Below are 234,350 nucleotides of genomic sequence, written 5' to 3' on the forward strand. Positions count from 1 at the left end.
CAAAATGAAAAAGCAACACAAATAACGAAGTGATAAAAAAATCTTATTATACTGTCTAATCCCCTCCCCAAATCCGAACATTTACCATCTCCAACTGCTCCATTTGCCATCACGCAAGTATCGGTATGCAGCAACAGTTGAAAATTACAAGCATACAACTTAAGAACTAAAGACAATTATAAATGTAAAGATAATTATAATAATCATCATAATAAATAAGCCTAAAAAATTATTGTGTTCCCAAAAAATGCTGCCAAATGTGTGTTCTTATCAATTTAGGTTCAAGGTGAATGTATCTTGTATTACTTTATGATTTAATCACTTTCGTCTTTGTTTCTTTAATACAAAGATACCTGTATCTATTATTGAACCTGCAGAGTTGCGTTCACAATGTGTAGAAGCGAACTAAACTCACAGCACCTCACAAGATGATAAGAGATCATTTGCAGCATTCTCATAGACTACATTATTCTTGCAAACAGTTTTCAGTTGAATGAAACAGATAAAAAGGAGTGATAACTCTTTACGTGTAAAAGGTCACTTAGTAAGAGAATGTATGAGCGCTGTCGCACTAACATTGGCTAGGACTGTTATTATGGAAGCACATAGCGTGTGAGTTCAGAAGTTGTGCTATTCACAAGGAAGAGAATAACATACTGCATCAGCCGCTGCAAGAGATCAGTTCACGCTGCACGGGCGCCTGAGACGTGCATTAAAGTTATGATCAGCCTCAGTTTGGACATATCTTGTGTTCATGTGCGTCTTATTTGAGTGAGTACGATTAATCCTACTATGTATGCTGAATTATGATCGTTGTTATCAGTAATTCTAAAGTTATCAGCTGTGTAATGTTCCGTGATAATGTTAATTAATCGGCCCAGAAGTCAGATGAGGCAGCCGTCCTATTTTAAGGATTATGAGGTCAGTGCGGTGCGTCCGAAGATACGCGGCCCATTATGGGCCAGCCCGACAAAACACACGCCTAGAGGGGAAGGGTGGAGCTCACAGCCTCGTGTGAGGTGGAGTAGCTCCCAAAGCACGCAGGACGATTACTCCCCAAGCTTTGATGAGAGCCTCAACCTCGGAAGCCTAGAAGGGCCACATACCTCTATGCCCTACACTGAGGATGGAATCGATCCGAATGTGTTATACAAGGAAAGTGTGACAAACCAATGGACTGGAGTGAGCCTTCAATACATTTCCACCTCACCTCAGGACATTATGAAGGAATCACGTCCATTCACAGCCACCAGCCAGAGTGCCCAGAGCAGCGCGAGAGGACCAGTCCTCAGAACGATGGCCAGTGCCACCCCACCCATTACCTTATGACTCCGTAGCACTAGAGGAAGATGAGTATGATGATGAACTACCCCCTCCACCATGGCCCTCCTCCAAATACCCTCCAATGTCTGCGACTGGCGAGGAGCAGCAAGTGGTCAATATCATAGATCGAATGATGAGTGAGCTACAGCTCATGAGAGACAGTGCAGCATCCAGTATCGCAGGCCACACTCACCCGCCTTCTACGTCATTCATACCCAATTGGGCCTGATGTGAATCATTCGGGCCCCTCCGAGGCAGACAGTTCTTGCCAGTAGCGACAACTTTAGGAGGAGGGGAGTACAGGGGGCCCACACCTAAAATCCCCCTTTTCATCCATAAGAACCCCATGGAGTTCTCTCGGCTGAAATTATCCCTTGCAAACCTGCTACCCGCTGATACCACAGAGCTCTTCATGTATCAAATTCTTGTGGATCAACTGAGACTAGAGGAGGCCACAGCATCACCAACTCATACCTAAACTCATCAATGCCTTACTCAGACACCATGGCAGCCCTGAATGAGAAGTTCAGCCAACCGCACCATGTAGCATTAAAAAGGATTGCTGCAGTTATGGACTCGCCCAAGTTCCGAAGAGTAGATATAGCTGCCTTTGAAAGATTCTCTCTGCACGTTCAGTCACTCGTGGGTATGCTCCAAACACTGGGCCCAGATGGCGAAGTTGAGCTGAGATATGGCTCACATGTAGCCCGACTCCTCACCAAGCTTCCAATTGAAATGAGGGCAAACTTTAGGCGTCAGATGCTCCAACACCCTGGACATACTCATATGCTGCTAGACATGGCGCTATGGCTCCGGCACGAGTCCTGGTGTCAAGGTTACTACAATCCCTCAGACATTCGTGCCCAAGGGCCACCGGGTCACAGAGTTGAGAAGCGACTCTGAGTTCCGTGATAATGTAAATTAATCTGTGCTAGCTCTGCTAATTTATCTGCTGATCTACAATGTTAAGAATTATAATGTTCATAATGTTATAATAGTGCGGCTGAGATTCAGGAGCTCAATGGGGAGAGTGCCTGGCGATACGTAGACTCTGCCCAGAATCTGGCGGATGATGTCACACGAGGGAAGACCTTAGGAGAGTTGGTACTGCATAACCGCTGGAGCCAAGGGCCGTCATGTGGGTAAATAATTATGTTAAATGTACTGGAAGATGTTATAACAAGTGTTCATGCATCATTATGCTATCGTGTAAGGGGAGCAGCCTATAGTTTGTATGTGAATGGTCTGGTGATGTGTAATGGTGATTGCTGTTATTAGAGCTCTGCTCTTTGTCTGTTGCAGAGTAACCACACTCAAACACACTCATACAAATCCAAACCTACTCAAGCTGATATACAACCCAGTCCGCTTATGCATCAAACCCCTGCTGGTTAAGCCAAGGCTCATCTAATGAAGGACTTTATTACATGTTCCTCCTCTAAGTGTGCTTAACCTCCTCCACATCTCATCATTTCCACCAGTCCTTGCATGCTCATCTGCAACCATTCCAAAGGCTTATACAAATCTAAGGAAACCCATTCCCACTGGATACCAAAAATGGCCCTTGTTGACTCTAATCCTCAAACCCTCTAGAGTTCACTGCAGTCCTCAAGCTTATATCACTTGTTAAGCAGACACTGGCTAATGTGGATGTAAAGGCTGACTTCTCCCTCTGATGTTGATATTTGCATACTTGTGTCAATAAATAATAATAATTTGATACTCCCTCTGTAGTGTTCTGACCGACACACCTGGTTCACTGCTATTCGAAACTAGCCCTACAGCGTCTTAAGTAGCCCTTCACTACACTTTACATGCACTTGTTTCCCGCTGCATGCCTCTAAACAGTGAATCAGACAGGAGCATTGACGGCTTTTCTTTTGTCTGTTCTTAAAAATATAATAAAGTGTGTTTCTTCAAACACGTCAGCATTTCTTGTCATGTGTCACTCCGAGACACTTTTGCAGGTGGATGAGCATTTGGAGAGGAGCTTGCAAACTGGATTGAGTCTCGTCACATTTTGCAGGTGCTATATCACACCCTGGATGGACATATAAAATAATGAACATTCATAAAATCGCTCGTAGAAAATGCTCTTAACAGTTAAGGTCAATAGTTATTTGGAAACGAGTCCCAGAACTCAATGAATGTTCGTGTGTTGGAGAAGTGCTTTCATTGCACTCATGAACAGCAGAGCTCACTGTGCGCACACATCAAATCAGATGTGCATTGGCAGCTTTTCTATCGTCTTGTCTTCAAAATATAATCACATTTCGTCAAATGCGCATCTTTGAGTCTAATTTCTTGTTATATATCTCTCCAACAAGTCTTTCAGGTCACCTTCCATAGTGGCTGGTACATCAGCAAAATACTCGCCATGAAAAATCTGCATTTGGCGTGTGTTCAATTAAAAACTTTTCACCAGAAGTAGGCTGTAAAAATCGGGAGAAAGGAAACCAAAACAGTGTCATTGACTTCAAGCTTTGCAATCGCACCCACACTTTCTATTGGAAAAGTATCTCTAGAAAGTTTTAAACGATCATGTGTTGGTAAATGGTGAAAGACCCGGCGAGCCACTTGATTTTTAACAAAGAGCCACTTGTGGCTCACGAGCCATAGGTTCCCAAACGCCTGCCCTAACCTAACCCTTCCTCTAACCTTAACAGTGAGTGGAAGTGACGCCCCATTTCGGAATAACCACGGCCATTCGAGAGTAACCCCGCCCTCTTTCTGAGACCCCACCCCCATTTGGAGGTCTCCAACCTGCAGTTTTACCTATTTGCCTCAGCAAAAGGGCAACGTGTGGAGCACCTAGAGTCACTTTCTCTGCATGTACCTGCTTAGTTCTAATTTTAGACTATAAATTATTTTTACTAATGATTTTTGCATACCAATTTATATGAATATCTCATACCTTATTATTTAACTTGTTCACTGTTTATTTACTATATTTATCCAAGACTTTCAATGGTGCACTTGTAGAACAACACATTTCATTGCCAACCAGTGTTACTTTTCCTGTGTTGTAAATATGACAAATTGTCCTAAAAGTTAGATTTTCTGGACAACTTTTAAACAGGTACTGGATGGTTACTCATATTCATGTAGTTTGTTGTTTTTCTGTCTTTTTTCCAACTGAATCTAAACCCTATAAGCGACACTCTATTACATTAACAAATCTGCACTAGCTTAAAACATTATTTAGCAGAACTGTATTATTATGTCTCACTTGTTAGTTTCTTTGGATTCCAGTGCTTTGAAATGAATATATTAAATGGCTATGATTCGCGAACCACGCTGGTTCTCGCGAGATCAGAGGAGAGCGAGTGTTTTCAGTTGCGGCAGGACGAGATTTGAGTGCAGCGGTAGATTGAGCGCAGATCATCGCTGATGCAGTAACGCAGTCACATACTGCAGCCTGCAGCGTTTTGTGTAGGAGGTCTGCACTTTCTTGACTACATTTATCCGGCACTTTAAAGTCTTTATTTGTGTACTTATTGGAGACACATCATCATCATCTTCTTCATCATCCTCATCTACTGGAGGTACAGAAACTTTCCCTCAGTTTTATTTTATTCTCTGTGTTGAACGGTTTTCTGGTGTGTGAGTCTACTTCATATTCCACATAAACACACATAACTAACATGTATAAACACATATAGAAGTCTTTGTTCTGTATTTTTAATACGTTTCTTTTGAGTTTTGTTATTAATGTGAGTTGTTGGTCCTGCAGCGGGAGCGCGCGCAGAATGAGACGTCTGCTCGTGCTCGCGGCGGGATTTTCAGCGCTCTTGTCGCTGTGTGTGTCTGCGCAGACGCCGGACGCAGGCACAGACAGAGCTGCGCAGAAGCTCGACGTGAGCGCAGACACACCCGCGGAGCAGCAGAGATCAAACAGATCGAAGCGGCGGGGCGGCGGGCAGGACGTGCTGAAGGGGTAATTAATCACATGAATCACTCCAACACAGCCAATTAACCACTACATTTACTCTTAACACCATGGTAATGCTGTTTTTGGTAACACTTTAAATGACGCGAATCATGTTGCAATTTGACCTTTTGCAATAATTACTTAATTAATAAATACTTAGTAATTTCAGGAATGTTAGGTAGTGTAATAATTTTTGTGAGGTAGATTGAATTAAAGTTATAGTTTGCTCAAAAATAAAAATTCTCGTAATTTTTTTTACCCTCATGCCATTCCAGATGTGTGATTTTCTTTTTTCTGCTGAACACAAATGAAGATTTTTAATAGAATATTTTTAGCTCTGTAGGTCCATATGATGCAAGTGAATGGTGACCAGAACTTTGAAGCTCCAGAAATCACATGAAGTCAGCATAAAATAAATAAATTACACTCCAGTGATAAAATCCATGTCTTCAGAAGCAAAATGATAAATGTGGGTGAGAAACAGATATATATTTAGTCCTTTTTTACTCTGAACTAAACAGGCACACATGTGAATTTCAGATGTAAATGTGAAGGTAAACGTGGAGCTTTAGGTAAAAAAATTATTGTATTATTGATCTGTTTATTGATCATATCACTTCTGAAGACATGGATTAAACCACTGGAGTCTTATGGATTACTTTAATGTGATTTTTCTTCTGAGTTCTGGTCACCATTCATTTGCATTGTCTAGACCTACAGAGGTGAGATATTCTTCTAAATATCTTTGTTTGTGTTCTGTATATGATGAGAGAATTTTCATTTCTGGGTGAACAATACCTTTAAGTTAGGTCACTCTACTGCATGCAGACCAGTTCTCTGTTTGCACAATTGATATGCAGAGTTCCCCCTAATAAAGGAAAACCTGAATATATCAGATATTTTTGGAATTGTCATTTCCAGGCCAGGAAAAGTCACAAAAATTAATAAAATCTTTAAAAGTCACAGAAAGTCATATACTATTCCATACTGTATAAAATAGTTTCTTGTTATACACAGCACTAAGATATTTCTTCTGCTAGAAATTGCTCTTCTTGAGTCTAAAATCTTTGTCTAGTAATCATGAATGGTTGTGGAAATTCATTGGTCAAAAGGTGTGGGAACCCAGTTTATTTTACACAAACTACCCTCAAACTACTAATTTTATTTAATTGTGAATATTGCAGTGACCTGCAGGAAGTGCTGTTGTTGTACCTTTGTTGGATGTTTGTGTTGTTTCAAACTTCTCAACAAGTCTGCGTTTGAAATGATGATGCATGTTTACATAGGGTGTTACACACTGCTGATCCCAATAAAACATTTAATAATGACATGATCTAGATTGAAATTTTCAAGCATTCTGATTTACTGGAAAGACAACTCCATCCTGTCACTGAACTGAACTCTGAACTCAAGATGTTTTTAAAGAGAAACAAGAAATATGTTTTATATTGTCATATAATTTTTTTTTACGATTACTCTGGTCCCAAGGGTAAAGCCTAACCCTTTTTCTGTTGGTAAGTTAGTCTAATGGTTCTGATTTTGTGAACTGAAGTGTAACATCCTCTTTTCTACAGGCCGAATGTGTGTGGATCACGTCACCATGCATACTGCTGTCCCGGCTGGAAGACCTTGACTGGAGGGAATCAGTGCATCGTTCGTAAGTCCTTATCCCCTTCCTGTTTGATGTGTGGAGGTCCAGCAGAAGTAAACTGCTATCAGCAGAAATGTGCAGAGTTTCAGATAGGAACACAAACACATGTGGCCCTGAGCGACCGTAACTCAATGCTTTACAGTAGATGGAGGATGATGGGGTGTTCTGCGAGATCGGTTTTCAGTCTTCTTACATCTGGGTAGCTGTATTTTTTTCATCCTCTTAATGAATAGAATGGCAGCGTTCAGGAAAGCTCTTGTGTGGTTTGTGAATTTGGCACTTTGCCATCTCCACCGAGGAGGGTGGGCGGGGGTGATATTGTTTACATGTTGAGGTCAGTCACACAACAGATCTAAGTGGTACCAGCTGAGTGATAATGGCCCAAAGTCTGACCTCTCAATGACCAAGTTTACATGCTCAGGAACATTTATATAATAATCTGAATTTGGTCATATTCTGATTATATACAGTATGAGTCATGTAAAAGATTTGACCTGATTGCCAAAACCTAATTTAGCCAATATACTTTTTTTTAAATTTTTTTATTTGAGACCTGTATATTAACCCTTTAAACTCTGATTAGCCTGCCGATGGGCCGATTTTTAAAAAAAATAAAAATATAAATAACTACAGTCTTGACCAACACAAAATAGGTATCGTTTTAAAGCCTAGCTAGGGAACAAAACAAAAGCAGTTTTTCGGTGCTACCTTATTTACACCTCTCAGATATATTATGTCAAATCTGAAAAATATGACAAAAAAAGAAAACATTTTTTTTGTGATTTTTCAGCAGTTTCTTAGTCTCTGAGTCTTATAATTTATCATAATGGTGTTTTATTAACGAAGTTAGGGAGGAGCAAGTTAATTTAATAACCAATTAAACAGTCAGAGTAAGAGTATATAAACAGTTTTTAGCTGTTTTAAACAAAGATTAGCTATTTAATTCAACCATCATGCCAACGCTCCCCAACCTTTCAATCTGGTTCTCCCGCACTGACACTGATTGCTATCAGCCTCATTACCTCGCCGCACCGCTCATTTAGGGAGTGATCCATTCAGCGATTCCATTTTGAAGTCATCTTCCAACATGAATTGTTCTTCCTTCAAAGCGCCATTTGGAGCGCGATTTTCCAATTCGAAACTCAGGGGCAATCATGCAACAAACAAACTCTTTCCAAACAACAACGCTACTCTAATTACAATATCTTCTCTAATCAACAGAGATATTTTTAGCTCGAGCTTGCTGCCACAACAGCACCCGCTCTGACATACGTTTCGCCTCCTCGCAGCACCTGAGCTCATCTGAGAAAACTCCTCACACACCGGAATTTGAGGAGCTATGCATGAAACCTGGAGGAGCTGAACACTCAACGCCAGCCATAGCCTGGGCTCCGATACTCAGGAGGTCGAGTGGAGCATTCCCTCCTCAAAACTATTTCTATGCGACCATTGACATATGAAAGAGGTACATCGTACAGCAGGTGGTGGTTATACTCCTAAGAAATTAATGGCACATATGCAAATCCTTCAATAATGATTGATCGAAAGTCCATTCCTCCCACATTCCATAGGCAATGCAGAGCCAAAGCCATTTTATTCCAATACATTTTCTATGCCATTATTCACTTCGTTTCTAAGCAGTAACATTCCTTGTTCATACGTCCTCATCAAACATGTTAACGAAATTTCTCGCATTACGTTGGAAAACAATTGACAAAACTCCAACCATACCAACTAAGTTAAATAAACACCAGACTATGGTATTTATCTGGGTACGTAGTTTTAGGTGCCTTTTAATTTCACGACAAACCAACTTAAATGACGTTGTACATGAACACATGCAAGCTCATTTCCCGACATTGCTTAACATATGTTCCCAACACTTAATCTAGAAAGCAGTCATGTTCTGGCATACGCAGACACTACGTTTACCACGTTACCATGTTTACTATTGTCTTGGATCCCCAAACAGCGCACGCGCTGTCCAAGTGCCGCAACTGCGTCCCACTACACTGCAAAAAGTGTAATGTGCTATCCAAGCGCTGCAACTGTGGCATCTATCGGCCATGCGACAAACTCCCACTACACCGCAAACAGCGCAAATGTGACCTCCATGTGTTGCAACTGCGACATCTTTTAAACCAAATGCGCTGGCCAACCGCCATTCGAAAGCAGTGTGGGCTCTTCCGTTCGGACGCAGTGTGAGCCTACTCAATTTGGTCTCAGGTTCTCCCATTCAAATCGTAGTGTGGGCCCTCCTGTTTAAGCGCTATGCAGACTTCCTGTTCGAAGTGCAGTGTGGGCTCTCCCGTTTGAATGCAGCGTGAGCCTGAGTGCATTGGTCGCAGGCTCTCCCATTCGAAGTGCAACGTGGGCTCTCCTGTTCGAACAAAGTGCAGGCTCTCCCGTTCAAATTGCAGTGTAGACTCTTCCATTCTAATGCGGTGTGAGAATTCACATCATTCACTTCGTAGGCTCTCCCTTCCGAAATGCAGTATTAGCTCTCCCATTCGATTGCAGTGGTGGTGCAGTAATCTTAAAAGCCTCTTTGCATTTCCCGTTAGCCTTCGTATCGGCTTTTCTTTCACTTTTTGCTTTCCTTACATGCATGTATATCCTAATAAGCCACATATGCCCCACTTGATACCAACTCAGCAGTGCTCCACTTGATAAGGTGCCGCAAGCGTTCCCCCATGCTCGATACTGCCGCAGCAGTATCTCTTTTGCTTTTGATACTGCTGCAGTAGTGCCCTAATATGACAACCACTACACTGCAAACTGCGCAACGCACCATCCAAGCACCACAACTGTGGCTTCAGGCCACACAACGAAATACTACCACACAGCAAACAGCGCAATGCACTGTTCATGGGCCACAATTGCGGCAAATCTATAAGCTATGCATCTAAGCATCCACGGACCCATTACCACATCGTGCCACTCATACCAAATTAACCATTACCACCCAGTGATCGACACAATTGGGCCAATTTCATTCAAACATAGCCTACCATATGACCTCATGTCGAATGTCGTGCTTGACAACACAACCCATTTATTTTGCATAGTGAATTCTCGTAAATACTCTGCATAAACTGCATTTTCTCATGTAACACAGGCTCCTCCAATTAAATGCTGCATGGTCCCATGCTCTAGGGTTCAGTCTGTTTCGTTTTGCATAGGGATCTCTTTAAAATTCAGCATTTATTAACTTTCTCAAGAATCAACTCTTTTACCATCGAATGCCGTACAGGCCCACAGTCATAATACAGCTAAAAGTTATCCACAAATTGTACGCAATAAATTCCTCTTATTCCTTCCAACACGGCAGCGACATGCTGTTCCATTTCTTGGCTTCTTTTGAGGGGTATTCGAGCTCAGGTCAAGTCTCAAGCCCTCCGCCAGGGACAGCAAGCCACATATGTATACACTATCCTTACTGCAGGATTACATTAACTTGTGAAGTACTGAATTCTATATCATTCAAAAAATAGAAATGTTTTCTTTATAGGTTTACCAAACAATTTTCCTTTAAGCTTTTATATTTGGGCATGCCACTGAAACAGGACATCTTTAAAAACAACTTTTAACACATCTGGTCAATGTGGGACAGATGAAGCGTGATAGCGGACTGTTCCTCCAAACTCTTTTATTTTTAACAGAATGCAAAATGGTCAGCAATTCGCTCTCAACATAAACAAATAACACTGCTGTGCGTCTCTCTCCTTGTCCTCTGGCTTGGCTCTCCTTTTAACACTTACCCCAAGGTTACTGCAACGAGAAATAGCTGTTAGACATTATTACCCACAGGTGTGTATCCTTACCACTTTCTCTCCCTCCAGACAAATGCACAACCACGCCCTCGCCACCACACACCTTCAGAGCTTAAAGGGTTAATACAAATTCTCAGTCATTTAAACAAAATAATGTACATTATTCACAGTCCCATACTGAATCTGCAGACTTATTGTGCATTTTCTGTAATGAATTTGGGGTAAAATCTGTCATATTCTGTAGAATGAATGTATGCAAACATATTAAAATGTGTCAAATGGAGCTTAGAGTACAACCCAATTAAAAAAAAACTTGAGACATTATGAAAAATGCTAATAAAACAAAAAGGAGGGATTTGTAAATTATATTCACCATTTGAAATGACTGTACAAGGTAAAACATCATATAATGTGTAGTTGTAGTGTTTTCAATTTATCAAAGGGTGAATATAATTTACAAATCACTACCTTTTGTTTCATTAGCATTTTTCATACTGTCCCGCATTTTTTTTTAATTGGGGTTGTACTATAATCTTATTTGTAGCTGAAAGCATCATCATATTAGATACATTTTAATAAACAAGCATCCTTTGTGAATGACACTTGTTTCAGTTCTGTGGAAATCTGTGGGGCTTTCTATGTGTAATGATTCACTAGACTCAGTAGGATCCATTTGCAGCTTTTAATAAGGAAGGTCGTACAGGCTGGGTCAAACAGGGCAGACAGAGCAAGCCAGAAGAAACAGCAAGGGTAATCCAGACAACAGGCAGAATTCAGGGCAGGCAGCAATAATCAGAAGTACAAGAACAGTCTAAGATCAAAACCAGATAAACAAAACACGGGATAAACGCTCAGAATTGATAACCAAGGCAAATCAAGACTTCGCAGAGAAGTGGTGAGTGAGAGTGTCTTATATGTGTGTGTGTAAATGCAGTGCAGGTGTGAAGCGCAATCAGTCCCATGTAAGAGGTATTATGGGAATTTGAGTTCAGAGCCAATAGTTAATATTCCGGAGAAGGCTCCCTCTGGTGGCAGAGAGGAGGTGGTACGGGAGCCTCCTCTGCGACAGAGCCCCCCCCCTGAGAACGGCTCCTGACGCGAGGAGGCAACTGACGTCGGGGTCTTCCACGGGGTCGAGGGGCCGGTCTCTCCGGGTGCATCCTATGAAACTCCTCAGTAAGAGTGGGGTCCAAGATATCCCTTGAATTGACCCAGGATTGCTCCTCCGGACCGTACCCCTCCCAGTCAACCAGATACTGGAGAATATTACCCCGACATCTGGAGTCCAGCAACTTGTGCACATGCAGTGCGCCTCCTGCCGTCGACCAGTATAGCTGGGGGGTTCTGAGAGGCGCCCCCTCCGGTTCTCCCCTCGGACCACCAGCAGGTTTCAGCAGAGAAACATGAAAAGTAGGAGAAACACGATAATTAGCCGGCAGTTCTAAGCGAAATGATACTGGGGATATTTGTCTAACAATTTGGAATGGGCCAACATACCTGGGACTGAGCTTGCGACATGGAAGTCGAGTCGTAAGTCTCTGGTTGATAGCCATACCCATTGGCCGATCTGGTATTCTGGAGCAGGGCGGCGATGGCGATTGGCTTGTTGCTCTTGACGTCTGATAGCATGCAGTAAGTGTGTGTGAGCTTGATCCCAGACCTCCTTGCTCCTGTGCAACCATTCCGTGACGGATGGGAGTTCCGTGGGTTCACCAGACCATGGGAAGAGAGGAGGCTGGAAGCCGAGTATACATTTAAAGGGGGTGATGCCAGTTGCGGGTTTAACTAGAGAATTTTGGGCGTATTCGGCCCAAAATAAGCATCTACTCCAGTCATGTTGATGTTGTTGACAGTAAGTTCGGAGGAAGCGGATTATGTCTCGATTCAGGTGAGGTGATTCAGGTGATTCAGCCTGAGGTAAGGCTAATGTTCACATTCAGATGCTTGAAGAAAGCTGTCCATAATCTGGAAGTGAATTGAGGTCCCCGGTCAGATACTATATCATCAGGTAATCCATACAATCTAAACACTTGATTGCACAGGAGTTCTGCTGTTTTGAAGGCAGTGGGAAGCTTGGTGAGGGGAACTAGTCGACAGGCCTTGGAGAATCGATCCACTATGGTGAAAATGGTGGTGTAGCCTTGGGAATTTGGTAGGTCAGTGATAAAATCAACAGCAATGTGTGACCATGGTCGTTGAGGTGTTGGGAGAGGACGTAAAAGACCAGCAGGTAATCTTCGGAGTGATTTGGAGGTTTGACAGTCGATGCAACTTTGAACGTGTTTGATGGCATCGGGCGAAAGGGTGGGCCACCAGAATTGATTTTGGAGTAGTTGAATGGTGGCAGTGATTCCGGGATGACCGGAACTTGGGGTTGAATGGACTTCATCGAGGAGACGGGGCCGTAGTGTTTCAGGTACAAAGAGGAGGTTTGTTGGGCATTCGGTGGGGGTAGGTATCTGAAGGTTTGCTTGTTGAATCTCGGTTATGATATCCCACTGGACCGGGGCTACTAACAGGTTTTCATGAAGGATACTTTCAGGGTTGGAGTTCTGGGCTATCTCCTCAGTTTGCCGGGAGAGGGCATCAGCTTTGGTGTTCTTGGTGCCCGGGCGATATGTGACGGTGAAATTGAACCTGGTGAAAAACAGAGCCCATCTAGCTTGACGGGGATTGAGACGCTTGGCTGATCGTAGATATTCCAGATTCATGTGGTCGGTGAGAATGATGAATGGTTGATTAGCTCCCTCCAGCCAGTGACGCCATTCTTCTAAGGCTAATTTCATGGCTAATAGTTCACGGTTCCCAACATCGTAATTACGTTCAGCTGAGGTAAGTTTGCGGGAAAAGAAAGCACACGGATACATCTTGGCGGGGTTCCCTTGTCGCTGGGATAATATGGCTCCCACTCCTGTATTGGAAGCATCCACTTCTACGATGAATTGGCGTTCCGGGTCAGGGTGACGTAGAATGGGTGCTGTAGTGAATCGTGTCTTTTAAGTCTTGGAATGGTTGTTGTGCTTCGGGGGTCCACAGTATAAGAGGGCTGTGACGATTGGTTAGAGCTGTTAGAGGAACGGCTGTGAGACTGAAGTTTCTGATGAATCTTCTGTAGAAATTAGCAAATCCCAAGAATCTTTGCAATTCTTTTATGGTCTGGGGTAATGGCCAATCCAGCACTCATTTTACTTTCTTCTCGTCCATGGCTACTCCCTCCTGACTGATGATTTATCCCGGAAAGGATATGCTTGTCTGATGGAACTCACATTTTTCCATTTTGGCATAGAGATGATATTGAATGAGTCGTTGGAGAACTGATCTGACCTGGCGAATGTGCTCCTCCAGTGAGTCTGAGTATATCAATATGTCATCAATGTACACGATCACCCATTTGTCCAGCATATCCCGGAAAACGTCATTCATGAAGGCCTGGAAGACGGAAGGACTGTTTGATAGGCCGAACGGCATAACCAAGTACTCATAGTGCCCACTAGTGGTGGAAAAGGCAGTTTTCCATTCGTCACCTTCACGTATGCGGATAAGATTGTAAGCATTGCGTAAGTCGAGCTTGGTGTAGTATTTGGCTCGACGAAGTTGTTCTAAGGCGGCTGGAACAAGAGGTAGAGGATAACGATATTTGACTGTGTTCTCATTTAATCCTCGATAATCGATGCATGGTCTGAGTCCCCCGTCTTTCTTCTTCACAAAGAAAAAGCCGGCAGCGGCTGGCGATGTGGAAGGTCGAATGAAACCCTTAGCAAGCTCTTCTTCTATGTATTGTTTCATGGCCTCAGATTCAGGTTTAGATAGTGGAAATATTCTTCCCTTTGGGGGTGTAGTACCGGGAATTAAATCAATGGCGCAGTCGGTTGAGCGGTGTTCAGGAAGTTGTGAGGCCTTTTCTTCGCTGAAGGCTTCTGAGAGATCGGCATAAGCAGAGGGTATGTTTCCCAGTTCGGGGTCTGATGTGACAGATTCTGGTGTTGAACAGGTTACTCGAGTGACTTTGGACAGGCAGCGGTTGTTACAAGTCTCATCCCAGTGAATTATTTGACCTTCTCTCCAGGAAATGAGTGGGTTATATATTTGAAGCCAGGGATGACCAAGAATTATGGAATGATGTGGAGCATGAATGACGTAAAACTGGATGTACTCGGAATGGAGAGACCCAATGTGCATTTTTACTCTCTCCGTTACACGCTGGATCCTGCCCTCTCCGAGGGGACGTCCGTCTAGCGCCTCCACTCTTAGGGAAGAATGACATGGGTTTAATTTGAGGTTACATTTCTTGGCAAATGAATGAGAAATGAAGTTTCCCGCTGCTCCAGAGTCTATCAATGCTGTAGTATCAGTAATTTGATCTTGAGTGGTCAAACGAATAGGGAGAGAGAAACTGGATGCAGAATTTAGATGTTTTCCCCGATGACTCACCGATTGATTGCGATTAGAAGGTCGGACAGGACAGGAGAGCTTCATGTGTCCAGGTTGACCACAGTACATGCACAGCCGATTCTGCATTCTACGTTCACGTTGTTGGTCAACGAAGAGCGTGCATTGTAGTAGGAAACCTTTACATTTAGTAGGAGTGCCATCAAATTTGTCAGGGAAAGCGAGCCGAGGATTAACTGATGTACTCACTGTATTTGAAGGATCACTTTGAGGTGGTGGGGCGGCGGGAGTACTTGGCGCATTAACAACTGCTGCACGAAGTTCCTGCAACCCTCGTACGAGTTGTTCAGTGAGTGTAGTCAGATGATTCAATTGTTGGTGATGCAGGTTCAGACGAGAAGCTTGGGTTGTGAGCTCAGTGGTCAATTGCATGACTGCTGCTGGATCGGTTGTTGGCGAAGTCTTCTGTAATGATTCACTAGACTCAGTAGGATCCATTTGCAGCTTTTAATAAGGAAGGTCGTACAGGCTGGGTCAAACAGGGCAGACAGAGCAAGGCAGAAGAAACAGCAGGGGTAATCCAGACAACAGGCAGAATTCAGGGCAGGCAGCAATAATCAGAAGTACAAGAACAGTCCAAGATCAAAACCAGATAAACAAAACACAGGATAAATGCTCAGAATTGATAACCAAGGCAAATCAAGACTTCGCAGAGAAGTGGTGAGTGAGAGTGTCTTATATGTGTGTGTGTAAATGCAGTGCAGGTGTGAAGCGCAATCAGTCCCAGGTAAGAGGTATTATGGGAATTTGAGTTCAGAGCCAATAGTTAATATTCCGGAGAAGGCTCCCTCTGGTGGCAGAGAGGAGGTGGTACGGGAGCCTCCTCTGTGACACTATGTGTGGTTCAGCAGACACAGATTTCGTTCAGACCTGCTTATTCAGAAAGACCACTGCAACTGAATATTTATGCCCAATCTCCAGTTCTCCATGTGCTTTGTGATTCAGGCAGTTTTGAAAGGTCCAGCAATCAATTAATGCAACAAATTATTGTTTTTCACTGCTTGTTTCCATTATCAGCGATTTGCCGCAGCTCCTGTGGGGATGGGTTCTGCTCCAGACCCAATATGTGCACCTGCCTGACTGGTCAGATTGCGCCCACCTGCGGATCTAAATCAGGTACCTGTCTGTTTGTGTCTGGCTGAGTTCAGAACAGTACACTGCCCATAATAATCCTATTATTTTTGCCATATCTATCTATGGCAGAAATAGTTTGAGTAGTATGATCGCGTACCATACCGAACTCGGCCTCTGTCTCCACTGGCTTGATTAATCTAATGTCAGTTACTCAGTAAGAGTGAGATGTGATGTTATGTATATTTGTTCCATTCAGAAGTGATCATCCCTATAACCTATTCCTGTCTAAGTCTTTACCTACCACTTTGAGATGTGTGGGGGTCAAAAGAAATAACATTTTGTAGTTTTAAAAATTTTAGGAATATAAAATGTGTCTTTGTTGTATTTACATTTTTTGGATCGACCCTACAGCTGGGCTACCATGATTGTTCTTCCTTCATAGTGCCCTGCAAAGTCATTGTTTATGCTGTTTGGAACACAATGTTAATCAGATGAAAAATGAAGAGGGACACATCTATACAAATGTGTGATGGTTTGAAATGACTAGTTAACCACAATGAGATTAGCATTTTCCACTGGCACATTTGTTCATCCCACTGCCAATATCAACCAGTTTCCAGAGGTGTCTGCTTAGTCTTAAAGTCGTTATTTTGCATAGACAACTACAATTACTTTCCTTTGCTCTGCACTTGAGCAAAGTAAACCATATTAAAATATAATTATCTCTCAAAACATTAAAAACATCTAAAAGTGTTATAATAGTTGGTACTGTGTATTTGATGAAGTCACTTTTTTCAGCTCTTGTTCCACTTCATAATTTCTGTCATGACATCATTCTCATCTTTGTGTTTAAGCAACAGCATTTCTATTTTTTTTTGGTCAAATGTCACTCCGAGACATACCCGCTTTTGGCAGGTGTTAATTTCCCTTTGTGTATATGAGTGTGTAGGTGTATGTGTGTTTGATGGGAGCTGATGTGTGTGTGTGATGGGTGTGTGGGATTTGGAGTTCGTCCACAGTCAACAGGCGCCACCCACCACTCAAGCGCTCCTCACTGGATCAGTGTGGATCACTGGAAGGAGACTTTTCCTAGAAAGTTTTTGATTTTCATCTTAAATTCAAAATGTCTATGTCCCTGTTTCCACCTAGTATTACGATGCTATTCAGGTGATCTGATCACACGTGAGACACATGGCTGTTTAAACCTGGTCATTTAAATGTGTCTCCTGTGACCACTTGTGTTTGAATTTGGAGGGGAGGGTCTCTGTTTCATGATGACATACATCAATCACTCTGTGTTTCTACATGATAATAAAGGCCAACAAAGTAAAAAAAGACAAAAACAATGCAAAAAAATGGCACACTGTTTCTCCCAGATGTGGTTGAAATTTTATCAAACTCAACATGTCAAGCAGAATTATCCATTATTTTAGTGGATTACCTGTATTAAAGGAGCTTCAGGTGTTCATGCTTGTCATCTGTGTTGATTTCAGACACACTAAAGAAGATCCTTGAAGCTCTTGTGATTGTGTCTGTATCTGCTGTTTAAAAATATCCAATGGTGAGGAGTGGCGCTTCACTGCTGCTGGGACAAATACAGGACAGATTAGCATTTACACCTCAAATGTGAATATGCGGTTTTGAACACATTCGTATGTGGTTTTTGTGATCTGATCACAAACCCTTTTAGACTCCATTTAGACCTGTATTTAGTGCTGACCACATGTGATCGGATCACCGAAACTTAATACCAGGTGGAAATGGGGTCTAAAATTCCTCTTCATTCGTTGTCGCACACCCTTCAGCTGTCACAGAAGCGCTAACAGATGTACATATGAATTTATATTTGAAATGTATAATACTTATTATTTTACCACAAGTAATTACTTACATTGAAAGACAGTAACTGTAATCAGATTACAAAAATGTTAAATGTGATGCATTTTATTACTTTTTTTTACAAAAAAGTAATTAGATTACAGTAACTAATTACTTTGTAATCGAATACACCCAACACTGCTAACTCCATATAAAACCTCTGAAAGCAATATTTTTCAGTGTTTGGATGAATATAAATATAAGATTATAAATATATTCTAAGGGAAAAATGCGCTAAAGTACACATTAGTGTACATTGTGTTTGCATTGTACATTTTGCGATAAAAATGCCATATCGGATGATACTAGAGACTCTAGTCTTTTGGCTCAAACAGGTGTCAATGTAAAAGCATAATTAGGTTTCTTACCTAATGTAGTTTTGTTGGCGTTTTTCTCGAAGATAAATTCCGCTGTGCTGTTGTTTTGTCACATGACTCCATATGATGAAAGTTTAACCCTTTACTGCCAGCACAGAGTCTTCTGAACTGAGATCAGTTGGTTTAAGATAATTTAATTATGCATTGCATATAGAGAAGCCAAAATACAACACCCACACATGTGTACTCGAGGTAGCATGAGGATAAATAAAAGAAACAAAAATGTATCGTCCTCAGTTAGATAGCTTAAAAACTAAAGTAAATGTTTGTCTGTTGTATGGGTGGTGTATAAAATGTATGTGTGTAGTACTATAGGTAGCATATATATTGTTTGTGTGTAGTTGTATACAGTAGGTGGTGTACATAATGGTTGTGAAATGTTTGTGTTCAGTCCAGAACTGTAACATTCGCTGTATGAATGGAGGCACGTGTGTAGAGGATCAGTGTTTGTGTCAGAAGGGATACACTGGACCTCACTGCGGCCAACGTAAGACATCCCATAATACTACAACACACATATATCATCCATACTTATGGACATATATATCAGTGTCATGTAATTAAATATGTCTCTCTCCCTGTCTGTCTCTCTGTAGCGGTGTGTGAGTCAGGCTGTGTGAACGGCGGTCGTTGTGTCGCTCATAACCGTTGTCTGTGTAATTACGGCTTCACTGGTGCTCAGTGCGAAAGAGGTGAGAAATGCACACACATGTTTCTACATATCGAAGGCAATTACTTTTTTTAGTTTTGCAGAGCTGTTTTCTCTCAGTGGAAAAAGTCGTTGAGGTATGTGTGTGTGTTTGTCTCTTGAAAACCTGCTCTCCTCTCTCTATTGTGGATTTTATTAGCTGCAGATGTGCTGGAATTGTGTGTTTGCGAAGGGACAGAGGGTTCTATTTGTTTGATGCTGGCCTTTTCGCATTTGAATACATATTTATGTACAAACAGCATGTGGGAACATCTCCTTATGACACGTGCTCATCCTGAGAGCAAACATGCTGTTCCCTGCTGCATCAAAGCAACAGAAGACACAACAGCCTAATGAAAAAGGACAAAGAAAACTCTTTAAGAAGAATTTAAAGATTTAAAAGCTGATGATGCTTGAGCACAATTTAAAGTAAAGTTTCTCTAAATGCACCACAGACTGAATGTGGCCACGCAGGCTTGCACCAGAGATGCTGCAGGACACTTCTGTCTGAAGACATTCAGTGGCCCGAAAAAGTGTTTGGACAATTACTAGGCTTGGGATCGATGCCTTTTTCATGCATCAATAATCAAAACATTTATAAATTATCGATATACAGTATACTAGTATACTGCAAGTTACACAATAGTTTTTGTCTTTATAAATATATTTCTTAACACAACTTTGGTAAAGTGTTAGCAACAGGCTAAATTAAAAGGGGGTTGTGCACCGGGCGCGTCTGGCAGATGACATTCATAAAAAAAAACTTCTAGAAAGGTAAGCAAGCACACACCACCAACAACAAAATTCTGCAGTGCCACGGAGTGCAACTTGCATATTTTTCCATTAAATTAGACCCAAATCATTATAAAAGGACAATGATTATTTAGCTATTTCTGGATTGTATATTGTTTATATGTATTGCATAATATTGCATTCAGTTTGCACAGTTAAACCAGTTTCATACACTAACCTTCAAACTCATCAACATCAATTTGTTCATTCTTGAAGTGCAAAAACCTTTGTAACTTTGGACTGCCATCTGCTGCACTGGTTCAACTCATCCTGTGTGTGTGTGTGATCGTGACCGGCTTCAGTCAATGTTAGATCACCCTCTTGTGGTCTCCCAACGCTATTACACAACACTATTAAACAGAAAGCCAATTGAGTGAATTGGAAAGAATGCAAATTAGGCTTCTAATATATCGATGCCTCAAAAATATATCAATAACATAACGTGCTGATCATTAATCAATATATTTATATTTTATAACATCCTTAACAATTAAAAATTCGTGAATGTCATTACATTAGATATCAAAAGCAGGTGGTATCTGCAAACAAATCCTGCTAGAGCTTTCCTCAGAACTTTTCTAAGCCTTTTGTTGAATGACATTTAAGATCACCCAAAAATTACAATTCTCTTATCATTTGCTCACCCTTCTGCTGTCTCAAACTCATATGACTTTCTTTCTTCTGCGGGACACAAACTAAGATGTTTTTATGGATATACAATGTGAATATAACCATATAATGCAAGTCAATGGGGTCCAAACTTTCAAGCTCCAAAAAGGACATAAAGGCAGCATAAAGGTAATCCATAAGATTTGAGTGATTTAATCCATGTCTTCTGATGAAATATGAAAAGTTTTGGGTGAGAACAGACCAAAATGTAACTCCTTTTTCACTATAAACATCAATTAAGTCAATTACACTTCCTTGCTCCTGACGCATATGCAGAGATGATCAAATCATGATTGCACCAAGGAGACTTTAGTGATTTTAGTGGACATACTTTATAAAGTCAGTTCCCCTTACGTTCACACAGGTTTCCTGGCAGAATATCTACAGGTGTAGTTTATCACATTAACTATGGACATGTTTTACTTACTTTTTACAATGCCAAAGTGTCACAATACTTGTTGTCTCCTTTTTCAAAACCATAGTTTTATCATTTCAAATCCAACAAAATAATTTTTTTCAAATATTTTGCTTGAAAAGTCTGGTTGTGTTCGTCGAGGGTTAATGAAATAACGCGAGTGTGTGTCTGGGCTCTGAATGAGCTCTGTCTGTGCTCAAGTCACATTTCCATAAATGATTGTTAAATTGGATTTGTGCAGGAATCAGGCACACAGAGAGTGCAGTGAACACACTGACATTCCCAGAGATTCCCAGAGATTTATTCAGCTGATGAACTGCAGGAGATCATGAATTCCATTATGAATCAACCACGAGTAATACTGCCTGCCTGAGTGTAAGTTTTGCTGTGTGTGTGTGTGTTTGCGCGCACACTTTATCGCTCCCAGATGTTAGGCAGTGGAGGGAGTGTCCCCTTCGGACAAACACACACATGACATCACATCACATCACATCACATCACACACACACACACACACACACACACACACACACACACACACACACACACACACACACACACACACACACATGTTGTGTTTCCATGTTTTATGGGGACTTTCCATAGACATAATGGTTTTTATACTGTACAAACTATATATTCTATCCCATGACCCTAACCCTATCCCTAAACCTAACCATCACAGAAAACTTTCTGCATTTTTAGATTTTCATAAAAAATAATTTAGTATGATTTATAAGCTGTTTTCCTCATGGGGACTGACAAAATGTCCCCACAAGGTCAAAAATTTCGGGTTTTACTATCCTTATGGGGACATTTGGTCCCCACAAAGTGATAAATACACGCTCACACACACACACACACACACACACACACACACACACACACGTGCAGGGTGTTGTCCTGTTCACATGACGCTGCTTTGAGTTGATCTCTGGAAACCATCACTCCTTAAAGACACAATTGAGACAATTGCTAACAGTAAGAGTATAGAATCATATCACTTCCGGCACCAAGTGATATGGCTGTGACCGGAGTCTGATCATTCGCCATTGACCACATTATATTGATGAAACGCCTAATGTTATCAGAAGAGCTACGGCCCAGAATAAACCCCACCTGATCTATATGTATAAGAGTTGTCATAACTTTACTTAATTGGTTAGCCAAACATTTTTGCAGTATTTTAACATCTAGCTGGATCAGGGAAATTGGATGGACTCTTACACTCACTTGGATCTTTGTCCTTTTTAAGAATCAGACCGATCCGGGCATGTGTCATGGTTGGCGGAAGCTTTCCATTCTTTAATGTTTCCATATAAACTTCTAGCAAAAGTGTAGTCAGTTCTGTAGCATAAGATTTAAATATTATCTCAGAATCAGGAGATATTTGCTCGTTTGCTCAACTGACAGTTCTAATGGTTCCACAAAGTTTCTAATATCCTCTTCAGTAGACGAAGATCTATAAAGATCAAGATAGAATTCTTTAAAAGCATTATTAATATCATTGGCCGAGGTAAATATTTCACCACCAACAGATTTCTCTGAGGGAATGGTAGAAAAATACTCTCTCTGTTTTATATGTCTAGCCAGAAGCCTGCCTGCTTTGTCCCCCGATTCGAAGTAGGACCGGCTTGCCTTGAATAGCCAAAACTCCACCTTCTGTGACAAAATAGGATTATATCTGGGCCATTAGACGACATTTGGCGTTTCAGCTCTGCCTTGGCCCTTTTAATATTCCCTTCCAATTCCACGAGTTCTTATGCTTTTGATTTTTTGGTGAATGTGGCATACTTTATGATCCGGCCCTTAAGAACCGCCTTAAGTGCGTCCCAAACTACGCACACAGAGGATACTGTGGAACAGTTGGTCTCCATATAGATACTGATTTCAGCCTTTAGGATTTGTTGGAATTCAGGATTTTGCAAGAGGGATACATTAAAGTGGCAACTATATGATTTCCTTTTCTTTATATGTTGCAACACCTCTAAACACACCAGGGTGTGTTCTGAGACTAAAATGTTTCCAATTGAGCAAACAACAACAGATGAAATGAGGGACTTAGATGAAAAAAAATCTATTGTAGAATAAATCTTATGGGCTGAATGATGGTCCCTACCAGTTGGGTTCAAAAGTTGCCAAATATCTACAAGACCAAGATTTTTACACATCCTATGAAGCATCAATGTTGCTCTAGGGGGCTTATACACTTTTGCTTCACTATGATCAAGGACATATTTGATTTTTATCCATCAAAATATTATAGTCTCCACCCAATATTATATTATGAGGGGTGTCAATGGTTTGCAACATCCTTTCAAGATCTATAAAAAAATCCCTGCTCATCAGTGTTAGGTGCATAAATATTAGCCAAAATCAACCTTTGCCCCTGAATTTCTGCTAAAACAATAATTACTCTTCCTAATTTATCTTTAATTAGTTTGAGACATTTGAATGGTAGACGTTTACTTATCAATGTAATGACTCCCATGCTCTTACTTGAGCAGCACTAAAGAAATCATGCCCACCCCATATTTTCACAAAATGTTCAGCTTCTTGGGGGGAAAGATGTGTTTCTTGAAGAAACACTATATCATATTTCTTATGTTTAAGAAAAGAAATAACCTTTCTTCTTTTTATGGGGTGCCCCAACCCATTCACATTCCATGTGGAGAGAGACAATCCACTCATTTGAAAATTTGACATTTTCACATGTTCGAAAAGATTTATTGTGTGTCAAAAATAAAACTATAAAGACCACATTCCAACATTAATGCAACAATCAAACCCAGAACTGTGTGCATTAAACCTGCGCACGAAAGCGGCAACTGCCGTCCATCCCGCTAAACTCAACTGCGACAACTTTGCCATCGGATTGCTCAAGTCCGGTGCTTCTGTACAAATTTTGTGAGACAGAATTATATAACAGAACATAATCTATAAAACAAACTCCAGCCAATAGGCAGAATAAGCACAAAGAACATGTAGATTCATTCACAAAATTGTCTCGAAGGTTTGCTCCTTCACAAAACAAATTGCAGCCGCTAGCTGGACCAGCACACACACTCACAAAAAAATAAAAATGCCATTCAGTTTCCTCTGACAGTCAAATGAATGTGAGCTGGCTGTTTTATGAGTGCAGGAGATGACCTAATCATTCCGGTGTCCTGCAAAAAATACTATACGAAACAAACTCCAATCCAATAGGCAAAAGCACAAAGAACTAGCTGGTTCATCCACAACTGTCCCGAAGTAGTGTTATTCCACAAAGCAAACTCCAGCCACTAGGCAGAACTAGCATAAAAAGAAAAAAGAAAGGCACCCAGCTATTTTGCGGCCATCCTTTGCATCTATTCTCAATTTGGCCGGAAACATCAGAGCAAAAGCAATTTTCCATTGATGTAAGAGTTTCTTGCATTCCTTGAATCGGTCACATTTCTCTCTTGTTGAATTAGCAAAATCTGGGAACAAGTGATTTGTCCAAGAAAGCTTTCCTTTCCTCCTCACCTTCCGCAACACAAGATCTTTATTGGATGATCTCAGAAATTTGGCCAGAATTGATCGGGGTCTGTCTCCCTCAGCGGATCTCTGAGCCGCGACTCTGTGAGCATGATTGATTTCCAGCTTGTGGCCTGTTATGTCAAGCAGACTCGGGATGAGCTTGTCTAGGAATTTCACCATATCTCGGCCTTCTTCATGCTCAGGAATTCCAACAATTCGGATGTTGTTTCACCAGCTACAAATCTCCAAATCCTCTAGTCTTGTTCCAAATCTATCTTGGTCGCTAGCTGATTAGAAGCTAATTCCCTCTCCGATAACTCCAGATAATCGATCCTTCTCTACACGTCCCCGATTCTTGTAACCAACTTGTAACCAATTTAGTTTCCATCGCAGTAATCAATCAACATATTACAGCAAGATCCTCTAAGTTAGCAATGACTTTCGTCAGCATCACAGACATGCTCACCAGTTGGCATTGAATTTCTCCCGCCACACCGTCCAAACTGAGTTCCTGGTCTGCTTTGAATTCTTTGCCATGTTGGCTTCAAAGAACAGATATGTAGCAGGGTGTATCAAATCTCACCATTTTATGACATAAAAATAAGTGAAAACTAGCAAAGTGCACAGTGCTCGCTGTTTACACATCGCTCCTTGCATGGATTCACGTGACTCTATTCTGATGTAACTATTTATTGTACATTGGTGTCTGTTATCATATTGTTTTTATAAAAGTGATTAGCCACTTGAAGTTGTGCGTTACTGGTTAATGGAGGTTTGCTCACTTTGCTTACCTTTACCAATGGTAAAATTACTGTAATTGTTCCATCACTTTGACATGCTTGGTTGTAAATTTTCCATAATGGTCTATTTGAATCCATCATTAAAAATATTGTAACATTTTGTGTGTGTGTGTGTGTGTGTGTGTGTTTAATTTTAAAGTGACATTGGTATCACAAGAATATCTGTGACAAGGGTTTTTTAGTACTCTCTCATGGTCTGTTTTTGTGGGGGAGTATAAAACTTAATTTTTTAGGGAAAACATTTTTAAATATCTGTCATTGATTTAAAAATTCACTACATGGCGGAATATGTTGAGATAACTGTTGTTCATATTTTTGTCCAAAACAGCTGAATGATGATTATCATGAGATCATACTGAAGTTCTTCATTCATACACATTGCAGCATGAATAAACTCTTTGTTTCTTGAGTGTTTCCCTCAGCACAGAGCTGCAACTCCCTAATATCTGACATAATGCATGCTGCATTATTACACACTGCAAAATGACTTTCAAGTGCAGTGATCAATAGTAGAGCAGGTCTGTTTATGATTATAGATCATTGTGTCTCTGTTTTCATTTGGAATGTGACTTTAGCATGTTTAAACAGTTTTGCCATGATTAAATTTCCTGAAAATGTAAACTTTCATGCAAACAAAGCGTTTGTACGTTAGTTTGTTAAATATGGTTCTTTAGTCTGGTTCCTTTGAAGTCTTCTAAAGCAACAGTATCCCTGTTTAAATACTCACACACTGCCTTTTCCAAATCACCCTCAGCTAAACACGATTTAAATCTTTCCAGGACAACTACATTGTGCACTGAAAAAAAATTATTTACCTACTCAGTATTTTTGTCTTATAGAATTTTATGAAAGAGATCAAACAAAATTTAGTGAGGTTAAAGCTTAAATGAAAAAAAAAGCAGGCTTACTTTTCATACCCCATTAGCAAATACTGCATAAACCTCACTTAATTTGATTATATTTAACTGAATATAAAACCTAATATCTTATGCCATTTTGCTTCTCAAGTAAATATGTCTTGTTTTAAGGATGTTTAGATATTTTTTACTGGAAAACAAGACAAAAATACTGATTAAGAAAATTATTTTTGCAGTGTGTCTGTAATATGTTCTGTTTGTGTTTTATAGATTACAGAACCGGGCCCTGTTTTGCATCTGTCAGTAATCAGATGTGTCAGGGGCAGCTCACAGGAATTGTGTGCACCAAGACATTGTGTTGTGCGACAGTGGGCCGCGCCTGGGGTCACCCGTGTGAGCAGTGTCCTGCACAACCACACCCCTGCCGCAGGGGGTTCATCCCTAATCATCGCTCAGGAGCCTGCCAGGGTGAGCATACACACACACACACATACAGAGATCAGCTCTAATTGAGTCAGGTTTGGTTCTAATGGAATGCTAGCAGTCATGCAAACAAGGACACACTGTCGGAACACATTGCAACATGCCTCAACGACCCAGACTATTCTGCAACACTCACTGCAGAAACACACAAACACAGTGCTCATTAAACCTCTTAAAGCACCCACACACATTACACCAATTGAGCAGTGCTGGTGTGAGCTGTGCTGGTATTAGCTGTGCTGGTGTGAGCTGTTCTGATGTGAGCAATGCTTATGTGAACTGTGCTGATGTGAGCTCTGCTTGTGTGAGCTGCGCTGGTGTGAACTGTGCTGATGTGGACTGCGCTGATGTGAGCCATGCTGATGTGAGCCGGGCTCTTAAGAACTGTGCTGTATTAGGGTATGATGGGTTTAGGTGAGCTGTTCTAATTAGGGACATTAGGGACGACTAAACGGTACTGCTGCTGCTGATTGGCATTGGACATGCTTCCTCATTGAACATTTCATTTTAAACGTTTAAGTTTTAGTGAACTATGAACAGGCTTGTTTATAGTTAAATTCCCACATTATGCACCAAATATTAGCCTATATTTCTTGTTGTTTTTCTTGGGATTTTGTTCCCTCTTCTGTCACTCACTCGACGTTGTGTCGATGTAGTGACACTGGGGGTCGATCTTGAGAGCCCTGATCACCTCGGATCTTTGAGAAAAGTGGAATTTGCGTGGCACTCCCCTGGACATATGGGTATAAAAGGGAGCTGGAATGCAGGATTCATTCAGATTTTTTCTTCGGAGCCGAGCAGTTGTACTATCAGCAAGCTGAATAGTACTGCTGTTCCATTCACCTCTACAGAAGCGTATGCTGTGTTGGATATACTGCGCATTCCAGCAGCTTTCTCTCCTTCTGCACGCTCACTGCAGATTCGCCCCTGGGCGCTTCGATAGCACTACTAAAGAGTATATTTTCTACTTCAAGAATATATTTCTTAAAAGAGCTCACACATTGACGTTGAAAGTCTTTTTAAAGATGCCTTTCCGTCCTTGTGTGATTCCTGGGTGCGATCGTTATCTCTCTGCCGCCGATGGCCACGGGCGCTGCCTCATGTGTCTGGGTAGCGATCACACTGAGGCAGCCTTTGTGGATGGCTCATGTTGTCATTGCGAGTGCTGGGTTCGGGGTGCCACTCACAGCCACAGCCCCCCCCCCCAGTTCCTTTCTTCCATGACAGGGGTTCTCAACCTTTTGCAAGCTGGGCCCCCCCAAAGCTGGTTCATTGCAGTGCCCCCCGCCCCATGCTTTATTGTTGTTATTATTATTATTATTATTATTATTATTATTATAATTGGCAGTAGCACCAGACTTCGAATGTGAGCTTGCAGGCATTATTATTATTATTATGAGTAGTAGTAGGCCTATCATCATTACTAGGCTATTGCTATATAATTATATGAGGTTACATGCTTTATTGTTGTTATTATTATTATTATTATCATCATCATCAGTAGGCCTATTATCATTACTAGGCTATTGCTATAATTGGGAATTGGCACCAGACCTCTGATATTAATTTATGCTTTATTATTGTTATTATTACTAGGCCTAATAGTAGGCATCATCTGCATTTTTTACAGAAGCTTGCTGGTAGGTGATGTTTATGTGAGACCTGAGCCTGCTTTGCCTTGCAAAGATCCTCAATTCTTGGCTCAATGTTTGATAAACATAGCCTCAAATCATCCTCGATTTGTGCACGATTGCGGTATTTCATTTTGAGTGCAGTCATTTTTGAGAATCCTGCCTCACACAAATATGTCGACGCGAAAGGAAGGAGAATCTTCAAGGCGACATCACAGAGTTCAGGGTATTCCTGCATCAATGCTGCCCAGAATGACAAAAGAGGGCAGGAACTAAAGAGTTCCTTCAGTCTACTGTCACTCTTCAGCTCAATAAGCTGTTCCTGCATATCAATTGATAGCTCGTTTGCTGTGCACACAAACGGATCTCGAACCCATGCAAAAGAGCGAAAATCCTCTTTAAAGTACGTCGCAAATTGTTTTCTCATTGCTGACAGGTGCTCAGACACTGATTGAAATAGGGAGGAGAAATCGTGTGACGTGCCTGCATCAGTGATAAAGTCTGCAAGGCTGGGGAACATGTCGCAGTTCCCTCGACTGATGCGGCCATGCCAGAGGTCTAGTTTTTGTGTGAAGGCGTGCACTTTGTCTGCAAGGAGCAAAATATGAGTTTTGCGGCCTTGCAAAGACAGGTTGAGGCCATTCAAGCGGTCAAATATATCGACCAAATAGGACAGAGACGCAAGCCACATAGTGTCATCCAGATGCTTCGCCAGATCTGATTTGATTTCTTTCAAAAACCACTTCACCTCCTCTCGCAGCTCATACAACCGCTGTAACACCCGCCCCCTGGAGAGCCAGCGAACTTCAGTGTGCAGAAGCAGCTGTTCGTGCCCTGACCCCATCTCCTGGCAGAGGACCCCAAACAAGCGAGAGTTTAGCGGCCGTGATTTGATGAGATTTATTATTTTCACGGATTGGTTCAGCACGGAGTCAAAGAGAACCGGCATTTTTTTAGCAGCTAGTGCTTCGCGATGGACCATGCAATGTGTCCATTTCACAAGTGGAGCTACTTGCTGAACGCGAGCAGCTAGGCCACGCTCACGCCCCGTCATTGCCTGCGCACCATCCGTGCATAGGCCAACACATCGGTCCCAAGCCAAACCATTTTCACGGATAAAAATATCAAGGACATTGAAAATGGCTTCTCCTGTAGTGTGCGACTGAAGAGGCCGGCAAAACAGGACATCCTCCTCAATCGCCTTGTCCCGCAGATACCTGACATGAATTCGTCCAGCTGCAGCACGTAGTAAGGACTCTTTTTTACGAACTCTATCAGTTGCTCTCTGATATCATTGGACATGTCTACAATTCTCCTAGCGACTGTGTCGTTGGACAGTGGTACTGCACCGAGTTTGGCTGCTGCACTATCGCCTATCATTATTCTGCACATGTCTTGCGCTGCCGGCAAAATGAGAGTCTCGGCGATTGTATGCGGTTTACCCAATTTACCGATCCTTTTGGCCACTACATACGATGCCTCCAAACACTGTTTAGACACAGTGCTGTGCACTGAAATGGTTGCCTGTTGCTGATGGAGGCCATCAAGCTTTCTTTTAAAATATTCAGTTGGTTTATTTTTAATGCCAGCATGCTTTGTTTCGAGGTGCCTTTTTAATTTGCAGGGCTTCATACTGTCGTTTGCCAGCACCTCGGCACACAAGACACACTGAGGTCTCAGATCAGCCGTGACTGTAAACCCAAATTGCAGGTATGCTTCATCGTACCTTCGAAGTTTTTTTGCAGCTGGTGGTGCGTCGGTTGGCTTGTTGGTCCTCACAAGAAATTTCTCCATTTTGATGTGTTTTCAATAAAGTTTAGGCAATATGTAACTGTGTGTGTGGTGTATGCTGAGAGACGTATCAGGGGCTAATCAGTCGGGACTTAGGCACAATCTTTAATTAAACAAACAAAATAATTATTTTGCAGACAATTCAGATTTTATTTTAATACTTAACGATTGTAGTCCTCGTCAGTGTGTGTGTGTGTGTGTGTGTGTGTGTGTGTGTGTGTGTGTGTGTGTGTGTGTGTGTGTGTGTGTGTGTCTTAGTCGTGTGGGTAGTTTTAGCTAAGTGTAGCTACTGCCTAGCAGTTAAAAAAAAATACTGGCTAGGGCTGAGATTTGATCTAATCTTAAAAAAGAATGTTTGTGGGTTTAGTCTTTAAAAAGACTGTTGGGGTTTTGTAGTAAAGGCCTATGTAAATCGAGATTGATAAGACTAGCGAGAGCTGGCACAAGCGAACTTGGCAAGAGACTAGACTAGAGTGAATGGAAAGCTATGTCGTGAGTCAATTTAAATGCAGTGATTTATTTTTGTGTGAGAGTGAGTGAACGTTTACATTTATACCCCGCTCTGTAAGCCAGGGCGGGAACGGCGGCGGCCATGCGCATGCGCGATTCATTTGTAGCCTGGACGCGGAGGGGTGTGTGTCTCCTCTCTGCTCTGACTGCTGCGCGAGGCTACTGAGAGACTGACCGCCTGTGAGTGCTTTTGGACGGGAGAGGGGCTCACGGCAGCACCCGCTGTTCGTTGAGCACAGTAGGCCTAACTGCAGAGTGATTCGTGCTTTCGAGTCTCCAAACACCACAAAAGTCTCCAAAAACACCAGTAAAAGTCGCTGGATTTGTCGCTTTTGACAACAAAAAAAAAAGCCGCCAGGAGGATGATTTGTTTGTGTTATAATCAGTGCTTGAAGTGGGGGGGAAGCGGCACTCTCTTTGCATTGGCAAATCATGACATTTTTACAGTGAAAAACAAAACTTGGAGATATTGCTGTTACAACAATGTATTGTTATTTATTTAGCATAGCGCATCTCACAGCAATACTCAATCGTGTTTTGAATGATTCAGTGTTGTGAACGAATCGGTTGAGTCAATGACCTATTCACAAACATCTGTCTCATTCTTGATGAATCGGCCGTTTGAACGTTTGAATGAACGACTCAATGACTCGCTTAATGAAACCGCTTATGCTTATCACCTGCATTTGCGCTCACTATCGATAAACCAATCAAATTTGTTCAAAAAATATTTTTTAAATCAGTCCAAACACATTTTAATTTTTATTCAGGAGTTATGTATATACAAAACTATAACTTTTTATGACAGTAGTTTAGTGCTAAAAAAAATGTTTTCAGTTTTTTTTCCCTTCCATCGTAGCCTACCCCCCCCAGGAGAGTGTCCGCGCCCCACCGGTTGAGAACCACTGTTCCATGAGGTGCATGACGAAATCACGAGGTCACCATTCGCTGCCCAAAACAGACTTCCGGATTCGTCTGCTCTCACTACACTTGACGGCGGGGTGGCCCACTGGTACACGTAAGGCAATTGCGATGCACCTGTGGCCACAGAACACCGGCACCTGGAGGGATCGTCCAGCGCTCCCTTCCAGGGCCTGTAGGACTATGTCGTCTCTGCCGACCAAAGCCTACATTGCTGCTGGACAGGCCGCCTCCTCCCTGCATGCCATGGCCCTCCTGCAGGTACATCAGGCCAAGGCACTAAAAGAACTGCATGTGGGTAGTCATGATCCCAGTGTGCTTCAGGAGCTGCACTCAGTGACCTCCCTCGCCCTCTGGGCAATGAAAGTCACGGTGCGTGCACACGGGCAGGCGATGTCCACCTTGGTGGTCCAGGAGCACCACCTCTGGCTGAAACTGGTCGAGATGAAGGATGCCCACAAAGCACACTTTCTCAACGCGCCCATCTCCAAGATTGGACTTTTTGGCGACACCATTGAGGACTTCGCCCAGCAGTTCTTGCCGGTGAAAAAGCAGATGGAGGCCATCCAGCACATCTTATACCCGGAGCGGCTCAGGATCCCGTACCCTGTCTGCTCGCAGAGGGCGTCCCCCTGTACCAGCGAAAGCCCAGGCAGTTCCGCCTCAGCCCAAGCCCACTTCTCGGCCCCATTGAGTCACATAATCAGTGTCCATAGCCGCCGTTGTCACGGACACTCCCCGCACTGTGCGCCCGGCCCCAGCACACCTACGGCAATCCGGTTGTGATGAGTCTCGAGGACGATCCAAGAGGCCCTCCTCCTCAGTTGCTAACCTGCCCTATGCCAGTTTCGCAGAGCAGGTAAGTGCTTTGAGCTCCCCCTCAGCACAGTCGCTTCGGGTCGAAGCAATGCTCCTCGATGTGGCGTTGCCTGCAACCCCCGCCACGAGGCCATGCCCCTCGGTACGTCACACGCGATTGTGCCATTCGCCCACAGTCATGCCGCTCGGGCTGATGCATATGAGACCGCTTCAGCACTGGCCTCAGACTCGAGTCCCGAGATGGGCATGGCACCGCAGCACACATCGCATAGCTATCACACCGCTCTGCCACCACTTATTAAGCCCTTGGACAGACCATGCATTACGGGCAGGAGTTCCCCTACAGCAAGTGTCCAGAAGTGTTGTGGTCACCAGGGTAAGCATGCGTTGGTCCGGTTATAACACAGTGACAGTAGCATATATAAACCGCCATGGCAACTTACGCTCTCGTTGCATGTCGCAACTTTCCCACCATCTCCTCCTCTGGAGTCAGCAGGGGCTGAGGTCGCTGCGGGCCACTCATATCCGGTAGGAAACACTCAGCGGAGAGTGGAGACTCCACCCCCAGGTGCTCCAGCTGATTTGGAGTCAATTCGGAAAATGCACAGGTAGACCTATCCGCTTCCCGGGAATCCTCCCTCGGGACAGACACGCTGGCACACAGCTGGCCCCGGGGGCTGCGCAAATACACATTCTCCCCAGTGAGCCTTCTTTCACAGACCCTGTGCAAGGTCTAATAGGATGAGGAACAAGGCACCCTCGTGGCCCCATACTGGTTTTCGGACCTCACGCTCCTTGCAACAGCACCTCCCTGGCAGATTCCTCTGAGGAAGGACCTTCTTTCTAAGGGATGGGGCACAATCTTGCACCCATGCCCAGACATCTGGAACATCCACACCTGGCCCTTGGACAGGATGCGGAAGACTTAAGTGGCCTACCACTAGCAGGGGTAGACACGATCACTCAGGCTAGAGCTCCCTCTATGAGGCAGCTTTATGCCCTGAAGTGGCACCTGTTCGCAAACTGATGTTCTTCTTGAGGCGAAGACCCCCAGAGATGCGCAGTTGGATCTGTGCTTTCCTTCCTGCAGAAGAGGTTGGCGGGGCGGCTGTCCCCCTCCACCTTGAAGGTATACGTAGCTGCTATAGCTGCAGACCACAACACAGTGGATGGTAAGTTCATAGGGAGACACGACCTGATCATCAGGTTCCTCAGAGGCGCTCCAAAATAGAGTCAGTCGAGCTGAAAGCCCTCTCCTTAAAGACGGCCCTCCTGATTGCGCTCACCTCCATCAAGAGGGTGGGGGAAGTGCAAGCATTCTCCGTCAGCGCCACTTGCCTGGAGTTCGGTCCGGCAGATTCTCACTTGATCCTGAGACCCCGACCGGGCTATGTGCCCAAGGTTCCCTCGACCCCCTTCAGGGATCAGGTGGTGAACCTGCAAGCGCTGCGTTTTCTTTCAGGGAAAAACAGGTAAAGTTTGGTAATACGGAACCGCTGGCCGGGTGTATCGCTTTTGCGAATAGCGCCTTTCCCCTCCCCTGAGGCAAAAACGTTGTGGACCCTGGATATCCTTCCTCCTTAGCCCTATGTTAGGCGAACTCGGTGGAGGAGTTCGCAGCCAGCCCCACTATGGGGTCTAATATGCCCTGTGCTCCACAGGTGCCGATAACTCCGGTAACCCCTGTGATATATATTCCACGGCCTCGCGTGTCCCTTGGGCAGAGCTCTCTCTGCCCCGGTCACTGTGTTTGTAGAGTCCCCCCCCCCCCGTTTTCGTGTTGGGACCTACCACCACGTTTCTTCCATGTGCGGCTGCTGAGCCCATGTGTCTTATTGCCACATGTTGACCTCCCCTTTTGGGCAGGATGTGGTCTCCGTGGGGTATTTTCCCCACGAAAGAACAAGAATGGAAAAGATCACCTTCCCCGATGAGTATGATAGCGTTTGAGGGTCCCAACCGAATCTGATACTCTGTGCAGAGAAAACATAGAGAGAAAAGGCAGTGGCTGGCATGGTTTTGTCACATCCATTAGGGATGTGGGGGACTACATGATGTCTTTTAGGGTGTTGGGGGAGGTTACGTGCAGTACCTGCATTGGCAGTTTACATAACACGGTTCAGCTGTTTTTCCACAGGGACCCTTAGAGTCAGTACATCGACACAACGTCGTGTGAGTGACAGAAGGGAAACGTCTCGTTTCTATCGTAACCTTTTTTCCCTGATGGAGGGATTGAGACATTGTGTCCCTCTTGCCACAACGCTGTACTAGCCGCTGAAATGGCCGGGACCGTGTCTCGGCTCCTCAGCACAAAACCTGAATGAATCCTGCATTCCAGCTCCCTTTTATACCCATATGTCCAAGGGACAAATTCCACTCGCCAATTTTCATTGGCCTTTTCTCAAAGATCCGAGGTGATCGGGGCTCTCAAGATCCCCAGTGTCACAACATCGACACAACATCTCGTTCCCTCCATCAGGGAAGGGAGGTTACGACAGTAACTGAGACGTTGTACAGTAAACTGTTGAATTTTTATAGTTGCTTCATTCTCTGTGCCTGTCACTGGACATAAAGACTAAGACGTTTTTTCAACATTCAATAAATAGTTTTTTAAAAACTATTGGCCAATTAATTGGTTATCTGCCTTGTCCACAAGCTTAGTTATTACTAATGTGAGCTGTGCTGGTGTGAGCTGTTCTAAAGCAGGGCTCCAGACTAAAAAGATTACTTAGGAGCCATTAGTTTTTAGTTGCCAAATCACAGAACTGCTCGATTTAGAATGCTGTTCAGAAACAAGATAGAAAGCAGAAGGAAGACAGCTGCTAATTTATTAATCTGAGGATTAATCTCAGTATATAGGTTATTAGATAAGTATGTACTGTATACCCTTTTGTCTCTTAAATGTTCACACCCCTTTTATAATTTATACAAATATAATGTCATTTTATTTAATATTGTGCTTCACAATCTACATTACAGATAATTACATAAAATATAGTATGCATATAGTAGTTTGTTGTCTTCTTGAGCATCAGTGAATGTTTGCAGTGAAAGTCCCTCAATTGTCCTATATTTAAAAAAGCTTGATCTCATATATATATATATATATATATATAGTAAATAAATTGTTTTACAATATTGCCATTGTGTTTTACTGTTACTGGATGACCCAGACACAGAGAATACAAGAGCGCAAATTGAATGACGGCTGATTTGCTGAGAAAGTGAATCTGATTCAAACTGCTAACCTGAGTTCCTGAGTTCAAACCCTCAGTGCCTTTTGGGTGATTCATGAAAAAGATCCTGTTCAAAAGAATAATTTGTTCACGACTCTCTTGCGCTGGGTTTATTATTGAGTGCAGTGCAGTGAGCTCGTCAGAAACAGAACTAGTGAAAAGCATTGCAAGACATGCTGATGTGTACACTAAAGATGTATATGAATGCTTACAACCTAACTGTCACAAATGGTGACTAGATTTTAAATTATAGTCGCAATACGTTATTTTTGGTCACAAAAGTGAGCTGTGCTGGTGTGAGATGTACTAATATGAGATGTGCTGATGTGAGCTGTGCTGGTGTGAACTGTGCTGTGTTGGGGTATGATGGGTTTGGGAGAGCTGTGATGGGCTGTGCAAGTGTGAGCTTTTCTAAAATGAGCTGTGCAGGTGTGAGCTGTTCTGATCTGAGCTATGCTGATGTGAACTGTGCTAGTGTGAGTTGTGCTGGTGTGTGCTGTGCTAGTGTGAGTTGTGCTGATTTGAATTGTGCTGATGTGAGATGTGCTGGTGTGAACTGTATTTTGTTGGGGTATGATGGTTTGGGAGAGCTGTAATGGTGTGAGTTGGGCTATTGTGAAATAATCTTTGTTTAAGTGGGCTGGGATGGGTTGCACTGGAATGAGTTGGGCAGGGATGTGTTGGTGTAAATGGCACTGAGCTGATGTGAGCTGTGCTGGGGTAAGATGGGTTGGTTTGAGCTTTGCTGGGGTTAATTGCTGGTGTGAGCTGTGCTATTTTGAGCTGTTGTGATGTTTTCAGTGTTGTGCCCAGCAGCACTGTTGTAAGCTGTGCTGGGCTGATGTGAGCTGTGTAGGGCTGACGTCGACGCAAAAAATACGTCGACGCAAAATATGCGCGTCTATTCGTCTGACCCAAAACAAAGATGGTGGCTCCGGCGAGTAGTAGAAACACGAGTGGCTCCTCAGACTATCAGAAGTGCAAGGCGGCATGCACTCGTTCCTCTAAAGTATGGGAATTCTTTAATTTAAAAGGAAACAATTCCGTGATATGTCGTCTTTGCAAAATGGAGATGGCCTTCCATTCTAGCACCACGGCAATGCACCAGCATCTGAAGAGCGCCACCGGGAGCAGTTGCAGATGACAGAGCACCGTAAGTTTTTTTCAACTCCCCACTTTGCACTTCGATGTTGGAGTAGGCTATAATACGTTGTCGACACCTAAAGTTTTAAACTATAGCTATTAATAATACGCTTATAGCTATGAATGTCGTGAAAAATACATAGAGGACACTGACAACGGCTGACAGACAGGACCAAGCAGGTAACATTTAATAAAGTCTCAACTTTCAAATTTGGTCATTCAAAGAAAATTAAACCATAAATAGGCCTACTATTTTGTGGCTCTTTAATGTGTCGTGACAGATTGCCTCAGTTAAAGCTGCTCGTGAACCGATCATCTTTTCCTTGGTTAATTTATAGCATCAAATAGGCTAAACATGAATGTAGCCTACATCAGAAGGACTGTTGTTTTAACCGCGGAAAGATGTCAGTACAGTAGCCTACAATCCATTATTCAAATTCAAATCCACCGACGTTTATCTTCTCTCTCCTGACTACTTTGTCGGACAAAAATGGCGTATTATGATTGATTGATCAGATTGCCAGTCAATCAAACTCCCGGCAAATGTTTTTTTTTTTTTTAATTTTATACACCCCCACCCCCGATGAAACCGGTATTACCGGTGTTGTCACAAGTCGATTAATCGAATCGAAATCGAATCGGACTGGAAAAAAATGAATCGTTAGATTAATCGATGCATCGAAAAAATAAATCGCTAGATTAATCGTTTAAAAAATAATCGTTTATCCCAGCCCTAGAGCTGTGTTGTGTTCATGTTAGCTTTGCTGGACTGGGGTTAATGGCTGGTGTGAGCTGTGCTAGTTTGAACTGTTGTGATTTTTCAGTGTTGTGCCCAGCAGCACTGTTGTGAGCTGTGCTGGGCTGATGTGAGCTGTGCTGTGTTCATGTTAGCTTTGCTGGGTTGGGGTTAAAAAAGGCTGGTGAGAGCTGTGCTGGGCTTTATAACAAAGGCTGGGGTGAGCTGGGGGGAACTGTGTTGATGTGAGCTATGCTGGGTTGATGTGATCTGTGCTGTTGTAAGAAAGGCTGAAATGAGCTGTGCTGTAGGGGTTGACTGGATTTTACCGATACAATAACTAAGTTGGGTCGATAACCGATTAATCAACGATAGTTTTAAAAAAGTTTTAAAAATGGATACTTGATTCGTAATAACAGCAAAATACCACATTGTTTTTAATTCAGTACAGTTGTATGTAGAGTAGAAATATTCACAAATAGCGGTGGTATTCGGCTGAACTCGGTGGTAAAGCGGCTCAGACTATGAGCCCAGACCAAGGGCTGTTCAAGCAGACGGAACACAACAGACTAGAACCGAACTCAAGGATCTCAAGACATACATTTCCAAGTTGAACATCTTTCCTGACAAAGCATTTAAACAACTGATTGCTTAATCTGAGAAAATGAAAGATGCAGTGCTCAAATACCTCCTCCAACAGTAAAGGGCTGTTCACACCGAACACATTTGCAACCATTAGAGATGCACCGATTGCAATTTTCTTAGCCGATTTCGATTTCCGATTTTTTGCAAGTGTGACCTGCCGATACCGATTTCTTCCGATTCCAATTTTCTTTCTAAGAACTATTATTGACCACATATACAAACAAAATCTACCTTTCTTTTTTGCAAGTGTGACCTGCCGATACCGATTTCTTCCGATTCCAATTTTCTTTCTAAGAACTATTATTGACCACATATACAAACAAAATCTACCTTTCTTCAATGCTAAATTTTGTTTTCATAATAAAATAAATTATTAAACATTACAATTTCCCCCAAACTGCACTAAGTTACAGGATCTTCTCTCACTTAAACAACTCTCAAAATAAAGTGCCCTGTGACTAGAAAGAGGTAGAAATAACAATTAACTGCAAATGAGTTGCTTTATATAACAGATGTAATTTTCCACTATTTTTATAAATGGACCTTTTTCTCTTTATTACTCGTCTAACAAAACAATTCCAAAGATCTGAAAAACTGAAGTCTCCCGTTTTGTTATTTCTCCCAAAAAAACTCCCGTAATTTGTATGGCCCAAACCACGTTATATGAATAATCACATCAATATATTATTCCAAGGTGGTCCAGTTGCCAGATCTTGAATGAAACACATCCTACTCACACAATCGACACATCATACAAATAACAAATCATGTATGACCTCAATCTGGCAACCTACAACCCATTTGCGCTGTTGATATCTGCGCAGGCAGTAGACGCGGGATGTTAAATCAAGCATCATCGTAGATGGGAGGAGAAGACTCAGCTGGTGCTCCGGTGGAAAAAAACTAAATATACATGTAAATTTAACAACAGCTGGATGGAAGAATTGAATTTCATATCCCGAAGCCATATCGACAATGCCCACGCCTTTTGCAATGTGTGTCGCACTGATTTTAATATCGGACACGGTGTGAAAAATTACGTTACTCAGCACATTAAATCACAACGGCACAATTTGTATAGTATTTAGCCTGCCTCTGCCATCCAGCCCCACTTCCCCTCTCCCGGATTTGTGTACCCAAATGTTGACAGATAACAGGCTGCGTGTGTTACATGACACAAGATTAAACAACTCGGGCAACGCGACGTCGGAAAGTACCTCCTACTCTGTATTGAGGAAATTTATCAGATTTCTGATCCCTCTGTCCTCAACTATGGAGAACAGCTGGTCATCCAGGGCCATGAATTCCATAATTTTCCTCGTAATTGGTTTGATATTTTCATTGCTCATACCAAGGAATGATAGGAGACGCTGCTGATTTGTGACTGGCTCTGAGCTCTGGCTAGCTTTAGCCGCTTTCACTTTTTAGCTTCTTTTTTAAAATGGGCATTTTCAGCTGGGTGATGGTGTTTTAAGTGTCTAATTAGGTTTGTTGATCCGAAAGTTATTGTGGTGGTTCCCCCAGGGTTTACTTTGGCCTTACAATTATTACACATTTCGAACTTTATGTATTCTTCACTCACAGTGAAGATCTACCACGCCAATGACATATTTACATGCGGCTGTGACGTTATTGCCTGCGCCACTGTCAACAAAACGGACCGGCTTGGAATCGGAAAGACTTGAGGCTGACTGGCCGATCACCGGTCCGGGCCGAGCATGTGGATAATTCCGGTCCCTGGCCGGTCGATCGGTGCATCTCTAGCAACCATCTATTTCTTTTTCTATGTTTCAAATGGAAACAAAGACTTTGTTTCCATTTGTTTTTGTTTATTCAGCATCTTGTGCAGGAGTGCTGTATTTTAGATGGCGTGTCTAATTATTGAGATACCTGCTTTCTGTTAAACTGTGTCTAGCCTTTTTTTGCTCAAGAATTTAATCGATCTGAAGTAATTGTATTACAGCGAGGATAATTTTTTTTATTGAAATCGGACGCGTTTCTGATTTGTTTATACAGTTCTCTCACCTGCATGAAGATATTAATTTGCTTTCTCACGCCACTAGCTTTAAATATGCAACTTAGCTGGCTAACGTATGCATAAACTTGACCAGCTGGATATAAACTAATGCAAATAGATGGTAATAGATGGTAGCAATCATTACATTTAAACATTTGGGTAGGACTTGTGTGTATTTTTGTCACATTGTTCTAACCACTTGAGGTTAGCCGTAATGTTAGCATCCTCTCAGCCTTATTGGCAAACATACTGCTGTTCTCTACTAATGCAGCATCTAGTCAACAAATTAATTACTTTATAATGATATGACAATGTGTACTGTAGTGTACTGTATACATTTTTGTTGTTGATGTTTTAAATCCGCATCAGAAGTGTTCCTCTCCATGCAGTGTGTAGTCTCACGTGTCAAAACAAACAACACAAGGCATCAGTAAAGTGATTGTTTTTATTTCGCTTCTAGATGCCACTCTTATGCCGTAAAACAACAGTGAACCCTTCCCAGTCGCTCCAGCACCAGACACAACAGGGATAAACTATCTGTGTGGATTTTTGCCAATAACCGATAGTTCCAGAAATCTGAAAAACCGACATATCGGTCAACCTCTACTGTGCTGTGTTGATGTAAGAAGTGCTGTGGTAAGAAAGGCTGACATGTGCTGTGTTGATGTGAGCTGTGATGGGCTGTTGTAACAAAAGCTGGTGTTAGCTGGAGTGCACTGTGTTGACGTGAGCTGTGTTGGGCTGATGGGAGCTGTGCTGTGGTAAGAGGGGCTTCAGGCTCTGAGGTTTTTCAGAGAAATGCTACAGTGAATTTGGGTAAGCTATGCTTCTCAGGTAAATTTATCTTGTTTTAAGTAGGCTGTTTTTAGATATTTAAAAATATTTAATATTAAATATTGTATTCAGCATGTATCATTGACGTTCATGTCTCCCCCCTCTGATACAGTATAATCTCTCTGATGTCTCTCAGTCTGTTCTCCACTCACATGGCAGTCTCCTAGTGTGAGTGCACATGTGACTCGTGTGCAATTGCACATGTGACTCGTGTCCAATTGCATTGGAATCTCACACTCTGTCATATCTCGTGTGCTGTGAGAGTGGATTACTGTTCATGTCTTAAAAGAGAGAAGAGTGTATGTATGAGTGTGTGTGTTCGTCAGTGTCATCTCACAGTGGATATATAACAAGATAATGGTGATCTTACATTGGAACACACTTATGCTTCATGGTGCTGTAATGCTGATATTTCCTTTTGACATCGATGTTCTGTTTTAAATTATGCACACTGATTTCAATACATCTGTTGTGTGTGTAGTTAAACATTCTCTCTCTCTCTCTCTCTCTCTCTCTCTCTCTCTCTCTCTCTCTCTCTCTCTCTCTCTCTCTCTCTCTCTCTGTTGTAGATGTGGATGAGTGCCAGGCCATTCCTGGGCTCTGTCAGGGGGGAAACTGTGTTAATACTGTGGGCTCATTTGAGTGCAAATGCCCTGCTGGACACAAGTTCAATGAAATCACACAGAAATGTGAAGGTAAGAGCATACACACACACACACACACACACACACACACACACACACACACACCGTTGAGTGTTCACTGCTATAAAGTGCAGCTGAAGTATGCATCATCTGTTACCCTTTGGAAAGAAAATTTAAAAAGGAGAACTCTTTAATATCTCAGTTGTTCTTATTGGCAGTAAGATTAAATGGAGCACATTGAGACTTTTGCTGAGGTCTCCTGCTTCTCAGATGTTTTTCCTGAGAAAACTACCCCAGTATAGTTTTCAAGATACCAGTCTGCCATCAAAAGTCAGATATCTCAATATGAACTCAAACATTTCTCAGAAATTCTTGCAAGCTGTCAAAGCTGATCCTTAAATGAGACATACAAACAGTTCTATTACAGGGGTAATTGACTCAAAAATAGAATTCTGTCATAATTTACTTACCCTCTTGTTGTTTCAAACCCATATGACTGTCTTTTTTTCTGTGAAACACAAAAGGTCATGTTTAGCAGAATGTTAGTCTCAGTCACCATTAACTTAGATTGCATTTTTTTTTTCATACAATGAAAGTGAATGGTGACTGGAGCTTACATTTTGATTAACTTCTTGGTGAGTCTGATTGTTGAGGTCAAGCACAAATCGCTGAATGAACTGTGCTCATGGAAGCTTGTGTTCTAACATTTACATTTATGCATTTGGCAGACGCTTTTATACAAAGCGACTTACAATGCACTCATTACAGGGACAATCCCCCCGGAGCAACCTGGAGTTAAGTGCCCTGCTCAAGGACATAATGGTGGTGGCTGTGGGGATCGAACCAGTGACCTTCTGATTAACAGTTATGTGCTTTAGCCCACTACGCCACCACCACTCCAGGGTGCAACATGAAGTAACATGCAAAAAATCACATCTATTTTCTAGTTCTAGGGTACTGTGCTGGGTAGACCATGGTGCATGGTGTTGTGATATTGTGAGTGACCACTAGTCTTAACTAATTTCAAAATTAGTACAGATTCAGCTCAGACTCGGTACAGTGTCTTCAGCAGAAGAAAACATTTAAACTGTCCAGATGTCAATAAGACAGTAAAGTGTGCAAGTTTGTTTAGACAGTGTGTCTGAGTCTCATTCAGTTTAGCTGCTGGGCTGCCATTAGCTCAGAGCTGGCAGAGAGACATAGCGATTTCAGATATGTTTACTGGACAGACAGGATAAAGTCAGAGAGAGATAGTTTGAGTGTGTTTACAGCAGGGCAGAAGGGGTTTATTTGTAGTCATGTTTGATTAGACGGGTTGTTAAGTTGAGTGAGACTCTTTAAAGCAGAAGTGTGTTATCAGACCCAGTTTTGTGTGTGAAGATTGATTTGTGTGTAGTGTGAGTGTGGATTCTATATCAGCCCCTGGCCCAGAAATAACGGACTGGAACTCTGGAAAGCACCAGATCTAGAGCCAAGCTGCAGACTGCTGTCAGTTATTTGTTCAGACTCTATAGAGACTATGCCGCTGTCATGTGACAATTGAACAAAATGACTTGAATAAATATTAGTTAATTTTGCTGAATGAGATTCAAAGATACATGTAAAAAAAAATTATCATATCTTCCTATTTTTACTGCTGAAATCTGCACGAGATATAGAGTTAGGGACACAGTAGAGATGATTTACTTGCACAGATTACAGTTTGATTCAAAGACAAGATTATTTGATTTGTTCATCAGAATGGATTGGTTTACTAATTGTTAGCTAGCCTACTTCTTAAAGTGAATAAAAGTGTGCGAGAATTCCCCACTTTATGAATGTGGAACTTGCGGGAATGAGCAGTCAATACCCACTATCCCGCCCCAAATTTAAGACCATACAATAGCTAAATAATCAAATGGGTTTCAGACATAAAGGTAGTAGATGTTGACAGAATTTCTTTATTGGCTGAACCATCCATTTAATTTGGACAACCAGCTCTTCCTGCTAAGATTAGCTAGAGAACGTTGTATTTTTCCTCTAGCAACACCAGCAGCAAACCTGCACAAAAACAGGATAGACCAACTTGGAAGTTTTTGCTGGTGTAAGCTGATCTTCTAAGCAAGTATATACTAGGTTTCTTGTGGTAAAGCTGATGTTGTTTGATGGATTCTTCTCTCTCAGACATTGATGAGTGCTCTCTCATCCGGGGACTCTGTAACGGAGGTCAGTGCTCCAACACTATTGGCAGCTACTTTTGTAGGTGTCCCGTAGGTTTTGACACATCGCCTGATGGATCACACTGCATTGGTGAGTATGGATATCATTTTTAACAGCACAGACTCTGACAGTCATAAATCACCAAATCTTTAGTTCTTGCATCAGTTTATCTAGCTGTAACCTCTCAATACATCATTTTACAAACTTTTTCCTGTCTCATAGAAACTGTCTTCCTGTCTGTTTCCTGTTGTAGAGGGCGCATTTCCTCTGTGACTTTAGTGTGGGAGAGGTGTGTGTTACACACAGAAACTCTCCTTTTCTGAGCAGATTGAAATTATTATTTTTTTTATTTACTTTGTACTTTTTTCATTGTTCACTGTTAAGTCAACATTAAATAAAAATTGTCCTTATGTACCTTCTCAATACACATAACTGGTCTTATTGTGAACGATTCATCTGTGCATGTTATTCCAAAGGAAAACAAAGTTTCTCTTTGTAATCTTTCTGAATTTTCTCTGAAATTATTTTCCAGCTGTCACCTAGGCTATGCAGGCTGTTGTTTAATCTTAGCCAAGAGCGAACAGTCAGATTGCTGTTTAGTCATTGTTTTAGGCTAGTGTAGTAGGCAATTCAGCATTTCAAAACTCTTGCCAATAGTTAAAATTGTAATTTAATGCAAGCTAATATTATTGAAATAAAGGTTACAGCAATATTAGCAATTAATGATAGAATTAAATAGATGCACTACCATTGGGATGCTTTGGAGATTTAATTTGACCTTCAGCCTCAATGTCCTGTTGAAAAATCCTTCTCAAATCTGGGTGCTGCCGGTGTTTCAGGAGGGTAGTCCTCCACAATCCACTGCAAACTCACATTCAGCTTTCTTTCATCAAGTCCTGCCCTACATTTGTTCTTCTTAAATGTCTTGTTTCACTCAGAAGTATTTCACATTATGGAAGTGAAAGGGGTTGTGTATGCCTTTTCATGTTAACTTTAATCAACTCTTTGGTCACACATATATACATTGTCTTGCCATGCAAACACTTTCAACCGAAGACAAAATTGAGAAAATAAAATAAGCAGATCTATTTTCTCGTGCCTTTAGAGGAGGAAGTACGCTCTCTCTCTGTCTGAAAAGTGGGTCAGTGGTCTTCAGCTGATGTCTCTTGGCTTTAGTCAGTGCTTTAGGAGGGTGTTTTTGTGGAAGGAATGTGTGCTATGACTCTATCCACTCAAAACTCTTCCTGAGCCAAACATCCTCCTCATCGCTCAGCCCTCTCTCTCTCTCTCCCTCACGTTTTCCGAGACTGTAGAGGCATTATCATCATAAGTTACTGAGCTGTAAAGTAACGGGTGTGTGTGTTTCATATCTACTCCAGATGCCCGAACGGGGTTCTGCTATGCCAACATCGTCAACGGGCGCTGTGCCAACCTGCTGTCCCAACGCATGTCTAAGAGTCAGTGTTGCTGTGAAAACAGAGGCTGCTGGTCCGGTAATTCAGTCCCAGAGATGTGTCCAATTCGCGAAACAGGTATCACATCCCCACCAACTTCATTGTCCTGTAGAGAAACTTGTGCTTTAAAAGGCTTCTAATTTCCTTGATCTTTGGACATACAAGAGTTCATTGTACTATAAAACATACTTTAGATTTCAGAACTCAAAATTTCCTCCCCAGTCCACCAAGAGCATTTATAGAATCTAAACCTCAGAAATGACTGAAATACTTTCTGAACTTCCACAACATACTGATGTCAGATGTGGACATGACTGTCCACATTTACATGTTGTGACTCCTAGTGTATCACCTGCTGCTCTGAATATCCTTAGAAAGAAGGGCTGAAGTATATTTTAACAAGATCCCTGACCATTTCAGTCTGATTATCTTATCAGTTTAAACTGCACATTTCAGAACTGATTGTTTGTTTGTGTGCCCAGTTTATGTTTATCATTTCACATGTGAATAAAGCATTTACATATATGTCCTAAAAGCACAACAGCAAAAATGGCCTGTTTAATTCTAAGGTTCAGAGAGGGAGAGGGGGTAAAAAAATATAATTAAAAAACTAAAGTATTACAGATTAAGGCACAAAAAAACCTTACTAACATTTTAAGTGGTCCTCAGGGGGAACAATTTATGATAAAACAATATATGACCCCTTTAAAGTATAAGACCATCAGTCCTGCTGGTGATAAAGGTTGTTTCTCATAAATGAAGAGTATTGAGTAATGTCAGAACTGTGCTCTTTTTTTTTATAGAGGAGTATCAAAGACTCTGTCTGACTGGTCACACGGTGCCTGATCCAGACCGTCCAGGTCCCGGTCCAGGCCCGTTTTATCCAGAAGTCCCACGGGACCCTTACCCACGTGAGCCGTACCCACGAGAGCCGCATCCACGTGAACCGTACCAACCAGAGACATACCCACGTGACCCTTTACCTGGATCACCTACAGCTGTGACAATCACCTTCAAGCCTAGTAATACACACACAAATACACTGTCATGCTACTGAAAAATGTGGTTGAATTAGTAGTGTCACTACTTCTACAGTGTTTCCCCTATATATATTATTTCACATGGTTCATTAATATCCTCAACGTAAATCTTGCTAGGTCTGTTTTAATGGTATCGTGTACAGCTGAAAAAAAAAGTTGCCATTGCAATTTTATGATAATCTCGAGTTTGCCACATAATACTAAATATGGTTTTCATCTGATGCGAGTTTGGCGCCAACCATCACGGAATCACACGCAAAAAGTATCTACTCTGCTCTAATCTTCTCTATCTCTGAAGGGCCAGCACCAGTTGTACGATCTTCCGTTGATATCGCGGCACAGACCACAAAACTGATGCGACCCATTTGAATTCTAGTGAGAATTTTCTAGTTTGAAGCACTTTAGACCTAATTCACAGCAGGTCCATCTTTGATTTTTGATGAAATGACAATGAGGCTGTGAGGGATAGAAGTACAGTCTCTTCAATGGTTGTACTGTTGTTTAAAGTGTTTTGGGTTCATTCCATTGACAAAACATTGAAAAAATATTTTCAAATAAGAAATTCCAGTAGACAAAAACCTCCAGACAACACAAATTAGATGTGATCTTGAAGCTTTTTGATAGCTTTTTGATCCTGTCAAAAATCAAAGATAGCTCTACTGTGAATAAAGTCTAAGGAAGAAGTCAAAACTCTCAAACAGTAGACAGTCCCAAAATGCTAAAAAGCTTTAATGAGGAAACAATGTGCAAAAATGTGGTATGTGCCAAAATAAAGGGTTTTTCAAATACACATCATCATCCTTATTCAAATGTATTACAGTTTTACAGTAGTAAAAGTAACTGATATTTTGACAAAAATGTTATTGTTACATATTAAATAATCTATTATGTAGAATCTATTAGACCTAATTTTTTATTTCAACTGTTGTAATTGTTTCAATTTCTAAATGTGTTTAGGCTACTATTTTTTCCTAACAAATAATTCAATTTATTATTATTGTTATTATAATTTATTTTTTATATTATTTATCAAATTGTATTATTATTATTAAGACCATCCATGGTCTTACCTGTGCTGATATGGGTCATTGCATTTTAAATATAAGGACAAGTTCATGAAAGTCTGGACCTTCAAGACTTATGGACAAAGTTTTCCTCCTGTGTAATATTTTTCCTGTTTGAATGATGTTTTGATATTAGGAAATCAATTGGATACAAATTATAATAGGCTTATATAAATAAATGGGCTCATCCACTTTTAAAAAGTGGGAGAGAAAACTTCCTGTATCTTTTGTTGTTGACATCAACATAAATAAATATCACTTGATACATGCCCTTATACTTGAAAACCACGAACAAAACCATGCAAGATAAAAGAAAATGCAGGCTACATTAAATACAGTCGTGACTTGATGTCCAATGTAAAATCTGGTTCCCAAAGCAAAACCAGTTGAGAACCACCGGTGTAGTTATTCCGTAGTGTTGTTATATGAGTTTGTTCTGTTGAATAGGTTTGATGTGATGAGGGCGTGGCCGAGCGACATCTGTAAAGAGCGAGGCTGGGAGAGGAAGAGCGGTAAGGATTGACACCTGTGAGAAATGATCTCTAACAGCTGTTTTGTGTTACAGTGAGAGCTGGAGAGGGATAAAAAAGGGCAATCTAGACTGCCGGAGGGGAGAGAGTGAGACACAAAAATCACTGTGTGTGTTTATGTTGAGCTGAAAAGTGACCCATTTGTGTGTTACTGAAAAGTATTGTAAATAAAAGACTACATGGATTGTTTATCTGGCTCCTGTTTCCTGTTAGTGATGAAACCCAGGAATTAGGAGGAAGAAAACATTGTCATGGAGTCCTCGCCACTGGCCAAAGTATTCAAGACCCATGCCAGTATCCACCAAGCCCAACACCAATCTCTGCTTGAGCTGCATCTGGAACAGGAGCAATGGTTCCAGATGCTCTTCCAGGCTCAAGCGGAAGACCGGCAGGTGCTACGGAGCTTGTTACACCAGGAGGGGTCTTCAGCCATCACCCCGACGAAGATGGGACCTCAAGATGACCCGGAGGTGTTCCTTGAGCTCTTCGAGTGGACGGTGGGAGCATGAAACTGGCCCAGCACTCAGTGGGTGGCCCGCCTCGTGCCGCTGTTGTCTAGGGAAGCCCAACACGTGGTCCACCTACTACCTGCGTCCAATCTCCTGGTGTACGAAGATCTGAAGAAAGCCATCCTGCAATGTGTCGGCCGAAGCCTAGAGCTACAACGGCAACACTTCCGCTCACTGACGCTCAGCGAACTTGGCGACCCGTTCGCATTAGCTTGACAGCTTCGTGACACCTGCTGAAGGAAATGTAATCAGATTACTTAATTTGGTTAAGTAACACATTACATTACTGCGTCCCACAAAATGTAATCAGATTACAGTAACACATTATTTTGTAACGTGTTACACCCAACACTGATGCGGAAGCAGTGGCTATGGGAATTTACACCAGGTGATAAAGTCCTTGCATTGCTTCACACATCGAGCTCTAAATTACTTGCTAAGTGGCAAGGACACTTTGAGGTCACACAGCAAGTTGGGGAAAATGTGTGGATAGAGGTGGAGCATGTCAGATTTACCACATCAACCTTCCAAAACCATGGAGAGAGGTAGTTCCCGTGACTTTGGCAATGGTGGTTTTCGGAGAGGGAGGAACATGGACAGGAGGTGAACTTAAAAGCCACAATCGAGTCACCCTAGTCCCTTGTGGAGACCACCTCTCACCATCCCAAGTCACGAAGATTGCCAGGTTTCAAGGAGAATTCTCTGACATGTTCTCGCCTCTTCCTGGTCATGGAATCTTATAGAGCACCATATCAAGATGACACCAGGGATAGTGGTACGTAGTCATCCTTACTGATTACCCAAGCACAAAACAATTGTGGTTCGGGAAGAATTAAAGGCCATGCTGGATTTGGGGGTAAAAATTCAATGCAGTGTCTAAATTTTATGCGTATCTGATGCCTCGGATTGATGAACTGCTCGATTGGTTAGGTGCGGATTGCTTTTATTCGACACTGGATTTGACGAAGGGATAGTTGCAGATCCCCATAACTCCCATGTCCCATGAAAAGACAGTGTTTTCCACACCGTTCGGATTACACCAATTTGTAACCCTTCCATTCGGTTTGTTCATGGACCGAATCCTCAGACCGCATGCTGCTTATGCCGCTTCCTATCTGGATGACATCATTATTCACATTAATGATTGGCAGTGGCACTTGCAAAATCTGAGGTGTGTCCTTTGTCAAACCCAAAAAAGTGCACAATTTGTGGGGTGGAAGTAAGGTATCAGGGTTTCCACTTGGGTCACTGGCAGGTGCAGCCTCAAATTGATAAAACAACAGCAATTGTAGCCTACCCAAGGCCTAAGACCAAAAAGGAGGTTAGACAGTTCCTGGGGCTGGCTGGCTATTATAGTAGGTTTGTGCCTAACTATTCGACCATTACCAGCCCGCTGAATGATCTGACTAAAAAGGGGACACCAAATCCACTCCAGTGGATGTAGCCGTGTCAGCAGGTGTTCATACAGGTGAAGGCTGCACTATGCGGTGGGCCTTTATTGTACTCTCCTGACTTCACTGTCCCTTTTATCTTGCAGACGGATGTATCGGACAGAGGGGTGGGAGCAGTACTGTCCCAGATGATGGAGGGGGAGGAGCATCCAGTGCTGTACATTAGTCAAAAGTTCACGCTGAGAGAGACTAAGTACAGCACAGTCGAGAAGGAGTGTTTTGCCATCAAGTGGGTGGTTCTCACCCTCCAGTACTATCTGTTGGGGCATGCTTTCAACCTCTGTTTGGACCACGCCCTGCTCCAGTGGTTCCAATGCATGAAGGATACCAATGCGCAGATCACCCGTTGGTATCTAGCTCTCCATCATTTTAAGTTCGAGATGGTCCACAGGCCGGGGGGAGGGGGTTTAATTGACTGGCCAGATGACAACCTGGCCTGAGTTGGTCAATGAGGGTATGTGGTGATGGGCGCGTGGTCAAGCAATGTCTGTAGAGAGTGAGGCCGGGAGAGAAAGAGAAGTAAGGATTGACACCTGTGGGGAAATTATCTCTAACAGCTGTTTTGTGGTACACTGAGAGCTGGAGAGAGATAAAAAGGCAATCCAGTCCGCTGGAGGGGAAAGAGGGAGAGCAAGACACAAACCTCACTTTGTGTGTTTATGTTGAGCTGAAAAGCTACCTGTTTGAGTGTTACTGAAAATTATTGTAAATAAAAGACTACATGGATTGTTTATCTGGCTTCCACTTCCTCCTCCATAAAGACAGTTTGTGACCTGTCACAAAGTTATATTATCTCTTTGTATTTGTGTTTAATAAACATGTTGCAAGTAACTTTCTGCGTTGAGGCATTTCATTATATGACAGTTACTACAGCTATCTGGGCTTCCAGAGCCCTTCAAGTGTCAAAAGCTCCCAGTAAATGATCACACACATGACTAGGTGAACATAAATAACCCATCTATAATGATTCTAAGGTTGTTTTAAGCTATTCCACTGCCAACGCACAATAGCACTGCTGCTGAAAAAGAAAATCCTAGGGGAAACACTGTTCTAGTTAGAGGCTGCTATAGGTTCTTTCACTCATTTTATTTCTCTCTCTCTCTCTCTCTCTCTGTCAGTTTTCTTGCCTCAGAATGTCAGTATGATAAGAATGTGTGAGCTGTTTCCTAATCTGTGTATTAATGGGCGCTGCGTGTCGATACCAGGCAGTTACCGCTGCGAGTGTAACACAGGCTTCAAACTGGATGGTCGCAGACAATGCATCGGTCAGTGTGTCATTCAGTCACAGTCATGTCAAAGACTCCTGCTGTTTTGAGTTTTTACATAATATGTGTTCTATGTGTGTTCAGATGATAATGAGTGTGAGCGGAGCCCGTGTGTGAATGGAGAGTGTGTGAACACACCCGGCTCCTATTACTGCCAGTGTCCTGCTGGATTCCAGAGCACTGCAACCAGAACCGAGTGTAGAGGTAACAAAACACAACTAGATTTTCATGTCCTGAAAGAAAACTGCAGTGATTGTAAGGCAGCAGTGGAATTCTGTTTACGTTTTAGATACGTTTTGGTTTTGTTTTCTGTCAACTGCATGCAAGAATCAACACATAGTCACTGTGTAGTGTAAATGCAGGTATAAATATGTGGTAGGAAGACAAGACTAATCACAATTCAGTATGCAAATAGGTGTACTGTATGAAAGTAGACCGATCGCAATTCATTACGTTAATATTACCATGACATTGTCAGTCGGATACAATTTGAATGCACGTTCCATCAATGTACTATAAGTTAATGGGAGATTTTCAAACTTGAATCCTGCATTGTTTTTAAGTATGAGTTTATAAATAGAATAAGGAGTCTGATTTAATACTTAGTATCAGAGGTTTAGAACAAACCTAAACTAGGACGTCTTCTGTATGTTTTCTTTAGATATGGATGAGTGTGTGGCCAATGGTCGCATCTGTAACAACGGCCGGTGTGTGAATACAGAAGGCAGTTTCCACTGTGTGTGTAATGCTGGTTTTGAGATCTCGCTTGATGGCAGAAACTGCCAAGGTGAGACATGCAGCACATAACATATTTCAGTTAAACTGACTCAAAGGTGATGAATATTTCCACCAATAGATTAACTGACTGGTGGACAATGGTCAGAAATTATAATCATATTTTCATTCTATTCTGTATATTATTATTATACTCTAAAAAATTAATTTCCAGGGGGAAAATATTACCCCCTTAAAAAGTTGAAAGTGGGTTTATTCCAAGAGCAGAGTCTGAGTGGATAGAGGAAATGTTTAAATGTGTTGGTTTGTTGTGTTTGTTTCAGACACTGATGAGTGTTTGATCAGGAACATCTGTTTGAATGGGATGTGTATTAATGAAGACGGCAGCTTCAAATGCATCTGTAAACCAGGATACTTACTGGACGGTACTGGTCGATTCTGTGTGGGTGAGTGAGGACACACACACACACACACACACACACACACACCCTCCACACTACACACACATACAGACTCTTTTTGAGGCACTGAAATCATGCATATGATATTTTTGCTCATTAATGATTTGTATAGTCTCAAGAGGAATGAGTCTAGAACACAGGAAACCACACTCTCCCCCTCTCTCTCTCTCTCTCTCTCTCTCTCACACACACACACACACACACACACACACACACACACACACACAAACACACACTGTTTGGAGTTGATCACACTGATCAACTGGAGCACTGGAGCTCTGGGAATTAAGTTTGTGTCTGAGGCTAGATGGATTATGGATTATATTTAGGATCTTATGGTAAAATAATTGTTTATCCAAAAATAAAAGGTCTGTCACCATTTAATTAACTTTATTCTACACTTTCTTTCTTCTGTGGAACACTATACAATTGATTTTCCTAACAATGAGCATATAGTGACCAGGGGCTTTTGTGTTCCACAGAAGAAGAAAAAAGTCTTGAAGAGGGTGACTAAAAGAGAGTGACTAATTGATGACAGAAATGTCATTTTGGGTGAACTGTTACTTTAAGTTGTAGGTGATTTTTTTTCCCATTGAGTTTTCCATTTCAATTGTCAAATGTTTTGGTTATTATGCAGACATTTTCTAAACTGTGTCTGTGTGTTTCAGATGTGGATGAGTGTGAGGTTACTGGTATGTGTATGAATGGTCACTGTGTGAACACTGAGGGCTCGTTCAGGTGTGAGTGTATGCCAGGACTCGCTGTGGGGCTGGACGGACGCGTCTGTGTAGGTGAGTGTGAAGCACACATTTTTAAATACATAAATACAACAAACTTTGATTATACAGGTAATTCTAATGACTTAAGAGCAGGGTCAGAAATGTACTTTTCAGTAAGTGGGCAATATTTAGATGATTTGGGGCATTTTTTCCCTTTGTAAGAGCAATTTTTTCAAACCTTATAAAATTACTCCATTTATGTCAAATACTTAAATTTAATAAATTAATTCAATCTGAAAAATTAGATGCTGTAGGCTATTACCAATAAAATTAAATCAGCATCAACTAATATTTGTAAGGCTTGATACTGATTTAATTAGAATTGATTAAATATCAATTCATTGGAGAGTCACGTGATGTCATGTGAGGATCGGACGTGTGAACGGCGATCTCTTTGCACTTTGCTAGTTTTAATACTTTTTATGACATAAACTGGTGAGATTCGATACACTCTGTTCCATAACTGTTCTAGAAGGACATTATGCCAAAGAATTAAAAATCCTTGGGCTCTGGAGACATTTAAAGACACTTACGTGCTCAAGCTGACACCCCCGAGCAGGCTGCGGGCCTGGGAGTCGATTTGGTCAGAGAGGTGTGGGAAGTGTGGCGAGGGATGCTGAACATGTCGGCAATGCTGAAGAGGATCGTTGCTGACTTGGAGGATCTTGCTGTGATGCGTTGATCGATCGCTGCTATGGAGGCGAGGTTCACTGATGTGGTTGCAGGAGTGGGGGATGTCGAGAAATGGATCGATGCCTGGGATCATCGGAGAGGGAATTGTCTGCTGGTCCGCTGGCAACTGCGGTGGATTTAGAGCATGTCTGGGAGAGGTTTGAGGACAAGGAGAACCGTAGCCAATGGAGTGACATCCATATCTTTGCCGTCCCGGAGGGAGTTGAGGGACGGGATGCGGTGGGGTGCCTGGATGGGCTATTTCCGGGTCTATTCAATATGGCTGGCCATGAGCTGGAGGTCAAGCAAGCTTACGGCGATCCTGCTCAATTATTGATTATCTTTTGCAGTGTAATTCTGTCTCACAAAATTTGTATAAAAACACCAGACTTGAGCAATCCGACGGCAAGTTTGACGCAGCGGCTCTCGTAGGCATGCATTGATTGTTTGAGTTTGGAAGGATGGACGCCAGTAGGCGCTGTCGTGCGTGGGGTTAATGCACACGTTTTTCCTTTTTCTGTTTTGAGGGTTGAACTACTGTTGGAATGTGGTCTTTATAATGTTGTTTTTTTACACACAATCTTTTTTTTTTAAATGCCAAAATGTAAAATATTAATATGAGTGCATTGTCTCTCTCCACATGGAATGTGAATGGGTTTGGGCACTCCATAAAAAGAAGGAAGGCTATTTCTCTTCTTAAGCATAAGAAATATGATATAGTATTTCTTATGCTTAAGAAATACTATATCATAGTATTTCTTAAGTTTCTTTTCTTCAAGAAACTCTTCCTCCACAGGAAGCTGAAAAATTTGGAAAGATATGGGGTGGGCATTTTTTTTTATAGTGCTTGCTGTAAGAGCAGGGGAGTTATTAAACTGATAAGTAAACACCTACAATTCAAATGTATCAAACAGAATAAAGAGTCATTATTATTTTAGCTGAAATTCAGGGACAAAGTCTTATTTTGGCTAATATTTTTGCACCTAACGTTGATGATCAGGGCTTTTTATAGATCTTGAAGGGATGTTGCAAGCCGCTGGCACCCATCATGATATAATAATATAAGATACTTAAAGAAGATACTTTAATCTTTTAAATGGACTCAGTCCTTGATCAAAGTGAAGCAAAAGTGTGCAAGCCCCCTAGAGCAACACTGACACTTTAAAGGATGTGTAAAAATATTGGTCTTATAGATATTTGGAGACCTTTGAACCCATCTGGTAGGGAATATACATTTTTCATCAGTCCATAAGATTTACTCTAGAATAGAAGTCCCTAATTTTATCTGTTGTTCTCAATTGGAAACATTTTAGTCTCAGATCACACCTTGGTGTTTTTAGAGGTGTTGCCACATATGGAGAAAAAGAAATCATATAGTTGGAGCTTTAATGCGTCCCTTTTGTAAAATCCTGAATTCCAAAAAATGCTAAATGCTGAAATCAATATCTATATGGAGACCAACTGGACCTCAATATCTTCTGTGGGCATGGTTTGGGAGGCACTTAAGGCGGTTCTTAGGGGCCGGATCATACAGTATGCCTCATTCACCAAATAATCCAAAGCACAAGAACTCATGGAGTTGGAAGGGAATATTAAAAGTGTTGAGGCAAAGTTGAAGCACCGAATGTCATATAATGGCCTCAGGGAATTGACCCGAATGAAATAATACTATTTTGTCGCGGAAGGTGGAGTTTTGGCTATTCATGGCAAGACAGTCATACTTTGAGTCGGGGGACAAGGCATGGAAATTTCTCCAATCCGTTTCTCGACATTCCCCACTCATGTAACCACCTCAGTGAATTTCGTCTCCATGGCAGTGATTGATCGACGTATTACAGCAAGAACCTCTAATTCAGCAACGACCTTCGTCAGCATTGCCGACATGTTCAACATTTCTTGCCTAACCTCTCCGACCAAATCGGCTCCCTGGCTCGGGGTTTATTAATATTATTAATAAGTAAATTGTAGAATTTGGTTACATTATATTTTGTGATTTCTGATACCAAATTGTTTTACTAAATGTATAACATCCATCCCTTCAGCGCTTTCTGCCTCTAGCGACTGAGGAGGCTTTTCAGACATACAGATACTGTAGCAGCAAAAGTGAGTTGACCTGATAAGCATGGACGTATTGCACAGGGAGCGATAGTGTCTTGGACAGTTTATTTTCAATGAGAGGAGCGAACACGCACAGAATTTTGTGCGACACCGAACTCATGTTGAGTGAGAAAAGCAGAGTGCTCGCTTATGTGGATCGATGATATGAGTGTCTGCCATTGACTGCAACATCTGTACGACGAACGACACTACAAATAATGTTCAGCGAAATATCTAATGAAGATGGTGATGTAGCCTGTTCTGTATATTTGTCTCTATATTAGATATTATGAATAAAAAATAAAAAACAGGAACTCGTTGCGGAAGCATTTTTTTATCCCCTTATTTTTAATTTCGGGAGCATTTTTGTCAATTTCAGTGGAATTTCACTAACCCAATCATATCTCTAAAAAACATTTCTGCTGTTGCATTTTTTTTAATTTTAAAAAGCATAATTTCCATTTTTACTTATGAGGACCTTCTAAATGTCTCTAAAGGGAAATTCTATCAGAATTCACTCTCCAAATGTACACACATGGTTTTTTTATTTGTTCATTGTCTCTGGTTTAATGTCCTCTGCACATTGTCTTAATTCAGATTCTTCACAACTGTCCATTTGTTGTGAGTGTTGAAATGTTGCCCTGCACTGTTTAGTCAATTGCTGTTTATCATAACAAATTAATTTAATTTCCCGACTGTTGTTGACTGTGATGGTGAGGAAGTTTTCTGTTTTGTGGGTTTTTGTCTCTGGCAGACACGCACATGCGCAGCACATGTTACGGAGGTTATAAACGGGGTCAGTGTGTGCGACCGTTCTTTGGCGCTGTCACCAAATCAGAATGTTGCTGTGCCAATGTGGAGTACGCATACGGAGAACCATGCCAAATGTGCCCGCCTCTCAACTCAGGTACACACACATCCCACACTTAAAAATGTCTAAATGTCATTATATTAGATAATACCATTTCAGAGTAAAGCCACGTTCACACTGCCAGCAACTTTGTCGCATGACGTTGCTAGACCTTGTACTGTATGTCACTAGTAGGTGTTCCTACTGCTGTTGCTGTAATGTTATATGTGGACTTCACAACTGGCCAAGCTTTTGAAATTCACAGATTATTGCTGGTAAAACTAAGATATCAGTTAGTTCTCTTGCCTTTAAAAATGAACAATCTGTAGGGGAGAGTGTTTTTATATATTGTACACTGCAGCAATGCTGGATGCATCATAATAAAATGTATAAATCAAACAATTTCAGATATGTCATTGTAATTTTCCCTATCTGTTACTCACTCAAAGGTGTGTCGATGTGGTGACACTAGGGGTTGAACTTGGGAGCCCCAATCACCTCCTGATATTTGAGAAAAGGCCAATGAGAAATTTAGAGTGGAATTTGCATGCCACTCCCCCGGACATATGGGTATAAAAGGAGACGGCTTGCATCCACTCATTCAGATTGATTCTTCAGAGCCGGTCAGTGCTGACTAATCCACTGGCGTTCCAATCACCTCTAGCAGTGCATAAAAAAGCTGTTGTATATATGGCGCATTACAGCAGGTTCTCCCTTCTCACACAGATAAGTGCAAAGAACGCCCCTGGGTGCTTCAGCAGCCACATTAAAAGAGTTTATTTTCTCTAAAAGAGTAAGCGCTGACAGAGAGCTTCTTTTAAAAGATTTCCGTTTATGTGAATTTCCCGGGTGCGGTCGGTATCTCTCTTCCTCTGACGGCCATGATCGTTTGTGGATGTTCTCACTGCGAGAACATGACCATAGCGATGTTGCGATCACGGCTATCTTTCTTTCATAGAGGGAAAGACACTCCAGCTGCTCCACGTCCTTGTCCTTCTGCTTACATGCAAGTGGTGGCTAGCGCTGGGGGCTTCAATGGGAGCATTTCTGCCAGGTGAATCCATACGGACCTCCCATTCCCAAGCACACTCGTTTCCACTGGTCGAGTTCATGGATGAGTCAGGCGGCTCACCCCAGTGTGGGCTTAATGTCTCATTCGAGGCTCAAGATGAGGTATCGACCACCGCATCGGAGAGCGGGCTTTTGCAGTCTGACGCTTAGGACTCTGCCGGGCTCCCGCCATCTTGTGCGATCCCCCAGTCAGAGGCCGACACGGAGCTGACGGCCATGCTTGCCCGGGCTGCCGCGAATGTCGGGCTGGAGTGGAACCCTCCACCCTACTCTTGAGCATTCGTGGCTGGGGTCAGTGCGCTGCACACAGCCGTGCTCTGCCACAGTTCCTTTCTTCCCGGAGATGCATAAGGAACTCACAAAGTTGTGGAGGGCAACTTTTACTGCCCAGTCCCGTTCCGTGAGTTCTTCCGCTCTCAATACCCTCAATGGCTGGGCGGCCAAGGGTGTACAAGGAGGTTCCTCGGGTGGAGCAGACGTTTGCGGGCACCTGTGCCTGCAAAATGCTGCCACCTGGTGGAATTGTCCTATGCTCCTGTCCAGGGCCTGTAAGGTCATGTGATCCTTGATGGCCAAAGCTTACAATGCTGCTGGACAGGCCGCCTCTGCCTTACATGCCATGGCCATCCTGCAGGTCCACAAGGCCAAGGCTCTGAAAGAGCTGCACGAGGGTAGTCCTGACCCGGGATTGATACAGGATCTGTGCTCGGCAAAGGGCTCTCAGGCAGTTTATGTCCACTATGGTGGGCCAGGAGCGCAAACCTCGCAGAGATGAGGGACGCCAACAAGTTTCGCTTTCTTTCAAGGTGGCCTGTTCGACAACACTGTCGAGGAATTTGCCCAGCAGTTCTCGGCAGTCAAGCAGCAGACAGAGGCGATCCCACACATCCTGCCCCGGCGTGATTCCTCCACCACCTACAGGCCGCCGAGATCCCGTACCCCAGATTCTGCTCCGCTCTGCCGTGAGGCCCCATCTGCAGGTATGTCTAAGATGAATGTGCAATTTGGTGCCCCGTGCTGGCTCGTTCGGACGATCCAACTCGGTTATGCGATTCAGTTCACTAGGCCCCCACCTAGGTTCAATGGTGTCCGTTTTACCTCCGTAGCAGGCATGGACGCCACTGTTTTGCATGCGGAAATCGCAGTTCTTCTAGAGAAAAAAGGTGGTGGGTTGTGGCCAATCTTAGACGTGTGAGCTTTGAATAGGGCCTTGCACAAGCTCCCATTCAAAATGCTGATGCAGAAGCGCATTCCTTCATGCATCCGGCATTATGATTGGTTCGCAGCAATTGACCTGAAGGACTTTCATGTCTCTATTTTTTCCTTGAGACAGACCGTTCCTTCGGTTTGCCTTCGAGGGTCAGGCGTACCTGTCCGTCACCTTGTGTATTAATTAAAGTCGCAGAGGAAGCCCTTACCCCGCTAAGGGAAGTGGGGGTCCGTATCCTCAATTATCACGACCAGGCTATGTGCCCAAAGTTTCCCCTATTCCTTTTAGGGATCAAGTGGTGAACTTGCAAGCGCTGCCTGGGAGTAGGCAGACACAGCCTTGTCATTGCTGTGTCCGGTTTACTTGGACCAAACAGAGAGCTTTAGATGCTCTGAGAAGCTCTTTGTCGAGACATATACCAATTTACAATAAACAACATATTTACACAACACAATTACATATCAAATGTACACATAATTACACAACACAATAATAATATACAATGTACAGTAAACAATACTGTAACACTTCTCACACGAAGGAGGACAGGAAACAGGTCTTCACTACAAGGTAAGCTTTTTAATTCCCTTTTGTTTCGTACAATCTCACTATCACACACAATACAATGCCAAACACTGAGTTCGCTTGTCATCTCTCTCTCTCCCTGGAGGCCCTCTCGCTGCCTTTTTATGCCGCTCTCCCCGTGCTCACTGAAATTAGAGACAGGTGTTAGACATAATTTAGCTCAGGTGTAAGCGCCCTTACCGCTTTTCTCTCCCCACGCCTTGACCACGCCCCCGCTGCCACATACCCCCACCACCCGACTCAGGCCGGAGCGTCATCCGGCCTGCCTACCACTCCCCCCTATTTCTGGAGAGGAAGTCAGCGACAGCCATCTGCACCCCCGGTCTGTGAACCACCTTGAATTTAAAGGGCTGGAGAGCTAGATACCAACGGGTGATCCGGGCGTTAGTATCTTTCATACGATGGAGCCACTGCAGTGGGGCGTGATCCGAGCAGAGTGTGAAGGCCCGCCCCAGCAGGTAGTAACGGAGGGTGAGGACCGCCCACTAGATGGCCAAACACTCCTTCTCCACGGTGCTGTACTTAGTCTCCCTTAAGGAGAGCTTACGGCTAATGTACAGCACCGGGCTCCTCCCCTCCACCACCTCGCGAGTACGGCCCCCAGCCCTCTGTCTGAAGCGTCCGTCTGTAATACAAAAGGGAGAGAGAAGTCAGGTGCATGAAGAAGCGGCCCCCCACAAAGTGCGGCTTTAATCTGCATAAACGCCTGTTGGCACTGCTCCGACCACTGGACCGGATCTGGAGCCCCCTTTTTTGTGAGGTCAGTCAGCGGGCTGGTGACGTCCGAATAATTAGGCACAAACCTCCTATAATAGCCAGCCAGCCCCAGGAACTGCCTCACCCCCTTTTTGATCTTGGGTCTAGGGCAAGTCGCAATCGCCGCGGTTTTGTCAATTTGGGGACGCACCTGGCCATGACCCAAGTGGAACCCCAGATACCGTACCTCCACACGCCCAATCGCGCATTTCTTAGGATTTGCTGTGAGCCCCACCCACCGCAGCGATCTCAGGACGGCCCTCAGCCGCTGCCAATCATTGCTATAAATGATGATATCATCTAGATAGGCAGCGGCGTACGCGGTGTGAGGTCTGAGGATCCGATCCATAAGACGCTGAAACGTGGCTGGTGCTCCAAACAAACCGAAAGGAAGCGTTAAGAATTGGTGTAATCCAAACGGCGTAGTGAAGGCGGTTTTCTCACGGGACATTGGTGTCAAGGGGATCTGCCAATAACCCTTCGTTAAATCCAAGGTCGACTAAAAACGAGCAGTACCTAACCGATCGAGCAGTTCATCAACACGCCCCGTGTTGATGAACTGCTCGATCGGTTACGCGTCAAATTTAGACACCGCGTTAACTTTTCTGTAATCCACACAGAATCGAACAGACCCATCGCTCTTCGGAACAAGAACAACCGGGCTGGACCAATCGCTGTGGGATTCCTCTATTACGCCCATATCGAGCATCGCATCTAATGCCTCCCGAACTATTTTCTTTTTATGTTCGGGTAAGGGATAGGGGCGGCACCGTACCACCACGCCCGGTTCGGTCTCAATGTGGTGCTGTATGATGTTTGTACGGCCCGGTAGAGGGGAAAACACGTCTGCAAATTCCTTTTGTAAATCGGAAACCTCTGCGAGTTGACGCGGTGAGAGGTGATCTCCACAAGTAACCGGAGTGTTGCAATTGTGGGCTTTGTTTACCTCCGGTCCGAGCTCCGCCCTCTCCGGAACTACCGTGGCCAACGTCACAGAGTCCGCCTCTTCCCTCCACAATTTCAGGAGGTTGAGGTGATATATTTGCCGCGCGCCCCCTCTATCGGTACGTTTAACCTCATAATCGAGATCCCCAACTCGTCGTGTGACCTCAAAGGGTCCTTGCCACTTGGCTAGTAATTTAGAGCTCGACGTTGGGAGCAATACAAGTACCTTATCTCCCGGTGCAAATTCCCGTAGCCGAGCACCCCTGTCATACAGCCGGCGTTGGCGTTCTTGAGCCTGGAGCAAATTCTCCTGTGTTAGTCGCCCCAGTGTGTGGAGTTTTGCTCTAAGATCAAGAACGTACTGAATTTCATTTTTGCTATTAGAAGGTCCCTCCTCCCAAGCTTCGCGGATGACGTCGAGGACAGGTGCTGGCTCGCTTACGTTCGAGGCTACAGGCGCTGACTCGCTGACATTTGAGGCTACAGGCGCTGGCTCGCTGACGTTCAAGGCTACAGGCTCTGGCTCCCTGACGTTTGAGGTTACAGGCACTGGCTCGCTGACGTTCGAGGCTACAGGCACTGGCTCGCTGACGGTCGGGGCTGCAGGCACCGGCTCGCTGACGGTCAGGGCTGCAGGCATTGGCTCGCTGACGGTCGGAGTTGCAGGCATTGGCTCACTGACCGTGGCTGGCGAGGGCTCAGGCTCGCTGACTGTGGCTGGCGTGGGCTCAGGCTCGCTGACCGTGGCAGGTGTGGGCTCAGGCTCGCTGACCGTGGCAGGCGTGGGCTCAGGCTCGCTGACTGTGGCAGGCGTGGGCTCAGGCTCGCTGACCGTGGCAGGCGTGGGCTCAGGCTCGCTGACAGTGGCAGGCGTGGGCTCAGGCTCGCTGACCGTGGCAGGCGTGAACTGGGGAGTGGAAGTCTTTCCTCTCCTCCTCCTCCGGGCGGACGAGACTGGCAGTGCTGGCTCGTTGACCAAGGCAGGCGTTGGGGTTGGCTCGCTGGCAGACGGGGCAGGTGCGAAGGGACGAGCCACGAACGACTGTGGGGTCACCACTGTGGGAGGAGAGGCAGGGTCCTCTTCGACCATGCCCACAGTGAACGGCGAGCCGCAGGCCAGTAGAGTCTCCTCCATGAATTCGCGGAGCGTCCAGCCGCGCGTCGCGGGTGGCAACCGCTCCTTGAGCGAACTGTTCAGGTTGGCCCGGAAGAAAACCACCAGGGAGGAGTCTGGGAAGTCCGTGACACTCTCCAGCTCAAGGAAATTGCGGATGTGGTCTTCCACAGGACAGTCCTCTTGCATGAGGCTTAGCAGTTGACAGTTCGCTTGAAGAACCGCTAGATCCATTATTGGTCGATTGTTCTGTTAGGATTCAGACGAGGGCAGACAGGAAGTGAGGATCTAAATGCAGCTCTGTTATTAAATAAACAAGAAAACACAGAATAAAACAAAACACAGGGAACAAACAAAACATCCACGAGGGGATAACAAAAATGTAAACACTAGAAACAACCACGGAGGGCACGGCAGGAACACAGTCAAAGACACCATAACATTCAACGATCGACAATGACTGGGGAACAAACAGGGTTTAAATACACAGACATGATGATAACAAATATATTATTATTACTTTCTCATTATTTACTCACCCTCATGCAACCCCAGATGTGTATGACTTTCTTTCATCTGCTGAACTTTTTTTAGAAGAATTTCTCAGCTCTGTAGGTCCATACAATGCAAGTGAATGGGTGGCAACATTTTAAAGCTAAACAAGCAAACATAAGTCAGCATAAAAGTAATCCATAAGACTCTAGTGGTTAAATCAGTATCTTCAGAAGCAATGTTTTAGGTGTGGGTGAGAAACAGAGAAACAGATCACTTTTACATTCTTCTTGCGTTTTTGGTGATTCACATTCTTCTCTGCATATCTCCCCCTGCTATCTAGCATAAGGACTTAAATATAGATCTGTTTCTCACATCACTTCTGAAGACATGGATTAAACCACTGGAGTCTTATGGATTACTTTTATACTGCCTTTTTGAGCTTTTTGGAGCATCAAAATTTTGGCCTACAGAGCTAAAATATTCTTTTAAAAGTCTGAATTTGTGTTCTGCAGAAGAAAGGAAGTCATACACATCTGGGATGGCATGAGGGTGAGTAAATGATGAGATAATTTTCATTTTTGGGTAAAAATCTCTTTAAAGTGATAGCTCAGTTAGAATGTAATATTCTGTCATAATTTAACTACCCTCATGTTGTTCCAAACCAGTGTGAGGCTTTGTATTATGTGGAACATAAAATATGTTAGACAGAATGTTTGGGACTGACAGTCTTGCTCACCATTCACTTTCAACATACACACACACATATATATATACACTCACCTAAAGGATTATTAGGAACACCATACTAATACTGTGTTTGACCCCCTTTCGCCTTCAGAACTGCCTTAATTCTACGTGGCATTGATTCAACAAGGTGCTGAAAGCATTCTTTAGAAATGTTGGCCCATATTGATAGGATAGCATCTTGCAGTTGATGGAGATTTGTGGGATGCACATCCAGGGCACGAAGCTCCCGTTCCACCACATCCCAAAGATGCTCTATTGGGTTGAGATCTGGTGACTGTGGGGGCCATTTTAGTACAGTGAATCTTTGTCATGTTCAAGAAACCAATTTGAAATGATTCGAGCTTTGTGACATGGTGCATTATCCTGCTGGAAGTAGCCATCAGAGGATGGGTACATGGTGGCCATAAAGGGATGGACATGGTCAGAATCAATGCTCAGGTAGGCCGTGGCATTTAAACGATGCCCAATTGGCACTAAGGGGCCTAAAGTGTGCCAAGAAAACATCCCCCACACCATTACACCACCACCACCAGCCTGCACAGTGGTAACAAGGCATGATGGATCCATGTTCTCATTCTGTTTACGCCAAATTCTGACTCTACCATCTGAATGTCTCAACAGAAATCGAGACTCATCAGACCAGGTAACATTTTTCCAGTCTTCAACTGTCCAATTTTGGTGAGCTCTAGCAAATTGTAGCCTCTTTTTCCTATTTGTAGTGGAGATGAGTGGTACCCGGTGGGGTCTTCTGCTGCTGTAGCCCATCCGCCTCAAGGTTGTGCGTGTTGTGGCTTCACAAATGCTTTGCTGCATACCTCGGTTGTAACGAGTGGTTATTTCAGGCAAAGTTGCTCTTCTATCAGCTTGAATCAGTCGGCCCATTCTCCTCTGACCTCTAGCATCAACAAGGCATTTTTGCCCACAGGACTGCCGCATACTGGATGTTTTTCCCTTTTCACACCATTCTTTGTAAACCCTAGAAACGGTTGTGCGTGAAAATCCCAGTAACTGAGCAGATAGTGAAATACTCAGACCGGCCCGTCCGGCACCAACAACCATGCCACGCTCAAAATTGCTTAAATCACCTTTCTTTCCCATTCTGACATTCAGTTTGGAGTTCAGGAGATTGTCTTGACCAGGACCACATTCCTAAATGCATTGAAGCAACTGCCATGTGATTGGTTGATTAGATAATTGCATTAATGAGAAATTGAAACGGTGTTCCTAATAATCCTTTAGGTGAGTGTCTATATATATATATATATATATATATATATATATATATATATATATATATATATATATATATATATATAAACATTCACTGAAAGTAAATAGTGACTGTCCTTATTGTGTTGGATGGAAGAAAAAAAGTCATACGGTTTTAGAACAATATGGTGAATGATGACAGAATTCCCATTAAAAATAATAATAATTCTATAATACATGTTCAATGTGTATTATGTAATGGAATATAGGGGAGTAAATGTCTATTATGTCATTTTTCATGTTATAAATGTCCTGACTATACATTGTGATCAGATGAATTCCACTTTTTTAATAAAAGTACCAATTTCTTTCCATAAGAGCAAAATCTGTACATTATTTCAAAATTTTTGGCCACCAGTGCATATCCATGCATGCGGTTACTGGCAAATTATATTGAACAGTGAAATCCCTTACATCATTATTACTTTCTCTCCACTTTGCCTGCACTCTACACTAGTATCTCACAGGTGAAGGATGACGTGAGGTTCACTGTTTTTATTCCCACTGGTAGTCATTACTGAATGTCACTTTTCATTTGCATCAAATTAAACTTCCAACTATGTGGGGTGTAATGCCATTCCAACTATGTGGGGCCTTGTCATCACGCTGTCACCGGAAATCTTTCTGCTCTCATTAAAAAAAAAATTATGAGAACATGGCTCTTTATTACTAATGTTGCTGCTGGTGTGAACGGGGATTAAGTGTGATTTATTTGAAAGAAAGATAGCACAAACACACTTTTCAAGCAAAACATTTGCTAAAACTGTGTATATGTATGTTTGTCCATGTTCTCTAGCCGAATTTTCAGCTCTGTGCAGCCATGGCCCTGGAACTACAACCGATGGCAGAGGTACAGGCACACACACCTCACATCCACACACACACATCACATCCACATATACACTAGGGATGGGCGATAAGATGATGAAATAAGATATCTAATTATATAATTATATATAATATAATTAAGAAAAAAAATGTAAACATTTATAAATGTGTATATATATATATACATACACAAAATGGACAACACTGTTATACAAGCTGTGCACTCACTACTTTACATTGTAGCAAAGTGTCATTTCTTCAGTGTTGTCACATGAAAAGATATAATCAAATATTTACAAAAATGTGAAGGGTGTACTCACTTTTGTGAGATACTGTATATTTTTATTTTTTTCCCTTAAAGAAAATTAAATAGATTTTTTGTACCATCAATTTGCATTTTTCATTTGTTATAATTTTGGGGTTAAATGTGAAATGGACATTCAGACAGGTATTGTACATATATTTGTGTTATATCTGTTTGTGACTCAGTGCTGAACTGTCTCTCTGTCTCTCTCTCGCTCTCTCTCTCTGTCTCTCTCTCACTGTGTCAGATATAAACGAGTGTGCGCTGGATCCTGACATCTGTCAGAACGGTGTTTGTGAAAACATGTTGAGAACATACAAATGTAACTGTAATCTTGGCTTTGAGGTGGACATCACTGGCAAAACCTGCATTGGTCAGTGAATTATATATTTAGATATTATTATCTCAGACAAAAAGAGATGTTTCCCCTGATGAGTGCGTATGTGTGTGTTTCAGATGTTGATGAGTGTATGATGAACACACATCTGTGTGAAAATGGTTTGTGTAGAAACACTCCAGGCAGTTTCACATGTCACTGTCCCAAGGGCTACACCTTTCAGCCTGAAACAGAGGTGTGTGAAGGTGGGTTACATCACAAGCACACACTACAGTGAACTTTACAGTACATTATCTAAGTAAGGGATGATATACAGTCAGCCATTCATTATCAGGAAATGAAACCTGACTGGGTTCCCTGACTGGAAAATGACCCAGCTACTTACCAAAAAACAAAATGGACATGAAAAATGTATTTGAGTGTAAATGTCTTTATTATGTGAGTAGAAAGAGGGTGTGGAGTGAAATGAGAAACATGAAGCCAGCACAGCTGTGCAGGAAATCACTTGCCTGGGACAACAGACGATTATACAGTTTAGCATTATTATATGTAAATACTTAACCGCAGACATCTGACATTGACCAATCATAATCAAGTATTCCAGAGAGAGACATGTAATAATCACAGATGCCAAACTGGGATAATTGAGTCTTTCTGTCACTCCTGATGTTCTGTGTTTGTGTGTGTTTGTTTAGACATTGATGAGTGCTTGACCAATCCTTGTGTTAATGGCGAGTGTAAGAACAGTCCAGGGTCATTTGTATGTTTGTGTTCTACTGGAAGCTCATTGGACAGCTCAGGAACTCTGTGTGTAGGTGAGTAATGCTCAACTGCTCTCTCGCTCTCTTTCTGTCACACAGCATTTTACTCATTCATATTTTTGTATGATAACGTGTCATAATGATAACGTTTAGTTTTGATTCCTAGTGTATGTAGATCTGTGTGTTACAAGGGTCATACATGTGTTTGTGTTTGTGTGTGCTGTGTTTTTGTGTGTGTTTCAGAGACCACTAAGGGTACGTGTTGGTTGAAGTTGGTAAATGGACAGTGTGAAATCAATATCAATGGAGCAACACTGAAGTCTCACTGTTGTGCATCAATGGGGGCAGCGTGGGGGTCTCCATGTGCCAAGTGTGAACCAGGTAAGATGAACAAAAGTAAATCTCTCTGCACATTAGGGTTGTTAATGATTAATCAATCGTCGATAATTTGCCATTAATTCAATCGATATAGATGAAAAAGGACGTAAATGAAAATCTGCTCATCACGTCATGTTATATTTGGTTTCTTTTTAATCAATGTAACCGCCAGATTTCAGGAAGTGTCAGATTTCTTTTGAATGAGCTTGACAAGCGGTGTTGCTCTCAGTGCCACCTTCATTCTGCTGCATCTGTCCTTTTGAAAATGAATTGACAATTAGCAGTTACTTGCAGACCATGTAAAACACCCGTAACCCTTTAATAGTGATTTGGATTGTGTAGCTTTGATGCTTAGAAATTGTTTGGGATCAGAAAAAAGACTGTTTTTGATCTAAAGTGTAAATGTGTGATTTCAGATGCGTTCTGTTCTAAAGGATATGCACGGACCAAGGGAACAATCTGTGAAGGTGAGAGCTCATGCTAAACTACATTAAGCCTTCACTGAGTTTTCATGAATTAACTCTCAAGTTGAGCTTTCAGTAAAACTCAGAATCAAAAGTCTGATTTTCACATGCTTTATGTGTGTGTGTTTGCTTCTGTCCAGATGTGAATGAGTGTGAGATATTTTCTGGTGTGTGTATTAATGGAAATTGTGTGAACACGGACGGCTCGTTTGTGTGTCAGTGTCCCAGCGGCATGACTTTAGATGCCTCTGGAAGGACTTGTGTTGGTAAGTAGACCAGGGAGTACATCAGACCAGCAGCTTCTGTTTGAAGAAGCATGCTACGTGTTTTATTTCTATGGAAGTATTAGTGTTTTGCCTATTTTATGTGTGTGTGTTTGTTTCTGTTGCAGATCTGCGTACTGAGCTGTGTTACCTCACACACATCGACGAGCGCTGTGGTGCTCCGATTTCTGGAAGGCATCGCGTGGATGCGTGCTGCTGTTCGGTAGGTTTAGCTTGGGGCCCGGAATGTGACGAATGTCCAGGAAAAGGATCATCAGAATACACTCAGCTCTGTCCACGGGGTCCAGGATTTGCCCACCGTGGAGACTTTATCAATGGAAAACCGTTTCTTAAAGGTACGAGAGACAGAGAGAGACTGTGTACCCAGTGCAAAGTTTTGGGAGTAACAAGTGTAATTTAATGCAGTTAATCCTTTAAATTAATGTTCCGTGTGTGTATGTTAACCAAGGGCTGGATTAACAAAAATCTTAAGAAAATGAAGAATGAAGAAGAAAGTTCTTAGTAGGGGAATATGACCAAAATCTTATATCACGATATGAGTAATTTTATATAATGATAAAAAGTCAAAGTAAAAAAATTTAAATAAAAAATCTATGTGGTATTAAATCATTCTTACATAATGCTAAATTTCACATTATGCTACATTTCATTCTGATATGTTGCTGACCAATATTGTTATTATTATAAACTTTCCTCAAGAAACTCAAGATCTTTCCAAAGCAATGCAACAAATAAAATAAAACATTAAAAAAATCCAGCAAAAATAAACACTTCTTGCTAAATAAACATATATGACCAAATTAATGCTTTCATTCTTTTGCATGCTTCATTTTGAGGAGGTAAAACATGTTGCTTGTATTACAAGTGATTATTGCCGTGCGACACTATTTGCAGATTACATTTTTCTGCTCTATGTCAGCTTTTGTGAACGGGAAGCCTGCTGGACTCGCACAAAGTTCTGTGCTCAAGAAAGAAAGTGCAGACATGAAACACAAATGCACATGTCAGATGAGAAGAATATTAAGCGCTTATGATTTGCCGAACACAAGATGTATGTCATTGAATTTGCTTGGGTGGAAGCATTTTAATGCCATTAAAAACCATGTACATGTTTCTTAATTTCTCTATGTAAAGCCCTGAACACTAATAGATAAGCCCACGCTGCACACACATGGATATTTACATACCACAATATACACGATATAGCAAATTCTCTGTTGACTGACACTTTATATCATTGCCACGATATATAGTTTTATATTGACCAGCCCTTGTTCTTAGGATAAATTATAAGAAGTGTAATTAATAAAGATTATTCATAAGAACATTCTTAAGAGGTCTTGTTGGAAATACAAGATATTCGTTACTTTTTCCTTAAGTTAGAAAATAAGAACAAAATAGTAGATAAGAAGGATTTTATTCCTAACTTTTACCTTTGCCTTGTAAAATTCCGAATGTGAAGAATGTGTGGACGAAAATTGAGCGTGTGTGAAACAAGCAAAAAACGAATTGCCAAGCCTTGAAAAGCCTTTTTAATGCTGCACTTTAAACTTTAGGAGAGTGAAGTTTGTGGCAGATTCACTGCCTTCCCTATCGTACAAGGAAGCAGGAACCGGGTGAACACTTCACAAAGGACTTTAATGATCAATTTGAACACAACATAAGAATGCTTTTCAGTATACACAACACCAGCGCACACACACTGGGCCGTCCTGGCCAAACTTAGAATGCGCAAGTTTGTGAACTGTGTGCAACTCTATCTTTCTCACTGGCATCTCCGGCTCCTCTTTATCCCCCTGGCTGATTGGGGTCACTCAGCGCCAGGCATCTATCCTCACAATCCGGCCACGCCACATCCTCATAACAAAGTTATAAAAAATCTCACTGCTAAAATGTTATCCTTGTCCATTGTGAATATTCAGTGTAGCTCTGCATGAAGCACCACCCACACAAAAGTCACTGCCAAACCAAGCAACTTCCTATTAGTCAACACGGCAGATTCACCTGTCAAATTTCAAAAAATTTTAACTCTATGTGAAATCCATGAGGAAAAATATTCGCCACCAGAAGTCCATCAGGCGAAATTCATGATTGCGTGGATTCCCGTTGAGATGACTTTATTTAGCCCACAGAATTTCGCCATGCAAAGTTAAATGTGACTGCCTTAAAAAAAAAAAAAATTTGTATCTGGCCCCAGTACTTAACATAGTGATAATAACCATAGCAATATTTTTGTGTCTCGCAACCGTAAACAAGGAACATGGATGCCAGCTCTTTTACTGTTCGCTATTTTCGACCAAACTAACGTTTGTGACTGGAGATGTATTAACATTCAGCCATTTTAGGTAAACAGCAGTTGACAGTAGCAATGTTATAAAATATCGATATATTTATAATTGATCAGCATGTTATTTTATCGTTATATTTTTGAGGCATCGATATATTAAAATTAGCCGACATTTAAATTAGAAGCCCAATTTGCATGTATAACACAGTTAAGGATGGGCAAGGAGGAGGCGAGAACCGGCTTGTCAACATGAATAATCGTTTAATGAAAACTGAACTCAAAATACACAAATATTAAACAAACACACGACGACGGACATGCCCGTAATTGAATGAGTGTATCGTGCGTCCCGTGTGGTCATACCCGCCTTCCTCGACCTGGGAGGAGACAGGAGGGGAAAAAACAACAACAACAACAACAACAACAAAAAATAGGCGAGGGAAAAGGCCAACACGGTGCGAAAGAGAGAGAGAGAGAGAGAGAGAGAGGAGAGAGAGAAAAAGCTCACTCACCGGTTCTCTGATGTACTCCTCCGCCCCTGGCAGCGGCTCCATCGCTCCAGGAGGTCGGGGAATCCAGTCCCCACTCGCCCCGCGGACGACGGCAGTTCACCGCATCCGGGCGGTCGGGCTACTCCATCACCCGGCAGATGGCAGCGCCGCTCCCCAGGGTGGACGGCAGTGTCGAGGACTCTGCGACGGGCATCCCTCCTCCTTCCCGGGCTTCGGCACCAATGTAACACAGTTAAGGATGGGCAAGGAGAAGGCGAGAACCGGCTTGTCAATATAAATAATAATTTAATGAGAACTTTAAACCAAAAGCACAAACATAAACACACATATGACGGACATGCTCGTAATTCTCGCTCTCTCTCGAACCATCGTCACCGGCCGCCTTCATTCCTCGCGCGCCTCATCAGGCCGATTGGCGACCAGGTGCTCAATGTTCCGACCTGGCCCCGCCCCCCTCCGCTCCACAGCGTGATTTCCAATTCACTCAGTTGGGCTTCTGTTTAACAGTCTGGCATAATAGCATTGGATGCCAATCACGATATCTTTCTCTCTCTCTCACACACACACACACACACACACACACACACAGGACAAGATCTACTGACCATATAAAAATGTGTGAATTAGTCCAATGTATTAATACCAGTGCTGTCAGTCTATTAAAGATTTTGATAATACTGAAATGATCACCAATTCAAGTAATATTAAACGTTTCCCAAAGTCTAAGTTGACTTATTGAAAGAACTAGTTTCCCCATAGGTTGCATATTCATTGCAATGAGCACTAAATCTCTTAACCCTCTGGGGTCTGAGGGTGTTTTGTCCCTGGAGAAGTTTTGGCATGCCTTGACATTTGTGCTTTTTTCAGTTGCTTAAAAACACATTAAAGGCTAAAGTCTGATAACACTGTATTCAGCACAAACTGGGCAACAATAATATGTGAGCAACATGTGTTTACATGTTTGTATTTTTGAGAAAATAACGTTTAAATAACGTTTTTAACGTTAAAATTTTTTCAAAAAATGTTTTTTGAAAAAACTATTTTTTTAAGTCATTGAAATAAGGCCATATAACATATACTAAACAATTGTCCACAAGCCTTTTATGAACTGGATCTTGTAGCCTAGAGTTTTGCTACAAAATTATGTGAAAATCATCCTGATCACTCATTTATACAAAACAATATAGTAATTTAACTTTTGTAAGACACTTTTAGTGTTAGAAAGGTAATATGCGAGGAGGCGTGAACTATCATGAATATGGATTGTAATTCACACCTGAATAGACAAAAGACCCTCCCCTGGGCCTATCAATGAGGGATAGAGAATGAATGGGAGGAGACTTAATGATCAAAATCAAGTTAAAAGAAGTAATCTGACTGTACATTTTCTTTACATAAAGACTTCACTTAATTTTAGACCTACACTACGATTTAAATTAAGTCTCTTCTGCTCAACAAGGCTATCATTTATTTGATCCAAAATACAGTAAAAACAATGATATTGTGAACTATTTTTTAATTTAAAAGAACAGTTTTCTATTTCAATATATTGTGAAATGCAATTTGTGATCAAAGCTGAATTTTCAGCATCATTACTGCAGTCTTCAGTGCCACATGATCCTTCAGAAATCATTATAATATGCTGATTTTCTAATATGGGCATATTTAAAGTGCATTTTACTCATTTAACCTGAACACATATTTGCGAGCACAAGCTTTGTTGATGATGAGGCAGCATAAACACTAGTCATCTAAATCTAAACATTCATATTATTTTGATATCATATTACATATCATATTATGATCATACAGCATACAATTTAAATGCCTGCTTTAGCCGAAACAACATTTAAAAAGGAAAACTTGCTTATTAGGGGTCAAATTTGTGTGGTCAAATATTTAAAATTTCAATACTCTGAATCCTGGCTGGCAAGTCTGGAAACAGGCCCAGTAGTAAAATATGTACATGTTTATATAAAATAGCATGTCAACTAATATGTAAATGAAACTAAATGACTTACTCATCCAAAATTGTATCCTTGGCAGGATCAAATATCTCTTCAAAATACAAACGTTCATCGGAATCCCGCACTTTTCTGAGGAAAATGTTAACTCTTCCTCACTATCCAGACATTTTCTCAGTTGTGTATCATACCATCTTGCAAATGTGCCGAAAAGTGAATGAACTTCACTTCACTGTTTTTAAGGCACAGTCGGGGTCGTTTACCATTTGCATTGATCGCCTCAGCACATTACCGTATGAATAGTGCTCTCTGCCCGTGGGTGGGATCACATTAGGGATAATTAGATGAGGCAGGAGAAATTGTACATCATTTTGTTTCATACAGATTACATTGCAGGAGAATATTTGTTTTAAATTTCTTTAGACATATTTTTCATGTTTGTGTGACATGTATTCGTGGACTTTCAGTAAATTTTTGTGATGTGTTTCAGAAATATGCTCATGAACACAGAGACTGCTGAAAGCTCGCCCTTTTTATTTTCTTTATTTTACAAAAGCACAAGGTTTTTTTGTTATTGTGAATGTACACAAATAAAAAATGATGTCTTACACTTATCTGTATGCCCCAAAATGACAGTGTAAAACAGTTAAAGGATGGGCAAGGAGGAGGCGAGAACCGGCTTTTCAATATAAATAATAGTTTTAATGATAAACTTAAAAGAAGACATAAACACACACACATGACGGACATGTCCGCTAACGATCTCTCTCTCCCGCACGGCCCTCTGCAGTCAGCCTTTAAACCTCATGGAGGCATAATTAGCCTAATACGGGACCGGTGTGTAGTATCACGACCCGGCCCCACCCTCCGCCCTGCCACAGACAGAGTATTTTATGTTGTTTCCGCTGTAATGACAGAAAAATCCAGCAGGACGTGCCGTCGACACCAGAGGGTTAAACTCTCATCATCCACAATATTAATCTGCCAGTAGACTGTGGCTGTCCAGTTTGTTACCGCAATCATGAAGTCGTTCATGATTCACGTCAGAGTGTCCACGCAAGCGTCAAACGCCACTTTGACTGTACATGTTGTATTAACTGTGTGGCAGGGCGGAGGGCGGGGCCGGGTCGTGATCTTACACATTCCTCCCTCGTCCTTCCCGGGTTTCCGTCAACAGTGTAAAGGGATCAATGTAAAGGAGGAGGCGAGAACCGGCTTTTCAATATAAATAATGGTTTAATGATAAACTTATATTTATATATTTATATTTATGCATTTGGCAGACGCTTTTATCCAAAGCGACTTACAGTGCACTTATTACAGGGACAATCCCCCCGGAGCAACCTGGAGTTAAGTGCCTTGCTCAAGGACACAATGGTGGTGGCTATTGGGATCGAACCAGCAACCTTCTGATTACCAGTTTACCAGTTATGTGGTTTAGACCACTACACCACCACCACTCTTTAAACTTAAAAGACAACATAAACACACACATGACGGACATGTCCGTAAATGATCTCTCTCCCTGGTGAGATCCCCTGCAGTCCACCTTTATCCCACGGTGGCTTAATTAGCCTAATACGGGACCGGGTGTGTAGGATCACGACCTGGCCCCGCCCTCCGCCCTGCCACAAACTGTAAATGCGTTAATTGATATTAAGAAAAATGTCAAAGTTAAACTTTTCAAATGAATCACAAGTGTTAACATGTCAATTCTGACAGCTCTAATAAACACCTACATTTTTGGTTCTGTAAAGACTAGGCAGATTTTATGTAAATTCGGTTGTCATTACCAGACGTTTCCATCAGCAAATTGGGTTGTAGAATGTGGTTGTCACTCCTGTAAAGAAATGAATAAATAAACAAGTGTATACACTGCTCTTGCAGTGTGGATGTTGCCTGAGTGATATAGCACTCGCTTACTTTCAATCATGTTGACTCATCAATAATCTTGTTTCTCTGCAGATATAAATGAGTGTAAAATGATTCACAGTTTGTGCACCAACGGTCGGTGTAGGAACACCATCGGAAGCTTTCGCTGCAGGTGTGACAGTGGCTTTGCTCTGGATTTTGATGAGAGAAACTGCACAGGTGAGTTTACACCCTGTCCAGATCTCTTTACTGTGACTAAATTAGATCAGATTTAATCCAGGGTTACAGAATATTCTATGGTCACTTATTCTGAGACCTTGTCTCAATAATAGAGACAAGACCATTTTTGCCCAAATCACTAATAAGCAACACCTCAAAAGAGCCTCATTCTCGTTTGCGAATGAGACATCACCTGTCAAAATTATAGACAAAATGTCTATTTTTTCAGTCAGAGCAAAGTGTGTGTTTTGTTTTTTATGTGTGTGTGTGTGTAGATATCGATGAGTGTCGCATCTCTCCTGACCTGTGTGGTCACGGCACGTGTGTGAATACAGCAGGTGATTTTCAGTGTGAGTGTTACCCTGGATACGAGAGCGGTGTCATGATGATGAAGAACTGCATGGGTGAGACTCACACACTCTACACAAACATCTACAGTAATACCTGTATTGTAAAGAAATAATTTTAGTGTTGGTGTCTTTGTATTTCAGACATTGATGAGTGTGAACGCAATCCTCTGTTGTGTAGAGGTGGTGAATGCATCAACACAGAGGGCAGCTTCCGGTGTGAGTGTCCAATCGGCCATGATATTGCTCCAGACGGATCCGCGTGTTTAGGTCAGTGTGTGAGTGTCTGTATGTGGTTAGTGTTAATGGTGTCTGTAATGATGTCTTACATTCTATCTCTTTTCCTAACTGGAGGCAGGTGTCTCAAGTCAGGCTTTAAAAAATCGATCTGTTTTTAAATTTGCTGATGGCCTGAGTCACAGGAAAAGCAGTGAGACATTTCACAAAGGTCACAGACATGCCTATAGCATCATGTTAATGGTGCTAGTAAAGGTTAATGGTGTTTTTATGTTTCTTCTGCAGATATTAATGAGTGTGAACTGAGTGACAAACTATGTAAGAACGGTCAGTGTGTGAACATGATCGGACACTATCAGTGCTCCTGTAATACCGGATACAAATCCACTGAAGACAGACTCTCTTGTGTGGGTAAGACACACGCACGCACACACACACACACACACACACACACACACACACACACACACACACACACACACACACACACACACACACACACACACACACACACACACACACACAAAGATCTCCAGAGATCTCTTTAATATTTCAGTTGTTTCTCCTACATAGCAATGAGATTCAATTGAGAGCAGGTAGAGATTTCACAAGAGACCAAAGTCTGCAATCAAAAGTCTAAGATCTCAATATGAAATCAAACATTTCTCATCAAATTCTTACAAGACAAAGAATTATCTGAGCTATGCTATCCACATACAATTTATAGCTCTATACTCTTACTGTAAGTCAACAAATTACTCATTTGTGTCTATTTTTATTACTCCTAAGTAATTTTAGGAGAAACATATGAGACAAAGTTGATAATTAAATGAAACATAACTCCATCTAAAAACCATTAATTGTCCTGAACTATGAAAGAGCAACCTCTGAACAATAAAACTTTCCTCTGTATTATGTGTTATGTAGTGTTTCAGCAGCTTTGAGTGAATATAGTGACATGATTTTTGTCAATATGTCTATATTGTTTTTGTTCATAGTGTGTATATTTGTGTTGTCTACACTGTAGCCTGTGTCTGATTTTATTTTATTATTGTGTTTTTTTGCATGAGTAAGCACATCGTGAGCGATGTACAATCCTGAGTCAAATTCCTCATATGTGTACACATACCTGGAAATAAAGCTGATTCTGATTCTGACATGAGTGTGTGTTTCAGATATTGATGAGTGCACTATCGAAAACGGTGGCTGTGAGACTTTCTGCACAAACTCAGAGGGAAGTTACGAGTGCAGCTGTCGCCACGGTTATGCCCTTATGCCTGACCTCAGGAGCTGTACCGGTGAGAAGCACACACATGCACAGATCCAATAATATACAAAACTACACACAACACTTATACACACACTACCAGTGTTGGGAAATCTACAAAAAAATTATAGCAAGTTAAACTACCAAATACTCTCAAGCAAAATTTGCTAATCTGTAGTACTTGCTACTATTATCATTTAGAGCAGGAATTCACAATCTTTATGGTTTGTAACCCATTTTTTAGGTTTCTAAATCTTGAATCTGTATTGGGTCGTAATGTAAACAAGAGCACTGAATCCTGCTTCACACAAATAAGTGCTGGCAGATGGCAGCAGAACTTTTACGACACTCAGTCAGTGACACTTCTGCCTATTCATCTTCTGCAGCATGTTACATTGAATTGACCTTTGCGTCCAGGTCACCTTTATGTCTGTTGTACACCTATATGTATTTTACATATATATATATAAAAAAAGAGAGGGTACAAATTCAATAAATAGAAATAGCATACTGCTATAAAAAAAAAAAATATTATATAATTAATAATTTAGAAAAAACCTATTACACTATACTGCATATTGCAAAAGTTAAATATTTAATAAGTAATGCATGTTTATTTTAAATCAAAAAACCTTAATGATTCACTTTTAAGGCTGTTTCCCAGTTCATTGATAAGCAACATCTCAAAAGAGCATTGCCGCTAATCCAGATTATTCTCCTGAGACCTGAACGGAACTGCTGTGTGCATTTTCCATTAACTTTTTTGATTTGTAACTAGCACCTTATAAACATCCCAAAATAAAACAAAATCCTCAAAAATGTATGTCCACATATAAGGACAGTGGGACTAAGATGTTCAATAATACCAAGCTATAGAAAGTATTTTTTTTATTATCAAATTGTTTATTATGTTTCCAGGATTGTTGGTTATTCATGTTTTTGAGACGTTACAGACGTTACAGCTGATTTTCTGTAAAGCTGCTTTGGAACAATCTGAATTGTGAAAAGCACAAATAAAAATTATTTGAATTGATTTTTATTTATTTTACAATGTTTTTTCTACTTTACCGGTGTATTTTATTTTCTAAAATACACCGTATTTTCATCCTAACTCCATATAAATCCTCTGCTATATTTTATTTTTCTCAATGTGAAAATGCACAGTAAATATAGGATTTCTAATAAAAAAGTTCTGTTGTACACATTAGTGTACATTGTGTTTAGCAGTGTGACGTTTCACAATAAGTTGCTCAAACTTTAAAAATGGCACATCAGATGAATCTAGAGACTCTAATCATTTAACTCAATCAGGCTTCAATGTAAAAACTTAATGAGGTTTCTTACCAGATGTAGTTTTGTTGGCATTTCTCCAAAAGACAAACTCTGCTGTGATCAGTGCCATGTTGTTTGGTCAAATGACTCTGTACATAAAAATTTTAGTCCTTTAGTCCTTTAGTCCAATACAACGTCCATGCATGTGTACACAGGGTTGCAGGAGGTGACACAATAGACAAAATGACTTGATTTTTTTTAAGTATTGTTGAGGAAAATTAAACATTGTAGAATTTGACAACATGCCTTCACTACTTAATCCACGAAATAGCTTCACTTTTTATATAAAAAACAGCGATGCTGCGATCTCCCTACTAAGAAATGAAATGAAACTAATTTAACTAGATTTGCGATTTGTAGTGACACTAGTGCCCAACACCTACTAATACACAGACACACAACAAAACTCATATAAACTGTGTCTGTTGTGTGCAGATATCGATGAATGTGAAGACAGTCTTGATATTTGTGATGGTGGCCAGTGTACAAACATCCCGGGAGAATTTCAGTGTCTGTGTTTTGATGGCTTCATGTCATCTGAGGATATGAAATCATGTCTGGGTAAATATGAACACATTTATTTGTTTACACTCTCGTTTTGTAAAGCTGTTAATGAGACAAAGATACAGAAAAATTAGAAATGCCAATCATGCTGTGTGTAACACAAACAACATTTAGTCACCAAGGTTACTATGGTAGTAGTGCCATGTAAATGTCATGGTACATGAATATGGTAATCCTTCAGTAACATGGTATTTGTCAAAGTAGCATGGTGTTACCTTTTTATACCTTCAGTGGATCATGGTACCACAGCAGTGCTTTTCAGTAATTAAACATCCAGAAGGAAAGGAAGAGAAGGAAATAATTCTGTCTTGAAAATGCTGCTGAAGTCTTTAATCTCTCTATCTCTCTCTCTGTGTTAGATGTCAATGAGTGTGAGTTGAATCCAAACATATGTCTGAGTGGGAAGTGTGAGAACACGAAGGGTTCCTTCATCTGTCACTGTGACCTGGGATTCTCTGTTAGGAAGGGGACCACCGGCTGTACAGGTGAGAGCCACACACACACACAATGTAGGGTTTCCATGTTTTATGGGGACTTTCCATAGACAAAATGTTTTTTATACTGTACAAACTTTATATTCGAACCCTACCCCTAAACCTAACCCTCACAGAAAATGTATGCATTTTGCATTTTCCAAAAAACATAATTTAGTATGATTTACAAGCTGTTTTACTATCCTTACGGGGACATTTGGTCCCCACAAAGTGACACACACACACACACACACACACACACACACACACACACACACTCATGTTTCACAGCTGTGTGCCAACTGGCAGTGTTTGTAAAATAGAGCTCAGCTCAAATACACTGAACCTTAGAGCTGTAACTGACTAAAGCATGTAAAAAGCAAGTTAGTATTTATATAGTACCTTTTAAAACAGTTTACAAAATGCTTTACATAAAAAAACATATAAATGTCAGATACATAGAACTAACATAAATAGAAAATTAAATGCATAAAATACAAAGTATTAGAAATAAAAACAATTAGGGAGAAAAGAGAATTAAATTGTTGGAGGGTGTGCCTTAGTGTACAAGTGTGCATTTGAGATACTAGTCAAATCAGTACAAGCCAACCCATAGATAAACTCTTGTCGAGAGTTTACAATGCGCTGTCAGACACAGCTGCTAGTGGATCACATATAACATTACATCACTGAAGAGAGTCAAAAAACATACACATACACCCTCTGCCAGATGGTACTGTATGGAAGTGTATGTATACATTTCCAGCGTCAGTTTATTCTAAAACTGTTAGTGTTAAACTGTTTTTCTTGAATAAAATGTGAGTGGTGTTTGCCCATGCAAAATTCAACGCCACAATGCTTAAGTGTTTGGAGTGTGTTTTTTTGCGTTGCTAGGTGGTTGCTTATTTGACATAGTCAAAAGAGTCCACCCCTAAATTTCTATGATATTCTAGTCTCTATACACGATGAGCCAAAACATTATGACCACTCACAGGTGAAGCGAATAAGGTTGATAATCTCCTAACAAGGCCACATGTCAAGGTCTGGGTAGATTAGATGGTGAGCGAACATTCAGTTCTCATAGTCAATGTGTTGAATGCAGGAGAAATGGGTAGGAGTATAGAACTGAGTGACTTTGACAAGGGTCAAATTGTTATGACCAGATGACTGGGTCAGAGCATCTCTGAAATGGCAAGACTTGTGGGGTGCTTCCAGTCAGCAGTGGTGAGTACATACCGACAGTGCTCCGAGGAGGGACAAACCACAAACCAGCGACAGGGTGTTGGACACCCAAGGCTCATTGATGCACGAGGGCAACAAAGGCTATCCCATCTGGTCAGAACCGACAGAAGGTCTACTGTGGCACAAGTCACAGAAAATTTTAATAATGTTTACAGGAGGAATGTGTCACAACACACAGTGCATAGCACCCTGCTGCGTAGACGCAGACTGGTCAGAGTGTCCATGATTACCCCCATCCACCACTGAAAGTGTCTACAATGGGCACACAAGCGTATACCACACAACACCTTTGAGTGTCTTGTAGAATCCATGCCTCAGCGAGTCCATGATGTTTTGGATGCAGAATCAACAGCACATTAGGCAGGTCCCTCCTGGTCATAATGTTAGGGCTCATCAGTTTATATGGCTCTGGTCCCTCCTTTAATGTAAATCTATAGGATTTTTTCACCTCTCTTTTTCAAGAAACAGCACACCTCTCCTCAACAAGCATTGCATGATTTAAAGGGATAATTCACCCAAAAATGAAATGTCTCTCATCATTTACTCACCTCATGCCATCCCAGGTGTGTTTGACTTTGTTTCTGTTGCTGCACACAAATGAAGATTTTTAAAGAATATCTCAGCTCTGTAGGTCCATACAATGCAAGTGAATGGTGACCAAAACTTTGATGGTCCAGAAATCACATAAAGGCAGCATTAAAGTAATCCATAAGTCTCCAGTGGTTAAATCTATATCTTCTTAAGTGATATGATAGGTGTGGGTGAGAAACAGATCAATATTTAAGTCCTTTTTCACTATAAATCTCTACTTTCACATACTTCTCTTTTTGTTTTTGATGATTTGCATTCTTCGTGCATTCTTCGAGGTGATCCAAGATGGCAGCGCGGTAGCACGCAGCGGCCACGTCGGATCCAAAATGGTGCTATTTTTGTCTTAGCCCGACTTTTACCGAACATGGACATTGGAGAATCCGGTGTTCATGTCTACCATCGCCAGACACTGCTAAAATACAATATTCATGCAACAACCAAGCTGCATGATGATCTGCAGGAGAAGCTACGCGAACTCTGCTTGCTGCGGAGACCAGGCCTCCAGTCCTCGGCGTCGCCTGATGCTGGTGTCTGGGGGGAGGGGACGTCGTAAGCGGTGTGTGAGGAAGCAAAAGCAGAGCAAGAGGGCGGGTGTCCATGCTAGGCTAAAAACAATCCCTAGCCGGCCAGCTCTCCTGTCTATCCTGCTCTCAAATGTTTGCTCCCTGGACAATAAACTGGACTACATCTGACTCCACAGGCTACGCAGCGTGAGCTTAGAGACTGCTGCGTCTTTGTTTTCATGGAGACGTGGCTCAGCGACAGAGTTCCGGACACTGCCATTCAGCTTGACGGGCTCGCCTCGTTTCGTGCCAACAGAAATGCAGCTCTGTGCGGTAAGACTCGTGGTGGTGGCTTGCGTGTTTACATCGACACGGAATGGTGCAATAACTATATGCTAGTCTCTAGTTACTGCTCATCGCTGGTGGAGCTTGTGACTGTTAGATGCAGACCTTTTTAATTACCACGAGAATTCACCACTGTTATTATAACCGGGGTTTAAATTCCCCCCAGCGCTAACGCTAAGGAAGCGCTCGGTGAACTGTATGGGGCTATTAGTGAACTGCAGAACGCTCACCCTGACAGACTGTTTATTGTTGCCGGAGATTTCAACCATGCAAATCTCAAGACAGTGCTCCCTAAATTCCATCAGTATGTGGACTTTGCAACGAGACGGGGCGAACACGTTTGATCTTGTTTACACAAACATCCCAGGCGTGTACCGGGCGGAGCCCCGCCCCCACCTTGGCTACTCAGACCACATCTCTGTTATGCTAATTCCAGCATACAGACTGGTCGTCAGACGCACAAAACCGCTCCAGAAGCAGGTGAAAACCTGGCCAGCAGGAGCCATCTCTGCTCTTCAGGACTGTTTTGAGTGTACTGACTGGCACATGTTCAGGGAGGCTTCAACATACACTCACCTAAAGGATTATTAGGAACACCATACTAATACTGTGTTTGACCCCCTTTCGCCTTCAGAACTGCCTTAATTCTACGTGGCATTGATTCAACAAGGTGCTGAAAGCATTCTTTAGAAATGTTGGCCCATATTGATAGGATAGCATCTTGCAGTTGATGGAGATTTGTGGGATGCACATCCAGGGCACGAAGCTCCCGTTCCACCACATCCCAAAGATGCTCTATTGGGTTGAGATCTGGTGACTGTGGGGGCCATTTTAGTACAGTGAACTCATTGTCATGTTCAAGAAACCAATTTGAAATGATTCGAGCTTTGTGACATGGTGCATTATCCTGCTGGAAGTAGCCATCAGAGGATGGGTACATGGTGGCCATAAAGGGATGGACATGGTCAGAAACAATGCTCAGGTAGGCCGTGGCATTTAAACGATGCCCAATTGGCACTAAGGGGCCTAAAGTGTGCCAAGAAAACATCCCCCACACCATTACACCACCACCACCAGCCTGCACAGTGGTAACAAGGCATGATGGATCCATGTTCTCATTCTGTTTACGCCAAATTCTGACTCTACCATCTGAATGTCTCAACAGAAATCGAGACTCATCAGACCAGGCAACATTTTTCCAGTCTTCAACTGTCCAATTTTGGTGAGCTCTTGCAAATTGTAGCCTCTTTTTCCTATTTGTAGTGGAGATGAGTGGTACCCGGTGGGGTCTTCTGCTGTTGTAGCCCATCCGCCTCAAGGTTGTGCGTGTTGTGGCTTCACAAATGCTTTGCTGCATACCTCGGTTGTAACGAGTGGTTATTTCAGGCAAAGTTGCTCTTCTATCAGCTTGAATCAGTCTGCCCATTCTCCTCTGACCTCTATCATCAACAAGGCATTTTCGCCCACAGGACTGCCGTATACTGGATGTTTTTCCCTTTTCACACCATTCTTTGTAAACCCTAGAAATGGCTGTGCGTGAAAATCCCAGTAATTGAGCAGATTGTGAAATACTCAGACCGGCCCGTCTGTCACCAACAACCATGCCACGCTCAAAATTGCTTAAATCACCTTTCTTTCCCATTCTGACATTCAGTTTGGAGTTCAGGAGATTGTCTTGACCAGGTCCACATCCCTAAATGCATTGAAGCAACTGCCATGTGATTGGTTGATTAGATAATTGCATTAATGAGAAATTGAACAGGTGTTCCTAATAATCCTTTAGGTGAGTGTATGGCGACTCTACCAACTTGGAGGAATACACAGCATCAGTGACCAGCTACATCAGCATGTGCATTGATGATGTTACCTTCTCCAAGACCATCACCACACGCTCCAACCAGAAGCTTTGGATGACTGCGGAGGTGCGTGCGCTGCTGAGGACCCAAGACTCTGCCTTCAGAGCAGGCGGCAAGGCTGCCCTAAGAACAGCAAGGGCCAAACTGTCCCGGGCCATCAGAGAGGCAAAGCGCGCACACGCCAGAGAATCCACAGTCACTTCCAAGACAGCAGCGACACGCGGCGCATGTGGCAGGGCATCCAGGCCATCACCAACTATAGAACAACATCAGTTGCCTGTGACAAAGATACCTCCCTTCCAGATGCTCTGAACAACTACTATGCTCGGTTTGAGGCGCAAGTAGTCTTACCACGGCTGATGTGAGGAAAACGCTATGTAGAGTCAACCCACAGAAGGCTGCTGGACCAGACAACATTCCTGGCAGGGTGCTCAGAGGATGTGCAGACCAGCTGGCAGATGTTCTTACCAACATCTTCAACATCTCTCAGAGCAGCACCGCCGTTCCAACGTGCTTCAAGGCCACCACAATCATCCCCATGCCAAAGAAGTCTTCAGTGTCCTGCCTCAACGACTACCGTCCCGTCGCACTCACACCCATCATCATGAAGTGCTCCGAGGGGCTCGACATGAGGCACATTAAGACCCAGCTGCCCCCTCATTAGACCCACTGCAGTTTGCGTATCATCCCAACCGTTCAAGAGACGACGCCATCACCACCACCCTCCATCTGGCCCTCACCCACCTAGATAAAAAGGACTTGTTCGAATGCTGTTCATAGTGTTCAGCTCAGCATTCAACACAATCATTCCTCAGCATCTGATTGGAAAGCTGAACCTGCTGGGCCTGGACACCTCCCTCTGCAACTGGAACCTGGACTTCCTGACTGGGAGACCTCAGTCAGTCCGGATCGGGAACAGCATCTCCACCACCACCACACTTAGCACTGGGGCCCCCCAGGGCTGTGTGCTCAGTCCACTGCTGTTTACTCTGCTGACTCACGACTGTGCAGCAATGCACAGCTCAACCACATCATTAAGTTCGCTGATGACACGATCGTGGTGAGTCTCATCAGCAGGAACGATGAGTCAGCATACAGAGAGGAGATGCAGTGGCTAACGGACTGGTGTAGAGCCAACAACCTGTCTCTGAATGTGGACAAAACAAAAGAGATGGTTGTTCACTTTAGGAGAGCACAGAGTGACCGCTCTCTGCTGAATATTGACGGCTCCTCTGTGGAGATCGTCAAGAGCACCAAATTCCTTGGTGTTCACCTGGCGCAGAACCTCACCTGGTCCCTCAACACCATCTCTATTGCCAAAAAAGCCCAGCAGTGTCTCTACTTTCTTCAAAAGGCTGATGAAAGCACATCTCCCACCCCCCTACCTCACTACATTCTATAGAGGGACTATTGAGAGCATCCTGAGCAGCTGCATCACTGCCTGGTTTGGGACTTCCACCGTTTCGTACCGCAAAGCCCTGCAGAAGATAGCGAGGACAGCTGAGAAGATCATCGGGTTCTCTCTTCCCTCCATCAAAGACATGTTATTTTTTAATTGCAAAAAGTGTGCCTTGGCAGAAAAAAGGTTTTGAAACACTGTCCTAAACCACAAAGACTTCATCTGCAAAAAAGCATCCAAAATAAAACACAGCAGTAGGTTAATTCTAGCTAGCTAACGTTAGCAATCTGCCTCTTGCTGCATTCCATTAATTTGGAAAGTTACTATATTGTTTAAGAAAAGACAAAGAAAAGTGAAAACGTCTAGGTTATGTATACATGTTCCCTGATGGAGGGAACGAGATGTTGTGTAGAATAAGCGACGAATCTCTGATCTTGAGCACCAAATATGCCTCTGATCTATGAAAAAAGGCCAATGAGAAGTTGGCAGATAGTATTTTCATACCTTGTCCCCGGACATACAGGTATAAAGGTAGGGAAATACGTCTGGTTCATTCAGGATTTTTCTGAGGAGCCGGAAATGGTCCGGCCACAGCAGTGGCTCGGCTCAGCTACATGGCCGGGAGGACACAATGTCTCATTTCTTCCATCAGGGAACGGAGGTTACATACGTAACCTAGACGTTCCCCGTTTGTAGCTCACTTCGACAGAAGCAACACTAGGGGTCCGAGTTAAATCATGCCATGTGCTGAGCAAAAGCAACCAGCTGTATCAGACTGCATGTACCCTTCCCCAATACCCCAAAAAAGTGTCGGAATCCTTCTGGTTACCCTACACAGGGGAACAAGGCGACGCTTGCCAACCTGGGAACGGGCCAAGCCTAGCCGGGCCTCTTTTCACTCATGTTTCTCGCATAGAGCCAAATGGCTGGGGCCTTTACACGCATCGTGGGAAGGCAGTCTTACCCGGTTTCCTGTTTTTCAGGGGGAAAAGACCCTGTGGAGACCACACCTGCCCAGAGAGTGGGAGGTAAGAGTGGTGAATACATCACATGGGTTTTTAGGCGACGTGTAAAGTGGTGCGGTGGTAGATCCCACAGGGATGCGGGCCCGCTCGTAAGGGGACCGTACCGCTGAAAATACACACAGGGGGAGTCCATGTAGGAGTCCTGAGCTGTGGAGCACCTATTCCAGTACAGGGTAGATTAAGTACCCACAGTGTATTGGGTCGGCGAGTTCCTCCGCTGAACTGCGGACCCAAAGGGCTAGGGAGGAGTCATCCAGGGATCCGAATGAGTGGGATCTCCTGGGAGAGAAAGCGCACAGTTTTACCTCGGCCGAGGGAACAGGCGCTAGGTGTAAGCGATCCACCCGGTCAGTCCATCAGCGTGAACCGAGTTCTACCGGCTCCGACCTGAGAAAACACGGGACGATACTGACTCAACCCTGAGATTGTAAAATCTCGCAAAGTTATTAGGTCTTGCCCAACCCGCTGCTCTGCATATGTCTGCCAGGGAGGTGGACAAATTAAATTAATTCAACAAAAGATTCTCCTCCCGGCCCTCAAAGGATTGGTCTGCTTACCAGCTTCGGAGATAACGTCTTGGTCCCCGCGTCGATCGTCTCAGGAGCGCCTGGGAGCCTTCCGGATCCTCGAGGGGGTCCGTGAGACGGGGGGTGTGTGTGCTTCCTGCGGGGTGCTTGACGCACGGGCTGAGAGCTGGGCCCGGGTTGAGGTGGAACAGTTTGTTTCTTAGCCGCAGGAAGACGCCCTCGGCGAGCAGACGGGGCACGGCCCGTAGCGGCAAGTTTGCAGCGGGGCAAGATGCGTGAAATAGCCTCCGTCTGCTTCTTCACCTCGGAGAACTGATGGGTGAAGTCCTCAATGGTGTCGCCGAAGAGGCCGAACTGGGAGACATTGAGCGTGTCTTGTCTGTCTCATGCATCTTGAGCAAGTTCAGCCACAGATGACGTTCCTGAACCACGAGTGTGGCCATCGCCTGCCCGAGTGACGGCGCTGTGGCCTACATGGCCCTGAGGGCGTGGTTGAGCAGCGCACAGACCCCAGGAACCAGTCATCCAGCCGCGATGGCTGTGGGGATGAGCTCAGAGGACGAGGAACAGGTGTGTGACTCGCAGCTCACTGCATACACGACCATCGGCTCCGAAGAAAATTTCTGAATGAACTAGATGTATTTCCCCGCCTTTATACCTGTATGTCCGGGGGCGGGGTGTGCAAATACTGTCTGCCAACTTCTCATTGGCCTTTTTTCATAGATCAGAGGCATATTCGGCGCTCAAGAGAGACCTCTAGTGTCGCTTCTTCGACACAACGTCAAAGTGAGTGACACATGGGGAACTTAAGGATTGAATTATGGTTTGATATATTCTGTACTTAATGATAGTTTCTAGGGGATGAGTCATCCAGGAAACCTGATGCGATGCTTGCACTACATTTTTATTGTTTTAGGTGGATGGTAAAACTTGGAAAAGGAGTGTTGAATAAAGATGGTTAAGTTGATTTCAGCTCCTTCGTGTATATTTGTATTTGTTTACTCAAAGAAAAGAAAGGAAAATTCACAGACATAAATTCACCTCTGCAATGCCTTTTGATTATTTTATCAAGACATTTCTCATGGTACACTGATACAAATACAAGTCTGGACTTGGTCTTAACTTGGACTCAACCCCTCAAAGTCTTGATATTTTCTCGGTCTCAAAACACTCTGGTCTTGGTTTTGACTTGGTCTCGGTTTAGGTGGTCTTGACTAAGATGCTTGGTGAAGTCACATCGTAGAATTTCAGCAGTAGAACTCACGGCTATGTTTAATAGTGAAAATAAGAGTATTTCTACATGCACAATGCGACAAACACTTACAGGATTGGGAATAAACAGCTGTCTGGCCACAAGAAAGCCACTTGTTAGTGAGGCTAATTGGAAAAAATTACTTCAGTTTGCTAGGGAGCATAACGTTTGGACTGTGGAGCAATGGAAAAAGGTCTGATGAGTCCAGATTTATCTTATTTCAAAGCGATTGGCGCACCAGGGTAAGAAGGGAAGCTCATGAAGCAATCCAACCATCATGCATAATGCCCACTGTACAACCCTCTGGAGGCAGTGTTATGATCTGGGGTTGCTTAAATTGGTCAGGTCTAGGCTCAGCATCGTTATATGGCAATAAAATGAAGTCAGCTGACTACATGAATGTACTGAATGACCAGGTTATCCCAGTTTTTTTTCCCCCCTGATGGCATGGGCATGACAATACCAATATTCGTCAAGCTCAAATTGTGAAAGAGTGGTTCAGGGAGCATAAGCAATAATTTTCACACATAAATTGGCCACAGTCCTGACCTTAACCCCATTTAAAGTCTTTGGGATGTGCTGGAGAAGAATTCATGTTGTGGTTCGATTCCCCGTCATCAATACAAGTTCTTGGCCAAATATTAATGCAACTCTGGATTGAAATGAATGTTGTGACGTTGCATAAGCTTGTTGAAACAATGCCAGGATGAATGCTTGGCGTAATCAATTCTAAAGGCGGTGAAACTAAATATTAGAATTTGCTACTTTTTTTTTGGTCAGGCAGTGTATCTGACTCATACTCATGCTGAAGGACGGACCGACCCCTCACAGCACTCACTCACAGGAGGTCATATTTTCCATGTTTTTAGTGCATGTTATTCTGAAGGAAAGAACAGCATCTGAGATGAGTCACAGCTCTGGAATTCTGCTGCCAAGAAAAAGATGGCACATGTTCTCCGAATGCTTCCAGCTCAGGATATTTCCATGTGAGGGAGATCTTTCCCGGCACAGTTTAACATCAGGACATTTTCTCTCCAGATTCCTGAACGCTGATCAGTTGCTAATGAATCTCAGCCCCACAGTTATAGCACACAGGCAAGCACCAGGTCCTCAGTATCTATATTTCTGAAACTCATTGAGTTTTTTTATACTAATTTTTGCCTCATGAAATCATGACTGAATGCTTTGGCTTGTTTCCGGCTCAATCTGTTAAGCAGTATTCTGCAGAGTGCTGCAGTCTGGACAAGCGACACATCATGTCTGCATCACTCATCTCTGCGTGCCTCGCACATGTTCCCTTGACATGGAGATCATCATCCATTTGAATTTTCTGATTTAAAATATGTTCATGTTTTTGGGGGTTCCATTTTATTTTCTCTTACATTTCCAACACAAACATTTCAATGTATTTTTAAGCACCACTAAAAAAGTATACCAGCAACTAAAAACAAAATGATTTTCATTTTGGTTAATTCTGAGCAGAAATTAAATTGCGCTGCCTTCTTTTCTGATTGGTAAACAGTTAATAAAGAACTTTATTAAACAAGACTAATTTAGTACTCTGTGCTAAGGTTGGGTGATGAACCAGTTGCAGTGTTACCAGATCTCACAAGAGAAACAAGCCACCAGTCACACTCAAAATTAGGGTCTTTCCTCACCGAAAATAAGCATAAATGTAGGAAATTATCATCATAGAAATCACAACCTATGCAAAATAACATCTTTTCAATAAATGTATTCTTATTATTAAGTATATCTAAAAAAAATATTTCAAATATACAGTATATCTGAGCAACTAAAATAAATTAATAGCCGAAATATCTCTTTCCTACATAGACGCACAAACTGCGTGGGCACATTTGCACTCAATCTTATGCGAATTACTGTATTTTATTTTAATTATTTAATAATTGTGTAGTTATTATTATTGTATTTTTTTTTTATTACAGATCTGTTTCTGTGTCAAAACCCAGCAGCATAAAATCTGTATTAATGCATCATACATTATTGTTTCCTTCAGAATAAAAGCACATGCTTGTCATGTTCTACTAAAAAGAGAGAAGCCCCTTTTTTGGGCAACAGGAAATGGTGTAATTACAAATATTTACTGTGATTAACCCTTTGCTCTTTTGTTTCATGAATAAATAATTGGAATGAAATAAGTCAATTTTTATAGAACGTTTTCACTCAGGAACAATTGAAAGGGTTTTTGTTCCTTGAACCGTTTTAAGTCACTGATTATAACCTTAAGTATTAAACTTTTTTAAAAAAATGTCACCTTTGAGACTCTTTAGACTTAAGACAGCAAGCAATGCCCTAAAAACCAACAAGAACACCTTAGCAATTGCATAGCAATGCCCTGGCAACACCCTAACATTGTGGCAGTGAGTTATGTACATCTGCATCCGTTTCTCATGGTTTATTTCTATGTAGTTTTATTAGTGAAATTTTTGAAAGTTTCTCATATGTAAATGTCCTGCTGTGATTTAGACTTGAATTTAAGAGCAGATCGTCATTTATTATAATGTTTCATTAATATGTAGATGATGTAGTTTTCTTATTAGGATTCAAGTTTCATCTTAATGAACTGAAGTTTATTTCGAGTTCTGAGTGTTTCACTGTTGGATTCTGGAATGATTAATCTGGCAGTAGTGCAGTCAGTGATTAATGACTGTTTGTAACATAAATGTAATCCCAAATTTGTGTGTATGTAAAAGTCGTCCATGTTCTGTATCAGTTGTGTTTTAATAGAACCTTGCTAGCACATGTAAATAAGTGACACATCCATGCTCTCTTATAGTTTGAGTGGCTGAGGTCAGGGGTTGCGTGCAAACACACACTCCGTGAACAAACAACATTTTGGGCCCTATTGCAAGAGTGCAAGCTCTAAGCACAGCACTATGCTATAAGTCTTACATGCAAAGTCAATGGGCATGGCTAGGAAATTTTGGTAATTTCGTGCAAGTATGCACATAGTCTAGGCTCAGGTGGGTTTGCGTTATGAGCTGCAGCTGGGACAAGTGCAGTTTAATTCAGAGGTTCTTCTCCAGTTAGTGCAGTGTCCACATCTTATTATATATTCCATTCCCTCAAGCACCAGCGATATAAACAAAGACAGCACATTCATAAGAAGTTAATAGTGTGAATGGACTGTATGCAATAAATGAGAAGAACAGAAATATGGTCTTACATTCTTTTTGTCACGGTCCTGCCACTTTGGTCTTGGTTTTTCATGTCATGGTAAGATCATGGCCATCTCCTCTCCCCGATTGTCCAGTGCTGTCTCTCTTTGTCTTGCCATGTTCTATGTTGTGTCAGATTTTGGCCACTTCTGTTGCTAGTTTTTGTTATAGGGTTGGATTGTTGTTTACTTTGCAGTGGGCACTCAGGTTTTGTCTAGTCCAGTGTTTGTGTGATAATGCATGGCATTGCTTTATTGGCATTATCGTGTATTCTCTTGTCCTGCAATTGTCTGTTGACATGAGTGCATGTTGCTTGTGTTTTCCTGGTGGCATGTGCTCGTGTCAATTGTCTGTGTAGGTCACGTGTTAGTGCGTGGCTTTGTTTAGTTTCCTCGATTGCCACATGCTTTTTTGTCTTGAGTGATACACTTCCCTCTTGTTTGCCTCGTTACCTTGTTATCTGTTTCACCTGTTCCCTTGTCACAGCCTGTGCTCACAACCATGGAGGTCATTCCCCTGTCACAGCCTGTGCTCACGACCACGGAGGCTGTTCCCCTGTCATTGCCAGTGTTCATGGCCAAGGAAGTCGTTTCCCTGGTTGATTTCTCACCTGTCCTAGAGCCATCTGTCCTTGCTCCCGTCCTGGAGCCGTCTGTCCTCACTCCTGTCCTGGAGCCGTCTGTCCTCGCTCCCGTCCTGGAGCCATCTGCCCTCGCTCCCATTCTGGAGCCGTCTTTCATTGCTCCAGTTCTGGAGCCATCTGTCCTCGCTTCCATCCTAGAGGCACCTGATCCCACTTATTCCATTAAGCTATCTCCTGGGTTAATCATGCCTAGTCAAGCCATCAAACCAAGTCAAGCCATCAAGCCAAATAAAACCGCCAAGCCTAGTCAAGCTGTAAAACCAAGCCAAGCCATCACACCAAGCCAAATCATCACTCCTAATCAAGTCACCTTATCAAGTCAAACAGACACATCTAGTTATCACTTCAAGTCAAGTCGTCACTGCCATGCCAAGTCAAGTCATCTCACCTATTCAAACTGCCAAGCTGCCAAGTCAAGCCAAACCATCACACCTAATCAAGTCACCACACCAAGTCAAACCGCCATGTCAAGTTAAGTCATCTCACCAATTCAAACCATCATACCAAATCAAGCCACCAACCCCAGTCAAATTGCCAAGTCAAGCCAAGCCATTACACCAAACCTAACCATCACTCCTATTCAAGTCACTATGCCAAGTCAAACCACTCTGCCAAGTCAAGTCATCTCATCAGTTCAAATTGTTAAGCCAAGTCATGCAGCCCAGTCAAGTCAAGCAGCCACTTCAAACCAAACCTTCATACCTAGTCAAGCCACCTTGTCAAGTCAAGTTATCTCACCTGATCTATCTGTCACACCAAGTCATGTCTGCTCGCCTAGTCAGGTCTGCTTGCCCAGCAAAGTCACCAAGCCCAGCCAAGTCACCTGGTCAATCCCAGTCACCACGCCAAGCCCAGTCAAGCCACCTAGTGAAATCGCCAAGCCCAGTTTAGGTGTTAGGAGTTAGTTTTATCCCGTTTGTGCCAACTGCCGGGTTTTCCCCACCCTCCCTTCCCTAGGTTATGACTTTTGTCTTGTTTAGTATCTATGCTGGTCTTGTTTTGTCCTGGGATGCCTGGAAGTTATCCCTTAGGGGTGGGGAGTACTGTCACGGTCCTGCCACTTTGGTCTTGGTTTTTCATGTTGTGATGGGATTGTGGCCGTCTCCTCTCCCTGATTGTCCAGTTCTGCCACTTCTGTTTGTTGTGTTTATTATTGTGTGGTTGAGCTCTGACACGTTTGTGTATTATTTTGTGGCTGGGTGTGCATTGCATTGTTTGTTTACTTTGCAGTGGGTGCTCAGGTTTTATCTAGTCCAGTGTTTGTGCGAGAATGCATGGCATTGCTTTATTGGCATTCTCATGTATTCTCTTGTCCTGTCTGTTGACATGAGTGCATGTTGCTTGTGTTTTACTGGTGGCATGTGCTTGTGTCAGTTGTCTGTGTGTTAGTCTGTCGCTTTGTTTGGTGTCCTCGTTGTTACATGCATTTCTGCTTGAGTGATACCCCTCCCTCTCGGTTGCCTCATTATCTTGTTATCTGTTTCACCTGTTCTCCCTCATTAGACTGCCTATGTATACTCCTCCTGTTTTCAGTCTTGTGTCAGATTATTTTGTATAAATTCCTGTCGGCCTGTTCCCTGTTTTGCTCGGCTTTATTTGGTTTGTTTCTTTGTGTTTTCAATTCTCTTTTCTTGTTTATCTCCCTTGTGAGAGTTTTTGTTGGGTTATCAAATAAACTTAGTGAAACTGCCTCCTGCATTTGGGTCCTTCCTTACAAAGTGACATTTTGTGCATGTTAAATGTGACACGCTCCTTTTATACACATTGGGAAATTTGGTTCAGAATATGGATGTAGGCTTCAGTAAATTATAGAAAATGTAATTATTATTAATCATTTTAATCTACTGACTCACATATCGTGGTAGTATTAACAGTACCGGAACACACTTCTATCGACAAAACAATTAAACAAAAAATATTTCTAAATTAGAATAAAACAAAAATATAAAAATTAATGAAGTGGTAAAAAAAAATCATGCCAAATCAAAATATTTTACTTTCTCCAACTTCTTACACCGGCCTCTTTTGCTTAAAAATCATTCTACAACAAGTGGAAAAGTGCTAATACAAATTAGATCATATTTACAATTGTAAATATAAACATTACAATAATTAATATAGCTGCAAGCAGCAATGATGGATCCAAGCCCCATAGGTCCATTTCCCCTTGGTGGCATTCGTAAAACATGACCTTTAGATCGTTTAACACAAATCTATACATTTTAGAAATTGCAGTTGGCAGTGACATAATTTGATGTTCCATCATATTTTCGAGTTTGGACATGAACTTTATTACCACCTGCAGGTGTTATTTCCAAACTGCAAATGAGAGAACTGAATTAAGATTTTGTGTGAATAAAGGCGTTGTATTTAAACGACTTGGCGCATTGACAATTTCTCAGGAAAATAGCAAATTGCACTTTGCAGCACTTCATTTACATACAATACACCTACAGTTTGTGCGCTTAAACGCACAGATAGTGCAAACACTCCTGCCCATTTGCGCTTTCACTGGCTCAAAATATAAACTTAGAATTAACGCTCTCACAAAAATCTTATAAGACATAGTGCACGGTCATAGTGCTTTGCTTCGTTTGGACTTTGTCTTCATTAGCACATCCTTAAGTTTATGTCCTAAACTGCATTTCTTTTCAACTTTTTTTGTGTGTGTGTGATCACATTAGTGATGTAATTGATGGGTTTGTTTATCTGATCTAATTCCCATCAGGCCAATTAACTCTAAAACAGTTATTTCCTCTCGCTCTTTTTATCACATTGATTTATTGTTAGTTGGACATGTGTTTATGCATTTTTGTGGATTAGAATTGTTCTAATAAACATGCAGTGCACTAACAGGACTGAAGACACAAAATAGAGAGAGAGTGGTTGCTCTGCTCTGGGTAATTTAGGGACAGACAGACAGTCTGTCTGTTCTAATGAGACTCACTGATGACAGGCACAGAATGTGAAGATCTCACAACTAAACTATACTTAATCAACATGACTAATTACACAGTCAGTAAACACACACACATTAGAGGGACAGACAGATAGAAATACTGACCGGCTCATAGCATCTTGTGTTTAAAGGGATAGTTTGCCCTGAAATGAAAATTACACAAAATGAAAATACAATGAATGTGAACTGGGACAGATGCTGTATACCTTCAAATATGACAAAAAAGAAACATAAAAGTATCCTAGAAGGATTCAAAATGACTCATGCACTATATTCCAAGTCTTTTGAAGTAATATGATAGCTTTGTGTGAGGAACAGACCAAAATGTATGTCATTATTCACTGTAAAAACCCATCCAACGGTGCAGTAAAAGCTATGAAATTCTGACCTTGTCTTCACATCATGTATTTTAGACATTGACGAGTGTGAGATTGGCGCTCATAACTGCGACCGTCATGCGGCCTGTACAAACACGGCTGGCAGCTTTAAATGCAGCTGTGCTCCAGGCTTTATCGGGGACGGAATCAAATGCACAGGTACAAAAACAGAAATGACACTGCCTTGAGCAGTTCATGTTGATCTGACATTAAATGTGCTGGTTTATGTTTTTGGATGAAATATGCTGTATAGTTACGTAAAGTTTGTAGTTGCATAACGTTTGTGAGTGTTTGATGTTGTGTGTGTCCTGTTTCAGATCTTGATGAATGTTCTAATGGAACACACATGTGCAGTCCAAGTGCAGACTGTATGAACACCATGGGCTCCTACCGCTGCCTGTGCAAAGATGGCTTTAGTGGAGACGGCTTCTACTGCACAGGTACACATACAAACACACAATAGTGGTCGACCACATTTACAAGATCTCAAATGTAACATTAAGTGACAATGCAGCACTGGCCTGCAGGCTGTCCTTATTGTTGAGCCCCGATGAAGAAATATTGCATGCTATTCATGAACAAGGCTGTCGATAGATTTTGAAACTTGACAGAATTGACAAATTATCAAAAGTCATAAATTGGTCGATCACTAGCACACAATAACACACACTACATACTGACTCATTCATTGTTTGTGTGTGTGTGTTCTTCAGATACTGATGAGTGTGCTGATAATGTGAATCTTTGTGAGAGTGGACACTGTCTGAATAGTGCTGGTGGATATCGCTGTGAATGTGACATGGGCTTCTTTCCCACTGCTGATGGCAAAGCTTGTGAAGGTAAGATCACTCATCTATCTCCCTATTTCTGTCTCTCTCTTTCTCTCTCTCTCTCATAATGAATTTTCATAATGAAAATATAATAACTTTCTCAACCTCTAAACTTCTCTTTTCTGCTGACATAATAAAGGTTGAGTGGCCAGGGAAACATAATATCAACCAATTATTAACCAATATCATAGCATAATAATTTCCATGATCCATTAAAATCCCATTGGATGATCCCATTATAGTTCTGGAGTGACTATTTGCACTGGGTATAAATGCACCTGCCACACAGTGCAGTGCTCCAATAGTCTTGTGGAAACACTGAAATTGAAGACAAACTAGACAAACCTTAGTGTCACTGCAATGGCGTGGGGTGTTATTTGTGCAGATGACCCTGGTTCAATTCCTCCTTTTGTCCCACTTTTTCTCTTAATATTTCATAATAAATAAATAATAAATTTATGACAACAAAAAATAATATAATGGTTGATTTCCTCACAATGATTAGGTCATGGTGAAAGTCAGTGAGTTGAGAGAAATGTTTGATCCAGGTCAAATTAACCATGGTTTTACTAAAGTAATATTGTTGTAACCATGTTTTTTGGTGAAAGCCATAATTTTAATGCAATTGACCATGGTGTTACTACAGTAATATGTTGTTACTATAGTAGTCATGTTTAATTTTGTGGTTTGTGATTTTACTATGATTTTACTAAAAAATACAATGGTTATATTGTGGTTAATGGAGTAAAACCATGGTTAATTGTTGTAAGGGAAGGTTAGGGTTAGGTTTAGGTGTCGGGGTCGGTGTAGGATGTCTGTGGGACTCTAAAGAAACATGCTGCATGCATGCATGTATTTATTTAGGTGTGTAAATAGTACCTAACACTATTTGTACTTAGTGCAAAGAAGATGTTTTTGTTTTTTATTTATTTACACTTAGTGCAAATAGCCTCTGCCTTATAGTTCCACTATATATTTGACATGACATGTCAGTAAATGTCCTGCAGAATGACATGCTATAATTAATTTAAAACTATTTAAGACAATATATATATATATATATATATACTACAACTACTCATATTCTGTTTCACTCTGAAATTTTTTCACATTCCTTAAGTTAAATGCATTGAGAATGCCATTTCATGTTGTCTTTCAGTCATTTTCGGAGTACGGTATGTTTACAGTGAACTGTTAAATGCCTTTATGATCCAAATGAGCTGTTTTCTTCTCTACATGTGCGTGCTTTGTGAGTGTGTCTTGATACGCCATGCTTGTGTGTTAGATCTGTGTGTGTTTGTGCCTCAGAGCTGTGAGGTCGCTGTTGTTCTGACACTTCCTGTGAGTCCAGTTCCTCCTCATTTAGAGACATAATCTATTACAGCTGTTCTCTGTTCAGTTCAATTCAAAATGGCTTTAAAAAATATGGCAATACAATATTAACAAAGCTGAGAATGTATGGAAAAACTGAACAATATATAGATGTATAATTAAACTTAAGTTAAACACAAATCCAGCTGAAGACCATTAACATGAAATAACTTGCCTACATACTGTACACACACAGACTTACTGAGGGTGTTTGTGATGAACATTAGGGTATAGATAACACACTGGGATAATATACGTTTATCCTTTGTAAGAACATATCTAGCAGTCATTGCTGCTATACTCACCTAAAGGATTATTAGGAACACCATAATAATACTGTGTTTGACCCCCTTTCGCCTTCAGAACTGCCTTAATTCTACGTGGCATTGATTCAACAAGGTGCTGAAAGAATTCTTTAGAAATGTTGGCCCATATTGATAGGATAGCTTTTTGCAGTTGATGGAGATTTGTGGGATGCACATCCAGGGCACGAAGCTCCCGTTCCACCACATCCCAAAGATGCTCTATTGGGTTGAGATCTGGTGACTGTGGGGGCCATTTTAGTACAGTGAACTCATTGTCATGTTCAAGAAACCAATTTGAAATGATTCGAGCTTTGTGACATGGTGCATTATCCTGCTGGAAGTAGCCATCAGAGGATGGGTACATGTTGGCCATAAAGGGATGGACATGGTCAGAAACAATGCTCAGGTAGGCCGTGGCATTTAAACGATGCCCAATTGGCACTAAGGGGTCTAAAGTGTGCCAAGAAAACATCCCCCACACCATTACACCACCACCACCAGCCTGCACAGTGGTAACAAGGCATGATGGATCCATGTTCTCATTCTGTTTACGCCAAATTCTGACTCTACCATCTGAATGTCTCAACAGAAATCGAGACTCATCAGACAAGGAAACATTTTTCCAGTCTTCAACTGTCCAATTTTGGTGAGCTCTTGCAGATTGTAGCCTCTTTTTCCTATTTGTAGTGGAGATGAGTGGTACCCGGTGGGGTCTTCTGCTGTTGTAGCCCATCCGCCTCAAGGTTGTGCATGTTGTGGCTTCACAAATGCTTTGCTGCATACCTCGGTTGTAACGAGTGGTTATTTCAGGCAAAGTTCCTTTTCTATCAGCTTGAATCAGTAGGCCCATTCTCCTCTGACCTCTAGCATCAACAAGGCATTTTTGCCCACAGGACTGCCGCATACTGGATGTTTTTCCCTTTTCACACCATTCTTTGTAAACCCTAGAAATGGTTGTGCGTGAAAAATCCCAGTAACTGAGCAGATTGTGAAATACTCAGACCGGCCCGTCTGGCACCAACAACCATGCCACGCTCAAAATTGCTTAAATCACCTTTCTTTCCCATTCTGACATTCAGTTTGGAGTTCAGGAGATTGTCTTGACCAGGTCCACACCCCTAAATGCATTGAAGCAACTGTCATGTGATTGGTTGATTAGATAATTGCATTAATGAGAAATTGAACAGGTGTTCCTAATAATCCTTTAGGTGAGTGTATATGTCTCTCTCCAAGTTTCATGTGTGTAAATATGTCCACATACAGTATATGATGCTTGATGATTTCTCTGTCTTTCTGTTTCTGTCCCTCTCGCTCTCTCTCACTCTGTCTGACTCTCTCCTCACAGACATAGATGAGTGTACGTTTGCTGATATCTGTGTGAATGGTCGGTGTCGGAATATTCCGGGGCTCTTTAGGTGCGTCTGTAACCCTGGATATGAGCTGGACCGCAGTGGAGGAAACTGCACAGGTATTAGAACCTCTCTGACCATCTCAGTTATACGTGTGTATCTGCTGAGCCCTGCTGTACTCTCATCCCTCTCTTCTCTCTCATTCTGTGACAGACGTTAACGAGTGTGCTGACCCCACCACCTGTATTAGTGGATTGTGTGTCAACACACCTGGCAGCTACATCTGCAACTGTCCTCCAGACTTTGAGCTCAACCCCACTGGAGTCGGCTGTGTGGGTGAGACAAAAAAAAATATATATTTTTTTAAAACGTGTTAATGGGTATATAATTTGATGCTATTTTTTTGGTCCTATTAAGTTATACAAAAATACATAGAAAATGTAATTCACCCAATACAATTACTTAAATACACCTCTACTATGATGAAAATGTTTTCGAGATGTTGTGTCCATGTAGTGAGACTAGGGATCACTCTTGATAGCCCGGACAACACCTCTGATCTTCGATAAAAGGACATTGGGTGTTGGCGAGTGGTATTTGCATGACCCTCCCCCGGATATACGGGTATAAAAGGAGGGGACGTGCATAACAGTCATTAGGATTTGTGCTGTGGAGTCGAGAATAAGGTCCCAGCCATTTCAGTGGTAGTTCAGCGTTATGGCAGGAGGGACACATGTCTCGTTCCCTCCATCAGGGAACGGAGGTTACAAAGTAACCAGGAAATTCCCTATCTGTCACTCACTCGACGTTGTGTTGATGTAGTGACATTTGGAGTCCCCTACAAAAACGCCACAGCTGGCTGAACTGGGTTAACACTAGAAGCGCCGAGCCACTGTAACATACGAATATCGCAAATTCAGAGGTCAGATGACCACCTAGTTATTAATAAACACGAAATCTGTTCATGAACAAACTGGACTTAATTGCGCACACAAAAAATTCTTATCATTGTTCTTATATCATAATTAAAATATATTAAGATAATAATAATGGCTTCTTAAATATTCTGAAACAGTAATGCAAACAGAATAAATCTGGACATAAAGAATGACATTTATTCAATGAAAATATTTTTTTAAAGACTGAAAATATTTTATTAGCAATTGATATCGAATGAATTGATAACAAAATTTATGAATATATACACAATATATTCACATAGATACTTGCGTTATTTTAAATATATAGACTATAGGCCTACTCTCTATATTTTCAATGTGTGTACGTATATATTATATTTGGATATAAAATAATACACTTTACAGGTGTATATATATATATATATATATATATATATATATATATATATATATATATATATATATATATATATATATAAATATATATATATCTCACATTTAGAGTACACCCCTCACATTTTTGTAAATACCTTTTCATGTGACAACACTGAAGAAATGACACTTTTCTACAATGTAATGCAGTGAGTGTACAGCTTGTATAACAATGTAAATTTGCTGTCCCCTCAAAATAACTCAACACACAGACATTAATGTCTAAACCGCTGGCAAGAAAAGTGAGTACATCTCTAAGTGAAAATGTCCAAATTGGGCCCAATTAGCCATTTTCCCTCCCCGGTATCATGTGACTCGTTAGTGTTACAAGGTCTCAGATGTGAATGGGAAGCAGGTGTGTTAAATTTGGTGTCATCACCCTCAAACTCCCTCAAACTGGTCACTGGAAGTTCAACATGGCACCTCATGGCAAAGAACTCTCTGAGGATCTGAAAAAAAGAATTGTTGCTCTACATAAAGATGACCTAGGCTATATATAAGAAGATTGCCAAGACCCTGACACTGAGCTGCAGCATTTTTTTAGCGTTTTAACAGGACAGGTTCCACTCAGAACAGGCCTCGCCATAGTCGACCAAAGAAGTTGAGTGCACGTGCTTAGCATCATATCCAGAGGTTGTCTTTGGGAAATAGACGTATGAGTGCTGGCAGCATTGCTGCAGGGGTTGAAGGGGTGGGGGGTCAGCCTGTCAGTGCCGCACACTGCATCAAATTGGTCTGCATGGCTGTCGTCACAGATGGAAGCCTCTTCTAAAGATGATGCACAAGAAAGCCTGCAAAAAGATTGCTGAAGACAAGCAGACTAAGGACATGGATTACTGGAACCATGTCCTGTGGTCTGATGAGACCAAGATAAACGTATTTGGTTCAGATGGTGTCGAGCGTGTGTGGCGGCAACCAGGTGAGGATTACAAAGACAAGTGTGTCTTGCCTACAGTCAAGCATGGTGGTGGGAGTGTCATGGTCTGGGGCGAGTGCTGCCGGCACTGGGGAGCTACAGTTAATTGAGCGAACCATGAATTCCAACATGTACTGTGACATAATGAAGCAGAGCATGATACCCTCCCTTCGGAGCCTGGGCCGCAGGGCAATATTCCAGCATGATAACGACCCCAAACACACCTCCAAGATGACCACTGCCTTGCTAAAGAAGCTGAAGGTGAAGGTGATGGACAGGCCAAGCATGTGTCCAGACCTAAACCCTATTTAGCATCTGTGGGGCATCCTCAAACGGAAGGGGGAGGAGCACAAGGGCTCTAACATCCACCAGATCTGTGATGTCGTCATGGAGGAATGGAAGAGGACTCCAGTGCGTCATCTGTCAGTTTGAACTTTTCAGCATTATTCCGCCCAGCTTCCGCATCAGTGTACTTTTGTATGTTTTGCCACATTGTGTAGCTGCCCTAACTACACAGTGAGTTCCAGGCAATCTGTGGCTGCTTTATAGCTCTCGATACAATGATCATAATAGTTCCGCCCATTTTTCAGCTTACTTGTCAATTGCCATCAAATAATTTTCGATGCGTCATTATATATTGAATATGTGAAATTTGCATGCATATTTATCACTCCAGAGAATACATTGCGAGGGGATGCCTATGGTGAACCAGCGCATGCGAAGCACCTGTCCTAGCACGGGGCATAGTTAGCATAAGTACTGGGCTGGCAGTGAGTTTCTACGCAAACTCATCTGCCGCAGGGCTAGGAGGAAATCAACCAGGGAACACATTTGTGAACACTGCTGGGAATCAACAATGCACATCTTCAGCTCGAGGGAGGTGAAAGGTGCTAGGCGCAAGCAGTATACCCGGCTGGTTGGTCTGGACTTATCCATTTGTTCCTGCTAAGACATAGGACGAGACCGGCTCAACCCGGAGATTGTAAAATCTCATGAAGATGCCCTGCAAATGTCAGCTAGGGAGATGCCACTGGTCAGAGCCCAGGAGGCCGCCATGCTCCTGGTGGAATGGGCTTGTAGCACGTCCCAAGCCTGGTAGACGACGGCTATGGCATCGATGATACAGTGGGCAATCCTCTGTTTGGAGACAGCGCTTCCTTTCTGCTGTCCACCAAAGCAAACAAAGAGCTGCTCAGAGATCCTAAAGAGCTGCTCAAAGATCCTTAAGCTCTGCATGCGATCCAAGTAGATGCGCAAAGTGTGCACCTGACACAGCAATGCGTGTGGCAAAATAAAAGGGAACAAAATATTCTCCTCCTGGCCCTCCACTGGAGGAAGAAGTGGTCTGCTTACCGGGGAAGTGGCTTCTCGCGTCTCTGGATCACCTGTCTCAGGGACGCTTTGAGGTCTTCTTCCTGAAATCTCGAGCCGCGCTGGGGCAGGATATGTTGTATGGCCTCCGTCTGCTGCTTCACTGCCGAGAACTGCTGGGCGAAGTCCTCGACGGTGTTGCCGAATAGACTGGCCTGGGAGATGGTGGTGCTCAGGAACCGTGTCTTGGCGGCCTCGTGTATCTTGACGAGGTTCAGCCACAGGTGGCACTCCTGGACCAACAGCGTGCACATTGTCCGCCCGAGAGACCGCGCCAAAAACTTTGTTGCCTGTAGGGCAAGGTCGGTCGTGAGTGCAGCTCCTACATCAATCTCGGAGCGGAACTACCGTTGTGCAGTTTTTTCAGCACCTTAGCTTGGTGGACCTGCAGGAAAGCAATGGTGTGCAGGGTGGAGGTGGTGCAGGGCGGAGGCGGCTTGTCCGGCGGCACTGTAGGCTCTAGTTGTCAGGGAAGATGTGCGGGCACAGGTGCACCGCGAGTGCCTTATCCACTGGGGGCATCGCTGAGTAGCCCCTGGCTGCCCCGCCATCGAGGGTATTGAGAGCGGGGGAGCCGAGAGGTGCTTCCCACAAACTCGTCTCCACGAGCACAGATACCAATCATCCAGCCGCAAGGGTTCAGGGGAGAGCGGAGGGTTCTTCTCTAGCCCGATGCTCGCGGTGGACCGGAAAAGCATGTCCGTCATCACCACATCCACCTGTGACTGGGTGACCACACCTGAGGGGGGAAGCCCAGCGGACGTTTCTGCATCCAACAGGAAAGGCCCACTCTCCAATGCTGCGCTCGAGAGCTGATCACCTTCACGGGCACTGAATAAGAGGTTGAACTCACCCTCGGATGAGACAGTGCACTCATCCGAATGCCTCTGTAGAGTATGAAGTGGAATCATGTACTCATGGATTCTGAATACAATGAACCCACTGTTAAACCTTATCTAAATCACTGGAATAGCGCCGGCGAGTCTGGGGAGTATAATGCACTATTGACAGAGAATCCTCGTGCCTTCCAAAACCCCCTACACATGTGACTCAAATCTACACCCTCGTGCTTTACCATGTGAGAAAGGCAGGTGAAACGTTGGTAACAAAGTGTGTGTCTTTCATTTAAAACCTAGAAGGGCTTATTTTTAAGGAAATATGTTTAATCCCCGTATGTTTGTGTATGTCTGCTGTTAGATTAAACTAGTTAAAATTTGTTTAGTTGTGTTAGTTAAACTCTGAAGCTTTAAATAAAAGCCTGAGTATGTATATCCACTTTTAAGTGTACTAAATACACGTTTCTTGGTATCAAATTAAACCTTGCGACTTGTCCTAGCTGAATATAAATATAAGATTACTTTAAAATTGTATTCTCCTAGGTTTTTACTGCCTTTTGAGTAATTAAGCCAAAGTCCTGACCGAGTCATAAATTATGCAAATGATATGCAAAGGAGCCTTGACAGGACAAAGGGCGCAAACTCGCGCCCAAAACGGAGGAGTCTCATTGGGTCACTTCTCCCAAAGGAGGGGTGACCTCCCTACCATAAAAGTCCGGCCCCAGCATTGAATCGGCCTCTAGCATCTCTAGCATCTCTTGCTCTCTTACCTCTCTTCTGCTGAACATTTCAACTCTCTTCTCTTCTGCACTCTTCCCCCATTCTTCTGGACCCCCTTGGAACAACTCTCTTACATCTCTTTCCTGCACCCGCTCTGCTGGACCTCTTCGGAACAACCCTTCAACTCTCTCTCTTCCCCTCCCTCGGACTCCCTTGAACACTCTGCAACCCTCCGGAACACCTGTCGACTCTTCAACAGTTACCCTCTAAGACGCTTTGAACTCCCCGCGAGCAACCCACGCTCTGGGAGCACCGACAGAAAGCCCATCTCACGGACGCCACGAGGACACGACATACACGCAGTCTTGCTCAGCTACACAAAGGTCCATTGTGCAAGTATTATTTCATTGAAATTCAAATGAAATTCGTGCTGGCTCTAAAGTGTTAACTGTTTAAATAAGTTTGCTATACCTCTAATTCTTTATTTTCCCTTACTGTGTGTACTTTGTTTATTTTGTGTTTATTCTATGTTAAATGTGTGTTTGTTAAGTGTAGTGATATATCCTAGTTCCTTGTATTAAACCCAATTATACGCTTGATTGTCTGTGTTTGTTGGTCATAAAACAAAGCCTCTTTAATGTGCGATCTAAAGCTACGAGCTGATATTATCAAAGTAATTTAACGTGCTTTGATGAGTAAGCTTATAACTAAAAATAAACCTTCTGGAGAATTGATCAGGAGTATTTAGCAAAGCGGTTCGCTGGACGAACTGACTGGTTGCGGTAGCCTACGGGTCAATTCCATTAAGGTGTTATTAAAATGAATATAGCCTGTCTGCATATGATGTATATTCCTAATTAATTATAATTCGTTGTGTTTAATTATCTATATATATTTGAAGCAGACTCTTGGACTATATAAGCCCTTTTTGGGGCGTTTTTGTATGTATTGTTATCTAGTCAAAACCGTATGATTAATCATTGATTACGATCATTAATATTAGTCGTACATTCCCCAAACCTGACCTAGATACTCTACACCTCCCAGTGCTCTCTGCGCTGGCCTCATACCCGTAGGTAGGAGGACCGAGGGTGGGAGCTGCTGGGGTGGCTTGCGAGCCAAAGCGAGCCGCGACCGCAACGTTGTCATGATCATTGCCTCTCAATGAGGATATGATGCATCCACGAAATATGTCTTGGCGTGGGTAGCACCAGGCATGAAAGACAGCGAACGTGGATGTCAGAAAGTGAGAGTTATTGACCGCAAACAGGAATAACACACAACTTGAAGGGGATCTTTATAAAGACACGTCTTGAAAAAGGCGTTCTGATGTGTGCCTCTCTTTTAGGAATATATTCTCTTTTGTGAGGGGAATACTGCTCTTTTGGAATATACTCTCTTTTAGATCTACTGAAGCACACAGGGGCAATCTCTGCAGTGTACCAGTACAAAGGGGAGAAAGCCGCTGTAATGCGCCATAAGGATCCAGCAGAGGTGAGGGATGGAAATCGCTTGCACAGCTTGAACCATTGACCGTTCAGATCCGAAGAGAAAATCTAATGAGCGGTATGCACGTCCCCTCCTTTTATACCCGTATGTCCGGGGAAGTTGCATGCAAATACCACTTGCCAATTCCCATTGGCCATTTATCAAAGATCAGAGGTATTTCCGGGCTCTCAAGAGTAACCCCTAGTGTCACTACATCGACACAACGTCGAGTGAGTGACAGATAGGGAACATCTTGATATTTGATACTCAAAAATTCATTAGTCATACATTATATGTGTTCAAGAAAAATAAAAAGGTTTTCATTCTTTTTTTTTAAATGAATGAGTTAAGTACAACTAATGTGTATTTCAGGTGCAAGAAAAGCGTTTAACCTCGTCAACTCTTCAGTTTTTCACACTCAAATTTAAAAGCTCACCATTCAGACATACTGTGGACTAATTGCCAAAAATTGGTCTAATGTTATTTTCAGAACCACCCTGTTTCTAACTTTGTAAGCATGTAATTCTGGTTCTGTTCATGCCATCTCCCTCCAAAAAGTCTTATATTATTCCACTAGATTGCATCAGCTACAAGAAACACAAAATTCCAACTGAAATGTAGGTGGCGTTCTAACGCATTTTTGCCCTCACAGATGTGGTCGTCCATAGACATTCCATCTAATTTTCAGTTCACACACCACTCCTTTTGTTTCGTTAAATATCAGAGCCTCTCAGTGGAATAGAAGCTCATTCTAGGTGTTTTTAGAAAGCTGATCAGCAATAGTTGATAGCATACATATTTCCGATGATTTGTGTTTTTGTTCTGGACATCTAAGCAATAACATTGGATTATTCACTATTACATTTTTTTTTTACAAAAGGTAAAAGCAGAAAAGCTGTTTTTAGCTATATGGGGCTTACGGCAGTGATCAGTGCATAAAAGAAACATTTGTATTTGATGTCACCTTCCAGACAATGACCGTAAACACACACAAAAAAATCACGAATCAAAATTATATTCAAGATACATTCTCTGATAACAAGTCTAAATATCGTACACAATTGTACTTGGCAGGTGAATGGATCTTTTTTTTTAAGGATGTTCAGATGTGTTTATTGAAAATCAAGACAAAGATCCTCATAAAAAATACAAATTTTTGCAGTGTAGGCAATGTAGGCAACTGCCATTACTCTGTGTGCATCCTTGTAATCTTTCAGATACTCGCTCTGGAAATTGCTACCGGGATGTTCATTACCGTGGCGATTTCTCTGATAGTCTGGACTGCTCTAATGAGATTGGTGTGGGGGTCTCCAAAGCATCCTGCTGTTGTTCTGAAGGTCTTGCATGGGGGTCACCCTGTGAGCACTGTCCACCCCGCAACTCCAGTGAGTCTCACACACACAAGTGACCAGTACACTGAAGGGTTATTAAAATTTTGAAAATGTCACTGGTAGTTATTTTTATTATGTTTTATGTTTTTCGGTTTTTAATTTCACTTTCGTTTTAGTTAGTTTTAATGGTGCATCAACGGTTTGTATTTAATTTGTATCTTTTGAAAATGTCTTTATTTAGTTTGTACTTAATGTTAGCATAGATTTAGTTTTCTTCCATTGTAACATTGCAGGGCCACTGATAGGGGAGTACAAATGGACCTTTTGGCCCGGGCTTGAGGGGGCCTGGAGACATTGCAGCATGTTTGTTTATTATTGTGGTGTCGTCCAGCGCCCCTACCTCAGATTTATGTGCCCATGAACTGTGGATAAATGTATTACATGCCAATCAGATGGCCACAACCAAATGCAACAATAGTCAGAAAACAGGACTGGGAAATTCATTAAATCAGATAATCCCACATTGATTGAAAATATGTAAACTAAAGTATTTTCCTATTTGATTCAATTTCGTGTTTGTGTGTGTTGTAGTGCACTATTATATTTTGTTAAGTTTTAGTTTTTTTACACACTCTCCTTTTAATTTTTATTTAAGTGAAGAAGGAATTTTTTCACTGGTAGTTTTCCTCTTCTCTCATTTTGTTAAGTGATAATAACCACACAGACAACTAACCAGAACACTGAGCACACGTTCAATCTTTTGCTTCATAAACTGGTTTGTTGATTGTTTTAACTCCAGCGGAATACCGGATTCTGTGTCCTGGAGGAGAAGGATTCCGACCCAATCCAATCACAGTGATACTGGAGGGTACATGAACACACACTCACACATTCAACTATACTCCTTATGTAACACATCTGGCCTCCACATGCTGTGGAGCATTTTGCTAAATGTTTTCTTTTTGCTGTGACAGATATCAATGAGTGTCAGGAGCTGCCGGGTTTGTGTCAAGGTGGAGACTGCATCAACACTTTTGGCAGTTTTCATTGTGAATGTCCAAAAGGTTATGCACTCAATAAAGATACCAGAATCTGTGAAGGTTAGTCAAACACATTCCTTTGCACACACACAAATTTAGCATAAAGAGGCAAAGATTCCAGCCAATCAGAAATTTTTTGATCCTTAATATTTTCCTATGTGGAGCATAATTTTTGGATTTTGGATTTACCCAGCACAACACCACAGAAATAGAAAACAAGTGACTGACAAAACATTGTGCTTGGTTAGGACTAGTGGTGCACCGATCAGGAAATTTGAGGCAGATATGATCTCTGATTGTTTTAACACTTAGATCGTCCAATAACAATTTTTTTAAAAGTACTTAAAGTTAAATTGTGCAGTTATATGTTTATGCCCCACACAGTAAAATTATGGTAACACTTTTGTTATGGTTCCATTTGTTAACATTATTTAACAACAGTACTGTAGTTAACGTGAACTTAATGTTAGCTACAACATATACTATAAAAAAATGTATGTATTCGTTAACATTAGTTAATGCACTATGATCTAACATAAACTAACAATGAACAACTGTAATTTTATTAACTAACATTACAGTTAATAAGGCTGTAAAAATATATTGTTCATTGTTTGTTCATGATACCTAACTAATGTTTACGAATGGAACCTTTTTATCAAGTTACCAAAATTACATTAAAATTACACTGTCAATGTCAAAATTAATTTGGTTAACGTCTGTTGTATAAATTGTGCTCTACAATGTGCTTTACAACTAAATCTATAAAACACAATTCTACTGTAGAATAACACTTAAATGAATAAAACAGTAAGACAAAACACACATTAGACAACATTAAAAGCCAGAGAGCATAAATAAGTTTTTAGAAGAGATTTAAAAACCTACAATTTCGGAGCAGATATTACTTACACAGATTATACTTATATGTATTGGCAAACTGATCCAAAGCGCGGGTCCAGTTATGGCGAAAGCATGTTCACCACTTTGCTTCAGTCTAGACCTAGGTATAGTAAGCAGTCTTTGACTCCTCGATCTTAGAGCTCTGGAGGGATTATATGTACAAAGTCGATCAGAGTGATAAGATGGAGCTAAGTTATTTAAGGATTTATAAACAAATAAGAGAATTTTAAAATCAGTTATGAAGTGGAAAAGGTGTAATGTGTTCACACTTCCGAAGACCTTTCAAGAGTCTTGCCACCGCATTATGGATCATTTGTAGATTGACCAGATATGATGAGTTTATTCCGTAATACTGTGAATTACAGTAGTCTAAACGGGATGTAACAAATGCATGGATCACTCTTTCAAAGTCTAATAGATATAAATGAGAAAAAAAAACTACATCTAATAACTGAATTTATCTGTTTCTCTATTTTAGCTTGGGAGGCAAGGAGGCTTAAATTAAAATTGCAGGAAGCAGTACCGTCAGTTGGACCAAATAAGATAATCTCAGTTTTATTTTCATTTAAATTTAAAAATCTGAGGACATCCGTAATTTTATGTCCTTTAGGCAGGCCTATAAAGGATCGAGAATTTTTTTTAGTGTGTGTCTCAGAGGCAAATAAATATGGGTATCATCAGCATAACAATGGAAGGATACACCATATTTCATAAAAATAGATCCGATTGGAAGCATGTATAAGGAAAAAAGAACAGGGTCAAGAATGGAACCTTGGGGAACCCCCCACAGAAGATGTGCTACAGAGGACATGAAGTTACCTAGGCTGAATGAAACCATTTGAGAACATACCCACACAGTGGTTGACGAGAAATGAGAATGTTATGTTCGACCATATCAAATGCAGCACTGAGATCTAAAAGAACAAGGATTGCATTATCACCTGAGTCAACAGTTAATACAAAATAATTTAAAACTTTTAACAAAGCAGACTCTGCACTATGAAATGCTCTGAAACCTGACTAAAATATCTCAAATATAGAATTAGCATTCAAAAAAGATTGTAATTGTAATAGAACTGCTTTTTTTCAAAACTTTTGAGATGAATGGCAAATTCGAAATACGTCTATAATTTGTTAAGCCAACAGGATCAATGTTCGGTCTCTTAAAGTGATCAAGTAGGGTACCCTTGTTAAGAAATGTATTTATTATGAAAAGAAGACTGGGCCCCACAGTATCGAGGAGCTGCTTGATAAGACGTGAAGGGATAGTATCATGAAAACAAGACGTAGGCTAAAGTTGAGCAATAATTTCCTTAATAGTGGAAAGAGAGATGGACTCAAACTCACTCCAACCAGTAGTACAAAGAGGGGGTTCAGATGCATCATAGGCAGCTGGCAGGAATCTCTGACCAGAAATCTTATCAACAAGAAATCTGCAAAAATTCTCACAGATTGTAGCAGATGACTGTTGGTGAGCTTTACCGGATGGATTAATTATGTATGGAGTTTATTGTAGAAAAAATAGTTATCGGTTTATGACAGTTCATTGCAATAATTGAAATTGAAATTATGGACAGTGTCTGTCGGTTGTAACAGATACTCAGACTCGATGGTAGTGTTAAACCTGGAGGTGTAGTTTATTGAGGAAGAGTGGGGAGCGGGTAAACCTGGGTGATGACTGCAGTTCGCTGGATAGCGGGTAAACCTGGGTGATGACTGCAGTTCGCTGGATAGCGGGTAAATCTGGGTGATGACTGCAGTTCGCTGGATAGCGGGTAAACAGGAACTAGACGAAGGAGCAGTAGAGCTTGGACCAAGAATACGTAGGAGCGTTGGAGAGGAGAACCAGGGAGGTAACGAAGTGTCTCCAGGAGGAAGCAGGTAAGAGAGTCTGTGATCGCTGTTGAGACCAGACAAAGAGTGATAGGAGAGTGGGGCTTAAATACTGTGAGGTTGATGAATGTGGGAACGAGCTTCAGGTGCAGGTGATTAGAATTCGGGAGAGGGAGATCGTGGGGTGTGAGTGCTGGGAGTGTCAAGAGGAACTGTGACATCGGTAGGGACCGACACTAAAATTTGTTTTTAAAAACAAACACTTGTCCACTTCCCCGGTCTCGTAATCCGAGGGGAGTTAATAAACGTATAGTTCTGAGGCATTAGTTATGAGAAAGGGTTTTTTTCTCCTACTTTTAGCCAATTTTCAGTCACAAATAGAAAATCTAATTTGCTTGATGTAATAAAATCAGTCAGGATGAATGTCTTATTTACCAGCGATCGTAAACCAGCTGTGTTTCATGACATAGCAGGTGAAGATTGCAGGGATTTACTCATCCACGGTGAATCTGGGGCAATACACACCCAAAGAGGATTTGATCTGAGGCAACAGGTAGAATCAGGTGATATGGCTTCTCCAAGAGCACCAGGAAATAAATCTATCGTAGCTCATTGTGACATACTGGTAAGCAGTAAAAACCATGAGAGCATCACACACTGCAGAGATACATACAAAAATAAGAAAAATATATCCATTACAAGATCTGAAACTGCTCCAGTGAGAAATCATAAATATCTATGATTTTTTTTACTGTTGTTTTGCTGTAACACAAATCACTAATTATTAAGCAAATGCGTAATAATGTTGCCGTAAAGATCAAAATGTAATTGCTGTGATTAGTGGTAATGTGACCAACATTAATCTGATTTAAATTGGAATCCTCACAGAATAGCACTTAGATGAGTAACAGATGATGAGTTATTGAGAGAACCTGGAGAGCGCGCATGTTTGATTGACACCGCGAGTGAGCATATTGAAGGGATTGAATCTGAAAATACTCAAACAGTCTCTATCGATCAACACAAGGTCTGATTGTCACAACTCACGTTACATCACGTGTACTCAGATTTGTATTTGCATATTTGTATTTGTTTAATTAATTTTTATACCTGTTTGCAGTCTCTTTATCCTCTCCGTGCTCACAGTGCAGTGAGTCAGAATTACTACCATAATTACTCAAGAAAATGGGCAACTTGATATTCATACTTGTAATTCAATAAATTTTTCAAAACAAACCTGCATATTCATCTGAATAACAGCATGTCTGAAAGTTTACATATGTGAATACCTCCAGAGGCCACTCTGTCATGCATCTAGGGCTGAGAAAGTGCTCATTCATTAGAGTAACAGTGTATGTGTGATTCCCTGTGTGCTGCAAAAAAGATCATCTCTGATTGTAGGCACGATCTGCCGATCACAGACAAGATGAAGATCGGCTTATTTAGATCAGTGGCCGATCGATCGGTGCACCCCTAGTCAGGATACGATGTTGCTAAGATGAAATGTAGCCTATTATTAACTGATTAAGTCAAGTAAACTTGACCAAAGATTAACGTGACTAAAATTTAAATGCCTTTATAATAGAATATGACTCATTTTGCCGTGTGCCTTTAGATGTAAACGAGTGTGAGAGGCCAGGTATCTGCGGTCCAGGCCAGTGTTATAACACCATTGGAAACTACACCTGCATCTGCCCACCTGAGTACATGCAGATTAACGGAGGAAACAACTGCATGGGTCTGCATGAGTCTACACTTCACACACACACATGCATTCACATACTATGTCTAAAGCACACATCAGTTACACTTTTGGTAATGCCGTTTAATTCAGATTGTAATGTGAGTTGTATGTTTTGTGTGTGTTCAGACATGCGGAAGAGTTTGTGTTACAGGAACTACTACTCTGATAACGCCACATGCGATGGAGAGCTCACCTTCAACGTGACCAAGAAATTCTGCTGCTGCTCCTACAACATTGGTCGTGCCTGGAACAAACCCTGTGAACAGTGTCCCATACCCAGCACCAGTAAGACATACACACAAACACAGATTTAAATGACTTAGATTTTCTGTCAATCTAATTAAAAGCTCTGCAGTGCAGTCCTAACCCTTAAATAAAGCTTTTTGCATTTTTGGGATGCCCCCATATGCCGTGGGAGGTTTTGGCTTATTTTTGACTCAGTCTGGTCCCCATAGAATAGCTATGTAAAACCATATACACAGAAACACCTACTCATATACAGTCTTGGGCAGGTTTACCATTTCCGAGGCCCCAAGCAACTGACCATCCCAGGGCCCCATTTTGAAATATTTTGCTTAAAAAATTGCATAAAATTGATTTTAATCATCATTTTAAATTCATCCTATCAGCTGCTGTAGCCAAGTACATTCAAAATGTTTAATTAAATAAAAATCTAGTTAAAGATAATGAATGAATTTTTCCAGTTTTTTTCACAATAAATAAAACATATATTAAACATATATACCTACATATATTTTTTACAAAACAATTATTTTCCATTCATTTTTTTTTTTGTGAACAGGGTGTGCAAAACTACTTCACCCAGTAAAATTTTGGAATTCCGTTTTTACAGTATATATTAATATTATAACCCAACAATAATTTATTGCTGTCCAGTTTGTCATTATAATATAATACAGTAATATTATTATTACTTTGATGACTTGTATACAATAGTAATATATTTCTGTCATATTTACTTTCACATGGAGCTTTTATTCTGACGCTGCAGTGTATTGTTCACCATGTTGCAAAAGGCTGTATTTTATGTAAGCATCGAAGGCAACATTCATAAAAGTAGACATACAAGACACAGCAGCCACTCAGCACACTATAGCTGACATTGCCGCTTATCAAGCGCTAAAACTTTGCTTGATGCAGAACAATCTGGAATAATGTTAAACATTGTAACAGTCACATTTTTGTAACTTTAACTTGTTCAGAAATATTTGTGACACCTGCACTAAAACAATCCCCGACTTCCAGGGCCTCACGCAATTGCATGGTTTGCATGGAGGTTAAAACCACTACTGCACACAGTCATGTAAGTGTAACGTCGAAGGGCAGGTAAGGCAGGACAGGCACAGGAACAAAGACGATGAAGAAGAGGAAAGAACCCAAACGTGAAATCCTAACATGAAAGTGTCAAAACAATGTGGCACACAAACATGAACAGAAACTTGAGCCATACAGACTTGAATAAATTATGACTTGAATAAACTATGACTAGACTAAGACGTAGACTAGCTACAACATTACATTTACAATACTTGACCAAGGACACTGGCAAATATGAGGGCTAAAATACAGGGACAGGGGTTATCAAGATAATAAGAAGAATCAAACGAGAACCAATGACAAGACATGATTAATGGACATAATAACGAGACAATTATTGGGTGACCATCCAACTATTTTGAAATTGTGCATAAGAAATCCTGAATGGTAATGCTTGATATGCTTAGAAATTCGCTTAAAATTTAATGCGCTAGGAGGTGGTGGATTTTCTGTAGATTCGCATTAGTTAAAATGCGCATTATGGTGATGGAAATTGTTTATTTGCAAAACGATGATGTGTTTTGACCATTCGTGCTAGTGTTATGAGCAGTGGTGGACGAAGGTCACATACCATGTACTTGAGTTAAAGTAAAGATACTCAAGGTAAAATATTACTCAAGTAAAAGTAGAAGTGCTGCCTTTAAACATTCACTTGAGTAAAAGTACAAAAGTATTTGCCTTCAAATGTACTTAAGTATCCAAGTACTATGATTTTTTATGGCCATAATGTCCTATTATAATTTGTCACAAGACTCTTGCTTAACTCAGTCTACATGAAGACTAATGCACTCTTGGCATACCAATCTATTAATAAAATGTCATTAATTAGTCATGTGTATATATATATATATATATATATATATATATATATATATATATATATATATATTTGAATTGAATACATTTTTTGTGTGTTTAATTTTGGAGGGAAGGGACTGTTCCCATAAGGTATAATACATTTACAGTATTTACTGTATATATTTTTCTCGAGTGTCTATGGTCATAATTATTAACATACTAATGTTATGATACATTCACATAAACCTGCACAATGCCATTAAATATATATGTATACATATACACACACACACACACACACACACATATATATATATATACACACACGCACACACATACATAGAATATATATATATATATATATTCTATGTTATGGGAGCAGCCAATTTCCCTCTAAAATTAAACACAAAAAACGTATTAATGCAGTGTTTCTGCTACTCCCCAGAAAAAAAATGCTATTATATGCAAGTCATTTTAGTGTCAACATAATAAGCAATGTGCATTATGCGTCAATATTTACCGATAATTGCTGCAATAATAGCTGCTGCTCTCTGCCCCGCTTAAAATCATTGGCAACGCAATTTGTTTGGAATTATTGAGAGCTACACGAATCACGTGACCGCGCGGCGGCGAGATCACTGTCGCAACCGTCTATGTTCGCAACTCTCATATTTAACGGCACTGGGGTGCGTTTCCGTACAACGACGTATCTTGCTGCTCCACTACCGTAGTACGATGCACTGTTGAAGAAATCAGCTTGCTAGTCACGACTGTTTCCCGAAACCGTATTGTCGCAAATTGGTTGTTCAACCACGTTGGTTAATGATGTCACACATGTGGTGGAGTAAAAACTACTTTTAATGAATCTGTTTGCGATCGAATTAATGCTAGATGTTTTCCTATAAATTACGGACATGTCATCTGAGGACTATCTCATATTTTTCTCAGTTATTTGCTTTATTTCCAGATTCAATCATAGGCTTGTTCTTACGCACTAGAGCACGTTCACACATGTGCACTCTTCAAAAATGGTGCTTTAAATCTATTGACAAACTAAAAGACATAAAGGACATTTGTATGTCTTCTAAATAAAAGATACTGATTGTACTGAATGTCATCTTGCTTATTTGGCTCAGGATAATAATTTATTAAGCCCACATGTTATAATAACAAGAAACTCTGTTTCTAACCACAGGTCGAGAGCTGTCGTTCCAACCACACAACTCTGAGATGCTGTTTGCGAATGTTCGTTGGAACGATGGTTTCGGGAAACACCGACTCGTTGAACTATGATGATAACGACGGAAATTGCGACCATAGTTGGCTAACGATGCTTTTGGGAAACGCACCCCTGGTTCGCGCTTAGTAGATGCCGCCAAGGCAAGTTCAAAACAAAGCGCGCGCGTGCTGTACTGTGATTGGTGGCTCGTTTGACCAGTTACGTTTTTATCCACTCATAAATAAAAAGGAACGACTGATTTTGAAAATGTAGTAGCGTAAAAAGTAAGATATTTGACTTTGAAATGTAGTGGAGTTAAAGTAAAAGCCTCCCCAAATTTAAATACTTCAGTAAAGTACAGATACGCAAAAAAGCTACTTAAGTACAGTAACGAATTACATTTACTTCGTTACTGTCCACCACTGGTTATGAGTATGCGATAGCTGGATGTAACTAGCCCACTGAAAGGTCTGACCTTGGCACACAAAACTTTGAACATAGCGCTTGTCGTTCGGAAGTGTTTAACCCACAGGTGGTTGATAAAATGGGTCCTCACAATCCGCCAGAACAGGTTTAACATTGGGTGCTCCCAGGAATGTGGAGACTGGCGGTGTGGGGGCATCGCAGCTATTTCAGCACATTATATCAGATATTACTCTTATTATGATATGTCTTATGGATATATTTATTAAAATGAGATACATGCTCCAATCTTGCAAATAAAAGTGTCCTCAAAGCAGGGAGAGGTCATTCAGCTGCTCTATCATGACGAGGCGGCTCCCTCATAATAATGTGCATTACGTAGTGGATGGAAACGCACAACAATGCGTATTTTCTTGAGTCTAATTTTTTGAAATGTGCTTGAAAAAAGCAAAATATTTTGGATTGAAACCCAACAATAGACAATAAACCAATGAGAACAAAACACATGAAACATGAGGGATACATGACTAGACAAAACACGATCAGATGAGGGGAACATGAAATCACATGACATGTACGGGAACAGGGAGTAAGAAAATGAAAGCTAAACTTCAAAATAAAAGACATGAACATAAGAACATGAACAAAACACGTGAACGTGACATTAAGTAACAGATATTCTCTGTTGTAGATGAGTTTGCTGTGCTGTGTGGAAGTGAGAGACCTGGATATTTCATTGATATATACACCGGACAAGTTGTTGGTAAGTTAACAACACACACACACACACACACACACACACACACACACACACACAAAGATATACAAGTATAAAAGTGTCCCCAAAGCAGGGAGAGGTCATTCAGCTGCTCCATCATGACGAGGTGGCTCCCTCATAAGAATGGCCATAACAGTGGCTCGCTTCAGTGTCGTGGCCAGGAGGACATAACGTCTCGTTCCCTCCATCAGGGAATGGAGATTACAACAGTAACCTAGACATTACCCATCTGGCGCTCACTTCGACATTGTGTCGAAGAAGCGACACTAGGGGTCCCTATTCAATCACTCCATGCGCTGAACTGTGTACGTGCGCTGCTGATGCGGGTAGGCAGTTGCGTGCCAAAGCGGCAGGCTGTGTCAGACTGCACGTACCCTTCCCCAATGCCCCGTAAAACCCCAAAGGGGGAACAAAGTGACATACAAAGCATGTGAGCAGGCCACGCCTTTTCTCTCTCTATGTTTCTTGCATAGAGTCAGAGCGGCTGGGGCCATCTTAACGCTATCACACGCATTGGGGAAGGCGTTCTTCTCCAACTCCTATTCTTTCAGGGGGAAAAGACCCCGCGGAGACCATCACCTGCCCAGGCTGAGGGGAGGTAAAGAGTGGTGGAATACGTCATATGGGTTTTCAGGCCACATGTGGGAATGGTGCGGTGGTAGATCCCACCTGCTGCGAGGGAGGAGTTGCTACAAAAACTGCGACCGGGGTGCAGCGGGGACTTCCAGCGGGGAGACGCGGGTCCACCCTTAGGGAGACTGTACTGCGGAAAATACACACAGGGGTATTAATCCACGCAAGGACCCATCCTGTGGAGCACCTATTCCAGTACAGAGTAGTTTTAGTACCCATAGTGGGTCTGGTCGGAGAATTCATCCGCTGAATTCGCGGACCAGAGTCTAGGGAGCAGTCATCCAGGGAGCCGAGTTAGTGGGATCTCCTGGGATAAGAGCGCATGTGATCGCCTCAGTGAAGGGAAAAGTCGCTAGGTGCAAGCGGTACACCCGGTCAGTTGTTCTGCGTTACCAAGTTCTACCGGCTCGGACCTGAGAAAACACGGGACGAGACCGACACAACCCTGAGATTGTAAAATCCCGTAAAGGTATTGGGTGTTGCCCAGCCAGCTGCTCTGCTTATGTCTGCTAGGAAGGTGCCGTTGGCTAGTGCCCACGAGGAAGCCACACTTCTTGTCTTGTGTGCTCGAACCCGCAAGGGGTGGGCACGGCCTGGGTGTGATAGGCCAATGCGATGGCATCAACAACCCAGTGGGAAAACCTCTGTTTGGAGACAGCATTCCCTTTCTGCTATCCACCTCTAAGGCACCTTTAAGGAACCTGATAATCAAGTCGAGCTCACCCAAGGACTTGCCATCCACTGCATCGTGGTGGGCCACGATAGCGGCTACATACACTTTCAAGGTGGAGGGGGACAGCCTCTCCTACAGAAATGAGAGCACTAACCTAACTGCGCACCTCTGCGGGTCTTCGGACCAGGAAGAACACCAATTCGTGAACAAGCGCCACTTTAGAGCGTAAGGTTGCCTGGTAGAGGGAGCTCTGGCTTGGTTGATCGTGTCTACGTGGTAGGCCACTTAGATCTTCCACATCCCATCCAGGGGCCAGGCGTGGAGGTTCCAGAGGTCTGGGCGCGGATGCCATAGGGTGCCCTGTCCCTGAGAAAGAAGGTCCTTCCTCAGGAGAATTCGCCAGGGAGGGGCTCTCACGAGGAGCATGAGATCCGAGAACTAAGTCTGTGTGGGCCAGTAGGGGGCCACCTGACCTTGCACAGCACCCGTGAAAGTAGGCTCACTGGAGGAAATGCGTACTTGCACAGCCCCTGGGGCCAGCTGTGTGCCAGCGTGTGTGTCCCAAGGGGAGCCTCCATTAGGGAGTACCAGAGCAGGCAATGGGAGGTCTCTTGGGAAGAGCAGATCTATCTGTGCTTTGCCGAACCGCTCCCAAATCAGCTGGACCTCCTGGTGGTGGAGCCTCCACTCTCTGCTGAGTGTACCTTGTCACGACAGCGCATCCGCTGCCGTGTTGAGGTTGCCCTGGATGTGAGTGGCGCACAGCGGCGCTGCTGGCTCTAAAGGAGGAGATGGTGGGCGAGTTGTGACATATGACGAGAGAGCACGCCGCCTTGGCGATTTATGTACGCTACCGTCACGGTGCTGTCTGAGCGGATCAAGACGTTATTGTCCCGAATCAGTGGGAGAAACCTCCGCAGGGCAAGGAATACAGCCAGCAACTCTAGGCAGATGATCTGCCAATGCAGCGGGGGCCCTCTCCAGGAGCCAGCGGCTGTGTACCCATTGCACACGGGCCCCAACCCTGTTTTGAGGCGTCTGCGGTGACCAGAACACGTCAGGACACCTGCTGTAGGGGGACTCCTGTCCGCAGACAACAGAGGTCTGTCCAGGGGTTGAAAGTCTGGCGGCAGGCAGGGGTGATGAACACACGGTGCGTGCCGCTGCGCCATGCCCATCTCAGGACTAGAGTCTGGAGCCAGTGCTGAAGCAGTCTCATATGCATCAACCCCAGTGGCGCGACCACCGCGGAGGATGCCATATGCCCCATATGCTCTAGAATTGTTTTAGAGGAATTGCTGTGCCTGGCTTGAACAAGGTAAGGCATTTCAGCACTGACTGCTTTCGCTCGTTGGTGAGGCGCGCTGTCATTGAGACGGAGTCTAACTCCATGCCGAGAAAAGAGATGCTCTGAACCAGGGTGAGCTTGCTCTTTTCCCAGTTGACCTGAAGCCCTTGAAAGGCTGAGGTGCCTGAGCACCTGGTCCCTGTGGGCACACAGTAACTCTCAAGAGTGGGCTAGGATGAGCCAGTCATCGAGGTAATTGAGTATGCAGATGCCCACCTCCCTTAGTGGGGCAAGGGCGGCCTCCCCGACCTTTGTGAAGATGCAAGGATATAGGGAGCCTGGATGGAAGTCAACGAGCGTGCCAGGGGGCGGGTGGTTCGTGGGGATCTACCTGGTGAAACCGAGCCCACTGCCTCCATCGCCAGCCGGGTTGTCCTCAATCCCGTGGGAAGAAGGAGCGATGAGGGGGGCAGCTGGAGTGGCATTCCTCTTTAAGAAGGAAAGCCGCGACCGCAACATTGCCATGGTGAGGTTCTCGCAGTGAGAACACGAACCATCCAAAAATGTTTCCTCAGTGTGATCGCTGCCCAAACACACGTGACCATCAGGAGTGGAGAGAAATCGACCGCATCCAGGAACTACACAGGGGCGGAAGGGCATCTTTATAAAGACGCGTCCTGATAAGGACATTTAACGCCGCTGTGTATTGCTCTTTTAGAGAAAATAAACTCTTTTAGTAAGTATTCTCTTTTAGAAGCACTGTCAAAGCGCCCAGGGGCAAAGCTGCACTGCCGTGCAGAGAAGGAGAAAGCCGCTGATATGCGCCATAGATCCAACATTATACGCTCTATAGAGATGAGCTGATCACACAACCGCTCTGCTCTGAATGGACAGATGCATGATTCCCTCCCTTTATACCCATATGTCCGGGGGAGGGACATGCAAATTCTGTCTGCCAATTTCTCATTACCCTTTTCTCAAGTTCAGAGATGCGCGAGGCTTTCAAGAAAGACCCCTTGTGTCGCTTCTTTGACACAACGTGGAAGTGAGTGACAGATGGGGAACATAGAAACACACACAATTCTGTCTGTAGATTCCTCTCTGGCTTCAGTTGTGTGTGTGTTTGTAATCCTCAGACATCGATGAGTGCCGGGAGATTCCAGGTGTGTGTGAGAACGGAGTGTGTATCAACATGATCGGCAGTTTCCGCTGTGAATGTCCGATGGGTTTTGTCTATAACGACAAGCTGATCATCTGTGAGGGTAAGAGCTTGTGTGTGTGTGAGTGACGCTACATTCTACTATACAATTCACTTCTGGAAAATTCAGGTACCACATTTAATTTAACTGTGTCAGCTTAGCTGGGATATGTGAAAACTAATACATTTCACTGTATATATGCAAAAAACTGTGTGTATAATGTGTGACCAAAAATAAAAAGGATTCTAGGATTCTATAGTGTGTACAGAGCCGAACATGAAAACGTATTGTTAAAGGAGTGGTGTAATTAGAAGCATCAGAGTCTCTCTTCGTCAGCCCTGTGGTTTCAGGATAATACATGCAATACAGTCCAAAGGGTGCATGCTTTTTAAAAGCCACAGATCAAAGAACATAAACAAAACACGGTGCATTTGTTAATGGCAGCTTACTAAAAAGTAGCTATAAAAGTAAAATATTATTTTTGGTCAGAAATAGTAGGTTAAACTGTTGGCATCCATGTTTCTAGTTTGCTGCTGCTATATGGCTTAATTTTAAACTTAATTTTCAGCTAAATAAAAATTTTCATAAATATATGTTTTATAAATAAACTATAAATGCCCAGTTATAATATGCTGACTGTTCCAATTAGTTACTTTGGACTGTGCTAGTGAAAATTGTTTCCTATCCATAACAGATATTTTCATCAGGCTCCTACTAATTGAAGTAATCTTTAGGAGTATCTGAAGGCAAATAAAGCCAGTTTATTTCCTAATATCAAAAATTATTTGAACAGAACATATTTTAGACAAAAGGAACAATTTTATTCTTGGAGGTCCAGAATTTAAAGCCCTTTAAGCACAGATTAGGTAATGGATGGCTCCTCATTTCTGTGGTTAGGTCATTGTAGTTAGTCTTTCTAAAAAATTTAAATAAAAGGATTATAGAAATAAGGTGTTAATTAAATTTGATTGAGTTTAGTTCATTTGGTTCATAGTTAATTTTGTTAATTTCGCATAGCACTTTAAAGGGTTAATTTACCCAAAAATTACTCACCCTCATGCCATCCCAGATGTGCATGACTTTTTCTTCTTCTTCTTCCCTTTTCTCCCCAATTTGGAATGCCCAATTCCCAATGCGCTCTAAGTCCTTGTGGTGGCGTAGTGACTCACCTCAATCTGGGTGGCGGAGGACGAATCTCAGTTGCCTCCGTGTCTGAGACCGTCAATCCACGTATCCTGTCACATAGCTTGTTGAGCGCATTATCGAAGAGACTTAGCACGTGTGGAGGGTTCACGCTATTCTCCACTCCATCCATGCTCAACTCACCACGCGCCCCACAGAGAGTGAGCCACATTATAGTGACCACGAGGAGGTTAACCCAATGTTACTCTACCCACCCTAGCAACCAGGCCAATTGGTTGCTTAGGAAGCCTGACTGGAGTTACTCATTACGCCCTGGATTCGAACTTGCGACTCCAGGTGTGGTAGTCAGCGCCTTTACTCACTGAGCTACCCAGGCCCCCTGAATGCAAAAGTTTTAGAAAAATATTTTAGCTCTGTAGCTCGATAGAATATAAGTGAATGGTGGCCAGAGCTTTGAAGGTCCAAAATGTACATCAAGGCAACATTAAAGTAATCCATAAAACTCCAGTTGTTAAATCCATGTCTTCTGAAGCAATATGGTAGGTATAGGTGAGAAACAGATCAATATTTAAGTCATTTTGTACTATAAATATTCACTTCCACATTCGTTTTTGGCCATTTTCATTCTTTGTGCATATCGCCACCTACTGGGCAGGGAGGAGAATTTATAGTAAAAAAAAGGGACTTAAATATTGATCTGTTTCTCACCTACACCTATCATATTGCTTCTGAAGATATGGATATAACCACTGGAGTCTTATGGATTACTTTTAGTCTACTTTTATGTGCTTTTTGGAGCTTCAAATTTATGGCCACCATTCATTTACATTGAATGGAGCTACAGAGCAGAAATATCCTTCTGAACATCTTCATTTCAACAAGTGAAAGAAATGGCATAAGGGTGAGTAAATGACGAGAGAATTCTGAACTATCCGATTAAAGATAAAAAAAAATCTGCATTGAATTCAAAGGGTTTCATAAAATTAGATGGTGAAAAATAACTCCAATTATGCAGCTATATATAAGTAATATATATATATATATATATATATATATATATATATATATATATATATATATATATATATATATACACTAGCGGCCAAAGTTTGGTATAATGCACGGATTTTGCTGTTTCAGAAGGAAAGTGGTACTTAATTCACCAAAGTGGCATTCAACTGATCACAAAGTAAAGTCAGGACATTACTGATTTAAAAAACAGCACCAACTCTATTTGAAAAAAGTAATTTTTGATCAAATCTAGAGAGGTTCCATTTCTAGCAATCATCACTCCAACAACTTATCCTTGAGTAATCATGCTAAATTGCTAATTTGGTACTCGAAAATCACTTTTCATTATATCAAACACAGCTGAACGCTATTTGATTTGGTAAATGTGGCTTAACATTGTCTTTGTGTTTGTTTTGCTTGGTGTTACTGTAAGTTGCCAGAGTATGCAATAGACTGTCTTAAGGTCAATATTATGTCAAAAATGGCAAAAAAAGAAACCGCATTCTCTAGAAACTTGTCAGTCAGTCATTGTTTTGAGGAATGAAGGCTATATACAAAACTGAAGATTTCATACAAAGGTGTACACTACAGTCTTCAAAGACAAAGGACAACTGGCTCTAACAAGGACAGAAAGAGATGTGGAAGGCCAGATGTACAACTAAACAAGAGGTTAAGCACATCAGATTCTCTAGTTTGAGAAATTGACTCCTCACATGTCCTCAGCTGACAGCGTCATTGAATTCATACACGCTCAACACCAGTTTCATGTACAACAGTAAAGAGAAGACTCAGTGGTGCAGGTCTTATGGGAAATAAATTGCAAAGATAAAGCCACTTTTGAAACAGAAAAACAAAAAGAAAAGGTTAGAGTGGGCAAAGAACTGACTGTTCACTTGCTGTCTAATATATCCCACCCCTTGAAATTGCTATTGTAAGGATTAATCAATGTTATTCACTTCACCTGTAGATTTAATGTTCTGGCTGATCAGTCACCACCAAAGACCATTTTAGACTCTGGCGAAACTCTGACTATGTCACACCATGTATTTTGTACACACATTTAATGATAATTTATGGGCTTCACTCCTGCAAATACTATATATTCAGTTCACACTCTTAAAATCTTCCAGTGTGTACATGCCCTCTATTGACCATGTAATGTGTTTGCGTGTAGATATTGACGAGTGTCAAAATGGGCCGGTGTGTCAACAGCACGCTGTCTGTTTGAATGTTCCTGGAAGTTACCGCTGTGAGTGTAAACCTGGATACCGGCAGACACCCACACAGCAGTGTGTAGGTGAGTGTGCGTGTATCACATGACATCAGTGTGTGGATAATGATGATGATGTTGATGATGATAATGATGGTGTTTCGTGTACTCTTCCACTCTCAGATCGTAATGAGTGTGCTGAGAATCCAATCATCTGCAGTCCGGGTCAGTGTATTGATATGGTTGGCAGTTATCGCTGTATCTGTCCCAACGGCTTCAAATCCACTCCAGACCTGTGTATCGGTGAGAGATCAACACACAGCTGTCTCTCTGTTTTATTAGTTAAGTTAGACATAATGTTAACTGTACAGAATATTCTCTCTGTGTTCAGATGTGGATGAGTGTGAGCGGCAGCCGTGCGGTAATGGAACTTGTAAGAATACTGTTGGCTCCTACAACTGCCTGTGCTACCCAGGATTCCAGCTGTCACACAACAATGACTGCATCGGTACAACACACCACTAAGATCAACTCATATTGTTGTTTAATGACTGAAACACTTCTCAGCTGCAGTTTCTAATGTAGACAGTTGTGTTTATGGCTGCATTATTTCCTCCTTTAAGTGTGTTTGTGTGTGTTGTTCAGACACAGACGAGTGTGCGTCCCTCAGGGGCTTGTGTAGAAATGGCAACTGCTTCAACACTGTGGGTTCATTTGTGTGTGTGTGTCTGGATGGATATAAACTCTCTCCCGATGGCAGGACTTGTGTAGGTGAGACAAACCTTATTTACAGCATCTAACTCGATTTTCTGTGTTTTAATTTACTATCTGTTTACAGTTTACTTTTAGACGATTTTTATATTACTAAATGTAGGTAATTTCCTTTGTTTACATTGACTGTTTCATTGTTGTGTTTGCACAGTTGTTTACAACTCAGTGTAAGCTGTACAAATGACAAAATAACCAACTTGACTTGAAATTGACTCCTTCCGTACAGACATCAATGAGTGTTTAATCAATCCTGGCACATGCGGTCCTGGAACATGTCAGAATCTAGACGGTTCTTACAGGTGCATCTGTCCTCTAGGATATTACCTCCAGAACGAGAGGTGTGAAGGTCAGTGACACATTAAAATGATCATCATTAAGTTTTATTGATGTCTGATCTATAAAATAACCATGTAATTGCATGAGGCTTGAACAGGAAATAGATTAGGACATAGATGAGTCTCAGCATCAGACACCACACCGACAATCAGTTCACTGTATGATATTATGCACAACACTGGAAAGCACTTCTGAAACTGTTTGTTGAAATAGTTGCACCATTATGAGGTGGCTGTGGCTCAGGTGGTAGAGCGGGTTGTCCACTAATCACAGGGTTGGTGGTTTGATTCCCGGCCCACACGACTTGCATGGCAGCTCTGCCGTCATTGATGTGTGAATGTGTGTGTGAGTGGGTGAATGAGACGCAGTGTAAAGCACTTTGAATACCGCTAAGATTAAAAAGACGCTATATAAGTGCAGACAATTTACCATTTTTTGAAGCGGAGGTAAATCTGTCCCTAAATGGCACATAAAGAAAAGCAAAATGTGGTTAATCACTCTACACATCTTTTCCTGTCTAAATGGGGTCTTCTTGGATAGAATAATCTCTAAAGTGGGCCAGACTTTATGCTAGACAAAAGTCTGACTACATGAAACACGAGCAAATCTGACCAGGCCAAATAAAACACTGCAATCTCTCTCTGTTTTTGGTCAGATATTGATGAATGCAGTCACACTCCAGAGATATGTATCCTCGGTAAGTGTGTAAACACACCAGGCAGCTTCAGGTGTGACTGTCCAGATGGATTCCAGCTCTCCTCATCCGGAAAGAGATGTGTGGGTGAGTTTTTCCAGACGGCTTCCTGTCACTATCCATGTACAATGGATAGTGTCTTTATTACAGTCTTTATTACAGAATCCCATACACACCAGTTTACATGGCTTAGTTAAATATTAAAAGCATGTCAGTTGTGAAGCTCATCATATTTAATGAGTGAAGGTCATATTTTTTTACTTATTCGTTAACTGTCTCACACTTTCCTTCAGTCACTCTGTCTTTCTGACCTGGAGAACAGAACAGAGTGTTTCCTAGCAGTGTGTTTGTGTGTTTGTGCGTTTGTGCATGTGTGTGTGTGTGTGTGTGTGTGTGTGTGTGTGTGTGGAAAAGGGTGGAAAGGCTTCTGTGAATGAAAAACAGACTTCAGGGAATAAGAGCAACAGAGCCGCCCAACTCTTTCTCAAGAGCTCACGCATACACACAGACATCATTAAAACTAGGTGTGGGTCGTATATGCAAACATTTTTATCATTATATTATTGAAATAGAATAAATGTTTGACAAAGGTCTGTGCCCTAAATATTATGTTATTAAATAAAAATCTATACATTTTATGACAGTATGTACAGGGTTTCCGCGAGTCTTAAAGTCTTAATTCGCCCTCCCTTAAATTAAGTCCTTAAAAAGGTCTTAAATCGGAGCAACAAGTCTTAAATTCATAAGATCATGGCATTAAATGTTGTATGTGGGATTGTTTTCTCATTGCGTTTAATTAGGGTGACCAGACGTACCATTTTATTCATTTTAAGGCACAATTTACAATCATGTTTTAATCAAACCGCACAATTATGACTCTAAAGACATTAAAGATATTGAATTGATAATTTTCTGGAAAGCTGCATTGAAACAATTAGTGTTGTGAAAAGCGCTATACAAATAAAAATGACTTCAATTGAATTCATTTAGAGTTTATATTATTATTATATTGTTTAAAAAAGAAAACACAGAAATGCACAAAATAATATAATTAACATGTCCAGAGACACCCAAGTGACCTGCTAATGAATTATTTTATGAGTTTTTAAACAATTTTGTTTTTCATTGCAAAATGGCTCTTAATCTTTTCTTTTATTTGGCCTTAAAAAGTCTTACATTTAATTCTTATGAACCTGCAGATAGCCTGAATTATGTCCCAGTTTCAGCTGGTAGGCGCGCAGATTTTTTTCTTATTACATTTATTATTATCATTGTCCTTCTCGCTATTGTCTTTGGTATCGTTTGCAGTGAAGAGAAGCAATTTCGATGCATCGCACGTTGATTTGATGATACTTCAATTCTAGTCTTTCTGCTGAAATGTGTCTGGTTTCCATGGCAATGACATCATGAGCTTGGCTACGTGGAATTTGTACATTTAAAAAAGCTCAAATGTGGTTAAATTGTGAAAAGACTTTCACAAACTACATAGCCTATACAGTTAAGTGGAGAACTTTGCAGACCCCATATATTTTTATAAGTTTCTGCACCCCTTTCAGAATGTATACAAATAGCCTATAAGAGATAAAAGATTATATTTTTAATGTAGTACTGCCCTTCAAAAGCTACATACTTTAACACAAAATTTACTCTTATTTACACAAGTTATCCTATTCAAAATTTGCACTCCTTGGATCTTCTTGTGTTGCCTTCTTGAGCACCAGTAATTGTTTGCACCTTTTGTAATAGTTGTGTATGTGTCCCTCAATTGTCCCAAGTGTCAAAAGCTAGATCTCATCATATAGCCACTGCTGGGAAGAACTCAAATGTGCAGAAGATGCTGAGAAACCAAATAATTGGTCACTCACTCACACACACACACACAAACACACACACACACACACACACACACACACACTCACACACACACACACACACGCACACACACACACACACACACACTCACACACACACACACACACGCACACACACACACACACACACACACACACACACACACACAAACACAAACAAGTGTCAAAATCTGGTCACACTTTTTAATTAATTTTAGAGTGAAGACTAGGCTTTATTTCTGCACCACACTGCTTACATTAGATCACTAAATATTCATTGAACAGTATATGTGGCAGTATGTGCTGCTTCATCTGTCAGTACAATATAGCTGATACAATGGGTCTAATCAGATGGCAAATGTTATTTCCACATTCTGGTGGTTGGAAGCAGAGGTATTAAAGCCTAAATATACTTTTAATAAAATGAGTTAAAAAGTAATGAAGATCTATTGAAAGTTGTATTTTAAACTTTGAAGTGTTACTATAAAGATGACTCTTCATGTGATCCCTAGACATTTACTTTTAGAGAACATATTTACGTATTGTGGTCCCTTCAATTGATTTTTACATTTTCTTTAGTTGGTCTTAGAAAGGTTTTTAAAAATGTCTTAAATTTAGCTTCATAAAACCTGCAGAAACCATACTTTTGCTATTTTTTCCATTGTAAAAAAGGTGTGGAAGTGGTGTTTATTCATTTATCACTCTATTCTTAAAATGTTTGTTTTATATCACAATACACATAATTAAAACAATTTTTTTATAGTAAAATAATTAAAGCACTAGCAGTAAAGAATGTAAGCATTAGCAACAGTAACTATGGGGGCAGGGCATAGTGGATGTCAGTTTCACACCATGAAAGATGTATCTTCCTCATTTTCTCACTGAATGCAAAGAAGACACATTCCTAACCATGCGGTGGTGTTTTGCGCAAACAAAATAAAAACGATACTTGAAAATTAACACAGGCTGACTTATTTCTCATTTTAACCAGTGAATCACCCACTCCCTAAAAGAAGCTGTTTGAAATTTACAGAATTCTTTCTTACCCTCAGATTTTCGTGTAAATTATTGTTACACAAAGTTTGAGAACAGACGCTGTCTGGCGCCGAAGCCTCTGAACACGACTAAAGGAACTTGTTGCTGCAGCGCCATGCCGGGTCAGGGCTGGGGCGACCCCTGCGAAATCTGTCCTGGCAAAGATGAAGGTAAATATTTGACACAAAAACACACACACACACACTGTTTCATTTTTTGTTTGTTTTTTTACATTCCAGTCATTATGAGTGCGTTTGTGTGTTTCAGTGACATACACAGCATTATGTTTTGCTCCTGGTAAACGTTTCAATGAAGACGACACTGAAGAGGGTGAGTGAAACTAACCTGATGAAATCAAAAAGTCTGTGTGTGTTAGTGCATTCGTTCACACAGACTAATAAATTGTGGGTTTCAGATGTCGACGAGTGCACAGAAAATCCTGGCATCTGTAAAAACGGACACTGCATCAACACAGACGGAACGTTCCGCTGCGAGTGTCCATTCGGCTACAGACTCGATTTCACAGGGATAAACTGTGAAGGTCAGGGTTGATTTCTAACATTTAAACTGATCTGCCAAACAAGAGCAAATTTGATCAAACTACTTCAGTGTGAAGTGTTTATGAATAATTTTTACATTCCTTTTAGTTTATTAGATAATCAGCGGTGATGTCACTGGGATTATTTGGAATCAGCATAAGGAGTGTAAATACTGACTGGAAGTTTTTAAACACCGTTTGTGTGTGTGTAATGAAGCTGTCGTTACTGGACTCTCTCTTCAGACACAAACGAGTGTGAGCTGGGTAACCCGTGTGGGAACGGCACCTGCACAAATGTGGAGGGAGCATTTGAATGCAGTTGTGATGAGGGATTCGAACCCGGACCCATGATGACCTGTGAAGGTGCAGAAGCAGACAGTGATGTGATTGTTTGAGTCAATATTGTGCTGCTTTTTTATTTACATTTCACTATCAAAACATTACATGCACAGAACAGATCGATTCTACACCTATTGCAAATCATCCACATGAAGCACACCGTACATCACCATTGTAAAGCAAACACACTCAACAGTGGCACACCCAACATTAAAGGCTTCTAAATCTACAAAAAAAACAAAGAGGGTCAATTGTTCATTTTAAATCATTTTAAACTTTTCACACTTTTAATGATATAGATTATGCAAAATTATATGACTCTCAGCCTAAGAAACTGCTGAAAAATCACACATTTGTTTTCTTTTTTTTTCTTATTTTTCTGATTTAACATTATATATCTAAGGCTGTAAATAAGATATCTCTGAAAAACATAAACAAAAAAGCTTTTGTTTTGTTCCCAATCATTTCCGCTGTATCTGAGTTAAATTTTGTTGTGCTGATACGACAAAGCAATCAAAAGTTATAGCATGATGAAGATAATTTATCAAATTGACCAAAAGCCTCCCAACAAACAAATAAACAATAATAGTGCAGAACTGATTACACATGCAAATACAATAATGACAATTTATCCTCTCTCTCCAAAGAATTTACTACATTCTATGTAATTTGACCCATCAATGAGTCTCTGTCATGTACTTGGTGCCATCTCCTGGTGGCCATATGTAATTAGAGTGAACGATTCTCTCTGCTCATATTTGGATGACTTCCACCTCTGGTTGCAGTGATCTGAATCCTAATACGATTAGTTCAGCAATCAATGACACTGGACCACATACTACATCATTTCAGATGAAGTCATCTGATCAAGGAAAGCTAACGTGTTTTTAGCCAGATAGCACATTATGTGCTGTGTGCTGTTTTAATAACTGTAGTTATTAATATTTTGAAGGAAAAAAATGTTTTGTAGGCAGGCCATTCCAAGCTTAAAAGGTTAACCAAACTCTGAACTCTGACATCAAATAGAATCTGGAGCGCACCAAAAGCTCTAGTGTGAAACTGATTTTATTGGTTTGAACTAAGTGCATTTGAGTTTTATTAAACATGTAACGATGTGTATGCAGATGTGAATGAGTGCTCCCAGAATCCTCTGCTCTGTGCGTTCCGTTGCATCAACACAGTGGGATCGTATGAATGCAAATGTCCAGCAGGATATGTGCTGAGAGAAGACCGCAGGATGTGTAAAGGTATAAACACACGATAAAGAGAGCAAGACATCCGTCACTGTTTACATCACAGTCATAAACACCATCATGTTTTAATTAAAGAGTGACAGCATATGCACAAAATGCTTGTGTTGCTCAGATCAAAATGAGTGTGAGGAGGGTTTGGATGACTGTGAGTCCAGAGGAATGACCTGTAAGAATCTGATTGGCACTTACATGTGCATCTGCTCACCGGGATACACGAGACAGCCCAGCGGAGAGAGCTGCGTGGGTCAGAAACGTTCTGATGTTTAATAAAGATACTTCAGATCCAGACCCAGTAACTGAATCATAACATGGGTGTGTGTTTGCGCACAGATCTGAATGAATGCACGGTGAAACCAGGCATCTGTGAGAACGGCCGCTGTGAGAACACTGTTGGCAGTTATCGCTGTATCTGTGATCAAGGGTTCAGCTCCAGCCCCAGCAGAACAGAGTGTATTGGTAAGAGTTTTGGTGTGTGTTATCACAAATTAATGTATTCTTTTCAAACAGAAAAGGATTTACAGGGTCTCGTCAGATTTTCCATGCAGTAGGTACTCTAGCTGTAATCTCTCACCTCACAAACATCCAACACATTCTCTCCAATGAACCCACAGGAAACTTTTTTGGCTCCAAGGTTTCTCTTTCATAACTCAGGATACTTAATGGCAGAGGTGGGTAGTAACACATTACATTTACTCTGTTACATATACTTGAGCAATTTTTTTGGGAAAAAATTTACTTTGAGTTGGTTTAAAAGTAGGTACTTTTTACTCTCACTCAAGTAAATTTCTAATGACATTTTTTTACTTTTACTTCTTTACAATTGGTGGCGTTTTTGTTGTTACATTACTGGGTTTAATTTGAATTAATGTGTAATTTATTGAAAGATTATTGAATGAGACTTTTACGAGAGCGGAAGTTCACAGCTGCGTGTGCTGAGCCGGTGTCACAGACTGTCACTCAAGTCATCAGTGCATCAAACTCTTCAAGGTGAAACGATTTCTTCGCTCCACACAGTGAAAAAATAATAGTTTCGTCATGCAATGCCTTCATTTAACACCAAGACAAGCTGATATTTTGAGATTAAAACCACAGTTCCAAATTCATGCAGCACACTGAGGTAAGTTTTGGCTCTAATTGTAACGCAGGGTTTTCTGTGTAATGAGATGGTCATTTTCAGGGGGATTCTGTAACTGGGCTCTTATGACATCAGTTTTAAGTGTACATTTTTAAATCAGTGCAGTAATATATCAGTATGCTTTGTCCGGCATGTCATAAGCAGTATTTATGCATTTACTCCGCGCCCTCACGGGGGTTCTGGAAACTATCGCAGCTACTTCAGGTGGATAAACTGTATAAATCCATTTAAACATCCAAGTTAAGTGTAAATCTCTGCCATTCATGCGATCGACAACTGGAGGGCGAACAGACAGCATATCTGCGCGTGCACAGCGAGGTGCGCGGGCGCGAGGCAATCGTCGCGACGAGAGTGGCTGTGTCCGCAATAGTTCAATCATTCACTATTTCCTATATAGTGAACGGCAGTTAGTGCACTATATCTCAGCAGTAAGTGAACGAAATGAGTGAATTCGGATGAGCGTGTCGGAGCTCTGGGGCTGGTGCAGAAACGTCACATATTACATTTTTAAATACTTGGGCCTTATATGTTATTCTTTTTAAATAATATATTAATACAATAAATCTTCATTCTGCTTGCCATTTTTAATATATAAAGAGTAAATACATTTGATCAAATAAAGAGTACATTTTAAATGTATCTGTATGTTTTGTCTCTATATGTTATATGTCTTAAGGAATGTCAAAAAGTAATTTACTACATTCAGCATGAAATAAAAAAACATTGCAGGAGTGAAGGAAGCAGTAAACTCCAGCTTGTACGTCTTCCCTGTGGTGGATTGTGGGAAATGAACCATCATCGAGTTTACATCAAATGTACACTTGAAATTAGAGTGCATTGTGGGTAAGAATGAGTGAACAAAAGTAAGGAACGAGTGGCTCATTCAGAATTCAGACACTCCAACAAAATAGCAGACACTTGAAATAGTGCACTATATAGTGGATAGGGGTGGTTTCAGACACAGCGTGTGATCCGTGACTGGAGTTTGGGCTCTGCGTAGGCTGCGTTCTATGCATTTAGAAAGCCGCGGTACTGCTGTATGAACTAATGATTTAAATACTTACAACTGTATTTATCTGTATGAAAACTGTAACTACACTGAAATAAGAATTCACACAGGACTTTAAAAGCTATGAAATAGCAAAAGAAGGCATTAATAAAGCATGATCAGCATTATATATTATGTCCTTGTGGGACATTTTCACGTTTTCACTTTAATAATTACTAGAAATGATTCCAAAAAAAATTTCATAAAAAGATTTTTAGAAGAATTTATCAGCTCTGTAGGTCTATACAATGCAAGTGAATGGGTGGCAACATTTTAAAGCTTAACAAACATAAGTTTTAATAAAAAGTAATAAAAGTAATCCATAAGACTAGTGGTTAAATCAGTATCTTCAGAAGCGATGTGATAGGTGTGGATGATGAACAGAGGAACAGATCACTTTCACATTCGTCGTCTTGTGTTTTTGGTGATTTACATTCTTCTCTGCATATCTCACCCTGCTGTCTAGCAAAACATTACAAATATTGATCTGTTTCTCACCCAGACCCAGATCACTTCTGAAGATATGGATTTAACCACTGGAGTCTTATGGATTACTTTTATACAGCCTTTTTGTGCTTTTCGGAGCATAAAAATGTTGGCCTACAGAGCTAAAATATTCTTTTAAAAATCTGAATTTGTGTTCTACAGAAGAAAGGAAGTCATACACATCTGGGATGGCATGAGGGTGAGTAAATGATGAGAGAATTTTCATTTTTGGGTAAACTATCTCTTTAAAGTGATAGCTCAGTCATAATTTAATATTCTGTCATCATTTCTCTACCCTCATGTTGTTCCAAACCAGTGTGACGCTTTGTATTATGTGGAACACAAAATATGTTTGACAGAATGTTAGGGACTGACAGTCTCAGTTACCATTCACTTAAAAAAAAGAAAAAAAAGGAAATATGTATATATATATATATATATATATATATATATATATATATATATATATATATATATATATATATATATAAACATTCACTGGAAGTAAATAGTGACTCAGGAAAACATTCTGTCTAATATCTCCTTATTGTGTTGCATGGAAGAAAGAAAGTCATGCGGGTTTGGAACAACACAATGGTGATTGTGATTTCACAAATTACATAATAGATGTTTACTCCCCTATATTCCATTACATAATACACATTGAACATGTACTACACAATTATTATTATTATTAATTCTGCAGTCCATGTTCAATGTGTATTATGTAATGGAATATAGGAGAGTAAACATCTATTATGTCATTTGTGAAAGTAACAAGTTACTACTTGAGTACTCTTTTAATTGGATACTCTAACTCAAGTAATTATTTATGTTAGTACTTTTACTTCTACTTGAGTAATTATTTTTTGAAGTAATTGTACTTTTACTTGAGTACAGTTTTTGGCTACTCTACCCACCTCTGCTTAATGGAGAAATCGGTTATGTTTCATTGAAGTATTTTCCTCATTTGTTTGTCCTAAAATTCCTTTGAAGAAATAAAAATAGACACAAATGAGTCAATTGTTGACATACAGTAAGAGTGTAGAGCTATAAAATGAATGTGGATAGCATTGCTCAGATCAATTGTCCTTGAAAGAATGTGAGAAATGTTAAACTTGATTTAATGCAAATCTGAGTTTGAGACAGTTGAGATCTCTTCTGAAACTCTAAAGGAGACTTGTGAGACTATTGTCAGGGGGGAAAAAATGAGACGCAAAGGTCTTTGTTTGCTATCCATTTAGTCTCATTGCTGTCTAGGAGAAACAGTTTAGCTATTAAAAAGATCTCATTTGTGATTGTTTTTCCTACGTGTGTGTATGCATCTGTTTTTTTAGATTGCCAAGTGATCTCTATTCTGAACAGATCGACCAGAATGTCAATGTTTTTGACTTACAAAGTCATAACTACCTGTGTGTGTTTGCCAGATAATCGTCAGGGCTTCTGTTTCCTGGAGGTTCTTCAAACGATGTGTCAGATGAGTTCAAGCAGTCGTGTGAGCGTCAGAAAGTCAGAATGCTGTTGCAACAGGGGCCGTGGCTGGGGGTCCAACTGTGAGCTGTGCCCGCTGCCCGGGACCACTCAATATAAGAAGATGTGCCCACTCGGACCGGGATACAGCACTGATGGCCAGGGTACACACACCCCATAATATGTGCAAACTCATGAGTGTGTGTTTGTGTACATTTTAACAATTGTGTGTTGTGTAGATATCAATGAAGGAATCTGTTAATGAATGTGTTTGTGTATATGTGAAGATATTGATGAATGTAAGGTGATGGGAAATCTATGCAAGAATGGTCAGTGTTTGAACACGTTGGGCTCATTCAGCTGCATCTGCAAACCAGGATACACGACTGACATCTCAAGGACTGTATGCATTGGTGAGTCACAAACATAGTAGAGTTTAAAGAAATATTCTGTTCAGTATAGGTTATGCACAATATCACACACAATAATTAAAACTCTATAAAAAATTTTTTTAAAACTTGTGTGTAGTAATGCACATACAATGGATGTCTATGGGGCAAGTGTACAGCACAGCAAAAAGCCATTTGAAATATTTTTATTTTCACTCGATATCTGCACAAGAATACCAGATAGGGACGTGCCGCCACGTAACTATTAGTAAAGCACTTTTTACATGGAGCAAACTTCATCAGTAACACATCAACAAGTTCATCCACCTAGAAAAGTAGTCCCACCTCAAAAGAACAATTTAGACTTTAGAGCTCAAATAACAACACTAAAAGAAGTTCTTTAACAAAACCACAATTCTAATTTCTGCTTTGAAACCCTGTGGTACACTTGCCCCATTGACTTACATTTATAAGTGCATTACTGTAAAAAAAAAAAATTATATATATATATTATTTTTTACTGAGGGACTACATTAGACAGCCCCCCCAAATCTGCATTATTTTAGGTGGTAATCGACTGCATGTCATATATGCTGTAGAGTTTAGCTGGTATTCAGAATATTCCTTGAACACTTGTGTGGTCTGTAGATGTGGATGAGTGTGTTCAGGCTCCCAAACCCTGTAACTTCATCTGTAAGAATACAGAAGGGGGGTACCTGTGCTCGTGCCCGCGAGGATACATACTGCAGGATGATGCCAAGAGCTGCAGGGGTAAAACACACAAAACACATAAACACAGCAGTTAGTGAGTCTAGTCTAAACTTCCTTTTACCCCAGATTAGAGATCTCAAATAAGATATTAACATACACAAATGCAAGCCTGGTTAAATGCACACATTGTATTAATGACATTAAACTCCAAACCTATGGCTCATTATTTACACCAGTGTAATGTTATGCTCAAGTTTCAGAAGTCAGGTTCACTGGCGGGACAGAGCAGAGTGTGTGAGTGTATGTGTAATGTAGTTCAGATTACAGTGTTGTTCAATTTGATACTGTGTCGCTGTCTCAGATCTGGATGAATGCTCCACTAAACAGCACAACTGTCAGTTCCTGTGTGTAAACACAATCGGAGGATTCACCTGCAAATGCCCTCCTGGATTCACACAACACCACACCGCCTGTATCGGTGAGTACACACACGCACACTCACTCACACACTTGCATTTCAAAACTGTAATTGTAAGAGATTTAACAGCAAGGTAAGGTTGGTAATGTCTCTTTGCACGTTACCAACTGTCATAGTTGGTAACGTCAAGGTGTTATTTATTGTATTTAGTTACGATAAATAATAGAGAGAAAGAGTGAATTCTGCCTCACACTAACACGTTGCGGTGTGTCGGGAAGATAATCACTGGAACATGGACACTCCAGCATAAAGGGAAGCAAAAGTGAAACCTTCTCGCATGTGTGCTTGCGGGGCAATTATTTTGGTCAAGGACTAGCACCTCTATGCATCGCTTGCCTGGGGTAAAACATGCACAGGTAGCTTTGGCTAATCCTGAGTGTTGCCTGCACAGCGCTAGGTTCCCGTAAATGTTTCATGAATGGCGAGTGTGAGTCTTGGCTGTGGGAAACGGAGACCCGTATTTTTCCCCCCTCCTGGTGTAAAACAAACCCTCAAAAGGTTCAGTAGTTGGGGGGCATTATGGAGGAGGCCTTGCAGAACCTCCCTCCTCTCTCTCCATCGAGGAGAGATCAGAAGAAGAGGATGACGATGATGATATAAGTAATCGCCTTCTCAAGGACAATGAGGAGGTTGATGGCATCTCATCTTGTTTTTATTAAACAGTTAATTCCTGCCGTTCCGGTGTGCTTGGCAGAGATGAAAAGGTTTTGGGATTAATCCTTTTCACACAGGGTGCCCGTATAGGGTTTCTCATGCCTTGACATGCATATTATGCAGGAAATGGGCATGTCGGAACCTCCTCCAGTTGAATTGTCAGTGGCAAAGCACCTCCATCCGACATGTCGGACGGCTCTCCTTCGCGAGTGCTTCTCTGCCAGGGAAAATGGATCGCTTTACTGCGTCCATTTTTTAGAAGATCTACAAGTCCTCGGCTCTTTCAGTGAGGGCTCTGAATGCCACATCCCTTGTGATGGCATACTAAGCCAAACTCCTGGAAAAAATGAGAATACAGATTGATGTGGGGACCCAAAATCCAGCAGTGTGGGAAGAAATCTTCCCTAGGGGCAGTTCAGAGCTGTGGCCGCAGCATGGGCCTCTCGGTGGTGGGAGAGAGGGCATTATGGCTAGGACTGTCGGATGTCTCTGACAAAGAGAAATTGAACTTTCTTGATGCCCCAGTGAAATCTAGAGCGTTATATGGGGAGTCAGTCACGATCAGTGATCTCCAGAAGAAGAAGGAAAAGCATTTGAGACATGCCTCTTCCTCACAAGGTCATCGCACGCCCATCTCAGCCAGTTTGCGTAAGCTTCACATCACCTCAGAAAGGGGGAGAGATGGGTTCTCTACTGTTAAGGTATATCTGCAAGCGATATCGGTGTACCATGATGGAGTGGACTCCAGAACAATGGGTCAACACCCACTGGTGTGTAAGTTTATAAAGGGTGCATGGAGATTACATCCGGTCTCAAAACCGCTGATTCCGCTGCGAGATCTGTCCCTGGTCCTGAGCGCACTCTCTCAGCCCCCATTTGAACCCATAGAGAGTATTAGCATCAAGCATCTTTCCCTAAAGACTGCTTAATTGTTAGCTCTTCTGAAAATTGTGTAAGTGAACTTCAAGCTTTTTCAGTTCATGAATCTTGTATGCGTTTCGCTCTGGGGTTTTCGAGAGTAATTCTTAAGACAAACCCCGCATTTGTACAGAAGGTGAGCAATTCACCATTTAATGGTCAATCAGTGGACTTTTCACCCTTCACTGTTTTCTTCGTCAGAGGATGAAAGGCTTCATTGTTTCAACGTAAAGGCTTCAACGTATGGTTATATATGTAATCCTGGTTCTCTGATAACAGGAGTGAGGTATCTCGCCACACTTCCCCCAGGAAAGAGATATGCTGAGAATGACCTAAAGGCAGGTGACAGCAGATTATATCAGGAAGGCGGGGCTTCCTGGTCACTGCTGTGACTTGTCTTCCATGGTTGTCATGCATGAGGCATTTTTCCCATTGTGAGATACCTCACTCCTCTTATCAGAGAACCGGGATTACATATATTCCTTATGATTTGTTACTTCTTCAAGAATAAACAGCATAATATTGAAGATGTTTGCATGATGAGGTTAGTGAAACGATTAGAAATGGTGATGTTTATTATGGAATTTCTCTGTATGAAGTTGTAGGTCTTTCATTCAAGCTGACAAACCACAAAACAACTTACTTAAAACTGAAAATACATTTTGTAAGCTCTATGAAAGATACATGTTCCCCTTCTGTCACTCACTCGACGTTGTGTCGATTGTAGTGACACAAGGGGTCTTCCTTGGTAGCCTTGCATACCTCTGAACTTGAGAAAAGGCCAATGTGAAATTGGCAGACAGAATTTGAATGTCCCGCCCCCAGACATACAGGTATAAAGGGAAGCAGGCGTTCATCTGTTTAGTCAGATTATTTCTTCGGAGCCGTGCAGTTGTGTGATCAGCGAGCTGTGTTCATGACTGCTTCACCCACCTCTGCAAGAGAGCTTCTGTTGGATCTGAAGGCTTTCTCCTCTCCGCACGCTGTGCAGCCTCTGCCCCTGTGTGCTTTGACAGCGCTTCTCTCATAAAAGAGAGTGAGTTCTCTGAAAAGTTTATTTTCTAAGAGTTTATTCTAAAAGAGAAACATACACTAGTGAGCTTTGAACGTCCTTTTCAGTACGCGTCTTTGTAAAGATGCCCTTCCGCCACTGTGTATTTCCTGGATGTGGCAGATATCTCTCCAGATCTGATGGTTACAGATGCTGCCTTGTGCCTGGGTCGTGATCACACTGAGGTGGCATTTATAGATGGTTCATGTTCTTACTGCGAGAAAATTACCATGGCAACGTTGCGGTCACAGCTTTTGTTCTTAAAGATGAACCCCACTCCATGCTGCCCTTCGCATCACTCCTTCTTCCCATGGGATTGAGGATGACCTGGCTGTCGATGAAGGCGATTTGGGGATGGCAGCATGCTGGGTTTTGCCGGGCACAGCCCCACAAACCACCCGCCCCCCGGCACGCTCGTTTGCTTCCGTCCGCACTCGTGACGACTGCGGGTCACCTCACAGCCAGTTTGCCTCCTCCCTAGAGCCAGGTCGAGATGATGACATCGCCGTTGGCACACAGCTGGCCCCAGGGGCCGCGCAAGTACGCATTTCCACCAGTGAGCCTTCTTGCACTGGTGCTGTGCAAGGTAAGGGAGGACGAGGAACAGGTCACCTTATTGGCACCTTATTGGCCCACCTGGACCTGGTTCTCGGATCTCACACTCCTCGCGACAGCCCCTCCCTGGCAAATTCCGCTGAGGAAAGACCTTCTTTCTCAGGGACGGGGCACCCTCTGGCACCCACGCCCAGACCTCTGAAATCTCCACGTCTGGCCCCTGGACGGGATGCGAAAGACTTAAGCGGTCTACCACCTGCAGTTGTAGACACGATCAACCAAGCCAGAGCTCCTTCTACCAGGCAACTTTACACCTTCAAGTGGCGCCTGTTCGCAAATTGGTGTTCTTCCAGATCCGAAGACCCGCAGAGATGCGCAGTTCGGTCAGTTGTTGATGCTATCTCCCTAGCCTATCACATCCATGCCGTACCCGCCCACTTGCGGGTTTGAGCACACACTACAAGGAGTGTGGCATCCTCGTGGGTGGCACCTCCCTAGAAGACATCTGCAGAGCAGTGGGCTGGACAACAACCAACACCTTTTCTAGATTCTACAACCTCAGGGTTGAGACGGTCTCGTCCCGTGTTTTGTCAGGTCCGAGCCGGTAGAACTCGGTAATGCGGCACAACCGATCGCTTGCACACAGCGCCCTTCACCAAGTTCATCCAGTGCGCCATCTCTCCCAGGTTAGCCACAAAACTCTCACTTCCTGGATGCTCTTCCTCGCTAGCCCTGTGGCCTGCGAGTTCAGTCAAGTGCTCCGTGTTGGGCTTGGGCTCTACAGGCACAGTTCCCACTTCAGGCAACTCCCAGTAATGTATTTTCTGTGGTATGGTCCCCCTGCCGGCAGGACCCGCGTCTCCCTTGAGCAGTTCCGGCTTCCCCCCAGTCACCGTGTCTGTAGTAACTCCTCCCTTGTCAGTCAGGATCTACCACCACACAATGTCCACATGTGGTTTGACAACCCACGTGTGTATTGACCACAAGTTACCTCCCCCCCAGTCTGGGAAGGTTGTGGTCTCCGCAGAGATTTTTCCCCTGAAAGAATAGGAATGGAAAAGGATGCCTTCCCAGACGCATCTATAGCATTAAGATTTATCGCTTTAAACTCTATACGAGAAACATAGAGAGAGAAAAGGCTATGGCTGCCGGGCTTGCTACCATGCTAGTCATGTCGCCTGTTTCCGTGCGTGTACTGGGAACCTAAGAGCGGCATATGACACCTTTTATTGGGGCTGTTGGGGAGGGTTACGTGCGGCCCACACAGCTGCTTCTAGGACGCAACAGCCTGCTTGCACCTGTCTCGGCAGTTCACGGAACATGGTTTATTGCATGGCGTTTTTAAATGGGACACCTTGTGTCACTACAATCGACACAACGCCGAGTGAGTGACAGAAGGGGAATGTCATGGTTACTGTTGCAACCTCCATTCCCTGATTGAGGGAACGTGACGTGCCATGACACTATTCCTACCACTGTAACGTGCCGTACCTTATTCTCGGTGCAAAAACCTGACTAAACAGACCTTCCCTTTATACCCGTATGTCCAGGGGCAGGACATGCAAATTCTGTCTGCCAATTTCACATTGGCATTTTCTCAAAGTTCAGAGGTACGCGAGGCTAACGAGGAAGTCCCTTTGTGTCACTACAATCGACACAATGCCTCGTTCCCTCCATCAGGGAACAGACATTACAACAGTAACCATGACATCCTCAATAGATCATCCAGTGATGGCTTGAGTAAATAAACTTTGTCTATTAAAAATTATTTGGGCTGAATTAAATGGAAAACTATGCAAGATGAGCTCCATGGCACTTCAGAATGTTGATGCTGAGCATCGGCATATGTACATTTGTAGAAAATTACTAATTGTTTTGAAATTTACAAACGTACCACTGTAACCATAGAAGTACTTTCTTACGCCACAGATCAGGATCTGCCATTGCTAGTTCAAAAGATGAGCACAAGCCTCCGTTACAAATTAAAAAATGTAACTTTAGAACTAGTAACTATGGCTTTGGCTGTTACTAGTAATTGGAGAAACAAGAATCTTTGTGATTACCTGTGTCTGTCGCGACTCCCAAGCAGATATGAACAGTAAATCTATAGCTGTTTAACTCTATTCCTCAGCTGTAGTGTAGTGTTAGTCAGCTTACTGAACATTATAGAATTTTTTTATCAAATACATTCTATTTTCTCTGTAAATATAGCCGTATGAGTGGGGTCCATCCTGAGTACTTTGGTAGTTAGTGTTGTGCCGAAATCTGACTGCCAGCCAGATCCTGACTTCCCGCTACCTGATTGGCCCTTACCCCTTAAGCCATCCCTACACCTAAACATAAGGATACTAGGGAGTCAAAATTAATCTCTACACTAGTTCGTTTTCTCCTCCGCCATGTTGAATGATTACAGTACATCCCCACCCAATGCAGAAACTCCAGTAGGTAAGCACCTTGAGTATGTTTGATTACTTTGTCTGTTGTTTCTCTCAGCTGTGATAAGCCTTGTTGCTGAAGCTGTTAGTTTAACTCTATTTCCCAGCTGTAGTGTAATAGTTATTTGAGTGATCATGGAGTGAGAGATAATTCCGATTACTTCAAAGAAACCGCCAGCTGACTGACAGCGCTGACTCAATCTACAAACGTTAACTCAAATGACTCATAACACATAAACATTTTCTTTTGTCGCCACCTGCTGGCAAAATCTTTAATGTCACAGGTATGAATAAAAATCTCCACATTTGGCTGCTCTTGTACACATATGCACTGCTATTACACTTTGGTTTAGAACACCATGAACACAAGCAGAGTGAGGCAAACGGTGTAAGCTGTTGTGAGACATCAGCACTCTTGGATCGTCTCTCATCCAATCAGATTCGAGGACCATAACTAACTGTTGTATAGTTATTGGTAAGCTGTACACTAGTAGTATATTCAGAACAAAGCCTCTGACATATGTTTTGTCATGGGGACTCTGCTATCAGTTGAAATGGTATGAATCATTGTGTGTTAAATGTGCTGTATAAAAAAACTTGCCTTGCCTATTTAACAGCTCTTTACCCATGGATACAGAAGTCGGTGTTTAGATGTGGTGGGTGTTTCAACATTAACTCAATTAAACTCAAACACAAAACCCACAAAAAATAAAAAAAATAAAACTTGTCTTACTTTAACAGTATTTCCTGTCACTGACAATAAATAATCAAACATGATGATTTACTCTCTCTATGACAGATAACAATGAGTGCACGACTGAACCGGGTCTGTGTGGACCAAACGGAGTGTGTCAGAACAGTGCTGGAAGCTTCAACTGTGAATGCCAGCGGGGATTCAGCCTTGACCCCAACGGACAACATTGCGAAGGTCAATACACGCATACATATACACAAAAAAGATAAAGTCTAGGACCGCCCACAGTTAATTTACTGGCCTGATGCCTATACACACACACAAGACAAGAGCTGGCTGTCTGTTACAATTTGATTGACTGACGACACAACTTCCAGGAGTCTGGGTGCACAAATTTATTTCAACTGGTGTGTGTGTGTGTGTGTGTGTGTGTGTGTGTGTGTGTGTGTGTGTGTGTGTGTGTGTGTGTGTGTGTGTGAGCATGTATTTATCACTTTATGGGGACCAAATGTCCCCATAAGGATAGTAAAACCCGAAATTTTTGACCTTGTGGGGACATTTTGTCGGTCCCCATGAGGAAAACAGCTTATAAATCATACTAAATTATGTTTTTTGAAAATGTAAAAATGCAGAAAGTTTTCTGTGAGGGTTAGGTTTAGGGGTAGGGTTAGGTTTAGGGGATAGAATATAAAGTTTGTACAGTATAAAAACCATTATGTCTATGGAAAGTCCCCATAAAACATGGAAACACAACATGTGTGTGTGTGTGTGTGTGTGTGTGTGTGTGTGTGTGTGTGTGTGTGTGTGTGTGTGTGTGTGTGCGTGTGCGTGCGTGTGTGCGCGTGCTGGTTTGGGTGGTTTATGAGGAAATTTTTTTAGGTTACAAACTGGTAAATACAAGGGTGTTATGCTATAAATGTGGTTATGATGGCATTTCATTTTGTCCCCATAATTCATATCGCTAGTTGTACAGTATAAAAATAATTATATCTATGTAGAGTCCTCATAAGGATAGCTGCACCAACGGTGTGTGTGTGTGTGTGTGTGTGTGTGTGTGTGTGTGTGTGTGTGTGTGTGTGTGTCAGATATGGACGAGTGTGTTGGGAACCATCGCTGTCAACATGGCTGTCAGAATCTAGTGGGCGGGTACAGATGCAGCTGCCCTCAGGGATACCTGCAGCATTACCAGTGGAACCAGTGCATAGGTAAGACACATTTACAGGGATAGTTCTCACAAAAATGAAAATTCTGTCATTATTTATTTGCCTTTATGTTGTTCCAAACCCATATGACTGTCTTTCTTCTGTAGAACACAAAAGAAGATGTTATGAGGTAGAATGTTAGTCTCAGTCACAATTCACTTTCATTGTATGGAAAAATGATGCAATGAAAGTGAATGGTGACTGAGACCACTGCCTAACATCTTCTTTTGTGTTCTACAGAAGACAGTCTTAACAGTCTTAACTTCCTGTTTGTGGAAGCTCAGCCCTTCCCGTGCTGGTAAAATATTGTGACCTTTAAGATGAATTCCTGCTTGTCCTCATGAGGTCAGACGCAAGGTCGTCCTGCAGAGAGATTGTGAAACCTTGGCTGCATTTCTGGCCTCTAAATTGGGTCAGTGACCCAGCACTATGGGGAACCAGTCTGACTTTTGACTGTGTGTGTGTGTGTGTGTGTGTGTGTGTCTAGATGAGAATGAGTGTCAGAACAGTCAGATCTGTGGTGGCGTGTCATGTCACAACACTCTGGGCAGTTACCGCTGTCTGTGTCCGACGGGCTTCAGCTTCGAGGAGCCCATGGGTGGCTGTCAGGACGTGAATGAGTGCAGTTCTTCACAGAACCCCTGCTCATATGGCTGCTCCAACACTGACGGAGGTTACCTGTGTGGCTGCCCACCGGGATACCTCAGAGCAGGACAGGGGTGAGACACACACCAAAATGTATAAAGCAACACAAGTACTGGTTGCGCGCTGAGTGTTGACACCAGGGCCACTATAGCAGGAATTGGTGTAAACTACAATCAGCTTTCTAATTTAGACCAACTACTGTCATGGGAGAGTAGCAGTTTGAAGAGAATCCTGCAGAGCAAGTTAAGTTAAAATTAGTTAAATTAGTTTGTATTGTGCGTGTTGCAGGCACTGTGTATCTGGTGTTGGTTTGGGCGGTGGTAGTTCTCCTCTGACTCCAGACACTGATGCAGTTGAGAACGCGCTCTCTCCTGAAGCATGTTATGAGTGCAAGATAAATGGATACCCAAAGAAGGGAAGGAAAAGAAGGAGTATGAACGGAACAGAGGAACACCTGCAGCATTCTCAGGTAAACACAACTTTATTCACAGACCTTGGTCAAGGTAGAAACAATATTTAATTTGACGTGAATGGAATGTACAGTCTGTTTTAATGGGTTGTATTGTTGTGTGTATCAATATATTGACCATCCAACCCATAAAATTGCCAAAATAAATCAATAAGCCTTGTGAGTCTGTGTATTACAGTGATTTTACCACGGTTTTCCAGATGACATCTCCAAAATAAAAAGTATTAAAAAAATATTAATATTAGGCCTAATAATCAAAGTAAACAATTCCTCCAAGTAAAATAAATAATTAGTCAACTGCACTTCAAAGATGCATATGTTGGGGCCTGGGTAGCTCAGCAACCAAATTGGCCCAGTTGCTAGGGAGGGTAGAGTCACAAGGGGTAACCTCCTCGTGGTCGTGATTAGTGGTTCTCGCTTTCAATGGGGCGTGTAGTAAATGGTGCGTGGATCGCGGAGAATAGCATGAATCTCCACATGCTATGATTCTCTGCGGTGTCATGCACAATGAGCAACGTGATAAGATGCCCAACTGACTGTCTCAGAAGCAGAGGCAACTGAGACTTGCCCTCCACCACCTAGATTGAGGTGAGTAACCATGCCACCATGAGGACCTAGTAATTAGGGGAAATTGGGCATGCCATATTGGTGAAAAAAGGGGCAAAAAAGTAATTCCAATTAAAAAAAATAATAAAAAAAAAAGATGCATATGTTTATATATGTTAATATTGTGAATGAAATTGATTACTAAGATGAAAACTAGCAGTGAAAAAATATTTTAGTTTACTAAAATAAAAGTAAAAAAGAAAAAAAAAGAGAACTAAACTGAAACTAAATGTGCACTACAATACTGGCACATTATACATGTAAAGGGATAGTTCACCCAAAATAAAAATTCTCTAATTTTTACTTGCCCTCATGCCATCCCAGATGTGTGTGACTTTCTTTCTTCTGCAAAATCCAAACAAAGAATAATAGAAGAACATTTCAGCTTTGTAGGTCAATACAATACAATGCAAGAGAAACAGGTCAATATTTTACGTCCTTTTTACTATTGATCTTGACTTTCACTTTCACATTCTTCTTTTGTTTTTGGCGATTCGCATTCTTCGTGCATATCACCACTTACTGGCAGGGAGGAGAATTTATAGTAAAAAAGGACTTAAATATTGATCTGTTTCTCACCAACACCTATCATATTGCTTGTGAAGACATGTATTTAACCACTGGAGTCATATGGATTACTTTTATGCTACATTTATGTGCATTTTGGAGCTTCAAATATCTGGTCACCATTCACTTGCATTGTATGGACCTATAGAGCTGAAATATTCTTCTAAATAGTGTTTAGCAGAAGAAAGAAAGTCATACACATCTGGGATGGCTTGAGGGTGTAATTTTAGGGTGAACTATTCCTTTAATTCATATCAGTAAGTGCTACAGTATGCTGTGTTGTGAATTTGACATAAAACTTTTAACTTAATATTATTTTGAGCAAGTTTCGGATCAAGTGTCATTACAGGCATATAACATGATAGTCTAACACTTTACAATAATGTACTCATTAACAATGCATCATGATTTAACAAGGAACAGTAAAGGTAGAATAGCATTTAAAACTATATATATATATATATATATATATATATATATATATATATATATATATATATATATAAAATGATGCTGAAAACTCCAATCATATCAGTCATGTCTAAGAGAAACAGATGCTTTACTATATACAGTATATGTGCTGCCACATTGAGATCATATGACCATATGAATATTTGTAGCTTTTACCCTGTAATCTGACCCTTTCATTCACATTGTAAATTAAACATGGCTGATTGTGAATAGTGCATTTATACAATGGTTTCGGTAACTTACAGCTGTTCCATGTCTATCACTCTTTCGATGTTATGTCAATGTAGTGACACTAGGGTTTCACTCTTGAGAGCCCCAATCACCTTTTCTTTATTCAGAAAAGGGCAATGAAAATTGGCGAGTGGAATTTGCATGCCGCTCTCCGCCCTGGACATACGGGTATAAAAGGAGATGGCGTGCACCACTCATTCAGATTTGTTCTTCGGAGCAGAGCGCATGTGTGTGTTCATCCCATCACTTTGCAGTCTACTGGAATTACGGCGCATATCAGCAGTCACCCTAGCACAGTCGAGTGTTGTGATTCCACAGGTGTAAAAGAGTATATTCTAAAGGAGTATATTTTCTCTAAAAGAGCTTGCAAAAAAGACTGCCTTCTTTTTAAAGATGTCGCAGCATCGGAGGGTGAGCTTCTGCTTTTGGAATCAGGCGAATCTTCTGAGCTCCCACTCTCAGGCAGTAGAGCTCAGGATGAGGCGGATGCACAGTTGGCAGTGCTTGCCCGGGCGGCTGCAAACATCGGGCTTGAGTGGAACCCTCCACCCTGCCCTGAGCATTCGCGGCTGGATGATTGGTTTCTGGGTTTGGAGCGTGACTCACGGCCATGCTCTGTCTCAGTTCCCTTCTTCCCGGAAGTGCACGAGGAGCTCACAAAGTCATGGAAGGCATCTTTCTCTGTCCATACACGCTTCACGGGCTCGTCCACCCTTACTACCCTCGATGGCTGAGCGGCTAAGGGATATGTCGTGCTGCCCCAATTAGAGCGAGCTGTGGCGGTGCATCTATGCCCGCTGGGCTCAGCCACCTGGAGGAACCGACCAAGGCTCCCTTCAAAGGCGTGTACGTTTTCTTCATCATTAGTGGTGAAGGCTTATACCCTGCCTCCGCCCTGCACGCCATGGCTATCCTGCAGGTCCACCAGGCCAAGGTGCTTAAAGATCTGCAGGAGGGTAGGACCGACCCAGGGCTTATGAAGGAACTGCGCACTGCAACCGACCTTACTCAACGGGAGACGAAAGTCATGGCGCACGCCCTGGACTGGATGATATCTACCTTGTTGGTCCAATAGCGGCACCTGCGGCTCAACCTTGCGGAGATGCATGGTGCCGAGAATGTTTGCTTTCATGATGTGCCCATCTCCCAAGGGGGGCTCTTTGGCGACAAAGTCTGACAATGTTCTCGACGGTGAAGAAGCAGATGGAGCCCATCAAACACATTCTGCCATGACACGACTCGGCTGCCTACAGGCCTCCGAAGTCCCGCACCCGTCTGCCTCTCGCCAGACCCGTTCTCCTGTGGCGGCGGCGGCCACAACCTGCCCGTCAGCTGGGGCCGCCAAGAACCCCGGACGGGCTTCAAAGCGGCCCTGAGACAGGATACCAAGGGATGAGGCAACTGACTGGCCTGGCCCAGTTGAGCGTACAGGCTCCACTTCCACCCCTGGGTCAGCACGAGGTCACCGGCACCCAATTTAACAATAAAAGAGCAGTTTCCTCATTCCCTGGGTCATTCTCCACCCTTTCGGCCCTTGTATTCGCAACGCCCAGGCTCTGAAATATTTCCGGTCAACAAGCGAGACACCAGTATCTCACGTTCCCTTGTTCTCCGTCGAAATAAAGCAGGCAAACAGGTAAGTGTGGCAGTTCTTGGGGCCACTCGCCTGCCCCAGCCACCATTGCGGGGTTGCACCCAATTCTGGATCTGTGTGTGCTGAACAAGGCCTTACACAGGCTTCCGTTCAAGATGTTGACCCAGAAGCGCATCCTGGCGTCAGTACGACATCAGGATTAGTTCTTGGCCATCGACCTGAAGGACGCGTACTTTCACGTATCGATCCTTCCTTGACACAGACCCTTTCTTCGGTTTGCCTTCGAGGGATGAGCATACCAGTACAAGGTCCTCCCTTTCGGTCCGTCTTTACCAAAGTCGCAGAGGCTGCCCTGATCCCGCTGAGGGAGAGAAGGGCATTTGCATCCTCAGTTATCTCGATGACTGGCTGATCCGAGCTTACTCGCGAGATCTATTATGTGCGCACAGGGACCTTGTGCTTCAGCACCTCGACCGACTGGGGCTTCAATTCAAGTGGCAAAAGAGTAGGCTTTCCCCTGTGCAGAGCATTTCTTTTCTCAGTATGGAGTTGAACTCTGTCACCATGATGGCACGCCTTACGAACGAGCACGCACAGTCGGTACTGGCCTGCCTGGAAACCTTCAGGCAGAAGGTAGCATTGCCATTGAAACCATTTCAGAGGCTCCTGGGGCATATGGCACCTCGGCAGCGGTACTCCCCCTCGGGTTGATGCATATGAGACCGCTACAGCATTGGCTACAGACTCGAATCCCGAGGTGGCCATGGCGCCACAGCACCCAGCGTGTGACTATCACGCCACTGTGCCACCATACTTTCAACCCTTGGTCAGATCTGGCATTTCTACGGGCAGGGGTTCCCTTAGAGCAGGTCTCGAGGTGCGTCTTGGTCATGATAGATGCCTCAAATTCGGGCTGGGGCGGCGTGTGCAAAGGGCAGGCAGTATCAGGGATCTGGACAGGGCCCCACATGCAATGGCTCATCAACTGCCTAGAGTTGCTGGCAGTATCACTGGCCCTGCGGAGGCTTTGGCCGTTGATTCAGGGCAAGCACGTGTTGGTCCGGGCGGACAACACAGTGACCATGGCGTACATAATGGAGGGAACAGAGGTCGTGTCCCTCTTACCGTGTTCCTGACATGCCGGGACTCTCCCTCGGCTCCTCAGCACAAATCTGAATGAGTGGTGCAAGCATCTCCTTTTATACCCGTATGTCTGGGGCGGAGAGCGCCATGCAAATTCCTCTCCCTAATTTTCATTGGCCTTTTCTGAATAAAACAAAGGTGATTGGGGCTCAAGAGGGAACCCCTAGTGTCACTTCATCAACACAACGTTTCATTCCCTCCATCAGGGAACAGAGGTTACATCTGTAACCAAGACATTTTTGCGTTATGCTGCGTCTACGCCGCTAGGTGTCAGCGCAACCTAAACACTAATTAAAATAATTAAACTGACATGCAGTCACAGGTGTTCCGTGTTTGCTAAAGACACCAACTGTGCTTGTTGATTAACAGAATATTTTGCTGTGTGTTTTGACAGAATGATCTGGACTCGATCAGTCTGGACAGTGTCGATATTGACGATACTCTTCAGTTTAACTTTAACATCAGCACACTAAAGAGTAAAGATCACATCATCGACTTCATCCCAGCACTGTCCACACTCACTAACAACATCCGTTACACCATTGAATATGGCAACGATGACAGCCTGTTTAAAATCAATCAGAAAGATGGCATAAGCTACCTGCACATATCCAGGAAGAAAGCTCTGCAGCCCGGAGCATATTATTTACAAATCCGCAGCGTGCCCATGTACGGTCGGAAAGAAGTGAGCACGCTGGACGAGCAAGATAGAGACTACCTCAGCGAGCAGCGAGGAGACACTCTACACATGAATGTACAGATTCTCCTACACTGACTGCACTCGCTGACAGCCAACACACAGACTCCAACAGCTAAGCCCAAAGACACATATCACCCTTCACGCTTAGAGTTCAACATAAACTCAATGCTTTCAAGCTCCGAAAATATAACAGAAAAATTCCTACTGAAAGCATCCGCTGTGGAAGAATGGACAGAAAACTGCTTGTGTTTAAAAGTGGGTTCAAGTCTGTGATACATTGATGGGTCGTTGCACTCTCTTGCATGATGAAACACCACAGCAAGGACTCTGAATCGCTTTAGCTTTTAGCAGGGTTCCCTCACACACCTTTGACCAATGAATTTCCATGTCATTCCTGTCATTTGTGATTACTGAATATGTATTTTTTTTTACATTTCATACTGATGGCACTTACAAACAGCTAATTCAAGTTGAAATAATTTAGTGCTGAGAATAACTAGAAAATTATGATTCACTATAGAAATGTCATTGACTTTAAAGATTTGATACATTTCAGATTTGATATATTTCCAAGACATTTTCAGGCCTGGAAATCATAATTGTTTCCTGATACTTCCAGGTTTTCTGTGCCTGTGGGAACCCTGTTTTAGTTTCAGTTTTGATGGAAACAGTTTCAAGATGGTCAGCTTTTCTCCAGCTCAGATTATCATATTTTACTGGTGCTAGTTATGTGACAGCTTAGATTAATGCACTGTAATAATCATCAAATGCAGGAGCTGCAATACTGCTCTCATACCGCGGCCCACCTGACCGACGTCATTGCGCTATCCTTTCTGTTCTCTCCTGCAGCTATACTACATGTAATTTAAGAGTCTATACTGTAACCATGTAACTTTGTTACTCTCCAAAAGCATTTGTAAACTAGAGGAACCCTGGAATGGACAGGTTTGGAATGGTGCTTATTATAATGACCAACTACTTTAAACTGTGTTTGTACATCGTTCTGTGATTTGAAATCTGCACTGAGGTCCTAAGGCCACGCACACACACACACACACACTCACACATACACACACACACACACTTACCTTTGTCATCAGTCATGTGGCCTTTGAAAACATCTTTACTAACTTTCAGTACAACATTCTTTGAGGGGTTTAGATGTAAATTCACAATAAAAACATTTTTGGGGGTTTTACAGGGACTTGACGGTTTTCCTTCTTCTCAAATCGAGATCAGGAATGATATTCCCACAGTCTCTCCAAAATTTTGGTTGATCAATTTCTTGCTGAATCTAAACGTATTTACTGTAAGAGAGAGAGAGAGAGAGAGAGAGAGAGAGAGAGAGAGAGAGAGAGAGAAAGAATGGTCTTTAGGTGTGAATCCATATGTTGAATTAACTCTAAATCCAAGAGTTGAAAGGGGTCATGACATATTCTTTTTTCTGTCTTTTTTCCCTGAGGTCTACTTATTATATTATAATTTTTTTTTGTACCAAAACAAAATACATTAGTGTCATAATTTAGGAATATATGATAATTTTCCACCCTGACTCTGGCCCTCTGACTGAAACGCTCGGTTTTGGCCTTTGGCTAACATCGTGCAGCCCCTCAAATACAGCCATATTTGATACTCAATCGGATGAAAATGAACAAGCTCCACAACAATAAAAAAAACTACATTTCACTGTTTATACACGTAACACATTTATTTTGAATGTGGTGTGCTCTTTCACTCAAGCACAACAGCACCATAAACTATAATATCAAACAGTCATGACATATGAAACATTTATTAATGGATTGGTTACTTATGGTTTTGCGGTTGGGTCCAATAGTGTTTTTAATTGCCCCATTCTTCAAGAACAGTTCCTTTTCATATTGTGACTGGTTCACAAGCAATCCACGCTGAAATACGCTGAAGACACATAATAAAATCCACGATGAAACCTAATGCACACGCATATCATCCTGCACTGATGTGATCAGGAACTTTGTTAAACTTCAATCAATATTTCCTGGTGTTGAGATGCTTCAACAGTGGCAAAAGAAGAGACACTGGTCTTCACAGACATGACATATCCAATCTCCCTTGTCTGTTTACATACAGGACATTCTGCAGTTCTCCCAGCCAGTGGCAGAAATGAAATGGAGTAGAACAGACGTGTTTTTAAAAGTTGAGTTTGTAGCTCTCTTAAAACGTGGCTCACATCACCGGAAATGCATCAAAAGGGTCAAAGATGTCCATCTAGTGCATATTTACATAGTCCAAAAAATTTTAAATAGTGCAGATGGGAGTTAAAAGTGTTCAGGACACATTTATACTCAGACAGAAAGATGCAAAATGGGGGTCTACTTTTAAGACATATAACTTGACATTGCATCTTTTAAAATGAACACAAGATGCATGATAACTGTCAAAACAGTTTGTCTATTGCATGTTTATGTAGATTTTTTTTTAAAATAGTCCAGATGGGCCCAAGGTGTCCTGTGAAAGTCCCGTTTTGTGAGCAGGAATATTAGGCCCATCTGTCTTGTTCTCTCCTCTTCATGTTTCTGACTGAGCATCAGTGGGTGGGCCAAGGGTGCAATCATGTACAATCAATCAATCACATTTATTTGCATAGCACATTTAAAGACAACACATGTTGACCAACGTGCTTTACACTAACAATATTTAAATAGTCACAATTTAAAACGTGCACAATATAAGCCAAAACAATAACAGTAATAAGCAATAGAGTAAAGATAAGAATGCCCTTTTACCACTGAATGAATTTGCTTATCAAAAATGACACCGAGATTTCTCACATGATTGTTTAAGTTAGTAGATAAAGGTCCAAGTTGATTAATTCATTGTTTAGCTGAATCAGGAGGGGCAACCACTCCCACTTCAGATTTTGAAGAGTTGAGCTGGAGAACGTTAACAGCATCCATGTTTTGATATCACTCAGAGAGTCAAACAGAAGAATTATCATAAGGCTTTAGAGGGAGATACAGCTGTGTCATCAGCGTAGCAATGATATGCAATATTGTGTTTTTGACAAATTGAACCCAAAGGAAGTATATATAACGAAAACAAAATAGGGCCAAGAATAGAGCCTTGATGAACACCAGAGGAGATGGGAGCAGACAGGTAGGTGTAATTTCCTATTTCAACACCAAATGTTCTCTCCTTCGTTTAAGAAGAAAGCAGTGGAACAAGGATCACTACAGCACAGTTTCCTGAGTCTACAGCCATTAACAAGTCATTTGACACGTTAAGAAGTGCAGATTCAGTACTATGTTTTGGTCTAAAACCTGACTGAAATTTATCAAATAATATTTTCGATAAAAAGGTCATTTCGAAATCGGCCTGTAATTATCTAAAACAGAAGGGTCCAGACAAGACAGCATGCTTAAAATAATTTGGGACTTTACCATTTATTAAACTATTGTTCACTATTGGCAGAAGACTTGAACCAATGAGTCTTCTGCCAATTTTTTTAATTCACATGCTGTCACTGATTCATCAGGAAATGTGGCAAGAGCAGATTTTAGAACGGTATTTATTGTTCGATATAAAACTTTATGAATATGAGAATTCCATGAAAATAAATCTGAAAAATATTGAGCTTTAGCTGCTTTGACATAATGTTGGTAAGAAATCATACATTCTTTAAGCATAATTTCATAAGATATCTGAAACCTATCTTTTTTCCACCTCCTCTCTGCTTTTTATCCAGCTGTCCATATTGAGCCATAGTTGAGATCTAACTTTAGTTTTAAAAGGAGCAATATAGTCCAAGATATCATTGCACGCATAGTTAAACAGGACACCAACTCATCTATCACCAGACTAAATTGTGAAAACTCTATAGTTTGAGCTAGCATTACAGAGTAATTATATGCCTCAGAAAACGTACAGGCTAATGAAGAATTTAAGGAGTGGACACGACGACCTAATTGCTTAGGGGTGGAAACTGACCCAGAAAATTAAACATTAATAGTAATAGGAAAATGGTCCGAAAGACAAGTATTGTCTATAAATAACTCACAAACAGGCATACCTCATGACAAATCCAAAGTGTGGCCCTGCTTATGAGTGGAGCGACCACAGATTGAGAAAGGTTAAAAGCCTCCAACAGATGTAAAATGTCTCTAACCAGAGGCTTACTGGGACAGCAGGCATGAATGTTAAAACCACCCCAAATTAAAAGCCTGTCACAATTTGGTATCACAAAAGTTAAGAATTCAGATAATTCAAATATAAAATCCTTAGGATAATTAGGAGGTCTGTAAGTACACAAAGAACAGAACTGTACGTATCTACCTTAAATAATTGCACCTCAAAATCTATTTTTTACCGATAATGATCGGCATTCGCTGCAGTCAAGAGCCCAGGAGGTCCGGCGGGAAAGTGAAGCGCTCTTCTCAGTCTCACCAACACCCCGCCTCGCTTGCACCATCTCCTGTTGCGTTTCCTTCGGGGAAAAGAGCAGTCCAGAAAGCCATGGATGTCCACCGGTAAGAATGCAATGAAAGGAGGATTGGATGACTTCTGCCTACCCGAATTCCAACTGGAAATATCCACAGCAGTATTTCAAATGCTGAGAAGGAAATCGTGCTCATAAATGCGAAGTGAAAATGCAACACAAACACCACACAAAGCCTTGCTGACAGACACACTGGCGCCATCTTGTCAAGAGTTCCTCATTAGATCTGCTGTGTCAGAAGCAGAAGGACGAGTAGAAGTAGGTTGGTGTCTTGCTGTAGAGGCAGTCATATGCTAATGTATTAATCTGTGTGATGTCACAAAGTATAGAAAATCCAAACAAGCCATTTTTGCAGCTTGGATTAAATAAATGCTCTTACATGTCAAAAGATCAAGGAGCATTTTATTCCTCATGTCATGACCCCTTTAGAACTGAGCAGCTGTATTTAAAGGAGAGATTAATGATTGACTATCCAGACACACAAAAGCCAGCATGGTGCTATGGTTATACCATGATTTTTAAACATCTGATGGCAATACCATGTAATGAGTTATTTAATGTTCCTTAGGGTACCATGTAAATATTACGTTAAATGAGTAGGTTAATATTAAATAATAGTAATGTTAACCATTCAGTACCATGGTGTGTATCAAAGTACTGTTGTTAGCATCTGATGCCATTGTACCGTCACAGTACTTTTAGTATAAAACTGAGCAAATATCTTCAGTTGATGTAACTTTGCTTTGCCCTTAATTTCGTCTTTAAATCCTGTGAACCAAAGTAGTGTTGCATTTGTAGTGTTAAGGCTAAATTCAGGTACAGAACAGCTGCAGTACAATTTCATAATGATGATTAAAAATATGACGAATCTACTGTTTACGAATCTACTGTTTACGTTAATTTGACTGCTTTCATTGTAGCCTTAAAGTGACTCATATACCAAACGTTTGGACACACCTACTCATCTTCAGTGTTGCTATTATCCGCATTTAAGTAATCTAAACTATACAATTGAAATAATGGACACTCCAATGTATGTATATTCAAGCACAGACATAAGACTTTAAACAAAAAAATGTAAATCACGATTTTAAATCACGAGAAACAAATTAAATCGTGTCCAAACACCGCGGCTGCAACACCTGTCTTATAGCGCCACCCGGTGGCCCCTAAGCGCCATGTGCTTTACAATAATAGTGCAATATAAAAAGTAAAAACGAAATGGTGTAAAATGGCGTAATAAGAAAAATGTACATAAATTGTAGACTTAAAAAAAAAACTAAAAAAACAATAGGGCATAAACAATAAAAAATAGTTTGATTAAATCTAACAATAACATTATGTTCAGTATATGAAAATACTAATAAATGTATTAAACAACAAATATTGTCTTTTGTGTGCACAATACAAACACCGGGGAAAGCGTCAGGTAAGTCTTATTTTATTTCTTAATTTATTTGATAAATAATTTATCATCACTCTAACAAACCATCCAGAGACAGAACATGATAAATAATTTATCAAATAAATTAATAAAATAATACTGAATCAAGTGTGAACAGTGTTGACTTGGAGGGTTTCTTGATTTGCATCATCTCATTCAAGATGACCAAACAGTATGGATACTCTTCTTCATCTGTGACTGAGCTCTTCTTCCTCCAAGCTGCCTCCCTTTCTTAGTTACCAAATTTCTCAAGATAAATTAATTTTACATAAATACAGATTTAACATATAAGTGCATTATATTAATCTACAGGTACACAATTACACATTCAAACATGCACACACAATTGCATAAACCATGCACTTACACTGAGGGCATGTGGGGCACAATACAAAAATACATTTTATAGCTTTAATGCATTGGTGCACAATTATTTGCATTTGTACTCTGACAAAATGTTTTTTACCTTCACTATTTGAGGACACATTTTAATATTTATACATCACTCTCAAGTGCAAGAATGCACAAAGTTTTATTTTAAGATAAGACATCTGTGTTGCTACCATGCTGAAAGTAGCATTTTATATTGTATTAAATCATTGAATTGTGCATTGACATACAGTACATTAAGTGCTTTTCCAATTACTTATGGAGTCATTTATCATTGAGAGGTTAAAAGTTGAACATGTATGTTGCGGTTTTTCTGGACATATTTAGCTGATGTCCCTGCTTGTCCCATTCCCTTCAATGGCTAAAAAAAAAAAAAAAAAGGCAAAAATGGTGAGAACTCAACTTTAAATGACATCATGGAAGAGGAAAGCAAAGAAACCCACAAGCCAGTGGGGTCCTAAAATTATCTTAACTTTTTACCCCTTTTCAGATCTACTCACTTTTTGTACCCCTTTGCACTTGCTCCTATATTGAAATCTAAAACAATTTTGTGCGCCAAGTATTCTTAATTTTATGGATAATTTTAATTGGATTGTGATTGGTCAATGGCAACCAACATTTAGCATTCTGCAGTCAAATACTTTATTATAATGACACTAAACTGAATAATTGACAGTTTTCAACATAATAATTATATAAAAAGGTTGACATATACATGTAGCGTATATATCTCATTTAATATAATTCTCTTTGGAGGCGGTCTACACATAAATCATGTACAAGTCACACATTCTGGACTCTGAAGGTGACTAGTTTGACTCAGTAATTAACCAAGCGGAGCAAAGGGCCATTAAACAAAACACTTTTAATAAATGCTAGTTAGCAAAACAACTCTACAAAAGCAAAACACGACTTTATCTTTGATCAATACAAATAATTCAAAACACACAAGACAGTTTCAGTTAGTGCCAGTAGAGCCGAATCCGCCTGCACCTCGCTGAGTCTCATCCAACGTCTGAAAGGAGAAAAATAAAATGCAAATTCTGTTGAAATCCACAACAATGATCTTACACTTAAAATCATTGGCAGATGTTCGTACAAAGTTTTAAGTAAAAGGATGAATTGCACAGATGTTTAATGACTAAGGTGCACATTACCTGTAACTCCAATAGATCAGGGTAACAGATTCTCTCACAGATGATTTGAGCAATGCGATCACCTTTTTTCACTGTAAAGAGACAGTCACTAGTTTCATCTTCTCATGTGTTGTGTTTACAGTGTTTCATTTGTATGTTTTCCATTGTAAAATAATAATTAAATAAACATTAAGTATAATAATTGTCTATAACTTGCAATATCCCATTATGTATAAATGCAGTTTTTGTAAATCACATGCATAGAATGTCACATCATGGTATGAAAATTGGCAAAAACACAGCTGTGATACATCTTCCCCACAGAAAATAATTTGACTCTAAAGCAGTTACAGTAATGTGCTACAATGTAAGTCTGTGCGGTTTGGATTATTCAGTTTGCACCACCTATAAAGTCTATCTGGTATTCTTGCATACATCACATGGACATTTAATTTTAAGTCAAAGGGTCAGATGTAACTTTATAGAGACAAGGTTAGTAAGCGACTCTCACTTGTCTAGCTCACACTAGACTAATTCCAGCACATTTAATATTTACATTTAGAAATGTTTATTGCATGCCCTTGTACACTTCCATTAAACGCATGTTACAGAGGGACAATTCAAAATTATTTTCTGTGGTTATGGACATTGACACAAATGCTGTCAATGGAGCTCAACTTGGAATAGAACCTGAAACATAAGCACAGTGGTTCTGAGTCTCACCTTCAAAAGTCTCTTTGCTAAAGTTAAACAACACAACTCCCAAATTCCCCCTGTAGTCCTCATCAACCACACCAGCTATAAAAACATATGAAATGTTAGATATTAGAATAAAACACAACTCACATTCTCATTTCAGTTCAAAGTTATTCACTAGTTACGTACCACCCACATCGATGAAGTGCTTCACAGCAAGACCAGAGCGAGGAGCTGAAAAACAAAAAGAAAAACTGAATGAAACATTAAAATACTAAAATACTATCCCAGCTTAATATGCAAAGACAACTATAAGTAAGGAATTCATGGGTTAATTATCTCAAAAACAGTAAACTCTGTCTCTTAAGGGGCGGGACTACCTGAACAACCGCAGATGAGTGGCATATTTTGAAAGCTGTTTTGAAAAAAATATTTTATTTTTTCAATTCCATTTAGTGGCACTAGTGTCAAAGAAATTACAAAAGCTTAAAAACCAACATTAAATAATGTTTTCAATAGGGCAGAGCGATAGGACGATGTAATTAGATATCAGCGATATCTGACAAATATCCCAATTGCAACACTCATAGACGATGGTCGACAAAATCATAGACCTGGGAAGTCGTCAGATATATTAAATGGCAGCACAGGGTTTGAAATTGGCATCAGCCAAATGCGGGTAGCTTATATCATGCGCATAGCGGGTAATTTGGCTCATTTACCCGCCACTGTGGAAGACGAACTGCAAGACATCTCATGACACATGACAATTAATGCTGTTAGACAAAGACACATGCTTACAGAAACACACTTTATTATATTTTGAAGAACAGATGAAAGCTTTTGATGATGCATTGCTTGTTCAGAGGCGTGTGTCTCGTGGAACACGTGCATGAAGAGTTCTCACTCATTCAGACGTTTCATTCGTCTGAAAACTGTTTGTAAGAATAGTGTCATGTATGAAAATGCTGCAAATAATCTCAGACCATCTCAGGAGGTGCTCAAAGTTTAGTTTGCTTTATTTCCATGGAGGAGTTCGTGCTTAACATGAATTGTGAACGCAACCCTTATTTTCTATACATGTGTGATTAAATCATAACATAATAAAAAATAAAAATAATTCACCTCGAACCTAAAATGTATTTACATTTCAGTTATTACTACATTTATAATTTTCATTAGATCTTAATTTGTATTAGTAATTTTCCACCTGTTGTAGACAGATACTTGTGTGACTGCAAATAGAAGGGTAGTTATATACGGTTATTTGACCACTTCGCTATTTTAATATCTTTTTCATTTCTTTTAAAGTGCAATTAAACTTATTGAAATACAAACTCAAACCAAAGATATTTCTAAAATTTAAAGCAAAACCAATAAAGCAAGAATATTCACTGATCCCTCGGACGAGGGGTTGACAATGTAATCGGATATGAAGGATTTCTTAAATGTGAAGGATTTCTTAAAATAAAAATACAGTAAAAATATTTCTAGCATACCACCCAGCCCTAGTTTGCAACACATTTACGTTTTTATAATGTGACATCTCTTGAGTGAATCATGATATTCAACATTGGGGGTCTATATGACAGGTGGTTGGAGGGGAGGGCTTGGTGACGTCTACAAGTGACAGGAAAGGGTTTCAGAGGCAGAGCAAGCCATCAAACTTTGATAAAAGATTACAAAGAAAAACTATTTTTCTTCAGCAATGATGCTATTCTTTTACATACACCGATGAACCGTGCACAATAAAACCAGTAAAGTGTATTTTACTTTAAAAATGAAGAAATTCAGAGATCTTTGAGATGATCATATCATCATGATTCTGGTTTTCTGGGTTCTGTAGTTCTTGCTCACCTACTCTTCCGTAGTATCCGTGTGGAACCGCGATCTGGATGTCAGTCTTGACCAGAGATTTGTCCATCGGTCCGATGCTGTAATCATACGCACTGCAACACACACCAGTTCAAAACAGTGTTGACATTAACCTTCATTGTATGAAACTAGGTGTTTCAGCTCAAATCCACAGCACAGGAGTAACTGCTACCAATTAAATGTGACTTCTGCGGCTCCAGTTTCCCCAGAGTCATTTAAACACTTACAGGTGAAGGTGCAAAAGGTTTGCATGTCAGAACCTGTGTTTCTGTGTCTTATGAAGGTAAAATAGTGATGATGATTTGAATGCACAGAGTAAGATTTGTGAAAGCGTAAATCAAATTGCAAGCAAAATTTGTTTTGCGTTCGCACAGAACATTTTGTAAAGGTGTAAATCAAGTTGCAAGTGTAAGAAAAAAAATATTAGCAATACTTTTATGCTTTGCATAAGTGTAATTCATGTGTTATGAATCTGTAATTGTGTATTAACACAAAATAAATGTCCGTATTCTTCTGGCTGACACTTTTAGCACTGTGTTTGCGCCTAAACATGACCAAAAACATTATATTAATAATATTAAAATTTTAAATTATTATAATTTCTCACTGAAAAGAGTTTTTCCAAGCGTGAGGGTGAAGGCGGGTATTCCTGCTTCTAGTAACCAATCAAATGAGGTTTTCCTTGACCAGTTTACTCTGACCTGATTGGTTTAAGAACGTGACAGACAGCTTCTTCATAAAGCTCAGCGTCGTTCTTCTGCCCATCTCTCCTCTCTTAAATATTAAACTGAAATATTAATACATACACAATGTAATTATATTTACTATTAATTATCATTGGCCAGGCATTTTGATGGATTAGCTGGTATCACAGAACTCATGCTAGAAAACAAATTAATAAAGTAAGCCATATAAATCAAAACTCTCTGAACAGATAATATAGATGAATCATTTGCTAACTCTAGAATTAGTTATATGAGACCAGCGAGTTCCATCTATCCATTCACTCATTTGCCATGCCAATGATAATACAAAGTAAATAAAATATAATTAAAATAATGAACAGCAATAAGAAACATTTGAACACCAGATTAAGATTTATATCAATAAATGGTGTCGGCTCAATTTAACTCTCACAATAAAAGAACGTGTATGTATTAATATTTCAGTTTGATATTTAAGAGAGGAGAGATGGGCAGAAGAACGACGCTGAGCTTTATGAAGAAGCTGTCTGTCACGTTCTTAAACCAATCAGGTCAGAGTAAACTGGTCAAGGAAAACCTCATTTGATTGGTTACTAGAAGCAGGAATACCCGCCTTCACCCTCACGCTTGGAAAACTCTTTTTAGTGAAAAATTCGGGCCAAAAGTGTGAGCACAACAAAGTGAAGACGGATCAGTTTATATCGGATTTTTTTCTGGGAAATATTTATGCCACAAACACAAATCATTTACATGTTTACAGTAGTTTATTTTACACATACAGACTGATTCTACGCGGTCAGTACCTTTTGCTGTTCATGACACCCTTTCTTTGCTTGCAGGTTTACAATGTTTTTGGCCATGTTTAGGCGCACACACGGTGCTAAAATTGTAAGCGCGAAAAAAAGTCAGAAGAATACACCCCACATTTACTTTGTGTTAACACACAATTACAGATTCACAACACATGAATTACACGTATGCAAAGCATAAAAGTATTGCTAATATTTTTTCTTACTTGATTTACACCTTACAAACCTGTGCACACGTCATTTATTTTTACGCTTGCAATTTGATTCACGCTTTTACAAATCTTGCACAAAATGCACATGCAGATCATTTAGGCACTATTTTATCTTCATAGTGTCTCACCTGTACAGGTCAAAGCCCGCGGCTCGGTTCGATCCTCGGCTCGGTGTCGTCGCGTGCTCGCTGAGTTTGGCGAATTTCAACACCATGTGCGCTTCATGTCCATTCACTGCATCACTCTTGCATCTCTTCTGTGGAGAAACCGCTTCTGCAACTTCAGAGCAGGGCATTTTCACTAACCAAAAACTACTGCTGTAATAATATCTGCAGATAAAGAAAGTTTCTAAAGGAGTACAAATGTGCAAACGAGTCTCTCTAGAATTCAAAACGTTGTGTGGATCTCGCTTGTCTCGCGCGCTCTGAAATTGGCGCTTTACAACTTGTCAGGGTTGCCAGGTCTGCGTAACAAACTCGTTGTTATTAGTCATTGTAGGTGTTCCATATGTATGTTTTCAGTAGATTAATTTGTTGTATTTAAAGCATTTTTAAGTGTTTAGGCTTAACCAGTGCTGCTGATTAAGTACTGCTTAAAGCAGTTCTACTCAGCAGTCATTGAGTCTGCCCTCTGCACTTCAGTAACTGTCTGGTTTGGTGCAGCTACGAAATCAGACATCAGAAGACTACAAAGGACAGTTCGGTCTGCTGAGAGGATTATTGGTTGCCCCCTGCCCCCCCTTCAAGAACTAAACACTTCCAGAGTGAGGAAAAAGGCTGGTAAAATCACTCTGGACCCCACTCACCCTGCCCAATACCTTTTTGAACTGTTGCCTTCTGGCCGGCGCTTCAGAGCTCTGAACACCAGAACCGTCAGACACAGGAACAGTTTTTTCCCCCTGGCCATCTAATGAACAATTAAATTGCCCCATTGAGCAATAATTATGTGCCATACACAGTTTAATTTTAATTTATATTATCCAACATATCCACTTCTGCCATTACTACATTGCTCTGTACATATATACAGGTTTTTGTTCTTTATATAACAGATTGTAATAGATTTGCACTACGTGTGTGTGTATGTGGGTATGTATGAAGGTGAGTGCATGTACATATATGTATAATTATTTATTTTGTGTTCTTTTTTGTTTTTAATTACCTATGTCTTGCTGCTGTTTTTGGTATTGTTTGTATTGTTGTGCACTGGAAGCTCCTGTCACCTAGACAAATTCCTTGTATGTGTAAGCATACTTGGCAATAAAGCTGATTCTGATTCTGATTCTGATTAAAGTAACACTTTCAAGTAATTTAAGGAATATGTGAACTTATATCAAACGATTTAGCAGAATTAGCTTCAGAATAGGAGCCTTTAAATTAAAGGTGACTGGTTTGCATCCATGAACAAAGGCAGCCCAAAAAGTAATCAAAATAATCCCACAACCACCCTCAAAACCAGCCCAAATATAACTCAATACCTAAACTGTACCACTTCCTTACCTAAATTACATTTTTTACAGTCCCCATTATACATGATCATTTCTTTAAATTTAACTATTTACCGTTTCAGGATTTTAATGAGATTCCTCTACCTCTTGGTGATTGTCTCTCTACCACAAAAAACTTCCTACACTGTAAATTATTTTAGCAGAATATTGGCAGATTATTTAGCAGAGATGGGCCACATCTATTAAAATGATGGGAATAATTGGAACGCTCTAGTGATGGGTTGTTCAGGAACGATTTGTTAATTTTGTACTAATCTTTTATGTGACTCAGAAGAAATAGTAGTCTCAGAGAGTGATTTGTTCATTTTGTGTTGGGTGTGCATGCGCATCCTCCTTTCATTTGTTACGTGAAAACCGCATTTGCCCTGTACAGGAAACGCTTAATTCACCTCTCAAGTCTTCTGCTCTGAGTTGTTTGTTCTTTTGTCATGTGACAGCCGCTATGCACATACAGCCGTCAGGTGACAAAAGAACAAACGACTCGAACAAGAAGATTCCAGAGGTGAACTAATAATTTCTGCTTCTTGTCATTTGTCCTTGGCTGCATTATCAATTTTTCCTTATTGGGACTATAATCAAAGTTTGCATTAGTAGATGTGTTGGGGGATTTGACTTTTGAAAATGTAACATTTTTATTTATTTATGCTCAAATGAACTAAAATGACTTGAATAAAGATTTGTTCATTTTGCTGAACGAGACTCAAAGATTAAAATCAGTAAACATATCTGATCTTCCCATCACTAGAACTCTTAACCAAGGAGCTCTGAGCACTAAACGGATGTAGAAAGGAAGTCCCGCCTTTTGGTTAAAAGAGCCAATCACCTTTTAGATACAGACATCACCTGTCAATCGACTATCGAACGCACATGCGCAATTGCTATAAAAGCCAGATTTTTTTGTTTTTTAGGGTAATATGAGGTAACAAATCACAATTTATGATTCCAATATTATCTAATTATATTGCTGATTTGAAATATGTACTTTGATCGTAATCCTAACCAACCATTTTTGAGAATTTGGTCTTTCTCCATTCAAGTAGATAAGAGCTGCACTGTCATGACTGGAAAAAGCCTCCCGAGAGCGTTCTGAAGATGGCCGACAGTTGACTCACTTGCTAGAAAGACTTAGATATTGGTAGATTAAAACATGTAATACATTACAAATATTTTATTTCAAAAATTTAATTCAAATACAATCAAATTAAATGTAAAATATTCAAACAGCAGGTGGAAAAAAGTAAAGCGTTTAAAAGTTCCGCGGACTTGGCAACCCTTGAAGAAACCCGCGCAACCCGGTACTGAAGTCCCGCCCTGATGTTACTTGCTGTTCTTTTATGTTTCTTCATCTCACGTCTTAGTGGAGAAATATCTACACTAAGAATTATAATAATTGGCATCTATTAATCTTGACATACGAATTTAAATGTGTCCCAACACTCTCTATACAAAATTATATTTGTAAACATCCATATTCAGGGATTGTGATTGGTTCATCCTCACCAGCGCTCAGGAAAGTACCACATACCACGTGACGGCGTTTTGTAGCGCTTTAGCATTTTTCTGGAAATTAATTTACACCTAATAATGAAACTGACAAACTTGTGCAGTTCTTAAAATTTACCCTTTATGCACTATGATTTTTATCATTCTGATTTTCATGTTATTCTTTAGATATTTTATCTTAATCATTTTATTGTATATTTCATTGAATAGTATACGCTATCAGCATTCTTATGTAAAATAGTCAAACAATGCCGTATTCAACAATCAGTGTACCCTGCAGTGTCTGCCACCCATTTTCTGGAACATCTGTTTGAAGCCATTAAGTATTCTACCATGATAATCCACTACGAACGGCCACGTTGGGTTTTAAATAAATTAAAATAAATAAATAATAACAGTGATCCTTTATTAAAGCCCATTATTCATTCATTAAGTTGTTATTCACTTGTAGATATTCTTTACGGATATATTTAATTTCAGAGATCGGAGGTATTATGTTTATATAGATCTGACCTGCTCGAGCGCAGCTTCCGCCCACAATCCCGTTACACCGCAAACACCTGCTAGAGACACACAACTCCGACTCAACATCTTTAGCATTCACACAACAGACATTTTTGGTATTGCAGTTGCATTCTGGGGGATGTGTAGTTTCTCCTCCATTGAACACCGAGCATCTTGTGCTATAGCTTTTAGTGCGTAGAGGTCCGTCTGATTTCCGGGAATCGGTTCTTTCGAACAGAGTTTCATGTCGAGCTCACTCACTAGCTCATTACGAGTCGGACCTAAAGATGCAAGCTATGTTCGGAATATAAAGCAGAAATAATAAAGAGTAGTCGCCATATCTAACAGAGCAACAGTTTTTGTTCTGCGTTAAAGGAATATCCTGGGTTCAATACAATTTAAGCATTTATTGTATAAATGATTACCACACGATTTCGATTCGTCCCTCCTTTTCTAAAAAAATAAGTAAAAAAAAAAAGAAGCAAAAATCAATGCTACAGTGAGTCACTTACAACAGAAGTGAATGGGGCCAATTTTTGAAGGCTTGAATTGTGTAATTTTATAAAAGAATTTACATTAGTTCTTCTGTTAAAACTTGTGCATTGTTTGAGCTGTAATTTGTTTAAATTGTCATTTGTAAAGTTATTTTAGGGATCATTGACATTACATCGTTCATTTCCACTGCAAGTGCCTCACTGTAACTCAGATATGTGGGGGGTTTTTTTTATTAACATTTTTATAATAATTTAATAATAGCTACATTTTTTTACTATTTTGTTTTTTAAAGAAAATTAGTTTAAATATTTTTTTTTTTGTGTGGTAATCAACATTGTGCCACAAGTACTGTCGGGCGTGTCCAAAAATGATTCTGAATCAGTGAGTTGTGAACCCGAAACGGTTTGACATCATGCAAACCGCTTGTGTGTCTGTGTGTGTGTGTGTGTGTGTGTGTGTGTGTGTGTGTGTGTGTGTGTGTGAGAGAGAGAGAAACCGAGAACTTTTTTTTGTACTATAAATCTCCACTTCACTTTCACATTCTTCTTCTTTTGGTAATTCACATTCTTTGTGCGTATCGCCACCTGCTGGACAGGGAGGATAATTTATTTTCACGGTGCTGTTTGCTCTTGATCCAAATACTGTAGGCATTTACAAAAATGATAAAAAGGTAACCATAGTTTCAGAAAAAAAATCCAGTTATTGTTTGTACTCTAAAATCATATTGAATTATTATTGGATCCCTTTCTAACAGAGAAGTTTTCAGAATATTCAGATACCAGTTTTCTAAGTACAATAGCTGTATTAAATGGATTCTTATAAGAAACTATGGTTAGGACATTTTTGTAAGGATGAAGGTCTCCTCATTTGGGTAATGCGACTTTTACTATGAAAAGAAATTCACCTTTTTTAGACTCTCAGATGTGTTTTCAAAAATGGTTTATTAATGATTGAAAACACGTTTTAAATCAATGAATATGAATACAACATTCAATAATTTCAGTCTTTATTGCATAAATATAAATAGGATTGACAATATAATATCATAATGGACCATTAGTGAACATATGTACAAAAGAATGGCTATATCTGACAAAAATATGACATGTTCATTGGTTGTTTTGAATAATTTGACAATATAGTGCGTCGATACTGTGAACTCAAATACATTTCAATGGTTGCTATAGCTAAATGTTTCCAATAGAGGGCAGTATATCCGTTCTATTATGGATGCTTGAGTGTTTAAAATGTCTATGCTCAGAATGCAACACTACTGTATAGTGTACATTGTAGATTGTGTACAGTTTTTTTCGATAATAAACAGTAGTATGCAAAATTTTTGTCACATGACCTATTTATGTTGTATACTTATTTCACATGTGTGACAACCAATGATAACAGAAAAACAATGTTAATTGCAGTGTTGGGGAGTAGCTAGCTACATGTAGCGAAGCTACTAACTTAACTACATTTTTCAGTAGCTTGACAGTAGCTCAGCTGCTTTTAAAACAGAGTAGCTTTTCCAGTAGTGAACTACTTTTTCCAGCAAGTAGCAGTGTTATACACTCACCTAAAGGATTATTAGGAACACCTGTTCAATTTCTCATTAATGCAATTATCTAATCAACCAATCACATGGCAGTTGCTTCAATGCATTTAGGGGTGTGGTCCTGGTCAAGACAATCTCCTGAACTCCAAACTGAATGTCAGAATGGGAAAGAAAGGTGATTTAAGCCATTTTGAGCATGGCATGGTTGTTGGTGCCAGACGGGCCGTCTGAGTACTTCACAATCTGCTCAATTACTGGGATTTTCACGCACAACCATTTCTAGGGTTTACAAAGAATGGTGTGAAAAGGGAAAAACATCCAGTATGCGGCAGTCCTGTGGGCGAAAATGCCTTGTTGATGCTAGAGGTCAGAGGAGAATGGGCCGACTGATTCAAGCTAATAGAAGAGCAACTTTGCCTGAAATAACCACTCGTTACAACCGAGGTATGCAGCAAAGCATTTGTGAAGCCACAACACGCACAACCTTGAGGCGGATGGGCTACAGCAGCAGAAGACCCCACCGGGTACCACTCATCTCCACTACAAATAGGAAAAAGAGGCTACAATTTGCAAGAGCTCACCAAAATTGGACAGTTGAAGACTGGAAAAACGTTGCCTGGTCTGATGAGTCTCGATTTCTGTTGAGACATTCAGATGGTAGAGTCAGAATTTGGTGTAAACAGAATGAGAACATGGATCCATCATGCCTTGTTACCACTGTGCAGGCTGGTGGTGGTGGTGTAATGGTGTGTGGGGGATGTTTTCTTGGCACACTTTAGACCCCTTAGTGCCAATTGGGCATCGTTTAAATGCCACGGCCTACCTGAGCATTGTTTCTGACCATGTCCATCCCTTTATGGCCACCATGTACCCATCCTCTGATGGCTACTTCCAGCAGGATAATGCACCATGTCACAAAGCTCGAATCATTTCAAATTGGTTTCTTGAACATGACAATGAGTTCACTGTACTAAAATGGCCCCCACAGTCACCAGATCTCAACCCAATAGAGCATCTTTGGGATGTGGTGGAACGGGAGCTTCGTGCCCTGGATGTGCATCCCACAAATCTCCATCAACTGCAAAATGCTATCCTATCAATATGGGCCAACATTTCTAAAGAATGCTTTCAGCACCTTGTTGCATCAATGCCACGTAGAATTAAGGCAGTTCTGAAGGCGAAAGGGGGTCAAACACAGTATTAGTATGGTGTTCCTAATAATCCTTTAGGTGAGTGTATGCTACAGCAAGTAGCATTATTATAATATTTATAAATATACAGTATATACAATTATAATAATTACTATAATGCAGAACTGTTTGATTTCTAAATTTCTTAGCATTTAATTAACTATTAGTTTAATGTAAAATGATTGGTAAAATTATGTTTTGTTTGAAACAATTTTTCAACTTTTTTCACTAAGGAGCCAATTTAAAAATGTTTGTTTGATGCATTTTTTGGAAAGAGCCATACAACAAGCTAATAATATACTATTTTCAAAAACAAAGTTTTTCAATAAAATAAAATTGCCCATAGACTACTCAAACATGATAAACAAACAATTTTGCAAAAATTAATAAGTAACATTTTGTGCGGGTCTCCATAAAATGTATTTTACAATTGTTCATGAAAAATTATACTTTGCTTTTGGGCTGGGCAAAATGTAAAAAATATTTCAATAATAATCGCATTTAAAATATCTATATCCGATTATATGGTCAACCCCCAAGGTCAGTGAATATTTTTGCTTTATTGATTTTGCTTTAAAAATTACAGAAATGTATCGAAACATGAAAAAAGACATTTATAAAGTCAAATTGCACTTTAAACAAAATTAAAAAAGCAATTAAAATAATTAAGTGTTTAAATTTTTTTATATATAACCACTTCCCCAAATACAAACATTTACCATCTCCATCAGCCCCATTTGCCATTACGCAAGTATCAGTAGGTGGCAACAGGTGCAAATTAAGAACTAAAGACAATTAAAAATGTAAAGATAATTAACAATGACCCTTAGCACACAGCCAAGATAACAAAGGAGTGGCTACGGGACAACTCTGTGAATGTCCTTGAGTGGCCCAGCCAGAGCCCAGACTTGAACCAGATTGGACTCTCTGGAGAGATCTGAAAATGGCTGTCCACTGACGCTCCCCATCCAACCTGATGGAGCTTGAGAGGTCCTGCAAAGAAGAATGGGAGAAACTGCCCAAAAATAGGTGTGCCAAGCTTGTAGCATCATACACAAAAAGACTTGAGGCTGTAATTGGTGCCAAAGGTGCTTCAACAAAGTATTGAGCAAAGGCTGTGAATACTTATGTACATGTGATTTTTTTCTTTTTTTTTTTTTTCTATACATTTGAAAAGATTTCAAACAAACGTCTTTCACGTTGTCATTATGGGGTATTGTTTGTAGAATTTTGAGGAAAATAATTAATTTAATCAATTTTGGGGAAAAAAAGCTGTAAGATAACAAAACGTGGAAAAAGTGAAGCGCTGTGAATACTTTCTGGATGCACTGTATATATTACTGAACCTGCAGAGTTGCATTAACAATGTGTCAGTGCGAACTGCTACGTGGAAATAAAGTGAAACTCACAGCACCTCATGAGATGATCAGAGATCATTTGCAGCATTCTCATAGATTACATTATTCTTCCAAACAGTTTTCAGTTGAATGAAACAGATAAAAATGGATTGATAACTCTTTACATGTGTGTGTTCCACAAGACAGGGTCCCGTTGCACGTGTCTGAACAAACAGCGAATCAGACACGAGCATTGACAGCTTTTCTTTTGACTGTTCTTAAAAGTATAATAAAGTTTGTTTCTTTCATTGTGAAACGAGGCCCAGAACTCTATGCATGTGCGTGTTTTGGAGAAGCGCTTTCATTGCACTCGTGAATAGCAGAGCTCACTGCACACACATCAAATCAGACGTGTATTGGCAGCTTTTCTTTCATCTGTTCTTCAAAATATAATCATGTTTCATCAAATGCACCTCTTTGTGTCTAATTTCTTGTAATGTATGACTCCGTGAAGTATATAAAAAAAATCTGTATTTGGCAGGCGCTAATTTCAAACCTTGTTCACCAGGAGTAGGCTGTATTACAAATTCAGGAGAATTTGAGAATTGACATCAATTTCAGGTTCCCGACCCCTGATCTAGGATGACCATCCATCCACTTTTTTCGACCTGAATAAAGCGAACAAATATTTGCAAAGCAACCTCTGTATGTGACCTGTAAAGCACTTGCATGTCCACCCAGGTGAGGGGAGAAACAAGCCCTGAGTCTTTATTCACATATTATCCACACTAAATATTATGTGACAAGAACAAAAAATGCCTGCCCAAGGAGAGTTTGTCATAAAAATTGGATCTTTAGGGAAGTAGGCTACACCTGGCCACAACAGGGCTGAAAAGTGTGAAGTATAGTTTAAAAAAACTTTTTGTTTTTATTTTATGTTATTTTTGCTGTTCTCTGTTGTATTTTATTTTATGGCCATTATAAACTGTAATAACTTTACTATTCATTAAATGTTTTAAATACATTTAATATATTTAATTAAACACATTAAATGTATTTAATTGATACATTAATTAATAAATGTCATTAGTCTACATTTTTATATTACTATTATTGGTTTGATAGTAACATAAAAAATATTGCCTCATTAAGTAGCTTCAATGTAGCTAGCTACCTTTTGATAGTAACTTGTAGTGTAGCTAACTACTTTTTCAAAAGTGTAGCTTGACTGTAGCTTAACTACTTAAAATTATGAGTAGCTTGTAGCTTGTCAAACTACAGTTTCAAAGTAGCTTCCCCAACACTGGTTAATTGTTCATCTTTAAGTTTGTTTAAAAATGTTTTTCAAATAATAAGTCATGAACATTTGCAGTGAAAATTCATTCAGTTTATATTCAGCCAATTCATTAGTCACATAATTGCACAATAAGCACACTGCAGAAATAGTAGTTTTGTGGTATGCTGTTCTGAACATAGCCAATGTGTTCTTTGTGTGTTGACAGTGTCTGTGCATTAAGAGTTGGTGTTTATTATAGAGTTTGTGGGGTTTTTGTGCTGTTCATGAATAGAAGGTCAGCACACTCTTGTGGTTTCCCCGAATCAGGACGGTTGGTGGTAGATTCTTCGTGAGTGCGTCCAGCCAGGCCATATACAGATGATCAGACACGGAGCCTTTACGGGCGATGGGCATACTCCTGCCACACAAACACATACATACATTTTTACATTCACGATCAGTGTACTGACACACACAGTGCTAAGTAGAATACTTCTGAATTGTAATCTGGTACTGATTACAAATGACATGACTACATAAAATTCTAGTCAGTAATGTCAAATATTGGATCATTTTTTAAGGTAATCTAATCTGATTGTTTTTGGATCATTTTTGGATTACTTCTGAACTAATTCTTGTTTATTTGATGTCACATGCATTTGAGTAGGATAACGTTGTCCATGTGTCATAAGAGATTAGACCAGTTATATTTGCGATCCAATGTCACAAACCCCAAAAGGAATCAATAAATGATTAACAATTTTCAGTTTTTTCCTAAATAATATGTAATCATGTAATCCATAACAAAGTAACTGTAATCCGATTATGATTATTTTAAAATGTAATTGAATCTAATTACAAGTACTTTATTTTTGTGATTACATATCACATGTAATCCGTTACTACCCAGCACTGAACACACATGTAAACAGCAGGCTGTAGTAAAGTGGGTGTAACTTACACCACGATGAGTTTAGCAGCTCGAGAGCTCTCCTGAAGAAGCTCGTTCAAACGCACCTGCAGGTTTGTCTGAAGAGACAGAAAAGAAGGAAAAGTTATCAGACAGATTTATTCACTCGTGAGTAATCCTAATTTGCATACTTATACTTAATGCTACAAGTATGTTGAGGGCAGTATTAGGCAATAAAGCATGCATGCACACTAATCCTAATCTTAAATAGTATGCACATTGGGATGAAGCACAATTTAATCTTCATTAAGAATTTAATAATCTTCTCTTGGACTCTACCTTATCTTCAAAGGCCTCAAGTTCAGCATCAGTGATCTTCCAGGGATGTTCTTTTTTCAGAGCTTCAGCTTGAGTCGTCTCCTTTGATCCCTCATGCATACGAAACGGCTCGATCATGTCTTTAAATGCTTTCCAGCTGACACGCGCACACACACACACGCACACACACATACAGTGAGGAAATGCATTCACAACATGCAGAGTGTGTCAGTGAATTAAATAAGGATTCATTGGTGTGTTTTACATAAATACCTCTCAGCACTGGGCCTGACATTGATGTCTGTAAAAACTTTGATATCGTCACATTTGATCCTGAATTTCTTCAGAAGGGAATGCATTCTGATAGAAAGTAACAGTTCATATATATTGGTTAGTTGTCAGCATCTTTCTGTAGCTGTTTTATTAGAAGCAGCTCTGAGAGACACAAGTTTTTCTGTAGTTCTGTTCACACAGTTATTTACTGGAGTCACAAACAATTCATTCCTGAAACACTCACATAGTGATAACCGCATTTACATGAAATCCACAGGTGTGTATGGAGCCAAACTGAACAACTAGTAGTTCATACAGTGATGTCACTCTCTTTTGGACACTGACAGCTCATCTGAGTACCAGAGTTTTGTGTATTGACTCATTCACATTATCTCTCTTCAGCTTAGTTTCTCCAATTTAATAGATATATTACACCCGAAAGAGAGCATGCCAAATCAAACAGATGCCGAAAACATCACTATGTCAAACCATTTTTTTTTTCGGAGTAGGAGTATTCCATACACACGTAGAACAATTCATATTTAAATGTGGTTGTCACTTCCAAAACTTTGCATTGTGTCCGTGGCCTGTGTTTGTGTGTGTTATTTTAATGTACTCCTCTTTGTCCTGCTCGATTCGTTCAGACTGCCCAGGGAAGAAGATTCGCAGTTTGCAGTCCTTCCATTTCTTTCGTGTGGTCAGAATGTGAGGCAGCAACAACGTTAGACCTGAAAAATGACAACATGTTTTAAACTTTATACGGCACAAAATATAACAAATCTGCACTGCAAAAAAATATTGTCTTAGTCTTTTATCTTGTTTTCCAGTAAAATGTCCTAAACAACATATATCTGCTTGACAAGTAGAACTGCGTAAGATATAAAAATACTTTCAGGGAATATACGGAAACTTGAATTAAGTTGAATTTTCTTACAGCCCCATTGACAAATAGTTTTTTTGGCATTTGTTGTTGTTTTAATTATACATGTAAACCTCACATTAGGTTTATACTTAAATCAAGAAATAAATATTTGCCAATGGGGTAACTTAACTTAATTCAACACATATTCTCTGAAAACAAGTCTTATTATCTTATACATTTTTAAAAATCTCTTTTGTTTTAAGGTTGTTTTAAGGTATTTTGATAAAACACAGCAAAAATACAGATTTTGTTTTGCAGTGTGACTGTGGCATCAGCATAAATTTGTTTAGTTTCACCTCCGTCATCGAACAGCCACCACACGTCAATTGTCCCTTTGTCCTGCTTCTTTTTAAACTGGCTGCTGGCCTCCACCAAACGCTGGTTCATCTTAGCCAGATCTAATGCTTGGGGAATATCCAGAGAAACTGATGAGAGAATGAGAGGAAGTGAAAAAAACAAAGGGAGAGTATTAAATGTACAGTGATAAGAATAATAGTTGTGAGAGGGATTAAGTACTAAGGACTGAGTAGCAAAAAACTGGCTCAACCAATAGTACGAGTTTGGGGCGGGACTACCTGTTTGAAAGATTGGGGGATGGTTTAGGAAACCTGTTTGAAAAGTGTTATAGTTCCAATCGGTAATGCTAGTGGCACAGAAGTTGCACACTGCAGCTTTAATTACAGTAATATTGATATGAATCAAAATATGGCATTATGTGAATGTCACTCTACAGGCTTGTGCTCAAGAGATGTTAATTTGCTCAATGTATGCACTGTATTCATATTCTCATATGTGGTTTATAAGACTGCAGTGTTGGTAGTTCAGTGATTATAGACATCAGCACAAAAGAAGACTCTCAAAATCAAGGCAGATTACTCCAGAAGGCCTGCAATTAGTGTTCAATGAGTCGTTTGATATTAGACCGCCTGCTTAATGACATGCAACCAGCCGAATTATTGAATCCCTCTTTCAAGAGAGGCAATCAAAATAAACTCATCTTAAGTGGGGATATTAGTAAATGCAAAGAGACCGGAGTCTGCAGTGTTTAAAGCATGCACTGTTCGGTCATTTCTTTTTTTTTTCTTTTTTTTTATAAAACTGGTTTCCTTTATCTGATGGGCATGAGACTTGGTGATTTTTTGTCCATTTCATATCCGAACACACACACACAAAGTTTATTTGCTCATACTAAGTGGCAGAAAAAAAAGTCACACTTGTAATGTTCTCAGTCAAAAGTGACCGCCATGGGAAATGAATGGGAAACACTAAAAATCATATATATATATATATATATATATATATATATATATATAATATATATATATTTTTGCATAGTTAATTATATAAAATCTAAAAAAACAGCCACAATGCAGAAAAACACACACAGACATGAAGAGGTGAGACTACCAAACATCAAGAGTGCAAAACACACACACACACACACACACACACACACACACACACACACACACACACACACACACACACACACACACACACACACAAACACACACACACTGGTCAGACTATAAAACAAAACAATTCTTTTGAAATTTGTCAAAAAGTAAAACAGTCAGCCACAATGCAGAACACACACACACACACACCAAAATAAATTGTTGAGACAATAACACATCTACAATGCTGAACAAACACACACACACAAACACAAACACACATTCATCTACCTACAACCAGGGATAAATAAGGTTATTACTTGTTTATTTCAGGAAATATTTGGAAGCAGTCTGTCTGCACACACACACACACACACACACACACACATGCGTGCGCACACACTCGCACCTAGATCAAAGACATTCAGATCAAAGACATAAAGATCAACGGGAAAATGTACACTCTTTGTAACATCATGCTCAGGGTTGACTGTAATAATAATGTGGCATTGTTGCAAAAAATGACATAAATAACATAAAACAAACCAAACAAAATGCTAAACTTTGACAAAAGTAGTCTTTGATAATGTTTAAATTTATACCTAAATGCAGAACTTGACAAAATCTAGAATCCATCTTCTCTTCACCCAGGGATGAATAAGTAGCTCTCTGCAGCCACCTAGTGTTTATACTTGGACTTTAATCTGGTTTTCAACTATTTTTATATTTTTAAAAATAGACACCACTGTTTGATTCTTGAGACTTTACGTTTTCAAACGGTATGTGATTTAAGAGGATTGGATAACAAGGTCTAAAATACCCCAAAACACACTCAATATGCACAACTCTAGTCCTTTTACATGACTGAAGTTAGATTTGTTACATTTCTTTTAAAGCAATTCAAAAAAGTACATTCTTAATTTTTCCGGGAATGTGATTCCATAATAAACAAGGCGTAAGGGTTAAGCTTGCTCTGTCCTTTTAAAAACATTCACATATGAGTGTGTATTGTGAAATGAAATGCAGGCGAGACAGATTATGTTGAGATTTTAGGACATAGTGCTCAGTGAGATCGTAGAGAAAATTCGATTATATCTCGGTATAACAGTTTTACAGAGAAGCATTTAATCAGGTTTTACTACAGCGGTCGAGCTCCTGCTTGAGGGATACACTTAAAAACCTCTTTAAGATCACAAGATTCAATGAATCCACCAGCAAGTTTTATGTTTAGGGCCAAAAACACTGAAAAACTGTTCCAGAGTCAGCGAGTACCTGGTTCTTAGATTGACATGTCTTAGGTCTAGTCTCGATCTGGTCTTGACTCCAACTCTGATCTTTCAGGCTTTTTCTTGAGACCTCTCAAGAACACATAAAAATTGCCTTGGTCTCAAAACTTCTTGGTTTGGATATGGGTCTCAGCTTAAGTCTTGGCTTATGGTCTCAGAAAAGGCTGCAGTCTATTAACAAAGTATTATACAGGTCACCAAGGTATCTTCACCTTTACAAGGAATTTGCATGAATCGCATGGCTCTGAACTGGCACTAGTTTCTATATTTGAGTTAATTGAAGGTCTTGGTGAATGTGGTTTTGCCAAGAAGGATGTGTTCCTAGATAAACATCCTTTTTGGTGCTGGAACAACTTTTCTATCAACAAATCAGATGTAGATCAACAAAAGATTTAGATCCAAGAACACGTGTACTTGGCAAAATCACATTGCCCATGGGTTTTAGGTTCTAGAAATGATATGACTTTGGTTCTTGGAAATGTCTGAATCAAAATATCACTGGTCAGAACAAGTGGAGAGCAGTACCTCTGCTGGTCAGCTCTTCTTTGGAGGCTTTTTTGGGCCTCTTGAAGAACCCTTTTATTCCCTGTGCCTGAAAGTCATTCTCCTCCATCTCCAGTACTTGCTGCTCCATGATCAGACGCTCCATTTCCTCTGACAATCACAAAACCGTGCACATTCATGATGTAAACATTGGAAACTTTCAGTGTGTTGTTGAAAATGTTATCATGAACATGATATCAGAATCATGTGCAAATAATCTGTTTTCTGAAGCCTAATATAATGCTGTTATCAAAGAAGTCTAACAGAGGTCCAGAGTTGACTCGTTATCAGCTGTGATAAGAATTAAAGGAATATTCTCGATTCAATACAAGTAGAGCTCAATCAACAGCATTTATTGCATAATGTCTATTACCACAAAAAATCATTTTGACTCATAAAAAAAGATAAGATGGAGGTTACAGTGAGGCACTTACAGTTGAAGTGAATGGGGCCAATTCTTGGAGGGCTTAAAGGCAGAAATGTAAAGCTTATAATTTTATAATGTAACCCACACAAGAAGAGACAGTCACAATGTCCATGGGGAGCCCAAGAGACAGGGCAGAGGGAGGTGGTGCCGCAGGAGGCTCTAGAGGCGGAGGCCTGGAAGGCTCTGGAGGTGGGCCGAAGGAGGCTTTAGGGGCGAAGGCCTGGAAGGCTCAGGAGGCGGAGTCGATGACTGTGGCGCCGTGGGAGGCTCTAGCGAAGTAGGCCTGGAAGGCTCTGGAGGTGGAGCCAAGGGAGGTGGCGCCGTGGGAGGTCCCCGAGGCGACAACCTGGCAGGCTCTGTAGTCTCGGGGGGTAGAGCCGTAGCAGGCTCGAGGGGCGGAGCTCTAGAAAGCTCTGGAGTCTTTGGGATCAGAGCCGTGAGAGGCTCGGGAGGTGGAGCCGTGGGAGGCTCTGGAGGGGGAGCCGTAGGAGGCCCGGGAGGCGGAGCCGTAGGAGGCTCGAGAGGCGGAGCCGTAGGAGGCTCCAGATGCGGAGCCATAGGAGGCTCTGGAGTCTTTGGGATCAGAGCCGTGAGAGGCTCGGGAGGTGGAGCCGTGGGAGGCTCTGGAGGGGGAACCGTAGGAGGCCCGAGAGGCGGAGCCGTAGGAGGCTCTAGAGGCAGAGTCCTGGAAGGCTCGAGAGGCCCGGGGGACGGAGCCCTGAGAGGCCCGAGAGGAGGAGGAGCCCTAAGAGACTCGAGAGACGAAGCCGTGAGAGGCTTGAGGGGTGGAGCCATGAAAGACTCGAGGGGTGGAGACCTGAGAGGCTCGAGGGGAGGAGGAGCCTTGAGAGGCTCGAGGGGAGGAGGAGCCCTGAGAGGCTCGAGGGGAGGAGGAGCCCTGAGAGGCTCGAGAGGGGGAGGAGCCCTGAGAGACTCGAGAGGTGAAGCCGTGAGAGGCTTGAGGGACGGAGCCATGAAAGACTTGAGGGACGGAGCCCTGAGAGGCTCGAGGGGAGGAGGAGCCCTGAAAGACTCGAGAGGGGAAGCCCTGAGAGGCTTGAGAGGGGGAGGAGCCCTGAGATACTCAAGAGGCGAAGCCGTGAGAGGCTTGAGGGGTGGAGCCATGAGAGACTCGTGAGGAGAAGCCCTAGGAGGCTTGAGAGGGGGAGGAGCCCTGAGAGACTCGAGAGGCAAAGCCGTGAGAGGCTTGAGGGGTGGAGCCATGAAAGACTCGTGAGGCGAAGCCGTGAGAGGCTTGAGGGGAGGAGGAGCCCTGAAAGACTCGAGAGGGGAAGCCCTGAGAGGCTTGAGAGGGGGAGGAGCCCTGAGAGACTCGAGAGGCGAAGCCGTGAGAGTCTTGAGGGGTGGAGCCATGAAAGACTCGTGAGGAGAAGCCCTGGGAGGCTTGAGGGGTGGAGCCGAACCCGGCAGAGCCGTGGAAGACTCTGGGGGGCGGAGCAGAACCCGGCAGAGCCGTGGAAGACTCTGGGGGGCGGAGCAGAACCCGGCAGAGCCGTGGAAGACTCTGGGGGCGGAGCAGAACCCGGCAGAGCCGTGGAAGACTCTGGGGGCGGAGCAGAGGTCGATAGAGCTGTGGAAGACTCTGAGGGAACCTCTGCGGTCTTGAGCACAAGACAAGACTGGGGAGAAGGGGCCCTCTTCCTTCTCTTACGTCTTCGGCCAACAGGGGACGTGGCCATGGGGACGGTCGAGGCTACAGGCGCTGGCTCTGGGGCGGTCGAGGCTACAGGCGCTGGCTCGCTGACCGTGGCAGACATAGGCGCTGGCTCGTTGGCCGTGGCGGGCATGGGCGCTGGCTCGTTGGCTGTGGCGGGCATGGCCGCTGGCTCGTTGGCCGTGGCGGGCATGGCCGCTGGCTCGTTGGCCGTGGCGGGCATGGCCGCTGGCTCGTTGGCCGTGGCGGGCATGGGCGCTGGCTCGTTGGCCGTGGGCGCTGGCTCGTTGGCCGTGGCAGGCATGGGCGTTGACTCGCTGGCCGTGCCAGGCTTCGAGGCTGGGGCCGTGACAGGCTTCGAGACGGGGGCCGTGACAGGCTTCGAGACGGGGGCCGTGGTGTGGAGCGCTGGTTCAGTATCTGCCTCCCCCACAGTAAACGAGGAACCAACGCACAGCAGGGCGAGGTCAATAAACTGAGCCAGGTAGAGAGAGCAGCGACCACCAGGCATGTATGATCAAAATTCACCTGGTTGGCCAGGGCACAAAAATCAATAACATAAGCCTCCAAGTGTTGGCTCCCCTGACGCAAAACCAAAAGTCGGGCCGCTGGCTCCATAATATCAAGGGCGGGGTTATGAGTTACACAACCGCTGCCTTGCATAAAAAACTTTTGGTCAGCATCCGAAGAGCCATAAAACCTCTCAGGGGGTTGAAGGCTTACGGCGCTCGGGGATGTGTTGGGAGCATAACCGTCTCAGGGACAGACACAGGCGGAACAGGGTGAAACCAATCAAAATTCGCACGTACCTGCTGTCCCTGGGCCGTGAGCGCTCGGTCATGCCTCCAAACCGTAGCTCCTCACGCTGAATGAGACGTGTACCTCCGCTCTAGTGAGCTGCGCGAATCCTCAGCGCGGGGCATTGTGACTGTCTTCGGTAACGGTTGGTTATTCTGTAACCCGCACAAGAAGAGACAGTCACAATGTCGAATACAAACGGCTTTATTAATTACAAAGTGTGCAACAGTACAAAAAGGGCCAAACCAGTGAAGAGTTGTCGAGGGAAGCGTAGGGTCAAAAGCCGGGGAATCAAAGTATAAACAAGGGGCAAATCCAAAGAGAGAGGTCGAGGAAAACAGTTAACAATTAGGGCGAAGAACTAGACGGAACTAGCGGGATCAAAGACAGGGGAACAAGGGGAGCTGGCAAGCTAAGGGGTAAACAAGAGGGGGTCAGAACTAGACAGGACTAGCGGGGGGCAAAGATACGGGAAATTAAACACAATAACCAACACCCATGCAGCGAAAGGGTGGTGATATATATAGGGGCGAGTGCAGGTGTAAATCATGACAGGTGATGAGACGAGTGCAGGTGAAACTAATGTGCAGGAGTGCAGATGACGCGAGTGCAGGTGGGCATAATGTTCTGGGGATTGGAAGCGCGTGAGAAACTCGAGGAAGGGAGATTGCCTACGAGCATGTGAGCGAGTAGGAGCAAAGTGGGCGTGAGGGCTCGAGCGAGCAAAAAGAGCGTGAAAAGCTCGAGGGGGCGGAGTGAGGGAGTGTGCGTGTGTGTGCTAGACGAAGCGGGGATGGGGCAGAGGAGCGGGGTTCGTGACATATAAAAGCAACCTTCTTTTAAAACTTGTGTATTATTTGAACTGTAAAGTTGTTTAACCTCTTTAACTCTGCAGATTTTATGTCACAAAAAATGTTTATGCTTAAAATGCTCAAATCACCGAACATATATGTGGTATGTTTGAAAGATTAGAATCTGAACTTTTTATACATCACTTCTGCATCTGTTACATAAAATGAAAAAAATAAGGCCTGCAAAAATTCACGTCTCAAATCAGCGCCACCTAGATGTCATGTAGTATGACGTCTTTAAAATAGTACTTAAATAGACAAACCATATATCAAATGAAAGCTCTCTTTCCCGGTTTATTATGTTGCACTAATACCACAATCACTGCTGTAATCCCCAAATAACTAAAACTTTATATCTGCCTTTTCCTTAGGCAGTTTTCTAAAAAATGAGCCATTTTTACTTAACTGTGAGCTTGCTTGTGTGAATAATCCAATGTTATATCTTAGATGTCCAGAACAAAATATGTGGTCCCTTAGGAAAAAAACACGCTAAATAAATCATTGGAAATATACAATATGTTATCGACTATTGATTATAAAATGGGAGGATCTCAGCTTTCTAGTGACACCTAGATTGAGCTTCTAGACAGAGACCGAGATATTCGATGAAACATTGGGTGTGGTGCATGAACTGAAAATTAGACTGAATGTCTATGGACGAGTGATGGTTAAAATGCGTTAGAGCCTACATTTCAGATCGGCATTTTGTGAGGGAAGGTGATCGAGGAAAAAAAATTTCAGGTACTTCATGCCATCTAGTGGAATAAAATAAGACTATTTGCAGAGATGGACCAGAACCAGAATTACATGCTTACAAATTTAGGATTTCCAAAAAAAAAAAAATTCTACTCATCATAAGATTGTAAACATATACAATATTATTTATGAATAAATTGAGTCTTTTTATATTTGGGGAGTTTCTGAAAATATTAGATACATGTGGCAGGATGGAGAGCGGGGCCGGGTCATGATCCTACACACCCGGTCCAGTATTAGGCTAATTAAGCCTCCCGAGAGGGATAAAGGTCGACTGCAGAGGATCGTGCGGGAGAGAGAGATCGTTTAAGGACATGTCCGTCATATGTGTGTGTTTGTCTTTTGTTTAAGTTGTTATTTAAAATATTATTTATATCGTCAAGCCGGTTCTCACCTCCTCCTTTCCATTGAATACGTTACAATACATTTTTGGCAATTAGTCCACTGTATGTGTAAATGGTGAAAAAAATTGCATATGGAAACCCAAAAATGCTCCAGAGTTGAAGAGGTTAAATTACCATTTTTACAGTTGTTTTTGGGGTTTATGGTGTTACGTTGTTATGGCAACGTAATGGCAAGTTGTAAAATTGCATATAACTTTACACAGAAAAGGTAAGTAAGCTATTTTTTTACTCTTAAATCATGTTAACACAAATTTTGTTTGCGTTTTGTTGCTATACTTTTGAAACAGTGAGTATTTGGTTGTGCTCAACATTATGCCACAAATGCTCTTGACTGATATATTCCTTTTAATATCCTGCTCTTGACTGATTAATATTAATTGAATCCACTGGCTATTAAACATGTCTGATAAATTGATTGTGATTGTGTTATACTTGAGCATATAACATACATGTTTGTGTTCTTGAGTAAAGTATGGCCTTAGAATGGCAACTGGCATGTTTGTTTTTTAGTATTTACCTTCTGCTTTGAGTATGTGTGAGATGTCCATCCCTTGACTGATCCTCAATATTACTGACCCCTGCTCGAAATCAAATGCATCACTGCGGGGGATGACAAACAGTGTGTTAGAGGACAGACAGTGGTGTTGTTATGTTTACCTTGTCTTGTTTCACTGTTGCCCTTTTGTTTGTTATTTTTGTCACTTTTGTTATTCCTTAGTTTTCACTTTTGTCACCCTTGTACCTCCATAGTCTTCCTGTCAGCCCTCGTGTTCACTGTTCATTGTTTTCACCTGCCCTCGTTTAGTTTCCCTTTGGTTTCTGTTTATCACCTTATCATCTTGTTTGAGTTCTGTTTGTTCATTGGTCCCTTTTTCCTATGTTCATGTATTTTAACCCTGGTTTTTGGTTCAGTCCTTGTCTATCGTTGAGTGTTGTTAGCTGGTATGTTTTCCCTTCCCGTGTGTTCAGCTTTATGTTTATTTCCCCATTGAGGGTTTTTCCTTTGTGTTTATTTGTTTATTTTGATCATTCAATAAAGTTAACTGCATTTGGATCAGCACCTCCTCGTCTGCCTCGCTGCTTACTCATTACAGGTGTGTGTGTGCAGAGAGAAACAGACAGTTTGAAGACTCACTGTAGAATTCCCACATAGCTCTGAATGTCCTGTGGTTTGGCTGTTCTCCAGTCACGCTTAAATCCCACCATTACAGTGTTAGGCTTCATTCTGCCGAGACCTGATGCCTACACTCACACACACACATGTACACACACATGTACACACACATTTACTTAAATCTATCTAAATGAGGACATTCTGTACCTTAGTCTTCTATTGTTTTTATATAATGCAAATTATGGTTGAATGTCATTTCATCCTAAAATAAATAAGAAAATACATATAAATTATATTTTGCATAAAGAAAACAAAGGCTATTTTTAGGACCAATAAGAATGAGAGTTTTTTTTTTGCATTACTGTATATGGAGAGAAATGTGTTTAATTGTCATGAAAATAAAACAAAGTAAACAAATAAAAAAAATTACAATAGTTTGGACATGTTCTTGACAGACATTTGACATTCAGTTTTCTAATTAGTATAGACTAATCCTAACCCAAACCCCACCCCTAAAAAGATCACTTGTATTTTTAGAATTATATTAATTATTTTATTTGATTCAATGTGCAGCGACTGTGTCGTGTGTTATTGGTGTTTATGTTTGGATTGACCTGCAGCAGCGTTTCTGCTCCATCTCGCAGGTTGTCACTGGCGACAGCCGTATAGAAAGCTTTCCGCTTGTGTTTATTTAGCCACAGCTGATTCTGTTCAACAGCATCACTGATTTCCTGCAGATGTTTATTGCGCTGACCCTAAAACACAAATACACAGTTAAGTCGTATCAGCAGGCAGCAGGTTTACAGGCTCTTGGTGATATCAAATATTAATATCACCCTACAGTGGCATTAGATGGATGTGTTAGAAGAACATGTTAAATATGTCTGGTTGTTAGATATGTGTGTATGTGTCGAATACATGAGAAAATGAAAAGGGAAGAATCTAATGAAACCTGTCAACTACATTTTTGATTCACCTCTTCACACCAAAATTAAAAGGAAGAAATTCTGCTGTTAGTTTGACAGTGATGAGTCTTCTAAATGTCCATGATAACATCCACTCACCACAAACACCTCACAGGTTAGACATAGCCCATAATTCTTCGTGAATGAATGTGCGATGTCCAGCAGCGCTGGTCTGGTTCTTGGAGATCCTGTCAGGACCAGACACTGCGGTCTACATCAGGACAGAAAGAGCAAAACTAGAATCTTATAAACATTTCATAAACAGTCCTTGTTATGAAATGCAATTTTTTCAAATGAAAACATCATTGTTTGATTCGTCTTGTGCTCACCGAAAGTTCTTGATGTGATCGTCTACGCCTGATAAAGTCAAAGCATTGTTCACAGCGTTTATGAATGTCACCGCTTGAGTGGACGAACCCCAGTTGACATCTGAGACACACACAGAAGGATGCTTCACATGTCTGTTCAACTCATTTACCTTTTAAAAACTGCATTTTATTTTGTTCATGTAAGAGTTTTATTTTAGTTTTTTTCTGTAATATGCCGTTTTGACCCTGTTTGAAACCTGAATGATGGTTTGTGTTAAAATATCTTTGCTTTCTTACCCGGTTTCTTTACAGTAACGTAGATATAGAGGAAGAACTCAATGCCGTAAGTGAGCAGAGCCGCCCACCAGTTTATCACAAACATCACACCACAGCAAAGCACAGCACCGAACAGAGATAGCCACATGTTATAGTATTTATACGCTGGCCTCCAACCTAAGCACAAAAATACACATTATAATATCATCGCATGACTCATACCAATACATAATCATAGTGGACATATTTGTTGCAAGCTTTGCTTAAATTGATTGTTCACCCCAAAATGTAAATTCTCTCATTATTTACTCACCCTCGTGCCAACCCAACTGTGTATGACATTCTTTTATCTTCTGAACACAAAAAAATTTACATTCACCTGCGTTTTATGGACCTAAAGAACTTAGATATTCTTCTAAAAATCTGGCATGGCATGAGAGTGAGAAAATGATGGAGAATTACATTTTTGAACCGTTTTAAAGAATCGCCTGAACAAACTGATTTGTTGAAATTAATCTGAATTCCTAACCCTGCTGTAGATAAAAACAACAACAACAACAACAACAACATCTTATTAGAGTCATTTGCTCGGCAATCGGAGTAAACTGGCCTGTAATGGAGCTCTGTTCCTAATTGTAGTGAGCTGCCTTCCTAGACAGCATATTAAGCATCATGCTGATGAGGAAATATCAAACTGCATTCCAATGAACTTTGTGAAAAAATTCAAGTCCACTGAAATGTTGATTAGGATTAATCAGATATTGAAACATATAATAGGTGATAGAAAGTAGTTAAATCTAATTAAAATTGAATATTTCACCCAATAATTGTGTCTATTTTCATGTTTATTTGAGTATTGTGTCAATAGGCTGACAACTTGCTAATGTCAAATTCTATTGAAATCAATTGTGAGTCAAGTCTCATTTTCTTAACGTGTGTTGCACACAAAATTGCTGCCTGAATGTAGAGCTTTTTGAAAATAGTAACTTACAAGGTTCCATTTTAGTTAGGATGCAATTTTTGAAGGTAGCTGCCTATGTAGACAGTAGACAGCAAAACAGCACACTAGACTTTGGAACAGAGATTGTTTGTGTGTGTGTACCTGGTGATTTAGCATATGACGCATGGAAGCAGGAGAAGTTGATGAGTGCATATGAGGCCAGGAAGAAGTTGGAAATGATTGGAGCGATAGTGTTGAGCTCAGCTGAGATGAATAAAAACAGCTCCATCAGTTAATGTTTAAAGAGACATAATCAGTCCTTTATTTAAAATCTTTATATGAAATCATATAATCACTGTTATATTTACCAATGAGGATGAACGCCACTGCGATGATGAAGGTCAGGAAGTAGCCTCTGATTGGCTCGTTGTTTTTTCCGTGACCTTTGGCAAAGAAATGCAGACCTGTGTAGATGTTGTCTTTACACAGAGCCTATAGAGTCAATTAAAATTTTCAAGTAAAATTTAGATCATGCACCTGAAATCCAGTAAAAAAGACTTTTAAGAGCTTCTTTACAATGTCCTCCTCATGCAACTCGCATGACTTAACATTTAATCTTTTATTGTTCATTGTATTTGAGATTATATTGTATTTTAAGATGATCTTGAAAAATGTCTGAAGCTGATCAGGTATTTATTGGGTTTTTAAGATTGACTATCTTTGCAAGCAGTAAAGTATGGTAAAAGGAATGTTCTAGGTTTGATACAACCTACTCTCTCTTGACAGTCTTTGTGGCATAATGTTGAATACCAAAAATAATTTAAACTCAACAAAATAAATTCAACTCAGAATTACAGTGGAAGTCTAAGGGGAATCCTTGCACTGAATGGTAAAATACACAATATTTTGGAAGTGTAGCCACAAGACCTAAACAGTATACGTGATAACAAGTCTAGTGTGATAGCATCGTTACAAACCCTGTTTATACAAATTTATATCCAATATTTCCACTTCTGTCATTACCATGTAAAGTTGAGTATGGATTATATATTCCACCTACAATGAATATGCTGTTGACATGGAGCAAACTCCACCTGGAGGAATTAAATCAATTAAACATATAACCTGAAATTCTAAAGGATGATTTAGACACTTTAAAGCTCAGACTGGGAGCTTTAACAAAAATGTACAGTAGGCTTCAAATTTCAACCTTTAAATGCCTTACAATGTCTTGCCCCATAGATTTCTATTATATGTGCATGATTGTAAAGGGTCTGCACTTATATAGTGCTTTTTTTAACCTTAGAGGTTACACTCAGGTGTCCCAATCACCCATTCACACACACACACACACACACACACACTCATACACCAAGGCGCTAGCCTGCCATTGGGAGCAACTTGGGGTTCAGTGTCTTGCCCAAGGACACTTCGGCATGAGGTGTCGTGTGGGCCGGGAATCAAACCACCAACCCTGCAATTGGCAGCCGACCCACTCTACCACCTGAGCCACAGCTGCCCAATTGTAAACATGATTTTTGCTTGCATTTTAATAACTGAGGGAGGTAGTGATAACATTATGCCTCAGATGTTTTACCTGGAAGACTTTGGGTGCACTCACGAGAGACGCAAGAGCCGAGGAGAGAGTGGCGGAAAATGTTCCTGCTGTAATGAGAGGACCGAATCCAGACACCAGGGTCATGACCTATACATACACAAACACACACTTTCACTTTATTGCTGATTTAGTCCTGTAGTCTTGTAGGTTCATGTGTGTTTGAGGCTCCCACCTGAAAGTTGTTCATCAGGCCATAGTTGCATTCGGTGGTCTGACAGATAGAGAAGTCGTAGCCAAAGTCACAGGCTGAGGAGAAATTACAACTCGCTCCTGGTGCAATCGTTTGGTTATGGAGACCAGTTGCATCTCGAACGACTGTGACAGCTGCAAAGAATATCAACATAAACATTCGGTTAACGTTTGTTTCGTTTCCTGTCTTTTTCTGTGGCTTACATCATGACTATGACAGGAGTGAACGTTTATACTTTTTGTTCTATGAGTAAAACGCTGAACAGCTCTTGGAAAGTATCTTAGAGTGTATTTCTTACTTTTGACTAGACTAATATAAACTGATGCTGGTGCTTTGAGGACTCACAAACACACAGTGCGATGCCCAGATACGTAATTCCTGTTATGAAGATGGCGAGCAGTGTGCCTTTGGGAATGGCATCTTGAGGGTCCTACACAATCATGGCCACAACTTAAAACAGCATTTAATTTATAAGAACAGTCAGTTTAGAAATAAACCAGGAAGTCGCTCTTACCTCCAGATCTCCAGAAATGTTTGCTCCGGCCAGAATTCCAGTGGCTGCAGGGAAAAATATGGCAAAGACAGAGAAGAAATTTTCTCCACTACGGAAGTCCGGGACAAAGTTCTCCTTTGCAATGGATTCTGTCGCAAAAAGAGATGAGAAATATTTGGTGCAGTCTACAGCAGAATTTTTGCTTGATTTATTACCATGCAGTTTTTGAGTCAGTGTGGGAGGAAATAGTGTCTATGTGTGTGCCAATTTAATGGGATGAAATAATTTCATCCCAATCTCATAAAACCTTTTACTAATTCATAGGCTTTGGCGAAAGTTGTCGCACAAAAATCATCAGCGTTTCGAACACGCTTATTTTACTTACATATTTTAAGTCCTTACCCAAACCCCATTCCTAAATCTAACCATAAAGTGGAACATTTTACCATGTTTGAAATTGGAAAATGTTTTGCATACCATGAATAAAATGAAATATGAGGGTTTTGAGAGGACATGGAGAAGCATATAAGATCGGTTGGTGTTAAAGTAATATGTTTTATTGTATGATTTCGCCATCTCATAAACATTAGTAACCATTATTAGTAACCACATATTTAGGATCCTCCTATCCCTGGTGGAAAAAAAACAAGATAAAATCAGCCTAAAGGTGGTTATCTAGTCTTAGCTAGTCTCTTGGCCTAATCGGGCTGGGAAGCATTTCCAAAAAGCATCATAAGCCTAAGTAGATCATAGAATGGTGTCTGTGTTCATCTTAAGCTTGCAATGCTTGCTAAGACTGGTTTAAGATATTTTTGTTGGGACGCTGGTCTCTAAGTGTCTATGGTGATCACAATCTTTCTTTTCCCACACTTTGGTGGGAATTTCTTGGAAGTTGAGCAATAGGGTTGGAAATCAAAACCAAATCTTGTTCTGAACCTGTTCCATGTAAACTATATATATATATATACATACTGGAACCAAATTATTTTAATTTATGTTTGTTCCATTTACTATTTTTCTCACCTCGATAGTTGAAGAAGCCTTTGGAACGTTTGTCTTGCGTCGATGGAATCACGGTTCCCACAAACACATTGACGATTGCCACCAGCAAGATTACCAACAAAACAATCTGAGCCTACAGAGAGAGAGAGAGAGCAGGTGAGAGGTCACCATGAGAAACTGCTGACACTGCTATCAGACCAACCCCAGCATGCCTCAATGCCTGATCTCACCTTTGCCTCCCATTCCATTCCTGCAGCAGTGATGCCCAGCAGCAGAACTACAGTAATACAGCCAACAATTCTGATGTCATTCGTTGGATCCACTATGATGGCGTTATTTTCCTGCAAAGGCCAGACAGAATATAATATATACAAAATAATGAATATTACACCTGATTTTACAGAATTTGCATGTTGGTCCAGGCTGTTTTGTGCTGCTTTGATGTTGGTCTGACTGGTATACCAGCATAACCATGCTGTTCTTTAGCAAAAAAAGAATCAACCAGCATGGTCTTTCTGGTGAAGTTGGCTGACTAGTAAAATATCATGGTGGGTCACCAGTAGGGTTTGGAACCTGGAATCATTTCTTGTTCAGAAAATTAATTAAAAAAAATTGAAAAATACATTAACCGTATGATTTCCAGTACTTTCGGTTAACGGTTCCAAAATGTACAATTTCCAACAATGCGGAAGGAACACCGTACTAAAATACTCTGACAGTGTTTTCTGTAATGCTATTCTGTGGCAGCACTGCCCCTCTACTGAATCTATAGCCAGAAACAAACCAGTGTAGTCTGATTCCCGAGCGAATGACTGAAACGAGCCGGTTCTTTTGATTCAACAGCAGTGTTGGGAGTTAGAACTCCGTCAAATGTTTATTATTCCTACATGATGGTTTACAACATTCAGAACATAACTAACAATAGTGCTGCTGCCAGTTTAACAAATTCATCCCTTACAGCTGGGTGATCTACCAAAGCTTTGCGAATCGGTTCACTCGAGTCATTAAAAAAGAATCAGTTTGATCCATTTATTGCTAATTCTACAGCATGTACCATTCAGTGCTATCAGTGTAGTCCGATTCACGAATGTGTGACTCTTTTGAGCTGTAATGTTTTAGGCTAAGGCTTGTGAGACTTCAATCATGCATCCAGCATAACCAAATGTGAAAATAATTTTCTTAATTTCCTCTAAAAATATCTAAACATCCTTAAAATAGATTTTAGTTTTATTATTATTCACTTGAGAAACAAAATTGTGTAAAACATTTACACTTGCTTTACACTTGCAAGATTAATCTTGTATTAAGTTTTACGATTTTTATTACCCTGTAGACAAATTAATTACCTCTATAAAACAATAATCATGTTTGTGGTTTTGGAGTTCAGTAGTGCATCAAACATTAATCTGAGTTAGCAACATCACATGGCTTGTCGTACCTTGAGCAGATCCACCACTGTTTCGGCAAATCCCACCACATACATTGCCACAGCAACAGCATTAGCAAACGCAAAGATCAGACCGATGGAGCCACCGAATTCTGGGCCCAGACTGCGGGATATGAGGTAATATGCTCCACCTATAGCACATACAAACACTCACATGAGTACAGTATCAGGACCTGTGTGTGTAGCTACTGTTGATCTCTATTAAACGTGTATATTTTTACCTCCTCGTACTACACCATTGGTACATATAGCGGACATTGACAGACAGGTGACACTGGTGACCACCATACTCAGTAAGACAACCACCATCCCCAAACCTGAAACATAGACACACACACAAAGACAACCTTCAGGAAAAGAATTGCACACAATACCAGAGACAACATGCTTTGAAACAATTTAGGGTAGACCAGGCTAGTTGTCATACTTTTCTCTCCAGTAAATATTTCTCAGAACAGGCTACATTTTTAAAGTGATTTTCTGAATAGCCACATACCTTGAAGTACCACATGTTGACCTTTTGTGATAGCTTGCCTCAATAGCGGGGACACATTTCCCATCACCCCACCACCACAACCACCAAAACAAAATCTTTGTGCCTTTTTAAATCTATGCCTGCATTAAACAGCCTATTATAGGTTTTTCAGAAAAAACACAATTCATAAAAATATTTAAAAAATTACGAAATAAAAACAAAATGGAAAAGGTAATGTATAAAAATATAAAAACAAAGTGATATATTAATAAATTGTATATTTGTTTCCCCAATAAAAATGTGACAACTTGACCGAACATGTCTTTCATGAAAAATGTCCTTTGCACACAATTAAACATTATGGCAAACATCTGCCTTCACAATATAGTTGTTGACCCGTGCCATAATGTATGCCAGTGTGGTTTGATAATGTTTGCTTGTTAACCCAAGAGCTATAAGAAAAAAACTGAAAAAGCGATTGTACCCAAAATACAAATCTTCTGGACTTTTGGCTCCTAATCTTATTGTTACTGAGATGCGCATTTGTGACAACTTTCCTGTGTGACAACTAGCCTTGGTCTCCCCTATATTTTAAAGCCTTGCATAATTAATGTAGCTACATTACAGTCAAGCCACTCTTTTTTAAGTAGTTAGCAACACTGAAAGGCACTGACAAATATAGCTACATTGAAAGTAATAAAGAGTGAAATATATTTTTAAATACAGTATTGTACCTGTGTGTGTGTATATATATATATATATATATATATATATATATATATATATATATATATATATATACATATATATATAAAACAATTTTTAGAAAATTACATAATATGTTTTTACAATTAGAGCAGTATTTATCTGGCACAAAAAATACTCTCAATTAGGGTGACAGTAGGGAAGCACCGATGTTTTGGCAATTATTGACTAAATTAAAAACATTCGTATCAATGAATGCTACACGATTGACTGAAGTTGCAAAATGGATTTGTGTGATTACTAATCCTTAAAAGGCTGCATTTTAAACTGCTAAAACAGAAGTGCAAATATGTTTTAGAAGTACAAAATAACCTTGTTTCATATCAATCATCATTTTATAATATTAAGTCATTTTTGTATCTTTTTATCTAGAATGTATCTTTCACTTAAAAAATTGGGCCTTTCATGTGTTCAACAGATCCAATCCACTTTTAATGGAAATTATTTATTGTTAGAATAGTGAAAAAGCTTTTGTTCCTCTTTGTCAATTTTTTTAAACTTTCCTAAGTAAAACAGTGATCTGATGACAAAATAAGATAAGTTGCATAATATCGTTATTGGTATTGTTAGCAACTAATATTTTTTTGCTAAAATCGTTATCGGTCAAATATTTGCATATCGGTGCATACCTACTTGACAGGAGTTAACTCAAATAAACTTAGACTAATTAAACATTTAGACTTAATAAATACCTTAAAGGGATAGTTCACCCAAAAATTTTATTTCTGTAATTTACTCACTCTCACATTGCTACAAACATGTATACTTTCTTCTGTAAAACTCAAAAGATGTTAAGCAGACTGTTAGCCTCAGTCACCATTCACAATCATTGCATCTTTCCTTTTATAAAATGACAGTGAATGGTGACATCCAGTCATATGAGGTGAGTACATGATGACAGAAATTAGAACTATCCCTTTAAGGTAACTTACATTTTCACTTTTTACAGTACATAAACCGACCCACACTCGCTCATAAAGATAATTCTCAGTTCAATAAAACACACTCAAATCTCAGCACACTAGAGATAAATCCTACTTATATTGTGTGTTATCAGTGTGTGTGTGTGTGCTGTAGCTGCTGTGTTTGTTCAGTTTTATAATGAGATTGTTGAGGAATTAAAGCTCTTATCGCCTGCAGTCACTCACACCTCATAAAACCCAGCATAACGCAGTGAGTCTCTGATGGTCTGTAATGTGTTCTGCCTCCAGCTCAAGGTGTCTGAATGGCACTGAACTTCCAGGAACCTCCGAAACTTTCACAGAAACTTAAACGTCTGATGCGCTATTAGTTACACACCATAAACATCACCAATAACCTTCAGAGCATTTCACACCACCAGAGTCAGAGAGCAGCGGGGAGTTACTGAACTAAACCTCCTGAGAAGAGCCTTGTAAGCTCACGTCTCAACGATGTCTCAAACTGCTCAGATTTGAATTTCTAAAGTCAGAGATCCTACATTTCTCATCAACTCCTTCCAAGACCAAACTAGATGTTTAAATTCTCTGAAGATACTGCAAATGGTGTTTGCCCATGTAAAACACACCTCCACACTATGCTAAGGTGTTCTGGTTGGTTGCAAAATGGTTGTTAGAGTGTTCTGAGTTCTGCGCAACCTCAGAGTATATCTTTTTCCTATGTGTGTGTCTGAACTAGGGTGAGATCAGATTGTGTCTTTGTGCACATATGAGGGAATTCAGTTTACTAAGTTGAATATAGATGGGTTTGTGTGTGTAAACTCAAAGTTTATGAAGGACACAGGGGTGAACTTCTCACCTATTCCTGCTTGTCCAAACACCCATGAGAGCCGTATGAAGAGCATTACACCCCAGATATTCAGCATGCATCTGACCTGCAAACACATAGCAGTCAAACCACACCCAGAGCATGTGTACAGCATGTTATAAAAGCATGTTGAAATCTTCACAATAGACATGCTACTATCAACTTTCTGATGGGCGGTTGTATCTTTTCTCTAACTCACTAGAACTCCTTTGATCCAACCGAATTTAACCACCCCTCCTTCATCCTTGCCCTCCAGTGGGATAATAGACTCCACATCACCCAGTGTTGAGGTGTCGCCCGCTTCTCTGTCCTCAGAAGTGCTCTGAAGATCTTCATTCTGATGATAAATGGGCAGTTGACATTAAATAGCTTTACACTGTACTCCATCTAAAACTATTTTAAAGGGTATTTTGCTCATTTGTATGATTATTATTGTAATGCAGCTTGTATGATCTCATTGTTAATAGAAAGAATACATGCATTATTTGTATTTTTAGAAGTATACAAAACAGAAGTAGTGAAGGCAAAAAGGTGATTAACATCTGAAAAACTGGTGACTCAATATTTTCCATTTCCCTTCTACATCCATATACTGTATATATTTGACCTACAATCTCAATCTTGATAAATGTCCATGGACACGTTAACTATGCAACTAAACATGAATCATCTCATACAGGAAAAGATTGAATGTTTTTATTAGTTCTGAAGGTAATATACATTTGAAATGTGCCTTCCGTGCTGTTGTGTCTTATAGTAGCATTTTGCATGCAAGCACTCAAACCTTGACTCAAACATTCTGCTTTTGATGCTGTTTTTTGATGTTGAGTTTGCCGTTTTTCATTAGTCATATTATTTCTTGCAGTAGAGAATGTGAACTAATAGATTGGACACATTCTGCAAACGAGTTTCTCCCACGTCATTGATCTGTGAATGCATTCTTTCTGGATCAGCGCAAACTTTTTAGCCCTTGTTTGCATGAATTACCCTGTTTATGGCCAACAGATCAATGCATTAGCCGCAGAACATCGTTACTCATAAACCAAGTGCTTCTCACTCTGGCTTTCTCATTAGGTTGCATATTGATCTTTGCTTGTGCTGGGTCACAGCTAGGCTACTATTACGACACCCACCACTGTAATTAGTTGAAATTGGCTTATAATAAAACCACTATCCTCAAAAGCCTGAGGTATGAATCATGCATTTGATTTCGTGGTAACACTTTACAATAAGGTTCTATTTGTTAACATTAGTTAATGCATTAGGTATCATGAACTATGAAAAATATATTTATCACAGCATTTATAATCTTTGTTAATGTTTGTTAATAAAAACACAATTGTTCATTGTAAGTTCATGTTAGTACATAGTGCATTAACTAATGTTAACATATACAACTTCTGATATTACAAATGTATTATTACTATATGTTGAAATTAACATCAACCAAGATTAATAAATGCTATAAAAGTATTGTTCAGAGTTTACATCATGACAAACATAACTTCAGACTAGTGTCTCTCAGCTTTTGACTAACAGTGTATTTTGTTAAGATACTTTGATTATGTTATTTTTCTTGATACATCATAGTACAATGATTCTTACTGTCTTTGTTGTGGGAAAAGTTGAACATAAAGGCCTCAATGCAGTAAAATGCCTGAATGCAAGTGAGAATTTTGAAGTTCCATGTCTTGAGTTCTGTATAAGTCTGTCACTCACCCTCTGAAAAACATCATGCAGCTGCTGTATCGAAGGTCTCACCAATCGGTGTCCACTGATGCTTGCAGCGTTACGATAGAAGTTGATATTTGGCACACGGTCCAGAGTGTTGTGTCCAAAAGCGCTGAGCACAGACGGCCGGGCATCTCGATGCTCACCGTTTTTGAAACCGTTGCTGGAGAAAGACGTCTCCTCGTACTGTGGAGGATCATCTTTAGATTTGTCAAACCCTGGGTTCTCCATCAGCAACTTTAACTCTCTCTGAGGGGATTTAGTCAAACACTGAAAGCGTTTGAGCCACTTCCAGATTGATTCTGTCTTTCTTTAGTTCTCAGATAGACCTGGTACTGTAGAATCAGACCCTGTACAGCATTTAGTTTATGTGTTTATGTGACTCTTTATATACTCTTCTGCACCTGTGTGGAGTTCACAGGTAGAAGCCCATTGGCTGTGGATGCACCTATATACACCTGTGGTGTTGTTGTGGTGCGGGTAAAAATGTCCTTGCTCCATCAAAGGTGACGCCAAAGTGTTTAAAAATTAACAGGTGATAAACACTAATAGCAGATAAAGACCCTGATGACTCCTGAGAGGTTCAAATTAATATTTCAGATGCATTAACAGGAAGGGCACATGTTGTTCAGATTTGGCTTGTATTATGATTTATGATGTTTATTATTTCATGACAAACTGAACATACAGTACATTTCTTAATCAGTAGTTTTGTCTTGTTTTTCAGTACAACATATCTTAACATTCTCAAACAAGATACATATATTTGAGAAACAATATTGTATGAGAAACAAAGACTTGTTTTCAGAGAATATATCTAGAAATAAGTTGTATTTTCTTCTTATATTCTTATCTACATTTTTGTCTTTTTATTCTTAAGTGATGTAATAAAAACTTTTATGTATCTTTTATTGTTTTTATCATTTCCATGTAAAGCACTTTGAATTACCATTGTGTATAAAATGTGCTATATAAATACATTTGCCTTGCCTTATCTAATGGGTAAATAGTCTTTTAAAGCATTAATCTTACAACTATTTTGTTAGATTTATGCTTAAAACATGACAAAACTATAAGAGTTATATAAAATAAATATATTTCTTTCTTGTTTTAAGCATATATCTTTTTATATTTTCGTTAGACATTCAATCTTTCCTTTAAAATTAATTGGTATGCAATTGTAAAACAGTGGTGGTTCATGCTGTGTCTCGTTCAGATAACACCGTTAATCATAACAGCAAAAGTAATTATGATGTTATTCGATAAATATAATTGTTTTAAGCATCAAAAGTGCGATCACAACGAGGGCAATGAAAGTTAGGGATTGTCTTAAATAGAGTTGGGGTATTCGAGTTCAGACTCGGACTCGAGTCTGAGTCACGAGTCCAATTTTAATGGCCATGGACTTTTCACGGACTCAGATACATTTTTACTTGGACTTGACTCGGACCCCAGCCTTTCGGACTTAGGATTTTTTTCAGAGTCTGGCCAAGTCCATGACATTTGTGATGCAATGAAAACAAACAAAAAAAATAAATAACATGACATAGGACCATACATCCTTTTTCCCCAGCCATGTCCTCTTTTACAGACCTGAAAAAAGCATCCGGCCAGGATTCCAAAATTGCTTCTAAATGTCCTGGATTTGGCTTTAACTTCATATTGATGTGCTCTCTACAGTTAGTACTATCATACATTCAGTGTATTTGATACTTCGCATCAGTTTTCACCCATATATGTACTTATGTGTGATTATTCTGGCTGAGAGCAGCAGTGCGCCCTCTTTCTAAGTACTTATTTAGCTCTCTCGCACACGCACCCATGCTGTATGTGTATGCGGGAAAGAGATTGCCATTCGTCAGGTGTGTTGTGTCGCTCTCATCCAGAAAAACAAATATCATAAGTACACTTTAAAAAGTACGTTCCCCAACTCTGAATATTATTAAAAGAACACGTTTTATCAGACTCACACTTACTACGCAAAGTAATTTCTAACTGAAAATGTTGACTATATCGAGACAAATCTAATTTACTACATATCAGGGACATTTAAAGTAATGAAATAGACCATGATGGAAATTGTACAACTCAGTCTGTCACATACTTGTAGTTCAACCTCTGTGTGTTACCTGCAAAGCTGCCTTATTGACAAATCATTTTTTGACATTTTAAAATCTATTTAACTTCTTGGTCATGTGACATAGTGATGTCAGACCACCTGTAATGCATTCAAACACATCGGACACACATGACTTGAATTTTAGAAATATATATATATATTGTATTTTTATGAATTTTTCAAATCCATATAACTTTCTGATCATGTTACCTGATGATGTCACACCACTTGTAATATATTCACATCTTAAACAACTTGGATTTTGGTTTAAAATTGGTATTTTTAATTAATTTCAATTTCTGAAATACTTAAAAAACAATCAGCCTCCTCTGACACAGACCAGAGTTCCGCTTATGTTACCAGCATGCCTACCATAATGAATCATGGCAAAGCACTTGCACTAAACACTAGGCCACATCTCAGCCTGCAGCAATCAATAATTTTAATTAGTGCCCATAATGTTTAGATTGGATGATGGCTGACATGACATTCGAACCCATGCTCTTGGGATTGCTAAGACCCCACTCTATCAATTGAGCTGCAAGACTTACTTCCAAATGCTTTGGAAAGCTTACATGACATCTGGATAACTAACTCAAAGGACAGTTTACCCACCACAACTAAACCTTCCATCATTAATACCATTGTATGCTCATTAGAAACCCTTAATATTGTTCTTGTTCCATGTTACACAAAAGTTACTACACTCAAGTTATTCAGCTGAATATCCAAGCAGACGTTTTCCATATAATGAAAGCTGGTGGATGTCATGCTCTAAACAGGAAGCAAAAGCGTATACTCAGTTGTCCTTATACTTGTGCTAAAGTCACTAAAGCCTTTATAGTAAATAGTATATACATGTAAACGTGCAGTACTTTTACAGATATTATAATTCTATAGTAATTGAGTTTAATAGATTTATAGGGATAATTGAATCTGTATAAATGATATAATATCATTTAATAATGAATATTTTCTCCCAAATGCAAGTCTTGTGCTGAATAAAGAATAATATTCTGAGTGTTTTACAGTTGGTTTTATGTCTCTAGGTTAAACGGTCATTGAGTTTAATGGAATTACAATATTACAAACATTTACAATACTATATTTATTTGAACACATACAGAATGTAAATTCCACAAACAGAGTATTGAGTCATGAAAGGGATATTTTTAAGAACATTTAATTGTTGTTGTGATATCATAATATCAAATGGTTAAATTGTTTAATTGATTTAGAAGGCTCATAAAATCGATATGAAAAAAATCTATTTTCTTTTTATTTCAGCTTTATGCTAGGCAAAGAAACCCTATTTATGATAGGCCAGGTTGTTTGGCTTGAAAATGTGATTTGCATGGAGAGTTTAATGGGTATTGTTGCGAATGTCAAACGAATGTCAAATATAAAACTAACATTTGTCGCACTCACAAATACAGGGCATATGTGATATGTTTTTGAAGCTTGAAGTTACTGCCAATGATCAAACTGTCAATTTAAAAAAAAAAAAAAAAACAATGACAGCAACTGTAATGGGGCTTTTCCACTGCACGGTACAACTTGACTCAGCTCGACTCTGCTCGCTTTTTGGGGGTTTTCAACTGTGGATTGTACAGGGCCGGTTCTAGATATTTGGAGACCCTAGGCAAAATGTATGTTGGAGGCCCCCCCGCCATGCCCTCCTCCCCTCCACCTTTCAGAATTCACGAGTTCACACTTACATTAAATTAAATAGAGTAAAGATTATGCGTATTTGGCATGCTGTCCAGGGGAGGGCTCCAGGCTCTGAATTTTGGCCAAATTTACACAGTATTGCATTGGATTGCATTGTATTTTGGATTGTGTTGTTTACATCCAATAAGAGATTATTAAAAATCAAAGTGAGGAGATGGGGGCGGTGGAGGGATGCTGATAAACTGTCAATGAACAGAGGTACGTCTGCAGTATACCTCTTATCTCGTTGATTATCTGAATGTGCTCCTCCCGAACTTTGTTAATAAAACATCATTTAATAAAAAAGACTTGAAAACAAATATGATTCCTAACCATTTAATTTATACAAACCTGTTATCAGTATTTTTATATTTTTACTTAAATGTGCATATTAATGTAACTTTAATTAAGGTAAACAAAAAAAAATCATCTGAAAAGTCATCTTTTTTTTTTTTTAGCAGTCAGGAAGTTTTTGCAGTAATTTGTTCAGTAATTTATTTATGGTAACACACTAACCCACTATTTGGGATAATGAACAGTTTTGTTTTTGATAGACTAAATATAGTCATATTAGGTATGTATTGTAGAGAAATACCTTATGATACACAAATCAGCTGCTAGTGGAAGTGAAAAGACAAGTTAATTTCGTCAACTGTAATTGTGTGCTTATTCATATGCTTAAGATTGCATACTTATTTTCAATAAATATTGCAACAGTATTTATGATTGGGAAACGAAAAAAATGAAGTCTATTATGGTCTATAGTCTATTATGATAGACTAGAGCAGTTAATGTAGGCTAAACATCTGCGTTTTAGAAGATATACAGACTGTTTTTAAACATAATAAACAATGCTTTAGTATAGTGCGTTTGCTCTTTGACTGACAAACTGTACTTTTTCTGTAGTGTTTTGCGAGTCAGCTCCTGACTAGGGCTGGAAATCGATTGTAGCTACATACGCTCGGATTCAAAGTGTCAGAAGCGAATTCAGTCCATCAACGGCGCTCGCGCTCTTTTGAACTGGAAATAACCGTCAAGTGATCTGTCTCAAAATTACGCTGATCGTTAGAATCAGTTTATTTTTAACAATACATTACAATCACTCAAAAATAGATGATACCTGAATCACGAGCTGCACTTTCTTTGCGTGCCTGCTTAGCCTTACGCTTAGCAGCCCCTGAAGGATGAGTTCGCTTCGGCGCCATCAGATAAATGTGCAGAAAAGTTGGATTTTATTCATCTACAATCTCTTCATTCATTTCAGAGGTTGGGAGTGACTCGCATGTAAACGGTGATATTAATTGGTTTAACTACAGGTGAATGACAATTGTTATATCCAATGGACAAACAGCATAGTATTTTGCTGCTCTTGATTGGTGGATAAGCATGTGTATGTTTTGGAGGCCCCGCCTCCAAGGCCGAGGCCCTAGGCAACAGCCTAGTTCGCCTATAGGTAGCGCTGGCCCTGGGATTGTACCTGGTACCTGATACTTTTTTTAGTACCACCTCGGTTGAGGTTCCAAGCGAGCTGAGCCGATACTAAACGTGACGTCAAAATCCTGCAGATCACTGATTGGTCAGGGAGAATCGTCACAACCAGCGTCACTGGATTTCCGACACGCGACATCAACCCGCTAGTTTTAGTACTAGCTGTTTAGTTAGTAACAGCGATATCAGTATCATTTGTTCACGTGACTTTCAAATTGTGAAAAAAGAAATGGTTGTGCGCAAAACCACGCTGTGGTCAATAAACGAGGTGCATACGGTCCACTCGTTAGTGATGAGCTAAAGGATAAAGTCTCTCAGGAAGAGTCTCAGCTATTGGCTGCATACGGCTACCACCGGACCTACCAACAATGTAGGGAAAAGTTAAAAAAATTAAAAGTGACCACAGAACCATCAAGGAAAGTGGAAGTGGTTCGACCAAATGGACGCTATCTTATGAGGTGCCCCTAGGGACATTATTCAGAATTACCATGCACATACACATATGAAACTAAATTCATTCACATACTATAATGAAATGCTCACACACACACAAGTGAAATTATTACGCTCACACACACAAGTGAAAAGCTCTCACGCAACTGAAACGCGCTCACACACACAACTGAAACGCTCTCACACACACAACTGAAATTATTACGCTCTCACACACACGCAACCGAACCGCTCTCACACACGCAACTGAAATGCTCTCACACACACAACTGAAACGCTCTCACACACACAACTGAAATGCTCTCACACGCACAACTGAAACGCTCTCACACACGCAACTGAAACGCTCTCACACACACAACTGAAACGCTCTCACACACACACAACTGAAACGCTCTCACACATGCAACTGAAACGCTGTCGCACACACAACTGAAATGCTCTCACACACACAACTGAAACGCTCTCACACACACAACTAAAATTATTACGTTCTCACACACACAACTGAAAAGCATTTCAGTTGAAACGGAAGGTGGTTAAAGTCCCCACTCCAGTCCAGTTGGTGGCAGTAGTGCACCTCTAAGCTGGTTGGCAATAACAATAAAATCGAAGATAAAGAAGAAGTAAAAAAGAAAAAAAGCGGGGGTGCACAAAACTTCTTCTTCTTCTTCTTCTTCTTCTTTAGAGTTTATCGGCAGCTTGCATCCATTAGCGTTGCACTACCGCCATCTTCCGGCTTTATTTCCTGTCATGTCCAGTTACATCATATTCTTCTCATCAGTCCTGTTCTTGATAAAAATAATAAAATATTTCCTCTGCTTTGTTCATTCTCCCCACTTTCCAGTATTTCCTTCATTCCTGTCCCTATTGCTCCAATTTTTCCTAACTCTTCCATCATATTTTTCCTCTGTTCTTTATATTGTCTGCAACTCAACAACACATGCTCTATAGTTTCTGCAACCTGACAACAACCACAAAAACCAGTTGGGTGCTTTCCTATAATGTGTAGTGTGCTATTCAAATTACTGTGACCTATCCTTAATCTGGTCATAACTACTTCTTCTTTTCTATTTCCTCCCCTATTCTTCACAGCCCCAACTTTACTTTGAATAGCATATAAATGTCTCCCTTTAGTTTCCATATCCCACTGATGTTGCCATTCTCTAATGGCTTCTTTCCATATTATACTCTTTCCTTCAGACTTTGACAACTTAATATTTTCTTCAATATTCTCTTTTTTAACAGCTTGTTTGGCTAACTTGTCCACTCTCTCATTACCCACAATGCCGATATGAGCAGGAATCCAAGTCAATTGAATCTCATAACATTTCCCCCTTATTCTTGTGTATATTATTAATACTGAATACAGTAAATCCTGATGACTATTAGATATACCAGTCATGAGACTGTATAAAGCTGACTCTGAATCACTTCCAATTAAAGCTTTTTTAATTTTGTTTTCCTCAATCCATTCTAGTGCCATCTTAATAGCGTATAATTCAACTGCATACACACTCAGATCATTTGTGGTTCGTCTGCTTATCTCACCTCTTTGGTAGAAAATGTAAACTGCAGCTCCAGTCTTTCCTGTTTCTGGATCCTTTGATCCATCTGTATAAATCTGAATATACTCTTTATATTTAAAATCTATATTTCTATAAAATTCCGCTACCAGATCTGTACTATTACTTACTGTTTTAACTCGAAGTAATTTAAAATCAACTTCCATAGTTTCTAGCTTCCATACCGGTGTATCAGGCCATATTATAGTTGGGCAGAATTCCTTTTCATACACTCCCCTCCGACCCACCCAAAACTGAACTTTTGTGCTCTCTCCCTTTCCCAATTATCTTGTAATATCATTTTAGTTGGATGACTATCTCCATACCCTTTTAGATTTAGATTCCCAATAATTTACAAGCAATTGTTTACGTCGGATGTTCAATGGCATTTCTCCCACTTCCACCTGTAGAGCACACACTGGTGATGTTTTAACTGCCCCTAGACATAATCTCAGTGCTTTAGCCTGCATTACATCAAGCCTCCTAAGTACAGATTTGGCTGCTGATCCATATGCCACACTTCCATAATCCATCCTTGATCTTATTAGATTTACATATATATATTTCAGTGATTTATACTCTGTTCCCCATTCTAGACCTGTTAAACATCTCATTAAATTTATTACTTTTTTACATTTGTCTTCTACATTTCTAATATGTTCTACCCAAGTTAACCTTGTGTCAAAGTGTACTCCTAAAAAACTGAATGTTTTAACTCTAAATTACTTCCATATAGTTTTATATTAATATTTTCCTTGATTTTCTTCCCTGTAAAAAACAAAACTTTAGTTTTCTCTATAGAAAATTTAACACCCCACTTTATTCCCCACTTCTCCACCTGCTGTATCCCTTCTTGTATTTTTTTAACTACATGTTCTGTATTTCTTCCTTTTTTCCATATTGCTCCATCATCCGCAAAAAGTGATCTTCCCATACCTATTGGTATATTCACATATATGTCATTAATCATTAATGAAAATAATGTGGGACTTACAACACTCCCCTGAGGAGTTCCGTTTTCTATAACATGTTCACTTGATAAGTCTGCCCCTATTTTAACCTGAATTGTTCTTCCTTCCAGGAAATCCTTTATCCAGTTAAGAAAATTTCCTCTAATTCCCATATTATACAATTTAATCATTAGTCCCTCTCTCCATAGCATATCATATGCTTTTTCTACATTGAAAAATACTGCCACTACTGTCTCTTTATTTACTTGTGCTTTTCTTATGTTATCTTCCAAACACAATACTGCATCCATAGTATTCCTACCTCTTCTAAACCCACTTTGACATTCAACCACCATACCTCTTTTTTCCATAATATACATTAACCTCTCATTTATCATTCTTTCCATTAATTTACTGACATGAGATGTCAGAGCAATAGGTCTATAACTTGTGGGTTTACTAGCTTCTTTCCCAGGTTTTCTTATCGGCACAATAATTGCCTCTTTCCAGCTCTTTGGTAGTTTCCCTTCCTCCCACACTTTATTGTACAGCATCAACAACTTATTCTTCCCCTCCTCACTTAACTGTTTCAACATGCTATAACAAATGTCATCTTTTCCTGGTGCAGTCTTCCCAGTTTTGGCCATTGCTCTCTTTAATTCTCCCATGTTAAATAGTACATTTTGTTCATCCTCCACTTTCCCCATCTTCATAAGTACCTCTACATTTTCAGATTTAGTCTTCTCTCTGCCTCTCTTCCCTTCTTCCGATAAATTATTAGAGCTGTGCACATTGACAAATGTATTTGCTAACATTTCAGCCTTTTCCTTATTTGTCACTGCAATTTCATTTCCACTACTCAAAACTGGGTAACTCCATTCTCTCCTTTCACCACCCATCTTTTTAATCATTGTCCACACCTCTCCAATCTGAGTTGTATTCCCAATTGAGCTACAATACTTCCTCCAATATGTTCTTTTTGCCTGTCTAATTGTTTTCCTTACTATTGCCTGAGCATATTTATATTGAACCATGTGCATAAAGGGGTGCACAAAACAGTTCTTTGCTGCCCTTTTCACAATGACGTCAGATAACTTCCGCTTTTCCGCAAAGCAGGGTAAACGTACTTCCGTTTTAACTTACGCGCGCTGGTTAAAGTTACTTCAGGAAAACACAGAAGGTGATCACCGACAATACGAAAGGTATAAATATAAAATAATAATAATATTTACGTATGTAGCGTTATTGGTTCTTATATTTTGATTATTTTGATGACGTTAATGATCATTTCCAATAACTTATTGCATTCTTTAACGTGTGACTGTCGTGGAGGAGAAAGTAGAAAGTTAGCTAGCACCAAGATAACTGTTAAATCACGGTTAGCCCGTGGATTGCCACAAGTTTACTAACAAGTGTTACATTTTTATCAAAGCTAAATGTCAAACCATTTCCATATGCTGATGTGATTTATCATTCATTTTATTCCTATGTCCATTTTTATCACATTTGTACACAGGCTCCATCTCTGATATAGAAATAACACGGCAATCACAGATCTTACAGTTACTTCAACCAGAAGATGGAGTAATGGCTGACAAGGGGTTCCAGATTGAGAAGATGCTGTCACAGGTGGGGGCAACGCTCATCATCCCTCCACTGAAAAAATCAAATCAGCTCAGCACAGAGGACACATTGAAGACCCAGGCTATTGCCCGCTTGAGAATTTTAGTTGAGAGGGCGATACACAGGGTGAAGGAGTACCACATTTGGGATGGGCTTGTTCCTCTTTCTATGGTAGGTTCAGGCAATCAGTTGTGGGCCATCTGTTGCCTACTCTCAAACTATCAGGGACCTCTTGATATCAAAGGGGACAAACCTGTATGAAGTGTTTCCTTTCTTGGGTGAGATTAATTCTTAATTAATTCTTCTACTTTTAGGTGTTTGACACTGTGTAGATATACTGTAAATACAAGTGCTTTGTAATATATTTTTAAATTTCTATGCTTTGTATGAACATAGGGGTTACTATATTTTCATGGTTATTAATAAACAATGTTGTGAAGCATTCTGTAAAAGTTTATCCAGAGTAAAATGAATTTACATCTTAACCAATAAAGAAAGAGAATATCTTTAAAACTTTTTTTATTTACATATTTGGTAATAGCATTTATGTGAGATGAAGGAAACTAATACGAAAATTTCATAGCAGCTCAAAGCTACAAACAAGGTTGAAAACTGGTTGAAGAGCGACTACTGCTCGATAAGACAAAGGATATTTACATACAATGCAACACTGACTTAAGTTGTAAATTGAAAAAGTATTTACAACAGGAATTACATGCATCAGATGTTCATAGAAATATTTACATTTGAAAATTCTGCCTTAACATAGTAATACATCCATGTATATGTTGTGATAAAAATAATCCAGCTTCTGTCGCATTGAGTTGATGATCTCCTCATCCCTAAATATTCTTTCAACTGTGAAGTCAGTGTGGGTATCTGTTATAAAATCACTCCACTGAAGTCCGCTTATGGCCAGCTGGCCTTGAACCTTATAGTAATATTTGTGGCTTATCTTAAGGCAAGCCTGGCCTCGAACTGTGATCAGGTGTTTAACTTGAGCAACATCTTCAACATTACAACTCTTAACCTATGCCAACCCAAATGGTGATGTTTCTCTTTGGTTGAAAACTTTGGCATCAGGGCTGGCTGCAAGGTGAGGTGCATCAGGGTGGATGAGGACCCCACACTGCGTCACAGTGACATCACAGAAATCAGAATATTGCCTTAGTATGTCAGGCTCCAGGTCCAGCCCTCTTTTCATAGCTGCTGTCTGAGGAGTTCCTCTCAGAATGCGAGCAGCTAAGGATTTTGCAGTTGACTCTCCACGGACATGACATATACTATATACTAATCATTGTTCTGTTATACATTAAAATATATAGACAGGTGTTAATTCAGACTTGCCACCATATGCTCTGTACAGTGTACATTTCACACCAGTTCGGGCATGATCCTTGGACTTCGGTACTGGTTTACACACTATCATGTCATTTGTTGCCTCAGGAGCAATTCCCTGTAATATATTGATGATAAATAATTAATTGACATAGTCATTACAAAATTATAGTCCAACATCATTAAATGTAATAAATGTTAACGTATTACATGTGTCCTAGGCCGGTGCCAGGTCTGCAGTGAGCTGGTGCATGACAGTGGCAATGGCACTGTTTTGAAGCCCATGGTACAGTAGTGAGCACTTTGAAACAATAATGACACAATGTGGTTGCACAGTGCTTTCCCAGCAGAGCAGGTACATGACATGCATTTCAGTACCACAGGAACCTCTTTAGCATGAAATGTAACCTGATAAGAGAAACATGAAAATAAGTCTTTCCTGCACAACAATTTTACATTTCATTGGAGTAATTGAACAAACTTAAGGTTTTAAAGTAAGTCCATGAACTTTGAACACCTACTTTAACATCACACAGCATATTTCTCAGTCTTATTGTCCTCAAACAACCCTCTTCTGTTTTTTAAATGTAAGGTTGTCATCTAGATTTTGGTGCACCACACTCATTGACATCAGGCTGAGAAACACACTGAACCACAATGGAACTTTGTGGGATAACGTTACTGCAAAGTGTCTGCAACCGCAGCAGAACATGAAAATCAGAAAAACCTGAAGGTGATGAGCCTCCTCATTTTTCCTCATAGACCTGTGACAACGCCCTCTCACTGTCATCTCATCGACAACTACATTCGAAACTATTCCAATGCAATGTTTTGGTGAAAGGGCACAACATTAACCATGAATGCGTTACTGACTTTTATCTAACAATACACAATCTGTAGCTAACATCAGTAATAAACATGATTGCAACAAGAATTTACAGGTCTGTATTACAGTAAATTAATTAAGAATATGGACTTTCACTGCAGGAGAGAAAGCTAACAACTATCGTTATCCTAACTCCTCCGCTAACGTAATTTGGGCGGGACAATACAAAATGCTTACCTTCATACGCAAACAGGTACTGCTCAATGAAGAATTTGTATCCTTTGTCAAGTTTGGAACGTCTTGTAAGTGAAAATTTGTCTGCAAGTCGCTGTACATCATCTAGATGTATTTTTGGCAGGTGTCGAAAGGACTGGGTAAACTCCATAGCGTTCCACTATGCTGGCGGAAGTAAACATACACTGCTTTGAGTCAGAACGGAAGTTGCGTGACGTCATGTGAAAAGGGCCTATTGGCGGGCGAACTAACGGTCAACAGTCGCTTATGTTGTGGAAGGCGCGGTTTTCTACTATGCTTTCTTTCAACAGCTTCTAGTTATTCGTCTTGAGGTGCACTACTGCCACCAACTGGAGTGGAGTGGGTACTTTAACCACCTTCCGTTTCAACTGAAATGCTTTTCAGTTGTGTGTGTGAGAGTGTAATCATTTTAGTTGTATGTATGAGAGCATTTCACTTGTGTGTGTGAGAGCGCGTTTCAGTTGCGTGTGTGAGTGCATTTCAGTTGTGTGTGTGTGAGAGCATTTCAGTTGTGTGTGTGTGTGAGCATTTCAGTTGTGTGTGTGAGAGCATTTCAGTTGTGTGTGTGTGAGAGCATTTCAGTTGTGTGTGTGTGAGCATTTCAGTTGTGTGTGAGCATTTCACTATAGTATGTGAATGAATTTGGTTTCATATGTGTATGTGAGAGGAAAAGTACATGTATGTGCATGGTAATTCTGAATAATGTCCCTAGGGGCACCTCATACTATCTAATCCGGCATGCTATGAGAGGGAGAGCCATGATGGAGGATGGTACATTTTGTTATGTTAACATACTCCATTTGAAGGCTTCACATTATTTAGTTGACCAGCTAATATAAGCTTGCTTCTAAAACAACCAGGCCAATTTAACTGTTACACTTGTGTAAAATCACCATGCAACAACTGCTTTATGCAGCAAAATGGGCTAGTAGCTAACAGCTAGCAGTCGTGTTATTGTTTTGGTCAGTTTGTGTTGTGTTTAAGATGATTTCACCGAGTAGAGGCAGCGCAAATATGACGATCAGCCTATAATCCCACCCACATTGAGGTGGCACTAAACTGCAGTGGAAATGTAAGTTCAGAAAAGTAAAGTAAGTAAAGTTGAGGCGAGTCGAACCATAACGTGCAATGGAAAAGTGCCAAAAGAAACCTGCACCGAGCGAGCACAAACGAACGAGTCAGAAAATGAGTGCACTGGACGAGATGTGGTAAATGCATGACTGACGTCACAGATCCAGGAGATAAATCAACCCGGCTGTTGAACACAACATCACCGTGCAGCTGGGTCCAACAACAGTTTCGCCTTCCAAAACGGTCAGAAATCTAGGGGTAACCATTGACGATGAGCTAAATTTCACAGACCACATTTCAAAAACTGCAAGATCTTGTAGATTTACACTCTACAATATCAGGAAGATAAGACCCTTCCTCTCTGTACATGCCACACAACTGCTTGTTCAGTCACTTGTCATAACTAGACTGGACTACTGTAACGCTCTCATTGCAGGCCTTCCTGCATGTGCTATTAGACCTCTCCAAATGATCCAGAATGCAGCAGCACGTCTGGTCTTTAATGAACCTAAGAGAGCACATGTTACACCACTCTTTGTCTCTCTCCACTGGCTGCCGGTTCATGCACGTTTTAAATTCAAGGACCTGATGCTGGCATACAAAACAGTCACTGGGTCTGCTCCAGCATACCTAAAAACATTTATGCAGAGCTACGTTCCCACCAGAAGCCTGCGGTCGGCTAAGGAACGTCGCCTTGTCGTACCAAAACAAAGAGGCACCAAAACACTTTCCCGGACTTTCAGTTTCATCATACCACGGTGGTGGAATGACCTTCCCAACTCAATCCGGGAAGCTAACTCACTCTCTATCTTCAAAAAACGGCTAAAAACACATCTTTTCCAAGAGCACTTAACCGGTCAATAAAAAAAAAAAAATATATATATATATATATATATATATATATATATATATATATATATATATATATATATTTACATTTCTTGTTGTACTTAAATCTGTTTTGTATACTATTATGATGATAGTGAAACTTTGTAATATGGCACTTTTTGTACCACTGTCTCCCTAAGATGATTCGCTGATGTTCTTCCTCTTTTGTAAATCGCTTTGGATAAAAGCGTCTGCCAAATGAATAAATGTAAATGTAAATGTAAAATAATTGTATTTCTATGTAAGGGAATTAGTTAGATTGTTTCTTTCAACAGCACAAACCAGTACAAATCAAGCACAAACGAATGACAACGGTTTGGAGCGATTTGGACGACATGGGGTGGAATATGAAAATTGTTATTTCTAAGAATGGAAATAGATAAAGTGTTCTTTTTAATGGCACAAACCGGCACAATTAGAGGACAAACGAATGACAATGGTCAGGAGCGATTTAGGCACAAATGACCAGGACCGATTTGAGTGAGATGGGGTGGAGTGTGATGTCACACCGCCCAAAAAAGAATGCTTAATACCAAACCAGCACAAATGCTAATTTTTACGGCACAAATCAGCACAAATTAATGGAGTAATTATATGGGGTGCCAACTTCTCGGAGGTGTGCAGTTGGCCTCTATATGCGGGTGCAAAACCACCATTTCCTCAGTATTCTTCTCCTTCAAGACAGCGAGTTCATCTCTCGTCTTGACAAGCCCTCTCATCTCTGCTTCACCATCAAGAAACACTCCACTAGCGGATGGTCTGACATCACTAGGTCACATGTTACATGGATTTTAACATTTCAAAAATTCATTAAAAACACACAAAATCGTATTTCAAAAATCCATGTTGTGTATGATGAGTAATAGGTGTTTGTAAATATATTACAGGTGGTGGGACATCATCAGGTCACACGACCAGGAAGTTGCTTTTACAGCCACGGAGTAATCTGTTTGTCACCAGCCTCTGTCCATTTAACAATTTAGAGCCACTCCCTAACTTTGCCTGCCGAATGTCTAACGAATGTCCAATATAAAAACAACTTTACCGCAATGAGTGAGCGAATTGCGAGTGCAGCCTGTGAATGATTGTCTACTGCAGGTAAAGATACTTTCTAAATAAAAGAGTATCAAAACACTTACATTACACGAAAGCGCTTAAAAGTAGCAAAACCAAACCAATACCATTTTTTGGAGCCTTCCATACATCGATCAGCCACAAAGTTAGAACTACCTGCCTATTGTTGTGTAGGTAGTGTTGCCACCCGTCCCATAAAATACGGGATAGTCCCGTATTTAAAGATACAATTACGAGTCCCGTATTGATTGTCCCGTATTTAACCGGGGCAGATGGCGTCACGGTGAAATCGTTCCAGATCGCCAATTTAACATTTATTTAAGTTGGAAAATGTGCCTACGTGTAAGGGACCATCTGAAAAGTCCACACATTGTGCTAAAACGTGCAAATACTGTGGAGGGTGTGGAAGGGGCCTCCACAAGTGGTGGTTAAACTGTGGATTTGTTTCTATATAAATGTTCAATAAGATCAAACAATGTATGACTACTATCTTAAAGACAAGTACAGATGAAGGAAAAAAATATTAATAATAAAAAAACAACAACTGCGGGGTTAGGGCAGTGTGTCTTTTTATTTTAAAACCTTTGACCACTTGACTTGGTTTAAGTGCACTTTACATTAAAGTTATTCCTATATATAGTGATACCTATTTACAGGGTTGGGGAGTAACTGAATACATGTAATGGGATTAAGTATTATTTAAATCATTGGTAATTAAAATACAGTTACATTCAAAAAGTATTTTGCTTTCTGAAGAGATTACTTTGTATTTTATTGTCATTTGTTTCATTTAATATTTAGTCCTTTCAGATGGAAAACATATATACACGTAAATGATGCGATCTAAAGTGCATTTGAACAGCGGTGAAACACTTTCTTATAATATGTTACATTCATACGAGCAGACAGAGAAGTTTGAAGTAAGTTTGGAGCAGAAGAAATATAAATAATCCATGTGTAAATTGTCATCTTTACGCTAAGATAAAATTTTTGTGGATGTTGTAGTTGTGTGGATGTTTCAGTTCTGTTCATTGATGACAACAGAATTGAAAAAGATGGAATTACATTTTGAAGAAACTTGTTGTGTAGTACAAATTCAATCTGTTGCTTTTTAAATTATAAACATGTGCACTCGCAGGACATGGAGGTGTGATTGCTGGCTAAATTGAACAGTCATGTGAGTTATATCTCTGATGATGGAGTTAATGAAAAGCCAGCTGAAATGGGAACTCGCTCACGGCAGTTCTGACACATTACAAAAATACTTCCTTATTACCTGTAACACTCTGTGAACTCATTGATGTGTAATGTTGTCACATCGCCGTGAAAATTGCAGGAATATGGCTGACCTTGGAGAAGTTTCGCTTCAGTGCCATTAATAGAAAGACATAGAATGGAAAGAAAGGTCACTGAGTGAGTGGTAGGTGGTGTTGTTCTCTGTCTTTCCTCTGATTGGTCTGAAGTGATTTGGGTGTGGTCATTTGACCTCAGGACTTCAGCGGGGCTCCATTCGATGGGCATTGCCACCCTATTTGCTTTGGATGCCATTTCAGGTCAATTATGCACTGAAAAGCAGGGTTAACTCTCATATTTGTGTGTGTGTGTGTGTGTGTGTGTGTGTGTGTGTGTTTGTGTTTGTAGCCAAAGGAAAAGTTGTTATTAACCCGCAGACTGGAAGTTTGCAATCAATATGATTGTAAACAGCCATCGTCATGGTTACAGACACATCCAATGGACCATATGGCAGCAGGCACAAGCATAAAATAGTCACTATGGCTGTTGATGTATCCTATCCTGAAAATGAGTAAAGCCAGAATTAAGTCCAGCAGCTGGTGTTCTTCGGTTTGCTCTAATAGTTTCACCCTGTGATGTGACATGAAGTCAGTTTTGATGTTTTCATTCCGAATAAATTAAACCTGAAATTTTATCCTGACATAGCGGTGAACTATCCCAAAAATAGTTTACCCTAAAACATACTCACCCTCATGCCGTCTCAGATGTGTATAACTTTCTTTCTTCTGCAGAACACAAACAAAGTTTTCAGAAGAATATTTCTGCTATTTATGTCCATACAATTCAAATGGTGAACAGAACGTTGAAGCTCCAAAAAGCAGATAAAAGCATAATAAAAGTAATCCATAAGAATCCAGTGGTTACATCCATATCTTCAGATGAGATATAATATAGTGGGTGGGTGGGAAAAAGAATAATTTTTTTCATCATATTTAAATCATTTTTATTATAAATCTCCAATTTCACTTTCATTTCAGAGAAAGTGCAAATTTATAGTAAGTGAAATTGGAGATTTATATTAAAAGAGGACTTAAATATGTCTCTGTTTCTCAACCACACCCATTATATTGTTTAAAAAGACATATTAAACCACTGGAGTCTTATGTATTACTTTTATGCTACCTTAATGTGATTTTTGGAGCTTACGTTTTTTTTTTGTCACATTTACTTGCATTGTATAGAGCTGAAATATTCATCTAAAAATCTTTGTTTGTGGTCAGCAGAAGAAATAAAGTCATACACATCGGGGATGGCATGAGGGTGAGTAAATGATGAGATAATTTTTTATTTTGGGTTAAGTGTCCCTTTAAGAAAAGAGAAATGGACAGTGGAGAGACGAGGTCAAGAATTGTTTTATTCCAGCAGGTGAACACAGACCATCACTGTGAGGATCGTTCTGCTCTTTTTTTTTAGCATAAGACAGCTTCAGTCTTTTTCATTGTCATCATCCTCACATTAACCCACCATACATACACACACAAATACAGATAGTCAGTAGGAGATTAGCTACCGTCACTACATGAAGGCACAGAATCCAGTCGAGTTACAGTAAGGCAAATACACAGGAGATGAGCTACGCTGTCATTGGCGTTTCACTCGTATCCAGCTTACATTTTCCTGCTGTTGTCATGGTGACACACCCTTCCTCTATCACACAAACAAACAAAGAGTTGAAACTGCATCAATGATAGAATATCTCACAATTTCAAACATGGCATTCAGGAAGGTCCGTGTAGGCTACTTTTGCGTCCATTCTTTTTACCTTTTAAACCCAAAAATGAAAAACGAAAAATGCAGTTTCTTCTTTTAGGTCTATTGGTTTTAACACTGATGCAGATACAAGCAAATTTTTGGTTGACTATTTAATTTTATATTTTAAAAGGAATAAAGAGATTGGGGGAAATGGCGAATTATTTGTATTTTTTTATTTGTATTTTTTTCATTGTATCAAAATTTTTATTTGCGCCTTGGATATTTTATATGCACATGTGAGCGGCACTGAAATGCCCTTTTTATGTGATTGGTGAATCTGCCCGTCTTCTGTAGGCCTACTGCCTTAATCATATCAACCAGAATTATAGTTGGGATTGTTCTGCAAATTTGTCTAAATTGTCATTAAATATTGTCCCGAACCACCACTAACTGTAAACGACGCCTGCCATATGTATTAGAATCTTGCTGCTTGGCACATCATGGTGTTGTTGCGAGGTGCCTCAAATGGATAACGCATGAGAGAGATCGCAAGCCACATCACTTGGCATGCTGACTAGGAGTTGGTCTATTATATATTATTTATATTTTTAATAACATTGTATGATTCTGTAGTATCTGTGTATTCGTGTCCCATTTATAAATGTAATAAAAAAAAGAGTTCTGTTGCTTTTGACAAAACCGAATGATAAATTAATGTTTTGGCATCATGAACATGGATTCGAGTGGACATAAAATTCTAATAGCTAAGATTCGGACACAAGCTATCCCGACTGTAAATCCGTCGGATCAGGACGTTTGACACGGCATGTAAAATCAAGACTGTCTCTGTTATTGGGACGTCTTGTCACCCTAACTCCATACGTGCAATGTTAATTTCGGCAAGTATTGCTGATAGAGTGTCCTGCGGACACAGTCATCTCAGCCATGAGGAACGTTTAGTATATATTATTAAATGTCATAAATAAACTTGTGATAACTCATATTAACTCGTGGGGCTTTTATACAAAGTGTCCCAACTTTTTTTTATTACATTTATCAATGAGATGTGACACTACAGTCAGTAGCCTACTAGAGATGAACAGATTGTGAAATTCTAGGCGGATACCGATGTTTAAAATAACAGTTTGTCCTATAGCTGATATGATACCATTTTTTTGTTGTTGTTATTTAATCCCCCTATTGTGCCTGTGAAACAAATAAATCTTCATTATAAAAAATAAATTAGCTGTTTTTAATTTCAGCCCTGTATCACACTATCTTTGAATATGCACAAATTGAATCATACAAATTTATGAAACAATGTTTAATATAACCTTCTTTCAAATGACAAAGATTCTTTCTTTTTGTGACAAATTACTTTTTCAAGAGCCTTTTTAGCCTGCTATACTTCTGCCTACTCAATGAGAAAAAAATTTCAGTACAGCTTTCAGTACATTTTTAAAAAAATATTTTTGTGAAACATAAATGTAATTACATTTAAATGTAAAAGTGATTATAAAAGCAATAATATATAAAATGAAATATAAAAGATAAATAATTAATAAATACAATCGTTCAGCTCTTGTGTTTTTCATATAGAATACAAAGTTCTTGTGTTTCCTTTAAGCACAAACTTACAGTATGTTGAAACAGGGGCTGAACATGGGCCTATTTACAAAACAAAAATTGGCCTGTTAGGAAATACCTTCCCATACTTTTGCAAGCGAGCGCCCAGTGACGCCTGTAGCTGTACGGTGCGTACCATGAGCCCTCCGACTGACCTGAGAAATATTTACTCTCAGAATATTTCATCAATCATGAAATGTGCCCCGTATTTCTGTTGGCTCTTTAAAACAACAAGCGATGCCCAATATTTGAGCCACCTGCATTCTGCTCTATTCGTTGTGGTGTGTTTTGCTTTTTTAGCATGAAAACGTGTCTGTCTGAACAGTTACTGGAATAAAGGTTTTAGCCAATAGTTACATGAATGCTACTCATACTCGAGAAAATAAATAAATGCTTATCTCAAAGTCACCAGAATTGAACGCTTTAGTGTTGGTATTTTAGTAGGCCTACGAATCTGCAGCTGGATAGGCAACTGTTGTCCAAGTCGACCGCAAACAACCAATGCATATAAACAGATAAACATCGGCCACTGCTATCGGTGAATGACATCGTATTTGCCGATAGGCCGATGGCAATAAAAGAGGCGAATAACGTCCGATAAATTGGTGCATCCCTAGTCACTACAAAATCATACAATGATGACAGGGCAAGTTGACCAATGAGATGAAAGTTGCGTTTCTGTGCAACTCACATGTGTGTATCAAATATTCAAGGTGTAAACTTATTTCCTCCCCTTTTCTCCCCAATTTGGAATGCCCAATCCACTCATCTTATCACGTGGCTTGTTGAGGGCATTACCATGGAGACATAGTGCGTGTGGAGCGTTCACGCTATTCTCCACGGCATCCAAGCACAACTCACCATGTGTTCCACCGAGAGTGAGAACCACGTTTTAGAGATCACAAGGAGGTTAACCCACTCCGGGAACCCAGCACATCCTGGATTCAAACTCACAACTCCAGGGGTGATAGTCAGTGTCTTTACTCACTGAGCTACCCAGGCCCCCCTTAAACAACACTGAAGGAAAACAATTGAGGCTTTCCCCCAATCTATTTATTCCTTTTTTAAATAGAAAATGAAATGGTCAACAGGAAACTAATTTGTATCTGCTAGCTTATTTTGACAATCAGTGTTAAATCCAATAAAGGAAAAAAACTACATTTAGTTTTTCATTTTTGGGTTGAAAAATGAAAAAGGATTGGTCGCAAAAGTACACGGACCCAGGAATCTTCATTGTCCTGCAAAGTCTCTGTGGTTTTTCTAACTGTGTGCAGATACTGTAATAGGCAGTTAGTGAATATATACTGATTGAAGTATTTGCAGGAAACATAATCCAGCACGTGTACAGAAAAACAGTGATGGAGTCTATGGAGATGTTTTCACTGCTTTAAGACTTCACAGCTCCATAGTTCTCAGAAATGTATACCAGCACACAAAGGCGTAGATTTAGCTTGAACTTTGGTGAGCATTTACGTGAAGCATCTACATGTTTCCATTGATCATGGTATAAATATTGGGGGAGCTGTACTTGCTTGTTTTGAGTATTGCGGTGGTTACCTCCCCTCTATCCCCACTGGAATCTACACCACTGCCCGCACACTATTTTAGTTTCGAGTGCCTCACATCACAGTAAACTGGATAGATAGTCCAGAAACTCATTGTACATACTTTGAGGAATGCTCTGGGTTCATGACAAGTTAAGCTTAATCAAAAGCATTTGTGGCATAATGTTAATTAAAGGGGTCATATAATGAATGGTACATGCACTTTTTCAAGTTGATTGTACTGAAATGTGTGTTGGCTGTGCCTGTACACAACCATCCTATTATGATAAAAATCCATCCAGTGTTTTTTGTTTTAATCTCCTTATATATTTTCCCCTGCCTCAAATCGAGCCGTTCGACCGTGTGACGTCACACGGTCGGACGCCCTCCCAGGATTGTTGATTGACAGCAGTGTTTCAACACAGACCCGCTCTCGCTCGTGAGCGAGCTGTCAATCATAGTCCGTCATCATTGTTGATACACTGGAGCAGTGGTGTTCTGTTCTTCGGTGTAATAACGAACACAGCAGTAATTTTGATGTTCCTAAATCTGAACCGCTGAAGACGCAGTGGCTGAGTTTTGTTTACGATGGGAATATTCCCCACGAGCAACGTCAATGCGTTCATGTTTGCGCGAATCATTTTTCACCAGACTGCTTTATAAACGAGGGTCAGTATAAAGCTGGTTTTGCTAAGAAGCTGCTGCTGAAAAAAGATTCGGTACCAACTATTTATACTCCCTCTGCACCTCCAGAAGAAGTAAGTGTAACGTTTTATTAACCTTTATATTAATCTTTGCAAATCGCTTGCACGCTTCACAATGAATGTGGCTAATGTTTACACTCAGGGTACATTACGGCATGTTTTCCATAACGTTACGACGTTCTCAATATAATTCATAATCGACTTGGTTACTAACGTAACCTCGGTTCCCTGAGAGGAGGGAACGAGTATTGCGTAAGTAGCTTACGCTATGGGAAAACTCCGTTTCTCGAGAAATATTGAAGTCTTTATGTAAAACGCATTGCAGCTGCACAGCAGACAGTAATGAGCGAGGCAGCTCGGTCATTGGCTGTGCTGCGGCAACTGCTCGAACCAATGACGGGGCGACTCTGAACGCGCGACCAATGGGCGCGCGCCTCGCGTTCGTGCGCTCAGAGCCCGCCGAAATTAGCATAGCCAGGCTATATAATGGGCACCCCGTCATACGAGTTCCTTTAGGTTCAATCGACTGAAGCGAACTGACCAAGCACAAGCACGGCAGCTTACGCAATACTCGTTCACTCCTCTCAGGGAACCGAGGTTACGTTAGTAACGTTGCATAAAAAACCCTCTAAGTCGGTCAGGGACGGACCTTATAAGGGAGGAGATAATGCTCAGCATATACATACTCCAGTCCATTCTACAGTCAGGCTGATAGAATGTTGGAATGCAGTGAGGGGACCTGTAGGTTATAAAACCTGATAAATGTCGAAGGCGAGGCCCAGCCCGCCGCCGCACAAATATCTTAAATGGGTATCCCACTCGACCAAGCCCACGAGGAGGCCATGGTTCTCGTAGAGTGAGCTCTGATGCCTAAGGGGCATTGAAGGCCCTTGGCTTCATAAGCTAGCGCTATAGCATCCACTATCCAGCGCGATATTCTTTGCTTTGAGACTGCGAGACCTTTAGTGCGGCCGCCAAAGCATACGAATAATTGTTCCGTCTGTCTGAACAGGGCAGAACGTTCCAAATATACTCTGAGCGCCCTGACGGGCAGAGTAAATTAGCGTCGCTTTAGTCTGCTGGGGACGATAGGCTGCCAGAGATATCACCTGTGCTCTGAAGGGTGTGGAGAGCACTTTAGGAATATACCCGTGCTTTGGCCTAAGGACAACTCTGCAGTCGTTAGGTCCAAATTCCAGGCAAGCAGCGCTTGATGACAGCGCGTGCAGGTCACCCACTCTCTTGACTGAAGCGAGCGCCAGCAAGAGCGCAGTTTTACTGTTTAAGGTGCACGGTTCGGAGAGGTTCTAACGGGGCACTCTTGAGTGCGTCCAGGACCGTGGCCAGGTCCCAGATCGGCACCGAGGGGGGGCGAGGAGGGTTCATCCTCCTAGCGCCTCTTAGGAAACGAATGATTAGATCGTTTTTCCCTAATGAATGTCCTTTATCAGGATTGTGCGATGCCGCTATGGCAGCCACATAGACTTTGAGCGTGGAGGGTGTGCGACCCGCCTCCAGCAGCTCTTGCAAAAAGGCGAGTACACTTGGTATCTCACACGGTTTGGGGTTCAAGCTCTTGGTATCACACCAGTCACTGAACACTTTCCACTTTTGGGCATATAAGCGCCTCGTAGAGGGTGCTCGCGCCTCAGTGATGGTTCTCAAAACTCCACTGGGGAGGTTCTCGGGAACCCGTTGAGGGGCCATGCATGGAGGGCCCTCCATAGAGTGCAGGGAGCTCAACCTAAGTCCACCCTGGCGATTTATATACGAAACTACCGTCATGTTGTCCGTTCGGACCAGGACGTGTTCGTTTTTCAGGTACGGAAGCAGGGCTCTGAGAGCCAAGGCGACCGCCTTCATTTCCAGACAGTTTATATGTAGGCGCTTTTCCAGGTTTGACCAAAAGCCGGAGACAGGCCTGCCCTCGTAAAGGGCCCCCATCCTATTTTGGAGGCATCTGTCGTGATCATTTTTCTCCACGTATTCACGCCCAGACTCACGCCGGTTTGATACCAGTTGATGGCTTTCCAGGGCGTCAGGGCTTATATACAGCCGTGATTCGCTCTGATCAAAAAGTGGCCCGAGCGCCACGCGTGAGTGGGGACACGGCTCTTGAGCCAGCGCTGGAGAGGACGCATGTGCAACAATCCTAGCTGGAGTACAGCTGATGCCGAGGCCATGAGACCGAGCATTCTTTGAAATCGTTTGACGGGGGCGCTCTGATGAGAGGCGCGCTGTCATCTGCACTGAGTCTAGCACTATTCCCAGAAGAGATATTCTGGCTGGGGGATAGCACGCTCTTTGCAAAATTGATTCTCAGACCCAGGCATTCTAGATGGCTGATAATCCAAGATCTGTGCGTCGTTAACTGACCCTCTGATTGTGCTATGATTAGCCAATCGTCGAGGTAATTCAGTATTCGCACTCCCCGCTGTCTCAGGGGGGAAAGTGCCGCGTCCATACATTTCGTGAATGTACGGGGGGCCAATGATAGGCCGAATGGTAGTACTGTGTACTGGTATGACTGTCCCTCGAAAGCGAATCTCAGAAAAGGCCTGTGATGAGGCGCTATCGGAATGTGAAAGTAAGCGTCTTTCAAATCCACTGATAGGAACCAACCCCCAGGGCGAACTTGCGCGAGGATATGTTTGGTTGTTAACATTCTGAACGAGCGAATCATAAAAGCTTTGTTCAGATGTCTGAGATCTAGGATGGGGCGGAGGCCACCGTCCTTTTTCGGGACGAGAAAATAGCGGCTGTAAAAACCCGCCTCACTCATAGAGGGAGGAACAGTTTCTGTAGCGCCCTTCTCTATCAGTTCAAGCACCTCGGTGTGTAGAACATGTGACACATCTTTCCTCACTTTCGTCTCGACCACCGCTGAAAAGCGGGGTGGTCTGCGAGCGAATTGAAGTGAGTAACCGTGTTTTATTATGTTCAAAACCCATTTTGGCATGTCGGGGATTTTTTCCCAGGCTTTTGCTCGCACAGATATGGGCTGAATGTTGGCTGGGGGCGTCGCAGTGACGTATGGGCCCCACCGGCAAATTGCCTTGTGCTAACACTGAGTTTACAGCTCCCAGAGGCGCAGGTGCGCGCTGAGCAGCCGTGTTGAGTGCCGAGTGCAGGGGTGCGTGTGAGCTTACAAGTTTGAAGCGACAGTGTTTACGGGTGGGGGTGCATACATTGTAATAGGCACGCGCGCCACTTCCAGAAAGCTTCCCGCTCTTAGCGGGGAGTTTCTTGGCTCGCGCGTCGCATCTATGATGCTCGCGGCGTGAGCCAGAGATCTGTTTGGAACTGTATGGGCAGCGCTTATGGGTGGGGGTGCATCTACTGTGGTAGGCACGCGCGCGCCACTTTCATAAAGCCTCCCCGCTAGCGGCGGGGTTTTTGGCCATGCATACAGTGTTTGTGTGTAGGGGTGCGTGCAGGACAGCAGGCACGCGCGTTACATTTATAGTATTTCCCGCTTTTACTGGGGAAGTGTTTATAACTGTGGGAACAGTGCTTGTGTGTAGTGGTGCATACATGACAATAGGCACACGATCTACATTTATGGGGCGTCCAGCTCGAGCTGGGAAAGTATTCGGCACTGTTTGGACAGTTTATATGTGGGAGTGCGCACTTTAGTGTGGACACGTGACCCCTTAATGACTCTTGTGATTTCTGTGTGTTGCCGTTAAAACGGCATTTGATTGCAGGTGACCAAGTTCTGTGACTGGCCCATTGACTGCTGTACAGACATTTCCAGCCGCCTGTAAGGGGACTGGGTAATGTTTTACACGTTTTGCTCGCAGCAGTGAAGCGTTCAGCGTCTTACCGTGCGTCTTACCATGCTGGTGCCCGTGCTCGTGTCCGCTAATGTCGACGGCGCGGGGTCGAAGGCCGAGCCCGGCCAGTCGTCGGATGCAGCGCCAATTGGAAAGGCTGTCATCCTTTTCACCGTCGTCCCCTGGCGCACCGAACGAGATGAGACCCACCGCTCTGTTGGAGGGGTGCTGGTCCGTCTGCGTGAATTGGACTGGCGGCGGGGAGTTCTCGGGTGGTGGTGAAGCACGCGGGGACTGGCCCGGCGTGACGTCCCTGAAGTGAGCGGCGCTTTTTCTTGCGCGGCTCGAACAGAGAGGACGGCAGCACGGTGATAGCAGGCTCGTTCGCGGCGAAGGCGGCGAAGCGAGCGTGCGGCTCGTTGAGGCCCAGGGAGTCACATTCGGGGCATCCGCCTCGAGTGAAAGCAGCTTCTGCGTGGTCAGGTCCCAGGCAGCGAGTGCAGATAATGTGATGGTCCCTGTCAGGAAGAAGGCCTCTGCACGAGGCGCAGGTCGAAGGCATTTGGAACAACGCCTCGAATTTGCTCTTTTACTAAATACAAAAAGTGTCGCAAAGGCGAACACTTGCAAAGTAGCTTAGTAAAAAGGATATAGTGATGCGCGCCGGATAGCGTAGCAGAAGGCTTCGAAGGCGGCTGAAGGCGCCGGCGTCCTCTTAGCTGTCCTGCTGTAGGCTTGTCAACGGCAGGCGAAAGACTCCAACAATCCGGAGGATCCAGCGAAGGTCTTCGCTGAAGGAGATTAAATCTAAAGGAACTCGTATGACGGGGTGCCCATTATATAGCCTGGCTATGGTAATTTCGGCGGGCTCTGAGCGCGCGAACGCGAGGCGCGCGTTCAGAGTCGCCCCGTCATTGGTTCGAGCAGTTGCCGCAGCACAGCCAATGACCGAGCTGCCTCGCTCATTACTGTCTGCTGTGCAGCTGCAATGCGTTTTACATAAAGACTTCAATATTTCTCGAGAAACGGAGTTTTCCCATAGCGTAAGCTACTTACGCAATAGGAGAGACCTCTCGATAGGGAACCCACGTTTATAATGAACAACGCGTTATGGTTATTGTGTTATTAAAAACTGTGTACGCAGGTGTTACAGTTAACATGGTAACACTAAGTTACACCTGGTTTACTTGTATGTTACTGATTAAGAAGTAATGTCAAAAAAACAGTTATATGGAGAATAACTCCAGAACAGAGGGGCGGGGTGACCAAAGCTCATTATCATTTAAAGTCATATGCTCTGAAACGGCATGCTGAAAACATAGCAGTTTTTGAACAGGTAAAATTAGTGTTTTCTTAAAATACTAATGAGACTTTTTAATAAAAGTATATTACAAAGTTTTCATTTAGACCCTAAAGATTCATATTAACTTGTACAAAAATGGCATTATATGACCCCTTTAACAAAAACACATTTTGACTTGTACCTTGATTTTATTTGAAGGGGTCATGACATCTTTGACATATAAGAGGGTCATTGTACTATAAAAACATACTGTAATTTTCAGAACTCAAAACGTCCTCATGACTGCAAAAAGAGCATTGTTGAAACCATGCTGCCAAAACGTCTCATTCTCTACTTCCTCCTCATTGTAATATCACACTGTGGTGGACATTTCCATCTGACCGCCTCCACAACAACACATCAACGTCTACTCTACCTTTAATCACTTCCTTAGCCTGCCTGCTAGTGTTGAGCAATGAGATGGCAAATAAAGAGTGCAGGTAAGTCAGGAGCAGAGAGCCAATCATAACAGTGTGTGTTTACTGTCAAGTCTTATAGGAATAGTTCACCCAAATATGTTGCTGATAATTTACTCACCCTCAGGCCATCCAAGATGTAAATGACCTTTCTTCGTCAGAACAGGATTTATGATTTTTAGGAAAGTATCCCAGGTTTAGCTTCATCCAATGCAAGTGAATGGACACCAATATTTGATGGTCCAAAAAGCACACTTAGTTAGCATCAAAGTAATCCACATGACTCCCACCAATCAAGTAATGTCTTCTTTATTAGCAAAGTGGCAATTGACTGCACACAGAGGAGAATTTATAGTACAAACTGACTAAAATATAAATCTGTTTCTCACCCACACCTATCATATCACTTCTGAGTCTTATGGATTACTTTTTTGCTGACCTATGTGATTTTTATGAGCTTCAAATTTTTGGCACCCATTCACTTGCATCGTATGGACCAAAAGAGCTGAGAATTTCTTCTAAAAAAAAGTATACATCTGGGATGGCATAAGGGTGAGTAAATGATGAGAGAATTTTCATTTTTGGATGAACTATCCTTTAACTAGCATTGAACCCAGGACATTCCTCAAAAGTGCATCCTTGCATTGCTCTGGAGGTAACAAGCCTACGTATTTGCAAATGTCTGTTTCATTATTCTTCAGATAGCTCACTTTAACTTGCTCAACAACATTCTTTTCAAACTTTTGCTCCACCATGACAGTAGTTGACCTGAAAGAGAAAAGTGACAGTAGAAGAGGACACTTAAACTAGTACCCGCTATAACGTATCCTTGTGGAAACGTTAAGAAACCAACGCACACTTTCGTTGGGCTAAGAATTGCAGTCTGACACATTTCATAATTCACATACTGGTGTAGAGTATGTTTTAGGCCTTAAGCTGCTCTAAACCTGTAAATATAGTAAAGCTAAACACATACAGAATGCACAAATGAACAGGTGCAATTACCCTGTTTACATCCTGATGTCATTCCACACATGGGTGCCATCTTGTTTTCTGTTAGTTCAAGTCGTTGTCTTCTTCCCTGATATGCCCATTGGCTAATTGCGTGACATCATACTCCAAAACAGGCAATCTTGCACCATAGCAACATATGATGTCATAACAGCAGGCCATGTTCACAGTGTGTTGTTTAGATTAATTCTCACACCTCTAGGGGCTGTTGACACAGGATGCTTTCTTGCAATTTGTTGGTCCATATACACATACAGTAAATCAGACAGACATCTTTGGACATAGCGTCACAACATTATGTTTTTAAATGACATGAAGTCATTTTTATAACAACGTATCAAGCTAAAATCAGTCCAAATTTTTATATCTCGTGACCCCTGCATTCTGTTCCTTTCCATGGAGCTGTTTTTAAATGCAAAAATGCATCCTGTGTGCACAACCTCTTATGGTGCAAAGGGATCCATGTTTGAGGTTTATATGGTTTGGGGATTCTAGAGTTAAGCCATGGACTGGGGGTGTGGTCTCTGTAGGGTGTGGCTTCCACTGGGGCATGATCTCCAGGAAGGGGCATGGTCTCAGGTCAGGGCATATTCAAATGTCCCTTTCTCAAGCCCCTCCAGCCTGTCGCCCCAGCTGGATGAGGGCATTCTGCTGTATGGGTCCAACAGGATCCTGAAACACCTTACGATCAATAATCCAAGAAATACCAGCAACATCCCCACAAACGCAAACGCTGTTTTCTGTTCTAGGCTCAGAGAATAGGCCATGATGTCACTGCCACTCATGGCCGTAAGGCTGTGGTTATAGTGAACACTACACATTTTTCCAGACGAGCCCCATTATCCTGCATACATCGACAGATTGTGGATCAGCACGGATAAGTGGTTGCCTGTGGAGGAAACAGATCCTAAGAATTATTTTGTGATCAGACCACATAAGGACTCATTTTTAAGCAATAGTTACATTTAAAAGATGCATACACAAATGAAAAAAGTATGTGCAAATTAGTTGTCTTCCATTTAAAGAAAATGAATAATCTTGAATCTGTGATAGCTGCCGATTAGTAACCTACAGCATGCAACAGACGTCAACAACATCATCAGCAATGTAGAAAAATGCATTCCCTCAGAAAACATGCAGAATGCGGAGCAGCAAACATTTGTAGTTCAGGAATCTCATGGTAGATCGCATTTGCATTGTCAGAGATTACAGCACATGGGCGACATTTTTAATCGGAGTGGACACTTAAGAAAGCACACGCAGACTATCGACATTAGGACCTGTTGCATTCCAGCCGTGACCTGACTGATAAATAATTTTCAACAAGCGAGAACAGCTTGCAGTCACATGGCCAGAATAGTGTGATGGCAATGAGAAATGTATGCGTTTCATACAGCATGAACAGTTTTTAAGAGAAAGAGAGAGAGAGAGAGAGAGAGAGAAAGAGAAGAGATGTGGGTGTGGATGTGCAGCAGGTGGCTGCAGAGCGACAGATGCAGCAGTGAGACAAACATGCATCTCACCTTCATTTTAGCCTCATTCTGTCAGACCTGTTGCAGCTGGTGAGTCCGTGATTCCTGCAGTCGCTGCTGCCCCCCTCATTGCTGCAGGAGAGTGTATCTGAGCCCTGTGCACGGCCAGTGGGAGTTCCACATGCTCGGCTTTGCTGCTCCTGAAGAACACCGGCAGAGCGGGGGGAGAGAGGCAGTGATGAGCAGACACACTCAGTCAGTCTGCGACTGGAATGCTCACACAGTCCTCCTGTCTGCTCTCGCCTGGGCAGCCTGAGTATTCAACCACGCTGACACACTGTCTACCTCTCTGTCTCTCTTTCTCTCTCTGCCTTTCTCTCTTTGCACCTTAGCTTGGCAACCACTTGTTAGTCTCTGCTGGTTTGTCTTTTAATTCATTTGAAACGCTCTTTCTTGAATCTCCTCGCTGCACATCTTCTTGTGCCCTGTCCTCGCCAGCTCTTGTTTACGGTATTTGGCATACTATGGCTGTCCTTGGAGACATTACAGTGCAGCGATAGACTGCTGCATTGGCGGCTTCAGCGTGTCTGTGTGTCATCAGCTCCAGTAGCTCTTCATGTAACTCAATTAGCCTGTGTGCTTAAAGCATCATTAGATGCTCCAGCATAAATGATGCATCTCCACATCTTTTAACCCAACAAAACCACATATTAAAAATTATTACACTTGATTTTGAAATTTTCTGAGGAAAATATGAGTGGTCTTTGCCCTTGCAAAACTCACAGCCACTGTCTATGGTGTAGTAGGTGCTTGCCAGGTCATTGCTATGCAATGTTCTGAGTAGAGGTAGGCCGATATATAGGTTTTACCAATTCATCGTTGCCGATAGTTGCTTTTTGGAACTATCTGCAAAAATCTGTGGATAGTTGCCGATAGTTTTTCAATCATTTAGTAATTTCAAAATAATAGTCACTGGTGTGTTTCAGGCTTGTTTATACTTAAAAGTCCTGCGTTATCCACCAAATCTTTCACCAAATAAAAAACATTTTCTGGTTATTATTGGGATTTTGGTTGAAAAAAAAAACTGCATCTGGGATTTTATAAATGTTTGACTCTTTATCTTCACCCACCCACCATAATAAAGAAAGAATAAGAAAAAAATGGACATTCTATAAATCAATTTAAAATCTATCAGCCGATTCATCGATTATCAGCCTTTCCCACTCCTTTAGTTATCAGTATCGAGAAAAAACACTATCTGTCGATCTCTAGTTCTGAGTGTTGCTACTGTATGCAGTTGCTAGTGTGGACTGGGTGGTTTGCTAGGGTATTGCTCTGTGGTTGCTAGGTTGATAGTTGCCAGGGTGTTGTTATGTGGTTGCTAAGGTGTTATGAGTGGTTGTTTTCAGTGTTGGGTAAGTTACTCAAAAAAGTAATCAGTTACAAATTACTTCTATACATATTTTATCAGATTACACTAATTATTACTTCATCAAAAGTAATCACGTCACTAATACTTTACTTTTAATCTACTTTTGAAAAAATTTACATAGTGAAATTTTTGTTTTTCCTATGAGTGTATAAACCAATGTCTATATTTCTTATCTGTTCAAGTCATACTTAGCACCATGTTTAGCTGTCACAGAAATGCCAACAGATGTGCAAATATAAACATAAATCATGTTTTCAATGTATTCTGTGCATTATTATTTTATGTGTAACCCAAGAAGTGAGTCATTGGTCTCTATCCTTAAAGGCCACCCACACCTACACCTAAACAAAGACATATTTTGGAGTTAGAAATCCACATGACATCGTTTACCAGGGACACTGGGAACCGATCTCAATACCGGCCTGCTTTTCCACTGACTTAAGAACTGAACGATAGTAATAATAAGAACAATAATATCATAACTAGCCTATAAATGCCCACAGCACATCACAGTCTTTGCTTACGACTAAGATGGAGCCACTGAATGCAGAAGAATGAGAAACAAGCAAGTAAAAGATCTCAATATTTCAATGTTTTTAATCATAATACACTAAATATAAAGAATAAAGAGCAATTACTCATGCTATACATCCCAATAGACCTCCAAAATGCCTGCATTAAAAAATATGAATAAAGTCCAGACACTTTCTCTGAATCCAACTGATGCTTTGCATCCAAGTATTATGGCGTGAAAGGCTTCGAGCACAACATGAATTTGCTGTTATTCCTCCTTCAAAATGTAAAAATTAAATCCAGCGGGCCCATAACTGAAGATGTTTGAGGAATGGAACAGTTTTTGTGGGGGAAACAGCCAAAAAACACCTGTTTAGCATCTCTATGGCAGGTTTGTGTTCAGCTCTTGACAGGCTCTTAAAACTGACTAGAAACTTTTGACTAATGGCTTAACTGCCATGCAGGCTTGCACATGTCAGCATAGAAGAGTCAGTCAGTAAAGAGCACTTTATCAAATTTTGATTACAAAATCCTATAGACTTATATTAAAGGAGTGACCTGAGCCATGACTTGAGAGCAGAATTTTATGGGATGGGCACATGGAACACCATAGTAACCACAGAAATGGCCAATCATCCTCCAAAAACAATATTTTTTTTCCCATTACAGTTACTAACTTTCAATTAAGTCAATAACTTTTCAGTTCAGTACTATTGTTGGGGTTAGGGGTGGGTGTAGGTAGAGGGACTAAACAGGTAGCAGGGAGTAAGACTCTGGTGGGGAGACAGATTTCGGCACAACACCAGCTCTGACATGAGAAACTCGGTGGAAAGGTTTTTTTTTGTGTGTGTGTGTGTGTGTGTGGTTGTAAACTAAACCCTAATGGCTATTTTTTATAAACAGGATGTGCTGTTTGACATGTCCTGACCCTACCAAATAGAACTGCGGTCACCAAGGCACTTCACTGCGACTTAAACCAAATAATATCCCTATGCATTTAAATCTCTCCCTGTTCGATCAATCAATCATGATTAATCAAGCAGTCATCAAAGAGTAGCCAGAATCCTGAATATACTCTTATGGGCCTCTCGCCACATTACACACAATCAATCACCATTAGGGATGGGTGGATTGATTCTTCCGATACTGATGTTATATAAAAAAAATAACTCCACAAAAATATTGATTCTAAGAATTTTTTTTAAACTATAGGGATATTATTTGGTTACCAAGTGGGCGAGCCTCTGTTTGGAGACGGCATTCCCTTTCTGCCGTCCCCCAAAGCAGACAAAGAGCTGCTCAGAGCGTCTGGTGCTCTGTGTGCGGTCCAGGTAAATGCACAGGGCGCGCATTGGACATAGCAACGAAAGTGCTGGATCTGCCTTCTCCCGGGGTAGCGCTTGCAGGTTCACTACCTGATCTCGGAATGGTGTGGTAGGAACCTTGGGCACATAGCCCGGTCGCGGTCTTAGGATCACAGATGTATCTGCCGGACCGAACTCCAGGCAAGTGTCGCTGACAGAGAACGCTTGCAGGTCCCCGACCCTCTTGATAGAGGCGAGCGCGATCAGCAGGGCCGTCTTAAGAGAGAGGGCCCTGAGTCCAATTGATTCAAGCGGCTCGAAGGGGGTCTCTGGAGTCCTGCCAAGACTACCGAGAGATCCCAGGAGGGAACTAGGCCTGGCCGGGAGGGATTCAACCTCCGGCGCCTCTCAGGAACCTGAGGATCAGGTCGTGCTTACCCAAAGACTTGCCGTCTACAGGATCGTGGTGGGCGGCAATGACGGCAACATACACCTCGAGGGTGGACGGGGACAGCCTCCTGTCCAGCCTCTCCTGTAGGAACAGGAGCACTGACTTGATCGCGCATCTCTGCGGGTCTTCAGTTCGGGAAGAACACCAATCTGCGAACAAGCGCCACTTTAGGGCGTAAAGGTGCCTGGTAGAGGGGGCTCTCGCTTGGTTGATTGTATTCACAACGGTTGCCGGTAAGCCGGCTAGCTCTTCCGCATCCCGTCCAGGGACCAGACGTGGAGGTTCCAGAGGTCTGGGCGCGGGTGCCAGAGCGTGCCCCGTCCCTGAGAGAGGAGGTCCTTTCTCAGGGGAATTCGCCAGGGAGGAGCTGTCGCGAGAAGCCTGAGTTCCGAGAACCAAGTCCGAGTGGGCCAGTAGGCGGCCTGAGGCTGAGGTGCTGAGAATAGACTCAAAGCACTTACCTTGCTCCGCGCACCCGGCAGGGGGCGGGTTCCTTACTGAGGAGGAGGTCTGATGCTGGCGTCCTCCGGACTCGTCTGAACCGGCCGGCCGGGGGACAGCCGTGGGCAGGCGGAAGGCGGGATCGCCGCGTCCGGTGTACCGGGGCTGTCGTAATCTGAAAGCAGATTGCCGTGAGAACGGCATTTGCGGGCCAGGTTCCAGAGGCAAAGGAAATAGCTCTTATTGAGAATGTGGGTACCACAGCCCCCATCAGGGGGTGTGGCAAATGAAAAAACAAAGGATTCTCCTCCCGGCCCTCCACCGGGGGACGGAGCGGTCTTACCACCTCTGGAGCTAACGTCTTCGGCTCTGGGCCGGCTGTCTCAGGAATGCTTGGGAGCCTTCCAGGTCCTAGAGGGGGTTCGTGAGACAGGGGCCGTGCGCCGCCTGCGGGGTGCTCGACGCTGGGGCTGAGAGCTGAGCCCGGGTTGAGGCGGAGCAGGAGCTGGTTTCTTCGCAGGGGGACGCCCTCGGCGGGCAGACGGGGCAGGGCCCGTAGCGGCAGGTCTGCGGCGGGGCATGATGCTTGAGAGATGGCCTCCGTCTGCTTCTTCACCGCGGAGAACTGTTGGGCGAAGTCCTCGACGGTGTCGCCGAAAAGGCCAGTCTGAGAGGCGGTTCTTGTCGGCCTCACGCATCTCGACCAGACTGAGCCAAAGATGGCGTTCCTGGACCACTAGGGTGGCCATCGCCTGTCCGAGTGCCTGCGCTGTGGCCTTCGTCGCTCTCAGGGTGAGGTCGGTCGCTGAGCGCAGTTCCTGCAGCACATCAGGATCAGGTCCACCCCCCGTGCATGTTTCTGAGTGCTTTGGCCTGGTGGACTTGCAGGAGGGCCATCGCATGCAGGGCGGAGGCAGCGCGTCCAGCCGCACTGTAGGCCTTCGCGTTGAGCGAGGATGTTGTCCTACAGGGCTTGGATGGGAGTACGGGGCGGCCACACCAGGAGGTAGGGCTACCGGGGCATAGATGGTAAGCAACTGCCCTATCGATCTGGGGAATCGCCCCGTATCCGTGGCGCTCTCCGCCGTCGAGGGTAGTGAGAGTGGAGCGGGTGGCACCTAGACGGGCGGAGAGCGGGGCTCTCCACGTAGACGTCAGCTCGTCATGCACCTCTGGGAAAAACGGGACCGGGGGGATGCGAGGCTGCGAACGGCGCGCTGCCCCCAGGAACCAGTCATCCAACCGTAAAGGCTGTGGGGAGGATGGAGGGTTCCAATCCAACCCCACGCTTACGGCGGCCCGGGAAAGCATGTCAGACATCTGAGCGTCGGCCTCAGCCTGGGCCTGCCGGCCCGGCGGCAGTCCAGGGAGTCCTCGGCATCAGACATCACACTCTCCGATGCAGCGGCGAGCTCATCTGCTTCGGGCTCGGGAGGATAGACAGCCGGGCCGTGAGGCGAGCCGCTATCGCCGCGAGCGTGGACGGGGACCAGCGAGCGTGTCGGGGAACGGGAGGTTCGCGGGGGGCTACCCGGTGAAACCGCACCCGCTGCCCCAAATCGCCCCCAGCGCCAACCGCATCGTCCTCAATCCCGTGGGAAGAAGGAGCAATGCGGGGTGCAACGTGGTCATGGTCATGTTCTCGCAGTGAGAACATGAACCATCCACAAACGCCGTCTCGGTGTGATCGCGGCCCAAACACACGAGACAGCGCCTGTGGCCGTCTGAAGCGGAGAGCACTCTACCGCATCCAGGAACAACACAGGGGCGGAAGGGCATCTTGAAAAAGACACATTCTGAAAAGAACGTTCAACGCCGCTGTGTTTTGCTCTTTTAGAGAAATTACTCTTTTAATAGGAATTTACTCTTTTAATACACAGTGTGTGTGTGTGTCTGCGCTGTCGAAGCGCTCAGGGGCAACAATGCACGCCGTGCAATGTAAAGGAGAAAGCCGCTGTTGTCGCCGTCAAGATCCAACAGCATGCAGATCGTCAGAGGAAACAGGAACGTTTTAATGTGGTGTGTAACTCGCAGCAAACTGCAGACAGACCATCGGCTCGAAGAAATTTTCTGACTAAACTTCCGTGATTTGCCCCGCTTAAATACCCGTATGCTGGGGCGGGTATGCAAATACTGACTGCCAACTCTCATTAGCCCTTTTCAATAGGTCAGAGGTGAATATCGGCGCTCAAGAGAGACCCCTAGTGTCGCTTCTCCGACACAACGTGGAGAGAGAGCGACAGAAGGGGAACTATAGTTACTGTAGTGAACCCATGGTTAATTTTTATGGAGTAAACAAAACAAAAGTCATTTTCAGTTTAGGCTCAAAATAAATTAAAACAAAATGACTTAAACTATGACTAAAACTAATATTTTAAATTACCCATTTTATCTCAAGAAATAAAAAAATAAAAAATCTGTTTCATAGAAGTATCGTATTGGTATCGATATTGACGATACTGGACTTGAAATTATTGGTATCGGATCTAAAAACAAATTAGTGGTATTGTCCATCCCTAATCACCAGTCAATGACACATTTTTTTCTTGTTGCAAAGATGAAGGCCAGAGTTTTTGTGGCGCCTGATAAGATATCAACTGACCACTGTGATGTCACAAAGAGTTTATGCAGTTGAGTGCATAAGTTTGCATCCCTCTTGCAGAATCTGAAAGATATTTATTTAAAAGAATAAGAGGGATCATACAAATTGCATTTTGTTTCTAAATTAGTACTGCCCCGATGAAGCTATTTGACATACTGTATCAGATATTTAGATATCTTCCACAACAATAATAACTGAATGTACGCAAATCATTATCTTCAAAAAATTCTATAAAAATAAATAAACAAACAAATAAAGGTAATCTTTTATCTCTTATATTTGTCTAAATTCTGAAAGGGTTGTGTAAACTTATGAAACAAAGGGGAGATTCAAACTTGTTCACTCAAATGTACAGTATGTGGTCTAAATTGCTGCTGGACAAAAAAATAATAATCTGCATTGTGTTCACTTACACCAGTGTGGACAGCCAACAAAACTAACTGAACATTGACAATATCTAGTTTGGTATAATACAATGATAATATTACAAAATTAAAGGTTTTGCTCTTCACGAACAACTTATGACTTACAGTTATATACCAGTAACTCATTCATTTACGGGTTTCAATCTAAATGATTCAAGAGAGCTCATTTGTTGCAAAAATAAGGTGGATAAATCAGATGGCATAAAGCCATAGCAAGACCTCTGAACTCTTTTTAAAAGACTTGTTGAGATGTTTTATATGCATTTTATATTTAATGTCACAGGAATTTCCAGGAAAAGCTTAGAACAGGGATCAATAAAATGCATCTATCTATTTTTATTATCAGCTGTATTATAATCTACTATCCTGTAATATATGTGTGGCGCTGATGTTCTTTGGGACTAAAACCCCTATTCAGTATTTCACAGCTAGTGTTTCTGTTTACAAGAGTTTATGGCCATTCGGTTTATAACTGCTGTTTACAACTAGTGTATAATTTAAAATGTGTAAAGGGGATGAGCAATTAATCATAATTGATGTCATTGTACTGTATAGATTGTGCTTGTAAATTGTTGCATTTTATCTATCTATCTATCTATCTATCTATCTATCTATCTATCTATCTATCTATCTATCTATCTATCTATCTATCTATCTATCTATCTATCTATCTATCTGTCTGTCTGTCTGTCTGTCTGTCTGTCTGTCTGCCGTTGAATCTCACACATCACTCATCTTTCGTCTCTTAGTTCTTGCGGTATTTGCTTGAGAGGGAGCAGGGGCGTGTCTAGAAGGGTTCCCTCTCACTTCAAACTCTCGCGCATGCGCATTCAGTTATGGTGATTTTTTTCGCTCGCATCTCAGCGTATTAATGATGGAAAGCATTAGAAACTTCAGTAATATAAATAATATATTTAATAATATTATTAGAATTATCATAGAGTGACTGTTTCCACTAAGTGTAATTACCTGACATAGTGCGGTTATTTGCACTTAAATAGTTTGGTGGAAACAAAAAAGATTAAAGACAAACTGCTCCATGAGTGTCTCTGCAATGGCTTAGTGTGATAAGGTGTAAATGTGCTTTTTCTATGTGGATGATCTGGGCTATAATCCTCCTTTTGACCCAGTTCCCTATCGAGAGGTCTCTCCTATTGCGTAAGTAGCTTACGCTATGGGAAAACTCAGTTTCTCGAGAAATATTGAAGTCTTTATGTAAAACGCATTGCAGCTGCACAGCAGACAGCAATGAGCGAGGCAGCTCGGTCATTGGCTGTGCTGCAGCAACTTGCTCGAACCAATGACGGGGCGACTCTGAACGCGCAACCAATGGCAGCGGCCTCAGCCAGGCTCAGAGCCCGCCAAGATGGCTGTGGCTTAGGGCTATAT

General features: G+C 41.2%; 3 protein-coding genes across 6 annotated transcripts; 1 reads left to right on the forward strand and 2 right to left on the reverse strand.

Annotated features, from left to right (window-relative positions):
- Positions 1 to 4,693: 4,693 nt before the first annotated feature.
- On the forward strand, positions 4,694 to 152,427 carry LOC127661700 (fibrillin-1-like). 4 transcript variants are annotated; one of them, XM_052152532.1, is made up of 66 exons: positions 4,708 to 4,868; positions 5,057 to 5,260; positions 6,829 to 6,911; positions 16,145 to 16,243; positions 18,848 to 18,943; positions 19,053 to 19,148; positions 26,449 to 26,646; positions 41,514 to 41,639; positions 43,752 to 43,877; positions 45,167 to 45,319; positions 46,045 to 46,263; positions 50,954 to 51,100; positions 51,185 to 51,304; positions 51,762 to 51,887; positions 52,159 to 52,281; positions 52,965 to 53,087; positions 56,599 to 56,751; positions 65,683 to 65,736; positions 66,266 to 66,391; positions 66,475 to 66,600; positions 67,051 to 67,170; positions 67,360 to 67,497; positions 67,911 to 67,961; positions 68,099 to 68,224; positions 68,350 to 68,577; positions 74,971 to 75,096; positions 75,372 to 75,500; positions 75,588 to 75,713; positions 75,966 to 76,091; positions 76,856 to 76,978; positions 78,715 to 78,840; positions 79,203 to 79,328; positions 95,254 to 95,376; positions 95,535 to 95,657; positions 95,931 to 96,056; positions 99,069 to 99,191; positions 99,286 to 99,408; positions 106,973 to 107,140; positions 107,886 to 107,954; positions 108,061 to 108,186; positions 112,478 to 112,600; positions 112,733 to 112,891; positions 117,076 to 117,147; positions 120,893 to 121,018; positions 124,284 to 124,406; positions 124,503 to 124,622; positions 124,711 to 124,827; positions 124,965 to 125,090; positions 125,317 to 125,436; positions 126,082 to 126,207; positions 129,023 to 129,175; positions 129,273 to 129,335; positions 129,421 to 129,546; positions 129,787 to 129,906; positions 131,007 to 131,129; positions 131,248 to 131,379; positions 131,466 to 131,591; positions 135,232 to 135,438; positions 135,562 to 135,687; positions 136,312 to 136,434; positions 136,736 to 136,852; positions 143,265 to 143,393; positions 144,245 to 144,364; positions 144,849 to 145,080; positions 145,295 to 145,475; positions 150,482 to 152,427. In XM_052152532.1, exons 2-66 carry the CDS (start codon positions 5,073 to 5,075, stop codon positions 150,860 to 150,862), a joined length of 8,679 nt encoding a protein of 2,892 aa, XP_052008492.1. In that variant the 5' UTR covers positions 4,708 to 4,868; positions 5,057 to 5,072; the 3' UTR covers positions 150,863 to 152,427. The 4 variants fall into 4 exon arrangements, 3 of the variants coding, with proteins under 3 accessions (XP_052008494.1, XP_052008492.1, XP_052008493.1); XM_052152533.1 differs by lacking the exons at positions 41,514 to 41,639; positions 43,752 to 43,877; positions 45,167 to 45,319; ... (3 more) ...; positions 51,762 to 51,887; positions 52,159 to 52,281 and having other exon boundaries at positions 150,482 to 152,423; XR_007972780.1 differs by lacking the exons at positions 67,911 to 67,961; positions 68,099 to 68,224; positions 68,350 to 68,577; ... (39 more) ...; positions 145,295 to 145,475; positions 150,482 to 152,427 and having other exon boundaries at positions 4,694 to 4,868; positions 66,475 to 66,590; positions 67,360 to 67,494.
- A 5,516-nt stretch (positions 152,428 to 157,943) lies between these two features.
- LOC127661708 (deoxyuridine 5'-triphosphate nucleotidohydrolase-like) lies at positions 157,944 to 162,957 on the reverse strand. Its single transcript, XM_052152542.1, has 6 exons — positions 162,656 to 162,957; positions 160,785 to 160,876; positions 159,117 to 159,161; positions 158,955 to 159,029; positions 158,253 to 158,323; positions 157,944 to 158,110 (listed from the first exon to the last, which is right to left on the reverse strand). Exons 1-6 carry the CDS (start codon positions 162,820 to 162,822, stop codon positions 158,054 to 158,056), a joined length of 507 nt encoding a protein of 168 aa, XP_052008502.1. The 5' UTR covers positions 162,823 to 162,957; the 3' UTR covers positions 157,944 to 158,053.
- Positions 162,958 to 169,823: 6,866 nt separating this feature from the next.
- Positions 169,824 to 195,929, reverse strand: LOC127661702 (solute carrier family 12 member 1-like). The gene is made up of 26 exons (XM_052152535.1): positions 195,546 to 195,929; positions 194,026 to 194,163; positions 193,818 to 193,893; positions 191,023 to 191,118; positions 190,793 to 190,932; positions 189,585 to 189,695; positions 189,376 to 189,487; positions 188,374 to 188,501; positions 188,205 to 188,289; positions 187,842 to 187,993; positions 187,649 to 187,756; positions 186,420 to 186,543; positions 186,214 to 186,315; positions 185,133 to 185,288; positions 184,857 to 184,956; positions 184,627 to 184,738; positions 184,177 to 184,317; positions 183,584 to 183,690; positions 182,966 to 183,048; positions 177,520 to 177,648; positions 174,608 to 174,736; positions 174,006 to 174,117; positions 173,390 to 173,476; positions 173,138 to 173,273; positions 172,850 to 172,917; positions 169,824 to 172,306 (listed from the first exon to the last, which is right to left on the reverse strand). Exons 1-26 carry the CDS (start codon positions 195,786 to 195,788, stop codon positions 172,171 to 172,173), a joined length of 3,111 nt encoding a protein of 1,036 aa, XP_052008495.1. The 5' UTR covers positions 195,789 to 195,929; the 3' UTR covers positions 169,824 to 172,170.
- Between the last annotated feature and the right edge of the window lie 38,421 nt (positions 195,930 to 234,350).

Source organism: Xyrauchen texanus, chromosome 21, assembly GCF_025860055.1.
Source record: "Xyrauchen texanus isolate HMW12.3.18 chromosome 21, RBS_HiC_50CHRs, whole genome shotgun sequence".
Taxonomy (NCBI): domain Eukaryota; kingdom Metazoa; phylum Chordata; class Actinopteri; order Cypriniformes; family Catostomidae; genus Xyrauchen; species Xyrauchen texanus.

What these genes read in the sequence shown, in the direction of transcription:
- LOC127661702 (XM_052152535.1), bottom strand. Translation starts at nt 195,788, where the DNA reads ATGGAGAACCCAGGGTTTGACAAATCTAAAGATGATCCTCCACAGTAC. An exon ending in CGTTACTGTAAAGAAACCGG is followed by an intron (nt 184,957 to 185,132) that starts GTAAGAAAGCAA and finishes TGTGTGTCTCAG; the next exon opens with ATGTCAACTGGGGTTCGTCC. An exon ending in GAGCAGAAACGCTGCTGCAG is followed by an intron (nt 183,691 to 184,176) that starts GTCAATCCAAAC and finishes GTGTGAGTGTAG; the next exon opens with GCATCAGGTCTCGGCAGAAT.
- LOC127661700 (XM_052152532.1), top strand. Translation starts at nt 5,073, where the DNA reads ATGAGACGTCTGCTCGTGCTCGCGGCGGGATTTTCAGCGCTCTTGTCG. An exon ending in ATGTGCCAAGTGTGAACCAG is followed by an intron (nt 67,498 to 67,910) that starts GTAAGATGAACA and finishes GTGTGATTTCAG; the next exon opens with ATGCGTTCTGTTCTAAAGGA. An exon ending in CGGAGGAAACAACTGCATGG is followed by an intron (nt 112,601 to 112,732) that starts GTCTGCATGAGT and finishes GTGTGTGTTCAG; the next exon opens with ACATGCGGAAGAGTTTGTGT.
- LOC127661708 (XM_052152542.1), bottom strand. Translation starts at nt 162,822, where the DNA reads ATGCCCTGCTCTGAAGTTGCAGAAGCGGTTTCTCCACAGAAGAGATGC. An exon ending in CGGATACTACGGAAGAGTAG is followed by an intron (nt 159,162 to 160,784) that starts GTGAGCAAGAAC and finishes TTTGTTTTTCAG; the next exon opens with CTCCTCGCTCTGGTCTTGCT. An exon ending in CTGATCTATTGGAGTTACAG is followed by an intron (nt 158,111 to 158,252) that starts GTAATGTGCACC and finishes TTCTCCTTTCAG; the next exon opens with ACGTTGGATGAGACTCAGCG.